We start from the raw sequence: 288358 nt of genomic DNA on the forward strand, positions 1-288358 counted from the left end.
GAAGGCCCGTGGGGCCACTGGGCTTTGGCGCCGGAGCTGTGGGGCTTGCGGCGCAGGGATGAAAGCAAAGTTGAGGGCGAAGCCGACAGGGCTTGAGGCGAAGCTCGCCCGAAGGGGCTGGGGAGCAGAGCTTCCCTGGAGCCGGCCCAGCTCTGCCCCAGCCCTCACCTCACCTCAGGAAGGAGTTGCTGCCTGCCCCACACTGCAGGTGAGTAAGAGAATGGGACGGCAGTGAGGATTGCCCGCTGATCCATGGCCTGGGCCCTTGTGGTCTGCTCCAGGCAGGGCTGTGCTCTCCCTCCCTGCAGAGATATCGGCATGGTGAGGAGCGGAGCAGAGCTGAGCGGTGTCTCACGCTGGCCCTGCTGCTGCACTCTGGGGGGGTGCCCAAAGTTTCCAGGAAGCCACAGCCCAGCTCCTCTCCAGGAAGGTCCTCAGCACTGGGGGCTTAGAGACAACCTTGCCTAAAAGCCCAAGGCACCTCTTTGTACAATGGAGGCACCCCCTTATACTCAAGGCATCTGTTCATAGACTTGAGGCACTCCTCTATAGACTCAAGGTATTCCTTCATAGACTTGAGGCATTGCTTCGTAGATTGAGCTCTTACCACCAGAGGCTAACAAACCATGACGCAGGTGGCGAAGTCTCAATCACCTACTTACTGGAGTTGGAGGCCCCAAGGAACTAATGAAGAAGTGGGGTTATACCATTGGGTCAACCACCTGACTGCAGCACAGAGCCTCAGAGTTTGTAAGACTTGCTGTAGTGCCAGCTTCTTGAAGGCACATGTGCACTGATCTTGCAAGGAACAATAAATGAGCACAAGCATGTGTATCAATGGTCAACTTGTATAACAAAACGGTCAACTGTGGTGAGATACACGAGAAGAAGAAGAAGAAACTTGAGACACCTCCTACAGACTCAAGGACATCCCTTCATAGACTTGAGGCACTCCTCTATCGATGCAGCCCCCCACCCGCCTTGGAAAGTATCATAGTTTCATAGTAGCTAGAGTCGGAAGGGACCTAGGTAGATCATCTAGTCCGACCCCCTGCCTTAGCAGGAAAGAGCACCGGGGTCAGATGACCCTGGCAAGGTGCTCATCTAACTTCCTTTTAAAAATCCCCAGGCTAGGAGCCTGCACCACTTCCCCTGGAAGCTGGTTCCAGGCCCTAGCCGCCCTGACTGTGAAGTAGCGCCTCCTAATATCTAATCTAAACTTACCCTCCGCCAGTTTGTGACCGTTATTCCTGGTCACTCCTGGCAGCGCACGGGGGAACAGGGACTCCCCCAATACCTGCTGATCCCCCCTGACCAGTTTGTAGCAGGCCACAAGGTCCCCCCTTAACCTTCTTTTGTGGAGGCTAAACAGGTTCAGGTCCCATAGCCTCTCCTCATAAGGCCTGCCCTGCTGACCCCTGATCATACGAGTGGCCCTCCTCTGAACTCTTTCCATATTGTCCACGTCCCTCTTGAAGTGTGGCGCCCAGAACTGGACGCAGTACTCCAGCTGCGGCCTGACCAGTGCCGCATAGAGGGGGAGGATCACCTCCCTGGACCTGCTCGAGATGCATCTGTGGATGCATGACAGGGTACGGTTGGCCTTCTTGACTGCCTCCCCACACTGCCGGCCCATGTTCATTGTGGAGTCAATGACGACTCCAAGATCCTTTTCCGTCTCCGTGCTGGCAAGAGGGGAGTTCCCCAACCTGTAAGTGTGGTGCCGGTTCTTCCTCCCCATGTGCAACACCTTGCACTTATCAGTGTTAAACCCCATCCTATTCTCATCCGCCCACCGCCCATCAGCTCCTTTTCACTTACTTTCTGACTACAGAAAAATAATGGAGCCATTCTTCCACTGCAGGGAGCTCAGAAAGACCATATTAGGGCTTTTTCTTTTTTTTTTAAACACAATGGCTTCCTAGTTGAAATTTCTGGGTTTATCATGTGCATCGTGTTCGGACACCTAATAGTGCTAACATTGTGTATCACAATAGGATACCTGAGAGGGTCTTAAGGTACCCTAAGGTGCCGCAGCACCATGGTTGAGAATCATGACTCTAAGGAGCCTCCCTGTCATACTTCAGTCATACAGAATTTTCCAGCATTGATGCATCCAGAGACTCATATTTTTTACTGAAATCACACCAGTTCAGCTGTACTTAGCTGAGAGAATGGTTTTGTAAAATCAGTGCAACTCTCTTATGAATAAAATTTTAAACTGGATAATCGAGCTAATAAAGTTTTTTAATTTGATCATAACTGAATGAAGTTAAACAAATTTTAGCTCTTCTGAGTCCACTTGATGGCTTTATATATCCTGGAAAAAGTGCAGGTTTTTTACAGAGAAGTAAAACATTAGTGGAGATTGGGGCAGATACCTTAGACTGAAACATGGGTGTCAAACCTCCTTGGTGCCCCTGGGGCTGGATCCAGGCCCACCTCTGGCAGTGGGTCAAGCATTGTCATTGTTAACGCATTCCCACTGAGACTTCATTTCCTGGGAAGTCAACAGTAGGCCCCATCCTCACTCACCTCAAATTCCCAGCCCTGCAGGCCAGGTGACACAGCTCCAAGGGCCAAATCTGGCCCATGGATCATATCTTTGACATGTCTGGACTACAATATAACTAGTTATGGCCAGAACCTGGAGGGAGGGCACGAGATTAACCTTGACTAGTTACATCCAAGTAAAAAAAACAAAAAAACCCACTACCTGTAATTTTATGTGAAGGTAATTATTATGAGATCGCTATTTTAATATGCAAATACAATTTTCTGGAATGAATGGTACCTGAACTTGCCACACAAACAATGGGTTTGCACTAATGTAACTATCATATTTACTTCCATATTATGTTCACCTTTTCCCCAAAAATCAGCGCTCCAAAATTGGTGCAATTCTTGCCCCCACACACACTCTTTCCCCCCATTCCCCCACACTGGAATAGAGGAATGCAAGCATGGATGGTAATTGCAGTGGCTCTGCCAGCCCAGAGAGGGAGGGGTGAAGTTCACTAGTCAGGGTCAGAGCTAGTGTTAATTGTTTCACAGCTGCTGGCAAATTGTCAGTAGCTGTCACCAATTCAGCAGTAGCTATAAGAGGGTAAACACAGTAGCTTTTGCTGATGGTACAATATGTGCTCTGCCTCTGTGGTCAGGTCTGAGCCACAACTCTGAAAAAGTCCTTTTTTTCATTTTTCTGCCTTCCCAAAACAAGGTGTGTGTCTTATTTGAAGGCTTTGAAGTCTTGACTATCTAATCTTAAGGCAAAAGCAAACTAAAAATATAAAATGTGAAATTCTTACAGCAGGCCTCAAACATACAAAAAGGGGGCCTTAACCACTTTTACCTTTCCTGATCAGTTAAAACGGGATAGTTGAAATTGTTGTTTTTAAATAGTTGTAACACTCCAAAAAGCCTGAAAAAAGATAAATGTTTTTTCAAAACTGAATTCATATTTTGACATATAACAAAACCTATTGATCAACTTCACCATATAGATAGCACTGTCCTGGACTACAATATGATATGCAATATACAATACTTTTGCCAGCTACAGAGTTTCTGGGTTTTGATCACCACTCCACATACAAATAGCTGGCAGGTGGCAAGCAAAAGCAATGTTAACCCCTGTGTACAACACAGGGCAACAAACCCTGCAGGCCAGATCCAGACACGGGTCATTTGGCTCAGGAGATCCCTCACAATCTGGATCTGACCTGCTAATTCAAATGAGTTTGGGGCCCCTGGTGCAGAGGGTCAGTGCCTGTTTTCCATTCTATGGAAAGTGTGCTGCTCCCTTGAGAAGGGCCATGTTTTAGATCAAAAAGTTTTAACAAATGTTCTTCACAGTGGGGAAAATAGCTTTAGTTTCTGGCTGCTTCCAATATATTTAGGGCAGTTTATGCTGCTAGACTTGTCTATGAGTTACAAAAATGGTGACTAAATTCTGTCAGGTAACTTAAAAAGAAGACCATAGTTCCTATTGCCTGGGCTGAGATTTGTTTGGCATGGTTCCCTATATAAGGAACTGGAGACTTAGGCAGACTTTGGAAGCTGCCACTTCCAACATGGATCATAACAGTGCTAAAGTAGGAGTGAAGCACCTAGGTAACTAATCTGATCTGGCTTGTCTCTGAGCATATAGCCTAAATGTAGGCATCCAGGAATCTTTTCAAGCCAAATGGGGGCAGGGCTCTAATGAATCTCAGTGCCTAAGTGGTTTAGTGGCTGTTAACTGGACTTAATTAGAATTGTTCCTTCTGATGATGCCTACATTCTGCTTGAATCCTATTTAGGCATCTTAAAGCTTAATTAGGATCCAGGTAAGTTCTGGTTCTGAAAAAAAAATCTTCCCTCAAAAACAATACAGTAACAACTATGTTAATGCTTACATGTATAATGCTCAGAATTAAACCTTTTGCTATATATCTGCAAAGGAATTACCACAATGGCTCATGCAAAGAAAATTTACTGAGTGAAAGTTGCTCCTGCTCCACCCTTTATGCCTCTTTATGAGTCATGAGAACACTCAGAACACGTACAAACGCAACAGACACAGATCCTGATTGTGTGTACACAGAGTGGAATACATGTCGAAAAGCTCTTGAGAAAGAATTTTTTACTTTAAGGCAGATTTTGCAGTAACTTTGAATGGTCTGTTCCACTTTTCTACTTTTCATCTTCTCTCAGCTTACAAACCTATTCATTTTTCCTTCCCAGAACAAATTCATTGCACCTAGTTTGGATTATATAGACCAGTGGTGCTCAACCTATGGCCCATGGGCCAGATCTGGAGCCACAGAACCAACCAACAAACCTGGGCCTTGGGGCTCCGCGTAGGTCTGGAAATTGGGCAGTAGGGGAATGTCATCAGTGTTAATTGCTGCTCCCCTACTGCCAAACTTCCAAACCTATGGGGAGCCCACAGGCCAGATAATGTGGTCCTGCATACTAGATCACATTGGCATGTGGGCTTGCTCCATGGTCAGGTCTGGGAGTGCAGGGCTGGGCTGGTGTATGGCCACATCCAGGTGTGCAAGGTCCACCTGGAACGGGATCTGGAACAGACTAATTCTGTACCACTAATCCAGCCCAGGGGGCTAGAAGTTTAGACAATGTTGATAGAGACAATATCAATGTCAGCTTCATGTCTGTGAAACTCTATCAAGGCCGTATCATGCCATTCTTCCTTCCTGGTAGTTATAGATGGTCCAAGGAATATGAAATAAGTAAGTTTTATTTGGAAATATACACAAAAACCATTAGAATCCATGGATCCTTCACCTTTGCCTATCCCATGGAGCCTTTGCCTATCATCATATGTATCAAATGCTCTCATGGAAATTATATGCATGAAATTAAACAACCATTACACTCTGAACTGTCACAGAAAAAAGAAAACAGACAGACATATCTAATCACGAGATAGAGAACATTTTTCACAGAATAGACACTATCTTCTGACCTTACAGTCCTTGTTCTCAAAATAACCTTACATAATATCTTCAGAAGAGGTGGGAACAAAAATTCACATTACTAGACTGCACAAGTCACTGAGGGCTTCTACACATGTCGAGGGAGCCTGCTCTGATGTGCTGTAATTCCAGTACTTGGCACAGACTCGATTAATTGAGTTTGCTGGAGCATGGAAATTAACATGCTCCAGCCGCCTCCAGCATTATGTATATCAGGATCTCCGCGGAAAAACGGTGGAAGGGTGCTTTAAAGTTCATTGGACAAGCTTTAGTTAAAAGCATCCTGCCCCCCCTTTTTCAGCATGGGGACGCTGATACACGTGATGCCCCGGGTACTTTTAATTAGTGTGGCTCTCGGAGCTGTACTAATTAAAATGCCCCCACCCCCATGCCTCTGGAGTATGTGTATAAACGCCCTGGTTTAACAAAGACAGTGGTTTTATGGCACCTGCTCCCTCTGTTAACCTCTGTGTTGCACAGTTGATAAAGGCCTTCCTTTTTAATCATGTTTTCTACATAATTAAATTTATTCATAATAGCTGCTCTTTACCTGAGCTGTACTACTTCTGCTACTTTCTATTTGCCATACAAGTTTATAGCCCCTCCTTCCCTTTTTAAGCAATCACTATCATTAACATTATAGAGTAGATGAAAGCAAGGGATAACTGGTATTTAGCTCAGGCTGTACCTGTTTTTCCCAGGCCCAAGAAAAAGGATTTTATGTCCAAAACCATGTCTAACATCTCCAGTAACTAGAAAGTTGATCTAATAAAAGATATCAATCAAACAAATCTTGCTTTCATCATCCTTTCTGGTAGATGTGAGAAATTTTATCAATAGGATTATAAAATAGTAAACTTAGTGTTGCAAGTGCAGCACTAAGAGCATTAAAAATGAACATGAGGAGAAATGTTCTGGGCCATAAGGCCATGGCAAAGTCTTCTATGAAACCAAATGCAGCAATTATCATTTAAAATAGACTTGACAGAAGACAAAGGTAAATGTAGAAAATGAACTCTGTTACAGTGTACAAAACCTTAGAGGTCTTTTCTATTCCTAATATTCCATGACTAACCAGATTTTACTAACAAATGGAGCAATGCTGTATAATAGTTTTGGGATGGGAAATTATCTTCCTATTACATAGGCAATAATATTAGTCATAAAAAACCAGGATTTAAGAAGCAGCCTGGTGCAAACTTGGAAGGAAAATAGCATCCTTGGCACTTAGTCCACAGACTTTTTAGGTGATCACTAATGCATCCCCAGAATACAAGATAACAGCTTGGTGAAGAGCAGGTCCCCTCAGCCAATCAGTGGTGAGGGGTGGGGCCACTGCTTCCTTGGCCAATGGTGTGTGTGTGGTGGGGGGAGCTTTCTTCCTAGGTGGTTGGGAACCCTTCTCCTCCTAGCTATGCACTGCCCTACTTCTAGGCACAGCCAGTAGAATCACAAGGACAAATGATTGACATATATTTCCACCAATTAACTGAAAACAGGACTTTACCATCTGTTTCTCATTTAAAAAGGGACAGGGGACACAAGGTTTAAAAATAGGACGGTCTGGCATAAAAAAAGGAAGAATGGCCACTCTAACTGGCTTGGATATGTATCACTTTTTCAGAATATACTTTTTCACTTTGGATCTGTTACCAGAAAGCTTACTCCATTTTGTCTGGTACAACAATCTCTTTGACTGTACTAGCAGCCCAGTTTACATGAGACATTTGAGGGAGATAACTGAAATACAAGGTTGTTGCAGGACCCCTGGCACAGCTTTAGGAGCACTCATGGTGCTCTGGCATGGTGCCAGAGGGCTGGAAAAGGGCCAATGTGGTCCCCATTTTCAAAAAAGGGAGGAAGGAGGACCTAGGAAACTATAGGCCAATTAGTCTTACCTTGATCCTGGGTAAGCTTTTGGAGAGAATTATCCTGGCACATGTCCACGAGAGGCCAGCACGGGAGATTATGCTTAGGGGTAACCAATACGGGTTCATTAGAGGCAGGTCCTGTCAGACCAACCTGGTGGCCTTCTACGACCAGGTCACAAAATCCTTAGACGCAGGGGTAGCAGTGGACGTAGTCTTTCTGGACTTTTGGAAGGCCTTCGACACCGTCTCTCATCCCATTCTCATTAAAAAACTAGGGGGCCATGGCATCGATACCTACACAGTCAAATGGTTCACTAATTGGTTGGAGGGCTGCACCCAGAGAGGTGGCAGATGGGTCCTCTTTGACCTGTGGGCAGTGGGGTTCCGCAGGGCTCGGTCCTCGGGCCCGCACTGTTCAACGTCTTCATCAGAGACTTGGACAAGGGGGTAAAAAGCACCCTGTTCAAATTTGCAGACAACACTAAGATGTGGGGAGAAGTGGGCACATTAGATGGGAGGAATAGGCTGCAATCGGACCTAGAGAGGTTACAGGGTTGGGGGATGAGAACAGGATGGGATTCAACACTGACAAGTACAAGGTGCTGCACCTGGGGAGGAAGAACCAGCAGCATACCTACAGGTTGGGGAACTCCCTTCTCGTCAGTGCAGAGGCAGAAAAGGATCTTGGAGTCATTATCGATGCCAAAATGAACATGAGCCAACAGTGTGGGGACGCAGCCAGGAAGGCCAACCGCACCTTGTCATGCATCCACAGATGCATCTCAAGCAGGTTCAATGAGGTGATCCTCCCCCTCTATGCAACATTGGTCAGGCTGCAGCTGGAATACTGCGTCCAGTTCTGGGCGCCGCACTTCAAGAGGGATGTGGACAACATGGAGAGGGTCCAGAGGAGGGCCACTCGCATGATCAGGGGGCAGCAGGGCAGGCCCTACAAGAAGAGGCTATGGGACCTGAACCTGTTCAGCCTCCACAAGAGAAGGCTGAGGGGGGATCTAGTGGCTGTTTACAAACTAGTCAGGGGGGACCAGCAGGCATTGGAGAAGTCCCCATACCCCCAAGCACTACCAGGAGTGACTAGAAATAATGGCCACAAGCTGGCAGAGGGTAGATTCAGGCTAGATATCAGGAGGCACTACTTCACTGTCAGGGCGGCTAGGATCTTGAACCGACTTCCAAGTGAAGTGGTGCTGGCTCCTACCTTGGGGGTCTTTAAGAGGAGGTTGGATGAACACCTCACCGGGGTCGTTTGACCCCAGTACTCTTTCCTGGCATAGCAGGGGGTTGGACTTAATTATCTGCTCGGGTCCCTTCTGACCCTTCCAACTATGACACTGTGAAACAAATTGTAAGAGCTACTGTCATAAGTATGGTGTTGTATCGAGGAAAGCATTCTAGACATACATTTTAGTACTAAATTAACCCTGACACTGCTATTGTACACAGGCTGATATACAATGGCTTATTGTTCTAACTGTTGGGATAAAAATAAGCAACCAACATTCAGTAAGCTTAGTAAAATGACCAAGCAGCCTCAATTTTCTGGGACAGTCTCGAATGTCAGGGCTGCATTCTGATCTGTCTCTGAGAGGAAACTCGTGTCCCAAATTTGAAAAAATGGGACAGGTCAGTTCCAGGCAGAATCCTATTGTGTCTGCTGAGAAGACACAGCACAACCCTGTGAGAATGCAGCACTACACCATGGCAGCTATGATAAACAGCACTTGTGTAAAGTATTTTTAATTCTGGAATTCCATGCGGGATTCAGGACTGTGTCCCAGGTTTTGCTCCCTGAAATTCAGTCACTTCAATGCTACATAAGAAAAATGGGGTATCTTTACGTGGGAGACCAAAGAGGATTTCTGCCAGCCAAAAAAAGCCTATATGGGGAGGCCCCTCGGCATAATTTTTCAAAGCTAAGTTTATTATAAAGCTTTTATACTCTCCCGTTGAAAGTTCTCCAACATTTCATAAAATGCCATCTACAGAACCCAATACAAGTCTACTGCTGTGACTAAGTAACCTACACAAAAGGCACGTCTACACATTCATTAATATGCCATAATTACAGCGCTTTACGTTTAGGACCTGTAATATCAGGTAAAGTAATACCTGGAATAACAGGTGCTAAATGTGCCATAATCAGCACTACTGCTCATTAGCACGGATAAATGGTTTTTAAGTAATATTAATGCACATTAGACTAAGTCTAATATGTGTTAAATGTCTTCTGTAGACATCCCCAAGATGTGGCACAATACTGTTTTCAGCAGTAGTCTTTGTTCAAGACTAGCTTTCTTGTTTTATTACACTTAAATTAAGGTAATTTGAAGGAGTACTTTCCACTTGCACCTGAAATAAGAGGCCACTCTGGTGGCCCCAGGGTTTAGCTCCCCCTGGCTGCAGATCCAGGAGGAGCTGGGCAGGGTAATTTTGCCCCAAGTGGCACAACTTGCCCCATACCAAAGTGAATGTTCAGGCAGGTGCAGTGAAGAAAAAATCCCCAGCAGATGTGTGCCACTCCTTATTTGAGCTGCTGCAAGCACATGTGCCTGTACGTGTGGACGCGTCCTATGATTTACAGCAACTGATGATGACTATGTGATATATTCACCATGTCTAAGTTTTCCAAATTTGTTTTATTCATACTTTGACCTAACTACATTTGTAGAATGTTAGCTGATGTGTGCTTTGTTTGAAAGAGGCAGCACTAAACTGCAGGGGATGGGGCTGTGGGCCATGTGGAGGGCAGGCACCCCTCCCAAGCAGTTCCCCCCTGCCCACACCCACAGTCCCCTGCACCCACACAGCCGCCTCACTTCAATCTCCCCATCCCTATTCCCTTACTTACCTGGGATGTAACTTAGTCCCATCAGGCTGCAACCTGCGCGGGTCCAGGCTGCCCCACATGCAGAGGCAGCATGCTGCAGCATCAGGGAAATAGGCAGCTATAAAGACACTGTGGCCAGCTACAGAGTGTCTGTTTGGAGGACCCCAGCCTCCGGTTGCCTCAGGGCACGATCCTGGACTGCCCTGCCCCATTTTTTTTCTGTGTTTTTTTTTTTTAAATATCGTATTTTGAGCCTATGCTGCAAATACGCAGCGCAGAGAATGTTCTTTTGTTCCTAGCGCACCTCTTGTGGTGTTTGAGATGCAGCAAAAGGCACATGTGGGCTCATTTGGCACACTGATAGGGTGGAAAGGGACCTCCAGGGTCATCTAGTCTAATCCCCTGTATGAATGCAGAGATGCTAAATCTAAATCATTCCTGTCTCATGCTTATCTAGCCTCCTCTTGCAAATTTCCAAAGAGGGAGATTTACTAGGCACTCTGTTCTACTGTCTTCTTGTTCTAACAACGAGGAAAATTTTGTGAGATCTGATCCTGAAATCTATCTTGCTGCAATTTAAAGCCACTGCTTTGTCCTGCCGTCTGCAGCGAAGGAGAACAGTTTTTCTCTCTTTTCTGTGGCAGCCTTTCCAGTATTTGAAAACTGCTATCCAAACCCCCAATTTCTCCAAGCTAGTAATACCTAATTTTCTCAGCCTTTCCTCATCCAGCTTAACTGCCAACCTCTTTTTTTTTGCTCTCTGCCTATGGACCCTCTCCTACTTTACATCCTTCTAATCATGTGGAGTCTAAAACTGCATCTAATGCTCTAAAAATAAGGCTTAATCAGCACCAAAAAGTAGTATTATTATTTCTAGTCTTACACCAAACATTTCTGGTAATATAGCCCCAAATTATCTTTGCTTTTTTAATTATTTATTTTTTTGCCACTTCCTCACATTGCTGACTCATATTGAGCCTTTGTAAATATTAAAGAGAGGGAGTTAGGCATGTTAGTCTGGAATCAGGCTGAAAGCAGGGTAGATTTGCACCTTTATAGATAAATTAGAGAGGTATAATACCTTTGTAAATCATGCCAATGACTTTGAGATCCAGTTTTTTCAGCACCCTGAGATGATTTTGCTGGGTCTTGCCAATGTAAATACATTCAGATTAACAAAAAACTCTCTGATGGTCATAGGCAGAGGGAAAACAAGTTATTTGGGGGGGGGTGCTAAGCATGTGCATGCATATGCACACACTCAGCCTCCCCAAATGGGGCACAGGATGGAGCTGTGAGTGGCTTGTCTGAGGGGGGACGCCCAGCATGGGGAGGGGACAGCAGCTCCCACTGTTGGGGGCAGGCATGGGGGGGTATGTGCCCCCGGATCTGTGCTGGGAGGGGGGGGGCTGCTGTCGCAGGCAGGAGTCGGGGCTGCACTGGGCTCTTCCTAGTTGGGGCATTTGGGCTGAGCTGAGCTTGGGGCAGGCGGTGGTGGCACTGGCAAGGGGAGCAGGGGGCCACAGCAAATTTTGGGGTGGCTGCAGCCCCTTCCTGTAGTCCCCTGCCCCGCATCCCCCAGATTGGCTCCATCTTATGCCTGCCCCTACCCCCCAGGGCTGTGCAGCACCTGCCCCAGTCCCAAACCAACTCCCACTCCCTCCCCACCCCTGCTGCAGCCACCAGAAGCCTGTGGCTAGGCTGCCTTGCAGCCCTACCACTGCCCTGCTAGCCCCCTCTTCCACCACCTATGCTGATGGTGTCTTTAGTTATCATGACCATTGCCCTTGCCTTTTGTTGCTCTTATTTTTGTTAGCTGTCCTGTTGGAGCTTTTTGCATCATGTCAAAAGCAAAACAGACATTGAGGAGCTCTGTCTTTGCACCTTTAGCTAATAACTCATGCTGGCTATTAAGCAATGGCCCCATGGCTTCTTTGGTCTTTTGTTCCTGTCCAACTTATTTAGGAAGAGCCTAGAAATCCTTGTTGTTCTTGAGATCCCTCATCAGATGAAAACCATTATCTGTGCTTACCTAATTTTATCCTGCCAGGTTCTTTCTTTTTCTTGAGTTTGTATGGGGTCTGAACTGTTTAGGATTAGAGATTCTGTGGTTATGTCTTACACCAACAACTCCATTTTGAATATAAGGTTATCTTCTGTCTCCATACTTAGCTAACCATGGAAAACAGGAGAAATTTTGGTACCTTGTACAGGGCTACCAAACAATGATTTCCCTTTTAACTTCTATTAGAAGTCTAAAAGAGGTGGCTACTGCTGAGAATAAATTATTTTTTTAAAGTTTGAACCTTGAGTTTGGGAGGAAGAAAGGAAGGAAAGTGAGGGGTTGGACCTAAACAGCAGATCACAGAGAAGGGGAATTCAGAGGAACTTGTTGCAGGAACAGCTGTAGGAAAAGTAGAAAAATGCCTAAGACAAGATGCCATGATTTGGAGAATGGGCCATGTGCGACAGGGAAGATCATGGACTCCTTAAAGGAATCCAACCAAAGCCCAAGCAGCACTTGTGAGGAAACTGAAACAAAGCCATTTATAAACTGTCTTTTTTACTGCTCATGCTACCAAATGTGAAGACTGTGTTCATTTGCTTAAATGAACACATGTTCTCTGAAGAGTTGGACTGTAAACTCAGACAGACTGTACAACCAGAACCCTGTAAAAAAGGTGTGCTTAAGCTTTTGGGGAGCCAAAAGGTGTGCTTAAGCTTTTTTGGGAGTTTCTATGCAGGATTTCAGAGATGGTAAAGAGAGACAACACTGCAGCCTACTCAGAGCAAATCAAACTTAATAGCACATGGCCCAGTGATAGGCTGCATATAAAACAACTTGGCATATCTCCAGCTCTGCGGAGTGACAACCACCCATAGACGATAACAGATACTAATTTAGCTTTCTTTAATGAGAAGTGACGCAGCCTCTTAGAAAGTTGCATGTACAATCCACCTTCTAAACATCTGGGGAACTTACTAAGTTTTCTAAATATTTTATTCACATGTATGTCAAGTACAGAATATACACTGTAAATGCAAATGACAAAGTGTATAGAAATCAGGCAGTAGCTTTTTTCTGAGAAAACGTATATGTGAAAGCATTTCATACAGTGCTTAAGGATATAAAAAACAAACTGCCAACATTAAGCAAACTGTAAAAACTGATTTCTGATACCTAGTTTGCTGTTTATTTTACCAATACAATTCAGTATTATTAGTCTATAAAGAAAGCTTACAAATAAAATCTTAAAAGAAGTATTCCAAACTTATACTAAATACCTAAAAAGGCTCTTATGGAACATCTAAATATTCATCTAAATAACAGTAAAAGCTTTTGTATTAAACCAAAAGCTGGTGAAGAAAAGGAGAAAAAACAAAAATGAATCACAAGTTGAAGATGTATTTTTCCCTTAACATTATGCCTAAACAAACCAGTATGTCACACATTTTATTATTATTATTACTTAGACCCATAATCCTGCACCTCTTATACATGCAAATAATCTGAATGCAATGAGACTACTTACACACACAAATGCATGTGGAATCAGAGTCTTAATCAGGGAATTAGTTATCCAACTATGTAACAGGGGTCTGAGTGCAGGCACAGGGGTCTGACTATAGGGAGCTCAATACAGTTTCACGTTACACAGTGCAGAAACCAGTTAAATACAACCATAAATGATGGGATAAAATTTTTCCACTTAAATAAATATAATCAAAATAAATGCTTTCACAGACAGAATATGCAGGGACTTTCCATTTACTTTTAAAAAGCAAATACTATTGAATATTTTATATTATAAACATCATGGAACAAAACAAAAAGCTGCAATAAATGGATTAAAATATACTTGATGATTAAAAATATATACTCTTGTATTTCTCTTCTATTACAAATACTTTTATTTCCATAGACAATTTATATAAAAGCTATATAACCCAAGTAACTGTAAAAATACACAGTTATAATTAAGCTTATCACTGCATATACAGAATAAAATCTGCTAATCTTCCTTTTGCCAAAAGATTGTGCAAGAAATATGATTCACCTTCAAGGGACACCAGCAGTTTAAAAATCACATTAGTCTGAAAACAACTTACTTACTTTGAAACAAACACCCCCTAAAGATTATTACAACTGAAAGAAATTAGAGATTACTCCCATTTATTTACTCCAAGGATTACCCTTTATGGACCATCAGTTTCCCATTGTCCTTTTGGTGTTTTTACGTGGTAACATGGGATAGAAAAGTTTTTAAAAGGAATGGTAAAATATCACTGTAAAACCAGACAGGAGTCAGACAATTGTAAGTGACCAGCTTGATAAAGATTTGTAAATGTGTGCGCAAATATATGTAAATATGCAAGAGTACAACCAAATGCCAACTCTCTTCAGTGAAAAATTAATGTCACACTTACAGAATATATCCTCAGAAAATTCTGCTTCATGAGAGTAATTACACAGCTGTGCCATCTGGAGTTAAAATACCCAAGTGGGTGTTTTCTAACTAATGTTTAGATTTCCTAACTGTTGTTTTCTATTTGAGCAAATGCATCCAAATTCTCTTTACCTCCCCTAAATAACTCCAGGTTAGATTTTGCCTTCAGAAGGTTTCTTTTTTTATTTTATAAACTTCAGGCATTTAATTTTTGTTGTAAAAACTCTTACTTGAAAATATTTAGAAATCCTGTTTTTGATAGATACAGACACATTCATTTCTTGGTCTTTAGGATTTTAGTTTGTGTTATTTATAAAGTCTACAGGGGTGGAATTTCAAAGTTTCACAAGATATCTCAAAGCATTTGACAAATTCATAAACCACCAACTACTGGAAACCTACAAACAAGGATACTTGGGGATTAAAAAGGGAGAGAAAGCAGCATGGTAGCAGGGAAAGGGAGCACTAAGTTGCACACCTCACCCAACTCCAACAGAGGCTCCAGTAGTTCGAGGAGTTTGCATGGTGGGGGAGAAGAGACAAAGGGGCTATTTCATGGGGTTGGGTGAAGAAGAAGGGAAAAATCCCACCAAGGTTGAGGTAACATAAGACTGAACCAGAGCATAGGAGAAGTGGCAGAAGATGCTTTTTATCCCCTCTACACTTACGAAACATTTCAGTCTTTTTTTTCCATGCCTGAGCAGGGGTCTCTGACCAACATTAACAAATAAGAAAACCCAAAGAAACTAAACAAAAACCCCAAGACAAAACCATGGAGGAGCAAGCAGGGGCCAAGACGATTTCTCTCACTTTCACACCCAAGGAAATAGCATTTGGATTAAAATAATGCAGCAAATTAATATGGATTTATATATTACAGTTCCTGAACCCTGGTGTATAAGCCTAGGGTGCTCTATGGAGCAGATTTTCTTTTTCAGCATTCAAGAAGCATCAGTTGCTTGTTGGGAGTCCCACAGAGGACCATCAGAGGTTTGACCAACTACACAGAAATAAAAGCAAAAAAAAAAAAAAAGAGCAACTCTCTTTAAGCAGTGTGGCTTGCTAGAAAAGGAAGAGGTGTGGAGATTAGTTAATGTGTTATTTAGTGACAAAGTAACCATTAACTTTTTCCTAGTGTAGACTCAGGTTAATACATTTTATATTTATTTATGTGGGAGAAAATGACACTTAAAGCCAGGTTCTGTTCTACTTACTAGGTGTGTAAGTGGACTTAAGTGCCTAAGTGAGATTCTGTTACACTTTGCTCTGGTTCCTGAAAAAGTTAATAAAAAAGGTGGGTTGGTCCTCCTCCTCTTTGCTGCTTTTTTGTGATTCACTTTTAGAATAAGCTGCTGGTGTGTTACAAAAGCAGATACAGCAATGTATTTTCCAAGACTTAAACAGAGAATCACACTTAGGTACCTAAATTCATTTGGACACCCAATAGGTGGAATAGGATCTGGCCCCTAAAAGTCAATCCTCAAGGGAGCCTATCAGCTATATTAAGGTCAAGGGTATTCATTTGAATCTATCTCAGGAAAATGGTTTAACTCAGGGCTGTCCAACCCATGGCCTGCAAGGGGTTAACTCTCAGCCTACAGGCTCCTGCTCAGCTACCACTTCCCCCATCCCTTCTGCTATTGTGTGTATACACACACACGTGCGCACACACACGCACACACAATGGTAGCAGTTCCTGCAATGGCAGAAGCCGTGTCCTGCCTACCCGCCCTGACTCCTTGCAGCCCAGTGGATGTGTGGGCTGGCGTGTGTGCAGGGCTGCAGGTTGTCATGCACCGGTGTTACCCTACACCATAACACAGCCCCATGGAGGAACTGCCTGTCCTAAAGCAGCTGCTGGAAGTGGCAGTGCAGTAGCACTTCCCCCTGCATAAATGGCACTTGGGGCAGGGTGGGGCAGGGCAGGGTAGGGAGCTTGGAGCCAGGAAACCTCTGTACATAGGCAGGCAACAGAGGGTACTGGTCCAGCTGCAGCTTGGGTGCTATCAGGCAAAGCTGTAGTGGTGTGGAGGGACTGTGGCACATGGGTCCCAGCCACTCAGGAGCTGGGCAGCCCTGATTTAGCTACCGTAGATTAGCTAATTTTGACCTAACCTCAACTTTGTTACCTGAACAAATCCCACTTGACTAAATGCTGCAGCTGGCCATTAGATTCCCTCTATCTACTACCTATACATTATGCTTATTTAGCCCCTGTCATTCAACAAGTAGATTCACATGGCATAGTATATGGCCATGAAATAAAAAGACCCCTGACCAACTGCTGCTTCTTAACTCTGACCTATAGAGCCATGGTAGAGTCTCCTGCTTTCCAGGATGCACATCCTTAGACACAGAGACGGTTACCAGAAATCTGCTATATCAGTCTGAAGTCCTGAGTCTTCTGTGGCAAGGCTGGTAGTGCTTGGAGGACTGGCAATTTTCACCATGAAACACAATGTTTCCATAGATGAAAACAGTAAATTGAAATGGAAGTGAAATCTTATTTACCACATACAGGTACTTTTGGGATCTTTGAGCAACCTGATATAAACAATCAGCTGCTACAATATATTAACAGATTATTTAGAAGAAAATGTGAAAAAAAATTAATTTTAATGTCAAATATTGACAACCATCATCATCTATTACAAACTGGGAAAAGAGCAGCATAGGTGCCACAGGTAGCATGTTTTCAGAACACCAAGAGCAGCAGGAGTATTACTGGCAAATTCAGACAGCTGACATAACTGACTACAAAAAGAAGATACATATGCCTGAGTTGTCATACACCTGAGTTGTCTGCCACCCCACTCACACACACAATACAAAAAATAATTTGTAACTTATTCCTTATGTGAGAAACATAAATCAGTAACAGATGAACTAATTAGTTTTCAGAACTAAGAGTAATTGAATTACAGTTGTCCTTGAACAATTCCATTCATACTCACATACAAGCTCACAATATTCTTTACATGTGAAGCAAAAAACAGCAAATGAGTGTTTAATAATATGGAACTATTTGTAATTTTCTTATTTACCAACAAATATATTAAACCATTAGACTTGCAAATAATAGATTTATGGCATGTTTATATCACAGGGCATTTTTTTAATGCCAATCAGCAGTGGCTCAGAGGAAGCATATCAGACTTAAATGGTGTTTACAAATTTTCACACCTTAAATATGTTATTCATCATCAGGAAGCATTAACAGGCAGACACTATAGTTTAAATCGCTTCATAACAGTATACCAGAAAACTACATTGTGACATTATCCAATCACTGTCATTTCAGTGAGGATCTCACTGATTTCCAGCTGCTTAGTCTAGTATCACAGTCTAATTAGTTCCATTTTGTTCTGCAGTATCCTTACATTCAAATATCTAGCCCAGCCCTTGGTCTGGTCTGGGCTAAATCCCAATGAATGTAAAGCATTTTGCATTATTACTTTCCATCAAGAAACCCAGGCACTTAATATTACCAATCTCATTTTTACTCTTTACTGTTTTAACACCTTGCTGAAGTCAACAGCAAACCTCCCAGTGACCTCAACAGAGTATTTTTATACCACATCTCAGATCCACTCAAGTCTGTTTCTCTCTAGCTGAATTCAGGAACTTTCAAGACAAAGTGCATATTTAAAGGAGGCATTCAGATACAAATGATAAACTTGAGTGATATTTAGAGTCAACATAGGGTAAGCTCTCTACAAGAGGCCAGATAAAGGCACAATACTTGCAAGTACTGTAACCAATGCAGCGTTTAAATAATATTGACTAAATAACCATTATAATTTTTAAATTAAATTGATGAACACTCTTATAATATTCTTTCATAAAAAAGAAGGTAAGCTTGTGCATTCAGTACTCTTGATTCTGGAACCATTTGGACATGGACATCACTAACATACACCCATTGTCCTGTGGATGTTCCTACAGCTTCTTTTAAACCTGAAATATAAAGCAAAAAAAAGGCAATGTTCACTGCCTTATATCTTTAGCATCCAACAACTCAATTGGTGCCTCCCAATGGGAAGTGGCAGAATACCTTTAAACTCAGCAATTAGTCAGGAGTTAAATGTATATTCATGTATATCACATTTATATTGAATAGGCTTAAGTGGTACCAAGTTTTTGTTTTGTTTTTACCTTGTAACCACTTAAATATATCTTGGAATGCCTTAGTCCAAAGCCAAAAGGCTCATGATTTACCCTACAGTTCACTGAGCTGGGCCCCAGCAGAGTCAACAGCTTTTCAAGCCAAGGTGGCCCTGTGTGTACCCCATAAAGGATCCATATGTTAATTAGCCCCCAGAATCATAACTGGAATTGGGTATTCTCATTACTAGTCCTGGACTCCTGCAAAAATTTAGATGCAGAAGAGGTGCAGGGCAATACGTTCTGGCTCCACCTCACGGAGGGCAGGGCCACACTAAACATATGAGATAGGCTGAGAGAGGGCAGGTGACAGGGATTCTGGGTGAACTGTTTGGGACCCCATTTGGTAATGTTTGCCAGACAATTAACACTGGTGAAGAAACAGGAATAATTGGAAATGGGCAAAAAAGGCACAACTCAGCTGTGGGAGTGAAGAGGAAGTTGAAATGTATTCAAGTGACTCACCACAACTTTGAAAAGGAGCTGGTGATAAGGGGGTGTAACAATGCTCGTCAGTAAAAGGGGTGTAAGCAGGGAGCAGAGCAGCCTGCAGGTGGCTGTATTCTCAATCAGGTGTCACATGGCCAGCAGGAGACCACCTGACTAGGAAGTGGGCCTAGCTGCTGGATATAAGAGCAGTAGGGCCAGCAGTTTGGTGGAGGGAGCATCACTTGGCTAGAGCTGCTGCTCACAAAACATTTTTGAGGTACAGGGCAGGAACTATGGGGATGGTGGAGGTTCCTAGTGCTGGGGCATGACCTAAAACCACATTCTGCTGAGGCTGGATGGCGTGGTGGGGCTACCAGTGGTGGGGCAGTCCTTAGGAAATGCCATACCTGTGCCTCCCCAGTGAAAGGCGAGTATGGGGCACCAGAAAGCCTCAGCCCCCATCACTTTGTGGGCTACCCCATGCAGGAGAAAGGGTAGGGGAGCACACCTTGAAGATAAAAGCACAGGGCCCAGGCTCATGAAGTGAGGCCTGAGGCGAGGTCCAGGCTGAAGAAAGGCACCGGCAGCAGCGCACAGGTCCACAGTAAGGCCTGAGGCCCCAAATGGGGGGTAAGATGTTATGTGTGGGACAAGCCCCAGTGTGAGGGCACAGGATAGAGAGCCCAGTGCATGGCTATAGGATGATAGGCTGGGAGAGGCCAAGTGATGGTCCAGCTAATGGACCAGGGTGTTGATAGATATGGACACCAGCTGCGAGACATGGGACACAGTATATGGGGAGGTTTGGAGCTGTGTATAAAACCTTGGCGTCAAGGCAATTAAATGGGCAGCCTATCACCTGGGAACATCATAATGATCCATCTAAGCCATGGCAGGCAAGACAGGAGGGGAGTTAGCCCTAGACAAGTGGGTGGGCTAATGACTAGATCGGCCCTGGGAGCCCCATTTGTTACACGGGGGCCAAAAATGGTCACTAGCATGTATGCTATTCAGATGGGCTGCACTAACCTATCCTTTGTATATTTGTATATCCCCTCAGTATATTTGTTCAATATTGCCCATAGATTTTATAGCCATGCTCAATGTAGGCTGTATTTAATCAGCTTCAAAGTCTGTTTCCATTACTGAGCATATGCTGCTTTTGGCAGCAGTTTAATGACAGACACTGTATTTAATGAGGTTCCATTGTATGTGAATGTAAGACAAAGAGCTGTTTTCCTTTTGCTGACTAGGGAAAAACCCTCATATTTGAGTAAATACAGACTGTGTGCGCGCGCGTGTGTATAGTGATTGGATGAAAAAATGTAGTAAATGATTAATTCTGTTTGCTCAAAGAGGGAAAAAGTTTTCTCGTACATACCTAGACCATTTTTATTGATAGAAATATGCTCCAGTAATTTCTTGGAGGGTGAGCGGACTTTCACATATGCTGCGTAGTGACCACCTCGCATTGAACCACTGTGTTCTACGATTCCATAAAGACTATATAGAACTCTTGCTCCATCTGTCACATTCTTATTTACAAAACCACAAAAAATACAAATAAAGGAGTTATTTCACATAGTGGGTTATTATAACGTACATCAATAATCTTCCTATGTAACATTTAAGGAACAGGTCATTATAAACCACAGCTTTTTGCCCTGCTAAATTAATTTAAGAAACAAAGGTTTGGCTTAATAATTAAATCATTTTTTTAACAGCACTGCTGTCTAATGTACCTCTGCAGATGCACTGACTCAATGATGCCAATTTACAGTAGTTTAGGATCTCATCCTAGGATATGTCTGAAAACATTAAATCAACAGCTTCTCCGAGAGAGAAAAATAGGGTTTTATTTGTATCCATAACAACTACAAACATAGATCTACAATAAATTAGTTTGTAAAATAACTAAAAAGCTATAAAATGTACTTCTAATATACCGTACCTTGCAGGAAACAGAACAAAATGGTGCTAGGTCTAAAACCAGTGGAAAATCCACGTGCCTATTTACTTTCCGCAGACTCAAACCAGCCTTCAAGAGAGAATAAAAAGATCATAAACAGACATATTTTACCATGGTTGTCTTTTATACGTAAGCATATTGCTATTATAGCTCCCCCTACTCCTTTTGAAACTGCTTCAAGTGTATATTTTTCCATACCCTTAAATAATGTGAAAAGCCAAAACTGAATACAAGATTTGTAATAAATGCAAATATAAGCATTCACTTAGTTTCAGCATAGTACATATTACACACAAAAATAGTGCAGAAACGTTTGAGAAGTAGAGTGGCTCACAAGTTAGGCAATACCACATCTGCAGTTGACCATGCAACGTTTATTCTGTCCCTTTGTGTATTCATCTTGTGAAGTAAAAGAAACGATGCTGTGAAAAACAGATGCGACTAAATATTATCATAGACTATCATATTGCATGGACATAGAAGGCCATATTTAAGGTGCAGGGCAGCCATAAATTCGGCATGTCTCAACTTTTGAGTGTTGGACTTTGTAACCAAAGCAATCTGGTAAAAAATGTTAATGCAATTTCTCTTTATTTGATTTTACAGAGAATAAAAGGTAAGATTCTGTTACACAGAATTGTTCTAACTCCCTGTCACCCGCCATGAAAAAGCACAGGCCCAAACCTTTAGAATATTCATGTTAAATTATTATTTTGGCATCCTGCCAATTTTTCGTTGCATAATCCAAGTCTCATGAAGGAAATAGCAGTTTTCAACAGTTCACATCTCATCACCACAGACACGGAATTTCCGTGACAAAAGACACTATTTTCATTCCCTTTCTCCCTGCCAAATTTTAAAGGCCAACTGCAAACACTGGAGGTGCTAGAACAGGGGTCAGCAATGTTTTTCGGCAGAGTGCCAAAAACACCTGCAACCTTGACTTGTAAGATGTTGGTGTGCCAGGGTGGATGTGGGAGGAGCTGCAAGGGGCCCGATTTTTGTTGTGGCCGCCTAGCGCCAGCCCCAGCTCCGCTGTCCACCCTGAGGCATGTATTACAAGCAAAATGTTTTCATATGCCACGCTCTGGGCACCTGTGCTGGAGGTTGCATACTCTTGTGTTAAAGCCTTGAAAAAAGGGAAATTCATATACTGGAGCTCATATATTGGAAAGTGTAAAGACATCTAAATAAAGCAGTAGCTACCAGCTCCTATATAGTATGCATACAGAGATGCACTAGAACTCAAGTTCCAGAGACACAAACAATGTAGCTGAGGAATATACTTCACAGCAAAATGCATGCTACAGAATAACATGATAAATGCATAAAAATTTACGCTTACAATTCATACTGAACTTATACTTACTGGTATGACATGCTGACTGAACTGATTTAGACCACTGATTTCAATAATGAACTAAATTAAAAGTAGAAAGCCTTTTATTTATTTTTCTAAAGAAAAGTGAATTTGTAAATTCACTGGTAAAAATTAATAACACCTTTTGCTAACCAGGAGTATATGTTATCTCCATACACATTTAAGTATGTTTAAATTTAACATCGATTTATTCAGGCTGTATCAGAGTGTTTCAGGCTGTATTGGAAGGAAACTGAAATGGAATTAAAATGAATAAAAAGCAGCATTTTGAAGAACTTTTCTATTAGTTAAATAAAACTACTTCGAAAGTAAGGGATCTAAAAGAAAAAAATAAGAACTAAACATGCTTTGCATTTAAAACTGCATTATTAAATAAAATATTACTGCCTCTAGTAACTGAGCTGAACTTATTTCTGGTCATCATGTCCTTCAAGATTTTAAAACTAGTAGATATAGTCCTCTTATACCTTGTTTTTTATGCATAACTTGGAAGACATAGACTTTCCTAGTTTTTCTGTTCCAACTTGGTTTCTCATTTTAAAAACACTCCCCATTAAGTTGTAGTTGAATGAACTGGAATGAAAAAAATATTTTCCATGCAGAAGAGGCTGCTGCTATCAAAAGCTGTTTAGCACCACAGAAAACTCTGGTTCCAGAGATTTCCACCAGTTCAGTGATCTGACTTTGCTGCCACAATTTTAAAAAAATCTACACTTGCTTGAAAAGTTACTTTTTGTTTAAATTATTAATACATCTAGGCTTCAACATGAACTGTCAGTTTCAAATTTATGCAAGATTTTTTTTAAAAGAAAAATAATAAAAGATAAAAATTCAAATAAAAAAAAATCTTTAAGTTTCAATTTCTGTCCACTCCGATCACAACATTTTTAAGTACAGATGCAACCTATTGTACTGTCCCCACTGCTTCTTAATTATCAGTGTGTAACAGCTATTTGAAAAAAATGGTTTCTTTTAAAGACACTAGTACAATTTTAAGTATTCTAACACAGAGGAATGTAGATGAAAAATACATCAGTCTGACAGAGAGGTAAATCTGTTTGGTTCAAGAGAGGAAAAATAGCTATTTTTTAACATACTAAGCAAATTTTGTTCTATATGTTGTACTGGAAGATAATTTTTCTCTAGCAAAAGTAGTTAACATTAGACACTTCTGCTAGGCTGCTTTAAGTCGAGAAAAAGGCTGGTAAGAGTAGGGTTTGCTATCTAGGCATTTCTGCATTTATTTTCACATTTTAAATTCCTTGAAATCATGGCTGGCCAGCCTGCTTCAGATTCTGATGTGGAAGCAAGCAACTCAGGGCTACTTGCTCTTAGGAATTTCTCAGGCCCAGCCAGTTGGTATCTGGGGACACTAGCCCCTTGTGCCAGCTGGACTGCTGCAGCGGCCCTGCCCTGAAGTGGACCTTGCACCTTCTATCTATTGCAGCAGGCAGCAAGGGCTGCTGTCTGGCTGTGACCTGTTGCCACCTGTGACAGCATCCACCCTCTTGGACCAGAAGCCCCATGTCCGCACGCCTGCCAGTTCCGGACTGTAACTGCATGGCCACCTGGGCTGTGGCATGGACACTGTAGCAGAGCTGCCTGCACCTTTGGGCTAGCTGTCAGGGGCCCATGGTTGTACAGTTGGCCTTTGTGTGGCACTGCTGTCATGTGTGCCCCTGCCCTGCCATCTGAACAGCTATTGCCTGGAAGATGTTCTCAGTGTGGTGGCCTGCTTTGAACTGTCAAAGCATGACCTCCTGGCCCCAAATGGCCAGGAGGTCAGCCACCTTGTTTGCCTTCCAGCTGGGTCCCAGGTGCCAGCCCTGAGCAGGCTCCTCTGCCTGGGTCCTGCCGCTAGCCCCACTACCGGTGTTCCCTATTTATCTCTGCTAAAAATCCCAAATTCACTCTTTAAAATACCCCAAAATCCATGTTATTCCACAATTAAAACAAAAGACCACTGTATGTGTGTGTGTGTGTGTGTGTGCGCGCATGTGTGCGCGCGCACACGCACACATGCATGGGGAGAAAGAGAGAGAGATCAGTTGGGAAGTGTTTTATTGATATATTTACAACTTTAAAATAATTTGGAAGCCTACCAGGCCCCTATCATCATCATCAAATAAATTTTAAATATCTAAATTTTCATGTTTGCTTTTGGTTTTCTTATCATAGAAAAAATACAGCTTTCCCGACCCCTTCGCTAACCAGGATGTGGGGACAGCTGCCCCTGCAGCCACAGGTCCTTCCAGCAGGTCTCATCAAGTTTAGCAGCTGGGCACACCGGGTGTGTGATGGGGGGATGTGGGGCTCGTAGCAGTGCAGTGGGAAGGAGTGTGGGTGGGTGTGGTGGGTATGTGGGTTGTCTGGGTAGATGTGGGGTTTGTGAGAGGAGTTGAGGGGGTGGGGGTGTGGTGGACCCCTGCACCGCACAGTTCCTGGTGCTGGCAGCACTGCCTCACTCGTGATCTGTGCATGGAGAATGGGCCTGGCTCAACCTGACCCAGTCACTCCCCAACCCCAACCCCCGCCCCCCACACACACACCACACATCCCCCTGACACACCCACCCACACACCCAAAAACCCTGCCAGAAACTACACAGCTCCCCCATCCCTAGTCCTTGCTTACCTGGGACAGTGCCTAGGGCCAGATCACACCACAGCCTTGCCCCACTCCTGTTTGCCCCATATGCTAGAAGATCCATAGAGATGCTCTGGCCAGATGCCAGAGCGTCTCTGGAGGACCCAGGCTCTGCCTGCCTCAGAGCATCCTGCAGAACCATGTCCTACGTTGCTTTTTTCCCCATGTGTTATTTTTTGATACCTGGAAATCCAGGTAGCAAATTTAGAGCCTGCGCTGCAAGTATGCAGCACAGGGAACATTATTTTGTTCTTAGGGTGCCTCTTCTGGCATCTGAAACTGGTTTGAGACACCTGAACAGGCACATACACTCTCATCTGGACATGCCCAGGGAGACAGGAACAGGAAAAAGAATTAGCTAGGAGCAACCACCTCTCCTCCCCCCAACAGAATATTATTATGGGAGTTGATGTTCATATCTACAGGATCATACTGAGGCCTGGTAAGTGTCTTCTGTGATCACAAAGCATTAGCAGGTTAACATAGTGGTTGTTGCCACTGTGACTACTTCAAGAAACCATCTTAAAAATAGTCCTAACATACCTCTGTGAGACAGTTACCTCTGTGAATCTCACTTAGGTAGAGGCTGTATGTTATGAAATGTTCTTTTGATTTGAAAAGTTTAAAGTCTTGGACTTTTACCTGGTGGAATCTTTTCAGATGGAGAACAAGAACGGCAGGAACTGCAGAAATTAGCAGTTGTTTCCGGGCATTAGTGTACACGCCTTCCATTTTCTTTTCTGTAAAGAGATTGCATACAAATTATAAAACAATAATTTATAAAGAACAAAACAATAATAGAGAATAATACAATCATTTAGTAAAGTATTCCAAAAAAGAGGAATTTAGGTTGCAATGTCTTTCCTCAGGAAGGCATTCCAATTTATTTTACTGCTTACATCCAGCAAAAAAAAAATTTTTGAGCAGAATTTCTGTTCTGTGTATTTATGAATATAATACCATGAAATACACTTTAAAAAAAAGTCTAAGCAGAACTTTGTAGTGCAAGTCAGAGCAGGAGTGGAAGGAAGAACACTCCTTAGCTTATCTTATTTTTAATACCCAACTCTAGCAGCTCTTGGCTACCACCATGATCTTTAGAATAAGCAACATCATTAACGTCTATTATACAGACCAACAACAATTGCATATTTGCATAGTTTCTACGGCTGTGAGGTAGGCAGCTCTGTCTTGCTTTGTTTCTCAATAAGCATTTTATAGAAAGTGGGACAGCTTTGGCAGCAGGCACTGAAGGACACCCTTAGAATACCCTATAACCTAGTAGTATCGTAAATTTTCTGGAAGGTGGGGGAAATGGGTTCAAATCCTCTGAACAATGAGGGAAATGAACTGAGGACGTTAAGTTCTTGTGTGACTTCAACCTGATACACAAATGAGAAAAATGGGGAATACATCATAAGCAACTCCTATGACCCCAGCTGACTTCCTGCCCTTTGGGCAGGGGGCTGGACTCGATGATCTCCCGAGGTCCCTTCCAGCCCTAATGTCTATGAAATCTATGAAACTCTAAATCTAAGAGTCTAACCCACGGGTAGGCAAACTTTTCCAGCTGCAGGCTAGAATGTCCCACCCCAGACAAGAGGCAGGTGGGTGGTAGGACTTGGACACCCTCACTGCTTGTACCTGAAGGAGCATGGAGAAAACACCTGCAACCAAAGCCCCCTACTACTGTGATGCTGAAGCCCCAGTCTGCAGGCTGTATCCAATGGTTCCAAGGGCCAGATATGGCCCACAGGCCATAGGTTGTCAGCCCTGGTCTAACCCCTTATAACATTTGCTTTCTTTGCAAGCATCCAGCGTTATACGGTCACTGACAGACATTCATTTTAAGACATGATGGGATACAATTTTTGATCTCAACATACACATGGCTGACATGCAATTTTGGAATAGATTGGATCCCGATCTCATCTTACTTGCCAGTGAAAGAGGAACCCAGAATTATGAGCCCAGGATCCCCCTGCATCAGCAAGTTGAAACCTGGATATCCACAATCATCTGATTGTCAGTAGGGCCTAGAAACTGAACAAGGATCTGGAACTGGCCTGGGCAACAAGCAGGACGAGCTCGTCCTCCTCCTCAGTGCAAAGAAATATGATGTCATTGGGATAACGGAGACCTGGTGGGACTCCACCCATGACTGGACCACGGGTATAGAGGGCTATACCCTATACAGGAGGGATCGTGTTGGCAAAAGGGGCGGGGGTGTAGCTCTCTATGTGAAGGAAAGCTACGTGTCCCTGCAAGCTGATGTTGACGACTGGCATGGACAGCTAGAGACCCTCTGGGTAAAAATTCGTGGGGAATTCGGCACAGGGGACACAACGGTGGGAGTCTACTACAGACCTCCCACTCAAAGTCCTGAACTTGACCAGGAGTTCGCCCGGGAACTGACTGAGGCCGCTTGCTCCAGGACCTTGGTTGTCATGGGTGACTTCAATTACCCGGACATCTCGTGGGAAGATCACTCAGCTAAATCTGAGCAGGCGCAAAGCTTTCTCTCGTGCGTGGATGACCTCTACCTGACTCAAGAAGTCTATGGGCCAACGAGAGGCAAAGCGCTGCTTGACCTGGTACTGGCTACGGGGGACGACCTAATTGGAGACCTAGTGATTGATGGGAAGTTGGGTGACAGCGACCACGAGCTGATCGCCTTCACCATCCGCCGTAAAGCTGGCAAGTCAGTCAGCAACACAGAAGTCCTTGACTTCAGAAAAGCCGACTTTGATAAGCTCAAGAGGCTAGTCGGTCACGCCCTCAGGGACCATGACCCCAGGGAGATGGGAGTTCAAGAAGAGTGGTTGCTTCTCAAGGAAGCGATCCTCAGTGCACAAGCTAAATCTATTCCAACACGGAGGAAAGGCAGCAAGAAGGCACAGCAGCCCTCCTGGCTCTCCAGAGACCTAGTGGACCTACTGTGGCTAAAAAGGAAAGCCTACAAAGGATGGAGGACGGGATTCACCTCCAAGGAGGATTACTCCGCGCTGGTCCGGTCCTGCAGGGACCAAACCAGGAAAGCCAAGGCTGCAACTGAACTCCAACTAGCTTCAGGCATCAAGGACAACAAAAAGTCCTTTTTCAGATATGTGGGGAGCCGGAGGAAAAGCAAGGCCAGCGTTGGACCCCTGCTAAACCAGATGGGGCAACTGGCAACTGACGCCCAGGAAAAAGCCAACCTATTAAATAGGTACTTTGCGTCAGTCTTTCATCAGTCCCATGGGATGCCCATGCCTGCTATGGGACAGGGAGATCCGGGTGATGGGGATCCCCTACCCTCCATAAATGCTGACCTCGTGAAGGAACATCTTGAGAAGCTGGATACCGGGCCTTACCAAAGCCGAGTACAAGGGGTGAATGACACCCCGGGATTTGCTTGAGAAGCATCTATGGATGCAAGCCAGCGTTTTGGTCGTTTTACTAGCCGCAGAATCGCATTGAAGGCTAATGTTCATCTTGTGGTCAATGATGACCCCCAAGTCTCTTTCTTCTGTAGTGCTAGCCAGTGTAGCACTGCCGAGCCTATAACGAAGTTGCAGGTTTTTCCTCCCAAGGTGGAACACACAGGATTTTCACAGATCTCAGCATACAGGGACCCTGGGATCAGGCTAATGCAACCTAATCATGCAGTCATGGTATGCACACATGAGTAAAAACCATCCAGCTGGGCACCACACAGGGTTTCCACCAGTTTCAGTGCTTGGAGATGACAGGATCGGGTTGCAGCTGCTCAATAAATTAAAACCATGCATGATGCCCAGCACTGCAGCACAGTATAGGAACTTGGGGATCAGGTAGCCTCTCCCTAGTCCTGGGGTTGGGTTGTGCTGGGTACTTTAAAATTCTGTGTGTGCACGTGCACACATGGTTTTCTCATATCCCTATTGCATGGGGACCTCAGAATCAGGCAAAGGCTCCTTGATCCTGGGATCCCCAAGAGCCAGGGAGGTCAGAAAACCATGTGTGCAGCTGCCTATTCTAGGCATATCTATGCCAATTTTCCATCATGGGCATTTCCCATGCTTCTGGGTTTTGTTGGTTGCTTCTGTACACCCCGCCCCCCCAACCCCTTTTTCTGCAATATGTGTCAGGTTGTTTTTAAGCCTCCTCAGAGGCACTGGGTATTAGCTAGAAGTAAGGCTGGGGACTTCAGCTGGGGTGTGCTGATTCCCCTGCCAGTGTTACTTGGGGGCAAGAAAGAATTTTACCCCATGATCAGATGAATAGGGACTATGGGGTTTTTGCCTTCCTCTGGAGCAGGGGCTATGGCTCTCCACCCAGGACCTCTTGAGCATATATTGACAACATTTTATTGAAGAGGACAATGGCTGCCAAGGTTTCCTTGCTTTACCTGTAGGAGGTTAGGGTGTTTGGTCCATGTTGTATCAGGGTTGAGGGTAGTCTTATGTAGAGTTAAGATTATGGTTGCATGGGATGGCTTGAATAGGGATGATCCTGCCTTAGGCAGGGGGGTTGGACTAATGACTCTTCCAGCCCTACCTCTCTATGACTATGATAATATGTGGAATAACTGTATTATTATGCCTTAAATTAATTTGAACATATGGCCAGGTTACTATTTAAAGCATGATTAACGTGCTAATCACATCACGTGTAAAGTGCATCACGGCTTGCTTCAATTCAGCTTGAATATAAACGTTGTCATATGATATGAAATCAACTTTTTATTTTATTTTGGTTAGAAAAAATGAAAAAAAGTAGTAGAATTAGAACTGAATGGTTCTTCAATATTTTTATTTGGTTCTTGGACTGAAAAAAAAAACCCCTTACACAACTCTTACTCTCAGGGCAGTGTCCTGTCTACTTGAACAAGCTGCCTTACAGGAACGGAACTGGAGAATTCCAGTTGTAGAGGCAGTTTTCAGAATAGGGTCAAACTTTAACTTGATCTCTTCGTGTAGTTGTGAGCCTGGGGAAAATTCTTTTCTACGTTTATACATACATGTAAATGCTTGCTCCTGTTACCTCTATATTTTTTTTTTAGAAAAAGCACAAAAATCCAGGGTTCTACACAGCATCAGATTGTAATACTTACAGAAGAAAAGTGGCCTCGATCTTACAGGAGTAGGTACAGGAGACAGTCAACAAGGGGAAGACAACTTTGAATATTGGGGTGCTACATGGTGCAGTAAAAACTAAAGTGTGTGGGAGGAGTGAGTGGAAAGGGCAGAAAACCCAACAAAAGAAAGACGACTAAAAAAAATTCTCTCATTTTTCCTAAGGGATAGAAGTAATGAAAAAAGCACAGTCAAAAAATGAAGAAGCCCTTGTAGCACAAGGAAGGTGTGTAGGCCCCAAGCTAAAGCTGATATAATTGCTCCAACTCTAGCCAATGTAGTCAAGAGGAATTGAGAAGCCAGTGTCCTTGTCTCCTTGGCCTAGACTGAGGGCAGGCTGTGTCTATTGTACACCCGAAGCGTACTACTGAGATAACAAGATTCAAATTCAGTGCATGTACATTCACATAATGAGGAGGCCCCTATGGACAATCCTCTCAAAGGAGAACATATTTTGTTGACTCACACATTCTTACTTACACGACATCTCCAAGCAGTGGGGTTTCAAGCACTGAATATTAAAACATGTATTCTTTGCCTATCAGGGACTTGTAAATATGAAAAACCATAGGTCAAATGCTAAACCTATCAAACCTGAAACGGTCCTATTATGTTATTCAGGTTGTACCCAAAGAGTTTAGAATTCTGAATCTGAATTTAAACCAGTATCATATTATATGTAATGGCTTTGTATTAAAGTTTAGTTTCACCAACTTTAACTAAAACTTACAGCTATTTATTTCACCACCAGAGGGAGCCCATGCAGTTCAACAGAGACCAACATTGACAAATAGAGCAAAGAAGCAGTTGAAAGGAAATATATTTAACTTATTAACATATTTCAACAAACATTAGCATGTTACCTGTAGAGTTTGTTTTCTTTTGATACTTCTGTTTCCTTTCTGTACAACTCTCACATAAAAGCTTGTTGTTCCCCATTAACAGCTCCACAGATGTAAATTGGTAGAGGCAGGACTGAACAGAACATTCTTTAGAGCTAGTTGAATATGTTTGAGAAAGGGTCTGAAAAGCATTTTGGGGATTTTTGGACAAAGCGGACTTTTCCATTGAAAACATTGAATTGTTTGACAAACTTAATGGTGAATCCCCCTCTTCACATTCTTTTACAGTATTGCTGAGGCTGAGTTTGGATATGGCAGTGATAACGGTCACCTCATTGTGACTATCACTTGGTTTGCTGTTTTGTGGTTTGACATTTCCTGATAAATGGTTGAGTCGGTTGACATGCAAACCAGATGTGTTACTGGATGTGCCAAAAAGTGACTGTGTAGAAGCACTTTCACCTTCCGAGGCTTCGCTGTCTGCATCAACGCTACTTTCAGAACAACTGATATCTTTTTCACTGCCTTCAGTCTGACTTCCATTTACTACAGACTCAGGAATTGTGTCTTCCGAATACAGAACTCCAGAGCCACATTCTGCTTCAAGATTACCATCCTTTTCATGCATGATAACAGGACTTCTATCTTCCCCACCAGAGGAGGATTTTCTGGAAAGGCGTCTTTCATAATTTAACTGATTCTGCAAAATGGTATTGAAATATTTCAATAATAGAGGTGAGAGAGAAAATAGATTTGTGAAACTAAAGTAACAGCAAATATAACTTATATTTTCAAAGCAAAATAAAGACCTGTATTGTACTGATCTGGTTTCACCATGTTCTATAACCCTACTTCTTTAAATTGTTTAGACAAATTGGTGTTTGGATGTAAACTTATATATTTGGCAGCAACATATCCATAGTGACATCTATCTTACCCATTTGAATTATATCAATGTTATAACTTGATCCATGCATGGTAAAGGATTCCATATTTGATTTGTAAACTTGAACTGTGAGATCAGTTAGACTAATAATTTGTGTTGCCAATGAAAAACTAGCACACACAGACCTATACTAAGATTGCATCCTACAACTAAATTCTACTTTGCTTGGAACCTAGGTTTTAAGAAATTTTGAATTGTTTTTAAAATTTAGAAATATTAAAAATTCTTAATAAAAATGCATGATTATGAGAAGAGAAAACCAATTTTTTACCACATAAATTCTGAAAAAAGAAAAAGGGTTCACAACATTTTCCATTTGGGATCACTTGCCTCTTCTTATCATTGCTCTAATACAGTGATTCTCAACCAGGGTGAGACAATTTGGGGTGCCTCCAAATGTTTTGAAGGGTACTGTAAGGTATGAGGCCATAAGTAGAAAACTAAGCAGGTAAGCCAGGCTCAGGCTTGTCCCTGACTAGACAATCTCTTACCCCTACTGTAAGAACCTACAGCAGGGATAGGCAATGTTTTCTGGCCAGACTGCCAAAAAAATCACAATGTCTACCTTGGAAGGTACTGGAGTGCTGACATGCCGGAGCCCAGACCAGCTTTTTGCAGCCTCCTGGCTGCAGCCAGTCCTAGGAGCCCGGTCTGCTTGCAGCCTCCCAGGCCTGGGCTCCATGGCTGGCAACAACTGCTTAGCGCCCGGGCTGGCGGAGGTGCACCGAGCAAAATGGCATTGCGGTCCATGCTCAGCACATGTGCTGGGGGTTGCTGCCCCTGACCAGTAAGCACTGTAACATACAGATTAGTTTTTGAAACTGGGTGCCACTCAATTCACGAAAGTTATGGAGGGTATCTCACGTGCAGGACGGGGTGCCCTGAGTCCAAAAAGATATGAACCACTGTTCTAATATCCTAATCTTTTGTAGTTACTTATGAAAATATGGCTGCAATTGGCTGTGATCACAGGAGAGACTCATGGCTGGTTTTGGTGATAAGGAGTTGCAAGGCTATTTGTTTCTTGAACAGGCCCTGGAAACTGCTGGAGTGGGTTGAAGAGAGAGTTCTAGGCTGGGACAGACTTAAAAGATAGAGGTTCAAGGGATGATATACTGATACCTCCTCACACCTGCATTAATCTCAAAACACTTTGTGTAGCCAAGTTTAAAATGTTTTACCAAATACTTCATTCACCTAATCTGTACTGATTACTTTATTCTTGCAGCACTGTAAATGTGTTAAGGATTACCTTTATAATCTTTATTATGTTTTTTCTGTGGTAGGTCTATTTTTGATCATCTACATATGATTTCAGTATCTGCAGATGAATTTTTTTTTAAAACTTTAAATTCAAAGAGGCAGGTACAAGAAGAGGATAACCTTTTGCCCACAAGAAAATACATCATTAGGCCAGGTTTTAGCAGACTTATACTCATCTCTCAGCTTTCTCTTCTCCCCTCTCCCTTCCCCTTTTGGTCTCTCTCTGGTATCCTACACTTCAATTACAAAATTGTAGTCAACATACTACTCTGTTCATTCCGAATTCATTTTCTCAGTCAGATCCAAATTCCAGTTAAGTCCATAAGATTCTTCCAGTTAACTTCAAAAGGTTTTGGATCCAGTCCTTTATCTCCCACCAGTATGAATGCCTATATTTTTTTCCTTCCATCTTTTCTACTCTTACACCTTTCTTTTTTATACTTCAGTCTCATTGATCTTTCCTGGATATTCTCTAGTGCTATGCTATTGTCTCTGCCTTCTTCATGTTCATTGTTTGTGTTTAAAGCATGAGCCAGAGGGTTTTGGAGCATATGCTCAATTTTAAGTTTTAAGTACATACTTATATCCACTGAAGTTAATGAAAATCAAGCATGTCCCCAAAAGTTTTTCTAGACAGGGACAAGCTTTTGTGATTTGGAGCCTTAAACTGGGAAGTAATTGTGCTATTTAGCAAAGAAGAAATAAAAAACAAACACAAAAAACCACTGACTACCCACCATGCTATTTTCCACTAGTCGGAAACGTTTCTTGTCCCAGTGAAGTTTGTTTTATTTCTACGAGTTATACAAAGAAACTAATTCCCTATTGTCACTAACTCCTATTAGAACTTGTGGATGTTATGCAAACAGCACTCATTAAGCCCTTAAAGCTGTTAAGTCTAGTTTGCTGAATAAAAGCATTAGGCCTGGCAACCAGTGCTTGGATGCCTTCCTGCTGAAAATGGATGGTTTCCAAGTGCCCCTGGAGCTCCAGATACAGACTTCTGAAATCCTAGGCTAGACGCACAGAATAGAAACAAATGGTATGTGGAACTGGCAATCCTCTGTTTCAGAGAGATTCAGTGATTCAGAGGAGAATGGGGATATGTAGTACCTCTTCAAATATCCAGAAAGAAAACCATAATAATACACTGGTGATGGATGATCCAAAAGAAAAGTAGTATATGAGTTTCTGAACCACAGGCTCTCACAAATTAGACACTAGTAACTTTATAAGTATTGTTAGCCATCTTCAATGAAAGCACAGTTGTTTCCTGTACTATGTTGGAGACTTAGACTTATAATACTAAAATTAGATTAGTGCTCTATTTAAAGTTATACAATTTAGACTCATAGTTATGCTAAAGACCATCTCTGGAATCATCTTAGTGGTACTAATTTCCTGTCAGTACTATTAATAATTTCATACCCATTCAAAGACTGTTTAGAACCCAGCAAGGGCAATGCTGATAGGACTTAATCTAATGTTGGGTCATATATAAAATAAGAAGGCACATAATACATGTATTAATACACGGAACCTTAATAATACAATACCCTGTCATTTTATCTTTACAATTGGTATTTGTATACCACATGGATCACAGTTCCTCTGTACAGCTCTGATAACCAAAAATATATGCTTTCTTGTATAATAATAAAAATGGCACATGAAGTAGGAAAGAGCTTCAGTATTTGTTAGTTTGGCATGTCTGCAGAATGCTGTGCCACCATCAGGAAGACCATGTTAAGGGGTTGAACTATAGTTCTCAGGCCCTGGAGGCTGAGTGCATCATGAAAATCATGTTCTCTGTCTCCAGGGAGACTGGGTTGGCTGTACTACTTTTGTAGCACACCCTGCCAACTGATCCACCAAATGGCACTAATACTGACTTGTCTGCTCTCTTGGCCAGCATTACAGGGCCTGTTATTGTCCACTAAGTTTGCTTCTGGCTGCAGTCAGAGGTGAGGGAGGGCAATAAAAGAAAAGAAGCATAAATTAAAAAACTAATCTGCAGAAAAGCTCTCTCTTCTAATGAGGTCACATTTAAATGATGGAATTATGGCATTCCAATAATCAATTTGTTCATGCATTTACAACGTTCTGTATGTTTTCTAACACATTTGCAATTTAGCCCACAAAAATACAGACTTTCTAAATTCCTACATCTGTAAATCCACAAGTAAACAATTTGCTGCTGATCAATCTGAAGATTACTGGACAGCACAGATGCTTACCTTATCTTTTGTTAAAGAGTGTTTCTTGGTGATTTTTGCTTGCTGATTATTCAGAGCAGTAACAGAAGGGCAGTTGTACTGACCAAAATCCACCTCCGGTGCAGTTTTACCTTTACTTGTCCTTCCCAAAGGCACAGGTTTTGAGACCTGTGCATAAATATTATTGAGGAGAAGCAGTATGTAATTAATTTTTTCCAATTCCTTGCAATTTTGTAAAGTACTAAAGAAATTCACATTTTGTTAACTGGAGAGAGAACCCCAGCAGAACTGTAGTAACACCTAAGGGCATCAAGAAACTCCTGTCACAAAAAACTACCACTCCCAGGGCAGATATGTGAACAGGAAGACACTGGGTGCATCTACAGTGCATTAATGTGCCTTTGCTACTGGACATTAAGTTTAGTACCTCTAATATGAGGAACTACACAAATGCACAGCAGCTGGAGCTACTGCACAGTAGCAAAGGCACACAGTCTTGTTATGCAGCGTAATGACCTTATGTTATGAGCTTAATGACTAATTCTACTGCACATTAGCACAACTTTTGCCATGACATGTTAATGCACAGTAGAATTAGTCTACTGCACATTCAGGATCTTGTATAGATGCACCCACAGAAGCCCAGACCCTAAAGGTTTTTAGAGTGCCTCATTCCCACTGACTTCAATGGGAGTTGGACATCTAATCCTTTTGGGGAGTCAAGCCTTAGCCCACATATTCTCAGGCAGATTTACCACAAATTAAGCTGCTTTTCCCCAGAAGAATACATGGAGAAGGATGATGGTAAAAATGTTATCTGCCTTCCCTCACAGGGAAAGTCCTCTTGGGGTTCAATTGCCTCACCTGATGTCCAAGGGGAAATCTGTATAACATGCACCAGCATGGATTAAAAAGTCATTTTATTTTAGCCTCCAAGCCTCAGCAACTTTATTATACTAAGTAATGAATGCATTCATGTGACCTTTTAAAAAACATTTAAGTCCCCTGAAATCTATTTGTATTTAGTCATATCTAACAACAAACTACCAGTATATGTATGTATGTATACAGGAAAAGTTATTATTAGAATAAATTCAGAACTATATGCTGATTAAATAATATATTTTGTTATAAATCTAATCGAATATTATAAACACAGTTTATATATTTTGTATTTATGTAAATATTTAACTATATAAGCATATTACATATGCATATTCATATTTTTAGGCTATAAATTCAAGTCACATGTGTCTATACCTAAGTACATACAAACACATACACATTTTCATGTAAGGAAAAAAGTGCTTCCATGGAAACTACTTTCAAATTTAATATTTTATGTGCGTCTTACCCTCTCCTCTATTATAGGAAGTGAAAGATCAATGAAAGGCTCTTTTACTGTGGAAATCTTGAAGGAAAACAAAAAGCAAATAAAATACAAAGAACTTTATTAGTATTCTAGTATGCAGCTTCCATGTTTTATCATATCATCATAATACTACAAAAACCTATAGAAGCTAACTGTCTGTGAAAGATCTATTTAATTACAATGAAGAACTTCCCATAAACATTTAATTAAATATTTATTTGAAGCTAATTTTGATTTTCATTTTGGTTTAATACATAACGGAGAACGCTACAGTGAACTGCAGCATAGAAAAACAATGGGCACTGTCATACAACTTGAATCCACACACAGAGGGGAATCTCCACAGGTAGATCTTTCCCCATCCATTCCTTAAGAGAGTCAACTCTCTCCCCACTAGTACTCCCCCTACCCTGCCTTGAGGCTCTCTATTAGCAGAAATAAGAGCACGGAAAGTAAGTAGGAGAGATGCATCTTGCCTCTGATCGAAGAGCAAACTAAACAGCATAGCAAGTCCTTTTTTAAAAGTGAGTTCCAAAGTCAGATGTCAGACAGGAAGCCATTGGCTATCAGGGGCATTTATAGATGTGTTCCAGGAGGTTGAGGGAGAGCAAGGTACTTTAATTAGCGAGCCTCTGAGAGCCATGCTAATTAAAAGTGCCTGGAATGCCATGTGTATCACCATCACGTGTATGGTACATAAGAGCTTTTTACTTCTTTTTTCTTGAAGTTAAGAGATAGGCCATTTTTAGAAGAAATACTTTGTTTTAAAAAGTGTGTCCTATACTGCAATACAGTATATCAAGAGGGTAAAATGGCAATATTCTGTTTAGTCATATTTGAAGTAACATAGTTAGCTTCAAGTCAGCAGGACCGGATGGACTCCATCCGAGAGTGTTGAAGGAGCTGGCTGAGGCCATCATGGAACCCAGGGCAAAGCTTTTTCAGAATTCATGGTGCACAGGGGAAATCCCTGATGACTGGAAGAAGGCCAACACTGTGCCCATCTTCAAGAGGCAGAAGAGGGAGGAACCAAGCAACTATAGGCCAGTCGGCCTAACCTCCATCCCAGGGGAAATCCTGGAAAAGCTCATTAAAGAATCTATGTGCAATACGCTCGTGGAAGGTAAGATTCTGAATGACAGCCAGCATGGCTTTGTCACAGCTAGGTCTTGTCTTACCAATCTCATCTTCTACAATCAGGTCTCTTGCCACCTGGATGTGGTAGATGTTATATACCTAGACTTCCAAAAGGCTTTTGATCTAGTATCCCATGACATCCTTGTGGGGAAACTGGAAGATTGCGGGCTCAGCTGCTCGATGGTTCAGTGGGTGGAAAACTGTTCTCATGAATGGATCTGTGTCGTCCTGGCGCAAAGTGGCCAGCGGCATCCCTCAGGGGTCCGTGCTTCGACCAGTGCTTTTCAACATCTTTATCAATGATTTGGATGGGGGAGTGAAAAGCTCGTTGGCCAAGTTTCCAGATGACACTAAGTTATGGGGTAGTGTGGTCACGTCAGAAGATAGGCTGCAGATACAGGCAGACCTGGACAGGCTCGAGAGTTGAGCAGACCAGAACCAGATGAAGTTTAACACTTCAAAGTGTAAGGTGTTCCACTTGGGGGCAAACAACCCTCAACACACATACAGGCTTGGTGGTGACTGCTTGACTTGCACCATTGCCGAAAGGGACCTAGGGGGTAATGATTGATCATTGTATGAACATGAGCCGTCAGTGCGAGGTGGTGGTCAGCAGGGCAAACAACATGCTGGCATGCATCAACTGATGCAACTCGTGTAAAACTAAAGAAGTGATACTCCCGCTGTACTCAGCACTGGTGAGACTACAGTTGGAGTACTGCACCCAGTTCTGGGCACTGCACTTCAATAAGGTTGTTGAAAAACTTGAGAGGGTCCAGAAAAGAGCAACCTGTATGATCAGGGACTTGCAAGGCAAGCCATACAAGGAGATGCTGAGGGACCTGGGCCTCTTTAGCCTAAAGAAGAGAAGGTAGAGAGAGGACTTGATAGTGGCTTCCCACTATATCAGAGGAGCGCATCAGGAGCTTGGTGAAAAATTGTTCACTAGGGAACCCCCAGGAAGACCAAGACCAGTGGATACAAACTGCTGGAAAGCTGCTTCAGGCTTAATACCAGGAAAAACTCCTTCGCAGTCAGGGTTTGCAGACTGAGGAATAAACTCCCTACAGAACTGGTGCAGTCACCTACCCTGGAGGTTTTCAAGAGACTAGACAGTCACCTCGCTGGGGTCACCTAACTCCAGTTGTCCTCCTGCCTAGAGCCGGAGTGGGGAGGCTGGACCCGCTGATCTGCAAGGTGCCTTCCAGTCCCTAACAATCTATGAATCTATATCCTCAAACAGATTAAGCCATGTAACTACTTTACTGGCTAAAGCTAAACAGCTATATTTTTTTTCAAGTTATGCATCTGGACTAATAGAGGTACTTGCAAATTAAGTAAGGCAACAGCATAGAAAAATCAATTAATCAGGTGTTTAAAAAATATGTATTTTTATTCTAACATTCTATTTTGCTTCTGGCACCCCATAATCAATTACCTTACCTACATAGTTATTTTCTCTCACAGGACTCTATGGGCATTTTTACATATGCTCCGGGAGACGCCAGGGGGCACTTTAATTAGTGAGCTACGCTAATTAAAAGCACTTGTGCATCATGAGTATCAGCATCTCCTGCGCTGAAAAATGGCAGTGGGGCACTTTGAACTGTTTATTTCCATGTTCTAGCAGACTTGTTTAATCAAGTCTGCTCCCTGCCTGTCTATAGGAGCCTTCTCTCATATTCTGGTGCCTGGAATGTCCCACCCTCCCCAAATCTACTTGTTAAATTCCATCCATTCCAACAAATGACTTCTAGCAACTTACCTCTGACTAACTAGAAGATAAAGTGAAAAAAAATTAAGAAGTATACATAATGTATTGAATGATCATGCTTTCTTATTACTATTAGCCTTCCCCTCATTTCCCCTTTATACATTCATGACTTTCAAGTCTCCTGTTAAATTTAGTTGCTGTAGTTCATGTAACAAGGACCACAATATTTCTTTTTTCCAAATCACCCAGGATTTTTCTGGGTGATCAAGAATAATATATGAGGATTAGAACTGCACTAACTACATCTATACTTAAATACAATACTTTTTTGTCAGCAGGATACTGTATAAGCAAAGCTTTTATAGCATGGTATTTTATAAAAATGAGGTAATAGCCAAAAGCTTTTTTTTGCCACTACTGGAAAAGAAAACTGAGCTGGAACCTCATTTAAATACGGTTGACTAGCAAAGTCCTGACATGTATGGATGGAATCTAAGAATAAAGCAAGATACAGTACATTTAACTCCTAACCTTTCTAAATTGCATGCAGGTGAAGTTCTTCATTGATACTAGAAACAAACTACAGTATAATCTACCCATCATAAAGGGGAGATTACCTGACACTGCAGAACTGAGATTAATTATTCATAATGAATGATGCATTTTATGTTTATAATATGAAATATAATGTTTTAAAGAAAACTCAAACACAAGTTGAATGAAAATAATCCAAACAATGCAATATAATCAAAACAAAAAACTGTCATCTTTATGAAGTTATAGAAACTTGTAAAGATGACAGTAACCACTTATTTATAATAAAACATTATTGCATATTAATAGTTACTTATTGTTAAAAATATTGATTTAACAATCAAAAGTATTTCATATTAGGATAATCTAAGCAAATATCAATTTTATACCAGTTTTAAAATATAAATTTTATTTATTATTTTTCTATGTCCATTAATTATAATAAGCATTTCCCAAGGTAAAGACCAAGTCTGAAAGGAATAACCAGTAGGCCATGGAAGACATAAAGATTAAGGGCAGGTACTTCTTTACCAACATTTGGCTGAGTTGTGATCAGGGTTAGTGATTAGTTTCATTTTCTGAAATAGAGTTCAACATTCAGAAGTTTGGGAAATGCTGCATTAAATATGGTATCAGTATTTCCAGGACAACTGTAAAATTTGAAATCTCCAAACTTAAATTAGCTAGATACAAACTACTACCAGAATTTAAACCATTTCTAATTCATAAGACTCCTTCGTACAGGTTTTCCTCGCCATCCAGAGTTTTGAGTATCCACAGTCAATATTCTGTATACTATTTTGATTACCGCAGTATTACAGTTTTGAGTAACCACAGTTTTCTGTGGCCACACATCAGCCCACCAACCCCCTGGCCCTGCTCGTGCCTCTCCTTCTCCCCCACAGCCCCTGCTACCCCAGCCAGAGGTGGCCCCCAAGCCATACCAAAGGTGTGCGTGGTGGCAGGGAACAGCAAGCCTGCTCGCTGCTCTTCCCTGCTGCTCTCCTCCATGACCCAGCATGGCACGAAGCAGAGAAACCACGCAGGGATCTCTTCACTTGCCGTTGCCCACCCCATGCTGCCCCAGCAATGCGCCTCCTGTGCCTGCTGCTGATTTGAGGGACGCAGCCCTGCACCACTGCCCTCAATTCAGCCCCGTGTGTAGGAGGCACATTGCCAGGGCAATGTGGGGCAAGCAGTGGTAGGTGCGGCTTCTCTGCTTCCTGCCGCACCAGGTCATGGGGGAGGGAAGCAGGGTGGCAGGGAACAGCAGGCCAAATCATGGGACAATCCGAGCCCAGCGGCTCATCCAGGGGTACAGACAGGTGGCTCCCACTGCTGCTGGGCTCCAATTGTCCCACAACCCGGCCTGGCCAGCGCTCCATCTGCAGGCTGCTGACTGGCAGGCACAAAACACCCCCACCACACCATTCAGACGGGTGGAGGAGAGGAAGTGCTGCAGTGTGCTGCGCAGGGCTGGCTGACACGTCCCTCCCCTTTCCTTCCCCCTCCTCCCCCGGGTAACAGGTGAACATGCTGGGGGAGATGTTGCCGCCGCGCCCTGGGTGCGCTCTGTTCCCTGCCCACTGTCACGTACCCCCTATAACCTAAGTGCCCCTAGGGGTATGCCTACTCCCAATTGACCCCGTGTATTAAAGGTAAGTAAAAAATATTTTTATACACTATAATGTACAGTATTCAAGTCCCTGATCCCATTTCCCCCATAAGCCTTTAGTTTTACCAACTGCGGTTTTGCCAACCATGGGAACTTTCCGAAACCTAACCCCCGTGGTTGGCAAGGGAAACCTGTATGTATACAGAGAATATTTTAAGGATGAAATAAGTCATGTTACTAAGAAACCTCCAATAAAATCTTTTTAAAAAACCAAACAATGTGAACAAATCAATATGCGATCTATTCCATATCAAACTGAATTCCAAAATACCTACATTTTCACATTCCTCACACATGACAGTGCTAGTCAATTCACCAACAAAGATCCTATCTATGAAGTTCATCTTCACACCCTCTCTTCCATATGCTGAAAAAACATTGCTTTTTTTAATGTGAAAAAACAAATCCAATGCTACTGTATAAGCACAACATAATAGTTTCTATGGTTTATTGTTAAAAAAACACAAGGTATGAATTACATACAAAACACACAATAACATTATTAATATAATAAATACTTCATTTACTGCTAATATGGCACGCTTCATAATATTTATAGAAGTTATTCAGTGATACAATTAATATTCAGCCTCTCCTTCTGCCCCTGCTGTATCAGAATAGTGCTGCATCTCTCAAGAGGATTTAAACAAAAATTCTGATTTTCTTTTTAACAAAAAAGCACGTAATCAGCCTCATTTATTTAATATTCTGTTGTTCCAAAGCAGGCACTATAGCAGCAGATACCGATACGTTTTCTAAATGATGGTTTCTAAAACTGCCAAACTTGAAAGAATAACACAAAGATATATTTATTTTGTTTTATGTTACAGTTTCAGGAACAAATTACAGATCTGGAAGAAGCTAATATTTCAGACAAGCTTCAGTACTTTTGGGCTGTAAGAATAAAACTAATAAGCACATGCAACAACGACTTATATAAAAAGCTCAGATTTGGAAAATAATCTTGCCCTTATTGCAAAAATCATTATACTGCTTTTGTGTTCATATTCTTAAAATGCTCAGGATCTCAATAATTCAATCAATGAAACATTCCAGGTGCTCTCTTTGAGTGATGCAATAGTTGCACAATAAAAAAAATCAGAAGATGCAAAATAATGTATTTCCAAAAGTAAAAGTACATTCCAGAGTGATATTAGCAACAAACAAAAGCAAGCCACTATACAAGAATTTCAATATTTTATGTGTGCACTAGATGGCACTAGAATAATAGATAATAAAATTTTACTTAAGCCATGCACAGTGCTCTAGAACTCCAGTTTGTAATAGACAGTCAATATAGAAAAAAATTACATTTGAACAATTGTACATGCTTTTTTTTTTTTTAAGCGATTCATTAGGAGGTAGCATACCTTTGACTTTTCTTTTAGTTTCCTCATCTGCTGTTTTAGTGGTTGGATTATTGAATGCTTTTAAGATACCAGTTTGTATCCGCTATTAAAACAAATATATGTTTTCAGGAGGTGATAAGTAATTTAAGAACATCTAAAAATGGTTAGAATTTTGTCTCCATTATTTCTAGAAAGAAAGATCGTTTACTAAGATTTTAAAATTATATGATCATGCTTTTGTATGACACAAGCTAATATATAACTTTTGTAATTAACATTCAAGAACTTATCTCCCCATAGAAAGGGACCACTTTTAGGTTCATAATGCATTTATCAAGGAACGATGAGATTACGCGGTCAACATGTTTTTCACTTCTGTTATTGCTTGGCAAGACAACAGCAAAATGACAATGGAGAAACTGCTTCCTTCTACAATGACTGACAAGAATATAGAAAGTGTTTAAAGTCATGACTCCATAAACATTTGTTAGACCTCTGCCTTACTCAAATCAACACCATTCTTCTACTATTGTGTTTAGAAAGTACTAAACTTATATTCTTTTTCATTTTAGTACTAACTTACATTATCATACCTCAATGGGTATACAAAAGACTCCTATTAACACACACAAGGATTACCTATATGTACTGATAAAACAATACTAAAAATATATATTTTTATACATAAATAAACATTAAACATATTTGAACATTCAGGTGTAATTTGCACATAAAAATGGTAAATTTCCCCACTTCTCAGTCAAAAAATAAATAAATAAATTTGTGGTAATGATGTCTCATACTGTAAGACTTCAATACAGATGCAGACTATACCATGAAACATTTACCAGGAAACTATAAAGTATTTATAAACTAAATGATTGTCAAGTAATCATTATCAATGTATTCATTCTCCCTTACTAAATGTACTTGCTCAGTACTGCAAATTAGTAAGGCTGTACTGTAATACTGTATCTGCTAAAAGGGACACTGAAGTCACAATTAAGCTAATATACCACTCTAGAAATGAGTTCCGATGCTTCAACATTTCTGTACTACTAACAAAATATTTCTCACATTTACAACAGCAACGTATGCTCCACTCAGGCCATATGAAAAAATGCTATAATAAGGATATCGTTAGAGGTTCAATTTCCAGTTCATCCACTCACAGACGTCATACTTCTACCTTATGAATATGTGACCTGGCCTGCAATTTATCTCCTGCCATCCCAAGCCCTGCTTTGATCATCTTAAAGCCAACAATATACTAAAAGGACTAATCAATAGGTAATTCACCAAGTTGAACACCATAAATGGGTTTAGGGCCATAAGCAACCCCTTTTGTTGGGATTAGTGCGTTGAACCATTTATTTAGGTCAAAGAAAGACATAGTCCCTGAATGGTCAGGGTGCTACTAACAATGGCAGCAGACATTAATCAATTAGCAGCAGGGTTCAGCTACTTCAAACCCTGGTGTGAAACAATCTCCAGCACACATTGCTGGAAACAACAGACTGTGTAATTTTGATTGTAGTATTGACAGCCTTTCACTTTTAAAGTCTAAGTACATACATGTACTTTTAGAAAGATATGGAGAAAAAATAGAATACCTAAGAATCTGAAGTTGGTTTCACACCACCAAAAAGAGACAAAAATCTCAGGACAATTAAAAGAACCATTTTATAAGACACATACAGAGGGGAAGCAAGCAAAAAAGTAGATTTATGTAAAATTATGTCAATCTGGAAAAGACTTTTATAATATATACTGTAAATACATGTTAATAATATAGTATATTAATATCAGAGGACCAACTAGCTACAGTTTCAAAATTAATCAGGGCAGGAAGTATAAGAAGTGGCAATTAGACTGTTCAGCTAAATAAAAGGTTTTCCACAGGTAAACAATGAAGTGCTTAGCTGCAATTTTAGTAGAGCTGTTACCTAAACTTTACACTCAAAAGCAAGCACAATTAAAAGCAGCATGAAAGAGAAAGGTTAGTGGCTGTAATCATTTCTAAAGGATTCTGGTGGCAGACATATTGCTGTAGGCTTTCTTCAATCAAAAAACACATGGTAGTGACACTCCATAACAATAGCACGATTAACAGCTGTGGAGTTCCCATGACAGACAATGCTGCTACTGCTTGTATCTGACTGGCACAACTGTCCAATGCTCACAAGATTGAATAGATCCACAGATCTGACATTCTCAGTTTGTCACACCATCTATAGACCCGAAAAAGGGAGGAAAAAGAGCTTTTAGTCGTAATGTCCCTTGCTGCGCAGCCCGGAGGTGATAGAGTCACTGTTCATAGTAATGCACCATTATGGCAAACAGGGGTTTAATTGCAGTAAAGGGTGGGACCAACCTTCACTTACCCAAAGACAAAGGTGACAGAGATACTGCACAGACCAATTCATAAGAGAAAATATTTCTCAACATGTTATGTTGTTCTTTTATTGTGCTTATAATAGCTACTATTTCTAGTAAAACTAAACGACAAGTAACTATGCACATTGATACCACCATAAGGACAGTACATCCATTGGCAACAATGACATTTACTCTCACATTTTTGTTAATCTGTTCCTCAGGAGGAAGAAAGCATCTGAACATTTGCTTAAAAAGGCTTTCCCTTGATTTTACTGCACATCAAGAGTGAGGGAAACATTTTCAATTATTTTATACCAGAAGAACAGTATAGTAACTTCCACCTCTGCTGCAACATTAAAACACAAAACAAAACAAAACCTTTAAGTGGCTCAGCTTCAACAAGGAGAGGGAAGGAGTGTCTTCCTAGTCTGGAGGTCATGGCACTCTTCTGAGGTGATATTGTGGGTTTGACCTCCATCAGGCTAAGAAAGGCCTAAAACATAGGTCTCACAACCTGAATAAGTGCTCTAATCACTAAGATATTGTACACTGCTACCTCCTCCTTTGGTCACACTTTAAGAGTGAGCCAGTTGCCTGTCATGAAGGAATTAATTAGTTCATTATATGTGGGGGGTTTCAATCTGTAAATCCCAAACATAAACAAGCATCTAGCTTAGGCACTTAAATCCAGGGAAGAGGCAGGGTAAATATGCACCTTATAAATTAACTAAATAAGATATATAGAGAGAGAAAGCATAAGCTCTTGTGAAACTGAGTTCACTTCATCAGATACCTTCTTCTCCTTAGAGTTTCTTCTTGCCTGGCTTTGGCATCCTCCTCTGTTTGGCATGCTGAGCATTGCAAATTTCACTCTAGTGCCCAAAAGGTAAGGTGCTAAATAAACTAGTAACAGAACACATTAAGAAATACTTACTTTTACAAACTACCGTATTTTTCGGACCATAAGACGCACTTTTTTCCCCCCAAAAGTGGGAGGAAAACGAGGGTGCGTCTTATGGTCCGAAGGTGTGCGTCCCGGGGAGACGGGGCGGAGCTTGCCCACGGAGGCGGCGGAGCCCGAGCGGGACACCCGCCGCTTGTTTATGCCGTGTCCCGGGGAGACGGGGCGGAGCTTGCCCGCGGAGCCCGAGCGGGACATCCGCCGCTTGTTTACACCGGAAGCCGGCGCCCGTGCCGGTGGCCGGGAGCCGGCAATAAAAATGGCCGGCCACCGGCACACAGTCTCTCCTGCCATAAAAACTGGGTGCGTCTTATGGTCAGGTGCGTCTTATGGTCCGAAAAATACGGTACTCTGTACAGTGTTTCTGCCACTGGGAAAATGAAGGTTGGCCTCACCCTTTACAGTGCATTCTATGGAGTAAAAGGGGGAAGGATTTAATTAAACCAGGTGTCATTACCTCTGTGCTGACTACCAGTGTGCACTACTCTTATCCTGGGGTAAGTGGAAGCTGAACTGTGGTAATGTACCACAATTTAACTTCCACTAACTGTGACATAAGGGCATGCACATGGGCCGTTACTACAAAGCAGCTGATAGGATGAAATCCTTTTACTCTGTATGTCCGTAGCCCGATTCTCTCTCTTTCAAGCATAGGGAACAGAGGCACTTGAAGTTGTTAATTCCTTTCCTGGAGTGGGAAACCTAACTTCTGTTGCAGGAACGCTCACCATGTTCAAGCCCCTTTGTGATTCTGGTCCTTAATTGATAAAGATATGGATTAACTGATAGCCAGAAGTGTCAAATGTCAGAAAAATAGTCCCATCATGTCCAATACACAACAGAATATTGCAGCATACAACTCTTACAGGGGCTGCCTCAGTACACCTATGGCCTGGCCTATACTACTGCAGCAGTGAAGCCCAAAAAGGACAGAGCTGAGCACGCCTTGTCCACCCATGCCAGCTGACATGCTCCTATAACTGGGAGTGTACTAATAAAGCAGCTTCAGCATCTACTTTCAGGACTGCCAGAAACTGAGGGATCAAAAGCAGACATTTGGAGCAGCTTCACTGGTGAACTTCCAGGTTTGGAGCAAATTACTGGGCCCATGTGTTGGAGTGTTCTTATCCCCATCTTGTACTGCAGGTACAAACAAGCCTCATACTCTAGAGAAGGGGGTTCAGGTCAGGCAGAGGCCCAACCCCAAAAAACTGAAGTTCACACTTCAAAAGGCAAAGCTTTTGACACAAGAAGTCCAGTTTTAAGACACTAACACTTAAAACAGAGATTTGGTAGTTTCCACTTCTTGAACAGAATGGGAAAGAAACTATAACCCCCTTGAATAACTGATTACTAAGGATATTGAACTAGTGATGTATTCATATTGTATTTATTCAATTTTAAAATGAAGTTTTTTTGCCCCATTTAACATGAGGGAGGGGAGGAAACCCCTCATCTTGGACTCCAGCACAAGGTGGGAGGGGGGCAAACAGTTGCCCCCCCCCCAGCACCTCAGCCCCTACTCCCCAACCTGTGCTGCACCTCTCTCCTCGCTGCAACCCCACTTGCCCCTTGCTCTAGTGTAGGCATGCTAGACCATGAAGCAGGCTTTACCCCATAGCAGAGGTGCTAGCCCCCTGCTCTATGCCCCAGCCTGAATGTGGACAGAGCTGACCAGCACAGAGCAACAGCAAGCACAAAGGAGGGACAGAGGCTTCAGGGGAAGGGAAGATGAGGGAAGAAGGATGGGGACTTGAGCCTGTTAGCAGGAAGGGGTGCAAGCAGTGTAGGAGGGAAGACACGTGGAAGGTGGACAGGGCTGCAGGCACAAGGGAGAGGTAAGTGGGGGAGAAAGGTGGTAGGGGACAAAGGTGCCCACCCCTCCCACTGCCTCCACACCAAATGTCTCGTACCACCTGCTACTTCCTGCCTGCCCCTTACTGCTCCTCCCACTGACTGCCCCCCCACTGTTTCCCCCACCACCTGTCCTCCACGCCCCACCACCTGCCCCCTTACTACTCCCTTCCTTGTTGAGTGTCCCCCTACCGCCTGTATTGGTGGTGAGGTATGAATTTAAGACAACCCTTCAATAATTAGATTCTATACATGGAGAAGTATAACAAATGTATACATTTGCTTTGTACAGAATCTAAATACAAGTTTCCCTCACTTTATGCAGGTTCTGTATGTGCAAATATGTTTTTATATGATGACTCTTTTTATACCAAAAGTTCATTATATGCGAGGTAAATTCACTCTTATGTGATTGATGTGGTGGAAACCTGTGGTCAGCTGCTTTGTGCAGTGCATTGTGGGAGTGATGTGCACCAAAATATCATCTCCTGTGCTCCTCGCTTGTTGTCTGTGACACGTGTTTCTGTAGTTGCCATCCTCATTATAATAGTGCCTTGTGTTTCTGTGTACTGTCACTGTTGGTGAGTACCAAAATTGTCTTGTAAAAATGGTAGAAATGGGTCTGGGGATCAGTAGAGCTGAGGTCTTGGAATGTATCCCTATCTGTTACATTGTAAAGTGAGTTCCCTTTATGAGAAATTGAGTTATGCGTTGTTTTCCAGGAACATATGTACAGCATAAAGAAAGGGAAACCTGTACAAGGGGAGTTGTCTTAAATTCATGGCCATTAAGGATTCAGATAAATATGGTAATAGAGATGTGATTTACCATTATATATAAGAAATGCAAATATTCCTTAGATATAATGGTAAATCAGGGATAACATCTGGCCTCTCAAGGCAGATGCACATCTTTGGGGAGGAATACTATATACATGATCTCTGACCATTGAACAGAAAAGTATTCTCTATTGAGAACTCCTCTAGGAAGAAAAGCTGCTTGAGACAGACCTCTAGCAAGAGACTGATGTTACATTTTAATCAGAAGTGTAGGATTAGATCTTACTCTAGTTTTTATGGTTATTTTCTAATATGTCTCTTTCAATCTGACCATTTATGTGATGTTCTTGCTTATGTAATTGATCTTTTTGCTATTTCTTATATAATCAGTGTGATTTCAGAACAGTTGATATCTATAAGCTAGTTACACCTAGGGGAGTTAGGATGTACAGTTTTATCCAAACCTAGAAGAGTATGACTCATCATCTGGTAAGATGGTTCTACTGGAGCTGCAAAGGACTTGACTGAGACAGGTGGAACTAAGGTATACTGGGGTGAGAAGTTACTTCAGGGGCAAATCTTAAGTTGGTTCTCCATGGCTAAGCAGCAGAATGGTGAAGAGAGGTTTGGAGTTTTGACTCTCCCCTAAAATAGTGCTAACCAAAGTTACTATATAAAATGTGACAACTTAAGTATTTCAAAGCTGATTATAAGTAAGTGAAAATGCATCAATTTAACTGTCTTTTCAGAAGCCAACTTTACCCTTAGTGGTAGAAGCAAACCTCAGCTATGTATGTACCAAGCAAACATAGAGAATATGAAGTAAATTAAAAAGTGGATATTCAATCTAAAATTAATCCAAGTTAGTTCCCTGAAATTATATAAAGATTTTACCTTTGTTTCTTCTGTTCTCATTGCATCCAACAAGTAGTGGAGAAGCTCTTGGCTATCCTGCTGTTGGAAACCCTTAAACCGAGGGGCCCTATGAAAAAGGTAGAAGTTTAAAATGACTTTACTACTACTAAAAGGCAGCTGTACGTTACTGATGTGCTAGCTTAGGAACATCAGTCATCAACTTGGAGCACACCCATTTCTGATATTATAGTCTTTAATTTACTACACACTACTTTATTCCATTTCTGAAAAAAAAATTAACATTAAATATATAACATTAAATTACTGAAAGCCAGGAGGATCCAAATTTATTTCTAAACCATATGAAGATCAGTAAAATGGTGAAAAAAAAAATCAAATGCTTTCAGGGGCATTCTTTTGTGGATACCAGGACCACTAGATTTGGTCATCTACATGGACATTTAAGTCTCCAGAGTGCCGCTTACACACAGGATATCTGGGTGTGCACATAGCTATTCACATTCATAAGGCTACATGAGCAAGAACAGAGTTGTCAAGCTGAGCATAAGTCGCATTGTTTGGACTTACAAACCATGCCGAAGTGGATGACTAGGTGTCTGGAGAAGAAAAGAATACCTACACTTTTGACCATGCCAACATACTCTTCTCATAATTATGGTGCATTAATGAACATGTAGACACACCCAAAGTACACAAATTATGAATACATGTTAAGTAAAAGAGTAAGTAGCCTCAGTAGCACTAGGCAATTCTTAATATCAAAATTGCCAGGGCCTTCCCTCCATTAGGTATCAAAACTCTGAAATCAATGGAAATCTTTCCCAGTTTCAGCAGGAACTCTTGATATGTGGTAAACATTTGATGAGGTGTCAAACTAAATCAAAGAATCATTCAGCTAACACAGGGGTGATATATTACACATCTGCTACTTCACCACCCATTTTAGGATTGTAAGCTTAAAAGGCATAATTGCAGCAGGCACACACTTATAATAGCAAGTGCAATGTAAAACAATTTGTTTCTGATTTGAGTAAGCCCTTCTTACAAATCTTAATTACATTCACTTCATCAAATTAAGACCCATTATTATGTACAGAAACTACACAATCGCCGACTGCCTTGCCTTTTGGATGGACAATCAAAGTTTGCCAGTATCTTTCTTGAAGACCAGGGCCACAGAGGAATCAACACACGATCCAACAGCATATTCTTAAATTGCCCTATTCATTTTTTTCTCTTGTTAATTCTTTTAAACTACTTATTCACACCTTTTGGCATAACTAGAGGAGAAATGGCAAACCCAAGACAGACTGTTTTGCAGACAAATTTTGTAGCTGTGTATTTTCTCTCCCTGACTGTATGCACACACCTAGTCAGGTTGCCATCATGCTGCTCAGACAACCAAGCATTCCCTTGCTGGTATGTACCTCTACGTGCAAGCTGTATCCATAACCTGAGAGTTCAACAAAAGTATTCTTACCCCAATGAAAGCTAACAGGCCAGCATTTCTTTAGTGTTAAAAAAAACTAATAAGAAAATGGCACAGACTAAAATAGTTACAGAGAAGTGAAAATTAATTCCCGGATTTTACTGTAATCATCCTGCATGGGTTACTGCTATCTTGCCCTATAACCTAGAATCATTTTCCAGAACCTGTTTGTCTGATTGGTTTGGTCACTTCATCTATGGGAGAACCTTTTGCAATGCATACTATCACCTAAGACAAAATAAAAATTATTTTTAGGGTCCTAGGCTTGTTATTAAAAAATTCTCCTTCGTCTGGTAATCATTTATTAATGGATAATTTGATTAGGCTGTTCAAGCAAGAAAATCTGTATTTGTCCCAAAGAGTTTATAAGACGAGAACAATGTGAGAGGCAAGGATATCTTAGGATGATATCTTTGATTTAACTATGATTTTAGGATAAAGTTAGATAATCTTTTGAATGCAAGGCATTCTCTCTTAGGCCTGATCACAAGGAACCAGACACAGGATAGTAAAAACCAGCAGCAAGAAGGGGGCACAGACTAGGCCCAGAGCCACTGGGGGGGATTGCACAGCAGGCAGCTGTTCCCCCCGCTCCCACAACTGCCTGATAACTGCAGCCAGGAGCTGCGGCTCAAAGCTGGGTTGTCTGCCACACTGGGAATCGGGAGCAGAGTACAGAGCAGAGCCCTGATTGCACGGACCCAGCCTGGCCTTCTTGGACCAAGGCCAGCAAGCTCCGTTCCCCCAGCCCCTTGCTCCCAGTTCCCAGCGTGGTTGACAGACCAGCTCTGAGCCACAGCTCCTGCCTGCAGCTGTCATGTGGCTAGGTGGGGGGGGGGCGTAGAATGGAGACCCCCGCCAACTGTGCTGGCTGGGTCTGGGGGGGCAGGTGGGTCCTCTGCTGCTGCCCCTCCCACTGACACATGGCAGGAGGGCACAACTGTGGAGCAAAACCATGCTGCCAGGCTGGTCAGGAGGGCCAGGCAGCATGGGAGGGGGGAAGCCCCTGCCACCTGGCTTCCCCAACTATGGTGGCTAAGAGGGCCAGGGCCTCCATTCCCCCGCCTGCCCAGTCCAGCTCAGCTGACAGGCATGGGAGTAGGATGCCAGGCTGGGGGGCAGAGGCTTTGCTGCTTTAGTTCTGTGTCTGCCTAGGGACAGGAACGGCCTGGTACTCTGCTAGAGCAGACAAACACAGGCCACGGCTAGCCTGACTGCCTTGCCGGGAGGTGGGGGAAGTGGAGGAACCACAAAAGCTCCTGGGATGCTGGGGGACTGCAGCCTAACTTGAGTCAGGGGGGAGATGGGACAGAAGTTCAATACGCCAGTCTAACCCAAACCAATTAAATCTAATTTTATATCCATCCAAGTCTATCTTAGATGGGATTCCATCATTTTTAGACTGGTCTACATGCACTGAACTTTTGTTCTGTTACAGGTTAGGCTGGTTTTTGACCACCTAAACCAGAAAAAAGTGTAATGTCTGCATTTAGTTTTAGATTCTGTGCAACCTTAAAAAGCCTATGAAAAACAAGAAACAAACTCCGTAAGAAATGTATTCATGTATCCAGTGTTACACAGTGTAATAGATGAACCCAGAATGCCTTTAAATTCCTAAATATCTCAGAAAAGCCATGCCATTTTAAAGGGAAATAAGTTAATAAAAGAGACTTCTGTACACATCGTCACCACACACATTTTCTATCTTAGTAAAATGAATGGGAGAGACTCTATGACTATAAAAAGACTTGATGTGGATTTAAAAAATGGTTATTCAAACATTTTAAGATAGGGAAATGGTGAGGTAAGGCACCCAAATGACCTTAGTTCCACTATGAAATAATACTGTGGGGAGAAAGGGGAAATCTAGGCTCCTAGGCCACATCAAAAAATCGATTCCTCTTTCAATGCTTGTATTGCTTAGATACAAGAACAGGGCTTGGGAAATATGTAGAGGTAAAAAAAATATAGTTAGAATGTCACATTTTCAAGGAAGTACATGGAGCACACACAAAAGATGTGTGTATACACTGTGTGCATCTGCCTATGCTTAACTTACAGTACTTTAGCAGCTACTGAATATCTAAAAGATGAAATTTTTACTCCTTGCATTTGAAAGCTTGTCTAATTGCATCCCGATGACATTGCTGGTCAAATAAAAGCTACCACCTTAAGAAATCCTTCCCTTTTGCCTAACTTCTGGACCATCACAGCTACACCATTACTCTTACACTACCATTTTTATGCTTAAAATCTAACTGATTTTAGAGATATAATATAAAATATTTGCCTACCAGCACTACACCCAGATGCCTCCTATGTTAAACAGCATTCTGAACTATCACAGAATTCAACGGCACCCCAAAAATTGCAGTCTACTCCCAACAAACTTCTAGTCTCTAGGACTTAAAAATCTGTGAAGCAAAGGATCCACATGCCTTAGGAAACACACATCTGGTGCTGCCCTTGTCCACTCACAGCATATCGTCCTTTGAGCTGTCCTCCTTCATGGTGTCTGGCATCAGCAGCAAAAAAGGCAAGCCAGCTTGCAAGTCAGCACAAGGACACACAAGGAACATTGGCAGTTGCTGGTTTCACAGTTATTATCCAGGACAAATGAAGACTTAAAGAGTCTAGTGAAAATATTTAAAAAACAGAAGCAACAATATCTCCCTCATAAACCCAAAAGAGGCTAAATTTGCTCAGGCTGGATCAGCATTTTTCACTGTTTTTGTATTTCTAAGTTACACCAAATGACACATAAAATAAACACTTCATCTAACAGTAGACACATAGTGGCCTAAATCATGCTTGCCATTAAAACCCCACAAATCACTTTCATACCAACAGTCCATCTGCAGGATCTATTTTAAATATAAATTTATAATCCATATGAACAAAGACTTCAAGGAAAACTGAAATAATTTCTAATGCAAAAACTGACCAAAAGATCTCTGTGAATATACTTATACTGAGTGATAAGTTTGCTATAAGAATCCTTCTCAGATGAACTGTCATAGGACAACCTGGATCTATTGAGTGCTCATCTCCAGATATCTTGAATCTTAAATAAGATTGTGTGTGTTTATTCACTCTTAATACAGTTTTATTTCACATTAAATATTACTTGATTATTAACACCAGCCCCTGTCAACATATTAAAATGTTCCCCCTTTCCAAGAGGGATGATAATGCAGCATTGCACTTCAACATGCCACATACTTTCTTTTGTCAGCTCTTAAAAAAGACTCACTGGCAAATAAACTGAAAATTACAACAACTGCTATTCAATTGCATGTTATCAAGTGTATCAGATGTGTGTAAATAATGAAAAGAATCCCACATGCAACAAATCAGTTCTTCTTCTCTTGGACATGTCACTGAATGAATGATCTAGCATGGCCAATACAGTCCTTAATGGCAGGAAACATGTTAAGTATGCTTCCAAAAGGTAAAATGTGCTTATTAATGTAAAAAAATAAAAGGCATGTGTACCCATTTTCCAGTTTACAAACACATTTCATAACTTGAAACACTATCATAAATTGTCTGCTGCAAGCGGAAGTGTCTTTCCAAGCACTTTGCATTATTTGATTAACCAATTCTTAGCTTTATTTGTCTAGTTTCAGCTTATGCAGTGAACCAAGATATGTTAATAGTTGATAAGCAAATAATTGGGTGAAATTTAACTTAATAGATAGCAAACATTCTTTTCTCATGAAGCAGCCAATCAAAATATGTGAATAGCTGATAAGTGATTAATTGGAATGAACAGCATTAAAATGAAAACAAGACAGAAGACCTAGTTTAAATTAACACCCTCCTGTTTCAAGGCAAATTAACACTTCTAATTTTAAGAGCATATAACCAGCTTGTCCAGCACACAGTAATTTCACTTGTCCAGGTAAGGTCTTTAGGGGTTATAGGCATCCAGATTTAATAATAAGATTTTCCTTAACCTTGCATCACAACTGCTCAATTTTGTGTTGGCTACTTCATACCAAAAGCATGCAGAAGAATATATAACATTATACCATTAACAATTATGTAACACAGTATACATGCAGATCAAATGCTAATTTCCAAATCCTTATCGTTTGCACTGTGTGTTTTACTTTTTATACTTTTTATACTTTACTGAGGTCATCTATTTTTTAAATATGGCAGGAGCCATGTTATTTTCTTTGGACATTAACTGGAAGTTAATAAACTGGGAAATCAAAAAAGTTGGCATAATTTTTTGTTTGAAACTGTTCATCAAAAAATGAAAATGTAAGTTGACCAAAACATATTCTGAATTCCTGTTATTTTTTTTCCTGTTTCACTCAGAAAAAAACTGAAATAAACCAAAATGCTGAAATATTTTGTAGTGATATTTTCAAAATGAAGCAGCTTCACAACGTGCTTTCCAATAGTCTCTCTTGTGGGGGTCTGTTTTATATCTCCTTTAACTAGGCGTTTTTGCCTTAGTAATAACAACAGAATACACTCTAGCTCTGCCCTGCTTTGTGCCCCCTTACCAAAGTGATAAAGGCCATGGACCTAACCTGCTTCTCAAATTTTCTTTCAACCAGTACCCCATATTTACTTGACTTGAAAAAAGAAGGCTGGCTCCAGTAGAGAAGCTGTTCCTGCTCAGACACTGAGACCTCATGGTGGTCTGGGAAAATAAGGAAAATGGGCAAAGTTCTTAAAAAGGGGATTAGACAAATTCACAGAAGACAGGTCCACTGATTAGAATACTAGACATGCCCTGCACATATACTCTCCCCTCTAAAGCATTTACTACTTGCCACTATCCAAGTGAATACTAGGCTAGACAGACTATTGGTCTGACCCAGTACAATACTTCTTACATTCCTGTGCATGGACTCTGGATGACGAATGTCCCTGGTTGTGGTGGGAGCTATTAAAAACACCAAGGCCAGACTAACACTGGTGTTCTGCTGATAACATTAGGGCTTGTGAGCCAATCCAAGTGGTATCTGTCTTTCAGCAAATATCCATGGTGCTGTATTAGTGGAGGCAAGGGGGTGGGGGAAGGGGGTGGTTATCTGGTACCTGCAGATCTTGATTGTCTCTGTGAAGAAGACTTTGTCGATAGAAATGAGATCTGTGTCAGGGGGAGCACTTGCTGCCAGTGCTATTTCAGACATGAACAAGTCTGGTGCCGGACAGCACGACAGAACTGACAGATAGATAAAGTGAGATGGTGCCAGGAGTAGGCTGCATTGGCACCACACGTACAGGTTTCCCTCGTTTTATACAGGTTCTGTATGTACAAATTTGCTCTCATGAGATGACCTTTTTTATACCAAAAATTCATTATATGCGAGATAAATTCACTCTTATGTGATAGGTGTAGTGGAAACCTGCAGTCAGCTGCCCTGTGTGGTGCATTGTGGGAGTGATGTGCACCAAAAAATAATCTGTGTGGATCTGTGCTCCTTGCTCGTTGTCTGTGACATGTTTCTGTAGTTGCCATCCCCATTATGGTAATATTCACCACCACCCTGTGCTTATGTGTACTGTCTGCTGTTGGTGAGTACCACAGTTGTCTTGTAAAAGTGGTAGAAATGGGTCTGGGAGTCAGTACAGTTGAGGTCTTGGAATGTATCCCTATTTGTTACATTGTAAAGTGGGTTCCCTTTATGCGAATTCGAGTTATGCGCTGTTTTCCAGGAACACATATACAGCATAAAGCGAGGGAAACCTGTACAGTACGAGACTGTGAGCTGATAATGACCCCTATACTTTTTCAGGCTCAAGAGCTGCCAGCATCTTTGATGAGCATCCTTTGTCAGACAGGAATACTGAACAACCTTTTTTTTAAATGAGCTCAGGCAGGACTCCTCTCTTTATCTCTTATGCCCTGGATCCAAGTGCATCAGTGGTAACATAGCTATCTTTAAATGACTGTGAGATTCCGTAGGCCAAGAAATCTTGGAGGTAGAAATCAGTACTGGGACTGGCACACCTGGGTCTTCAAGAGTTCTGGGTTCTGCCAAGTTGAGACATCTCAGAAGCCTTATCGCTCTGTGTGCATGGATCCGGGAAGTGGGAATGGGAACAGTAGGGCTGTACCCACCTTGAGCTGTGGAACTCTATGGAGTCAACTCTTTGAGTCTGGCGACAGGCCAGGATAGGTGTGGGGTGAGGTGAAGTGACAGTGGCATCCACCTCCTGGGTCCTGGAGCTTCACTAAAGCAGTAGCTCTAGCCAGGAGCCACATTGAAGAGGCAATGAGGCTAGAGAGATCACTGTACACATGCGCACAGCCAAAGGTGGATACAACTGCACCCCCAGGTAAGAACCTGTTCCTCTTGTGAAGGCTTTTTGCAAGCTGAAAGGTACTCTGGTAACATGAGGATGAGGTGCTGGAGGATTTCCTTTGTTTGCCTCTGATTGGAGATCCACCTCTAGATCTTGTCTGGGACTGTACAAGGGTGTTGAACCTAGCATTGTTCAAGAGAAGGGTCCCAAGTGCTGGAAGTGTGTGGTGCTTAACTGTGGCCTCTGACCCCAAGTTCAACGGAGGCTCTTTATTGCTAGCATTCTTATGACAGTTTTCAGTGCATACAGATGGCAAATACAGGACTTTTCATCAACACAGAACACAAGATAAAATAGAAGATAGGCAAAACCACGATCCTTTTGCATTCTGAATACAACTCCCTCACTCAGAGATAGATTTACAAAGCAATTAAGAGAAAAATCATGAATAACTTCCCCATTAACAAACAAAATGTGAAGCTGTGTGCTTATTAAAAGTAACTGACTAAAATATTTTAAGAGAGAATTGCTTCAGTGGCTATCACATGATTTTACTGGCTTAAAGAGAAAGGGAAAGTGTAACAATCAGCAGGGGTAATGTTCAATTAAACTGTTTCTTTTAGAGTTCAGTTTCACAATAGTTCTTGGAGCCTTTAACAGAGCTAGAAGAGGGTCCTTTCTGGATTGTTTTTAGACTTTCCTGTAGTTAATTAAATCTTCATTATAGCTAAAAGGGATTGGAGAGAGAGATAGAGAGGAAAAAAAGATAAAGAGGAGAGAGATATGGTGAGAAAGAGGATGGGACTATAGTGGGCACTGTTTTAAAGGCAAAGTGTTAGGAAAATGCCTTTTACAAGGCTACAGTGCAAGGTTTGGCTGTTTCACTTTGACTGACAGGTGCTGTCATTGCTAACACACTGCTTAATAGATGAGCAATTGGGTATCCATGCCTGTAACATGTTATATAATACTACAATCAATCCTAAATTTCTAATGCTCTGTGGAAAAATTCTTAGAATGAGAGAGTTTGGGTTTCATTTCTTTTGAGGGTGGAGAGAAAGAGGTAGAAGAATATGAAGAGATCAAGCAATACAATGACACTTCTACAAAAAAGATTCCTAAACCTTATAAACCAGAATGAGGGGTTAGGAGAATTGATTCCCATTGATACATAGAAATCTGACAACTAAAAGATGTGCATTCTCGTCTCCTTGAAAATATGCTTCAAGCAAGATCCTTGGCAAAAGTGGAAGACTTTAAGATGGTTGGTTGAATTGACCGCTCACAGATGTGCTGACATATGGAAGCCAGTGCCAATGCGCTACAACCTGTTGTACAGTGTCAGCAGTATAATGACAGAACAGGTTGAACTCCTGTTAATGGCCATAAGTAGTGAAGGACAACTGTGACAGCTATGTGCATGTTTCTTAAGCCTATCATTTCACAACTGATCTTGATACATCAGCTAAAGAGATATTTCTAGTGATTATCTACCATTTTTTTGCAATGTAAATTAGGAATTAATTAAAATGTGCATTACAAATATATGTATGCTGTTGAACAGGTTTCTTTTTTTATAAATAATCATTTTAAAAACCATTTTAAATTAAGCTATCCTTTTTTTTTGAGAATTAAACTATGGTTTAAAAATTGTTCAACCATCTTACAAAGAGGGGCTATAATATACTGTCTTTTAAAAACACTTGCACCTGTGCTTCCTTCACATGAATGTTTACAGGCAAATTCCCTGGCTGAAAGGTAAATTTTGGAATGTATTATTCTCGAAAACCTTAGAAACAACTATAACCAATTAAAAAATATTTAAGAAATAGAGTATTTTTGTAGGATTACTAAAAATGGAGAAGAATCATCACTTATTTTTTTCAGTATGGTTCTGTCTAGACTACTCAGTCGCAACAAGCAAGGCAAAATGTATGCTTAATATCAGTTGTGGAGAGGAAATTCTGCTTGTTGTGATTACACTTTCCTCCAAAATGGTCAGTTGCAGGACCAACAACAGTTACTGTCATTCAAGAAGAGCTGGATTAAAAACTTACTCTATTGTTGTCCTTGTCTTTTTATGAATATGTGCGCTTGATCTAGCACCCAATTTTGATTTCAGTGAGAAACAGCGAAAGAGCAATATGCAACAACTTTAAGATTAAAAATAATTTATTCCTGGTCATTTATGGGTAGATCCAGCAATATGTGTTAGACATATTTATAATTTGCAAAGCACAGTTATAGTAAATTGCTCTGTGTAAAGATAAACCTCAGTCAAACTGGCAAAGCAATCACTGTGCTTCATTTAGCTCTAAGAAACAGTTAAGCAACTTTATTAAATAGCTGTAACCTCCACCTCAGTCACAGGAACATCCCTCTGTCCTGAATACAGTATACATGGGCAGACAGATTTCTGTTAGCTACTGTTTTAGAAAATGTTGTGGTCTTCTGGGTATGTTTACACTGCAAACTATGGGACAGCACAGACAAACCCAAGCTAGTTAGGAAACTAAAAGCAGCCTAGCCATGTCATCCCAGAGCTGTGTGGGTTGCCAAAGAAATAAAATACCTCATTTCCTCATTCATTTCTTCTGGAAGAACCTGCATTTTTGTCTAGTCGGTCAGGTGAAAAGAGCAAAAAAATCAATTTCAATCTTGCAAATTAAAATACCTTGTTGATAAAGATGACGAATAGTCACAAAGTATATATATGAATCCTTTTCTACATAAATGCTTTTTATTACTGCTAAAGCCTGATGTATCTATCACCAGAAGAATTTAAAGAGAAAAAATAACTAGATTTATAAATACGTGGGGGGGTGGTTTCCAAACAAAACATAGTTTTACAATGTTGGCTGAATACTCATATTTGGCCAGCTTCAAGAAGATACTGATTTTACCTTAGAGTTTTCCAAAGTCCTTATTTAAAGTGCTTTCCAGGTTAGTTAAATAGGCATAGCAGGAGGTTGGTTCTCCTCCTACATCATAGTGCATTTACTCAGTTGAGCAGCAATGCTTTTATCCTCTACTAAAGTAATGAGGTAGTTTGAGTACTGCTAGAAGATGTTTCTTTTTTTCATCCTGAGCTTAAATGGGCCACCCAATATATATGATGTATTTGGTTTCATTTGCAAAACTGTTATTTAGCAGTGAGCTACTACTTTTAAATCCCTGTGTTCTCCTCCCCCAGCACAAAAAATAAATAATCTTTAATTAAATATCAAGCTCATTTGATTTACAAATGGAAATAATGCAGTGTCAAAGTAAACTGAAGTACCAAGTTAATCAATGCTTGGATAATCACTTGCTGGTTTTTAACAAATAAGTATTTGATCATCACCTCTGCACAGCAATTTGTGGTTGAAGACTGAAGCATTTTCAGAGCTGCAGGTGGGCACCCCATTTATCTGAAAGTTTTAGATATCTGGTCCCTACATTTTCAAAAATAGCTATAGTACCTCCAATTGATTCACCTTACAGGAATCAGATTTTTCAGAAGGTGGGAATTTAGCATTTTCTGAAAACCAGCAACTCTCACATATAATAAATGAAGCCCCCACCAAAACTGACCCAAAAATCACTAGCCCATTTAACTTTTAGACAAATGCACCTAACCACTCAAAGCAATAACAAGTTCCAAGATCCGAATATGCATCTCTTATCTCTTATAAGCAAGGTAGCATGGCTTACTGGAACTGAGCAAGCATGCCCACTGTGACATCTAATTTAGAACAAAATTCTAGGTGCCTTTTGGGTCACACAACATGGGAAGATCATAGCTGCTATTCTGTTTGATAAACTGAATGGTTCTGGGAAACAGGTGGTCATTGCACAAGCTCAAAGGGGTGGGGAAGGCACTGCATCTGGAAATTGTGAAGATGTATGAAAGGGAGACAGCTTGTAGAAGTAAACTTGCTGCATTCTGCAGCCTCTATGCTAGCAGATCAGTCCATGTCTTTGGCTTTTAGTAAAGCTTTAAAATATGAATTAATCTTCCACAATTGACCACAGAAGTACAGGATGTTTATATGAGATCAGTCAGTCTTTATAACTATTAATTAAAAAGTGTCTGTGACTATAAGGCACAGAGGAGAGAGAGGGAGGAAAAAATGAAAAGAGAATGCCTGTAGGTGTAGCTGTCCACTAGGGGTATGTGAAACGGGCCGTACTCGATTTGGATTCAGCCCAAATCGGGGACAGTGATTCAATTCATTGATTCAGATCACTGTCCCCAGTTAGATTCGGCAGGGGGCTGGACTCAATGATCTCCCGAGGTCCCTTCCAGCCCTGATGTCTATGAAATCTATGAAAATCTAAATCTGAAGATTCAATGCTGATTAGGAGAATCAGTGATTCAGACACAGCTTTAAATGTTTTTTCTACATGCCTCTAGGTACCAGGTGCAGCTTGTGAACATTGAGATGCTGGGGTGGATGGAGCATCCCACAGGACTGCAAGTGTCCCCCCAGACCCAGCAGGCACCAGTTGCCAAGCAGGAGGGGTGTAGGGGTGCCCCCCCCCGTGTGCTCCTCGGCAGAGCCAGAAGTAGACTGGAAGTGCTTCTGATCCACTTCCGGGTCTGCTGCTGAGCATGCTGGGGAGCCCCCACGCTCCTGTGGGATGCTCCATCCGGCCCACCAGCTCAGCATTCACAAGCCACCTGGTACCTTGAGGTATCTAGAAAAAACATTTAAAGCTGTGTCTGTATCCAAATCGCCAAGTCTTTCTGAATCTCTCCGATTTGATTAGGAGAGATTAAAAAGTCTCTTGATTTGATTCAGATTTGGAGATTTGGCCACTGAATCGAGCCAAATCTCTGCTGAATCAAATCAGGGACTGAAGCTTCGCACAGCCCTACTGTCCACCTACAACTAGCAAAAGAAAATAAAACCCCTATGTAGTTCATACAAGTCACTGGAAAAAATGTAATAGCCTCCAATGCACTGGCTGAATGGATACAGGAGATTCAAGTCCTACTCCTAGCTCTGTTACTGGCCTGCTGGGTGACCTCTGCTGAATCATTTAATCTCTCTGTGCCTTAGCTTTTCCACCTGTAAAACAGGGATGACAATACCAATTTCCTTTATAAAACACTTGGAAGTCTACTGATAAAAAAAACCCTATTAAAGCATCCATAAAGGAAACTGCTCTACTGGATCAGGTCAATGGTCCTTTTAGCTGGCATCACACATTACAGAGGAAAGTACATGGATCCTTTTTGCAGCCAACTATGAACTGTCCACAAAAGGTTTTCTTAATTCATCAATTATGAAATCAAATATGATTTATGTCATTAAGCATGAAGCTTTATATCCTTTCTAATAATGCACCTTGTTATGTAACTGGGAATAACTGCGTATTTTTAACCTGTATACTTTTGCCTGAAGGATAACTTATAAGAAGTTCCAGACAACTACATGGCAAGTTAAAAAAAGTGTTTCCTCAGTTTCTCCCTAACTTTTCCAGTTTCATAAATATACCTGTTTCTCTTTTATCATCAGAAAGGTTAAATGAGTATGACTAATTGTTCTTCTGTGTTATTTTGTGTTTTTTCATCATCCCACCTTTGGTCACCTCTCTAATTGAAATAGTTCCAATTTTATTATTTCTTCTGCTATGAAAGCATGCTTGTGCCTGTAACCATTTCTGTTACCTGTCTCTGGATGTTCTTTTGTATTTTTGCCCATCTTCCTTCCAAAAGCTTGATCCGAGCTTAAATGAGTATTCCAGGTGAAGGTATACAACTGAATTACATGATTACAATATCATATTTTTAACTGTTTTTTCCAAATATAATTATTTGGCTTATTTACCTCCACTACATAACTATTATTATTAAGCTATCCAAACCAGCACACATGTCTTTCTCCTGAATGAGAAAGTAAATTTACAACTGAGGCAAAGGTGCTAATGGTTTAGTTTATTCCTGCTAACATGAGATATCATAAGCTTGCCAAGAAGAATTATCATTTTCCTTCATCTTGCCTATTCACCTAGCTTTGTTAGGCTTCTCTTCAGATTAGTAAACACTGAGGAATTTAGTTTAAACTAACATGTACTATTGGTATATTTTTGCATGGAGGGTATTCACTATATTATCATACATGAATACAAGAAGAATATTCAGATGGGTCCCCTCTTCCCTGTTGCAGACTTCCAGGACATAGACCAGTAAATCTCAACCAGGCACAAGCATACAAGTTTCATTTCCTATAATAATTATTTATAGCTAGCCAAGAAAGAAGCAACCAATTCTATGCTCTCATGTTGGGCAGTACCCAAAAGGGCTCTTTAAAAAATAGTAGGATGGTATACAAATGGAAAAGTGGAAAATTTTCTGAAATAAAAAAAAGTTGTCCTTGTGGAAAATAATCCTTTTTTCTATAAAAGACTCCTAACTAATTGATTAATCAGAATGAAGGGAAAAGGGTAATTCTTCTCCCTATGAACCACTTTTACCATTACCTTTCTCATCAGTCATGATGAAGAATGAATAATAATCCAAGCATTCTATGAGGTTTTTCTCTAAAATGATAATTAGTCATTTGGGTGTCACTACAGTTACCCCACTCCTAGCAAATGCATTCCTCCCGTTTTAGATTATGCTTGGAGAGAGCACTCCCTTCCTCACTAGAAAAATCATTAACACCATCCATGACACCAGTAACAAAATCCTTGTTCAACAGTGTTAATGCAGGAAAACAATCCAAATACTAATCTATTTTCCAGGAAAGTACCAAGCAGTTTTTCCTATAATTAAAGACACTCGTTTGTTCTGAGCACTCAAGTATTACAACATTAACTTGCTGCATGGATCTAAACAAAGTAACTGCACTTCTTCCACTGAAAAAATTACTCAGTCATAACAAATCTGGGAAATATTTATGTCCTCTTAATACATAAATGTTGTGTCAATCACTAAGTCTCCAGATAAGTCAGAAGTCTGCAGTCCTAATATTCAGAGTAGTGGAAAACAAACAGAAGGGCCCTGTAGCTATGCACACAATCTGTCCTAGCAAAACGTCTGACAGCTGCAACACTAACAAAATTAACAGTGGATGAATTAGTACCAGACGCTAAACAGTTGCCATAGAAAGAAAAGAAATGGACAATTCTCTTTTTTTCCTTTTCAACCTATCTACCCCATCACTCCACTTCCCCCAAAAATAATAGTAAAATTAACATCTTTTTTATTATTTGATTAGAAATGCATCTCAAATGCCCATTTATCTACTTAATACATACAAACTGCTCCATTTCACTCATGGCCCATTTAGAACCTTATAAGGTAAGTTTACAATTTGAAGGGTCATGTTCCTAATTTCTTTTAATCAAACACCTTACACTTCTCTTTTAGCTTCTTCTCACACCTTTGCTTCCCAGATTTCACTTAGGTTTATTTTTGGAGTCACAGCTTCTCTTCAATAATGGAAAAGGGACACTACCTCTTTGGTTCATCTCTCTGTTATCTTTACCTGTGCATTCTTGGCCACCTTCTCTTTCCCTGCTTTTCCTCTTTCCTCCTTGGCATTTCAAAAAAACTTTATTTCACAAGCACTTTCAGCCTGAGATAGTACCAAGACTTATGAAATATAATGATTATATATTGAAATATAACAAATTTAACAGTTTCAAACAATACAAGTTAGGTTGCCTACTTCTGTACAAGACCATGCATATTTATATTTGGGCACAATACCAAATGTCTAGGTGCCTGAGGTGCTACATAAACACGAAAAAGCACATCTGAGTATTCAGGAGGGTTGCCTACATTAGAGGTAATTTATAGTTGTGCACATCATATTTTGTGCCAATAATGTAACTTGTGATCCTTTAGATAAGAATGTATTGCTCATTTTCCTAGGGGGAGCAGAGGTGGGAAAGGATCGTGCTAATACAATTTTTTTTAGACCTATACAATTATATATACCAATGGGGACATCCAGGAAAAGAATCAAGTTTGAATGGATCAGCTTTATATTACACATGACAGCAATATGGTTACTGGCACACAGCAACTGGACTTCTAATACTCCTTACAGGCAGGTGGATGCAAACATATGAAGAATGACAAGTTCATCATGAGCTGCAGAGCACTTCAGCATTTCACTCATTTAGTAACTGTCACACCAAAATGATTTACAAAATATTAAACTGACTATAATATAAAATATATTAACGTTTATAGGGTCAAAATCCAGGGATGGCTCATTCATAATTTTCCACCTTTACAAACATCCTGGAAACTGTATGCGATTTTTTTCAAATGCCATTTAGTTACAGTAAAGAGGGTCTTCACCCTATTCTTTTCTGAGTAACATAGGAATAGAATGGACCTCCTGAATCATGGAGCCTGATCCCTTACTACTACCAGCAGGTACATCATACAGCCCATTTCATAAACTCATATTGAAGAAAGATCTATTAGTGGGCCAATAAATTATGGTCTGAGACACTGACCCATAGGATGGTGTGGTGAACTAAAAACTACATTTAAATATCATTTTTTGCACTCAAAGACTTCAAATTCCTACACATTCCCATTAAAAAAGAAATAATATATAAAAAACCCAAAAAAATTAACTGGTAAAATTCTGCACATCTACGTGGCCATTTCTCCCTTCTTTTGTCAATATGGATGTTAACTCTTTTGCCCAATTCCTGAGAGAAGAATGCACTGGATTCCCTGGGTCATATAGAGTTTTTCTTTTTATGGTTATTTTTCAAAGGAAGAAGTTATTTTTCTAAGAAAGAAGACTTAGACTTTATTTCAGTCTATTTTAAATTATTTCAGGTAGCAGTGCCAACAATTTTAGAATATATCTTTATAGCAAAATCAAATTTCAACAAAATTTTAAATACATCTCTATTCTAACAAGCTGGCTAGTATTTCAGAGTACCTACCAGTTGACACTAGCTTCAAAATAATGATCCAAACAAAGAAACCTGGCATCTTTATTCCAGTTTACATCCAGGCATTCTCTAATTAGGCAAGCTGAGCTCAAAAGGATTCTCTGGCTAGTAATTATATTTGGCAAATCACTACTGCTGTCCTTCCAGTGCTTTAAAGCATACTGAAACAACAAGAAACCCACCATTTGACTAAGTGGCATATCTTCAGACACTAAGAACAAATGCAGAGACTTAACAAAAAGCCCATGTTCTTCTCTTTATTAATTTTTCCTAAATGGCTTAGGGAACACGTTTTCAATAGGTCAATAATTTAAAAACACAGAATTTTAACAATTTCAGAAATATGAAGTCTCATCACTCTCTCTCTCTCTCTGAACTCCTTAGTAACATTTTTCAAAGGGTGTTTGATGATGTGTCACAAAATTGTCAAACTCGACAACCAAATTGCAGCTCCCCCTCTATCAAGCTGAGAGAAGGGAATGATTATTCCTTGTTGTCATTGACCCTAAACTAAGCGACAGCAACCCCTGCCTTTAACTTTTATGTTGAAGAAAAGGTGAAACACAAACAGCAACCTTGATAAAGATCTTCTGAGAGTGAAGGATTTTTGTGGTGTTATCTTTTATTGGACAAACTGTTCATCAAATAAAAAGATATCACCCTAAAAAGATCCTTGTCTCTTACATACTTCCTGGACCATCACGGCTACAACATCACTTTAACACTACTGTAACAAAGTTCTTAAAAGGAAGTTCAAAGCTAGGGACAAAAGTTACACATAAACCAGTTTAAGTACTCAGAAACTTAAACCAAAGATAAACCTGGTGATAAACCTGGCTGAATGCAGTATCAGACTTAACTGATTTGGGTCAAACCAGTTTATGAAACTTCTGCCCCAGGCCCCTTGCTGGTTCAAGTTAAATTACAGTCCCTCAGCATCCCAGCATGTTTTCCAGCCCTGGGCTTGGCTGGGCTGTCTGTTCCAGCAGAGAAAAGTGGGGGAGGAGAGGGGGGTCTGGCTGGGGTCAGGGAGGGGGCGCTAAACTCACCTTCTCCCGATTACAGAGCTGCCCTGCCGCTAAACTTACTGAAACTTACTGTAGGCTGTGGACTACAAATCCCCGAGGCACCTAGAAGCAGGAAGAGGAATTGATGAGTAACCCTGGACAGTCCTGTTGCTGTGATTCTGGATTGCAAATCCCAGAGACCTCTGGAGCAGCAGGAAGAGGAAGCAAACACACAGCCCATGCTGGATACCTGCCAAATAGGCTTGCTCTAGTGCCCCAGGGCTTCTGGCCTGAGCCACTGCAGGCATATGACTGCATTTCCTGATTCAAAAGTAAATGTGTGTTCACTTGTGTGTTCTCAGTTTAATCTCTGCAGTTTAAACTAACCTGCGAAGACTGAATTGATTCTGCCTCAGACTTCTGACTGTCTGTACTTAGCCCAAGTGAAAGAAAGTGAGGGTAGATAAACATTCCATCTCAAAAGGTTAAAAATAAACAGGAGAAGAACCTTTACCAAAAGAAAGCCTGAGGAATTGTTCCTAAGAAATAAAGCAACAAAGGGGACAAAAAATGTTTTAAAAATATACTGATATAACAAAAGCAAAAAGGGGGGGGCAGGTTATAGTTTACTGAAATCAAATTAATAATATTAATTCATGAAAGTTGTCAAAAATATGTTAATTCTAAATATTGAATAAACAAGGGATATTTCCAGGCCAGAACAACTCAATTCTAGGTTTTCATTATAACAAGTAAAACAAAATTAAGATTTAATTACAATTTGAATTATAATCCAATTTATAAGGCCTTCAATATTCCTCAAACCACAACATTTAAAAAGTCAATTTAAATTAACAGTTACAGGAAGTAAAATAAAACAAACAAAAAACCCCTAAAGCATACATATTTGGAACCAGTCTCATCTATTACATTGTAGATGAGTTTGTTTGGAATACATCTTCTTATGTGAGTTAGCATGGACAGGTGATGTTTCGGTAAAATAAGTCACCCTGCACCCATCTCAAACGATTCCTCTAGTCCAGAGGAGGGTAATTATTTCAGCTGGAGGGCCATTTAATGAGTTTTGGTGAGCTATGAAGGACTGCGCACACAAAATCTTTCAGAAGATATCATTTAAACAAATTATAGATAAAAAACAAATCATACTAAAAATTAAACATCTACTATAACATACTTCAGTTTTATTTAAAAAATATTTTTCATTTTGATTTATGTTATGTTGAGTAGTGTATATAGAGGTGATTGCATAATAGCACAAAATGAAGTGTTACTTTTGTATGGGGGGGAGGGGGGTGCTTCCTGTGCATTAGGTCCAAGGAGCCAGCCCAGGTTGGGGGTAGGGTAGGTGGTAAGAGGCACATGCAGCAGAGCTTGCCTGGGCATGTAAAGCAGAGCTGCAGTTGGGGGGCTTCTGCCCCAGCATGCAGGGTTCCAACTTCAGGGCACCTTCCACCCATTTGGCCGCCTGCAGGTGGCTGCTCATCATGTTGGGCAGAGTGGGTAGAAGGCAGACAGAAACTGGAGCCCCATGTGCTGGGGTAGGAACCTCCACACCCCCCGCTCCACTCCTGACCTGGAGCAGCTCAGCAGATGCAGGAGGAGGAAGAGCTGCTGGAGGTCGGGGGGGGGGGAGACAAGCAGCACCTGGGTGGCTGCAGCCACACTGGGAGCAGCCCCACAGGGAAGCTGTGTGCATTGGCTGGGACCAGGGCCAGGGCTGTGGGGTGCAAGAGTGCAGAGTGGGCTGCCACAGGTGGAAGTAGATTGGGCTCAGCCTGATGTGGAGTGCTGTGGGCCAGATGCAATCAACTGGAGGGCACCTACCCATGAGCTGGATGTAAACACTTGACACAATGGATCCAGCCTATGGGCCATATTTTGCCAACCCCTGTTCTAGTCAGAGGCCAAAGGAAGAAGATGAGCTCCATCCAACGGTGCTGAAAGGATTAGCCAGTGTCATAGCAGAGCCACTGGCATGACTGTTTGAGAACCTGTGGTGCTCAGGGGAAGTCCCAGAGGACTGGAAACGGATCAATGTGGTCCCTATTTTGAAGAAGGGGAGGAAGGAGGATTCAGGTAACTATACACTGGTCAGTCTCACCTCTATCCTTGGGAAAACCCTTGAAAAAATTATCAAGGGTCACATTTGTAGGAGTCCACTGGGTAATATAATGTTGAAGGGCAACCAGCACAGGTTCATAGCAGGTAGATCCTGCCTGACTAATCTCTTTTCTTTCTATGACCAAGTCACTAAACGCTTAGATGCAGGAGTTGAGGTAGATGTCATCTACTTGGACTTTAAGAAGGCCTTCAACACAGTATCCCATCCTATTCTTATAAACAAATTGAATGGCTGTGCCATCGATGATTACTCAACCTCAAAACATGTGGGAAGTGGGGTTCTCCAAAGCTTAGTCCTTGAGCTGGTGCTATTCAATGTCTTCATCAGTGACCTAGATGAGGGTGTGGAAAGCACTCTGTCCAAATTCACAGATGACACCAAACTATGGGGCACAGCAAACACCCTGATGGGAAGAAACCAAATCCAGGCAGACCTGGACAGATTGGAGAAGTGGGCAGAGAACAACAGGATGAAAATGCTGCAGCAACAAGGACTTTTCACTGGTTAGGACTGTCATGATCATGTTATGGAAGAGGTAGTTAGCTGTGCTTGCCTGAAGATAGCATCTGATGAAGTAAACCTGAAGTTTCATTAAGCTTATGCTACTCATCTCTGTTTTAGTTTGTCTTTAAGCTGCAAAGCTACCCTGCCTTCTGCATGATCATGTTATGACATCCTACTTTCATTATAATGATACTCATAAAAGGGAAAATGAACTTTAAAGATGAAGTAGTACCCTGAAAATCACATGTAAAATGGAACAGAGGAGCCCTATGTTTATAATGTTCTACCAATAAAGATCTTTCTCCTAACTTTCAGCACTCCAAACTGATAAATTGGCTGGAAGATTTTTTTCTGACTTGTGCATCATCACCAATAATGAAGGATTCTGAGGACCAAAACTGCCCTCCATCCTACCTGTCTGTGTAATTATTCACGAAAACTTCAGTGGCATGTACTAATGTAACTGAATACCTAATTTTCCACTAATGGGGCTGTATTGAACTGCTATTATTAATGCATGAATCAGAACAGACTCCAAGTTTCGCAGAATGGTATTTCTTCTCCTGGACTGATAAAAAGAAAAAGTTGTAATAAGAGTAAGTGTTAGCTGAAGTTAATAGTAACTAATAAACAAAAAGAGCTGCTCACCTGTGCAAGAAGGTTCCCTTACTACACATGTACTTTAAGATGCAGGCCGATGGTAAAATATAGCAGCTCTGATTTCTTTTAAAAATATCTTAAAACTAGTGCAGTTGCAATACTCCTTTCAGCTTTAACTGAAGAGTTATCTGTGCCCACAAACCAGCTGTCATTTAAAAATACCCTCCTACCTGAAGACAAGTGATCATGCTTTTTGCTAAGGTGGGTCCAAGGTACAAAATCTACTTCCCCAAATGATGATTTAGTTCATCTTTTCTAACTTTAGAGAGGATGCTATTGCTTCCCTTCCATCCCCAAATACCTACAGAACAAACACATTTGTTTTAGTCAATGTCCTGCATGCATTTAGGAGGCAGATAATGCTTCAAAGATCAGATTAGTGTTTTATTCACAACCAGCCAAGGAGAACTGCGTATGTTCTTGGCTAGGGACAGACATTATACATAAACTAGTTTAAGTGATCAGAAACTAGTTTAAACCTGTAACAGAACAGTGCACATAAACCAGCTTGAAAATGGCTGAAGCTGGTTTGAGATAAACCTGGTTGAATGTAGTATATCAGACTCAACTCATCTGGGTCAACCCAGTTTATGCAGTGTCTGTCTCAGACCCCTTGCTGGTTTAAGATAAACCAGATTCCCCCAGCATCCCAGCATGCTCTGTGGGCTGGGCAGGTTCCTCTGCTCCACAGCAGGGCTGGCCCCTCTCCTCTGCTCCCTAGCCAGAGCTCTGGCAGAGACTTGCAGGAACAGAGCCTGTATGCCTGGCTTCTCCCTGCTAAGCAGGGATTATTCCCTCGCACCCCCACCCACGCCTCTACCTTATACTTATACCTTATATCAACAGGTAGCTTAATGTCCTTTCCTGGAAAAGCTGTTTAAGAGCTTGAACTAATGGAGAGAGGCTTTGTTTTTTTAATGGGTTGATAAACACCAAGTGAGGGGTCATAAACATCTCCAGGGGAAGAGGGGGGACATTAGAGTGTCCTGCTGGACCCTGGCCATGCCCCCCTCAACTCAGCTCTAGCATCCCTCAGCTTCTAGCCTGAGCGATTATGGGCATATGCCTGATTTTTTTCAGTCCAGAGGGGATGTCTCTGCAGTTACAAACTAGTTCAGCCTAACTAGGTTAAACTAACCTACAAAGATTGAATCAATTCAGGCTCAGGCTTTTTGAATGTCTGTCTCTAGCTCAAACCACCAAATGAAACCTCAAAGTTCTAAACATCAATTTTTAGGGCCAATCCTAGGAAACAATCTCGAGCTATGTACATTCTGATCCTGTTTAAAAACAGGATTCACTCTGTTCCAGGTTAAAAACTAATGATATCTGAACAGTGTGGCAGGCCAGTAGGAGGTGCTCCTGTGTTGAGCCACCTGCCTCACTGTGCCCAACCACCTTCCAGGCTCTGAGTGCCTCCATGGGGGCGTCTCATGTCCAGTCAACCCCCTTCCTGGAGCACACCTGCAAGCCTGGGGATAATGATGCCACCACCCAGGCTCTGGACCGATCTCGGCCCTGCGCCCCGGGAAACACAGGCCTAGTAGTCCTTGAGGGTACCTGACCCACTGTAAGAACTTGGGGTGCTCCCTTCAGTCTAAAGCACAAATCGCCGCTTCCCTTAGTCAGCCAGACCAAGGGGACCCCCAAGGCATAATTTAGACCCTCTCCCAGTAAGTCTCCCATGCTAGGTACAGAGGAGGACTTTACTAGTTACAAGGAGTAGGTCTGGAATAGGGTACTGGGTATTGCAATATCAGAGAAATTCCTTAGAGCAAACAGTGGCATGGTAGTCTTTAATTACACATTTGTATTACTGCATGCTATTTATTTAGTTAAATCTCAAGTAGCTTATTCACAAGTATAATCCAGAGGCAGGTGAAGATTCCCTCTGAATGCAAGCAGTTCATCAACCATGAGTTTCAAGGGAGAGAGTGAGTTTCAGACGGTCCAGCTCCTCTGAGAGTCCTCATCAGGCTGCAGCCCCTCTTCCTGGGCAGTCTTTAATTTATATAGACCTTATAACCTCATTTACCTGATCCAACGAAGGCCAGCAGTTCTTGGCTGCCAGCCAACCGATTTGAAATGCACCACTGGTTGCTGGGTAGACTGACAGAGTCTCTAGCCCCGTCCCAGTCATAATGACATTGCTTAGAACAATAGGGAGTTTAAGCCCTGCTACCCAGGTGTGTGAGGCCAGTCATGTAGGCAGAGGGAGCAGGTTTCCCCCTCCCTCAGGAATGTATCCAGCTCAAGTTACAACTCAGGATAACCTGAAGATGGGGCCAGGGGTGTCTGCCCTCTGCAGTGACCATGGTAACCAAATTCTCAGAGAGGTCATCAGCTGATAGAGTTTGGGGAAGAGACAGAGTTGGCATTCTGCCACACACCATATATTAGAAATAAAATGGCAAGCATGCTCACTGGTTGCTTGTACACGCCACGGGAGGTTACTTCGGTTTAATTCACTCTAAACTGAAGCAGTGGGTTTTTTAAAACACTGCTTCAAATTAGGGAGAATTATACTGAAGTAAACCCCCATGGCATGAACACAAGGGTTGGGTTTGATCCTCCAGCAGTGGAAGGGAAGGGGATGAGCTGCTGGCAGCCCAAACAGTCCCTGAGCTGCAAGGGAGCCAATGCTTCCCTCTGTGGTGGCACCCACAGGTGGCTCCCAGCCTGGGCAGTCCCAGGGGGCAGCACAGCCACGGAGGGAAGCACCAGCTCCCCCTACCCCCCCCCCAGCCATGGAAGGAAGCACCAGGACCACACACAGCTCAGGTAGGCTTCAGGGAGGGACAAAAAAAAATAGGCTTGTTGCTTTTTTTTCTTCTTCAGTGGAGCCTACCTGCACAGACTGCCACCAGGCTGCCTGAACAGCCCCTGAGCTGCACAGGACCCAGTGCTTCCCTCTTCGGCTGCTGCGCTTTGTTTGGTAGCAAACTAAAACACCTCAGAGGTGTTTTATTTTTCTCCATCCCAAAATCATTTAACATGCAATACGCCACCAACAGCGTAGACAGCTGTACCATTAAAATGGTGCTAAAGAGCATTTAAGCTGCTTGTACATGCCACAAAATTGGCCTGTAAAAGGCCCACTGAGATCACCCGTGTCATCTAAAAATAATTCTTCTACCTCCCTACAAAATCTTACTAATGCCAATTTCTAATAAAAACAACAAGTTTTAGTAAACTGGAAGTATGAAAAGTATTCTATGCACTGTGCAAGGAGGAAATATAGTAGGCTTGTTATAATCTATTATTATAACTGCATTATTCTGCACTAAAATCCTGTGTTAATGTACAATATCTTGATGCCATGTTAAAAGCCAACTACACTATCAAAAAATCAGCAGATTCTTTTATTTGCAGCATAGTCATTTAGCTTGTTTTATGTTTAGACATGTGATCAAGTTTCAGAATTTCTACAGATGTTTTCAAAGAAACAGAAAAATAGGACTCACAAGGACTTAAGTAGTTCATCAAAGGGAATGCAGAGAGGATCCTGTTTTATGCAAGTCTAAACCATCCCAGACAAATTTTTGTCTAACTTGCACTAAAAACAATGGTACTCCACCTTTTGGACTTGGGTAATCCCTTACTGGACCTGAGGCACCCCCTGAATAGCTTCTGTGAATTGAGTAGCACCCAATCTCAAAAACTAACTTATATATTACAGTGCTTACCTCCTTGCAAAGGGGCCAGGGAGTAGGAAACAGCTCAGGCTTGTCCCTACCTGGACTGTCTGCTCATCTCATTACACCTCTCAACATCCTTCAAATGATCCTGCAGGACCCCAGGGTATCAGGGTACCCTGGTTGAGAATAACTGACTTAAAAAGTCCAATGACAAAAACTCCATAATCTTGCAAGGCAGTAAATGCTCAATTACCATCATAGTAAGAATGATCTTCCTAATATCTAACCTAAATGTCATTCTTTAGTATTTACGATGGTTATGTTTTGTCCTGTCCCATGTGGCAGGACAAAAGAAAACAGTCCATCACCATCTTCTTTAGAGCACCCTCCCCCCCAGTCTTCTCTTCTTCAGGCCAAACAGTCCCAAATCTTTAAGCCTTTCCTTTCCTACGCCCCTAATCATTTTGTTATTCCCTGCTAAACTCCTTCCAATTTGGCCTCATCTTTTTTTTTTGAAGTACAGTTCCCAAAGCTGGACATGCTGGTCTCAGTGAGGCTTCACCAGTGGTAAATGGTTTGAAGGAATCACTTACTCCATCTTTGACATAACACTTCTGTTAATACATTGCGATGTGCTACTACCTTTTTTGCATCAACAGACTTCACTGATAGTCAGTTTAGTGGTCCACTATAATACCCAGATCCTTTTCTGCAGTTTAAAAAAGCCAATTTGACTGAATCACAATTCCACACACCTACAAAAGCACCACTGTGAACATTTTTCACACCAGGAAACGTGCATTACTTTAGGGCTTGCAAGCAATTTTCAATCTGGAACCATATGTTGCCTCAGTAGTGCTTCAAGTCCTTGTTTGCTGGGACCTTTTAATTTTGAACCAATGCCAGAGACATACATTAAAGCATAAGGTTCAATTTTAAAAGTCTGACTTTTTTCTTAGAAAAATGAAACAAAACAAACAAAAAAACCCTGCATACATCTTACATGATCAATGAATGTCACTTCTAATATATACTTATCTTGGAAACCTGGAACCGTTCTGATATTTTCCCATAGTTTCTATTAGCTGATCAAAGGCCCGCTGAAGTCAATGGGAGTTGACTTAAATACCTCTGAAGCAAGCCCTCTCTAACTTGGCACAGACTGCATATAATCATAAGGCATTAGCTACAGTAAAATGCAACGGCAAAAGTGAGGAAGGCATTGTTTCAAGTGGCAGGAAAAATGGTAATGGTGCCCTTCAGGCTTCTCAACCACTGTTAGGAAGAGGGAAGAGGCATCATCTGACTAGCAGAGCAGGGAAGTGGGGCTCGGCCTTATACAGCTGCTCCTCACACAGGAGAAGATATAGAAAATCCTTTCCCTCCAACAGCAGCACAGAGGAGAGACTGGTAGCTCTTACCCTCTGTTTGTTTTTTTTCTGGGGGTGGGGACAGGGGCATTGGTTGCTAGTTTATTTTGTTTTGGCAATTTAGGGGACTGCCTTAAGCAACTGTGGGGTTCTTTTGTTATGTTTTTAATTGGAAAATCACTTTTCCCTTATGGTCAGATTTGATGGGATAAGATATGAACTTCTGTCTTCCCCATGGAAGCCCAGGGATGGAATAGGAGGGAATATGTGGTCACTCTTCAGCAGCTGACAAATGACCAGTGCAAGTATTTTTTCAATAAGGAGTCTGTAAACCAGAACAGGAAACAGACACAGGGGAAGGCACCCACTAGTACAGCTGCAGAATGCAACTGAAGCTTCTAATGCACAGCAGGGAGATAACAACCCTTTCCTGTCCCCCACAAGTCTCTTAAATTACATGTGTGAGGAGGGGACAGAAGGGTCCCAATAACAGCATGTGGACCAGTTAGAGAAGGTTAGGAAATGACAACCTGCAACAACAATGACAACAAGTTACTGGCCAACAGATCCCAGGTAAGCTGAGTTAATAAAGTTGAAGTCTAATTAAACCAGAACCCTTACCTTCCTTCTTGCATTCAAACCTGCTAATTTTTGCTCTCCCACCTGCCTTGTTGAACTAAAGTGCTATGCACAAAAGCTAATGCTAATTGACAAAATACAACATCAGGAAAAAACAACAACAACAGAGATTTCAGTGGGATGTCCCGGAAGTCTGAACATTAGGTTTGAGTTTTATTTAATATATTTAATAGCCACCCCAAAAAGTGGGAATAAAATGCTCTAAGTAAAATTTGCAAAGGATACTAATGAGAGTGGATTTTTACACAAATGAGGGAAGAAATTCAGTAAGTAGAAACTTTGGTCTGGATTTCATGAAGAAACCAGAAGAACCCAGATTCTATGAAGAGCCCTTAACTCCCACTAATTTCACTCCACACCTGACAAGATCAGGTCCTTAGAAGTACTTGAAATAAGTAATAAATAAGCTATAAAATGAGATTAAATTTATAAAAAGAAAAAAAGAAAAGCCCAAGTTATTCAGTCAGGGGAAAGTATATCAGACACAGATGTCCACTGACAAGAAAAAACTGGAAAGCAGTGTTGCCAAAGTAGATTTAGACATGGTAACCTATACCAAATTCAATGGAGTTTGTAGTGTTACATGATGGTCATAAGCAGCACCAATGTTATTTAGGACTCAATACACAAAAATATCAATTAAACCATAGACTTGGAGGAGATAGTCCTACTACATAGTTCTGGTGAAACAACACAGAGAATAACATTCAAATCCTCAACCATTCAACACAGAGAATACCATTCAGTTCCTAGGTACCTAAGTGTCAAACAGATTAGGAAAAATATTGGAAAAAATCAAAATAGAGTACAAGATTTATTAGATACTGGGACTGAAATATATGAAAAGATAAATATCAAAGTACTGCATGATTTAGTTAAATGCCAACTAAAGGATTCATGCAAGTTACATACCTATAACTTTAACAGCAAAAGGGAAAAAAGTTCCCCAAAGAACTTCAGTTAAAATGGCATTAAGTTAAATAAATCTGGGGTTGAATAACTGAAAAAATGGCTAACTATGACATGTTAGGTTGGAATATACAAATTCAGATGGGAATGCCACTTCCACTGGCTTCAACAAGAACACCATCCACATTCATAGGAGATTAAAGTTTCTGTCTTCAGAATGGTAAAAGCCCTATCACTTGATTAATTTAAAATGGAAAGCAGTGCATACTGGTGAACTGAAAGCAAGGATTAGATAACTGAAGATATTTTATAGCAAATATTTTAGTTTGATCCATATTATCTAAGAAGTTAATGTTTTGGAGATGGCACACTTTGCGACATGGTGCTTGAAGGCTACAGACTGTACTTACTTTTGACAGAGCTGGCTGAACAGAATTTTGGGAGAAAGAGGGCCTTTTCCAGCCTCCCTCATGCTATGAAGGAACAAGAACATGGCAGAAGTCAGAGGTCCAGGGCCTGAGAGGTTCACCACCAATGGATCCTTTGGAATAAAGTTTAATTGTGTATCAACATAACTTCTTGTCTGAGTGAAAACAAACTGAATAGCTTGTAATTTATGTATTGGTTTACCACAGTGGTTGTCAACAAGAGGTACGCGTACCCCTGGGGATACTTAAAAGGATTGTAGGGGGGTACATATAACGCCGTGTGCGTGTGCTCAGCTGCAGCACAGCACACATGAGGCCAGGAGTGCAGTCCGGTCACGCGGACAGCAGCCGCGTCCAGCTGGTAAGTTTGTCATGGGAGGAGGGAGTAGGGCTGGGGCAGGGGCTGCCCAGTGGGGCACGGCGCAAGACAGCCACGCAGGAGGGAGGAGGCGGGTCCCACCACTATGCACACCCCGGGAGGGCATGGCGGGGTGTAAAGCCAGGACTTGTGTGCAGGGTGGGGCGAACTAGGGCTGCAGCCATGTCGGACTCTTCCCAATGGGGGTTGGCCGGGCTGTGCTTGGGGCAGGTGGCAGTGCTGGGATGGGGCTGGAGGGGCTATGATGAATTCTGGAGCGGCTGCAGCCTCCCCCACTAGCCCCGCTCCCATAGGCCCCTGTAGTGAGGGGGGGAGTGGGAGTGGGGCTGAAACAGGGGCAGGTGCTGCCCAGCCGGGGCAGACTGCGAGACAGAGCCACAAGCAGCTCATTCAGGAGGCATAGGAGGTGGTGGCTCCCACTGCTGCATGCTCTCTGAGAGGGTGTGGGGGGGAACACGTGCCCCTGGATCTGCATGAAGAGTGTGGCAGGCTGTTGGTGTGGGGGGGCTGCAACCCCTCCGCAGCCCCCAACCAGTGCTGCTGCTACTGCCTGCCCTGAGCACAGCCTGGCCCAACCCCTACTGGGAACAACCTGGAGCAGCCCAGGCCCCACCCCATGCAAAGATCGGGGGGCACGCACTCCCTGTGCAGTGGAGGGAGCCACCACCCTTTGTGACACCCAGACAAACCATTTGCAGCTCCATCCCACATTACACCTCTGCTGGGCAGCACCTGTCCCTGCTCCAGTGCCATTCCCTCCCTCACCGCAGGGCCCTATGGGAGCGGGGCTATGGGGGTGGGCTGCAGGAACTCCAGAATTCTCCGTAGCCCCCACAACCCACCTCCCACCACTGCCACCACCTGCGCTGAAATGCATCCTGGCCCAGCCCCTATCAGGTACAGCCCAGCACAGCTCTGGCCCCAGCCCGCCCCTCATACAGATCTGGGAGTACATGCCCCCAGTGTCCTCCTGGGATGCATGCAGCACTGGAAACCACCACCCCGTGCATCCTCTAGACAAGCCGTTTGCTGCTTCATCCTGCACTCTGCCCTGATTGGACAGCCCCAGCCCTAGCCCCACTCCCTCCCTCACCATGGGGGTCTACAAGAGCGGGGCTACAGAGGGGGAGAGGGCTAGGGGGGTGGGGCTGCAGCCACTCCAGAATTTGCCATAGCTGCCCCCAGCCCCCTCCCAGCACCGTCAATACCACAAGCACAGCTCAGCCCAGCCCCTGCCGGGAAGAGCCCAGTACCACCCCAGTCTCAGCCCACAGTGGCAGCCTGCCCTGGCCCCTGTATGCAGATCTGGGGGCACATGCCCCCCATGTCCTCCTGGGGTGTGTGTAGCAGCAGGAGAGCCATCCCTCCACGTGGCTCAGTCCCATGTCCTGCTCCAGCTGGGCAGCCCCTGCCCCAGCCCCACAGCTGGGCCCTCGATCTACACCTCCCTGCCCCTAAAGCAGCAGTCCACCCTCGCCCCACATGCAGATCTGGAGGCACATGCTCTCAGGGTGCACGCAGCAGTGAGAGCCGCCCTCCCTCCCCACACCGCCTGGACAAGCCGCTCACAGCTCCGTCCCATGCCCTGCCCCATCTCACCTGGGCAGCGCCTGCCCCTGCCCCTGCCCCTGCCCTACTCCCTCCCTCCCTCTCTGTGGGGCCTTGATCTGCCTCTCCTGCCCCTTAAAAACAAGAAAAAAAATATAAAGGGTACATGAGCTGAAACTTCAAGACAGAAGGGATATACTTGTTAAAAAAAGGTTAAAAACCCCTGGTTTAGCATTTTAGTGTAGCCTGTCTGAATCTTAGTCAGAAAGAAAAACATGCTTACTTTTGCCCGTAAAAGGAAAATAGTTTCTGAATCAAGCAAATATAAATTGTTGATTACTAGCAATTTTGAAAGAGAGACATGTCGATTATGAACTCTAAACTACAGTGAAATTTACTACTGCTAACTGCAACACAGAGCAACTAGTTTATGTGTACAGTTTTCAGGTATAGTTTTGCTCCTAATTAGCATTCAGAAGGTTGGGATTTGTCACATGCTACTTTCTGGTTTGTGTCACCTAAATTTATAGCATGGATTTATGATGTGAGGATGATCCTATTAGGATATTAGAGCCTCAGGTGCTGTCTGCAGAGTATCTAAGCACATTTCTCTCTCCTTTTCTATGGAGACTAACTTCACAAACTCGAAAACCACACCAAGAAGGCATGTGAACAAGTAAACAATATAGCTCAGCTCTTGTTTTGTTCATTCTCAATCTGTAGTATTTTGTTAGACAAATTTTGAAATATTACCTCACCTTCAGTCTGCTATTTTCAACTATGAAGGAATACTGAGGGAAGAGAGGTCTAAAAGGATCTGATTGTCCTCCAAATACACTACTGTGAAATCATGGATGAATTATTCATTGCCAGCATAATTAGCGATATCTTTCTTCTTAACAATGAATTTCATCATTATCAAGTTCTTTTGGACATCAGAGTTGCCCATAAAAGGACCTTCCTTCCACTTTACTCTGGAACTAGTTATCAACAAACCTAACAGAAGGTTTACTTTTTGCAGCAATTATCCAGTTTAAAAACCTAAAATTTCAGTCTTCAGTAACTCATTTTATTAAAGGAATCAGTTTTTAGAGATCATAAACTAGTTGGATATTAAAAGACAAAAGAAACTGCGGAGTGAGAATGTGTTCATCCTTAATTAGTGCTGGCCTGCATTGCCCTTTCTGGAGACATTGTTCTGATCTTGGTTTCTCTTATTACACTTTACAAGCGAACTGCATTGCTTATTGAACACTTACCAGTTGAGAATCTGCAACTTGGCTGATTTTTAACTTTGTTCCCTTTTCCTTCATCTCATACATTAGTTCATTTAATATGTGAGTCTGTGCCAGGTTCTAAAGGGAGAAGGAGAGAGAGAGAGACTCAGCTACTAAATAAAACAACTTCTTCAATTACAAATTGTAAATTTAGGTATAGTCTAATGGTTGTCAACCAGGAGTATGCATACCCCTATGGCTACTTAATAGAGTTGCAGGGGATACACAGAACCCTGCGTGCATGTGCGCAGCTGTAGCACACCACACAGGCAGCCAGGAGTGCAGCCCAGTCACATGGACAGCAGCCGGGTCCAGCTGGTAACTTGGTTGTGGGGGGGAGTAGGCCTGGGGAAAGGGCTGCCCAACCGGTACAGGGTGTGGGATTGAGCTGCAGGGGGGGGGTCAGTTCCCACCACTACACACATCCCAGGAGGGCACGGGGGGGATGTGCATCCAAAATTACATGTGGGGTGGAAAGGGCCAGGCTGGGGCCATGGCTGTGCTGGGTTCTTCTCGGTGGAGGTTAGGCCAGCCTGCACTTGGAGCAGGCAGCAGCGATGCTGGGAGGGGAACTGTGGGAAATACAGCAAATTCTGGAGTGGCTGCAGCCCCCCACATGGCCCTGCTCCTGTAGGCCCCCGTGGTGAGGGAGGGAGTGGGCTTGGAGCAGGGGCAGGTGCTGCCCAGCTGGGGTGGAGCACAGGACTGAACAATGAGTGGCTCGTCCGGGGGGCACAGGGGGTGGTGGCTCCTGCCACTGCATGCATCCTGGGGGTGAGGGGAAGCATGCCCCCAGATCAGCATGCGGGGGTGCAGCAAGCTGCTGTGAACTGAGGCTCCGATAGCGCCAAACTGTTCCTGGCGGGGCTGTTGGGATGGGCTGTGCTGGGAAGGGCAGTTGGGGTGGGCTATGGAGAATTCTGGGGTGGCTGCAGCCCTTCCCGTATCCCCTTCCAAGCGTCACTGCTGCCCGCCCCATGCGCAGCCTGGCCCAGCCCCTGCCAGGAACAGAGCAGAAGCAGCCCAAGCCCCGGCCTGCTCCACCCCGTGTGCAGATCCGGGGGCACATGCCCCCTGTTCCCTCCCAGGGTGCTACAGTGGTGGGAGGCACCACACCCAGGCCCCCCGGATGAGCCATTTGCAACTCCGTCCCGCACTCCGCCCCAACAGAGCAGCACCTGCCCCTGCTCCAGCCCTAGCCCCAGCCCCACTCCTCCCTCACCGTGGGGGTCTACAGGAGCGGGGCTACAGGGGGGCATGCAACCACTCCAGAATTAACCGTAGCCCCCCCTTACCCATCTCCCAGGTCTGCCGCCACCTGCCCCAACTGCTTTCTGGCCCAGCCCAGTCCCTACCAGGAACAGCCTGGTGCAGCCCCAGCCCACCCCACCCTACCCCATGCACAGATCCAGAGGCATGTGCCCCCCATTCCTTCCCAGGGTGCGTGCAGCGGCAGGAGACACCACCCCCCGCAGCCCCTGAACAAGGTGCTTGTGGCTCAGTCCCATACTCCACCCCAGCTGAGCAGCCCTGCTCCAGCCCTGCTCTCTCCCTCACCATGGGGTCCTATGGGAACGAGGCTAAGGTGGGGGGCTGCAGCCACTCCAGAATTCACTATAGCCCCCACAACCCTCTTCCAGTGCCGTCACCACCCACCCTGAGCACAGCCTGGCTTAGCCCTTGCCGGGAAGAGCCCGGTGTTGCCCCTGCCCCTGCCCACAGTGGCAGCCTGCCCCACCCTCTGAACACAGAACTGGGGGCATATGCCCCCCATGCATGCCCTCCCGGGGTGCGTGTAGCAGCAGGAGTCCCCCCCCTACGGCTCAGTCCCATGCCCTACTCCAGCCCCCACAGCTGGGCCCTAAATGTGCCCCCCCCCACCAGCAGCAGCAGCCTGCTTTTGCCCCACACACAGATCCAGAGGCACATGCCCCCCCATGCCCTCTTGGGGTACACACAGCAGTGGGAGCAAAACCCCTGTCTCCACACCCCCCAGACAAATCGCTCACAGCTGCATACCATGTCCTGTCCTGCTCCAACCTGGCTGAGCAGCACCGGCCCCTGCCTCATTCCCTCCCTCACCATAGGGCCCTGATCTGCACCCCCACTTAAAAATAAGAAAAAAATATAAAGGGGTATATGAGCTGAAACTTTGATAGAAGGGGTACACTTGTTAAACAAGGTTGAAAACCCCTGATAAAGGTAAATATAACAAAGACCCCAGTGAATTTCATAAAAGTCTTCTTTAGGGGAAGCAGGTCTCGCACTTGGTACCTCTCCAAGAAGCAGCTATAACATCAACAAATGTCTTTATGCCTGTGTTGTTATTCCTTTTTCTATATAACAAATAATGTATTCTTTATTTTAGTATTTATCAATTTTAACTCTGGTTTTTATTTAAGTATCAAGCATACAGTACTCTTACATGCCTACATATATATCACAAAAATGTTCAATAATGTTTCTGAAGCAATATTTCTAAATAATTTTAGATTACAATTTCTTGGGCATGTTGTTAACTTTGATTTTGTAATGATATACTATTTCCAGAAGGTTATACAGTGTGTATAACTGCATATACTGCCCCATACACACAATGTATTTACTCGAATATAAGATGACCCTCAAATAATTAGATTCTATATATGGGTTTTTTTTAATGTTATAATTGTCCAGGTATAAAATTATTGGAGGTCTGCCTTGAATGTGTCCTCCTCCCACTTCTACGGTAGGGAAAATAAGTCTGGGTGTCAGATAGTGCATTTGTCCTCTGCCTCACCAATTTCTTCCCACTACTGGCTCTTGTCTCCACCTCCTTACTGTCAGACCCTGCATTCCCTAAGCACATGTAAGTGTAGAACAAATTTGAAAAAATGACTTAGAAATAAACATATCTGTAATAAATTGCATATATGCACGTTACTACAGGTACCCATAGACTTAGTTCATCCAGAATTGATGCATTCTACCTTTTTTGAAACTGCTGCAAGTTTTAGCACAGGTATTCCACAAACATACTTTCAAGCAGCACTTTAGTTTTTACTTATATATATAGGGTTGGCAGGATTCAGTTTGTATTGATAAACATTGATTTCGTCACACACACATAGGCGAATGGAAAACTATTTCCATCAGTACTAATTTAAATGTATAGAAAGTGGACTGTAGCAGGAAACACTTACTCATTACTGGACAGTGGAGAAAGAGAAACTAGAAGGACAGAGGGTGGAGAGGTTAAATAGGAAAACAATGACTCGTCAATTAAGCAATTACCTGCTGGTTCTAGCTTAATGACTCATCAATCAAACAATTAGTTGCTCATTCAGTAGGGGGCAAAGAGCAGGCTGGAGGGAGATAAACCCCCACTCAAAGTCTAGATTATTCAAGGCTCCAGCCCAGTGTCAGCAGGGTCCCACCCAGGCTGGGCTGGGCCAGTTAAGTACAGGAGATGGAGGACATGTTCCCAGAGCTCTGAGAGTGCTGCTACCCTCCTCTTCTGGTCACTGCCCACCCAGCTCTTTCCTGATGAATTAACAGAATGATTCGAAGCAGGTATGATTTATGGATATTTACTTTTTATATTTTGCCATGTGAATTTATAAAGCCTTTAACAGTACACTGTCATTACTAAATTGTCTGCCCCACACAATTTAAATAGATAAAATTTAAATAGATAAAAATTGAAAACATCTCTAATTTTGTGCAATCCAGAAAATTAAATCAATAACAATTGAAATAAATGCTTAAAAATAAACATAGATTTTATCCATCAAAATTATTAAAAAATAAAAATTGAATTAAGCCACACCTATATTATATATATATATATGTGTATATATATATATAGAGAGAGAGAGAACAAATGATGCAAAAAGGCTCATGATTTACCATACAGTTCATTGGACTGGGCCCCAGAGTCAACAGCATTTCTAGCCATGGCAATCCCACAGCTCAGCATTGCTCAGTATATGCGTGTATTCCACCCCCACCCCACCCCCAAAGGATACATGTGCTAATTAGACCCCTACGCATGACTGGAACTGGGTGTTCTTGTCATAAGTCCTGTAATTCTCCAACAATTTAGATGCAGATGAGGCACAGGACAACCTGGTCTGGCTCCAGACTAATCATATGTAACAGGCTGAGAGAGGAGGTGGTAGAGAGAGTCTTGGTAAACTGCTTCGGGCCCCCTTTGGTGATGTTTGCCAGAAAATTAAGGCTGGTAAAGAAACAGGAATCACTGGAAATGGAGAAGTTGAAATACATTCAACAGAGTGGTTCACCATGATTTGAAAAAGAGTCAGTGCTGAAGGGGATGGACATTACCATGCATCTTATTCAGATAGGTGACACTGACCTGTCCTTGTGGTAGGTTCCCATCAGCATGGAAAGACTGATCAATGCCTCAAAGGCAGAGAAAGTGGTCAATAGAGCATCAGTGGTATAAGGAGGGCCAGAAGAGAACCAAAGCTCAAACAATGGCAGCAGAGACAAGCAGCAGGGAAAAAGAAAAAGGAATGAAAAATGGAAAAGAAGCACCAAAGACAGATGGCAAATGGACAAAGGCAGAGAGACGGAAACAAAAGGTGAAGATGGCAGCAACATTGATAGCAGTGATGACAGCTGCAGCAGAGGAGACAAAAGTGACCACAGAGGGACAACAGGAGAGGAGTAATGCGGAAGATGGAACATGTACAGCAAGTGAAGGCACTTTGAGTGAGAGACAGAAAAGGGCAGAGGGATGATGGAATGTCCACCAGAAGTGGCATGGCAAAAAGGCACAGAAAACGAGAGACTTTAGTAATGACTGAAGGCTGCTAATAAGCAGCCGTAGTCAGCAACAAGACAGAGACAAGACTGGAGATGAGCAGATGTGACTTTTTGGAAGAACTACTGCAGGTGGAGTACCTACACATCCTGATTGCACACCAAAACTGGAAGGTGTGGGACTTCACATTTTGGAGCAGAGAAGGGTATGGGAACTTTTGGAAGAAATATGCAGAGGAAAGTGGGAGCAAAGATTTAAGAGGGATCAGATTTACAGCAGGTGAAAGATCAAGAGAAAGGGTGATTATAGTTGGAATGTACTTGGATTTGATACAGGAGGACGACATAAGAAGGTGGATGGAAGTGTACTGCCATAAGGTAATGTGGGTGGACAAAGTAAGTGACAAATATGGTATCCGGATGGGGGCATGGTGGGTGCATGTAGTGTTAAAAGTGGACGAGAGGTACCTGAGGGGGGTGATGTACCAGGTGAGAGCACACCAGGGGCTCATAAGTTAACTGCGGCAACCAAAAAAATGCAGCAAATGTGGAAAGGAGGGCACATATATGCAAAATGGCCCCTAATGATGTGTTTTCTAGTGTCAAGGGATGGAGCACAGAGCAGCAGAATGCCTAGAATCCCTAAAATGCACTTTGCGGAGGGAAGGGTCACTTATGCCATGGGTGTTCCAAAGCATGTGCAAGCAAAGTCCAACTTCGTGAGGAATGGTAGAAATCAGAAAGGGAAAGTGAGGAAGAGAAGGGGGGCTGAGACAGAGATAGGAATGGTGGAGGAGATTCCACAGGAGGGCGGAACAGGGAAAGAGGGAGGGGTGATATCTGTGATTGAGGCGGTGCAAGAAGAAACAGAAGAAGGGGAGGGGGGAGTGGCAGAGTGCACAGACATGGAGATGGGAGGGAGGGGGAAGTAAACAAGCAGAGGGAATGGAAGTGGAATAAGTAAAAGAGCTTGGGAATTCAAGAGGGAAAAGGAAGATAGTACAGGGCAAAAAAGAAATCTGGTAGTGAGGGGAATGAGTCAGAGTTACAGTCGGAAAGCCGTATCCATCCATTAATGCCCTTGGGCAGAAGCATGAACACCACGTGCCCCTGGAGGCTTTGGGGGCATAGCGAGCTCCTGCAGGTGGTGGTGGTGTTGTCAGTGGCAGGAGCACGGTGGCGGCAAGCGAGGAGCTCCCACAGCACTGTCGGTGGCGGGGGAAGGGGGGCATGGCAAGCCAGTGTTTGGTGACCACCCGCAGACGCCTTCAGCAGTGCTGGTGGTGCCTTTTCACAGGGGGTGCACTGCCATACTCAGGGGGTGCACATGTACCCACATTCACCCCCTACACGTCGCCAACGGCCAGCCATCAGGAATGGAGACTGAAAGGCAGGAAAAAGTGCAGAGGCAGGAAAATAGAAGGCTTCCTGAATGCAAAGGCAATCCAGCATCTTGCAGAAGCTACAGGTGTGAGAGTGGGGGAGGAGCGAATTCAACCACAGTGAGCAGCAGCTATGATGGCCAGAAACGCAGCCCAGCAGCGTGGAGAGCAGTCAGGTCTGGCTGGTAAAACTGTTGTGAGGGAAGGGGCGTGCTGGGGAGCAAATCAAGGCACCCACGGTGGGGGAGGGAGTGGGCCTGGGTCAGATCCTGCACAGCCAGGGCGGAGCAGGGGGAGCCATATGAAGCTCATCCAGGAGGCACGGGGAGGCAGGGCCAGGCTGCACTTGGGGCAGCTGGCAGCAGTGCTGGGATGGGATTATGAGGGGGGGCTACAACCACTCCAAAAATTCACCATAGCCCCCTCCTGGCATTGCCACTGCCCGGTCCAAGCCCAGCCCCCCCATCAGGAGGAGCCAAGCACCACCCCAGCCCCAGCCCACAGCGGCAGCACACCCTCACCCCACGTGCACATCCAGGGGAACATGCCCCACTATGCCCTCCCAGGGTGTATGCAGCAGCAGGAGCCACCCCTCCAGATGAGCTGCTCACAGCTCTGTCCTCTGCTCCACCCCAGCTATGCAATGCCTACTCCTGCCCCTGCCCCAGCCACACTCCTTCCCTCACCGCAGGGGCCTTGATCTGCCCCCCCACACACACCTCTTCCCTCCCTGCTTGCCCCGTTCCCCACAACAGTCTTACCAGCCAGACACCATGCTGACACCACTCTCCATGCTGCCCAGCTGTAATATTGGAATTGGATTGGTATCAGCCGATATGGCTTGTTAAAAATCAGCCATTGGTATTGACCCAAAAATTCTCTATTGTGCACCCCTAGTTTTAATACATGTAGTTCTATGCTTTTGATCTGTAGTTATTTTTGCAATATTAAGTTTTGGTAAAACAAGGATGCTCAATATGTGAAGCTTTGGAAATGTACGGTGATGTGTGTTTTTTTAATAAAATTTTGTAAAATAAATAAATAAACCCCAGTATGTTTGCCCCGTATGAGCCATGTGTTTTATAGTCATGCTCAGTTTTGTCTGTATTTAAGCAACTTCATAGCTGGTTTCAATTACTGGGCACATGCTGATTTTGGCAGCAGTTTAATGATAGATCTCTGTGTACAATGAGGTTTCTGTGTATACAAGTGTAAGATGAGGGGCTTTTTCCCCCATAATGTTCTGGGGAAAAATCCTCATCTTGTATTCAAGTAAATATGGGTGTGTGTACGTGTATACACGTGCGCGTGCACGCACACATGCAGTTAGCTGTAACAGTACAAGCTCTAAAATAGATATAAGAATACTGGGAAATAAATGCTTATACCTGTACAGTTCCCATTCTTTGAGAAGAAATACCAGTAGAAGCACTTTCAACCCAGAATACTAGCATCTGCATGGAAAAGATACAGCACCAAAAAAACAGTACACTTCTTGTGTGTAGACACCCTTTTCACACCCACAAGGAGGATAAATAGAGTGCATTACTCATGCCTGTCTAATACTGAACTGCAAATAATTGTTGAGTTAGAAATGAAGGTAGCTACACAACCCACTGACAAATCTGGTGTATTACACTTGACATTTTCTTGTTCATTTGCAAAATACTGCTGATATGGGGATTGTTCATTTGTTACTGAAAAAGCAACTGGGGTACGAGAGGGGAAAAGAAAAGGGTTTGCAAAAAAAACACTGCTAAAACTGAAAGTATAAAGAACCTCTTTATGAAGCTAAATATGTCAACAAACTAACTATTTTAAAAATGCTATTGTTTTTGCATCTTACCTGCATAACAGCATTAAAAAAACACGTATTCCCTAAATTGTTTATTCCTTTAACAGGAATCAATGCACCATTTGCAGAGCCTTTTCCTTTCAATATTTCACTTGCTTCACTGTTTTCTTCATGAAGTCGTATAATTTTTGAGGAGGAACCTAAAATTAAAAAACAGATTAATATCATTGATGTCTGTACAGTTAGATAGCTATCATTCATAGTTTTACCATGAAATACTGCTTTCTTAAGAATATAATCTATTTGAACAGCTAGATATAAAGTAATTAGTGAAAAAAAGGTAGCAAACAAGTTAGGGTTTTATTTAAAAAGAGAGGCTTTAATACTCAATATGCGACTTAACACTATGCATTTAAGAAAAAAATAGTTGGTGCAATGTCTAATTACATTAGTGAATAAAAATAATTTTAAAATGTTTTTAAAATTGTCTTTAAAATAAACCACATTAAAAAATGTATATTTGAACCTGAAAGTATGACAACCTAAATTAAGGCTTAAACTTACCAAAATTAATAGAATTTCTAAATTTCAGCAAAACCTGTGCACATTTGATACCGAAGTTTTAAAAAAGTCAAACCACTGAAAAGGAGGAATTCTCTTCCTAAGCCCTTGGAGCCGGAATTTGTTGAAGTGCTAAACCAGCTTTTAACAGCAATAGCAACCTCTGTAGCTGCCAAGGAAGTATTTTCTTCATTTCAGTTTATCTTTATTAATTCAGTTCACTGTTAGGAAGCAAGTGAAACTTGTAAACCAATAAAGCATTTTTTCTCTCCTACCTCATGAATAAAAATGATGTAGAAGGGCTGTGATGTACTAGCTCTAAAATACTGAAGGCCAGGAAGATCAGAAACAATCAGTTCAATCCACTAACTACAGACAATACTTTTTTTGTCTAATAAATCAGTTACTTTTAAACAGTCTTTCCCTTTGTGTATCCCTAATATATCCCTATTATTTTAAATGGTTTTATTTAAAGTGTTTGTGCACTTCAATTCCAATTTTCATTCAAATGCAGCTTAATGCAATTTGGGGGTAAGATGTCAATAATATACTATAACTTAAAAACTAAAAAATGGAATAAATAAACATGAAGCAATATAGGTGGTTCAATGTGAACAGCCAGAGTATATCTTTCTGTTTAGTAAAAAGCAGTACTAAACCATATCTTCCTGATTGCTGATTTAAATCATGATTTATATCACCAGTTTAAATCTTTCTGGTTTAAATCAGTACACCATATGAATCATCAAAAATAATAGCCGTAAGCATAAGATACTAGTTTGTTAAAGCCATATGCATTTTTATTATATAGATGCACAGTCCATAGACTATTAGGGTACTAGTCTCCATCAGAAAGTATTGATATATGTCCAGATTTTCCAAATACTTTTCCACTTAATTAACTTAAAGCATAGGAACCTTCCTATTCACTTCAGTGGGCCCACTAATATGTAAGCAGATGTAGAAGTATTTGTAGATTGGAGCTGTTACCCTGTACCCTATTTTCAGCCAATTCAATCCAGCCACAGGTTCAATTTATTATTCATCTTTGCACACTACACACTGTGCAAGTATTTAACTTCTTTTGGACTTTTACACACTGGTGTGCCCAGTTGGTTCCATTGTCCAAATTGTTTTTATTAACTGAGGTTGTACAAAGGTCCAAGATGCTATTTTGGATTTCTGATGAGCAAGGATCCCGGCTTTCTCTGTTTAAAAATCACAAATTCTGTGATAAAAGCGCAGGTTCTCTGATTAAAACCCCAAAATCCGTGATTAAAATGAAACACCAGTATGTGTGTATTCAAATGTGGGTGCATTACATAGACACTAAAAAGTAGTAACTACTCAGCTTTTTAGAGCATTTGAAGGCAGACAAGCAAAAACTTCCACCTGAGTATTGCTAGTCTCTATAAATTATTGTACTTTGTTCAAACTAGCTTGTAACAACCCATTCAACAGCTGGATATGAGTTGTCATCTGTTTTCCCAGATGACATGTCTACTCCCTCCCTTCACTTCCCAATGCGGCAGAGGATCTGTTAAGCAAAACCCAGATGTATAAGATACTGCTATTTGTTTTAACATAACAAAAAAGACACAAAAGCTTTAATAACCGTAATGGAGTATGCTACCAGTGCAGCGTTCTTGTATTTTCCTGTTTGCCTTATTACTTAAATAGAGAAGGGGCAGTGAAGTTAGATAGTCATTAACTTGTAGCCTAGAGGAAATGGAAAGATTTGAGATACACTATTTTGGCCTAGAATTGTACTAGCAACTTTCATATTGTCACAATTGCTGTACTAAATATGAGCATTACTGACATCTGCAGTGTTTTAAGTATTGATTAACAATGCACGTCAATGTAAATGAGTTATGGACTTAATAGATGCCAAGAACTGCGATGCTACAATCTACATCTTGACATATGAGTTCATATATTTGTCTTAATGAGTTATACAGTGAAGTCTCATTAAAGTGTTCTTGAGAAATAACTAACAGACCTATTTATGTTAATGAAATATTCATGCCAAAAGGTTGTTTTATGTACACTCCTTGGTACTTTCTTGCTTATAAGATGGAAAAATATAATTAAATTTAGAGTAGAGGCAATTTAAAACATATATTGTGGCTGACAACAAGCCTTTGACACTATTTGTATGCTCCCCGTAACTCTATGAAGGCAAAATTATTTTTCAAGAAATATCTGTGGGACTAAACGCAGTTAGAGGCACCTGCCATTTGAAAATATTTCTTAAAATACTCTCAAAGATACAATCTGCAAGCTTGAAACATTCTGTATTTCAACAGTGTAGAAACTTCAGACAGTACAAGGATACAGCAAAAATCACTTTTAAAAATACAGCAAAAAAGACAAATGGTTTTGGAGTCCATCATAACTAAAATTGACTCTCACAAACAAGCTACACTTGCAGCAATACCTTCTCACTGACATGCTTACAAAGTACATGCCACAGTGTCTGATACTGCTCCATACATATAAAATATCCTAAAGCAAAAAAAAATCTTGACAAGAGAAAAATATCTTCAAATACCTCGCAAATTGAAGGCATTGTTCAGTTTTGAAAAGTTAATATAATCATTGTATCCCACCCCCACCCGGTTATAAAAGTATACCGTATGTAGAAAGAAGTGATGGCTAAATAGAAAAAAGCCAAAACTGTGTAAGTAATTTGTGTATCGGTATACCACAGTTGTTGCATTTATCCATCGGCATTCAAAAACATCTGGGACAGCATCTTAAAGTAAACAATGTTCACAAGGCCATCTGGACAAAACTGCAGGCAAAAATTAAAGCATAAGCATATGGAAAAGCAGATTTTTCTCTTCCCTTTAGCAGTACAGGACGACAAATGTCAAACCTAGATCTGTCCACGCTTCACTGTGCTATGCTTTGCAGCACCACCTGGCTCTCCTTGCACAGCCACCAAATATGGACAGCACTGCCGCAGCAGACCATATCTGCAGGGCAAACTCAATGAAAGCATTTCACTTCATGGTTAAATGGCAGCTTCACACAAGTAGCAAGGTTCTGCTGAAACTCATGTATGCATTTTTTAAAAGGCAGGAACAAAAGCGGCCAGTTTTGTTTTAGGCCACAAACACGTAAAGATAAAATACAGAGAAAGAAAATTATGCAGGTGACTATCATATATTTACAGAGGTTACAAATGTAACCAATAAATGAATAAAAGTGGCATGCATTTCACTACTAATCTATCCAAAAAAACCCCTATTTTCTCCTGAGATATTTTAAATACTTTTCAAATTGTACTGATTTCTCAATGACATTTTATTTAAAAAACAAACCAAACTTTTATTGAAAAAAAATCTCAACACACCTGGAGACTTACCACACTTCCAGTACAGGCATCACCCCTAATCTAGTTCATTTTCTGTGGCTGTGACAGCATGGTTTTACACCTGCAGAATCTACAGTTTAAAAGGTTCAGTGATTAATACTTCAGTACTTGAGAGTCCCAAGGTCAGCAATAAATGGGAGTTAGACGCTGCTAGGCTGGTAAGACTGGATATGTTTGGTGGGCACGTGAAGAGTTGGTCAGTCAGCCTCCAGCCAACTTAATGTGACACTGGTAAGGACTGAAAGAGCTGACAGTTAACAGTTCTATAGATTTGAGTTAGGGGGCTCTATTGAAAAATAACCCAAGGCTAAATGTACAATAGATCCTTCCCATTCAAAAAGGTACTTGAGTACAAAAGCTGTTTTATAAACTAACCTTGTTCCAATGTGACAAATATTAAAATTCATCTTTTAGGAAAGAAAAGTAACTATATCTTGCAGATTCTTTCTGCACAACATCTCTGAGATACAGGTTTTCCTAACCACCCGCTTAGCTAAAACTCTCATCCAGTTTCTCATAGGCTGTAAATAGATGTCTCTTTTGATGAGGGCCTGATTCTCTGGGATTTGACCTGGACCAAAACAGGCACAGCCCAGTCATTTACACTAGCTGCCCTTCCAAGTTGCATAGCTACTCCATCAGAAGGTCACAGCCTGACCAGCTTGTCCCAGGAAAAAACACAGTGACATTACAGACGCATACAGAGATGTCTCAGGAAAAGGTATTAGCATATATTATACCTCATACTTCAGAGGGACTTGAAGCAGGACAGTGAACTTGTATGCCTTTAGGATGCCAGGAAAAAAGGTTTTCTTCTAGGGCAAACATGACATCTATTAATTTCCCTAATCCCACATCTCAGTGCAACATCCTTTTCTCTGACCTTGAAAAACACTGTCTTGTCCCACTACTATCCATCCAGAAAGCTGCTGCAACGAGTTTTCCTAGGCTGTCATTTTGACCCTCTCTCTCATTCCCCTCTTTCCCCATCACCCATCTCACTCAGATTGGATATCAACATGCATCCCATACCAATTTAAAACCATCACTTTCAAACAAGCTCATTCCTTCCTTCTCCCATGCTGCCCTTCACACTTTGAAGAAGCTTTTGTCAAGTTCCATAAAACTATCACCCTATCTCCATATCCCCGATTAAAATTAGTCTCTGTCCTGATGTCTATAGAAAACTTGACAACAGTTATGAGGCAGATGTACTCTGATTCACATCCATCATGCAAACTGATACTATCTGGGTGGGTTTGATTTAATTAAATCAATTAAAATCATGATTTAAATCACCATTTAAATCACTGGTCAGGAAGCCTGGACTTTTCTAAAACAAAAAGTGTGTTCCTGTTGTTTGATATCCTTAATCATTTACTTAATCCTTAACTTCTTGAAACTTTGCACTTTTAGAGGAAGGTAAGGGCTTGACCCTGTGTACACAAACTTGCAGAGAGACAAGAGGGCTGATGGGTAGGTAATCACTCAGGTCTGTTATTTCTCATCTCCATATACTGCTGTTAATAAGGATGTTATCTCTGGAGACACAAATCCACAGTCTGAAAACAAACTAAGCATCACAGAGATGCTTAATGGGCTCTTCTAAACTGAGTCCCATTGGATAAAGTGGTTTTCTTTAATCTTAACTATTCTATAAAGAAGCCTCTGGGAACCCCATAAGATTGGGCCCCTAATACAGTCCATGGCCTGTTGTGACTTATTTAATACTTTTCTAAAACAGCTACAGGAATATATTAGCTCATATCCCTATTCCATTAAGATATATCTAAGTTTTAACATATCTTAAATTAAACCTATCTTTATATAGATTTATTGTTTTTTAAAAAGCATTTTAAAAAATCAAAAAAAGATTTAAATACAAAATCTGATGTTTTTTAATTTTTTTTAAATCATTGATTTTTATCCATCCTGGATACTATCCTACTATTTCCCTGTGCTCCTCTATTTGTCTTTACTATCTCTAATCTTGTTAGATAAGCTCTCAGGAGCAAGAAGCATCTTTTTTTCCCTGTTTGTACAGTGCCTGCACAATGGGGACCTGCTCAGTAACAAGTGCTCTGAGACATTAGGCAATACAAATAATAATTCAGGTTGTGTAGTGGGTTAAAAATAACTAGTCCAAAGGTTAAGGAACAATGTAACTCTGAAGTACTGACTTGCACTAGAGGCTCAAAAGATTTACCATAGCTTCTGTATCAATTTATTTTGATTATATTTCAAATACTTGCAATTTCCACATGCTTCTACAATTTTCTTGCTGAAACAGAAATGTACCTGGAAGTGCAGATGGTATGCAAGCAGAAACATAAATGACATTCAATTCTTCCTTCAGCTAGGGGAGTAAACATTTTTGTTTATCTTTTCAATACATTTTTTTAAAATTAAAAATGAGTGTTCCAGGAATATGCACTCTTATTCCAAGGTCAAGCCTTTTCTATTGAATCTACCTCTGGTACTTCAGCTGAAGGCCTTCATGGTAAAAGCAAGGTTAATAGATTTCCTTTCTTTTACAAAGTTCTCATCATGCTGCATTATGAAATGCTACTAAATTGTCTGGCGTTCCTTTTTATTTTAAAAAAAGGAAATAAAACTAGTTTTCAATGCTGCACAATCATGAAAACCTAACCCTTAGAAAAAAGAAACTGTTCTCTTCTGAAATGGTTGCTAATTTTATGTTTTAAAAGACTAATTTTTCTTTCAGCACTGTAAGAATGTAAGGAATAAAGAATACAAAGTACAGATTTCTTCTGTTATAAACTGATAATTATGTCTGGTTCTTTCATATTGTACAGCTATTCAATCACCAATTTTGATTCTCTACATTCAGATTATGTGCACTAGCAAACGATAGCAGGAAGGGGAAAGAGAAACAACTGAGAAACCAAATCATTCTTCAGGGGGCTGTTTGTAACAGCAACTCCAGGAAAAAATCCTATTGATTCCACTCTCATTTATTTACAAAATGTAATCTGTTTGCATAATCCATGGTGCTCCCCCTGTGACAGATAAGTACTTGTCAAACTGAAATTTAGGCCAACAGAAAAATATTTTTTTTTAAAAGACACATTTAGTATTTTCTTCAAAGCAGATCAACACCCTGCATTACTTTCACTCTACATGCTGAATTATGCATATTACAAATCAGATGAAAAGCTATCATTAAAAAATGTTTAATATTGTTCAGCTTAAAACTACCAGCAGGAAAGGTACATACACAAATGTGGAAAATGGATAAGTCTTATTTTTCTTTACAACTTAATATAAACTACTCATGTAAGAATTTTAGGTTTTGGTTTTCCCATCTACTACAAAAGCTGTACTGCATTGATTGTATTTGCTAAAATTAAAATCATGCTCTCAATTTCCACCCACTTGGAAACTACTTCAGTAAAGCAGGAAAGCTGATTTCATCAGGCAAAAACCCAAATCCACTGCTTGGCCTCCCCAGCACTGGCTGCAACTGTAAAGTCTGAGAACTAATTCTAACTTTTTCCTGTTCCCCTTGAAAGCCACACAAAGAAATCGTCTGTGACAGATTCAACTTGCAACTGGTCCAAAAAAGAATTTCAGACTTTGCAGTCCATTTATATTACTGCTTTCGTCTTTCATTAGGGTGAATATACCGACTATTTATTTTCAGGCCCACAAGACTTTCTTCTAAACCACAAAATGAGCAAACACCCAGATAGCAGCATCTCAGCATGGCTTCTGTGTACTACATGTGCATTATGTTCATGTGAAGCTCACAAGTGTGCCATCCTGACAATGCTGCACCTGCCTTCCTGTGAAAATCATCCTGGCCTGCTAACCTTTTCCACAAAACAAATTTCTGGGTGGTACTCCCTAGAAAGCAATCTTGCTTTATTCTTCCATCTTGTGCCCAACATGACCTCTTAACCAAACAGACTTCTTTAAAGGGGAGGTGGGGGGAAGAGAGTATGTGCGCGCGAGAGAAACATTGCTGGATACAGCAAACCATAGGATCAGATGCGAAAATCACACAGCTGCAAGCATTCTTTTGGGAACCCAGCACTGGGGTTCATCACAATTGCTTAATGTAATTACTGAAGTCAGTCATGTAGTAGTAATGTAATTTGCACATTTTTACAGCTGAAGTGAAGTTGAATCTTTATGAGAGACTGAGTAAAAAGCAGGGATCCTGCTGCCACACTATTCCACCACATTAGTACCAAATGACAAGCATTTTGCTTTTGTTTACTCTCCAAGATGCATTCATTAGAAAAATCTATAAACCCTGCCTTGCAAATTTTAAAGTGTTTTACTTTAAATGGGTTTTTTATCACGGAAAACTGGGAAAATCTAATATTATAAACACACTATTTTTGTTCAAATATCTCCATATAATTGATTAGGACGCACCATGCCACTCAGTTGTCAAGGAACAAAAGCACACTGATATTAGATTGTGAAGTCTGTTAGAACTGCCACATCACACTGTGAAAATTAAATGGCAGTGTTTCCCCACCTCAGTAAGCTTATTTACAGACAGGAAGAAACAGGGAAGGAAGGAAATGAAAAACATGATTCATCTGAAAATTTAAAAAACCACAGGCTGCAAGTAGCAAGTACTGCAAGATTGCTCATGCTTATTCTATTAATAAATAAAATATTTATTATTTATTGTTAAAATATTGTTAATGTTTTCAGATTACTTATTTAAAACCATTTTTCCTTGCCTTATACTTGAGGATTAAAATAAAAAAATAAAATATAAAATAAGAAATTTAAAAACTCCAGGCAAACAAGTCAAAAACCAACAGAGCTATTAGATAAGGATTCAAATCAGAGCAAGAGTTAAGGTGAAATTTAATATTTGACAAGAAATAAAAGTCTTGGCTGTATCCACAAAAGAGAAGATTTGTAATTTCTATATTTAATTATTATGTTTTATTTTTTATTTTTTGTATAACGTGAGCTGAACTGGATGTCAGTCAGGATCTTCAGCGCTGTCTTATGTTTTTGCTTTTCAACAGCAGCAAAGGTATATAACAGGGTTAGGCAACTGCTGGCACACGTGCCAATTAGTGGCATGTGGAGACATTTTTCTTGGCATGCCAGGTGGTGTGCAAATAAATTGTTCAAAAAAAAAAAAAATTTTTTTTTTTCAAGTTGCTGCTCCAGCCTCTCCACAGCGGCCACAGGTCCCAGCAACACGGCAGCCACAAAGGGCAGAGCGAGGACAGCCCAAACAGGGACGCCATCTGCATTCTGCTAACCTCCCCTCCTGTCCCTGGGCTGCACCTGCCAAGAATAAAGCCTGGCCACTGGAGAGGAGCTGCAGGAGGGTGAGGCCAAGGGCCCAGGCAGACACTGCAGAGGGCTGCTATGCTGGGGACTCCCGGCCAGCTTGGCCTTGAGTGCTGTCAGACACAGCTGTTCCTGGGGCCCGGGGGCCCTGGCAGCTCCAGCCCGCTTGCTCTGTGCCTGGTGCACAGGGAGACCAAACCCGGAGCTGGGAGCCTCCTGAGCCCAGCGTCCTGCCCTGGCGTCCCTTTGTGGGCAGGGTGGCTGCAGCTCATCCCCAGGGAGCTGCATGGGCCAAGTCCCACCTTGGGTGTCACTGGACACCCTTGACCGCCTTCTGCAGCCCAAGTCTGCAGAGCCCCAGGGCAGCTCCCACTTCTCGCTCAGCCCTACTCTCCTCCAGCTGCCACTTTCCCAGCCCAGCCAACTACTCCACCTCCCCCCACACCTGTTTTTCCCCATGCCACCCAGAGCCTGCTCTGAGTGCCTTGGCATCCCGGTGCTGCCTCCGCCTGGGTGGGACAGGGCATCTGTCTGCCCAAGCCCTGGCCAGGTCCTCCCTCCCAGCCCTGGGCTTGGGTTTCTCCTGCTCCAAGACCGTCAGGGAGGCCTCAGCTCCCTGGCTCCAGTGGCTGCTGCTGGGGTGTCGCTGCCTCCCTCTCCCCAAGACCAGCAGACCCGAGCCACAGCTGGCAGTGGTGAGAGACATGGGCACTGACAGACACATTCTTTTTCTTCTCTTTTCTTCTCTTCTCTCTTTCTCTCCTTTATTTCTTTATCTTTTTTCTCTCTTCTCTCTCCCCCTTTTTTCTCTTCTCGTTTTCTTTCTTTCCTTTTCTTTCATTTTTTCTTTCTTTACCTCTTTCTCTCTTTTTCTCCTCTTTTTCTTTCTCTTTCCCCCTCTCTCATTTTCTCTTTCTCTCTTTTTTTTTTTTTCCTCTCTGTCTCTCATCACAAGAAGGTTAACCAAAAAAGAATACACAAGAACAAAGGTAGTATATGAAGTTTTATTTATTGTCACCAGGTTTATAATGTTTAGAAAACCTAGTATTTACTGTAAAAAAAATATATATTTGTTAACTTTTTTATCGGGGTGACCACCAGGATCTGGGAGAATGTTTGTTCACCAGAGCGCCCCAAGGGATGACTAGGTCGAACGGTCACAAACTCCTGCAAGACCGTTTCAGGCTGGACTTAAGGAAGAATTTCTTTACTGTCCGAGCCCCCAAGGTCTGGAACAATCTGCCAGCGGAGGTGGTTCAAGCACCTACATTGAACACCTTCAAGAGTAAATTGGATGCTTATCTTGCTGGGATCCTATGACCCCAGCTGACTTCCTGCCCCTTGGGCAGGGGGCTGGACTCGATGATCTCCTGAGGTCCCTTTCAGCCCTGATATCTATGAAATCTATGAAACATCCTGCCAGGTACCTCCCACCCAAGTTTTGTTCTGGCATGCCGGCTCTCTGGCACCTTACAAGGAAAAAATTGTGGGTTTTTTGGCACTCCGGCCAAAAACGCTGGCTACCTCTGATTTATAGTAAGCTATTTTGAAAACTAAATTATTTTAGTGAAAGTACTAGTAGTTTTGACATTGAATTACATAAACATTTAATGAAAGACAAAAATTACTATAGCTAAAGGTACTGAATTATTTAGAAGTCTCCATTCTCACATATGCAAAGTATGTATCATAAAGTCAGCAGTTTCTGCTAACCTCTTCCAACAACTATGCTAATTTACCAAAGTGAAACCACAGCTGTACCAACCAGGGACTCTTTCTTCTTCTTCTTGCCACTTGGGGACTCCATCTTTCAGTGTTGGGCACTCTTGTTCTGTTTCAAAGTGCTTACTATATGCTTAACACAAGTATCTCTAGTCCCACTGACTTCATGGCACATGAACAGAAATAAGTATGCATTTGCTAGGCCAGGGCTGAAGAGTTGGCCACTTTGCAAGATCAATTCGTGTTATGCTATTTAAGATTTCCATACTATAAACACTTTCATATGATTTCAGGATTAAGCAGGTGAATGATCTAATTGTGAAGCAGAACCCCCAGTTTTTTTTAAATTATTATTTTAAAATGCATTCCCTTCCCTTCCCCAACCATTTCTGACTTTCTCTCTTCCTTCTCTATTCCTTATAAGTGATTACAAGTAGTACTAGGTAAACTAAGGTAAGTTCTTATACTTCCATAAAGTAACAAGCCCCTTTTATATTGTAAATAGTGTTCTATTATGTTTGTATTAATTTTTACTGTTTTATATTGATTTTTTATGATTTAGGCCTGTGTCTGTAAAGTAATGTCAAGTTTCCATTTTGTATATCAAGCCTCAATCTTGTGTCCTCTGCCTGGGTATAACCTATTGTATAGTATGTTGTAACACGAGGGTGTGGAGAGCAGCCTGTTCAAGTTCGCTGATGACACCAAGCTGTGGGGTAAAGTGAATACACCAGCAGGCAGGGATCACATCCAGGCAGACCTGGATAGGTTATAATCTGAACCGGATGCTGTTCAACAAGGACAAGTGCAGGGTGCTGCACCTGGGGAGAGGGAACCAGTATTATGGTGTAGGTTAGGGGCTGACCCTCTCAGCAGCACAGAGGCAGAGAGGGATCTTGGAGTCAGAATTGACTCCAGGATGAATATGAGTCGCCAATGCAATGAAGCAATAGGCAGAGCCAACCTCACCCTGTCCTGCATCAACAGGGGCATCACTAACAGGACCAGAGAGGTCTTGCTCCCCCTCTATGCGGCGCTGGTCAGGCCGCAGCTGGAGTACTCTGTCCAGTTCTGGGCGCCGCACTTCAAGAGGGACGTGGAGAACCTGGAGAGGGTCCAGGGGAGGGCCACTCGTATGGTTGAGGGCCTCCGTGGCCAGCCTTATGAGGAGAGGCTGAGGGACCTGAATCTCTTCAGTCTCCGCAACAGGAGACTGAGGGGGGATCTTGTGGCTGCCTACAACCTTATCAGGGGCCAGCAGCAGGGTCTCAGGGAAAGTCTGTTCACCAGGGCCCCCCTTGGAGTCACCAGGAACAATGGCCACAAGCTGAGGGAGGATAAGTTTAGGTTAGATATTAGCAAGAACTACTTCCTGGTAAGGATGTCCAGAGCCTAGAATAGGCTTCCCAGAGAGGTGGTGCTCTCACCTTCCCTGGGGATCTTCAAGAGGAAACTGGATAGGCACCTGGCTGGGGTCTTGTGACCCCTGCCACCCCCAGTGCTCCTTCCTGCCCATGGCAGGGGGTCAGACTAGATGATCTGTCTAGGTCCCTTCCAACTCTGATTCTGTGATTCTGTGAACTATGACTAATGTCTAACCAGTCAGTGTAAACTGGTTCCGGAATGAATGGGAATGAATGAAGGTGCTTGAGGTACAATGGTAGCAGGCCTCTACTGATTGAACAACTCAACGCCCAGACCATCAATTCAACGACCAGACCACTGCCTTGCATTGACTCACCCAGGAATAGCAGACCTCACCCAGGAACAGAGACAAGACCCAGCATTTGAAAGATAAAGAACCTACAGGAACCCAACATTTGGAAGACAAAGACCCTACAGAATCCAGCAATCTCATCAGACAATGAAGACACCTGGATCTGCACATATGCAGCTGAGCAGGACTGTCCTTGCCTGGACATGTCCTTCCCATAGGAGACACAGGTAGCCCACTCCTATAAATGGGGTGGTAGAGTGTGATCTCTTCGGGATGCCCTCTCCATTTGGACCAGCACTATGCCATGTCACCTATCCACTCAGAGGCCCTGCTGGCAACTCTCTCTGAACAACACCTTGCTGGAGGAGACCCCAACTGGCCATTGAGGATCAATTCACAGCCCAGGATAAGTAGCTATCACCCACCTTCCTTCCCTAAGCAAAGGACTTGGACTCTGTTCCTACATACCTTGACTTCAATCCCTCCACCAAGCCTTTCCTCTCCTGCTACCAGTGTGCGTGCATGTGTGTAGGTTTGGTAGGTAGGTTGGTTGGTAGGTAGGTAGGTACCAATAACTTGCTGAAGGCTCTCAACTAAATCCCCATCTCTCTGACCTCCCTCTGGGCTTCATTCCTCTCTGCTGTCTCTGTCTCCCCCGACTCCAGCTTTCTATCTCTCTCCACTGACCTCCTAGCCCTACTCTTTGGTCTCCCAGCTCTAGCCTGTGCTCTGTCCTCTGCCTTTTCTTTTGCCCTGATCCCTATCTCTCTCTGCATTCCCTCCCCGACCTCTCCCTCCATTCCTGCTCATCTCTCTCTGCCTCTGCCTTCTTCCTAATCCCAGTCTCTCTGCCTTCTCTGCCCCATCTTCCCTGTCTCTCTCTGTTCCCTGTTTGTGTTCCGCCACCTCTGCCTCCTCCTCGATCCCTGTCTCTCTCTGCCTTCTCTCCTCGATCTCTCGCTCTGTTCCCAATCGTGTCTCACCACCTCTGCCGCCCTCTTCCTCCTCCTTGACCTCCTGGCTTTCCATTTGTGTCCTGCTGCCTTTGCCTTCTCCCTGATCTCTCTCCATTCCCACTTGTGTCTTGCCGCCTCTACCTTCTCCCCAATCCCTGTCTCTCTCTTCACTCCCTCCCCAGTCTCTCCCTCCATTCTTGCTTGTGTCTGCTTTCTCTCCCCAATCTTTCCTACCTCCCTCTCCGTTCTTTGGCTTCCTGTTGTGCCCCTTCGCCTCTTTCTTCCCCCTCTCTCTCTCCATCACCGGCTTCCCTGGTGTGCCTTGCCACCTCCGCATTCTCCCCGATCTCCCCGGTACCTCTCGTAGTGTCCCCCGATCTCCTGGCTTGCCTCCACCACCTCCAGCAGCTCCTCACTTTCTTCCCCTGGCACCCGCAGCCTCTCCCCGGCACCGGTGGCTCCCCCGCAGCCTCTCCCAGCACCCACAGCTTCCCTGACCTGGTTCCTGGCTCCCCAACCTGGTTCCCCCACAGCATCTCCCCAGCACCCATGGCTTCCCTGGTTCCTCTGAAGCCTTTCCTGGCACCCGCAATTTCCCTGACCCAGTTCTCAGATCCCCCGCAGCCTTTCCCGGCACCCGCAATTTCCCCAACCTGGTTCCCAGCTCCCCGACCCAGTTCCTGGCTCCCCAGCATCCTCTCCCAGGACCTGTAGCTTTCTCCCGGGCACCCATAACTTCCCCAACCCAGTTTCCAGCTCCCCGTACCTCCCAGCTTTCCAGCTCCCCTGCAGTCTCTCCACTCTGGCTCCAGCCCTGGCTTCTGTGTTGGCTTCTCCGCAGCATCGCTCTTCTGCTCTGCAGCCTTTTGGCTTTTCCTTTTTTCAATTACCCCAAGTAACCTCAAGTTACCCCAAGCCCCAGTGACCTCAAGTAACCTCAAGGGCCACAGTAACCTCAAGGAACCCCAACCCCAAGTGACCCTGAGTAACACCTGGGCACACTGACCCCGAGTAACTCTGGGGCACAGTGAACTCACGTGACCCCAGGGCCACCTGACCTTGAGTAACCCCAGCACCAAGTTACCCAAATGCTCCCTAGTGTTAACACACAGCCACAAAAGTGTGTATTTGTGTATGTGCATATACTTTTGTATGAACCCATACAGTGTTTGTGTAGTTTGTGTGTGTGTGTATATAATTTTGTATCACGCCCTCCTGTCTAAAAGTGCAATATTGAGATCCCTAGTGTTGATCTGGTGCATCACGTCAACAACTGAAGTTAGTCAGATTGTTCACATGTTCAAAGATAGACTTGTGCATAAATACTTGTAAGGTGCAGCCTATTTTTGCACATACAGTACAATCGTAACCAGCTTCACATCTTTACACTTCACTCACTTTAATACCTGCATCCCAGACAACAACAACAAAACTTGATTTTCAGGACTCTGGATTAAGTAAGTAGTAGAAGAGTGATGTAGCCATGATGCTCCAAAAATTATGGCCAGGTACACATATACCGGTGTAAGTGACTGGAAACTGGTCTAAACCTGTAACAGAACAGAAGTTCAGGGCACATTTGGTTTAAAAATGACAGAACGCAATCTAAGATAGACCAGGATGGATGAAGTATCAGACTTAATTGGTTTAGGTTTCACTGGTCTACCAAACATCTCTACCAGATTCCCTCTACTCAGAATAGGTCTCTGTCCTCCGGGATCCCAGAATGCTTTGTGGGCTCCCTGTTAACCCCCCTTCACAGGGCAGTATGCTGGAACATGGCTCATTCCAGCATAGTGCCTAGCTAGCCACACCCCCAGGGTATATCAGAAGTGCTCACACAGCCCCTCTGCATAGCTGCAGCTCCAGGATCCAGCCTGGAGCAGGCAGGACGTGGGGGGGAACCAACTAGGCTTCCCTCATGGTCCACACAGCCCCAGCTCTGGCCAGCACATAGTCCACATATGCTTCATAATGAATGAATAAGCTCTGGGAGAGATGGGGGGAATGGCATGTGGCTGGAGCAAGTGAGAGGAGACTGAGTGCCCAGACCACCCAACTAGCTGCCAGCATGGGCAGGCATACCCCCAACCCCTTGTCCTGTCACTGCAGACCCACCCCTATGCACAGTCCAAGGTTTGCAGGAAAGAGCCAGACCGAGTGCCCTTCATCGTAAGCTGCATGTGCCTCCATGTCCTGGTCTGCTTGCCATGGCATCCTGCTACCTGTGTACAAGCACAGAAACCCAGGAGCTGTGGTGCATCTTTCCTGTTACCCTAAGCAACTCTCACTGGAGGCTACAGGTCGTCACACATGCCCATGTGGACATGATATGGCATCAGGTCACAACAGCATGCCCCTTCATGACCCCGACCCAGCACCTGACCATTCTGTGTAGGTCCATCTACGACACTCTGTTCCCACCAAGTGTCCTGGGCGAGGCCACTGACTCTCACATGACTGATGAAGACCAGGACACTGGGATGCTCTTGCACCCTCTGCAGACCATTGAGAGCCAGTTCTGGGCCCGCACCACCAGCACCAACTGATGAGCGCAGATCATCCTGGGCTCCTGGGACAACGAACCATGGATCCAAACCTTCCACATGAGCAGAGCTACCTTCATGGACATCATTGCCTAGCTGGCTCCCCACATTGCTTGCTAGGACATCAGCATGTGACTATCCCTCATTCCAGAGAAGCAGATGACCATTGTCATCATGAAGCTGGCCACCTCCAGCAGTTACCGCTAACCTCACCAACCAGTTTGGCATGGATAAGACCATGGCCAGAGTGGCCATCTGGGAATTGTGCCTGGTCATCCAGGATGTCCTAGCCAACCATTTCATTTGCCTCAACTTGCAGGAGGTGGTCACCGACTGCTACCTCATGGATTTCCCCAACTCCCTGGGGGCCATGGATGGCACCCACATCCCCATCCTCCGCCCAGCCCAGGCCACCAAGGCATTTATCAAACACAATGGCTACTTCTATGTTGTCCTGCAGGGTGTCATCGACCACCAGGGCCTCTTCACTCACATCTTTGTCGGCTGGTTAGGCAGTGCCCATGATACATGTGTCCAAAGCCAACCTGAGCAGGGTGCAGGGCCTGAGGCAAATCAGCTCGCGCAGGGCCCTGCCCCCACCCTGATCCTGTGTGCCCTGCATGTAAAGAAGCCGCTGCTGGGGAGTAGCGAGCAGCCGGACATGAAGCCGATGGCAGCGACACAGAGTCGCCATGGCCACTCTTTCCAGCTCCGTGGAGCCCTGCAAAGCATGGGGCCCAGGGTGGTCACCCCAACTGCCACCCCCCCAAGGGACAGCCCTGCCTGTGTCTTCTACAACTCCCCGCTGATGGAGAGGAGGTACTACACTCCTGGAATCCCCATTTCATCATCCATGACATCATCTTAATCCCCCCCGCCCCGTGTTGGGAAGCTGACTTACCCCTCATGCCCTGGCTGCTGAAGTCTTATGGGGGGCAGCTGGATGGACAGAAGGAACACTTTAACTATTGCCTGAGCAAGTGCCACATGATAGTGGAATGTGCTCAGAGTTGATGAGGGGAACCTGACATGACTCATTGTCGCTGCCTGTGTCCTCCACAATATCTGTGAGACCTGGAGGTGGTGGGGCAAGTGGGAGACCTTCCATGAAGCCTTGGATGAGGAGACAAAGTGCACAGACTGGGCATGGCAGCTCAAGCATACATAGCACAGAGACAGGGAACAGGGTGAACACCCTGCTGATGCTGGAGGTGCCAGCTTCCAACAGTGGCAGGCAGTTTTAGATCTGCAAAGCCTTGGCCAACTACCTCCTCACCCTTAAAAACTGGGAGCCCTTCCCAGATGAGTAGGGCTGGAGAGATTTGAGGGCTTGTGCCCTAGCACCAAGCCATGGGTCCCCTGCCCCAGACTCCTTTGGCCCTGCGTCCTGGGCAGTGCTGCCCACAAGCCAGGCTGCCTGGCCTCCCTTTCCCTTCCCCTGCTCAACAATCCCCAGGGGCACACACTGGGGTGCAGGGTACACGAGGAAGCAATGGGTTTCAAGTTAAAATGTAGCATGTAGATGCTAAACTTTTCTTTTGTTTAATAAAGAAAACCTATTGAATGTTGCCCATGGCAGAACTTGGTCCATCTTCCGAATTAACACAAACCAGCAAACCTTTGGAGGGGGAGGAGGACGTCTGAAAAAGTGAGAAAGAACCTGGAAGGGGCAGTTGGGAAGATTATCAGACAGTCACTTACAGCTGTACCCTCCGCTCCTCCCTGAGGTGGGAAAAACAGTGGCAGGCAGTAGGTGATGTGGGGGCAGGCAGTGGAGGAAGAAGGCAGTAGGGTGAGGCAAGCAACCTAACCCCTGCCACTTGCCCCTTGACACCTTGCCCCCTGCCCACCCATCTTGTGCCTGTGGGCCCCTGCTCCCCTCCACAGGGCCTTCCCCACCCCTACCCACCACACCACTGCTTACTGTATGGTTCTGGCAGGGCTCTGGCCCTGCTCCACCTTGGGGGACAGAGCATGTACTTGCTCTGGCCCCAGCTTGACCACACACCAGTTGCTGCTGCAGTAGCAGCAGTTCTGGTTGGGCTTTGGAAAGGGAGCCCAGGGTGGAGCTCCTGCCAATGCTGCTATTACTGCTGCTACTGGGCCAGGAAAGGGACAAAGCAGCCACATGTGGGGGACCGCAGGGGACAGAGGCAATGTGGGGGGAGGGCAGATGGGTGAATAAAGGCAACAGAGAGGCAGGCACCAGCTGCAGCTCCAACCCGAAAATGAAAGAGTTGATGAACATTTTTAAAATATACCTCCATTTTTTCAGATAAAATTATTCACTAATTCGCCCCAAATTCTTAAATACTTTTATCCCCCCAAATTCCATTTTTCAGTGAACTTAGCATGCTTGAAAAAAATTCAGCCAGCTCTACTATGAACTTCTGGCTCTTTAAAAAGGTATAATCGGGACTACCTTAAGCTAACAAACATCAACATTTTGAAAGTCAAATGGGGATCTTGGTTGTTCCGTTTATGGTCTCTCAAAGGAAACCAACTGAAGAGAAAGTAAATAGGAACTTATTATTCACTCTTTCTGACCATACAAGAGCTAGGGAGTCACAAAATGAACCTAGTAGATAGTAAGTTAAAAACTAACAAAAGGAAGTCCTTTTTCACATTGTGTGCAATTAAAGTGTGGAACTCATTGCCACCAGATGTGGAAACTCATAGTTTAACCAGATTTTAAAAAAAGGATTAGACAAATTCTTGGAAGAAAGGTGCATCAGTACTAAGCATGAGAGTTAGGGGCACAGCTTCCGAATTCAGAACTACCTGGACCTTAAATGCTGTGAGGCTACAAGTGGGAGAGGAACTGTAGAAACAACTCCAGTCATATACTGTCCACTCTCCCTTTCACCATTCACTCTGCCACTGTGTGACACAGGCCTTCCCATGTGCCGTTCCAGCACATGGGCCAAAGCCTAACAAGTAGAGCTATAAGTCTCTCTTGATGAGGGGGGCTACTAAGGGCACATCACTGATCTCTTGGGACAAATACAAAACAAAAAAGGGACAGGAGTGAAAGTCAAAAGCTCAAAATGAGTGCACTAAGGGGGCACATTGAGCAGAGTAGACTGACAAGTGCCCACTGGCCCTTGAATCAATCCAAGGAGCCAGGGGGCACTGCCCAGTGAAACTCTGCCCAAATGCATTAATGGACATGGGATAGGAAAACAGACCCACTGTCCCTACGGGTCTCCCCACTGTGCGACACAAGATACCAGGCAGGATGGACCTATAGTCTGACCCAGTTAATGGCAGATGTTATTCATGTTCTTAACTGTCAGAAAGTACGAACCTACTCTCAAATCTCCAAATTTCTCAAAAGTACTTCAAATTGAGAACATGATATCTGTGGCATCCAGAATCACCAGTCATTCCTGAAATTCTTAGCCAAAATTGGTCAAACAAGCATTTCTGAAACAAACTGAATTAATTTCCATTAAATTACTTGAAATAAATATTACAGTATTAAAATAAAAATATGTAATCAAAATACCACAGCAGTTCACAAGGACAGCGGTTCTCAACTTTTTTAGACTTCAGACACCCATTCATAGGCCAGGCATTGCTCACTTGACTCGTGCCCCACTAGGAAAATGCCAGCTCCTGGTTTCCACTCATTTTTTGACTACAGAAAAACAGTACAGCAGTTCTTCTGTTGCAAAGAAATCAGAAAGACCACAATAGTTCAGAATGCTTTTAGTACTATGGATTTCTCTTTGAAATCTCTGGGTTTATCCTATGAATCATGTTTGCACATCTGCTAGAGATAAGATTGTTTGGCACTCTGTGGAAAAATCACTGCACTAGGACAAAAGAAACTGAAAGTGAAAGTATAAATAATAGTGGGATGGAATACTCTATTTTCTTTCTTCCAAATCAGAGAAATGCAAAAAAGTAAAATCATGATGAAGGTTTACATTCTTAAAATGTAATAACTAGGGTGCAATTTGTAACTGAGGTAAAATTTGTTTTCTAAAAGCATGGATTTTTGCTTTCTAAAACCTAAGTTTCAAACCTAACATCATCACAGGTTTCTAGCTGAAAAGCATATAATTATCATTAAAACTAGCAGAATTTAGGGTGCATAGTGAGGAGCATATAGTTGCTCTTCATTAAGAGTACAAAATTCCAATCCTATCTCTAACCACCTCATACAGCTATTCTCTGCTGGAAATGCACAATGAAATGCATTTACGTGTCCTCCCCACCCCACCAACAAAGTCATACATCTATGATATCGAATACAGCCCCAACACATTGAAATGCTGCAGCCAAGCCTTGTGTTAGTCCTTGCATTATTCATCCCTGTTTTCAAAAGGAACTAGTGAGGGCCAATTATCCTATTATCTCCATTATATAGGTACAATGAGGAAGCGACCTTAACTACTTTCTTATGTCCCAACCCTGGTAACTGTTAGCAAAAGTAAGTATTATCTCAGCTAAGTTCACATGGGTCAATGAATCAAAAGTACTATATACAAACAAATGCTAACAAGTATTTAAAGACATGATTGTACAAATACATGTAACAGCACAAATTAAAGTTGATTTGCATTACAAAAACTCAGCCAATTAGTGATGAATTTCAATAAGATAGTCAATTTACCAAGTACTTTCATCTATCTTCCCCCAGTACTAAAGTGACATTGTCTTCATCACAAACTAACATATAGATTTCTAAAGGTGGAATTTTAGGGAATTCCTTCCGGTGCCCAAAGTATTTTTTTTCAAAAGCAATAACATTTCTAGAAACAAAATAGCGTGTTTAGAAACAACTGAGAGACATTTTTTGTGCAAAACCACCAGCTGTGTTTTACCACATTCTTTGTTTGCCACCTCCATTAATATGAACCTGAATTTAAAAATGTTCTTTCTAAAGCACAGCAGCAATGACAGATCTTTCTACATAAAGACTGTTGTAACTTACTAGGTTCAGTCCTGGAAACATGCTTTTGAAGAAAGTCAACTATCTGAGCCAAAACCTTCTTGTTGCAATGGGTAGACAGCTCTTCATCACATTCATAACACCTGAACAAACATGCAAAGGAAACGGATTAGAATCAGAAAATGTGAGTTCATTTCCCAGATCTAACAAACTTGAGCAAACCGTTCAATCTTATCATATCAGTTCCCTAGCTGTAAAGAGATACTGACAAGAAAAAGTGTAGTCTATACCAATGAGTATTACCTTATCTTCTCTCACTATCTGATATCTTGTCTAGTTAGGCTCTAATCCTGCAATCCCACCGGGCAATTTTACTACGTAAATAGAACCAATCAAAATCAATGGACCTGCTCACATGCAGAATTTGAAATTATGAGCTCTGAGGCACGGAGTTCTCTTTCATATTTTCAGAATGTGCTGTATGTGGATTCAAGTATTCGCAACCCTCATGCTGGGATAGAAAAGTTACTCTTCCACTGTCACAGTTGCCTCTTAATACCATACTTTGCAACTTTTGCTTATCACCAGTGACCCAGAAAGAATTATTTTTCCTCTTTCGTGAACACTTTTTTGACTTCTGGAGTTTTATTCCACTGCCCCATAATTAGTGGATGCTGGCCAGAGCCAGTAAACTGGGGGTTTTGACTGGGTTGACTGGGCTCCCTGAAAATACTTAGAAACTTCAGAAGTTCCTGGCTAGAGGATCTTACTTTTCTGCTCATAGACACGTCAATCACCAAACCTGGGGTTGAGGAGGAATTTTTCTCTCCGGTGAGCATGCGTGTGTGTATACATGGGCATGCATAGCTGAAATGGGACACAGGTTGCAGTCATATTAGTGTACAGCCAAAAGAAATCAGAACTTGTGGCAGAGATTATATCTTTTGTTAGACCAACTAGTTTCATAGTTGGTAGGGTTGGAAGGGACCTGAGCAGATCATCAAGACTGACCCCCTGCCATGGCAGGAAAAAGTACTGGAGTCAAACGATCCCAGCAAGGTGTTCATCTAGCCTCCTCTTAAACACCCCCAGGGTAGGAGCCTGCACCACTTCTCTTGGAAGTTGGTTCCAGATCCTAGCCGCCTTGGTAGAGAAGTAGTGCTTCCTGATGTCTAGTCTGAATCTACCCTCTGCCAGCTTGTGACCGTTATTTCTAGTCACTCTTGGTACCACTCGGGGGAACAGGGACTTCCCCAGTGCCTGCTAGTCCCCTCTGACTAGTTTGTAGACAGCCACTAGACCCCCCCTCAGCCTTCTCTTGTGGAGGCTGAACAGGTTCAGGTCCTGTAGCCTCTCCGCGTAGGGCCTGTCCTGCTGCCCCTGATCATGCGAGTGGCCCTCCGCTGGACCCTCTCCATGTTGTCCACATCTCTCTTGAAGTGCAGCATCCAGGACTCGCAGTACTCCAGCTGTGGCCTGACCAGTATCGCATAAAAGGGGAGGATCACCTCCCTGGACCTGCTCAAGATGCATCTGTGGATGCATGACAAGGTGCAGTTGGCCTTCCTGACTACCTCTCCACACTGCCAGACCAGGTTCATCTTGGCATCAGTGATGATTCCAAGATCCTCTTATACCTCTGCACTGACAAGAAGGGAGTTCCCCAACCTGTAGGTATGGTGCTGGTTCTTCCTCCCCAGGTGCGCCAGCATCTGTCAGTGTTGAATCCCACCCTGTTCTCATCCTCCCACCCCTGCAACCTGTCTAAGTCCGAGTGCAGCCTATTCCTCCCTTCTAGCGTGCCCACATCCCTCCACATCTTAGTGTTGTCAGCAAATTTGAACAGTGTGCTTTTTACCCCCTCGACCAAGTTGCTGATGACCAATGTTGTACAGTGCAGGCCCAAGGACCAAGCCCTACAGAACCCCACTGCCCACATCCCCCCAGGTTGAAAATGACCCATCCACCACCACTCTTTGGGTGTGGCCCTCCAGCCAGTTGGCGACCCATTTGGTTGTGTAGATGTCGACACCACAGTTCCCCAATTTTTTAACGAGAATGATGTTAGAGATGGTGTCGAAGGCCTTCCTAAAGTCCAGAAAGACTACGTCCACTGCTATCCCTGCATCTAAGGATTTGGTGACCTGGTCATAGAAGGCCACCAGGTTGGTCTGACAGGACCTGCTTCTAATGAACCCGTGTTGGTTGCCCCTAAGCATAATCTCCCCTGCTGGCCCCTTGTGGACATGCGCCAGGATAATTCTCTCAAAAAGCTTACCCAGGATTGAGGTAAGACTAACCGGCCTATAGTTTCCTGGGTCCTCCTTCCTTCCTTTTTTGAAGATGGGAACCATGTTGGCCTTCTTCCAATCCTCTGGCACCATGCCAGAGCACCACGAGTGCCCATAAAGCTGTGCCAGAGGTCCTGCAATGACCTCAGCTAATTCCCTCAGCACTCTGGGGTCGAGATCATCAGGACCAGCTGATTTAAATACATCCAGTCCCTCCAGAAGTTCCCTGACTAGATCCTCTCTGACCCTAGGCCTAGGTGCACCTCCCCTGGGGCCTGAGGGGGCCCGGTGGGGGAGCTGTTCCAGTCGCTGCTCAGGAAAATGGAGGCAAAGAAGTCGTTAAATAGGTTAGCTTTGTCATCTGGTGTAACAAGCTGATTTCCTAGCATGTCCTGCAGGGGCTCCACGTTACCCAGTACTTTCTTTTTGCCCCCTATGTATTTAAAAAAGGACTTCCTCTTGTCCTTGATCTGGGTAGCTAGTCCCAGTTCCATCTCCGCCTTGGCCTTCCTGACCGCCCCCCTGCAGCCCTGAGCAATTGCAGTATCATCCCTGATGATGGCCCCTCCCTTTCATTGGGTGTACACTTCCCTTTTAGCTAGGAGACATTCCCGGATGCTTTTGGTGAGTCATGGGGGCTTTTGCGCCCTCCTGCCCCCTTTGATCCATGTTGGGATTATCTCCCTTTGGGCTTGGAGCATCATCTCCTTAAGGAGCGACCACTCTTCTTGGACACCTGGCTCCCCTCCCCTCCAGGACCTCAGTGCCTCCCCAGCTATTCTCCTTAGCTCATTGAAGTCCACCCTCCTGAAGTCTAGGGCTGCTGCCTTGCTGCAGGCCTTTGGCACTTTGCACTGGATGGTGCCAGCATGGATTGGTGGCATGGAGCCGCTTCCCTCCACTGTGAAGTCTTCTGCTCTGCAGCATCTGCACCCTTACTGCAGGGCAGTTAAGTATCTGTGGCCAAGGTGAGTGCAGGCAGCTGGCTGCTGATGGGCAAGGGAGCTGAGCAGCAGAGACTTCCAACCCGTAGCCATGGCCAGCAAAAGGCTGCCAACCCCTAATCTAAAGTGGTTGGTATCCTTTCTTATGGCAATAAGGACATTACAAAACTCTATTCCGTGTGCAAGTCAAACTATATATTTGCAAAAAAAAATCTTTATTTGCAAGCTTTCGGGGGGACACATCTTTCCTCAGGCATAGGAGAATGAAAGATTATAAAATTTCTCCTAGGTGGAAATGAGAATTCATATTTCACAGGAGAGCTGAAGATGTTATAAGATCTCCTGGTTGGAATAGTTCATACCTACTGTGTGCAAACACTGTTTTACAAAAGATATAACAATATCCATGCTTTCATCCATTTCCATTTTGTCTATTTTCTGCCCCAACAAAATAAAGCTAAAAACCTCCCCTTAAATAGTATTTTCAGTGTTACTTTCCTTTATCATTGTAAATGACTCATGTCAAATCTTAGTACTGCTAGTTTCATACTTAAATTGGGGAAAAGGGAAAAACTACTTGATTATTGTTAAAGGTTATATTCACATATCTTATGTCAGAGGTTCTCATGCCTTTTCGTTTACGTGCAATACATTCTGGTAGCAAAACTGTCTCATGGACTTATTTCACCTTTACCTTAATTATCACAACAAAACATTTAATAGATAACCAAAGCAATTACTAACATAGAAAATGTATATTCTGGTAGAAATCTATGTATTTATTTACTTGCTGCTTTGAATTGCATTTAGAAGCTGGAAGCAAAACAGAGAACAAACACTACGGCCAAGACCAGTCAGTTCTGCAGAGCTGTGTCTAAGCCAGAGGTCAGTAATCTCCAGTGTGCAAGCTGGATCTGACCCACAAAGAGGTCTGAGCCAGCATGAAGGATTGGTGGCATGGAGCCGCTTCCCTCCACTGTGCAGCCTGCTGCTCTGCAGCATCTGTGCCCTTACTGCAGGGCGGTTGGGTATCTGTAGCCAAGGCGAGTGCAGGCAGCTGGCTGCTGATGGGCAAGGGAGCTGAGGGACAGAGACTTCCAACCCGTAGCCATGGCCAGCAAAAGGCTGCCAACCCCTAATCTAAGTGGTTGGTATCCTTTCTTGTGGCAATATGGGGGACATTACAAAACTCTATTCTGTGTGCAAGTCAAAATAACAAGTAACCATTCCAGAAACGATGTTCTAACCAATCTAATACAGAAAATTAATCAAACTTAGTGTGATGCCGCTTACAATGAAGTGTGAGTAGAGAACAAAATCTCTAATAGTAGATATGATTTAATGTAACTGCCTGTTGTCTTTACTGCCTTTCATAAAAAAGACTAACACTTTTTCTTCTAGAACAGGGCTGTCCAACTGGCAGCCTCAAGCTGTGTGGCCCCAAAGGGTTAGAGTGCAGCCCACAGGCTCCCACCTGTCCACTTCCCCCTGCTTCTACTCTAGTGGCTGGGAGAGGGCTGAAGAGTCCAAGCAGCTCAGGAGCCCAGCTGCCCCCACTGCAGGGAGGTGGTGCACGCAGTTGGGAGAGGGAGTGCTGTGTGTACAGAGGGGGGAGCTGGGCTGCCTGTGCTGTACAGTAGGGGAGAGTTGGGTGGAGTGCCTGCCTGCCTGTGTGGCATAAAGACCCCAGGTGTGCAGCCCTTGTAGAATGCAGCCCCTGACTACCCAGAACTCAGAAAGCCCTCTTTTAGAACAGTGGTAGCCAACCTACAGCATGGGTGCCCCAAATGACACATGTGGCCTTTATGTGTGTGGCACATGGCAGATTGGAGGGAGGACTGGCAACACAGTGGTAGACAGGGTAGGAATCAGAAAGCAAAGCAGCAAGTTGGACAGGTAGCACAGAGAAGGAAGAGGAAGGAACAATAGATCAGGGAGGGAGTATAGAGCTAGGAACAGAAAACAGAATAACAACTTGAGGAGAAAGGGATCATACTGGCACTTGGGGAGGCTGCAGGGCTAATTTGACACACGCGTGCCAAAAAGGTGGCTTTGGTGTTTCAGAAGAAGGCATGCAATGTATTTTTCCATCAGAAAAAAGCCATATCCCGAAGGGCTAATTAATGTTATGAAACTGGCAAGAAAAAGCTGCAATGTCCTCACTAGAAAAAGCATAAAGGGAAAAAAACTATTATTAAAATACTCCAGTTTAAATATCTGCATAGAGTTGCATTTATTACCTCTTTTTGATTCACCACTTAGGTATAATCTGACAGTATTATCAGGATCTTCCAGTTTTACAGGCTGGACTCATAAACACACATTAATGGAACAGTGCTACATATACTCCATGCTGAAGAAATGTGCAGGTTGCAGAAGAATGCTGTACAATGGAAAGAGGTCCATTTTTGGTATGGAATGAAAAGCAGGAAGGAGGAAGAAAGAAAAATAAGGTAGATCTCATTCCCGTGAACCAAAGAGACTGGAACTGAATGTACTTTGTTTTTGACTGATCTCAGGATTCTAAGGACCACTGCATAGTTCTGAGGATTAAAGGAGATACAAGAAAGAACTTCTAATCTTCAAAGACCCTTCCTTTTCTTCATACAGAATGATATGACATGTTTCTGAGAAGAAATTACACAGATAGCTATGATGAACAGCACTTTATTTAAGCTGAAATGTTTATTTAATAGAGAAATGTATATCATTCAGATTTACATATACAAACACCCCCTACACAATCTTACCATATGATCCATGTGCTGAGATTTACCACAATGCAATGAGGCTCTGTGCGTGATGTCTGAAAGTGTTTCAGAGAATGCTGGTCTTCTGAGTTTTGACTGCAGCCCTGAAAATGGGAACATGAAAAAAATATTATATCTCATTTATAAACTTGTTTTTCAAGAAAAGTACAGCTATTTCTTCAAAGCAAAGTTCTTTTGAATTCACTGACTGGCATCTGCATAGGAAAAGAGTTTGCACTAAAGATCAAATCCATAACGGGACACAAAGGCTTGACAAAGCTCAGCAGTGTCATGCTAAACTTTTAGGCACCTAGGGAGAAGTAGTTAGCTATATTAGTCTGAAGTCAGGTAGAAGGCAGAGTAGCATCTTAGACTAATGAATTCAGAGAGGCATAAGCTTGTATAAGGAATAGCTTACAGATACTATGATGAAGAAAGAACCTGACAAAGTAAGCTGTCACTTATGAAAACTTATGCTTTGCTAAATTAGTCTGTAACAGTGGTGCTTAAACTTTTTGCCTGGCAGGCCAGAGGGGCAGTGCCCAGTCCATCTAGGGGCTGGATCTGACTGGTGGTCCTGAGGGGAGCACAAAGAGGCCCCATCCTGTGTGCAGAGGGAGCTGGGGGGCAGCCCAGCCCAGATCCAGTCACATGGTGGGAAGAAACGCAGCCCAGCTCTGATCCAGTGAGAGGAAGGGAGCATGGCCTGGCTCCTATCTGCCATTCAGGGCTTGGAAATCTGGCAGTGGGTGAGAGTGGTGGCATTATTTGCCACTGCTTTCCTGGTGTCAAATTTCCCAATCCCGTGAGGCAGATGCCATGACTCCACAAGCTACATTTAGCCTGGGAGCTGGAGGTTGACCATCCCTAGTCTACAAGATGCCGCTCTGCCCTGCCTTCTATTAGGCACCTAGTTTCTGGAGTGGAAGTCACAAACCCACATTAAGTGTCCAAATTTTCTACCAATGCATGGAGACCCAGGTACTACAATGCTTGGGGGAAAAAATTAAAAACAGCCAACACACCTAGCCTAGTGAGCAGGAAACTCCAAAAAATGGGTTGATCAGAAATCCCACCTGCCGTGGACTTGGGGGCCTACCTAAAGCTCTGAACATGAAACTAGAATGCATGACCTGGAACCCCATTTTAGTCATAGGAACCTAAATTATGTCTTTATGTATACACAACTAGATCACACTTTTCTTTCAAAGCATGGCTGCCAACAAGGAGGAGGAAAAGTCCAATCTATTCATTAGAGTGCTTGCCTAGAAAGTTGGAGACCTAGATTCTATGTACTCCTCAGCCTAATCAGATTCAAAGAAAGCTACCAACTTCTAGGAGAGCGCTAGAGATCTGGATGAGATGCTGGCATTTCCCTCAGCATCCTCCTGTTGAAGTTGTGAAACTGGATAGAAGGAATGCAAATACAAATGGGAGAGAAAGACAGTGTGCATGCAAGAGAGCATAAAAGCAAGAGTAAGAGCATGTGCAAGAAGGAGCATGACTCTCTACGCCTGCGCACAGTACCCTGAAAAGAGAGTCATGGGTTCCAATCCTTGCTTCCAGGTCTGGAGCATCAGTGATCTTGAATCCATCACTGAATAAAATAGTAAACACTGTTAGGAACAAGACCCAGGACAGAGTTCTCCCCTGTCACCGTGGGCTGCCATCATCACTAGCCTAGAGTCATGCTCCTTCTTGCTGGCTTCTGTTCTGGCCCCATGAATCTTAAATTCTAATTTAGAATTAGGAGGGCTGTAGACTGTCTCCACTCACCCTAATCCATTTCCTAGTGGTTAGGGCAATATCCTGAAAGGTGAGAGCTGTATGTTTGAACCCCGTCAAGCTAAGGAGGGCTTTGAAAGTGGGTCTCCGTCTTCCAGGGAAATGTTCTAGCCATTAAGTTACCACATAAAATATGGATACTACAATCACTGGCCATATTTTTTAATGAAACAGTTCTGGCTGCTGTGTTTTGTGATAAACTCAATGCTGTTGTAATGTATTAAACATACTCCAAACACACCTACTTGACCTGCCCCCTTAGTGACTTAGTCCCAGTGATGCCCACTCCATGAATCCCAAACAGAGTTTGGTGCAAGATAGATACCTAGATGGCCTGCTCACCTAAGTTTCTGGATGCATGCAGTAGAATAAGTTTAGGTATTCAAGTAACTCTACTAACCAAAATGGAGGCCTACAGACTCTCTGGTGTCTACACAGGTAGATGTGGGGTTTGCAGATATCACTCAGAATTAGGGGCCCATATTCTATATTATTATTATTTAGGTTCACATCCTGCCCTAACCAGAAAGGCTCAAAGTAGCCTATATTCTTTCAACTGCCATATTTACTCAAATACAAGACAAGGTTTTTCCCCACAATCAGCAATGGGGGAAAATGTCCCTTGTCTTACATTCACATAAAAGAAAACCACATTAATGATACTGTCTATCTTTAAACTGCTGCTAAAAGCAGCTTGTGCTCAGCAACAGAAAGCAACCATGAAGTTAATTAAATACAGCTAACACTGACCATGACTATACTGTACAAGCTGATGGGAACCTACCATAAGGGTAAGTTAGTACAACTGATCTGAATAAAATATATGCTAGTGCCCATTAAGTGCAGGTCCCATCAGCGTCAGCTCTTGTTCAAGTCATGGTGAGCTGTAACATTGAATACCAACTTCCTCTACTCCCATACCTGAGCTGTGCCTTTCATTTCCATTTCCAATTATTCCTGTTTCTTCACCAGCCTTAAATGTCTAGCATATGTCAGCAAACAGGGTCCCAAACCATTCACCCAGATCCATCTGTCGTCCCTTCTCTAAGACTGTGGCATATGATTAGTATGGCCTGGCCCTCCATGAGGTGGATCCAGATCAGGTGGCTCTGCACCTTATTTACATATACATTTTTGGAGGATCCCAGGACTCATGACAAGAACACCCAATTCTAGTCATGAGAGGGGAGCACATGGATCCTTTATGGGGGGTATCTTTAGTATAATCACACATACTGAGCACTGCTGAACTGTGGAGTCACCATGGTTTGAAATGCTGTTGACTATGCTGGGGTCCAGCACAATGAACTATATGGTAAAACATGAGCCTTTTGGCTTTGGATTAATATCATGCTATCATCCATTGTTTGTTCTATATATAATTAGGTACCAAAGGCTATTTAAAAGTGTGTTTATGGAGTAACTGTGGTAAAACTTGCCAGTTTCAAAAAAGGTCAACTGTATCAATTCTGGATGAACTAAGTATATGGATACTAGATGCAAATTATTACAACTACGTTTATTTCAAGGTTAGTTTTTCCAAATTTGCTCCATGCGTCCATGTGCTCAGTACTAGATCTCACAGTAAGGAGGGGGAGGTAGGGGCTGCAGGGGGAACAAGTTGATGGGGCAGAGGGTAAAGGGCTACCTGACCTCCCAGATTTTTCCTGCTGTGGGAAAGGACAAATTTGAGACAAACCTCCAATAATGAAATGTTATACCTTGAAAATTATATCAAATTTATACATTTAACATATACGGAATCTAATTACTGGGGGGTTGGTTTATAATCAGGGTCATCATATATTTGAGTAAATAGAGTATTACAATCTTCACTAATATTCAAAACAGAAGGCAAGTCCAGAAAGAACTATGATGCTCAAGTAGAAAGTATAAAAATCTTAAAATATAGTTGGCGTTTCTTCATTACACTAGCCAAATATAAGCACAAAGCATTAAAAGCTGATTTTGTGAATATTTTCTAAAAGACTGCCTAAACACACTTCTGAATTGGTACGTTTCAGATGTTGAAACAATTAATTCGTTACTGGGAAGCAAATATGCTGATGTATGATGCTTCAATTATCAGGTTAAACAGTTGTGTTGTATCATGTCCAACACAGTGCTAACTCAGACATTAACTTTTCTCCTTTACTTGGACCTGAGTGGAACTCACAGGCATAGAGGTCTGCACTAGCACATCCTGATGCAGAATCAAAGTCTTAATGTATCAAAAGAGACTTATACAATAGATAGGAGAGTGAACCAGTAATCTTTCTGTGCCCTCTTGTCAGATGAGAAGAGCAAGACAGAAGAAAGAAATAGCTGTGGAGTACATGCAGACAAAGGTAGAACCCTGAGGCCGTTGAAATCAATGGAGTTGTTGCATTAATTTCCCTGGATCAGGATTTCACCCTGGGCCTAGAATACGCCCTTAACTTCTTTCGGACCAGGATGTGGGCATTTGTTGTACTTGGCACCAAAACAGTAATGGAATCGAGTCACTCCCCATTTCTCTTTACATTCTGACATCTTTTTCTTCTTAACTGAAGAAGGATTAATTTTCAACATAATTTGTGAAAAGATTTTCTTGTAAAACTTTCCCTAAAATAATAATTATTTTTGTACATTTTTACTCCAAAAATCTCAAAAAAACAACTTTGCCTCTGTCACCTTTCAGTCAAAGTAAGGAAGCATGCTGAGAAAAAACAACATAGGAACACTACATTAATTAAAAACTATAACCTAGGGTGAGGGTATATGAACTATGCTTAGTAAATAATGTTTTACATGTATTTTTTCTTCTTAAAGTCAGAAAGAAAACTTTACCTTAAATATCCATAACTGAGAACAGTTATTTAGGGTTTTTATGACCAAATAGTATACTTATAAGAAGAGATGAATGCCTTTTTTTATATATATATATTTAAACAGTTGAATTGTCTATTGAGCAAAAAGGAAATACCTAATTACAAAGGAACCTGTTACATACTGCACTGTGAGCTGCTCAAATGCTGACTGGTGTTAGCACTAGCTGAAGTTTGAAGCAGTTGCACCTTAAGGTTAAAAACCTTCTCTGACTGCCTCCCACTGCCTCCTGCAAGACCGTTTCAGGCTGGACATAAGGAAGAATTTCTTTACTGTCCGAGCCCCCAAGGTCTGGAACAGTCTGCCAGCGGAGATGGTTCAAGCACCTACATTGAACACCTTCAAGAGTAAATTGGATGCTTATCTTGCTGGGATCCTATGACCCCAGCTGACTTCCTGCCCTTTGGGCAGGGGGCTGGACTCGATGATCTCCCGAGGTCCCTTCCAGCCCTAATGTCTATGAAAAAAAAAATATACGGCTGTGACTTGCCACTAGAGGGCTGGTGGCCAGGGGCCCGATGAATAGCACAGCTGTGAATTGCCACTACAGGACTGGTGACCCAGGACCTTTTCTAGGTGGGGGTGTGTGAGAGGTGGGTTGGAGGGGTCAGAAACATGAACCTGAGAGGTGGAGAGTTAATAGAATGGGGTGGGTAATGAAATGGGAGGTGGAAAGGAAATGGGGGTAGGGGAAGGGAGGTAAAATGCAAGAAATCAGCCACTGAAGGTCACAATAAAAAGAAGTAAAAAAAGAATTTAAAAAGAAAGAGTAAGTAAATTAAAGAAGGTCTCATGTTTTAATACAGTGGGATTTGTAATTGGGGTAAGGGGATGCTGGTTGTGCTTCCTGGGGTGGCTTGGAGGTGGGGACGGTGAAGGGAGGCATATTTTGGGGAGCTACTGCCTCTGTCCCAGAAAGAAAGCCTCAACTCATGGCAACCCAATATTGCCTCCTCCCTTGTTCCCCACCCCCACCTCTCAGAGACCCCCACTCCTAGATCTGTCTGTTTCTTGCAACCTGGATAGCTGCTATGTGCTCTGCACAGTGTTGCACTCCTGGGGGTGGGAAGGTCACACCCCTGGGGGAGGGAGGAGAGGTTGTGTTAGTGCCAGAACCACACCCCTAGGCCATAGAGTTCATGAAATCATAGAAAATTAGGGCTGGAAGGGACCTCAGGAAATCATCTAGTCCAACCCTCTGCTCAAGGCAGGACCAGCCCCAACTAGACAATCTCAGCCAAGGCTTTGTCTAGCCAGGCTTTGAAAACCTCCAAGGATGGAGCTTCCACCACCTCTCTGGGTAACCTGTTCCAGTGTTTTACTACTCTCCTAGTGAGAAACTTCTTCCTGATACCTAACCTAAACTTCCCTTGCTGTATCTTGAGACTGTTGTTCCTTGTTCAGTCATCGGCCAAGACTGAGAACAGTTTAATTCCATCTTCTTTTGAGCCTTCACATAGTTGAAGGCTGCTATTAAATCCCACCTCAGTCTTCTTACCCCACAGCTGATGACACCGAGCTGTAGGGTAAAGTGAATACACCGGCAGGCAGGGACCGCATCCAAGCAGACCTGGATAGGTTGGAGAAGTGGGCAGATCTGAACAGGATGCGGTTCAACACAGATAAGTTCAGGGTGCTGCACCTGGGGAGAGGGAACCAGCATTATGGTGATAGGTTAGGGGCTGCCCCTCTCAGCAGCACAGAGGCAGAGAGGGATCTTGGAGTCAGGATTGACTCCAGGATTAATATGAGTCACCAATGCAACGAAGCAATAGGCAGAGCCTACCGCACCCTGTCCTGCATCAACAGGGGCATCACTAACAGGTCCACAGAGGTCTTGCTCCCCCTCTATGCGGCGCTGGTCAGGCCGCAGCTGGAGTACTCTGTCCGGTTCTGGGCACCGCACTTCAAGAGGGACGTGAAGAACCTGGAGAGGGTCCAGAGGAGGGCCACTCGTACGGTTGGGGGCCTCCGTGGCCAGCCCTATGAGAAGAGGCTGAGGGACCTGAATCTCTTCAGTCTCTGCAAGAGGAGACTGAGGGAGGATCTTGTGGATGCCTACAACCTTATCAGGGGCCACAGCAGGGACTCAAGGAAAGTCTGTTCACCAGAGCCCCCCCTGGAGTCACCAGGAACAATGGCCACAAGCTGAGGGAGGATAAGTTTAGGTTAGATATTAGCAAGAACTTCTTCACTGTAAGGGTGGCCAGAGCCTGGAATAGGCTTCCCAGAGTGGTGGTGCTCTCACCTTCCCTGGAAATCTTCAAGAGAAGACTGGATAGGTACCTGGCTGGGGTCTTATGACCCCTCCCACCCCCAGTGCTTCTTCCTGCCCATGGCAGGGGGTTGGACTAGATAATCTCTCTAGGTCCCTTCCAACTCATTGATTCTATGATTCTGTAATTCTCATCTCTACACTAAACAAGCCCAGTTCCCTCAGCCTCCTCATAAGTCATGTCCCCCAACCCCTTCACAATTTGTGTTGCCCTCTGCTGGACACTTTACAATTTGTTCACATTCTTTCTGCAGTGGGGGACCAAAACTGAACACAGTACTCCAGATGTCGCATTACCAGTGCTGAACAGAGGAGAATAATCATTTCCCTTGACCTGCTGGCAACACACCTACCAATACAACCCAGCATGCTATTAGCCTTCTTGGCAGCAAGTGCACACTGCTGGCTCATATTCATCTTATTGTCCACTGTAACCCCCAGGTCCTTTTCTGTAGTTCAGTGGGTGAAAAGTTAGTCCACACAGGTGGGTGGGGGGAGGGAACACTGCATCCTGAGATATTCAAGGAGTAACTTGGACAGCTCATCTGTGGAGTGTGGCCACACCGTAACACGGGTGAGCAAAACATGGCCTGCAGGATGGACTTTGTCTGACCTGCAGCGGGTTTCTCAGTCTCACCTAGCCCAGGCACCATCTGGCCTGTGGTGCATCCCACCACCCTCCAGGCACACAGCAGGGCTGGGGTGACTCCACAGCTGGACTGCCTTTCTAGGCAGCCTAGGCTGCAGCAGCATCTTCCAGCTGCCACCTCTGATGGCCCCAGCCCCATGGTATTGGTGGACTTGCACGTACAGACCTGACCCTCTGACCCCAGCCATCCCTGCACCTGCTCTGGACTCACCCGCCCCTGTTGAGGAGCAGCAGAGGCAGCTGGTAGAAGTTGCTGCCCGGTACGGAGGAAATGCAGCCTGTCCCCTTCACTGCTGTCAGGCTCTTTTTACTGAAGCTACCTGGAGCTCATGCCTGAGCTGCCCTGTGGTTCCTCTGCACTGCCACCGCTGCCCTGCTGTATGGCCTGGAGGTGATGGTAACAGTGGTGGAAAGGAGCTACAGGGCAGCCCAGGCATGGGCTCTGGGCAGCTTCAGCAAGAAGGGCCCAGCAGCAGTGAGGGGGAGGGACCGCTTTTCCCCTATGCTGGGCAGCAGCTCAGTGTGGGTAGGTGATTTAGAGCAGGCACAGGGCGGGTGAGGGTGGGGTTGTGCATGTGGGTTCCGGCTGGTCCACTCCGGCCAGGTTGAGTCCAGAGCTGGCACGGGGCAGGCCTGTGTTGAAGCTGGGGCTGTGCAGTGTTGGTGGTGGCAGGGAGGAGCCACAGAGCATGTAAGCTCTAAGCTGTTGCGGGGAGAGGGGTGGTGTCCAGTCAACGGTAGCTCCTCAGAACTGCCTATGTGGCCTGCAGACCCAAATAATTGCCCAGCCCTGCCTTAATGAAACATAAGCTGGGTAACATGGTTCAGAGATAAACCCACCCTGAACTATGATGCTCAAGTAGAGCAGTGGGGTTCCTCAAGGTTCTGTCCTTGCGCCTATATTGTTCAACATCTTCCTTAATGATGAGGACATTGGTGTCAGAAGTGGACTGGCCAAGTTCACCAATGATACCAAACTTTGGGGTAAAGCATCCACACCTGAGGACAGGAAGACGATCCACGCTGACCTTGACAGGCTCAGGAAATGGGTGGACAAGAACCTCATGGTGTTTAACACTGAAAAATGCAAGGTTCTCCACCTTGGCAGGAAAAATCTGCAGCATCCTTATAAGCTATGCTGGCTAGCACTACGGATGAAAGGGACTTGGGGGTCATGATTGACCACAAGATGAACATGAGCCTTCAATGTGATGCTGCGGCTAGTAAAGCGACCAAAACGCTGGCTTGCATCCATAGATGCTTCTCAAGCAAATCCCAGGACGGCATTCTCCCCTTGTACTCAGCCTTGATGAGGCAGAAGCTGGAGTACTGCATCCAGTTTTGGGCTCCACACTTCAGAAAGGATGTAGAGAACCTTGAGAGTCCAGAGAAGAGCCACGTGCATGATCAGAGGTCAGGAAAACAGACCTTACAACGACAGGCTGAGATCTATGAGGCTATTTAGCCTGGAAAAGTGCAGGCTGAGGGGCATTCTGATGGCCACATATAAGTTTATCAGGGATGTTCACCAGGATCGGGGGGAAGGTTTGTTCACCAGAGCCCCCCAAGGGACAACAAGGTCGAAAGGTTATAAACTCCTGCAAGACCGTTTCAGGCTGGACATAAGGAAGAATTTCTTTACTGTCTGAGCCCCCAAGGTCTGGAATAGCCTGCCATCGGAGGTGGTTCAAGCACCTTCTCTGAACGTCTTCAAGGGAAAATTGGATATTTATCTTGCTGGGATCCTGTGACCCCAGCTGACTACCGGCCCCTGGGGCAATCTATGACAATTTGCAGCCAGATCAAGTGCATATGTTTGATTAAATGTAGACGTGCCTCCTGCTCACAGTTTTACATATTTTAACAATAAGAATTCATGAAGATAAGTCATGGAGTCCAGTACAAATAGTTTTCTTCTCTAAGAAATGGAATCCATTTACATAAATGTTAGGAAGGAATCAGTTCTCCTCATTCTGGTGATGTAACCTATGAGAGGTCTAAGATAATTGTGGAATGCCTTACTAAAAATAATGGCTGGGCAAGTGTTGGCAAAAGCTAAGTATGCAACCTCCCTCCAAGCTACCTGGCTATTTCAAAATAAGTTTTCATGCACTTTAAAAGCCAGGGACAGGGTTCAGAACTTGTTCTAAGTCTGCTTCAGCAGTTGTAAGGACTTTCTCTGCAAGCAAGGGAGAGAGGCAAGGCAAACATTATGATGGTTTATTCATTTATCAGGAAAGCCAGTTCATGGTATTGAAGCTTCCAACCAGGAGATCTTTACTATTATTATTATTATTATTATTATTATTATTATTAGGAGTGGAAGAAGAAAGAAACTCTATGGCAAAGCTACCTTCCAATTTGTACAAAATAACCTCTCTCTATTATGGGGAGTGGAGGAGGAAGGTAGAGAAAAAAACATCAGCAAGTTAAAGGTCAAGAGATCAGAAGTTCTGAACTGCTGCTCCAACATTTAGAAGGAATAGAGCAGGGGCGAACAATTATTTTGGGCAGAGGGCCACTTACTGAGTTTCGGCAAACCATCGAGAGTCGCATGACAGGCAGCTCAGGGCAGATTAATATTACTTTTTTAAATGTTTTAGGGGCCCTGAGGGCTGGATAGAATGGCCTGGCGGGCCGCATCCAGCCCCCGGGCCACATTTTGCCTACCCCTCGAATACAGCATACACTGGAAGGTGAGGTGGCAGGTAGTCCTCCTTTAAAGCTCTGCACGGAAAGTTTCCATAGATCAATGATAAATCCTCACAGCCTCCAAAAGCCAGAATTGTCCAAAGCCTTTTAAATTCTAATACAGAGGGGATCTTCAGTGACAATACTTACAGAAAAACAAGACATCATAAAAATCAAGAATTCTTGATCCCAATTCCATAAAGGAATTTAAAGACAAAAATCCCCCAAAACACATGGATCCCCAACTGAAGGCTTAAATATATATTTATTTCCACAGAAGCCAATAAAGTTCTGTGCAGAATAAGGATTTGCACTAGGGTACCTTCTCACGTGATAAAGATCTGCATCTCACTATAAATTTACAATGCAGGTTTGCTTACCTGAGAACCACATTTGAGGCACAGCCATATATCAGAAGGCATTACTTGTTCACCGTCGCTTATTCTCCTTTCCTTCAAACATTCTGAACATATTGACCAAACATTCTGAGCTACTGCCCGCTTTACAAGATGTACATCCACTGCTTGACTTACATGCTGGCAGGTTAAGCCTACAAAATAAGAGATAAAAGTGCATTAGCCATGCTATTAAAAGCAATATTTATTTATTTACTTACTTACTTACTTACTTTAAAAGGCCAGTTTCTGAGTCTAAGTATACTGGCAAGGTTTCAAGGGTTTTAAAAGCACAATATTCATACTTTATACACTCTTTTCTGTGGATCAGTGATCATTGTAAAAATGCATTTACTCAGAAACTATACCAAGCATCTAGATACACCTTAGATGCTTTCAGAAGCTGTACTCACAAACCCCTGCCCAGCTCAAAAGCTGAATACAAATATTACTCTGCAGGCAACTATTAGAACTGACTGATAAAAAAAACTGTTGCCTGCCATCAACATTAAAAAAAAATGCTAATTACCAGCAAGCTAATATATTTTACAGTTACATAAACTATGCCTTACAAACTATGGTATTTTTGAAGGGTAAGATAAATTAGATTCAAAAAATGGCATCTATTTGTACCTGCTTCTGAAGGATGTTATTGTTCTCTCTAACAATTAGCCACTCTCCCAACTAATAAAGACCCAAAATCAAGAAGAATGTAACACCACCATAAAAAGATACATCTAAGAACAAATCTATTTAGCAACCATGTCAAGACTATTACCATTACCTAAAATCTAGTTTTGCTGACATCAACAGCAGCATGCCCAACCTCTCCTACCTTAAAGAAGACCTCATTCTCTAATTCACTGCACCTCCACCTTTACAACAAGTATTTCCTTTAACCGTGAACACAGCCTCATGTTCATTAGTATTTGCACCAATTTACCAAGCACAGTATAATGACAACTCAGCAAGCCAGGGATATTTGTTTGTAACCATCTCTGTTACTAAATTTGACCAACACTTCACTGTTTCCACATGCATCTCCTGCTTTGCTGACTAATAAAAAGCATATGGACATTATTTTCTATCCTTAGGTTTGATGGTCAAATATTACACAAATATTGCATAATTTACCTGCAATGTCATCTGAAGAGTCTTCATCCTGTGGCTTATTAGGCCTTTTGTTTCTCTTGGTTTTCTCAGGGTTAGCCCTTGATGGATCTTTCACCCGCATCTGTTAATTACTGGGAAAGGAGAGGACAATAAATATTATTTTATCTCCTTTATATTTCAAACAATTTTAAGGTCTGAACTCTGAAAGCACAGGAGTAGCAAGTCAAGTACTCACATTCAATAATTCACAGATTATATATAGTGTTTATTATATTTTTGCTTAGTTTTCAACTAGCTTCAGCTCCTTTGCACTGAAACATATGAACATCTCAGAAATGTGCACACACAGAAATGATCTGATAAAATTGGAAGTACATGTATCGTGTAGCCACACAGTCAGCAGTCCCATAATTGTCTAAGAAAAAAAAAAGATCAAGCTGCTATGGAGTACTCACCACGGTTCACTAGCACCACTTCTGCCTGTCTCTCCCATAGCCCCCCTCCCTTCTTCCCCCACTCCAGTGCTGTCTTCAGGATGAGGCGGGGATAGGGAAGGGAAACTCCATCTGGGGTTTGCCCTGCCTGTACTGGAGTGGCGGGGCGGGTGGACTGGAGGTGAGATCTACCCAGCTTGCGCACAGGGCTGAACAGAAATTAATGAAGGTGTTCCGCTTTGAAGCACCTTCATCTGAACCCTCATTAAATAAGGGTTAATTTGTCACACAACTAGACACTTTTAAAGCGCTCTGCATCTGTGCACTTCTGTCAGGACACAGCTGTAGAGGGCTTTCAAGGAGCCGATTGCACAACAAATCACTTCTGGCAACGCCCTTTCACATATTTGCAGCACTAATTCCTTATCTTAAAATCAGGATATTAATTAATGAATTTCAGATAAAAATTCATCACAGAACTTTACCACATAAATATCTTGCATTTCTTCAGACTGCTCTTTCAACATAGGATATGATCTATATCTGACATGATGAATTTTCCATGAAGCAACAGTGACAGGAACTACCCCTCCAGCTGAAATGTCTGAGCTCTAACTTCTATTTAGAAAAATCTGATTTACAGCAGTGGTGGCACAGTTTCCTTAGTACTCATCCTAGGAACAGGTCACTAATACAAATGCAGACCTTTTAAAAGCCATTTGAAACACACACACACACGCATCTAAAACATCTAGATATTCTCACTCATGCAGTATACACATTTCTAAAGCTTTGAAAGCTAAGCCCATTTTCAGGAAAATAAAACCAGTTACAATCTCCTGCAGTTGAGCTATGCCTGGTTAAAGACCTAGCTTAAAACATACCATATTTACTTGAATATAAAATGACCCTGAATATAAGATGATCCCTCAATAATTAATTCCATTTATGGAAAATTTATAAATTTGTTATAATTCCCGTGCGCGCGTGCGTGCGTGTGTGTGTGTGTGTAAAAAATTCCAGGCTCAGGGCCAGTCAGTGCCCCGGGTCAGTGCCAGAGTCAGAGCCACAGCAGCTACCTGTTACCCCCTCTACTTCATATGCAAATAGGAGATAGGCTTTTTTCACTGATCGGAGGGAAAAAAACCTTGCCTTATATTCAAGTAAATGTGGTAATATACAGGCTCACAGGAAAGCAGAGATAGAAGGGATCTCACAAGGTCATCGAGTCCAGCCTCCTGCTCTAGGCTGGTGCGTCTCTTATTAAATAATCCCAACCAAGTGTCTTGTCTAATCTGCTTTTGAAAGTTGCCAAGCATGCATATTCCTGGTTAGCCTCTTCCAATGCTTGACCACCTTCATAGTCAGAAAGTTCCTCCTTAATCTCCTGCCTAAATTTCCCATGCTATAGCTTGAGGCTGTTCCTCCTAATCATTTCTACTATGCCCACAAAGAAAAGTTCATCTCCATCCCCTCTATAATCACCCTCCAGGTATTTAAAGGCTGTTATCAAATCCCTCCTCAGTCTTCTTTTCTCCAGAGTAAATAATCCTAGTTCTTTCAGCCTTTTCCCCTCGACTCCCAGGCCCTTGATCATTTTTGTTACTCAGCACTGGACTCTTTCCAAACTGTCCACATCCTTCTTGAAGTGTGAGGCACAAAACTGGACACAAAACTACAGGTGAGCCTCACCAGTGCTGAAGAGAGTAAAAGAATCACTTCCCCTGATTTGTAAGTGACACTCCTGTCAACTCAGGATGCTATTGGCCTTTTTTGCAACAAGAGCACACAATTGGCTCATATTCAGCTTATGGTCCACAAGAACCCTTAGGTCCTTCTCTGCAATACTACAACCTAGCCAGTCATTCCCCAGTCCAAGCACAGCACTTATCCCATCTGATTGACTATGGACCATTTCTCCAATAGAGGTCATTCTAGATCCTAGCCCTACTCTTGAGAGTGTCTGAAATTCCACACAGCTTGGTGCCATCCAAAAATATGCTATGCTTACATTCAATCCCATCATCCAAATCATTAATGAAGATTTTAAACAACACCGGACCCAGAACAGACCCCGGGTAACCCCACTTTATACCTCCTCCAAGCTACACATTGAGTCATTGAGGGCTAGTTGCTGAGTATGATGACCCAACTAGTTATGTATCCACCTTAAAGTACTAATCTATACTTCCTTAGCTTGTTAATGAGAACCTTGTGGGAGACAGTGCCATACCCTGACTTTCACAAGGCTTTCATCACATCCACTGCTCTCCCCCTCATCCACAGAGCTGTCACCATCATAGAAGGAAATCAGTTTGGTCAGGCATGCATGACTTGCTCTTGGTGAATCCATGCTGGCTGTTCCTGATTATATTGTTCTCTTCTAGGTGCTTCACAATGGATTCCTTGAGGACCTGCTCCACAATCTTTCCAGGTATTGAGATCAGGCTGACTGATCTATAATATTTTGGATCCTACTTTTTCTCTTTCTTAAAGATGGGCCTATATTTGCCCTTTTCCTGTCATCTGGGGCATCACCAAACCTCCATGGGTTCTCAAAGAGGATAGCCAATGGTTCCAAAATTATCTTAGGCAATCTCCTACGTCCACTGATTAGCTTTTTGTTTCATTCCTACTTTGGAATATACTGCTATTGATCTTAATGATAAAAATATTCCCTTTCCTTTCTTACCTCCGTTGGCAAAGAGTGGAATAGTTGACACTATTGACAGGGACCTACCTAACTCACACCAAGAGAAACCAATTGTCATGGCTTGGTCACAGCCTGAAGAGCTGATTTCACCGTTATTTTGTGGTGGCCCCAGCCCTTAGTGCTGATTGGTAGACTCTGGGAGAAGGAGGGGGAAGGGAGTGGCTGCCATCTTGACTCCTGGATGCCTTTTGTGCAGCCCCACCCCTCAGCAATGATTTCCATAGAGACATAAGGGGCAGCTGCCCCTCCCCCCACCAACATTTGTGCCACCCCACTAGAAGGCACCTTCCCCAGGCAGGCTGTGAGGCTGGACCACAGAGGCAGTGAGAAATGCTGGCTCCCATTGGGAAGCCAGCATTTAATTTTTATTAAGGTTTTTTTTTTGGTTGACTTCCTGGGAAATCATAGCCAATGAGATTTTTGGTGACAATCATGGAGACCACCGTTTTCAGCAGTTTCTGTGAACACAGTGAAAACATGATTCAAGTAGGTCCCTAATTATTGATATTCAAGATTTCATAGACTTTCATAGACATCAGGGCTGGAAGGGACCTCGGGAGATCATCGAGTCCAGCCCCCTGCCCAAAGGGCAGGAAGTCAGCTGGGGTCATAGGACCCCAGCAAGATAAGCATCCAATTTACTCTTGAAGGTGTTCAACGTAGGTGATTGAACCACCTCCACTGGCAGACTGTTCCAGACCTTGGGGGCTCGGACAGTAAAGAAATTCTTCCTTATGTCCAGCCTGAAGCGGTCTTGCAGGAGTTTGTGACCGTTCGACCTCGTCATCCCTTGGGGCGCTCTGGTGAACAAACGTTCCCCCCAATCCTGGTGGTCACCCCTGAGAAACTTATAGGTGGCCATCAGATCACCCCTGAGCCTACGCTTTTCCAGGCTAAAGAGTCCCATGGCTCTCAGCCTATCATCGTAAGATCTGTTTTCCTGACCTCTGATCATGCGTGTGGCTCTCCTCTGGACTCTCTCAAGCTTCTCCACATCCTTTTTGAATTGTGGAGCCCAAAACTGGATGCAGTACTCCAGCTGCAGCCTCACCAAGGCCGAGTACAAGGGGAGAATGACGTCCCGGGATTTGCTCGAGAAGCATCTATGGATGCACGCCAGCGTTTTGGTCGCTTTACTAGCCGCAGCATCGCATTGCAGGCTCATGTTCATCTTGTGGTCAATGATGACCCCCAAGTCTCTTTCTTCTGTAGTGCTATCCAACATAGCACTGCCGAGCCTATAAGGGTGCTTCAGGTTTTTCCTCCCAAGGTGGAGAACCTTCCATTTTTCGGTGTTAAACACCATCAGGTTCTCGTCTGCCCATTTGCTGAGCTTGTCCAGGTCAGCCTGGATCACCTGCCTATCTTCTGGCGTGGATGCTTTGCCCCAAAGTTTGGTGTCATCAGCGAACTTGGCCAGTCCACTCCTGACTCCAATGTCCACATCGTTAATGAAGATGTTGAACAGTATGGGTCCAAGGACAGAGCCTTGAGGGACCCCACTGGTCACAGAGCATCACGATGAGTGACTGCCATCAATTACAACCCTCTGGGTCCGACCACGGAGCCAATTTCCCAGCCAGCGGATCGTGGTGGAGCCAAGGCAACAACTGGCCAGTTTGGCCAACAGGTGATCATGGGATACCAGATCAAAAGCTTTTCTGAAGTCAAGATATATGACATCAATCTCTTCTCCCTTGTCCAGGTGATAGGTCATCTGGTCATAGAAGGAAATGAGATTGGTCAAACAAGACCTACCCGCAACAAACCCGTGCTGGCTATCCCTTAGGATGTTAGCCTGGGCCAGTCCATCAAGGATGGCCTCCTTAATAAACTTTTCTAAGATCTTCTCCAGGGTAGAAGTCAGGCTAATGGGCCTGTAGTTAGCCGGATCCACTCTCCTCCCTTTCTTGAAGATCGGCACCACATTGGCCTTCTTCCAGTCTTTGGGCATTACACCAGAGCGCCAGGAGTTTTCAAAGATCCGTGCCAGGGGCTGGGCTATGACACTCACCAGCTCCTTGAGTACCCTGGGGTGCAGATTGTCAGGGCCGGCTGACTTGAAGGTATCCAGCTTCTCAAGATGTTTCTTCACGAAGTCAGCATTTATGGAGGGTAGGGGATCCGCATCACCCAGATCTCCCTGTCCCATAGCAGGCATGGGCGTCCCATGGGACTGATGAAAGACTGACGCAAAGTACCTATTTAATAGGTTGGCTTTTTCCTGGGCGTCAGTTGTCAGTTGCCCCATCTGGTTTAGCAGGGGTCCAACGTTGCCCTTGCTTTTCCTCCGGCTGCCCACATATCTGAAAAAGGACTTTTTGTTGTCCTTGATGCTTGAAGCTAGTCGGAGTTCAGTTGCAGCCCTGACTTTCCTGGTTTGCTCCCTGCAGGACCGGACCAGTGCAGAATAATCCTCCTTGGAGGTGAATCCTGTCCTCCATCCTTTGTAGGCTTTCCTTTTTAGCCGCAGGAGGTCCACTAGGTGCCTGGAGAGCCAGGAGAGCTGCTGTGCCTTCTTGCTGCCTTTCCTTTTTGTTGGAATAGATTTAGCTTGTGCATTGAGGATCGCTTCCTTGAGAAGCAACCACTCTTCTCGAACTCCCATCTCCCTGGAGTCATGGTCCCTAAGGGCCTGACCGACAAGCCTCTTGAGCTTGTCAAAGTCGGCTTTTCTGAAGTCAAGGACTTCTGTGTTGCTGACTGACTTGCCAGCTTTACGGCCGATGGTGAAGGTGATCAGCTCGTGGTCGCTGTCACCCAGCTTCCCATCGATCACTAGGTCACCGATTAGGTCTTCCCCCGTAGCCAGTACCAGGTCGAGCAGCGCTTTGCCTCTCGTTGGCCCATAGACTTCTTGAATCAGATAGAGGTCATCCACGCATGAGAGAAAGCTTTGCGACCGCTCGGATTTTGCTGAGTGATCTTCCCACGAGATGTCCGGGTAATTGAAGTCACCCATGACAACCAAGGTCCTGGAGCAAGCGGCCTCAGTCAGTTCCCGGGTGAACTCCTGGTCAAGTTCAGGACTTTGAGTGGGAGGTCTGTAGTAGACTCCCACCGTTGTGTCCCCTGTGCCGTATTCCCCACGAATTTTTACCCAGAGGGTCTCTAGCTGTCCATGCTGGTCGCCAACATCAGCTTGCAGGGACTTGTAGCTTTCCTTCACATAGAGAGCTACACCCCTGCCCCTTTTGTCAACACGATCCCTCCTGTACAGGGTATAGCCCTCTATACCCGTGGTCCAGTCATGGGTGGAGTCCCACCAGGTCTCCGTTATCCCAATGACGTCATAATTCTTTGCACTGAACAGGAGGATGAGCTCCTCCTGCTTGTTGCCCAGCATTGATATCAGCATTGACATATGAATGTCTCTTCTGAAATGACTGAAGCAATTTACACCTCAAACCTACTGTTTCAGGTACACCATAAACCCAGGAAATAACTTTACATCAGTCAGACTACTTCATGCTTTGAAGATTTTCTTTGCAACCATAACTAGAGATTTACTTCAAAATAAAAAAGCCATGTCTCTGCATAATAATAATAACAGATAGCCTGTAAGTCACACCCAAACTGGTTTTTCATCACTTCTTTTCACCACTCTTCCCTTGTTCCTGAGAAAGGAAAAGCAGCATTATATGGTGGATCATATTACACTGTATTAAATGGCATACCATTCTTGAATAGTAGAATATTAAGAATTCCCCATAATTAAGGATGGAATCCTGCAAATGCTTAACAGTAAAATTCTAAGCATGTAAGCAGTGGCACTGAATTCAGGAACATATATTAAGTTTCATGCACATCTGCCAAATCAGGACTTACCATATATCCATAATGTTATAATGATTTTTTTTAATTAATCTTAAGTGCACCAGTTACCATACTATGCTTTATTAACCATTATTTTGGAACAATTTTACTGTCAACTCACCTCATTCAGATCAGACCATGAGGGAAGTATTCCCTACTTTCTCTTCCTGGCCTTCAAACTACTTCCAAACGTGGCCCAACTCATCATCAGAAGCAAAGTCCCCTGCGGTCAACAGACTCCAAATGGGATACAACCTTGCCTCAACAGTAAGTGCAAAATCTGTCAAAAGTAAACATCTACTGTACCACAAGGGTGAACACCCCTCATAAGGCATCCATCACAATCCATGGTTCCTATACATGTACATCGCAGAATATGGTGCACGTTATCCAGCGTACCAGATGCCCTAATGGAAAGTACCTAGCCAAAACTAGACAGGAACTATGCACCAGAATGAACTCTCACAGAAAAAAATAAGCAGAAGAGATGCATGAAAACCAGTAGGAGCATGCTTTTCCCAGAACAATCACTCCCCCTCCAATGTCGCAACTCTTGTACTCAAGGAGAATTTATAAAAACACTGCAAGAAGATGGTCCTGGGAACAGAAAATCCTAGCTCTTCTGGACCATAAAAAAAATCTGGATTTATATAGACAATGACATTATGGTTCATTACAACCTAACAAATACAGCCAATAATGTCCCTCCACTTCACAGGTAATAACTTCCTCCTTGAATAGTCTCCCTCTGCCACTAACCTAGATCCCCTATTTTACTGAATTAATTTCATCTTAAGCAATGTTCCTGTTAACACCTTTTCACTCCTATTTCACAGCCCTCCTCCACCCCTCCAAGCAGACTGTATTTGCATGCATAGCGACTTTTCTGTGACAGTGAGCTCAGCCTGTGTAGTCTTCTTCCTCAGACCTGAAGAAAAGCACTTGAAGCCCAGGAGTTTGGCCAACTGCACTCCAAACTCTGCAACTATTCCAATAAAAAGTATCCAAAAAATCCTTACCACTCAGACATGAACTATCACAGCTACATCAACATTTCAACCCTACTACCCAGAACTGCAGCAGGTATCCCACACTGCACTGGGAAAGTGGAGTCACAAAGAATTCTGAGATATGTGCTCCCCTTTGACATGCACCGAGTTAACCTCTACCTTCTTGTTGAGGCATAAGATGACAACTGACTGCTGACTGCTTGTTCATTAGTACCTGTACTGATACTATTTGACTCCTATTTACATCCCAGTCTTGCCCTGTACCAGTGTGTCCATTTTTTTGTCCATAACCTGAGTTAGTGCAATACCCTCATTAATCAATCTGGTAGCCTCACCAACAACTTCCAGAACCAGGCAATTGAAGAAGTTGGGAAAATCCTTTATTCTGGGCAGAACAGAAGTAGTAGAACTAAGACAGCATTAGTAACTATACTGGCTCATTGTTTTGTCATGGGTAAAGCTACTGGGGAGACAAGTACTAAAAAGTTGTTGTTATAGTTGACACATGAATGTATGACTTTTTTAAATTCCTTATTCTCAAAGTGAATTCACAATGAGATCTCTCCTTTCAGTGTGATATTGGATATAAACCAACTAAAATTTATCATAGTAAAAATAATGCTCTACTCACTCAGTCCTCAACTATACACATAATTCTAACTTCATAAGTTCTCAATATGCTTCTTAAATATTTTAAGCAGGAAACTATCATCTGTTCTTTTCAGAATAGTCATTGCAAGACAAAACAAGAATATCAGTTCAGAGATTTTTGTGAGCTTTCTGTATCAGCAGTCTAAATTATGATCATTATCACATGCTATTGAGGAGTTATTGTTATGGTGGAGAATGAAGGAAATCTAAATGATCTATTTTGATTATATCTTTACATTTCAAAAGAATCCTTCTGGAAACCTGCCTGCAAAAAACATTATTTAGATCAAAAGATCATACCTGCAATTGCTCTTTCTTTATCTTTCAGAGAGGTCATAATTTTTTTAAAAGCAGCCTGGACAGCTAATTTGAAGTTTCAAATTTGACACACAGTAATAATAACCAATGCAAGGCAGAAGTGGAGAATGGCATTCATTTGACCAAGCTTTATATAACAGATCTTCTAAACAAGAGTAGTCAGATAACAAGCAACTTCTTCATGACATTCATATTTAGATACTGAAAGGTAAATATATTGTGCTCAAACTAAGTTTAACATTTAAACTAACTTGATTCTTTTTGTAATTATTTCATCTGCAGAATAAAGTATTACAAAGTAGTAAAACACTAGGCCCAACAATGACTTTAGAGCAGGTATGAACATCTATTTAACTTTTAAAAGCACTTTTCATTGCATCATTTCATTTGCCTCCTTAGACTCTACTACAGGGGTAGGCAACATTCTTTGGCCAGAGTGCCAAAACACACCACAATGCCTGCCTTGGAAGATGCCGGAGTGCCAGCATGCCAGAAAAACAAAATGAGGGCAGGGGATACATGGCAGGATGCCCTGCTTGTGCTCCCTGCCCCCCACCCAAAGCCCCTGTCTCCCAGCCCTGCTGCCCCTTACACCCCACACAAAGCCCCTTCCCCCCAGCCTGGGCTCTGTGGTTGTCAGCAGCTACCCTGGCTCTAGGTAGCTGCTGGAGCCCAGGCTGATCCCAACAGGGTTTGCAGCGTCCCAGCTGCCTGCTGGGAGCAGCCCAGGCTCCTGGCTGGCAGCAGCTACCCAGAGCCGGGGCCAGCTGCAGCCAAGAGGCTCCAAACAGCTGTGCCAGGCTCTGGAGCCCCGGCATCAGCTCTGCACTGGTGCGTGCACGCATGCCTCAGACCGGGCAGTGGGGGAGGGACCTGAGGCAGCACAACCCCGGTCTCTCCCCCGCTCCCAGCACAGAGCTGGTGACTGGGCCCTGGAGCCCGGCACACCTGTTTGTAGCCAGCCTGGGCTTTGGCCAGCTGTAGCAAGCAGCAGGCAGGCTGCAGACAGCTATGCCGGCTCTACAGCTCCCACATCAGCTCCATGTACGCGCCAGTGCTGTTTAACATATTCATAAATTATTTGGAAAAGGGGGTGAGTAGGGAAGTGGACAAATTTGGGGATTTGGACAAATTATTCAAAATGATAAAGACCAAGGCAGACTGTGAGGAACTACAGAAGGATCTGGCGCTATTAAGTAGGGGTGAACCAATAGAGATTTTGGGGGCTGATACCGATATCAGATTTTTAAGGAGGCATATCAGCTGATTCCAGTCCAATTTCGGATACAGTGTGGAGAGCTGCCTCCAGCTGGTAAGTCCATAATGGTGGAAGAGGAGGGAACGGGCATGGCGGGGCAGATCAACCCCTGCCCTGCAGTGCGGGAGAGGACAGGGGCAAGGACTACCCAGCGAGGGTGAAGCAGGCCACGGGACAGACTTGCAGCTTGTTGAGGGGGGGTGGCCCCCACCACTGCACACAGCCCAGGAGGGCATGGGGGGCGGGGTGTCCCCCAGATCTGTGCGGGGCAGGCAGGCTGCAGTTGCAAGCTGGAGCCAGAGTTGTGCCAGGCATTTCTCACCAGGGGCTGGGCTCAGGGCCAGGCCTATGGAAGGGGCTACAGCCACTGCAAATTTCATTGTAGTCTCACTCTCAGCACTGCCACCATGCACCTGGCACAGCCCCGGCTCTTCCTGGCTCAACCCCTGCCTCCCCACATGCACTGGGAAGAACCAGGGCTGTGCTGGGTATGCAGTGGTGCCACAAGGGAGCTACAGCAAAATCTGGCGTGGCTGCAGCCCCCTCCATAGCCCCTGCCCCGAGCCTAGCCCCTGGTGCAGCCCGGCTCCAGCCCTTAGCTGCAGCCTGCCTGCCCCACCCTACACAGATTCAGGGGGTACACACCTCCCCCATGCCCTCCCGGGATGCGCACAGTGGCAGAAGCCACCCCTGACAAGTCACAAGTCTGTCCCATACCCTGCCCTGGCTGGGCAGTGTCTACCCCTGCTCCATCCCCTCCCTCACTGCAGGCAGGGGTGATCTGCCCCTTCCATACCCCTTCCCTCACCCTTCCCCTCCTGCCACAAGGAACCTACCAAATGGAGGCAGCTCTTCACACTACCGGGCTATGCTTCTCCCTGCCTAAGTGCTGTACTGCGGCTTGCGCACGCACAGGCATTTATCAACCAAATTATTGGCCCCACTGGGCCAATTTCCAATACAGCCAATTTTCTTTGTATCAGTACTGATACGATATCGAACCAATGTATCGATGCATCTCTACTATTAAGTGAATGGGCAATTAAATAGCAGGTGAAATTAATGTAGAGAAGTGTGAAGTGATGCACAGAGATAAAAACCCAAACCCTACCTACACAATTATGGGTTCTACAGTAGCTATTACCACACAGGAAAGAGATCTGGGAGTCTTTGTGGAAAGTCTGCTAAAAAACATCAACTCCATGCTCAGCAGCCATCAAAAAGACAAACAAAATATTAAGGATTATTAAGAACAGAATTGTAAACTGTCAAAGATCAAAGTCTTTGATTTCAGATGCCGATGGCAAAAAGTCAGATGGCAAAAGGTCAGAAGCTAACACAACAAACTCTGTAATTGTAATCTATCCCTCTGTATTAACAGTGCTGCATATACATACCCCTGTCTATGCCTCATTTCAAATCACCTGAGTTCCCACAAGAGAGAAAGACACTAACCTTGAACAAATTGCAGCTTGGTACCGTGACGTCAAAAAAAGATATCGGTACCCATGGTGACCAGATAAAAATGAAACTACTTTAGTGAAGTTGTAAAATTAAATAATATACTATGCGTGCCATCCTGTGACCAAACAGGACCAGTACCACCCAAGTAAAAATAACCCCCCTTTTTCTAAAATTTGAGCAAACAAAGAAAGCATAAGTGCCAACTCATTAATTATTCATGCCTGACGTATAGCAATTGGTCACCTTTGGCAAATATAACTTTGAAAGAACTTCCGCCCAAAGCAGAGAACTGTGTATACACTCAAGAAGAACAGATTGTGCACAAATATTATCTCTCCGCCTACGTATCTTTCTGGCGTATCTCCGTCTTGCCGGCCCGTCTATCTTTGTTGTTATCTTTCTTATCAAGAGCTCTCGGTAACCTGCAGACTGCAACGGCTTATGTGAATCGCTCGGAATCTGTAACAAGTAACTCTCTTACCTACCCTGTAAATGCTGAGTAACATGATATCTGCATGCTGTAACTGAATAAATCAACTCCTCTGCCTACGCTGCATCACATCAGTAGCATAAGTAAAATAAACTTTCTGTGTAACCAATACACTGTGTTTAAATCCTCTGACTCCTGCTCACCGTTATCACCCACCTGTCCAGTTAGAAATCCCCCTCCTCGCGCCAAGCCAGTCGTGCCGACCCAGGCTCGCAGGTCAAGGGTGCACCGGCATTAGGGGCGCGACATAAACAAAATGAAAGTATCATTCTGCCCCTTTAGAAATCCATGGTGCATCCACACCTTAAATATTGTGCCCACTTCTGGTACACACACCTCAGAAAGGGCATAGAAGAACTAGAGAAGGCCCAGAGAAGGGCAACAAGGATGATTAGTGGTACAGAGGGGCTTCCATAGGAGAAGACAGTAGGCCTATTCAGTTTAGACGAGAAGCTTGAGTGGGGACATGATAAGGGTTTACAATATACTAAATGGCAAAGAGAAAGGGATTTATTATTTACTGTCCCTCAATACAAGAACTAGGGGACACAACATGAAACTAGTAGGTAGTAAGTTTAAAACTAACAAAAAGAAGTTCTTTTTCACACAGCATGCAATTAAAATGTGGAACTCATTGCCACCAGATGTTGTAGAAGTTGACAGTACAAATAGAGACTGGACAAATCCTTGGAGGAACAGGGCATTAGTAACTATTAATCATGGGAATTAAGGATACAGTCTCAGAATTAGTACTTCCTAGACCAGGGGTGGGCAAAATTCGGCCCGGGGGCTGGATGCAGCCCGTCAGGCCATTCTATCCGGCCTTCGGGGCCCCTAAAAAATTTAGAAAATTAATATTAATCTGCCCTGGGCTGCCTGTCATGTGGCGCTCAATGGCTTGCTGAAACTCAGTAAGCAGCCTTCTGCCCAAAATAATTGCCCACCCCTGTCCTAGACCTTAAATGCTGGAGACTGCACATGGAAGAGGAACAGGCAAGAAAAACACTGGCCGTACCTAGTTCACCTTCCTTTTCAGCATCTACCCTCTGCCAATGTGTGACACAAGATACTGTGCAACATGGACCTATGGTCTGATCCACTAAATGGCAATTCTTATATTCTTAAATAAATTACTTCAAAGCAGTGCAGCAGATTTGGCCACATATATCCTATCATTTTTAAAACAATACTAATTTGAACATCTCAAGCTCTGCATCTCTGTGCCTTAATTCCCTGACAATAAAATGGAGGTAATATCAACCAACATGAGGCTAAATATTTTGGAGCTGTTCAGACTGGTGGTGAGGCAAGAGAGGTACATACATAGACAAAAGAGAAAAAATGCACTTGTAAAATAATGGCTGGTCTTTTAGAAAGACTGCAAAAGCCTCCACCTTGATAAAGTTTTAAAATTGTAACCTGAAGGCCATTCCCATTGGTAACCAACCTCTTACCCCAAAACCTCAACAGTAAAAAAGCCAAAGCACATAGGGTCCCATGCAGAATATTCTTAGAAAATAAGACAGAGGAATTTGTATCTAATCCAAAGACTGCATTAAGTGTATGCTGATATGGTACAAGGCAGAGAGAGAGAGAAAGAGAGAGAGTCAATTAGCTTAGGTGTAGTGTTCTGCTAATACCAGCTTTTCTGCTTCTAGATCTGGAGCTGGCCTCAAAGCTAAATTAGGGATCCCTTCATAGTACTGCCTTATGCCACAAAGTAGAGCTCTTAAGGTATGTCTATCACCATTCCATCCATTTTATGTGGAAAAAGCCCAGACACCAAGCGGCCATTCAAAATCCTAAAATAAAGGCAATAAGCAAATGTTACCTATTATCCCTCTGAGGAAGGGTACTGATACCTGAAATCCTGCCTATGCCTGTACCAACCATACAGTTGGTCCAATAAAAGATATCACCCACAAGAATTCTTACTTTCTGTATATCTCTTGGACCTTCACGATATCACCTCAACACTACAAACCAAGGAAATGGAAGTCCTCCATACATACTTAATAGCAGTGTTCAACTACCTGAAGAGGGGTTGAAAGAGGGTGGAGCTAGGCTGTTCTCAGTGGTGGCAGATGACCGAACAAGGAGCAATGGTCTCAAGCTTCAGCAAGGGAAGTTTTGGTTAGACACTAGGAAGACTTTTCTCACTAGAAGAGTAGTAAAACACTGGAACAGGTTACCCAGAGAGGTGGTGGAAGCTCCATCCTTGGAGGTTTTCAAAACCCAACCAAAGTTTTGGCTGGGATGATCTAGTTGGGGCTGGTCCTGCTTTAAATGGGAGGGTTGGACTACATGACCTCCTGAGGTTCCTTCCAATTCTAACTTTCTACAGTTCTATCTTTAGGTGGTTTTGAGAGGAAAGCTCTCTAGAGACCACTGAAATTTCAAATTATTCCCTTACCCCTCAAATCATGTACAGTATATTTAAAAAGGAGCAGCTCAAGAATTGCTTCCATTGCAAACAGGAATAAAGCTACAGTATCTTTCAGTGTTATGCAGCAAAGGATGAACTTCAAATATGTATTTCAGACTGCTATATTATAGCTGACGGATGAAAGGGGGTGGGGAGAAAGAAAAGCAGGGAAAAGAGAAAGAGGGGAGAGGCAGGGAATGGAGAATGCCTAGGCATCACCAGAGTAGGTAAACAGCTGGGGGGGGGGTTAAACATTTTAGCTAACAGGTTTTAATTAGACACATTTTAAAAGCATCACTGGCACCTGGCCTAGACAGGATTAACAACTTTACAAAGCATTCCCTTACTGTACTCAGCTCTAGGGCACAGCCTACCTCTCTAGTTGCCAGAGAATAGATTTATCTGCTCTTGTATAAACACACAGGCTGTGTAACCACAAAGTATAGCCAGCTGCAACAAAGGAAGCTAATAACCTTGGAAAGTCAATCAACTCCATAGGTAAACTGGTAATAATGTTGGTCTCACAAAATAAAATTAAGATAATCAACCAAATGTAAACTGAAGTGTGACTACATGAAAACAGGCAGACAGTCCAAAGCAATTGTTTGAAGGAACGGTAAGCGCCTCCATTCATCTCAGAAGGCCGATTACAAAATCTGCAAAACCAGTACTGTCAACTATTTAACTATTGTGCACATAAGCTGGAACATGCTACAACTAACATGTTCATCCCAAACTGCTTCTCATCTCTTCTCAGGCATAGTGAGCACCAAATATCTCCTCTCCCACTATCAAAAGCCTTCAACTATTATAATAATGTCTCATGTAAAAAAGACACTGAAAATGTGAGACAGCGAAAAGTAAACTGAATATAGTATTCAGCTAAGCAGAACACAGCTGTTGCTGCAGAACTTTGGACACCAGGTTCCCATGGCGGGGGAGGTCTTCAATATACTTACTCAAGAAATCACAACGTTCTGTATCTGCATTTGGGAGACAGAGGCATTATGAACTTCTTATCTCAGGAACTATGTATTCCTCTGGACCAATCTATCATACAAACAATACTACCTCTACAAGAGCTGTGGAACTGTTGCACATTCTGACACAAGACACAAGCTAGGAGTGCATGTGTTTTGGTGGCTTTTCATAGCTACTTGTGGCATTTTGCCCAATTCATTACTAGATCAAATGTCATCCAATCAGAGTAGGACAAACATTTATCATGGCTAGCAACTGGACGATGTCATCAATCAACAGTTCAGGACTTTCAGTGTTATGACAGCCATAAAAATCTTTGGAGCAAACAAGGCCTTCACTGCCTGCTAGAGTAGTAAAAGGACCAGAATTGCTGACTGGTAGTGGCAGCAACACTTTTTTCATTGAAAACTGTCATTTGAAATTCTGAAAGTGTCGCATCCATGTTCTTCTGGCCCAGAGGCACATCCCACACCAGAATGAGAGCTCATATACTACTAGTGACATTACATTATAGTCCTAGAGGGATAATAGACCGCTGTGTTTTGTACAAGAATTTAAGTAGACCCTTCTGCCTTTATCTTATAAAACTTTCCTGGTGACAGTAATGGATCCCAGAGTACTTCCCACTTTCATTAATCAACCTGATCCATCTGCCTGTGCTAAGCCCTGCTTGTCAGTTTTCATGCTTTGCATTCATTGAGACTCTGTTCTGCCCATCCTTCATGCTGAAAGTGCTAATTATTAACAGACATTAGATGTGCCTTGACAACAAAAGTGCCCACAACCTGTTTTATGACCAAAACAAGTAAGAAAGGATTATGTATATACAATGCCAAAATGAGCAAACACTTTGCTGCAGAATGTAGGTTAGTCTCTCCTATAGCTGATTTTAGATCAGTCCAATTCATGCAGCAAAAGTAAAGTATTCTACTTCCTACTCCAGCCAAAAGGAAAACAGAAAAACCCCCACTAAAGATGAATAAGGAGAGAGCTAGTGTGTTAGACATATGTTGTGGTCAATTGTAATTCTGCTATAGAGTCATGGCAACCCCTTGAAAAGCAAAGCGTATGTCACAAACAGGAATAAGCCAGCCAGGACATGAGCAGGACATAAGAGTTAGAAATGCTGACCGCTGAGAAAATGAGAACAACAACTGCTTTATGCTGACAAAATAGGAATGCTCAGATGACCACTGGGTAAGATGAGAGCTGACTGGCTAGGTGATAGAGCAATATGAACTGTGGTACATGCAGGCCACCATCACAGAAAAGCCAAGATGGGTGGATCATGTGAAATGAGACAGGCAAGAGAACAGAGTCTACTGTAACAATAGGACAAAGACAACCCAAAAAAGGTGGTTCAAGAAGCTGAAGGAGAACACAATGAAAGTCACAAAATCATAGAAAGTTAGGGTTGGAAGGGAGCTCAGGAAATCTAGTCCAACGCCCTGCTCAAAGCAGGACCAGCCCCAACTAGATCATACCAGCCAAAGCTTTGTCTAGCCAGGTTTTGAAAACCTCCAAAGATGGGACTGCACCACCTCTCTGGGTAACCTGTTCCAATGTTTTACTACCCTCCTAGTGAGAAAATTCTTCCTAATATCTAACCTAAACTTCCCTTGGTACAACTTGAGACAGTTGCTCCTTGTTCAGTGACAGCTTAGGGGACACACTCTGCAGGAACACCTAGAGAGAAAGAGCAAGAGCTCCCAACCCTGAGAACTGGCCAAGGTGAAAGAGGAATAATAATCACGGAGAGCCCAAGATACTGGGACAGGAACTGTAGGTGCGATAAGTCCTTTAGGGTAGTATGCTGTGGTACACAACAAGGTAACAGTTAAGTGGTTAGGCCTTAAGAGTTTTCCATATTTCATAGACATTAGGGCTAGAAGGGACCTCAGAAGATCATCAAGTCCAGCCCCCTTTTTAGCACTGAGACTAAAATCTCCTGTGCCACTGAATCACTGTGCAACCCCAGGCACGTCAGTTTACAGAGAGGAAAACCATGGTCAAATGAGAATATTTATCTACAGATGCTTGGAAAATTTGGTAATTAATGACAGTACAGCAATTAAAAACATTTAAGTGCTGTAAAAATCCCAGGTGCTATTATTAGTGCTCTCACTCAGAAAGTTAAAACCAACTGCTTAGAGCATAACATTACTTTCATTTTCTTTCTACAAGCAGACTGCCCCATTTGTTTTTATGACATATGTCAGAAGTAGAACAACTTATTTGTGATTTGGGATTGACATTACCAGCAAAATCCTTGAGACAGATATGATACTTCAGCAGAACTCAAGGGTAAACAAATCTTTTGAATACCAGTTTTGAAAAATTTCCTAAAGAAATATTTGTAACTGAGGAAAACTGAAGAGCAACTTTATAAGGCAAAATCTGCAATGAGCCTAGCATATATTTGTACCACAACCCTACCTCCCTTTTGCAAAACAGAAAATACTGGCGTTTTTTTTTTTTTTTTGAAGGATTGTATTACATACTCATGAAATTGTGAGCTTGTAGATAAGCACACTGATCTGGTGGATAGCTTTTAAACTGTCCTCCAAATTACTCTGCACAAAATTACTTGAATTTTAATCAGCTTTGAGGGCCTATATTTAATATGCAGTTATAGGAATTATCTCACAATGGTAGTATACCAAAACTAAACTACCACATTCATAATTCTACGAATTTAGCTGAGTTTTTCTTCTTTGGATTTTCATCCGTGCCATCAATCATAAAAAAGTGAACTCCAAATAAAAGATAAAAATTCCATGCATTTCAGTCAGATATGTTAACAGTTTTATCAGGCTACAAAGAAGTACGCTCAGCATTGCTTCATCAATAGAGCCTATGCTGAGATGTCACAACAGTGGGAAGTGTATGTGTCCCTGTAATGGACAACATGGCACATGAAAGAAAGGCCATTTTAAGTAAGTGTGTTGAATGCTCCTAGCAACCTGGCCAGTACAAAGGGAAGAGAAGCATCTTAATTACATTCTCATCTACTTTATAATCCAACAAACTGTAACATTAGTGTTCCCATATTAGTAAACATCTAATGAAGAAGTTACTCCAGGTCAGGTAAAGTTTCACAATTTGGTATTTGGTTTTTTTAATTTTATTTTACTGAATCCTGTATTTCTTTTTTATACAGTTGCACTCCACAAAAAATCACCAAACAAACACAGGGGCCTGTCCACAGAGAGGACCACTCTTCTAAATATTTTTAATTAAACAAAGAAAAACACTGGCTGAGAAAACCGAGTTTCATAAGGACCATTCCCAAAACAGGAGGCTGGGACCCAAGTCCTTTCACTCCAAGCTGCTTCATCTTCTTCTCTACCCAGTTAATGTCCCAGCACGTAAAGAAATGTCCACAGAGACAACACATGACAAAAGCTGAGTGAGAAGTCTGAAGGAAAAAGGATTAAGTGTATTTAGTGTGTCTGTAGTGTGTGTCTTGGTGTAGTGTCTATAGTATTTGTCTGCATGCAGTGTGTCTGTAGTATGTAGAGCATATATAGAGTGCCTGTGTGGCATCTGTAGTGAGTGCACGTTGCATCTGTCTGCATGTAGCATGCTGTAGTGTCTGGGTCTGCATGTAGTGCATCTGTGTGTGTAGCGAGCCTGCAGTGTCTGGATCTGTGTATAATGCGCCTTTGTGTGTAGCATGCCTGGGTCTGCTCGGAGTGTGCCTGTGCAGTATGTCCACGTATGCAGCATGCCTGGGTCTGCTTAGAGCATGCCTGTGTAGCATGCCTGCGTGTAGCACGTCTGGGTCTCCTTGGTGTATGCAGATAGCGTGCCTGTACATGCACACGTGCTTGGGGCTCCTTATAGTGTGTCTACATGTGTACTGTGTCTGGGTCTCCTTGCAGAATGTATGTAGCATGTGTAGTGCATCTGGGTCTCTTTGCAGCATGTCTATGTAGTGTGTCTACATGTGTAGTGTGTCTGGGTCTGCTTGCTGTGTGTCTGCATGTGCAGCACATGGGTCTGCATGTCTGCGTGTGTAGCTTGCCCGGGTCTCTTTGCACTGTGTCTGTGTAGTGTGTCTGGGTCCCCTTGCAGAACGTGTGTGGCGTGTCTCCTTGTCGCATGTGTGCGGGTGCAGTGTGTCTGGGTCTCCTTGTCGGGTGTCTGCACGTGCAGCACCTGGGTCTGCGCCTGTGCTCTGCCTGCATGTAGCATGTCAGCAGCGCCTGAGCCTGCAGCAGGGCTCGTACGCGCGGCGCTGAACATGTACATGGCTGCAGCCCTGCTGCCTTGCCTTGCCCCGGCCCCGGCCCCGGCCCGCCGCGGGGGCAGCGCTCGGGCCCGGAGTCCCGCGCCAGGATCCCCCGCTCCGCTCCGCTCTCTCCCCTCCCGGTGCCCCGGCCCGACCGCGGCCGTATCTGCCGTGCGGCAGTCACTGCCCGGGGCCGGGGCCCTCCCGCCGCGCTCGACCCGCACTCACGCAGCGGCTCCAGGCGCGCAGACCCGCGGCGGCAGGAAGCAGCGAAGGACGCTGGGCCTCCGCCAGGGCCGCTCCTTGCCGGCCCGGCCCGGCCGGCCCCGCCCGCCACCCGCCGCCCGCCGCCCCCGGCCGGGCTGCTCCTCTGCGGGGCGCTGCTACCCGCAGGCGGCTGCCCGGGTCCGGCTGGCGCTGCCCCCGGCACTGCGGCGAGGCGGAGACGCCGCGAAAGAGGCTTGAGCAGTTCCTGAGCCCGGGAGCGAGGGGGCTGCGAGCCGGGGAGGAGCGGGGGGCACAAGAACTGCCGTTTGCTGCGCCAGGCCTAGCCCCATCTCGGCCACCGTGTGCGGCGGCGGCAAAGAGGGAAGAGGGGCCGGGCAAACGAGGCGCCAAGGCAGCATTTTTCGTGACAACGTCCAGGGGATCGTGAAGCCGGCCCATGGCGGGGTGAAGCCGGTTGCTGGCCTCAGGAGGCCTGCAGGGTGCTGGCGGTCTTCCTGGAGATTGTGATCCACGATGCTGTTGCCCGCACCGACCGTGACCACCAGGGATGTCTTTTACATCCTGAAGTGATGGGGTTGCATCTTGTACGGATTTGGTGGCTACATTTTCAGTGCCACCAAAAAAACCATACCTGAGTCACGCAGTGGCAAAGAGTGGATGCTGAAAGGGGAGAGTGAACTGGGTAGGACCCCTTGCAGTATTTAAGGTCTAGGAAGTACTGGTTCAGAGGCTATATCCCAATTCCTGTGCTCAATAGCTACTGATGCCTGGTTCCTCCAAGAATCTGTCCTATCCCATTTTGAATCTGGCTAAACTGTGAGCTTCTATAACATCTGGTGGCAATGAGTTCCACACATCCTGTGAAAAAAAGAACTTACTTTTGTTAGTTTTAAACTTACTATCAACTAGTTTTATTTTGTGATCCCTAGTTCTTGTATCGAAAGAGACAGTGAATAAGTCCCTATTTGCTTTCTAGTCTATCCCTGTTTACCCAGTCCACTCTCCCTTTCAGCACTGTGTGACACGGGATGCTGGCCAAGGTGGGTCTATGGTCTGACCCAGTAAATAGCAGTTCTTATGCTCTTAAGACAAAAATATGGTGGGGAGAAACTCCTGGCAGCTGTTTACAAGGAGGAGCTTTTTCCCACCATAAGCATGATGGGAGAAATCACAAAGGCTGTCTGGATGTGACATCCTACAAAGAGGTCAAGAGTCAAAGATGATGCCCATGGTATGGGTCTGAGTGACAGGCATGGTGATGCTGTTGGCCAGAGTAGCAGTGGTGGACAAGGGTTGGGACTGAACATTAAGAGCTCTGTTTGTGCCATTTGGGGCTTGAGCTGATGGCTAGTTATGCACAAGAAGATGTCAGAGAGAGAGAGGTCAAATTTGTGTTTAGGCTGGAGGAGGCAGGTCTACAGCAGAGGTAGATCAGGAAGTCTTTCACATACAGATGGTGGTTGAATTTGATATAAGATTATTAGAGATAAAGATACAAAAGGAGACAAACGACAAAACCCTGTGGGAACCTCTTTGGAAAGTGAATGAGGGGTGAGATGAGAAAACTGCTCTAAAGGACACACAAAAGGAATGATTAGAGAGTCAGGAGGAGTACCAGGAGACGATGCAGTCACTGAAGCCATGGGAAGATGAATTCAGAAAGCACAGGGTTCACAGTCAGTGATGATAAAGACAGAGTTCTGGTTCTGAGATTTGGCTAACAAGGTTTTTACAGACCTGGGGAAAAGCAGTTTCAATTGACTGCAAGGATTTGAAGCTGAATTGGAGAGGAAGCACCAGATGTAGATTGTAAGCAGTATGTTCAGTGAGCTTATGGAGCTGGGGCAGGCAAAGTCTGGCCTGCAGGCCGGATCAGGCCTGCAGCTGACTCCATTTCCCAGCAGCCCCTGCCCATGTCACTGCAGTCAATTTCCATAGAGATCCCAACAGCGGCAGGGCCAGTGACACTGAAGGGCCAGAGTTTCCATGGACACCAGCCCCAGCAGCACTGGCAGGGCACACAGCTGGGCGGGGAGCTGCTGTGGGGCCAGGATCTCGCAGGGGTCACAGCATGGGCCAGAGCCAGAGAAGAACTGCAATCTGCTCTCCACACTCCCCAGGCAGGGGTGTGCAGGCAGCGGATTGTGGCTCTGCCCCCGGCTCCAGACCATGCTGTTATTGCTGCAAGATCCCAGTCCCAGCCTGGGATCATCTCCCCACCCAGCTACATGCCCTGCCAGTGCTGCTGGGGCTGGTCTCTGTGGAAACCCTGGCTCCACGCCGTCTGCTGGGGTCTCCATGGAAATTGGCTGCAGCGGCGTGGGTAAGGGCTGCTAGGAAGTAGAGTTCAGTGGCTGACCCTATCTGCCATTTTTCCCACTCCTGTTGTAGACGAAATAGAGAAAGGAGGTAGGACAGTAGTTAGCAGTAAAGTCCAAGTGTATTGTCCTGTTTTGTTTTTAAGATGGAAGAAATGGAATCATGCTTTTACTATGACGAGAAGAGCTAGAGAAGTGTAAGAAATTAAAAAGAGGGTAAGTGGGCATCAAGGAGATAAAGGCATCAGGGACATCACTGAGACAAATAGAGAATTTAGGGAGGGAAAGCAGATCTGTCTGAACAGAACTTCTGTCTTTGACAGGGAAGGCAGCAAGAGAATTATAGGAAGGGAGAGGAGAAGGTAACCAAGGAAATGGGGAAAATCATATTGTATGTTGTCATTTTCTCTTGGCAGAAACTGGCAAGATTTTATTTAGAGAGAAAAAGAAATAGAATCAGATGGAAAGTACAGGGTGAGACCTGAGTCAAAAGTGGTGAAAGTGTGGTGAAAATCATAGATATAGAATTGTTTAGCAAAGAAGGTGGCAAAACTGAACAGAGCGAAAATGGATCTGTTGTGGAGGAAGTCACCCTGGTAACAGTTCTCCCAGAAATAATCTACAACACATGAAAAGGAGTAGTGGATGCAAATGTCGGGAGTGAGACACAGCTTGGGTGCGGATCTTTTGTGATAAGGCAGAAGAGGACAAAGAAGCTTAGGGAAAACCAGCACCAAATCAACAGAGGAAACTGAAGAGAAGACAGGGAGGAGAGGGCCAAAAGCAAACAAGAATTCATCAGTGCTGATGGAGTGGAACTCATGTTAAGGCAGAATGACAGATGTGGAGGGGACAAAACAGACCAGGTAGTGTCAGGAGAAATTCAGCAACGCAAAGATCAGTGGGAGTAATGCTTGATGAAGGCCATGTCAAGTGAATGGCCCTTTAAATGAGTAAAAGAGTTGAACAAGGCAGCACAAGTCAAATGACAAAGTGAGGGCAGTGAAATGTGAAGCAAAGTGGGTAGATGAGTCATCAACATAGAAACTGAAGATATCCACAGAGAAAGGAGAAGAAGACGGGAGTTGAAATCAGAGAGGAAGTCTCATGGGGTAGAGTCTGCTGGGCAATAAGTGATAGTACCATGGGTAAGAGGAAAGAGTTGAATACGGTGCTTTTCAAAGGAGGAGAATGGTAAAAAGAATGGGAGAGATTGGAAACAGTACCTTTAAGTGGTATTGTCACACAATATTAAATAAATATGACAGGGAATCCTTTTAGGGAAGTTGTTTCCCATTCCTCTTTTTCATCCCTTGGACTACTGGAGCCTCCTTTCACTAACTCCCTGCCTTGCACTTTTAGAAAGACTCCTGATGGAGCACTCCCACCTCTAACAAGTTAGTATTTTGTTTGTCTGTGTAGTTCTGTTCTTACCTGAAAAATGAATATTGGAAATTAAAATATAACCAGGATACCCTCCATATAGTCATAGAGAAGTAGGGCTGAAAGAGACCTTCATAGGTTATCTAGTCCAACCTCCTAACCTGAGGCAGGATCATCTCTATCCAAACCATCCTGCAACCATAATTTAAAAATTGTACATAAGATTACCTTAAACCCCTAGACCTAATGTCCTAACCTGCCACAGGTAATGCCAGGGAACCACGGTAGGTAATATCCTGCTTCTATAAATTGTTGTCAATAGATGCTCAAGAGGTCCAGGATAGAGGGTTACACCCCTTGTTGCAGAAGAATGCAAAAATCCTTACAGTCCATACCAATCTGACCATGGGATAAAACTCCTTTCTGACCCCAAATCTGGCATTTGGTTTGACGCTCAGCAGAGGGGCAAGACCCTCTAGCCAGGAACCTTTCTTGTTCCCAGCAGGAAGATGTCCTTTGCCTATGCCTTTCATGTAATATACATTTGATCTATGTCTTTTAAAATACGTTTATAAATCTGAATGCTTCTAGTACAGAGAATATCTTTGTGCATTGTTTTCACTACTTACGTGCAGATTATTTCAAAATAGGAACTACAGAATTTATTTATTCCTGCCAATGTCATGCAAAAGCCAAAAATCATATAAAACTGCAACCAATTGTTACGGTTTTTATTCTGTCTGTAAATGACAGTTTTGCAAATGTCTGTCAAAAAGGATGCCATATGGAAAGGCCGGCAGAAAGGCAACTAGCGAACCAGTTGTATATGCCAGGTTCAATTTGTCATACTTTTAGTTACTGGGAAAGATTATATATTTGTTTTGTGTAAGAAAACTCTCATAATTAAAAAGTCAACAATGGGTTCCTCAAAATATATACCCTTTGTGAATGGGGAAAAACACTATTCTTTATTAACATAACAACAAATACCAAGGGGATAAGACAAAATTACAATAAAGGATTTTTAAAGTACCAGTAATTTTAGCAATGCTTCAGCATGAAAATCTTCCAATAACAAGAATACAGCACAAAAATATACTGAAATATCTTGCAGTTGCGACACAATATAATCACATTTTTCTTAATAAGATTATAGAAAAATGTTTGTTATATAAGCTCCAATCCTGCAAAGAATTAAGGGCTTGTCAATATGGTAAAACTTGTAAATTAGAATGCAAATCAATAACCATTCTGCATCAGCTCCCTCTTACACTGTACTCAGGGTATGAATATACCGTTTATTTATAATGCTGTAATTTTTATCTGTTTTGTACACCAATATATATTATACTGGAATATGGGGTGGACAACTGACCAACTTTTCCTAGAGAAATAGACTATAGGCTGCTGTTAGAGCTCCTCATAGTAGGTGTCAAGGGAACAGGTAATAGCTTGAACAAAGGGCCTTCCCAGCTGAAGACACCAGACAATGGCAGACAAGGTTCTTTGGGTAAATCTGATATCTTTTTTAGACCAGCTCAAATAGTTGGAAAAATTCTTCTTTGCAAGCTTTTGGGTATAAATACCCTTTGTCAGGCTAGAATAGAGAGTGGGAACCTGTTGAGCACACTCCTGGTCTAGTGGTTAAGACATTTTCCGTGAGTCTGGGAAACTCAAGTTGTTGGCTCTGTCCCCAAGAGGGTTTGAATCAACTTCTCCCACTTCCTAACAAAGAACCTGCTCCACCTAACCAGGGGCAATGTATAGGGGGTGCACGCAGGTGCACGTGCACCCCCCTGATTGTGGTGGTGCACTCCTACAGAAAGGTGCTGCTGATCCCTGCTGGCTGCTGCCTGCAGCATCTGTGGGTGGTTGCCAATCCCTGATCAGCGCCTGCCCACCCCCCACTGCCAACAGCACCGGCGGCATCTGCAGGAGCTCCCCTACTTATTGCCGCTGCACTCCCGCCACTGCTGTGGCCCCCCAGCTGCGGGAGGCACACATCATTCATGCACCAACCATGTATTAAGCACCCCCAATCTCCATCCTGTTGAAACTTTCCCACTGAGCAGCCAAAAGGGAAAAATATGTGGGACCAAAAGAGAAATCTAGAAAAAGCATAAAATGCCTTGAAAAGTGTGTGTGAGGAGGAAGGGGGCTTTCTGGCTCTACTAGGGCAGACAGACGCTATCCTATTTGCTGTCTATCTTTTTAACCAATCTAAAATGTAGAAACATCTTACAAAAGGCAGTAGGTCTGGGTCAGAACTCAAGAGCTCCTTCCCCATAGATTTTCCCTTCTTGACTTTCCAGTAGGCCAACTTCATCAAGTGGGGTGAAGAGTGGGTAATCCTAGCTGACAGCCTAATTGCTAGAGCACTGCTGGGAAGTGAAATGCAAGTTCAAATCCTCTAAGGTGAGTGGGGCCTAGAAGCTAAGTCACCCACTTTGTGGATGAGCACCCTAATCATTAGGTTATTGGGCTAAAAGGTGGGAGAGTTGTTTTACCATCTCTTTTTTACAATTTTCGACCTGGAGGGATGTGGGCAGTGGAGTCCCCCAGGGCTCTGTCCTGGAGCCTGTACTGTTCAACATCTTTATCAGCAATCTGGATGTGGGGGTGGAAAGCACACTGTCCAAATTTGCTGACGACACCACACCAAGATGTGGGGCGAGGTGGGCGCGCTGGTGGGGAGGGACAGAATCCAGCTAGATCTAGACAGGTTCCAGAGGTGGGTGGAGGAGAATAGGATGGAATTCAGCACAGACAAGTGCAGGGTGCTACATCTAGGGAGAAGGAACCAGCAACACACCTATAGGCTGGGGAACACCCTTCTTGTCAACACAGTGGCAGAAAGGGATCGTGGAGTCATTGCTGACTCCAGGATGAACATGAGCTGCCAATGCGAGAAAGCAGTCAGTAAGGCTAGCTGCACCTTGTTGTGCATCTACAGATGCATCACAAGCAGGTCCAGGGAAGTGACCCTTCGCCTCTATGTGGCATTGGTCAGGCCACAGTTGGAGTACTGCGTCCAGTTCTGGGCGCTGCACTTCAGGAGGGATGTGGCTAGCATTGAGAGGGTCCAGAGGAGGGCCACTCGCATGGTCAAGGACCAGCGGGTCACGCCCTACGAAGAAAGACTAAAGGGCCTGAATTTATTCAGCCTCCACAAGAGATGCTTGAGAGGGGATCTGGTGGCCATTTACAAACTCACCAGGGGGAACCAGTGAGAACTGGGTGAGGCTCTGTTCCCCCAGGCACCACCTGGGGTTACTAGGAATAATGGCCCCAAAATGTTAGAGAGAACGTTCAGGCTAGACATCAGGAGACCTTACTTTACTGTTAGGGCTGCCAGGCTCTGGAATGGACTCTCAAGGGAGGCGGTGGTCTCTCCTACATTGGGGGTCTTCAAGAGGAGGCTGAGCAGATATTTGGCTGGGGTGTTATGACCCTGCACTCATTTCTGCCTGGGGCAGGGGCTGGACCTGATGATCTATTTAGGTCCCTTCTGACCCTGAGCACTATGAAACTATAAATGGACCTTATTGCACCGTCCCAAAGGAGTAAGATCTGTAATCCTTGTAAACCATCCTAAATACTACTTACCCCTTTAATGTTGGATTTGGGCTTAACTCTAATAGACTTAAATACAATAAGAACACAGTGGATGCATTTACACATGCGCTTTAATGCACAGGAGCCTATTCTACCGCACATTAAAGTGGCACATAAAAAATGCCAAGCTAATACACTAATGTGCAGTAGAATAGGCTACTACACATTGAGTGTCACCCAAAAAGCATGCACTTGCAGTACTGTGCATTAGCACAGCCTCATGCACATTTATTTAATACCTCATATTGGAGATACTAAATATAATGTGCATTAGTAAAAGCACATTAATGCATGTGTAGAAACGCCCAGCAGGTGTTTCTATACGAGATGCTTTACTGCAAATTAGACTAATCTAATGCACACTAAAGCACCATCATCTACACATGTATGGCAATTACTGCACATTAGATTAGTCTAATGTGCTGTTTGCTAGTACCAATAGATACAGGTGCTAGAAAAATGGTGCCTTAAACTAATGTGCATTAGTGCACATGTAGATGTTGACGATAGGTGCAAACTGTGTCTAGTCAGCTGCACCAGCAAAAGGCCAGTCTCCTGCTTGGTGCAGAGCCACATGGCTGGCAGTTTCTACAGCCATGTGGTAGGGACAGCTCTTTGGCTATCTGCAACAGGCCTCTGGAGACCTTAGCCTGACACCTGGGGCCTGTGCCAGCTGCTGCTTGCCCCCTGGGCACTGTGTCCCACCAGTACAGGCATGTGCCAGGTGCTGCAGCCCTGCAGGCCTTGGTTCTGCCCCTGGGGCACGTACCAGCACCTGATTGCCCCCGTGGGCTCTGTGCCCCTTTGCTTTGGGTATGTTTTGGACCCTACAGCCCTGTGGACCCTAGCTGTGACACCCAGGACTCCTGATGGGCAGAGTCTACCTCTCAGGCACCATGCCCCATGCCAGCAGGCATATGGCAGCTAACACTGGCACCCAGAGCCCCAGCCTGACTTCTCCCCTCTGCCCTGCCTCATGTAGGCCTTCCTGACAGTGAAGACAGTGGCCCAGGAGCCAAACTGAACTGAATAGAAGACCATGGACCTTATAGCAATTTAGGGTGATGCAGAGGTGCAGTGGTAGCTTGACCAGGTCATGAAAACCAAGGCCCATATGCATGGTCATGGCTAAGCACATCCGGGAGCACAGCCAGCAGCACTCCAGCCAACAGTGCCGCAAAAAGGTCACGGCCCTCCAGACACAGTGGGTCCAAGTCAGGGACTATAACCATTGCTCAAGGCCTGCTTGCAGGTCCATGCCCTTCCAGTGATAGCTAGACCAGATCCTGGGCCTGATGGACCCTGGCAAGACCCACCGTGTGTTCTCTAGCACAGACGGGCTGCTGGAGCCTGTGCCACGGCCCAGCAAGCACCAGGACTCAGCAGGAGAGGGCCCCTCGGGGCTCCAACGCCAGGTCCTGGTACATTCCCCAGCCTCAGCCTCATCTGGCAGCTTGGGTAGCCCAGTCCATCACCTGCACCATGTGCCTGCTGCACCCACCCAGTAATCCCCACACAAAGAGATGGTCCAGGGGGATGGAGGGGGTGCCTCTGCCACCCATTCCTGCACCAGTTCACCCACCCACACCTGGGCTGTACAACTGGAGCCAAGGGCCCCAACTGCAGGGGAACACTGGGTCCTCTCCTCCCCTCCTTTCCCTTTCCCTCCCTGCCCTGCCTAGCTGAATTCTCCACTACCTGAGGGAGTCTGCCCCACCCAACACAAAGGAAAGTGGGAGGTAGGTCAGAACTTAATTGAGCCACCAGCGCCCTCCAAGCTTGGCAGCCAGGGACTCATCATATGCAGAGAAGCTCATTGCTGGCAGCCTTTTTACCTAAAATTATGTGTTTGAATTGCCAATTATATAGTTTCTCTACATGGTAGCCTCATTGGGACAGCAATTGTTCTGGTTCTCAACAAATAATAATAAATATTAATTATCTATCTCATTATGTTAATCAATCCCTTGTACAATTTTACACTCTTTTAATTGGCTTCATATTCTTATTTGTTGTGTATTTCTTGCAGTTGTTTAATCTTTTTATATTCATTTAGAAATATGATTTCGCTATTTAAAGCAAAACATGTCAAACAGCGGAAGGGATCATACTAACTAAGAAGTGAATCTAAAAGTGATTATCACCTCATGGAACATGTTCTGCTACACTTCTAAAAAGACAACAGCCAGATCTAAAGTTGTTGATTTATTCGGCTTTACTGACTCAACACATTTTATTATCGATGAAACTCTGCAATAGTTTTATAATGTTTATGCATTGATTATGTTGACAACTTACGAACTAGAGCTAGTTGAAACCAAAGTTGCCCATGAGTTACTTAAGGCAGATTAATATGAAAACATTGAATAAATGTCTGATTTGTTTCTGTGTAGTTGGTACTGGCTTCTTTTCAGGTATGGGGCCTTATTTACAAAGCTATTCACTTTTGTAAAATCAAGATTTTTTTTCTGAAAAATGATGAATTCTGTACTGCACAGTGCAGACACTGATCCTGCGGACACTTATGTGTTCAACTTTACTACGATGAGCCGCCCCATCATGGATTGCAACAAGACCATGAAAAATACTTATATTGAGCACACATGGAAGTGTGAGCAAGAAAGCAGCTTTACTTTTTTCTAACAGGTTTTCTTTTAGGAATTGAGTATCAAAATGGTTCAGCTATATGTCCTAGAAAAATCTCCTCTTTGTTCAAGTTTTGCAATCAGATCTGTGCAGATTGATTGCACCACAAGTGCCTTAGATTTGCTTTATCCTGAATAAATCTTTTGGGCAGGGCAGATTTATACCTCTTCCTTCAGGAGGTACTTCTGAATTTACCTAACGGCATCCTGATAACATGAGGATGAGATCTTTAGGCAGTGTTGGATTATGACATGCTGAGGCCCTAAACTATGTCCAATTTAAGAGACCCCATATGATAAAAATAATCCAATGTATGTATATTTTTGTCATTAGAACGAAAATGTTCATATTTAGAGCATCATTTTCACATATCTCCTTTATTTACCAACAGATTATTATAAAATTTAATATTGAGTCAGGTTTTTTTCCTAATTTAAAGGTCCTAATTTATTGTGAGGCCCTAAACTGTAGCTTAATTTGCTTAAACCGGAATTCAGCACTGTCCTTAGGACAATATATTTATTATACATCATATAATATATTGGCCGCACCTATCATGGGTGATTAGTGCCTCTGGAGTCCTGGGGGCACCAGTGGCTAGTTGCCAATGGGTGGAGGGGGGGTGTCCAACAGCAGCTGATCCAGACGGAGAGGACCACAGTGGCCAATCAGCACCGGTGGCAAAACTGGAAGTGCCACCAGCACTTGTGCCAGTGCTACTGGCACTTCTCAGTGCCAATCTGCGGGGCGGCGGGGGGGACCAGCTAGCGCTTCACTCAACACCCCCACTCCCCAGCTGGCAAGGGCCAATCTCAGGGTGGGCATGGGCCCCCTGTGCCCTCCCTATGCATCGCCTATGACACCTATTGTAGTGAAGTCTAAAGTGTATTTAAAACCTGAAGTGAAAAGGGAACTTAATGTTTTTTACATCATGATGATTTCCCAAACTGGGCAGGTGCAGCTTCTGGAAAGTTCAAAAATCAGAAGGAGGGAACAAATTTGAACACCTAGTTTTAAGCCCAACTAATAATGACTTTTGGTTGTTAAGTCATGAGCTTGAAGTACTGAGCTGACAAACCTTCTGTCAGGATTGTCTTCTGGCAGACAGGCAAGAAGAGCTCACTGCGCGGGAAAAACCTTCCCCTCTTACCTTAACCTTTCCCATGCCACCTGTTTTCAGGCAGCAGCCAGGGGAAACAAGCTTCTCAACGGCCGAGCCTGTAGCTGTTACTGCAGGAGGTGCCCGGCTTCCACTAGCAGGCCTTCCACGCGGAAACGTGCAGCCGCTGCGAGACGCAGGGGACGCGCGGGCCCCTCAACGCGCAGGGCCTGCTGCGCCCAGGGGTAGGCGAGGGGCTCCCTTTGCATCCGGCCCCCACGAGCCGGGGCCGCCGCGCACGCGCTGGAGGCGGAGTCCAGTCACGTGGAGCCGACGGTGGGGCCCTCTGCTTCTCGCCTGCCCGCGCTCCCCGCAGGCGGGCGCCTGGGCCATGCGGGGCTGTGGCAGCTTGTGCCGGGCTGCCTGGGCCGTGCTGGCCCCGCGCGGCCGGAGCACCCGCTGCCGCCCGCGGCTGTGGGCAGTGCCCGGTGAGTGCGGCGCTGCGGGGCGGAGGCTTCTTTGCAGCGACGCCCGATAAAAGCAACCTCCCCTTACCAGCAGCACCGGGTTGGAGCCCCCACGAGCGCCAGCTGGTACTGGGCTTGGAGACTAAAGACAGGCTAGCGGGGCTTGATTGGGATGGGAGGGTTTGTCGCACAGCAAACATCAGCCCCTTGTCCCGTACCAATTGACAGGGTGCCTTGGCACGAGGAGGGTCCCTCCAGTTTTTTGCCGTATGCGCCCAGTGTGTGTGATCTCAGGCTGATCCACCCCAGGTGAAACTGGTTGTCTGGTTTTAGCTGGAAAGGCCGGGCAGGTTCGGTGACCAGGCAAGCAAAGGCTGCTCTGGTTCTCAGATGGCATCCTGGCAGGGGTGACACGTAGGGTGTTCACGCGGGTGCATGTGTGTCCCCTGCATATGGCGGTGCACCCCTTGCAAAAAGGCAATGCCAACAGTGTCGGTGGTGCCTGCAGGCAGTTGCTGCTTGGCACCCTGCTGGCGGTGTCTAAGGGCAGTCCATGATCGCCCCTGGCTGCTGTCAGTGCTGCCAGTGTTGCCGACCCCTGGTTGGTGCTCGCCCCGCCTCTGGTGTCTGCGGGAGCTGCCCTGCTCACTGCTGCCGGGAGCACGTGCTGTTCATGCATCCCAGGAAGGACAAGCACCATACCTAGATTGCTGGCAGACCTAGGCAAAGTTTTAGTATCAGGCCCCCGGTTTGCCAGAGATGATGTTAATGAATTACCATTTTCGGGCCCCCTTTCTGTCCAGGCCCTGGGCAGCCACTCAGGTCGCTCATGCCTGTGTCTGGCCCTAATGAAGGGGGTAGTTGCCTACAGAAGATCAGGCCGCTGAGTCAGTTGGTTTCTAAGGGCATATCCAGAAACAGAGGCATGGGCAGTGGTGCCACAAGCCTCTTTGTGGAACCACAGACTGCACATGTTGCATGTTAAACCACGGGCAGAGCTGCTAAGTTGTAGTGTGCGGACAATATTTGCTACCGGGATTTCCTAGTAGCAAACTCCCCGCCACACCCCCTTCTTCTCCCCCACAAAAAAGCAGCACAAAGCATGCCAAAATTGTGTGCCAGGACAAAGTGCTGCAGAGCCCCTGAGCTGAGGTGCACTGTGTCCAGGAAGCCAGAGAGTTGCTGGCTGGAGTGCAGTGTGCCTCAAGACTGTGGAGCAGGCAGCCCTGGGCTGGCTACTCCCCTGTTTGCGTGCCTCAGCACAAGGAGCCCCGGCACTGAGGCACTGTGCCCCAGCCAGGAAGTGGCCTGTGGAGCCCTCGAGCTGAGACATACTGCCCCCCAGCTCAGGGCCTCCACAGCGCATGGCGATGAGGGAGCAGACAGCTCTAAGCTCACTGTTCCCTCATCTCCATGTGCCACTCCCTGGCTGGCTGGGATGCAGAGTGTCTCAGCTCAGGGGCTTCCTGCCAGCTAGCCCTGTACTGAGGCACCCTGTGCCCCATCCAGTCCCCCTCCTTCCCTGTAGCACATGAAGCCCAGCCGGGAGCTGGGAGGACCTGGGCATGTACACAACAAAGGGCATGTACAGGGACAGGTACTACAGCACAAAGTAGTGGCACAAATTTGAGTTGCTGCTATTTATGCCGCTGCAAGCCCATGCTCATCTGGATGTGGCCCAACAGGCTGCTGTGCCCTAGCTCAAGGCAGTCCAAAGGTGGCTAGGGAGTGCTGACTGCTTAGGTTGTGGCTTACAGGCCCCAGCAGCTGCCTTTTTTGCTGCCGTGCGTGGGGCAGGGCCTGGGTGAAGGTCTGTGTGCCACCTGGGAGGAAGGATCCTAGGGCTCTGTGTGCTGGTGGTAGGGACCTGTGTGTCAGGAAGTACAACAGTGGTGCACATGCTGCACCACAGTGTGATATGGTGGCTGCACACTGGTGGTGTATGTGCCCCCCAGCCATACCAGAGATGGACAATCCTATGCTACCTTCCGTCTGATTATTGCAGACTAGTGTAGATTACCACCTCTGTCTTCAGATAGAAGAGTTAGAAAGATCTATTTTAAACCTTTGGTTTCCCTGTAACTGGCCATAGAAGAACTCTGCTTCTATACAGGGTACTTGTACAGGACATCACTGTTTTTATTATGCATCCTTTCAAGGCAACAAGGTTAAAAATGAAACTGTCTTATTCCTGTGTTTGCTTTCTGGTGTAAAAGGGCCTGAAAGTGCTTCTTTTTGTAGTTATTTGGGGATTCCTTTTATAAGGTAAGTTTATAAGAGCATAAAAATGCAAGTTCCTAACTGTAATGACATGTTTGCTGAGATTAAGACTTTGGGTAGATGACAGCAATGAGTACTCCATTATCCAACTGAGCTGAACCCGAGTTATTAGTCCCTTAATTGGCCAAACTTAGTGTAGTAGAACTCTCCTGCTGTCCTTGGTGCTGGGAATTTGCAAGTAGAACAAGCAACTCCAGAGCTCTGGTTTCTCCTTAAATGACATCTGATGAAGTATGTTGTTGCCTACAAAAGATCATGCCTTTGAACCAGTAAGCTTCTAAGGGCATGTCCCCATGAGTGCGCATGTGCAGGGGTGCATGTTCCCTGCAGGACAAATGGCAGTGGCACATATTTGTGCTGCTGCTATTTTTCCCTGGGCACACCCCTGCTCACGTGCTTGGGTGTGCAGTAAATTGCTCTTGGTGGGGTAAGGGAAGCTAGGGCCACCACTTGGGCTGGCCCCAGCAGCCTGTCCTAGGGCCTTTTACGGCAGCAGTGGCAGCGATCCAGGTGCTTGGAGCCTGCCCAGTAGGCAGGCTCTCTTTCTGGCAGCTCACACTATTGCTGCGTGTGCTGCACCACTTTTTTTAGTGGCAGTTTTTTTTTACACTGGGATCTCCCAGTATCAAAAAAAATTTGCTACAGTGCAAATTAGCAGTTTGCGGTGCTACAAACTGCACATGTGCACTCATGGGGACGCGCCCTAAGATATCACTTTTCCCTACCTTTTGCTTAACTTTCTTTCCTCATCAGAATTCTGTTAAAATGCGAGTGGATCAATATTTGTACCAAAGAGCACAATCTTTAATGTAAGACTAACAAAGAATACATTGCATTTTTGTAGTTAAAGCTTCACTAATTTTTCCAGTAGCTTCATGATTTTTGCCTTCATGATTTCTTAGCTGGCAAAAAGAAATGGAATTTATTTTTTAACAGCAATCAAATGTAGAAAGCAAATTCTTTTTCAAGGATTCCCTTGACATTTGCAAATATAGATGTTAGAGAATTTTCAGTGGCAAGTCTCCTGGATTAAAAAGTGTTACAAATAAGAGTGCATGAAAGTGTCAGATCTATTTCCAGTTCTTGGTGGGATAATTATCCTTTTCTCTCCCAGATTTGAAGACTATAAATGTGATCTTTTATAACCTTTCCACTACTACTGATCACAATATCTCCTACAAAGAACTCAAAGACCTCCTAAAATCCCAAACTATTCATATTGATGTCCGAGAGAAATGGGAAATTGGCAAGTTTGGAAAAATCCCTGGGTCCATCAATATACCATGTAAGTGATCATAAACATGACTAAATAGTCAAAAGGTCAAAGACCACTGAGAACAAATTTGCAAACAAGTAGTGATGACATGGGATCTCTGGAATTCGCATTGGAAGCATGTGGCATTAAGGCTTCTTTAATTTTGGAGTTCCCCCCGTGTGCCCCTTCCCACTGCCGCTGATTGGCAGAGGGGACAGTATTGCTCGCCACCCACACCTGAAACTGCAGCTGCATTTTTCACCTTCTGGCCATCAGGCACAAGCAGCAAGTGATAGGTCCCCTCTGCCAATCAGTAGTGGGGGCATGTGGGGGGAAACTCCAAAATAACAGAAGCTGCCTAGTGATGACTTCATAAAAACTACTTATTGGAAATCTTCACAAACCAAACTGCTTCATGGATTAAAATGTGGGGTTGAACAAAATATGGCCTGTGGGCTGGATCTGGCCTGCAGGGAGTGCCCACCAATTAATTGGACCTGACCTATGGCTGTCCCTGCAGCGCTCTGCATGGGGTGAGCCCCACCCAGCGCAGCCCATGCCACACTCCTACCCATGCTCCCTGGCCCCAGCCCCAGCCCCAGCCCCAGCCAGCATGCACACCTTCTTGGTGGGGCTTCTCCTGGTCTGGATGCAGCTACCAGGATATAGCTTGGCACCCTCCCCATCTGCTGCTGGTCTCCAGCAGCTCCTCTTGCCCTACTGTGCTGCTCCTGGGCGGGGAGCAGCTACAGGTGGGGCCCCAGCCCCAGCTGCCTTTTACCCACTTGGTTGCCTACAGGTGGCTGCTCATTGTGTTGGGTGCGGAGGAGCTGCTGGACATGGGGGGAGCTAAGCGGCAGCTGCAGCCACACTAGGAGCAGCCCAGCTGGGAAGTTGTGTGCACTGACTGGGACTGGTAGGTGCAGGAGGAAGCTCAGCATGGGTTGCCCCAGGCAGGAGCAGATGGGGCTCAGACTCATGTGGAGTGTCACAAGGATAGCCACGAACCGCACCTTTGCTGCACCACCCAGGGCGAGCTGTGCTGCACATGTCCCCTGTCCACCCTTTGTTCCTCCCCACTCTTCCCCCCCGGCCAGCTCCCCAGACTTAGGGACCAGGCAGCACCCTCCCACATCTCATACAATTCCCTATACACCCCCACATCATATACAAGAGTAAGACTATTCTGGGGTGTAGCTCAGACTTTATTCTGAGCTATTATGCAATTGCCTTTATATACACTACTCAAAAAAATGAGGACAAATACTATTTTTTAAATAAAATTAAAATATATTATAGTAGATGTTTGATTTTTAGCATGTGACTTGTTTTTTTTCCCACCTATTAGTTAAAATGATATCTTCTGATTTTGTGTGCAGCCCTCCACAGCTCACCAAAACTTGTTAAGTGACCCTCCAGCCAAAATAATTGCCCACCCCTGATTAAACATAAATGAGGCTTTGCATCTCCTTACAGTGGGTGAAGTTGTGGAAGCTCTACAGATGAACCCAGAAGACTTCAAAGAGCAGTACAGTCAAGATATGCCTGCTAAATTGGACCACATAGTCTTCTCCTGCATGGCAGGAGTGAGAAGCAAGAGAGCATTGGATATTGCCATGTCTTTGGGTTTCAGCAGGTAAGCTAACTGCAGTCCAAATACATTCCTGTATAAAGGATAGGTTAATGTTCTTCAATGAAAGGGCTCCTGTTGAAAAGCAGAATATTCATCTGGAGCCTTACAAGATGATCGTTACAGGAAATTCAAATATGAAAGATGAAATAGGATGACCAGTACTCATGTTCCCGTTTGACTTCTATTTGGCTGTTTCTCACTGTCTATTGATATAATACATCATTTTCACTATTTATTACCTCCGTAGAATCAGAACAACTCTGGGAGGATAAGCAGTCTTGCTTTCCTGCATGTTAACAGAATTGGTAGCTAACTTGAAATTGCAATGTCACCTGTGCAAGCCCATTGCCTTCAATGATATGTTCTCAGAATACACTTGACCTCCTAGTTGAAGAGCATAACTTGAAGATAGTTGAGGCACTAAAGGTGTAACTGAAAGCTGTATTTAGCCTGCGGGGTTCTTGTTACTTTGATGCCAAGACAAGAGGGAATTTAACTGATATATAAAACTCTTGGCATTCTTTGTGGGCCTAGATGCTATCTTTAATCCTCTCCTAAACCTAACATCTGGGATGTGTGAGTGAGCAACTAATTGATCAAGTATTGAGCCTCTCCTCCCCACCTTCGACCCTTAATCAAGTAGTTGATTTACTGCCATTTCATTCCTTGCATTTTTTCCTTGACACCAGGAGCAGTTAGATTCTACTTTGTAATAATGAATTCTGTCATTTGGTGCAATGCAGTTTTACATATGATGATTTGTGGTTTTGGTTTGGGTTTTTCTGTTTATTCTTTCCTTTAGCCAAGCACTTTTCACAAGATTATCAGTAGCACTTCCATAATACTGCCTATCCTCTGTATGTTTTCAGAGTTCAGCATTATGCAGGCGGCTTTGAGGAGTGGAGAAAATTTGAACCTTCAGAGAAAAACTAATGAAGATGTATATCTACCTTGTTCTAGAGCCTCCTAAGAACTCTAGAAAATTATTAATGTTTTTTTTTTAATAGGCAGTGAATTTGGGAAAATATATTGTGAAAGGGAATCTGTTCTGTTTTGTATATAAAAATTATTGTGTATATAGATGCTGTTAGAAGCAGCTGTTGATTTTTGTAGGGGACTAGTCTTCACCTTTAGTCATATGTACAATGTTCATATGTTCAATGAACTACTATGTAAAGAGAGCTTAAAGGTAAAGACTAACATAAAACTTTAACATGTTGTACACTTAAAGGTTTGTTTCTTCTTCTCATACTGCACCATAACACACGAGATCATGACTACAGTATTAAACTAATGGTGACATGTAGTACTGCTTACTTTGTCTCTGAAGAACAGTATATCTAGAAGCATGTCAGATTCCATATAATTTACTGGAGTTGGAAAAGTAAGTTCTCAGAACAACTTGGTACTAAACTACATACAGTAGTTTTTAAGAGCATTTCTGTTCTGTCAGAAGTGCAAGAAAAGAGCAGTGCTCCTTAATAAGCTGAGTAGTTCTAAGTACAGGTCTTTCTTTTTCTGTAACCAGGAATAATTGTGAAACCTGGCTGAAGGAATTGTGAAATCTTATTTCAAGAATGTCTTAAAGAACATGCACATAGATTTTTAACAGAAAATCCTACAAAATGCAGACAAGGTATGGAGTTCTATAAAAGAGAAATATCAGAAAAACCTTAGGGGTATAAGCTCATTGATGGTAAAGGTGTTGATTTAGGGAGGGATTTCTCATTAAAACAAAGGGTGATATACAGAAATCTCCACTGATTTTCCATGGAAGATGGGGGTTAAGCTTTTATATGTCTTCTCTTATTCTGTATTGTGTAGTTCAGTGGTTCTCAGCTTGTTAGACTCAAGACACCGGCCATAAAATGCTAGCTCTCTTCTATAGTCAAAAAAGACAAATGAAATCTAATAAAGCCATTCTTCCGTTGCAAAGAACTCAGAAAGACCACAAAGGGGAGAATACCTTTTACAGTGTGGATTCCTATTTGAAATATCTGGGTTGATCTTATGAATTGTCTCTAAGTGTTCGCACACCTAACAGTGCTAATATTGCACAGCACTCTATGCCACTTAAAAGAATATCTTAGCACCTCAGGGTGCCATGGCACCCTTGTTGAGAATCTCTGGTGTAATTAAAAGCTACAACCCCCAATGAATGCTCTTGGCCAGTAGCTTAAGGAGAGGTGAATGAGCAGGACATGAGCCTCAGGGACTATGTAAAGGTAGGACATGGGGGCTGGAATAGAGCTGTAGGATGCCTCACTCCCCCTGTCTTGCCCTCCTACTCCCCTGTCTCGGCAACTTCCCTGTTTCAGTTCTAGTGCTGGGTGGCATGGTGGTTAAAGTACCCACCCAACTCAAGAAACATCTCACTTCTCTGGCTGAGGAGCTTCAAACCCAAACCTCTCACTAGGTAGGAGAGTAGTCTGTCAATTGTGACATCTGGGGGGAGGAGAGTCCTTATATTCCAGCCTTTGCAGTGGAGAGTGCATATGCATTTTACACAGCACCACTGGTTATCTGACAGTTTTTTTGATGCTGTCTGAGGTTATTATCCTTTTTGGGGAAGAGAGAGAAATACTCAAAATGAGGCTGGAAGTGGTATTAGAATTCAATCTCATTTTTGTAAGGTCAAAAGAGTACACCTACAAAAGTGGAAATGAGAGCAAAGAACAGCAAAGACAGGACATGCAGCTGCTGTCCCTAGTAATCTTGCTGCTGGAGAAACCAAAGCCCAGCATGGTTTTATCAGTCACTTGAGGCCTGGCAAGCTGGTACCACCATCAGGCTATTAGTGACCAAGCTTAGAGCTGTGTTGCTTTTACACCAATCTTGATCAGTTTAAACCAGACATAAACAGAAGAAAAAGCAAAAAAAAATATTGAGAAAGAAAAGGACGGGTAAGTGCAGGAACACATATTTCAAGTGGTGATAAGAACTGAAGCAAGCCTGGTGGAGGGACATCATTTGGTCAGCCCCTCTGGCTGTGTCTAGTCAGGACACCTTTTAGGATCAGCAGAGGGAAAGACCCAATGCCACAGAAGGTCCCAACAGATAACAGATATGATAGGCATAATGGTGAAACCTTAGTTTTTACTCCATCTGTTTTTCCTACAAAATAGTTCGCCCCTTGAATTTCCTCAGTAATAAGGTGCAAGATCCAAAAAACAGATTTGGATAATTTATTCCTGACTCCATCTTCTTGTTTCCCAGGTGTGGTATCTTACTACTTAGGTTGCAGGGGCAGGCTTTTCTGTTTGTATTAACTCAGTCTTAACTTTCACTGAATTTATGATTTAGTTAACAGATTGATCTGCACTTAGCTTGGGTCTTCCTATAATTTAGCAGATCATCCCTTTATGCAAGATTTACAGGGAAACCAAGCTAGCCATCCCCACATATTAAAGAAGGGAAGCTAATGTGCCTTATCTTAGAAGTTCTTTTGACCTAGACCTCAAGATAAGATTACACTATGAAATTGTTTACTTTTGCAGATTTTTATTGTGGATTGAACAGAAGCTATTTACTATAAGCCTTTTTCCAGTGGATTTGAGGTTTTTTTCAAATCTAAATTTTGAAGTACCAAGTCAGTTAGGGACAGGTCCTTTAAAAAGTAATCTGAAATGGGGTAGACATATAGCTAGAGAAGGTAAGGGAAAGGGCTGTAAGTGGTAAAACAACTCTCCTTTTTTCCTTTCTACCTTTCTAAAATAAACCCTTTCAGGCAGGGGATTTACTTTTCACCATTTCCCTTTAATTGCTACTGCAGAGGGTCTTGACAACACTTCAGTTAGAGGATTAGTTATTACCTGGATACAGAAATGATATTTGTCTAATGGAGTGAATGAACTTTAGAGGTATTGTTTCACCACTGCAATCAAAACTATTTACATGGAAAAAATAAATGTTATAGAACATGTTCCAAACACTGGGTCAGATCACAGGTCCATCCATCTTTATCTCAAAGCAGCAGTGTGCTTGCTAAGGGAAACAGTATTTAAGTAGGGCGTATCAGACTGATCTTTCCTGCCCTCGCTCCCTCCCCCCTTCTTTTAAACAGACTCCAGCATGCAGAGACCTAGGAAGTCCTAACTACCATGTTTAAAACCCACTGATAAGCCTACCTTCCATGAATAGGTCCAGCCTCCTTTTGACCATGGTTAAATTCTGAGCCTCTACAACATTTTATGGCAATGATGTCCACAAGTTAATGATGAGGTGGCAGGGAGGGGGAGGCATTCCTTTTGCTCATTTAAAACCAGCTAAGAATTTCATCATATATCACCTAATTTTATCATTAGGAGAAATAGCAAATACTACTTTGCTTTTTCCACACCATTCTTCACTATCTTACCGCCCTCTCAGTCATCTTTTCTTTAACCTAAAAAATCCTAGGCATTTATTCTATAGTGAGAGCACTATTACTTTCAAAAACATTTTAGTTCAGGGGTAAGTGTTTAAGAACTACATATGGTTGTCAGTTTGCATTGATCTATTCCTATCTATCAAGTTCACATTGCAATGGGACAAAAGGAAAAAGCCAACTGCAAGGAGCAGAAGAGTGACTTTACCACTCATCTGTCAATAAATGTATGGGTCAAACTGCTACAGAAAAAAACAAAAGTAAAGCAGAATAAGTATAGCAAAGGCTAGAATACGTACATTTGCCTTTTTCATTGCCAAGGGAGTATCATAATTTGTCTAATATGCTTTAGAAAAATAATTCCAATGGAAATACGTTCAAGGAGCTTAACTGGTTGCATACCCCTCTTGCACCCACCCCCTCCCCCCAGTACACACTTTGGTAACGTTTTGTTGAATGACAAATCACTGCAAACATCTCTCTTTGAAACGGTTAGCATTTAGAACTAAATAAGCACCATGGAGTGAGGCATCTCAAGCATTTTCTTCTCTGTTTTAGAACTGTATTAATGTGTAACTATGTAACTGCACCTTGGAAAAAGATATTGGACAAAACAAGTTCCTGGACTTCCATTTATTGTTCAATTTCATACTTGGGCAAATTGGCATTTTTATTTGATAATGAAATTGTACATAAATTGTTTGGGGAAAAAAAACCCTTAAAAATTAATATACCTGTAAGTCTAAAATCTTTTAGCCAAGTCCTGACTTAAGTGGGCGTTCTGCCTGAGTAAGGAATGCAAGATATGGCCCTTTGATGAAGGAAGTCCCAGCAAACAGGTAACCAAAGAATCCCACTGCAGTAAAATAAAATATAAACATAAAACACACCACCAGCATGAAGCTCACTGCAAGCTTGTTCCTCTCAAAAGAAAAAACACAAACTTTCTAATGAATCATACAAATTTACACTAACAGTGAAGGCAGACTAACAGTGTATACTTTTTGTACAAAAAAACCCCCTACAATAAAAATAGTCTTATGTGATTTGATTTTGATTCTTTGCTTTTAAAATACTTAATTGGATTGTACAGTACATTTACTTGCAAATCATTCATATAAGTACTTTAAAAAATGTCCTAATATTTGAAATGGTTAAGAAAACTTTTTATCCCCCAAATGTCCACAATGTACACTATACATATTGCACTTTTCTGGTAAGCTGGGCTACTAAGTTTCATTGCAAAAATGTCCAAGCTACATGTACTGATTAAAATGGCATCTCTTTAGTCTAGAAGAGGAATTTAATTTCTCTCCTGTTTTCATTGAAACAAGTAACATTCTTTGCAGACTTCTGTCAGTTGTTTCTGAAGGATCACACTTTTGCTTTTTACAGTACCCATTACCTATAAAACAAACTACGTAATGAAAAAATTAGTATATAGCATGCCATCCTTCAGTGACATACACAATGAAAAGGACATGGGGTCCTTACTACAGTTACACTCAGGCTTCATGTTACTGTAGCTTTAAAAAAAAACTTCACTTAAATGGGAAGCTATATTTTTCTCAAAGCAAACAAAACCAATAATTAAAACTAGTCATATTGAAATGAATAGTGTTAATGTTTTGCAGCTCCGTTCAGAGTTTTATTCCTTAAATTGAGAAATCTTAATATATCTGCTCTGGCTTCAAAGGGATGACGCAATCTTTAAAGGAAAAGTTTTCACTATGCTTGACAGAAACAAGCTATTCATTCTTCAAGCTTCTTTGTTAAAGATGTTATTGAAACCTTCTGTCCACTTCATGAACGCAGGAAAGATCCCAATATGTCTTGATCCAATGTGGTCCATAATGAAATTCTTTGGAATGTCTTAAGACTGGCTATAGCTAGAGTTCTGACTTCCATTTGGACCCTGTTCGCCTTCACTGTTTGGATGGAGAGACACATTTTCAGACAGCAGATATATCTAATATTGTTACATCATAAACTTTATTAAAAACAACCACTTCTCAATAAAATGGCAGTTAAAAACCTCTTCAAGAGAAACAACTTTAATTACAAACAAAAATTCAAAGCCTTTCTTTTACCTCTCCAACTTTCTTATATAAAAATAAAATGTAAGTTTATTAGTTACTTGGGTAACATGTCTAGATAAAATAATTTCACCAGGAAAGTGAAACAGACGCAGTGAAGGAACTGATATTCAAAACTGCACATGTAAGAAACTCGCGTCCGACTGCCAACTCAATTTACACCTACAGAAACCATGACTTAGTTCACATCATATCTTCACATCCAATCATAAATAACTGCACAGGCAAGTTATGCATGGAATTATACCTGCACAGTTTGAAGAGCCAGGCTTTCCCAGCTATGGTGTACTATGGTACCAAAATTCCTTTTATTGCTTAATTTAGCGACAGTGTCTTCAATTCGATTAACTCCCTACATAAGACATTTTAAATTGTTAAAAAGATACAAACATTCTCTAATCCAGTTGTCTCCAAAGTGGGGTGCGTGCACCCCAGAGGGTGCGCAAGATGATTCATTGGGGTGCAGGAAGAAAATATTAGAACGTCTATTTATATAAATATACATATATTGGGGGGGTGTGCTCAAAAATTTTTTTACAGATGGGGTAAGCGATCACAAAAGTTTGGAGACCACTGCTCTAATCAAACCTGATGCAGAGGTTACCTTTGTACCTGACTTTTTAATTAATGTACAAGGCAGTCTCTCTCATGGAAACATCTATACTGTAAAAATACATACTGTACCCTCAGAAGTACAGTAAACAATTTACTTATTGAAATTTAGCTATTAAGATTTCATTCACCATTGTTCTGATTCTGTGCCATGAGTCCCTCCTCCTTTTATCCATTAACTAGAGTTTACTGTAAATTTTCCTCATTTTTTTCTAAGAGCAAAGTCTAGTTAAATGTATTTTTCAGCATAAAGAGAATAAAAAAACAATCTAGTACCTGTTTGGAGGTGGTTTTGGTTTAGGCATCTTATTAAGAATAGTAGCCATTTCTTTCCTCTCATCAAAATTCTTCCACTGTTCATACAGTTTTAGTATAACCCTGATTATTTCTAAAATCTAAATAAAAAGAAAAATAGATTAGATCAGATACTGTATTGGTTCTCTGTTTGTCACTATCAATTCAACTATGTAATGACCAATGATTTCCCTGTATCAAAGTAACTTTTGCTCTTAGTTCAACAATTCCATTTCAATAGATATTTTCTTGATCTAGATTGGATTTGAAGGATTTTCTATCAAAAACAGTCTCCCATTCAGAATAATGCAGACCCTTTTCCCTTCCCCTTGGGCAAACACATTAGTTATTTTGAAATGTGCTAAGAATGCGTTTTCAGTTTTGTCTAAGGCTTTTTACAGCAGCTGGAGACCTATAATCAGCTATCCACTGTGGATTACTAGCAAGTGCTCTGCAAATCACAGGTGATCTAGAAACCTTAGAATGAGAGAAGTTGAAGTGTAAGTAGCCAAATTGTAGACAAATATTTTTCATATTAACTGTAAAAGGTCAGGTGGACTGTAAAAGGTCAGGTGGACTTTTCAGATCTCAATATTTTACTTTTCAGAGGTCCACTTGAGTCTGGCAACCCACTGGGCCAGCATGATTAAGGCATGCTTGTTTCTGCAGGATACAACAGGATACAAAGGAGTGATGCATCAACACTTACTAATTTCAGTTTATATGCTGCCTTTCTGATGAAGGTTCAGGGAGGCTTACCAAGGACAGCAAAATAACTTATAAAATAAGCAAACAAAAGAACAAAACAGGAGAAAAAACTAACTTATGAAAGCCAGCACAACACTGAAATAAGCTATAGAGAAAAACTCCTAAACAGCATCACAGCTCAGCCTTGTTTGCTAAACACCTGCTCAAATAGGAAGGCTAAACTGTTTCCAGGCTCTGGTGGGTTTCATGGGGGACGATATTCCACAGTGGAGGGGCAAGTACTGAGAACATCCTCCTGCATGTTTTTCCCAACCAAACTTGATGCATTAATGGTATCAGCAGGAGGATGCTCTTGGTTGACCTTAGGAATCATGCCAGAGTATAAAGTAGAATATGGTTCCTCCAGTAGGTAGAGCCCAGGCCATTTAGGGCCTTACAGGACAAAACCAGCACCCTGAATTTTGCCTGGAAAGCTACTGGAAGTGTTCTTTGACTCCCCAGTCTGAATAAATATGTAAACATTTACCTCTTGATTAACTGTCAGCAGCCTTCAGCAGGAGACCTATCTCGAGTCATAACTATTTATGTTTTAGCCACCTGGGCTCATATTGTCCGCCATCCCCATTTCTTTTAATACAATGAAGCAGCAGCATACATCGTTAAAACCACTCAGTTGGCTATGAACACTGTGATACTGATGGGAACTCTTAATGGATTATGTTTGTATCAGAACTGGTTGGTTTAAATATATAAACATGTTCATAGCAAAAGTAACTTGGCAGGTGCAGTAGTAGGTGTCACACGCAGCATGTTTTTCCTGTTTTCTGTTCTGTGCAACTCATTTTACCTGTAACTTGCATATACAACACACTGAACCTGTGCTGTACAGAGTCGCACCCAACAGTATAATTCACCTGGGTGCAATCCTGTGGTTTGGAATTATAGTGCCCATCATCCTGAAGGGTTCCAACATGCTTTACACATAGCAATGCTACCTAGATTTAGGTTTAAATGATAATCAAGTGTCAGGAACTGGTATCTGCAGAACAAATTATGTAGAATTACCCACCCATTTGGGAAGCATGCCAAACTAACACCCTCATTTTCTGAAAAATGTCACAGGCCACAAGAGGTAGGACTGATGATATGCCTTATCTGAAAGATGGGATCTTCAGCAGCACCCTATACTTGAGCACTTGCTTAGAGGGCAGAATGCAACAGGCAAATTACCAAATCCTCTTGCTGAAACTGTTTATTTTTGAAGGTCTCCCATCCGAAGTTGTGAATACAGTAAGCACCATTGAACTTAATCAAAACAAGAATACTGACTTATACAATAGACATGCAAGTTATCTGTTTTATAATATTCACGACAATTTCCGGTCAGTCTGTGGCAAGTCAGAAAAAATAAATACCTTCTCCATATCAACAGAGAGCTCAGCAAACCACTGCCTTGCATCCTTTTGCTGGACAACACAGGCCACATGGAGGCAAGCTGAAGAGAAACAAACAGAACTTTTCAACTGTGGGTTACCTGTTATTTATTTTAAGACACTCCTGAGCCCTTCTGGATAGGATTGGATACAAATCTAAATATAAATAGAGATGTACGTAATGAACAAAGATTGGGGATTTTTGAATATGAATGAATTACAGATTTCAATGCTATTATTTCCCCCTTTATAGCTCTAAATTTTTCTGCTTCCCTCTTTAACATGCCCAAGTCAGTTTTCAAGAGTTGAGCTCAGGATTAGATTTTCCAATTACCTAAACAGATTATTATCAGGTTATAGGTTCCCCACTGTCACCATCATCTGAAAGAGCTGACAATGGCAAACAAATCAACATATTTTAGAAAAATCCACTGTATGCTAAGAAATGCTCATGGAGGAAGACTATACAAAATGGATCTACTTATGTATGATGAAGTATTTTAATTTGTTCTTACCTACCTAGAGCTATCATGAAAGGAGGGTACAGCAGACAAAGATCTGTTCTATATGTGTCATTCACTATCCTCCTGTGCAAACAAAAATAGTAAATAGTCATTGTACTGTTCTGACCTTTAATCCCATTTTTCTAAAAAAAAAAACACCCTTCCATCTGTTAATCATGCAAACATGTTAATCTTCACTTTTAAAATAAAGAGAATTAGAGAGAAAATTAGGTGGAGAAAATTCACAAACAATAATACACATCAGTACACAATTTCTTATCTTGGACCCTTTAATTACTTTCCATGTGATCACAGTAATTATTTACTTCTAATAGTGTAGATCAGGATAGCCTATTTACTAAAATAGAAGACAAACTTGATTATAAGGCAACCCCCCAATAATAAGAATATATGGACCATTTATAAATGTGCTCCAATTTTCCAGATATGGAATCTAATTACTGGGGGTTTGCCTTGAATTTGCTCCCCCCTCCCAGTGCTACAGCTAGGGTGGGTAAGATAGCCCCCTTCCCCACTACCTCCCCAACTTCTTCCCCCTGCAGCTCTTTCCCTCCCACCCCTACTGGCAGACCCTGTTTTCCCTAAGCACATGGAAGTGAGAGGCAATTTGAAAACATGGATTTATAGGCAAATTATTATGGATATCCATTGAATTAGTTCATCCAGAACTGATGCATTTTAGCCTTTTTTTGGAAGCTGCTGCAAGTTTTAGCACAGGTATTCCATAAACACACTCAGTCATTCAAACAGCATATGTGGCACTGCAACCGACAAATATTCTCCACCCCAGACTTTTCAGCCTGGGGCTTCAGATACTTCCAAATCCAATCAGCAGGCATCCTATGTGCAGGCCCAAGCCTGAAGGCTTGGGGTTCAGATGCCCCTGAGTCTTGCTTGCCCTTAGCCAATGGCCACAGGAGCAAGCTAGGGAGGAGTCCCCCATTTCCATAAAGTAGGCATCTAGCCAAGATCTTCCTGCTGGAAGCTGGCTAGTAGGAGGCTAACTATGAGGTTCTTGTAAGGAGTCCTATCTGCATTTAGATAGGGGTGTACCCTTCACTACACACTGACATTTAAATCCATTTCAGCTCAGGTAGTCCAAAGCCAAAAGATTCATGATTTACCATACAGTTCATTATGCTGGGGCCCAGCAGAATCATCAGTTTCCAGCCATGGTAATCCTCACAGCTCAGCACTGCTCAGTATGTGTCTGCACTCCAGATAACCCCCACGAAGGACCCATGTGCTAATTAGCTTCTTACTCATGACAAGAACATCCAGTTCCAGTCATGAGTCTTGGGATCCTCCAAAAATGTAGATGCAAGTAAGGTACAGGGAAACATGGTCCAGCTCCACCTCACAAAGGGCAAGGCCACACTACTCATGTGTAACACGTGGCAGGGGGGTTCTGGGAGAACTGTTTGGGGCCCTGTTTGGTGTTGTTTGCCAGACATTGAAGGCTAGTGAAGAAACAGAAATAACTGGAAATGGGGAAAAAAAGCACAGCTCAGCTGTGAGGAATGTTGAAAAGTAGCCAATGTAGTGGCTCACCATGACTTGAAAAAAAGTCAACAGTGAGGGGGAATGAGCACATGGGCCCTATCACATATCTTATTCAGATATGCTGCACTAATCTATTCTTTGTGGTAGGTTACCCACAGTATGTTTGCCCAATATAGGCTAGGTGTTTTATAGTCCTGCTCAGTACTGGCTGCCTTTAACCAATCTCATAGCTGGTTGCTATTATTGAAAACATGCTGCTTTTGGCAGCACTTTAATGACAGACAGGCAATGAGATTTTCTTGGATGTGAGTGTAAAATGAAGACTCCCCCCTACCCCCCCAGTGCTGAATGGGGGGGAAACACCTTGTCTTATATTCAAGTAACTATGGGTATATTTTTGCATCTTCAAAAATGCTATGTTGCAAAGTGCTTTGAACATATACTATTTGAATTATTAAAATTAATCTTCACAATGTTGAGGTAGTAGCTCATCTGTAAAGTGGAAACAGCAAAGGCAAAAAAATTAAGAAATTTGTCCAAAATCACACAGAGTTCATGGCAGTGTTTAAGGTCCCTGACAAATATTAATTTAAATATTAATTTAAAGGCATGATGGGATCTGATCCCAACAATTGCACTTCCTGCTATGCTACATATGCGTGGCAGGAACTGTGATGTTGGGATTAAGCATCAAATCCCATCACACTATTTGCCAGTGTAGGGGGAGCCTGATTCTGGCAGAAAACGTGGCTCTCTGTGCTCCCCTGGCTGCAAGCCCAGTTCAGTTGATCTGGAATCCCCACTGCAGAGGCAAATGATGCTCTCCCATACCTGGGACCTCTGGTTATCTGATCAGGGCTCCCAGCTATATGAGGAAAAGAGTGTTCCTGTAGCTGGGAACTCTGATCAGCTGACTGGAGCTCCAAACTTCTGGAGTTCATGGCAGTCTTGAATCCAGAATGCTCCAGAGGCTGGGAGCACTGGCCACATAATCCAATTAATGGCACAATGGGAACCAGCCACAAAGTTATTACACAAATTAATAACTTTTTAACTTAATCCTCATTTTATCATGCCATTAACTGAATGAATGTGTGGCCAGGTTGTGATGTGATTAACTAATTAATCATGTCTTAAGTGTAATGTCTTTTAGGGGCCCAAAGGTCCTGGCTTCTACAAATAATCTAAGAGACAAAGGCAATGCTTTTATTGTGTATTTGAATTTGATTACTTTTTTAAAAAAAGGCTTCATTATGTTCACAGATATAACGATAAAACAATAACATAGCAGAATACATCAGAAATACTAGGGGAAACAATCTTTGACAATAATTAGCAGGAAGAGTGCTCCCTACTCATGGTCAACATTTGGTGATGCATACAACTCTGGGTATGTCTACACTTCACAATGCTGGGAGACTGGAGACATACAATTCCATCCATGCAGACTAACTTGCCATGCTGACAAGGACAGACGGCTTTAGAACCCAAGCTAGTTCAAGTATCTCAATACTGCCCTGCACTGTGCAATACAGACACACTTTAAAAAGTAGTTTTAGTTAAACCAGTAAAAAGCCCTATGTATGCACTCTTTATTTGCATCAATAAACTGGTGCAACTTCATTTGTCTACATAAGCAAATCATAATTTTCTCTGAATAGTTTTTTTAAAGTTAACTTTCCTCCTCAAAGGATGCACTATTAACTTTTGTCTCTATTACCATGCGAGGGGTAGCAGCATGTCTTCTTGGCCCATATCTTGCACATATTGGAGCAAAGGTCTATAAGGATGATATACTATCAAACAGCAATCCTAGAAATGAGTTTAAAGAAGAAAAAATTAAAACATTTATAATGATCACATGGTTTATATTGTGAAATCAGTTAGTGGTTCATTTTTCCCTTTTTTTCTTCAACTATAAGCATCATGACACCTCTGTCATAATGAGGACAGTGCTCTCTCTAGAATACCATTATACAGCATGGTTGCCAGTCTGTCAACATCCTTTCCCCTTAGAGACACAGTGACACATCTGCAGCACACTGAACCTTGTTTGCTTAGAAACCCATAATTCCCTATTGGAAATACAGAACACTGCCAGAAAACAGTCTGTTACTAAATACCATACGTGAGAAGCTTGCTGGGAAAACAAAACAAAAAAAAATCCAACACTAGTTGTTAAAAATCTACACTATTCTAAATTCTTCCTTACACATTAAGGTTGGAACATACAAAGAGGAACCAACTAAACTCAAATGACGAATTACAGAGATGCAGAATGTATATGCTGAAACCCTGATATTAGCTGCACTATATTTGAAATAATCAAAAATATCATGTTACAAAAAAGTAACTTTCTGTAAATAGTTGCCTTGCAAGGCACAAAACTATAATGCTGAGAAGACATTCCCAAACCACAGCACAGGAAACAATATTTTAAGAAATTTTAGCTATAAAACACTAGCTAGACTACAAAAAAATTGGGACATTTAATTGCTGCAGTTAACTTCAAGCATTAAAATGATCCATGTATTTACAAATAAAAAACATCTCTCATAACCTTGTATATTTAAAGTCCTTGTCTTCTCTTTCTGGGATTTAGCTGGTTTCAATAAGAGATGGAGGTGTGGTTTTTGAGCTGACTCCCTGTCCAATTATAATCTCTTCGCCTCAGTTTCTCACTCTTCACTATGGCTGCTGACAGGTGTGGAAAAAAAAAAACACCAACCCAAAAACAGCACTTTATTTTTAAGCTCATTGTGCCCTTGCACCAAATGCACCACTTGCCCAGAAGAGGAACCACATCAGTTTGACTTGATTCGCCCAAGTTCTGTATAGATCAGGAACTTCAGCAGGGCTTTTTGGCGCTTTTATCTAATACCTGACTTGGCTATTAGATAAAAGTTGATTCATCTGATTCAGCTATAACATAAAAGCACCGAAAAGCTCCACTGAAGTGCCCAATCCATACAGACATTGGGTGAGTTGGGTCAAAGTGACATGGTTCCTCTTCTGGTAAAGTGCGGTTATTCCCCCCACCCTCCATTTGTCAGCATCCTACAAAAACTGAAAATCCCCCACAGCAGCCTTGGTATGGTGCTTTGATGGTGTAAAGCACTGACAAAATAATTTACTATTTGAGCAGTTCCAAGAACTACACATAAGCGGGTCACAGTATTCAGTTCCTCTGGAAAAGTATTCAGTATTCAGAGGGTTGGTATTCATTTCCTCTGCAAAAAGTATACCTCATAAGTAAACAAACAGGACACCAAATCATAAAATTCAAGTTACAAAAAAAAATCAGGTTGGTGTAGGAGCAAGCATGCTTTTGTTACATAACAATGGCGAGATAACGAAAAAGAAAGCCACATACCATTAGTTCTAAGAGATAGAATTCACATTCTAGTATCTGTAAAGAAACAGAAACTGAAGTAAGCAACAGTGCCTGTCCAATAGGGAAACAAAAAGAAATAGTTCATCAACATCCAAACCCATACACTTTTCTTTATATTTATTTTTTATACGTACTGTAAACTCTACAAGAAACTGTTCTCCCCAATACCTTCACCAACCTCAAAGTAAAATTACAACCCACTTAAGAAAAATAATAGAAAACATTGTTAGCTAGTCAATTGTCTCACTATGTTAAGATGAAATTTATTTCTGAGGACTGTGAGAAAGTAAGTTACCAACCTCCAAACAAATATTTCATTACAGTTATGTAATTTTACAGGTATATATGTCATCTTATCCAATTATTTTTGTTATCAGCTCCTTTAAACCATTCCTAGATTTATCAATATAATTATACAAACTGAAATGCTGCATCATCAAGAACCAGATTAGCAGTGTGATAAATGTTTTTCTATAAGGCTTTGTCTTTGAAAAAGCAGCAGAACTTTGCCCCGGAAATGTAAATCAAGATGTAAAGTAAAAATAACAACATCTGGCCTGCCAGCCATATTGAATAGCAGTAAAATGAAGAAAGGAGAAGTTAAATTGAGATTAGAAGTTAGTAGCATCTTTTATTTCATGTTTATTCACAGTTGTTGGCAATGTATAGAAATACACTTTGCCCCTTGGGAATGACAGTAGAAACTAAAATGAAGTATAACTGGCAAAGTATATATTGCAAGCTTCTTTGACACCGATTAAGACCACAATACTTTAAAACAAAAAAACTTGGGAAATGTCCTAATTCTAAGGGAACAAAATAAAAATTCTTAATGTATGTCGGTTTTTTTTGAATGTGTGAATCTAGCAGGTAACCCAGGACATGGGACTCTGTGCAACCTGCATAAATTTAAAACCTAGGTTTTTCCATCACTTTGTAAGTATTGATATTACATTCAGTTCCTTTAACAGCATTTGTTCCTATTAAAGGAAAGCAAGCTATACAAGAAATAGTTCTCTCAAACTCCAAACAGCAATTAGCTTATCAAAGTTCTCCCAACAATTCATCCAAAGTTTATTTACTTACCTTGACTTATTGGTAAGAATAATTTTTATCTATAATTTATATTGCAAAGAATGGCTAACTTCTCCATGCACAACGAGAAAAAATGATCTCCAAAGGATAATCTGGGTAGGAGACTGCCTATTTTTGCTAAAATTTAGCACCGATATAGAGACTTGGGATATGCCTACCCAGCATAAGGCTGCACTAGGCAGACAGCTCAGACAGCTCTGTGCATACTAGCTCCTAAACTGGAAGCAGTATAGTGGTGTTCATACAGCACTGTGTCGAGCCTTATAAGCCATGCATGGAACTATACTCTTGTTTTGGAGCTAGCATACAAAAAGCTAATCCTGGTATCTCTGCATAGAACTGTCTTGCACCATGTGGACATACCCTTAAGTGCATCTTATTACAAAGCTGTACAACACATAACTACTAACTGGATAGGAGTCATAGCCCTGGGTGCTTATTTGGGACATGAGAGGCAGGCAGGATGTGGGGGGAATGGAGATACAAAACTAGCAGCAGCCATAGTACTTGCCCAGTTACTATCACTGGCAGCCCAGATGTAGTTAGTAACCTGTGCAGCACTGCCTGCCCAGGGCACACATCTGTCCAGTTACACCTTTGTGTCTACTGCAAGTCATATGAATTAAAAAGGCAAAGAGAATAGAGAAGGGAAGAAAACGTTCCCATTATTGCTAAAAGTCATATCACTAAGTTAAAATGAAGATGTTTCATCCAATATACTTACATGATTCATCCTATAAGGAAACTCCTTTGGAAAGGCATATGAAAACCTAGTTTTCACTATAAGAGAGAGGTTAAAATAATGAAAGCATTAAACCAATATTCTATTTTACTAATTTCTATTAATTCATCAGCTTGCAGACCTGCAAAACTTTTTATTGACCTTTAATGATTTATTGATATATGGTATACAAGATCTTTCCCGACTCAGGCAGATGGTTGGACCAGATGACCTCTTGAGGTCCCTTCCAGCCCTACTTGTCTATGATTTCTACAATATCTATAAAAGAACAATCCTCCTTATAATACGAAGTCTGACTCTCAGCCTGATTATATAGTTCAAAGGCTAAAAGGTGAAAAAAAACATTTAATAAAGACTGAGGCCCAGGTACTCAAAGATATTTAGGCACCCGCCTGCCTATTTTAATAAGCAAAGTATACCACTGACATGCTCCTAATACTGTACAAACCCCTTTCCGCAAAGCAGGGAGAAACAAAGTTTCCATTGTTCAGCATTCACAAAGCTGCCTAAGCACTGACCCTGCTCCACAGCTAATGTGCTGCCTGAAGCCTTAACTCCTAAGTGTGATTCTCAAGCAAAGCTGGAGAAATATTTCTGCCAGTGAGTGTTGATTCTGGGGTGTGCTTTGAGTGTGCAAATCCCACAGAAAAGCCAGCAAAGTGTTAGAGTATATGGGCACATGCATTTTTTTGTCCATCCTCATCATTGGAAAACTCACTTGGGATTATGGGAGACCCAGCTTCAAATTTCTCCTTTACCTGATTCAGAGTAGGGAACAGACCCAACTGCAGATTAGCTGCTCTCCATTAAACAAAAGCAAGACACTGCAGTTCACCTACAGAAGACTGTTGTTCCAGTATGGCTCTTTAATCACCTGTCAAGTTGGGTACCACACTTTTTCAGGTGGATAGTGAAAAGAATCCCAATTTTTGGAAAGACTACAGGAAAGTGATAAGATTTAGAAAGTGAGCCAGAGCCACTTTCTCCAATTAGTTGCAAGGTTACAGTGCCTTTCCAAAGGGGTTTTTAGAGGTCAATCTGAAACGCTCTCTCTCCAAGAGGAAGGCACAGACACTGCTTGCAAATGTGAAAACAAACAAAACGACACTTTATTTTAAACTTAGCATGTTCCAGTGCATGCCTAAAATAGGCAGCGTGTTAGTTGTATCCAGCTTTCCCAACGTCTGTATAGATCAGGTGCTTTAGTGGGGCTTTTTTTGCACTTTCATCTCATAGCCAATTGAATCAGCTTTAGCTAAAAGCACCAAAAAGCCCTGTTGAAACACCTAATCTATACAGAAGCTGCTGCTTTCAGTAAAGCGTATTTTTTTTAACATCTGCAAGCAGCCTGACTTCTCAGCACTCCTCAGTTCCTTTCACTTATTTTCTCTTCTCTACAGGCCTCAAAATAAATAAACCTGTGATAATCAAGCATAATTAAGCAGCTCTGCTAATTGAAGCCTGAAAACAGACTGAAGACTGTAAGGATATAGAGAAAGAAACTGTTCTTTGTCCTCACTCTTAGAGACAGAGGAATATTCTTAAGAGGGATAAAGGAAGCACTACAGAGTTCTGAAGCACTACAAAAGTGATTTCTCTGTAGGAACCTGATGCTGTGGAATTTAAGAAAATAAAAAAATAGGGAATAGGAATAGTAAGAGTCCAACATAAAGAATTAAATCTATTCCTGTATGCATAACTATTGTGTTCATAATTTCCTCACTGATTACCAGAACCAATCTGCACCCAGATAAGAATGTTATGCAAAATGGCAAACCACTATGATGCTCAATGCTTGTGGAGGTCCAGCATTGCATTTCAGTTCCTGGTAGTAGAACTGTCACAAGGTCACCATGGTGTGATAGATGCAGGCTAGAAAAGCAGCCAATCACCTATCCTCTCAAGTTCTAGAAGGGATTTTAAATGCAATGACCTACATTTTGAAGAGCAGAGCAGAGTATTGAGAAATTGATGACTGTAAAACAGCTGGACCTTCTAGGTTAGATCATGTGGGTCAGTTGCATATGTCTCTAACTTTAAGGATCTCAAGAATAACAGGGGTTTTCGACCTTTTTTACAAAATGTACCCCCAGTAACCCCCTTTTTAATAAGTGTATTCCCGGGGGGAGGGGGTGAGTAGCCGGCTGGCGGGGGGGGGGGGGGGGGGGGCAAGTGGCTGGACAGTGAGTGGGGGGAAGCGGGGGGGTGTCAGCAGTAGTGCAGCATCTCTGCAGCCCGCAGAAGGGCTCCGCTGCTCTCACCCTGCCCCAGGCGTGCTCCTGTGAGGCGGCGCACTCTGTCCCCACCCACCCCCGTGTATCCCCTGGGACTTTTCAAAGTATCCCCTGGGGTACCTCTGAGATAGAAGGGAGAAGCATGAAATAAATAATTGTAAATTAGAAGGGAAATTCAAAATTGTTTCTTTACCTACTAATATTATTAAAACAAAGCCATCTCTTGATTCATCTATGAAAATTTTTTTTCAACTGTAACAAGGTATATATAATTTTCTAATAAAAAGGTGTCATTAGAAAAACAACTAGAAAATATAGAGCTTGCTAGGACTTTTTACAAAAAAAAATGTAGTTCCACAACGACTAATCATTGAGGAAGACATTAAAAAAAGAAAAATAAACTCTACACCTTTAATTTATTCCACAACTTTAATTTCAGTATGAGGGTGAGGGGTTTTTTGAGAGAGAAAGATATTTGATTGATAAGTTTTCAAAAGAACTGATGGCAGTATAAACAGGAAAGACTTTCTTCCACATACACACTTAAATCGGAAGTCTTATCAAAGCAGGCTGCCCTTATACAGAGTGAAGTAAAAAAAATTCATCAAATCATGGTAGGCGTTATTTTCCTTACAAAGTGACTACCTTCGAAGGGACTCCTTAATACAGCATAAACAATGTTTACACTTACATACAGAAGTAGCAGCAGAAATCAACCTTGTGTTTGAAACCACACCAAATTCCTGAGCAAAAAAAACAGCAGCAAATAAGGTGCTTCAGTTGAAATGTTATTTGATCACATTGTTTATCAAACTACTTGGGGTTTCTTACTAGGCAGCTTCTTCAAACTGCATCCTAATTAAATATTTTCTCTATTTTTGTAAGCATTTTGGTGATCAAAATAAGTTGAATTGTCTATGAAAAGCTAAATAGCAATTACAACAGCACACATTCTTTTCTCAAAATGAACATAGCTGCTACAATGGAAATAAAAAGCCCAAGGGTAGTAAATTCTGATGACCCTCATATCTACATCTAAATCACAGTATTGTTGTTCTTAATACTGTAACAACAACAACAACAACAACAGGGACAATATATGGAGTAGAATTTTTTATATTTGGAAACTAGAATAAAGAAAAAAATAAATTAAACCACTAAAATATATTTTTTAATTGAACACTTTTTTGTTAAGTTACATTAAATGGAAGAGTAATCTAAACATTCTGTCAAAATCTTCAAGATCCTTCAGGGTTGAGAAGATAGGCCAACAAGTCAGACAAAATACTAAAAGATGGTGAATAGCATCTGTCAATCTATCACTTTTCCCTTGCTTCCCTCTTATGGATTTTTTGTAGTGCTCTAGAAAAGAAAACTTTGAACCCCAAAATATGAAATAAAACCAACAAAAATATCATAAGAATGTGCAATATCTCCCTCATGCATAACATTTTACGTTAGAAAACTGAAATATTTCATACCTCTACTTTGGATGCCAAAAATACACATGTAGGAGCCATTAATACTGGATCTATACTTTTTAGGGAGTATCTGAAATATTATAACAAATTATAAAATATCATTTTGTGCACAAGAAAGATTAGTCTGCCAAGACCACCACACTTTCTTCCAAAAAGCAAAATCCAAGGGTGCTTATACACATGCTCTGATGCATTCTAATTAGAACACATTCGAGCAGACAGTCTGTTCCATGTTTGAATTAGAACACTCTAGTATCCCTGCAGCTCCCACGGGCTTAAAAATGGCTGCTGGGGCATTTTAACTAAAGCTCATTGAATGAACTTTAGTTAAAGTGTCCTGCAGCCTCTTTTAAATGTGTGGGGGCTTAATACACATGATGCTGCAGCTCTCCAAGAACCATTCTAATTAAAATGCCACCCCACCACACCTGAGTACATGTACAGACACCCTATATTAACATTATTAACATATAATTAACATAAAAGCTTTACACAATTCAGAAGCAATAGTTGCATTTCAAAAAGTCTATGAAAATCTGCCTAACAAATGCTTCACTCTCATACCATCATAGTAAATAGTCCTACCTGGCATAGAATCTCTTGAAGTAGACAGTGGCAGTGGCAATAACTTGTTGTCTTAATTTAAGATGTTCACCTAAAGCCTGGATAACTTAAAAAAATGAACAAAAACTTAAGTTCAATCTTTAATATGATGACACCACATACTGAGGCTCTCCAAGTATGGTCTACAGGAGAAACTGTATTTTGGGGGTTCTGAAGAGTAGGCCGATGTCTCTCCTTTCAGTCCAAATGTGTTACTTCCCCACCCAAAGATGATATGTTCCTATGAGGCCACGGTGACTGAGGGGCTAGCACTGCATACTAGACTTGGGGGCCAGGTGATCTGAACCTTTAAAGATTAGGATAACAATTTACTTCATTACTTTCCTAGGCAGTTGACAACACAGCACCCAGAGGGGCAAAGTTTGGGCGTCTCACTTTTCAGTCTAAAATTCAAACGTTTTAAATAGAAAAATAGGACTCAAAGGTATTGCAAAGCAGATACTCTCTCCAAACGCCTAAAGCTGCCAGCACATATTACACTGTATTTAGCAGTGGCAGCAGGTGCTAAAGAACTGACATATTTAGTCTAGAGGAAGGGGGTGGGAGACCAGAGGAAGTAGTCAGCTGCATCACAAGCATTCTTTGCCAGCTGGCCAAGAAACAACCCTGGTGTCAGCTGTGCAGGTAGGTCTTGTTTGGCCTCCCAGGCAAAGGAAAGTTGCCAAGCACATTAGATGCATCAGTCTGGGATACAGAGCAGGGATGGGATTAGAGAATTATGGAGTGAAACATAAGGTTTTGCTGCTCACTAGTTTTCCTGCACTCCCCTTCTGTTATTCAGCTGAGCATGGTACTTCTGTATCAGCATTCTACATTTTACAGACAGGTATTAAGGTAAATATTTAAAAACGTAAATTCACTTATATATCAAACACCGGCACTAGATCAGGACAGCAGCAATTTAAGACATTGGTTAAAGTGCATAACATTTCTTAGCACTGTCAATCTCCCAGAGGCAACAGAAACACTTCTTGCTCCTCAAGTCAAGGACACAAACACCTCGTTTGAGGCACACAGATTTTGAGAGCATGGGTAACTGGTGACAGGGTTAGCCAGAGAGAAGCCTCTCTCAATAGCCCAGATCCATGACCATCCATCCAGCTCACCCCCTCCAAGATGGCAGTAATGCAGTTGAGCCTAGGCTGTTAATGACAACAAAGGTCATGGCTAAGCAATGCCACCAGGGAAGAGACCAAACTTCAGTATGGAACATTTTTGTAAATATCTTGGTACCCACATGCTCTCCACAGTGAATCTTGTGATGTTTTTACCACTACAAAATTGTCCATCCTGAATTGACCACAAAGCTAGGAAGTTGTCCTCCTCCTACAGTACTGGAAAATCCACTTAGCAAACCACACAAAATAATCTAAATCTGTCTCTCCTGCAGGATTATTTTGCAGGAAGAAATGGTTAAGCCATCTGTGTTGTCAAAGAGAAAAATTGGGTGAGATTTAGCGGGGGCAAGGGCAGGGAGTATGTTATTTTCTCAGTGTCTAGAGCAGTGGCTCCCAACCTATAGACCGGGACAGGGCACGTGGAGCCCACTGGCTCCCTCCTGGGGCTCCCCCACCCCCCAGCTTTAACCCTACATATCACTGCTGGTGGTGGAAGCCACTTGCCTAGGCAGACAGACAGGGGACTGAGCAGGGGGCTTGTGCTGTGAGTTGGCAGCTAACCCTTCACAGCCCAGAACCAGGCCACAGCTCACTGGTTGGGAACCTCTGGTCTAGAGAGACCTAATGAAACTGAAGCTTATACATGCTGGGAAAAGGGAGGATGGAAATTCTAATAGCACAAAAACTGAAGTTTTCAATTAAATAATGTAATAACTCTATTAGATCAATTCACCCTACGGTTTTTGAGACATTCAAAATATATATTTTTTTTTAAATGAAGAATGTTGTGTTTTAATCCTAAATATTCTTCTGAACAAGATGTAATGCTTGTTTTACATCTTTTCTGCTATTGCATGAAAACCAGAAAAGGAAACTGATTAGCTTACTCTCTGGTCCAAGGGGACTGTAAACAATCACAATCTTACAGATGGGAGTCCATGAATTTCCAACTCTGGAAGATGTCAGAGGCTTGATACACATTTTATTTTAAAGCTGACATTTTGACAGCAGAAACGACTGTTACTCATTTAATTAGTTTCATAGTTGGTAGGGTCGGAAGGGACCTGAGTTAGGAATCTACATCAAAAGTGAAACTGACAAATCTGCTGTTTTCTTTATCCAACAGGAGTGGAAAGCTAAAAGGCAAAAACATTTTAGATTCTTAAAGTATTTTAGTTTTAATAACCTAAACTAATATTAGTATCATAACTAAGGAAGTATGCTTTTTTTTTTAATGGATTTAACCTATTGTTTCCCTTTTAGGTCTTGCTGCATTATGAAATATCTTGTTTATCCTTTTTTTCTTTTCTTTTTTTTCCTTTACTTTATCCTCAAGAAACTTTAAGCTAATTAATAAATTAGATAAATAACAGTCCTCAATCAGGTTTCTGTTACTCTATAAAAGATAAACTCTCCAAATGATCTGTCATCTTATCTTGCAGAGCACTTTGATCTTGATAAGTATAAATAAAAACAGATGAATTAAAAGAGGGGGGAAAAAAACAGAAATGGGAGATAAATTAAACATTTTACAGATGTAAAAAACAAACAAAAAACCAACACCCCAAAACTGCATTTTACTTTAACACGCCTTCACAGAGCTCAATGCGTGCCCAGAAGAGGCATCACATTAGTTGGACCTGGCTCACCCAACATCTGTGTAGATCAGAAGCTTCAGTGGGATTTTTTTGGTGCTTTTATCTAATCGCTGATTGAACCGTTTTAGATAAAATGCCAAAAAGCCCCACTGAAGCACCCTATCTATACAGATGCTGGGGAGTAAGATCAAACTAACGTGCTACCTCTTTCGGTAAACCATGGGGGGGGCGGGGGGGTGTTCATGTCTGTCATTAGCCTAAAACACCAGCAGTGACATGGATTATTTTCAGCAGCCAATACAGCAGCAGTGGGCAAAATGGCTGATCTGCCTGGCAGCCAGACTCCATTTCCCAGCAGCCCCTGCCTTCATGACTTGGGCCAGTCTCCATGGAGACCTCAGCCACACCTCTGTGGAAAGCTCAGGCTGGAGTTGCCATAAAGGCGGGCAGCATATGCAGCAGAGCAGTGCAGGGGGCTGCTCTGGAGCTGCTGGGAACCTGCGCTGAGGGCAATTTGCTCCAGAGCTAGGATAGAGCCACGATCTGTATCCTGCATGCTCTGGGCAGGAGCACGCAAGCAGGTGATTGTGGCTCTGCCCCAGCTCCTTGCAGCTATGACAGCCTGGTCTGGAGCTAGGGTAGAGATGTGATCCCCTGCCTGCACACCCCTGCCCAGCACATCCAGGCTACAGATCACAGCTCTGCCCTGGTTCCGGAACAAGCTGCCCCCATCACAAGTTCCCAGAGGCTTCAGAGCAGCCCCCTGCGCTCCTCTACCATGCGTACTGCCAGCGGGACTCAGGCTGGTCTCCAGGGAAAGCTGCACTTTCCACACAGGTGCAACCGGGTTCTCCATGGAAACTGGCCCAAGCCATGAGGGCAGGAACAGCTGGGAAATAAGAGTCCATAGCCAACCGGATCTGGCCCATGGACTGGAGTTTGCCCATCCCTGCAACAAAGACACTTAACTTTTCTGTCCAATTCTCTGCCTCAATGCCTGAGAAAATGAATGTTACCTACCTTACTAGACTGATAAAAGGAAGGAAAACTTATCAAGATCTCTCATAACATCCTTGAGAAATATACCTGCATCTAATTCATACATCTTTCAAATGCTTATATTAATATAGCTTTTTAAACATGTTAAGAGAATATATACATAAAAATAGGAGAAACTGAAGCTCCTATTTTGAACCACGAATTCAGATACACAGATATGGCCCAAATTAGACAGCTAATCAAAAATAAAACCATTTTACCATTAGTAAAAAATATTTGAAGTTTCCAATATTCTTCTTCTGCTAGAAATTTCAAGTCCTTCTGGCGTTCTTTCAACAGATCTTGTTTATCCAAAATCCATTGTAAACTAGGAAGGAAAAAAACAATTCACAAATATTATACAGTGACTTGTGAACAAATAAAGTACAGTTCGTATCCGGGGATGAAACAGGCTGATGCGCATCCCTTCAACTGAGCCTTGTAATGCTAGATGCATTCTTGCGAAATGAATGCTCATTAGGGTTTTCAAAATCAGGACCTTTAAGGAAAAATAATCACCAGAAATAAGAGGCCTTCTCAATGCTAAAAATGTAAAATGCATTAGTTATTAGTTGAAAATAAAGTCTGAGAGATATACTACATACAGATTTTATTTTAGATGCCACACATTTAAATTCAATATACTCAGTGCTAACGATACTTGGACACAGCTCATTCTATGCCATCTTTTCTTTAGGGGAAATATAGTTGATTCGCTGTGACTTTCTTTGCAGGAAAAGCTTTTAAATCTCCTTCTCCCCCTCTCCGTGGTGTAGATAAGGCATGTCAAATCTCTCTTGGATTTTATGGCTCAATCTGGCCTTTAGCAAGACTTGTAGCATTTTCATCAGCTCCGGGAACCACAGGGATTAATACAGCCGTCACTGAAATGTGTTCCTGGTCATACTCTGAAATACCTGCCAGAATTCAGTGGTAGCCCTCTGTCTCTCCTTGCCCTGCCTGCCCCCAAATTCCCAATCCCTCCTGAAGCCCCATGGGCCAGATGACCTGGTTCTGTAGGTTGTATCTTTGCCACCTCGCACCTCGGTGCAGATTATTAGATACTAAGTAAAGACCAACACAAACATTCCCCAAGTATGTGACTTTCCTTCAACAGCCTCAATAACACAATGGCTTTTTAAAAAGCAAAAACCTCAAGACAAGTTTTCAAAAGCTGGTTTTGCACCCACTGAGCAGCTGTGTTTTATAGATTCATAGATTGTTAGGGGCTAGAAGGGACCTTGGAAGATTATCAGGTCCAGGCCCCCTGCACTAGGCAGGAAAGACAGTTGGGGGTCACGTGACGCCAGCAAGGTTACCATCTAGTCTCCTCTTGAAGATTTCCAGGGTAGACGATTGTGAAATAAGCTCCCTCCAGAGGTGGTGCAATCTGGACACCCTAACCGTGAAACAGTTTTTCCTAATGTTGAGCCAGAAATGGTCTTCTAAGAGTGTATGGCCATTACTCTTGGTTTTCCCCAAGGGTGCTCTGGTGAACAGTTTTTCACTTGATGTACTCCCCTGATGTAGCAGAAAGCTGCTATCAAGTCCCCTCCCAGCCTTCTCTTTTTTAAGCTGAAAAATCCCAGCCTTTCCTTGTATGGCTTGCTGTGTAAAACTCTGATCATCTGGGTGGCTCTTCTTTGGACTCTCTCAGGCTTGTCCATGTTCTTGTTAAAGGGTGGTGCCCAGAACTGGATGCAGTACTCCAGCTGTGGTCTCACCAATGCTGAGTAAAGCAGAAGAATCACTTCCTTGGGTTTGGTTGAGATGCACTGATTGATGCATGCCAGAGTATTATTTCCCCTGCTGGCTACAGCGTCACACTGCCGGCTCATATTCATACTATGGACTATTACTAGCACTAGGTCCCTGTTATTTTTTTTCCCTTAGTGTTACTACTTGAATTCAGACCTTTGAGTTAAGTTTTGTATGTTAGACTTTGGTAAATATGCCAGACAGCCCCCTGGGAGGAGGAAGAGATGGTTGCAACTGACTTGCAGGATCTGTGACTGCAGCAGCTCTCCATGTGTATTCGGTGCATGTGGGGGGAAGAGGGGAGCAGTTCATCTGTGTCTTATGCACCCTCCTGAAACTGATCAGCTGCTGGTGCGCCTTCCAGTTTCCCCAACACGGGATCTCTTTTCTGGCCCACAGTCAGTTTTCTTCTCCCAGCCCAGGCAGCAAGAGAGAAAAATGAAAGGGCTTCCAAAAGAGCAAGTAGGAAGAGGAAACCAACTGGCTGTTTCAAGCCTGTAGGGACCCAACACACGAAACATGCTCAGGCTTAAGAGTCATCACAGAGAAGTGGACCTGCAGAGGTCATGGAGCCAGGGTCATCCCTGCCCAAACCACCCCATTAGGAACAGGAACAGCTCCCCTGGGGTCACTCCCATGGGCAACCACCACAACCAGGGGCCACAGAAAGGCTGTTTTCTCCACCTTCCAGGGCCCAGGTGTGTGCGGGGAGGCACAGTCCGACTCCCTGGCACTTACAACAGGGTCCAGCAACGGGGGGGAAGGGGAGGGGCGGGAATCTTCCCATGCACCCCCATGACATTCACACGCACGTGCGTTTAGAATAATTCCCCCCGCCCCGGGACGTTCCCCCAACGGCCGCCCCGCATCCACCCTGACAGCCCGGGGCCGCGTGCGCCCCGCAGGGGGGAGGGGTCCCCACTCACTAGTGCGAGCTCTGCCAGAAGTTCCCCGCCATGGAGCGGGCTCGGGGGAGGCGGCTCTGCCCCCCCGGCTGACCAGCCCCGCCACCCCGCGCTGCCCCCCCCGGCCGGAGCAGCTTCGCGAGCGGCAGCGGCGGCGGCGGCGGCAGCAGGAGGAAGGAGGCGACCGCCGGGGTCCCGCGCCCTCACTCCGCCGGCCGGCAACACGCGCAGGGACAACGGTTCCGCCGCGCGGGGGACGGGGAACCGAGAGCGGGTGCACCGCGCTCGGCCCCGCCCCGGCTCCGCCCCCTCCGCCTGGCTCGAGGCGGTTGGGATTTAGTCTGGGTTCGGAGCTGAGACTGGGGAGTTGGCGAGACTGGGACAGCGACGCTGGGGTTTATGCTGGGATTGGGATTGAAACGGGGGGGATCGGGATGCAGGCTGGGATTGGGACTGGGAATTTGGGAGTGGGTCTGGGGGACTAGAAATGGGAGATTTGGATTGGGATTAAAACTAGGGGATTGGGAGTCAGCCTGTGTTTGCAACTGGGATTGAGACTGGGAGGCTGGGTTTGGGTCTGGGGAACTAGAAATGGCAGACTAGGATTGGGATTGAAACGGAGATTGGGAATCAGGCTGGGATTGAGACTGGGGTTGGGTCTTTGATTGGGACTGGGAAACCGGGATTGGGTCTGGGGGACTAGAAATGGCAGACTGGGATTGGGATTGAAACTGGGAGATTGGGAGTCAGGATGGGATTGGAACTGGGAGACTGGACTTGGGTTTGGGGGTCTAGAAATGGGAGCCTAGGACTGGGGGGACTGGGATTCGTATCAGGTCTGAGTCAGAGTGGGCTGTTGACTCATCCCAGGGGATCTGGGTAGTGATGCCCCAGGGAGTTTTCTCCGGGTACATCTGCCCAGCATCACTTTTACACATCAGCACTGCTGCTGGGCCAGGCAGGGCCCCTGTAGCCCTGACATAAAGTTGCTTGTTGCTGGTTCTGCTGCCGGGCGGAAGCCCAAGTAACAATCTGTACCGGTGGGGGTGAAAGTGATGTTAGTGTGTAAGGGCTAATACAAGACCTGTTGGAAACCTGTGCCATGTGTGCTGCTATGAATGTTCAGTATGTTGTAGCAGTGAAAATCAGGGGTGTTAGACCCACAGAGCTGGATCTGGTTCACAGCCTTGATGAGATCAAGAGCCTTGATGTTCCCCTGACAACAGCCATGGGCGTGGGCCAGTCTGTGACACTGGAGTCCCAGCAGCAGCAGAGCATCTTGTTCCCAAGGTGAGAGCCACATGCCCATGATGCGGGGCTTCTTCCCATGGTGCTGTTTGGGCTCCAGTGCTGCAGCTCTCACTGGCTTAACTAGTTGCCTGGGTGAGAGCAGCAAAACTGGAGCCCCAGCAGCACAGTGGGAAGTCCAGCAATGTAGTTTGTTCCTGTGGTGGCAGCTAAGCTTTCAGGATGTCAGGCCACTTCTCCGCAGATCCCAGATGAGCTGGAGCAGGCACCAAGTGTGCTGGATCTGGCATGGGGATGGATGGGCATGATCCAGTCTGTAGGGTGAGCCCTGTACCATTCATCCAGCTCATGAAGCCAGGTGAGTTTGACACCCCCTGGAATAAGCAGTTAAATTTTGGGCAGGAAGCAGCTGGCACTCTTGCTTTCTCACTCCAGCCTTTCCTGCCAACCAGTTATACTGCAGAGCCTCTCAGTGCCTGATCAACCCTCAGAGGAGTTGAACTCTACCATAAAGGTAACAGGTACTCTACACAGTTGTGGTCTTTTCTCTCTCTAAATCTGGTCTCTAGGAAATCTGGTCATCACACCAGACGACAAAGCTAACCTATTGAACGACTTCTTTGCCTACATTTTCCTGAGCAGGGACCAGATCATCCCCCGCCACCGGACCCCCCTCAGGCCCCAGGGGAGGTGCACCTAGGCCAAGGGTCAGAGAGGATCTAGTCAGGGAACTTCTGGAAAGACTGGATGTATTTAAATCAGCTGGTCCGGACGATCTGCACCCCAGAGTGCTGAGAGAATTAGCTGAGGTCATTGCGGGACCCCTGGCACAGCTTTACAAGCACTTGTGGTGTGGTGCCAGAGGACTGGAAGAGGGCCAACATGGTTCCTATCTTCAAAAAAGGGAGGAAGGAGGACCCGGAAAACTATAGGCTAGTTAGTCTTACCTCAGTCCTGGGTAAGCTTTTTGAGAGAATTATCCTGGCACATGTCCACGAAGGGCCAGCTGGGGAGGTTATGCTTAGGGGTAACCAACATGGGTTCATTAGTAGCGGGCCCTGGTGGCCTTCTATGACCAGGTCACCAAATCCTTAGATGCAGGGGTAGAAGTGGACATAGTCTTTCTGGACATTAGAAAGGCCTTCAAAACTGTCTCTCACACCATTCTCATCAAAAAACTGGAGGACTGTAGTGTCGACACCTACACAACCAAGTGGGTCGCCAACTGGCTGGAGGGCTCCACCCAAAGAGTGGTGGTGGATGGGTCATCCTCAACCTGGAGGGATGTGGGCAGTGGGGTCCCCCAAGGCTGGGTCCTCGGGCCTGCAGTGTTCAATATCTTCATCAGTGACTTGGACGAGGGGGTAAAAATCACCAGGCTGCAGCTGGAGTACTGCGTCCAGTTCTGGGCGCCGCACTTCAAGAGGGATGTGGACAGAGGAGGGCCACTCGCATGATCGGGGGCAGCAGGGCAGGCCCTACGAGGAGAGGCTAAGGGACCTGAACCTGTTCAGCCTCCACAAGAGAAGGCTGAGGGGGGATCTAGTGGCCTGTTACAGACTAGTCAGAGGGAACCAGCAGGCACTGGGGGAGTCCCTGTTCCCCTGAGTGCTACCAGGAGTGACTAGAAATAACAGTCATAAACTGACAGAGGGTAGGTTCAGACTAGACATCAGGTGGCACTACTTCACAGTCAGGGCGGCTACGATCTGGAACCAACTTCCAAGCGAAGTGATGCAGGCTCCTACCTTGGGGGTCTTTAAGAGGAGGCTAGACAATCACCTTGCTGGAGTCGTTTGACCCCAGTATTCTTTCCTGCCATGGCAGGGGGTCAGACTTGATGATCTGCTCATGTCCCTTCCCACCCTACAAACTATGAAACTATAAAGTATGCTGTAATAGGATGGAATCCCTTGTTTCTCTGCTGTTTTCTTTTATGGTACCAGCCACCTTGCTGGACTCCATTAAATTCCAGATACTGGACAATTTAATGACAACTGTGAGTGAGGGGGGACACCTCCTCCCTCTGCATGGGAAGGGATAAAGTTGCAACAAGAAAAATGGGAGAGGGGTTGGTACCAGTTGAACTGTAGCCTACAGCTGTGGTTCTTAACCCTTTGAGACTTGAGGGATCCCTCCATAACTTCTGTGAATCGAGTGGCACCCATTTCAAAAACTAATTTACTTAATTTATAATTCTTACCTGCTTGAAGAGGGGCTGTGAAGAAAAAGGAGCAGCCAGCAGGGAAGATCCTGTGTTGCAGTCACTGCTGATGAGCCTGCACTCATCTCTCTGGAACCTGTGCTTATCCCCTCTTCCTGCAGCATCCTTCAAAGGCTACTGTGGCACCCTGATTGAAAATCACTGCCCTAGAGAAACAGAGCAGCCTGAAATATGTGCAATGTGTGTGTGTCCAGGGCATACAGAGCTATCTACAGGCAGGCAATAGCAAATTCTAGGGAAACCCCTGTGCTCTCGCCCCCAACTCAGGGTACACTGTCTGTGCCTTCACCTGGCAGTCTTGACCCTGGGGAGATGTTTACCTGAGCAATGGAAGAGGAGGGGAAGGAGCCACTTGCCTTTTACCAAAAGCTGAGTGGCATGGGCATTTGCCCACAAAATGGGAAACCTGCATGCCAGATTTCACTAAACCTGAGCAGAGGTTAAAGCCATTTCTTCCACTTCCCAGAAAAAAGCTCTTGCCACTAGGCCAGATTAAGGGTATCATCCTGTTGAGACTGAGAGACAGGAAGGGAAGGAATGAAAAAGTCCTGGGGCCACAGCAGTAAATGGGGAGGAATAAAACTTTGTTTCTTGTGAGGCAGCCACTCCAATAGTTGTGAAGCCGTGGTGGTACTTCCAATGGTGTTTACACATTTTATCCCAGCACTACTGGATGTATGAACAGCATTGGGAACAAGAAACAGAACCAAGGGTACCTTCCTTCCCCATATCATACTTCCTCTCCCTTGCTCTCCTTGCTGAAGGCTGGGTGGTTTGGTTTGGTTTGGAGATTTTTATGACAGTTTGACCAGCGTAACTGATGACAAATTCTTGGGACATATTATTTGGGATGTCCTGTGCAACTACTTTGAGGAAAGGGCATAATAGTTTAGATAGGCTTTTGGGGATGTTCTAGCTGTGATGTGTTGGTTTTATGGATTTTAAATACAGTGGTGGATGTCAGTTTACTGATGGGATCTTGTGCAGTTGATCAGGATCTATTGTGCATGCTGCGTGCACTTTCGTTCATTTCAAATATCAGGTATCTTTTAGTATATGTCCAGTATGCGTGTCTGGGCCTTCAGGTAAAGTGGGCTTATTGTTGACATGCTATGTAGAACTTCTTCAGATTCCCATGCATTCTGCAAACAAAGATGCACAGATGGATGTGTGGAAATGAATTTATTTTATAATTAAGCAATATCTGACTTGGAGTGGTACCAGAACAAACAGCGCCAGGAGTAGAAAACCTGGAACATTTAAAATATATTGTGAACTGTGCCAACAAGCAGTGTGGATTAAATTAAAGGGTAAGGGAGATTTTACTTAAGAACTTGGAGGACAGGTACACAAAGGTGAACAGCATCTGTGGTGCTATGTGGGAACATTGGGCCTTGGTGGTGGGGCCTTGGTTTGAGAGGGTGCTAAAGGTCATTTCCCTCCCAGACTGAAATGAGCTGTGACACAGGGTCCAACTACTGAAAGTTTGCTCCCAGTCAGGTGAGTTTTCAAGAGTCTGGAAAAGCTTCTGGCTACCATGATGCTGGGTGGGGAAAAAGTAGAAGATGACTGGCAGCTTTGTAACATGCTCACCAACAACCTTGGCTCTTCATAATGGCCATGAACTATGGCTGAATCTTCATGCTTATTGCATGGTGCTCTCTGTCACAGAAAGGTTTTGCTCAATCAGTTATAATAAAAAAGCAAACAGTGATGTCTGCTATCTCCTTTGCAGCTTTGTTGGTAGCCTGAGTATTCTCAGCAAGAGAGTTGAGCAGGCTTAGGGAGTTCAGCTCAGTCTTTGTGAAGGATCTTACTCCAGCTCCTTTGAAACAAAAAGCTCCTGGCTGTCAGGCACAACCTCTTGATAGGAATCCTCAGTTCTGCTTTCATCAGTGTCCCCTTCTGTGAGGGTGTCCGTGCTTGAGACAAAATGTGTGTCTGTGCTGACTTCTTGTGCAAAAACCTTGTTCAACTAGCTTTATACTATGGACTGATCTCTGGACCACAGACAGAGGCACACAGCATCACTCCAGCGTAAAATTACTATTGGTTCCAAAGAGAATAACATCTCTGAAGCAACTCATTGGTTACACCTGTGCAAGTTAAGTCATGTGCACACCCTTCTTTTTATATTAATGCAACCTTGTTTACACCAGTGTAAACGGCCCATGCAGGTAAACTCTGAGTTTCTTAATGATAATGGGCCTGATTCTCTTCTTTCTTAGTCAGTTTTGTACAGATGTAACTTCATTAATATCAGTAGAATCATTCCTGATTTATATTTCTGTAAATGAGAGAAGAATCAAGCTCCAATGAAAACTAAAGATCAGTGAAGAAGGCCATATATAATGCTTTTCTAAAAGTGGCTAGCCTGAAAAAATAATGATATGCTCTAGTGTCTGATGACCATTTGCATGTTCAAGGAGAATAGAAAAGAAGACTTAAACAGACTGGTTGAAAACAATTGGTCATTTTACAAGACAACCAGGATCTTGGAGATACTTGTTTTCATTTGGGTTTTTTTGTTTGTTTTTTTGGGGGGGGTTGTTTTGTTTTTTTAAGAAATCAGGCATTTTATTGTCTTTCATTATATACAAATACTTTGCCTGGGTTTCATGCATTTCCTCATCCATGCACTGTGATGAAATTTTGCATTCACTGTGGTTAGGGTCTAAGGCAATGATTGCTCAGAACAGCACTGTTAAGATATAGCAGTTACGTTGCCATCTTTACAATTACTTTATTTTCTGTACTTCCATATAACTTTAATATTTTTGGAATATTGACATCAGTGAGTTTGGGTCAGTCTCTCAGAAGCAATAATATTTCCTATTAGGTTCAAGCACAGCTTTGAACTGAGAGCACCATGGAATTTCTTGTGATTGGTATGTACTGTAAGTTTTCTTCTCTGCCTTTTTTTTAAATATAGACAGGCCTTGATTCTTTACACCAGTGGTTCTCAACCTTTTTAAACTAAGGCACACCTTGTTAGACTCAAAGCATCCCTTGGAAAATTCAGGATCCTAGCTTTCACTTATTTCTTGATTATAGAGTAATGTTTCTGTTGCAAAGAACTCATTCTGAGCTGTTGTGGTCTTCCTATTTTTGACACTATGGATTTCTGTTTGGTATCTCAGGTTTTATCTTGTGAATAATGTGTAGATGTTTGTATACCTAACAGTGGTAATGTAAAGCAGCACCTCACAGCACCCTTAAAGGGATCTCATGACAACCCAGTGTGCCACGATATCCTGGGTAAAAATCACTGCTCTACACACATTCACATCAATGTACATTGGGAACAACAATCTTGTTGGTACTCAACTTTTGTACAAATGATGTCAGAGTGAAATTAGACCATATATGTTGTTGTCCCTGCCTGCTCTTTGTATTGGTTTTCCTTATGGCAGTAGGCCCTGATTCAAAGGTCTGTCCAAGCTGGGCCCCTGAGCTCCTTATAACTCCTTTTCTGGAGTTATAGCTTATGGAATTATACCTGTCTATATTCCCACTAATTCAAGCAGACCTTTTGCAAAATGTACTGGGCCAAAATGAAAAATGATTAATTATTTATAGGTGGAAACGGAGTAATGTTAATGTGTGAATAGGTTGGTGAAGACAAATGGTCAAACACTTTTTCTTTCCCCTGAACTCTAGAATGTCACCTTCACAAGCATATACCTCCAGTGGATATTAAGAATACTTAAGCCACTCTTGCTCCAATCTGTCTATGTAATAGTTCTTTCAATCTGCAATCAGGGTAATTACATTGTAATGTTTTTATGAGGGCCTATATTGTGGTCCCATACTGTAAAAGGTAGAGGTAGTATTTTCTATGAGACCAGATACTATGGTAGTACAGGGCACTTTAAGAATTGTATAATCATAGGTAACAAACAGACAATCAACATGAGAAACCTTTAATCATACCTCTTTCTACTTAAGAAAAACTCCTTTTGACTTAGAACTAGGAGTGTTGCCTGATGAGGACTGAACAAAAGACCCATAAATCCTTTATACTGTACAGTACTCATGCTTTCCTAACATTAAATTTCATGTGGCAGGCATTTATGTTTTCCAGAGTTAAGGTCCCACTTTTCATGCTTAAGGTAAAATACCCTTATTCAGGAAACTTCCTTAAGTGCCTTCTTCAGTCAGGGCCATTGCAATTTTGTGAGGTCTCACAATTCTATTGAAGGTTTGTGGGAGCAGAGAAAGAAAATGAATAGTATAGTTGTGTCTAGAGGCATTAGCAAGTCTAGTGGGTGAGCCAGACACAGAGGAGTACATAAACCATACTGACACATGGCAAGTATGCATTAAGCATGCTTAATGAAGCTGGGGGAAAGTTCCAAACATGAGTAGTAGGTAAAAGTTACTTTGGACTATGGAGACTTTCAAGTATAATCTATACTGGAAAACATGTATCTAACCTTAATAGATTTCTTCTTTCCCTTTCTGTCTATTCTCTTTTGTATTTAATTATGTAATAAGCAAGGTATAGATTTTTTTCTGTTGATTGTTGACACCCCTTACCAGTCACTCTTCATATTTTGTTTTAATAAGATGAGACTCAAGAGACAAACTGCCCCACTTGGGGCCCGTGGCAATGGTGGCACCTTTTATTTTTCCTGTTTTTTCCCTATGGCACATTGTAGTTTTTGAGGCTTTTGGTCTTTTGTGAAAAAGGACATAAGACTTATAGGGCTGACAGGTGTGTGCTCTGTGTGTGTATGTTGGTGGGGTGGGGGTTGAAGGATTGTTCTTGTGGATATCTGCAGACCTTTCATGGCTTCATGTGACTGCAGGAGACTACCCTAAGCTGTTGTTTATTTGGGAGCTGTTGAATGCCCCCTCCTACAGGATGTGACCCGCACATCTGGGGGCAGTTCCTCATAAAGTATACCTGTCTTTGGCAGAGGGCACTCTCTGCAAGATAGAGCACATGGGGCCACCTTTTGCCCCATTTTTTCTGAACATTTCTCCATGACTTGGTAGAACACCCAGTGGTTGCTGACTGAGAGCTTGCTTGGTCTGCACTAGATAAAACATGATATTTAGTTAATTACAGTTGATTGAGAAGCCTTCATAATGGAGGACTGTCCAGGAACGTATTGTTTTGGCAGATCTTATGTTCTTCTAGATATATAAATTAAGGATGATATTACACATTACACTTAGACCATGTTAAATCAGTGGAATATTAATCAGTGATAAAGTTAAAACTTGCTGGGTTACATGTTAAGAGTTAATACTGGTTTTTGCTGGAACACTTCTGATTTACCACTAGAGGGCTGGGGAGCAGAAAAGTGGCTAGAAGCCAGGACACCTGGCTTGGATCCCTAATGGGCCCGGGGGGACCTGGAAGAGGTGCATTCTGGGATGCTGGAGGCCTGCAAATTACTTTTATTTCCATAGAGCAGACTGAAGTTACCTTAACATGAACTAGGTAGCTTGAGTTAACCTTCCTCTGAAGTGGCATAACTTAGAGACACTCAGAGAACATTTAGCTTGAGTTAAGGAGCTTTAATGCACTGACACTTGTGTTTTAAGTGCCCTTAGTATAGTCTAAGTGTAAGATGCAACTTATCCCTAATTAACGTTCTTTTTACTTTCTCCCTTCTCCTACAGGGGGAACCATGTCTTCTTTGGATTCTCTTCCATTTATGTGCACTGAGAGGGATTATGGATTTTATACCTGTGTCCTCAGCCACTGTTGAGTGATGAGAGTACATGAAGTGGGTGGCTGATTCTAATATTGCATGCTTGTAAAATAACAGTGGTACATCCAAAAAGTTCTCTTTTATTTTTTTGAGCTTTTGTGTGCATTCTGTTTAATGTAGAGGTGGGTTGAAATGGCAGACTCCATTTCCCAATAATCCATTCCTGTGTGGCTCAGGGTCTGCAGAACCAGGGCTCTGCCTTGACCCTGGCCCCATTCTGTCATGCCCCCATGCTTCTGGGGTCTCCATAGGGACTGACCAGGAGCTGCACGAGCAGAGCGCATGGCTGGGTGAGGACCTGGTCCAGGGCCAGGATTTTGTGGTGGTGACAGCATGGGGCTGTGGCCAGGACAGAACCATGATCTTCTGCATGCATGCCCTTGCCCATGGAACCCTTACCCATCACAAGGGCATTCAGGTAGTAGATTGCGGCTCTGATCTGGCCCTGCCCCATGCCGTCACTGCCACAAGATTCTGGGGTCTCTGTGGCCCCATCCACCTGTCTTGCCATGGCCTCATCCCAGCTGCCTGGCTATAAGCCCTGCCTGTGCGACTCCCTCCGCTGGCAGTGGGTGCAGGACATTTGGGCCAGGGTGCCCTTGCAGCAGGGCTGGATCCCAGGGCAGCAGACAGAAGCTGCCATTGCAGGTATTGTTGGGAGTTGTAGTCCACCACAGGCCCAATTCAGTCCATAGGCTGGACTTTGCCTACCCCATTTCTGCCCTGCCACAGTCTTTCTGAGTTATCTGCAACAGAAGAATGGCTCTTTTAGTCTTTGACTATGGAAAAATAAGTGAAAACTAAGTGCTGACTTTTTTGGAGGGAGGCCTTGTGTCTAAAATAATTGAGAACCACTAGGTCTGCTACTAGGGACTGTCTCTTTCCAGGGTGGATGTAGAATTTTGAAAAGGGGAGTGAAAATGGTGAGGTGCATCATCAGGTAGAAAACAACACCAGTTAAAATATACTAGAATCTTTACTAATAAGCTAGGGGCCTAGGGCTGGATTACTCAGTTTAAGACTGAAGGAAAAACAAATATGCCTTGGGAAAGAGTTTAAAACATACACAGAGCTGTGAAATATGTGTCATTTACCAGGAACAGCAAACAGCCAGCAACATTGCAGAACAGAGAAGAAAGGGTTCTTAACTGTGGAATGAAGATTTTAGAAGGAATCAGAATCATAGAAAATTATGGAAGTGACCTGAGGAGGTCATCTAGTCCAACCCCCTGCTCAAAGCAGGACAAACCCCAACAAGATCATCCTAGCAAAGGCCTTGTCTAGCCTCCAGGGGTAGAGAGTCCACAACCTCTCTGGGTAAAATGTTCCAGTGCTTTACTACCCTCCTAGTGAGAAAGTTCTTCCTAATATCTAACCTAAACTCTCCTTGCTGCAACTTGAGACTGTTGCTTCTTGTTCTGTCATCTGCCACCACTGAGAACAGTCTAGCTCCATCCTCTCTGAAACCACCCGTCAGGTAGTTAAAGGCTGCTATTAAATCCCACCTCAGTCTTCTCTTCTCCAAACTAAATAAGCCCAGTTCCCTTAGCCTCGCCTCATGAATCATGTCCTACAGCCCCCTAACCATTTTTGTTGCCCTCCATTGGACTGTCTATAATTTGTCCACATCCTTTCTTTAGCGGGGGACCCAAAACTGGACACTGTACTCCAGATGTGGCCCCACTGGTGCTGAATAGAGGGGAATAATCACATCCCTAGATTTGCTGGCAATGTTCCTACTTCACAGCATGGGCTCACTGTTAGTTCATATTCAGCTTATTGTCCACTGTAACCCCCAGGTCCTTTTCTGCACAGCTGCTACTTAGTTGGTCCCCAGCCTGTACTGGTTCATGGGATCATTGCGTCCTAAGTGCCAGACTTTGCACTTTTTCTTGTTGAACCTGCTGAGAAGTCTTTTCAAGTAGATTATGAGCCATGAAGTCAAGTGAGTCCTTGGATGCTACTGGACTAGAAATGCAGCTGCCACTGCCTGGCAGTTGATGGAGCAGGAATCAAAGTCAGGGGGAGGCAAGTGCACCAGTGCACCCTACTGCCTTTCTCTTACCTGGGGCACGAGTTTAAGCCTTGCCTGCATCCCTTCTCCTGAGCTGCTGGCACTATAGTAGGGGGCAGCAGCTCCCTACTTGCTAGTGCCACCCTACTCAATTCATCCTGCAGCTCCCCCCTTTCTGGCCCACCAAGGATCTACTCCTGGGCCACAGCTGCCTAGCCCCTCTTGAGCCGCCAAAGCCTCCCTGTAGCTATGGCCCCTCTGGTGTGTGCTGCACGGGAGGTGGCAGAAGGAGAGGGCTTCTGATGGCGGGGGCCCGGCCACTCTTGCAGCCCTTACCCTTCTCCTGGGCCCCAGCAGGTGGTGAAGGTGGTGCTTTGGTGTAATGATCTGTGAGATCATACAACATATTTCTGCTTCCTATAGAAGCAGAGCCAAATAGTCTGTGCTGCACTCCACACAGCTGTTGCTAGACTGCTCCTTTTATGTGAATGCAAGTATTTCTGCACTACACTGTAGATTGCTGTAAAGACCTATCCATGGAGTGTTTCTCTCCCTAAGAGGCCCAATTTCCTGCTCAGGGGAGTAAGGCCTGAGGATACCTCGCCATACAGGATGTGAAGCAATCATTTGCTCACCAGTAGCACTGTGTGTAAGGGAGCCAGTCATGTCAGGCTAGAACTGCTGCTTTAAAAAAGCTCCTCGCTTCATCACGCTGAAATAAGAGACTTTTTGCAGAGCCAAATGGAAAGATCCCTGGAAGGCAGCTGACGATACAGTCATCAGTAACTAAAGAAAGGGCTTGGTTCAGCAGGACTAACATTGTAACTGGGATCATGTTGAAAGAACAAATCATTGAGAATACAGACTGATGACAAATGCCACCCTTTTCTCAATCTCATGAGTATATGATGTTGTACTGTAAAGAGAAAGTTTGTGTCCTTAAAAAGATGGGGCAGAGGGAAGAGAGGGGACCTTGAGCTCCCTGAGCTGCTCTCTCTCTCTCTGTCTCCTTAGCATACAAGGGATCTCTTGTTTGGGAGATACCATTGGGCCAACAGTAGCAGTGAATCTGGAGACAGCTGTAGCAGCAAACTAAGAATCCCTGAACACCAGAAACAATGAGAAACACCGATCATCCTCAATGACAGACTGGTCATAGTGGCCAAATACATCCAAAAGGTATTCCTGAACTTACTATGGGACTGTACTACAAACTCCCACTGGCTCCTACTTAGAGGAAGGGAGGCAGGGACAAGTGTGTAGCTCTGGATTAGGAAGGTCAGGTTTAGGAGAAAGAATGATGATGGGGCTGGGAACCCTTGTTTTCAGGGCATGGGTTGTGCTAGGTGCTTCAGTGAACAGGTGATTTTCAGAGCTCCATTGTATGTGTCATGGCATGTGGGAGAGAGTAGAAATTAGGTTCCTGTTTTTGGGTACCAGTGCAGATTTGGCTGTCCTATTGATGAATACTTCCCCCTTCTAGTTATGGGACTTAAAGTAAGGAAACATAATTCTGAAGGCTGAGATTCAAGCCCTGTGGGATGGCTACCTGAGGACCTCTGTCCTGAGAGACCTGAACCAGGAGCCACTGCTGAAGCTGCACAGAGCTGCTGAGCACATGCAACTACAAAGGGCAAGGTCCCTATGCCACAGGCTGGCTGTCAAACAGAACTCTCCTCTTGCCACAGCCACACACGAGCTACCACACAGCACCACAGCCACCCACAGCTGTATAGGCACTCATGTTCACATGTACAACAGAGTGGATCAAAAGGCCACAATTCTTCCTGCTGCCTGTCATGCTGACCTGGACTCTGTCCTTGTCTCCTTTTACTTCCCCAGCTGTATTAGTTCACCACTTTTAACTAGTCCCATGCTTTCATTATAAGCTTGTTGGACTAAGGATTGAACCACATCCAGCAGAAGGGCCCTGGTTTGCAGCAGGGGTCTTACAAACTGGTAATACAATAATAGTAAAAAAAAACCACTATGAGAAAGCATCAAACCCAGTTTGCCATACCCCCACAGAAGAGCACCATCAAGTTTCTTATGTAGGATCCTGCCATTATATATTGTGTGCCAGCCCAACCCAAAAACGTGTGTCCCACTGTTCTCTGACATGGGGACGCAGCACAGAATACCAGTGAACAACATTTGGCTGGGATGGTTGAGACAGGGATGGGCCTGCCTTGAGCAGGGAGTTTGACTCACTAATTGACCTTCTGAGGTCCCTTCCAGCCCTGTTTTTCTATGATGCTCTGAGAACAGGAAAATCCATCGTAGTGCAGCACTGCAAGGTATACGGTAGGATGGACTGCAATACTGCATCAGATCATACAGCATGACATCTAACCCAAAGCCACCCCTGCAGCATCGGTCCTGGGGACAGCCCAGACAGCCCGTACACACCCGAGGGTCCTGAACTGCGGCACCATGAAGCACGCAACATGTCACATGCACTGCACCACGGCTATCAGAGGACTCATTTTAGTCACTGAAAAGGGAAATTCCCCAGGGACCCTGCCACATTGCAGTGAGTGCCCTGCTTAGGATGGGGCAGTGCGCCTCCTGCCATGGCTACCCCAGAGGCATCCCTCCACCAGCCATTCTGGTGCCCTATGAATGGGCAATCCTCTGGTTACTGAGCTGGGGCCGTAGTAGGAGTGCCCTGCTTGCTCTTGGGCACAGCTCTGGGGGTCTCTTTCCTGCAGGACACAGCCATGGCGGCCAAGGCAGCCCAGCGGCTGCCGTCCATGAAGAAGCTCGGTGAGGAGGCCCGTGGGGGGGAGGGAAGAAGGGAGGGAGCGGAGGGGGGCGCGGACGCAACCCCGCCCTGTGAAAGCGGGTGGCGGCGTCTGCCCGGGGCAGGGGCCGGGGAGCGAGCGGCCAGGGCTTGTCGCCGGGGTGGGCGCGGCGCTGCGGCCCGGAGCGGCGGCTGGAGGCCGAGATGCCCCTTCCCGGGGGCGGCCGGACAGGGCGAATCGGCCCCGCCGGGTCTTCCTCTTAACCTCGCTTCGCAGGCGCAGCTTCGCGTGGACACGTGTGGGGGGGAGGGGGGAGGTTGAGTGGGGGGAGGTGAGTGTGTGAGGGGGGGTGCGGGCGCGGAGGCTTCTGTCAAAACAAGGCACTGAACGTGTGATGGACCAGATCTACAGTGCTGCCGCGTGTGTCCATGTCTCCTGCTCAGTCCCAGACCTGGCTGCTGCTCTGAGGGACATGCAGATAGAGGATGAAGGAATTGCAGCCAAGAACCTGCAGGTAAAATTATACTTCGTCGGATTTGGAGGATGAAATTATCTGTCAGGCCTTGCTGAGCCAAAAAAATAAAAAATCCTTCTTCGTGATCAACATACTTAATACATTTACTATTCCATCTCTAGAAATAAACATCTCCAGGATAGATAGATAGATAGATAGATAGATGGATAGATAGAGGAATACGTACATAAATGAATGGATAGATACTAGCATCTATATTAGTACCTATCCATTTATGTACGTATTCCTCTATCTATCCGTCTATGTATGCATGTATGAAATAGATACATGTATGAAATACATACATACATAAATGGATAGATAGATACTATCGAGATGGTATCTATCCATTTATATATGTATTCATCTAGCGGTCCGTCTATGCATGCATGTATGAGATAGATAGACAGATAGATAGATAGATAGATAGATAGATAGATAGATACTTTCTTCATAAGACAGTGTTTCTTTCCGTACACCTGCACAAATTGTATAGAAAAGCATTTAGATACGGACATCTTCAGGATTTTTTTCTCGGCATGTTGGTTCCCCTCTTTCAAAGCTGTTCATTTCCCCCTTATTGTTCACACGGAGCGGTGCCCTTCCAGATCCTGGCTGACGATAGTCTCATTGCCTTAAACATGTTTATGAAATTTCCGTATGCATCAAACGGCTGAAACATAGGTATTTCCTCACATTTCTGACAATCAACATGAGCGTTTGCCCTCCTCTGTTTAATTTCCCCCCAGGACACAGAGGAGTGGTACAAAACCAGATCTCTTGAGTTTAATCAAGCTTCTGCAGAACATGCCGAGAATGTGAGACATTTCAGGGAAGCAAAAGGCAACTGCAAAAGAAGTGTAAGTGGATTTGAAAACCCCTTCCAGCTCATGTGATGTCACTTCTAATGGAGCCCTTTGTTATGATTTCACTAAGTTAGGTAATGTGACAGTCGTCTGATTTTTTTCCCTAGTAATGGTGGTCTTTTAGGCTATATTTTGCAGGGAGGGAGGTGGATTGGAGGAATGGTGACTCTGTATGTGACCCCTGTCAAAGTGCAAGTGAGCGCGCACGAACAATATTTGTATATACGAAATCAAACTTCGGCAGCTGATTCAATCCCAGGTCTGGATATACTGGTTAGATCGATGCAAATCCTTCGGAGGGAGGGAGGGAGGGAGGGGGAAGAAGAGCCATGGCTTTAGGAAGAAATTGGTTTGCAATAGAATAGCCCTTCCTTCCTTTGCCTTAATATGGACGTAGTACGGAATGTAATACAGATTTTCGGGTGCTATCGCTGGGCTATAAAAGAACACTGTGAAGTAGCGGTCACTGTTGATCACTTGCACTTCACTTTACAATATAAGGATAGATACTATAAGGTAAGAGCGGGAGACTGTCCTAATCTTACTCACTGCTCCTCTTCTCTGAGGATCCAGATGAGATATTTTTAGACCGAAAAGTCCCCTCCCCAACCCACACTTAGAAATCAATTTTTTTTAAAAAGGAAAGATGGGCAAAATTCCACCACAGCATCTTCTTATTTCGCAGGATTGTCGTTTCTGGGTCACAGCTGCTCTTACAATTAACCCCACCTCCTCTCATTAAGGCGTCTGCGGCTGAAACGTGTGTGCAGCACCGAGTTTCACATCAAGTCAGGCTGTCTCAGGCTGGAAGTGCCCCGGCCGGAGAGGCGCACACTACCTTTTTCCTGTGGCGGCGCTTGCACCGCGCGGAGCGGACAGGCGGGAGTCAGTGCAACTCAGCGCCTTCGTACTGAGCCTCAGCCTCTTATTAGATGCAACTTGTATCCAAGCACGGAGTAGGCCCTGGCTTGCCATGCGCTAGGATTTGTTGCATTGGGGTGCAGCATCGTTACTCCTGACGGTGCGATGGAAACTTCTCTCGTGCATGCCTCAAACCATCCCGGCAAAAATAAAGACAGGATTCCCGGGCGGAGGGGCTGGTGGGAAAAGGGAGAGCTTGACTCTGCTGGAGTCAAAGGGAGCTTGTCCATGACATTCAGGAGGGTGGGGTGGAGTGGGGCAGGCTTTGTCCCCTGGAGTAAACAGATCGATGATTTTCTTGTCCCCTCTGTTTTTCTGATGCTGCAGAAACGGGGCCTGACGCCCTTCCCAACAGAAATGCAGCACGCGTGGCCCAGCCCGAGGAAACCCAAGAGGAATACAAGGCAGACACTGAAGGATCACAGGTCATCTCCATCTTGAGAGGTCTCTCCTCTCTCTTTGCGACTGCTGGACTAGGCCAGTATTAAACTGCAGGCCCTACCTTGGCAAAAACGGTCGCTAGACACAGCTGCGACCTCTAAGCTCCTCATTTAACTTGGGAGAGTGGATAACTTCTTTCCTTCCTGCTTCATCTTTTGCCAGCGTCTCCCCGTAGTAGCAATGTGTGTCTGCAGCCTGGCGGGGGGGGGATCCCGTGGGATCTGATCCAAGGTACTCACCTTTGCAACCGGTTGCGGATCTCTCCAAGTGAAAATCAATGCACTGCAAGAGAAAGTGCAAACGAGAGCACTGCCCTCCATTGTGTACACTGAGATGGCCACGAACAAGTGATGGGGCAGAGGAGGAAGCGGTTTTATATCAGATCTCTCCTCTTCCCCCACTCCCCATGTTGTGTTTCCTTTAGCTGTCGGTAATCTCTGGGCTGTAGGAAGCTGCTGGGGGGGTGGGGAACGGGGGGGGAGCCCTCTTCCATGCAGGCCCAAGCAGCTCAGCCCAACTGAAAGCATTTCCCAAGAGGAGGCTGTGGACACAACCCAGAGCACAACTGTGCTCATCAGGTAAGGAGGCACTTCCATGGGGACAGGGAAACGACAACATCGCCTGACACTACCGGGGATTCACAGCCGAGAGCAATGTGGGGGAAGATGCCTATCTTGCTGGGGTCATCTGACCCCAGCGGTCTTTCCTGCCCAAGTGCAGGGGGGCTGGACTAGATGATCTGTAAGGTGGGTCCCTTCCTGCCCCTAAATCTATTAAACCAATCAGTAGTTTCCCGTGGGCCCGATTGTATAGAGTGCCCCAGAGGAATCCAGTAGATCCTGCACTGCGTGGGCTTGGAAGGGCTCCTGGCCCAACAGCCTCAGCTGAGTTTGCATCTCTGCTGCTGCTCGACCCAGACCAGCCGGTGTCTGCATAGGGCGGGCGGTAGCTGCACTTGGTATGTGTGTGTGTCCGTGTGTGTGTCCCAACGTTTGTCATTCAACACGAATAGTATTTCCTCCCTTGAACAGATAACGCCCAAGTCCAGAAAGGCCCCTGGGAGAAGATGCCGGGGAACACCGCGGCCGCTGCTGCTGAGAGCCGGGGAAAGCATCAAGACGGTCACTTGCTTGGCACGATCTCCCAGGTGCCGGCCACATGCTGCCATCCTCCCAACTTCTGCGCCTTCAGCCAAACCTCATTTCCCAGCCACGCCTGGTTTTCAGACCGGTTCTGTCGCTTTTGTTACATTAAATACAATTACGAGCACGCATTTCTTGCCTGAGTTGGTCCCTTTTCTTCCGCTCTGTTTCGTGATTATCGAAAGCCCGGCATGCGGCATTATTTCACTAAGGTATTTGTTAACCTTCAAATGACCTGACAGTTGTTTCTATAACACTGTTTCTCTGCGACGCTTACTGGTAACGTTGATTCCCAGATGTGTCATTTCCAGATGTGTCATGCGGTCAAGTCTAAGGGTAGGAGAAGCTCCGTCCCGAAAAGTCGCTGGCATGACCGAGGACAAGTGACTAGGAAAGAGTGAAAGGAGTTAATGAATGGTCATTAGTGAAATGGTCAATAGATTATGCTTGAAGAAAAAAAGTTACAAAGGAAGCCCCGACCTTTGCCTGACTCATTTTCATTCGCATCTTTTACAAACGATTCAGCTATAAACTAGAAACACGCAGTTTCAGAGCAGTGTCATTCTGTTTTTGCCCTGCATGTTTTCTATAGTCCTGCACACTAACTCACGCCTGCATGTACATGTTCGTACACGTATCCACGCACACATGCATGTACACATTGGCATTCGCATACACGCTGGGCGAGAGGAAGGCATGGCTCTCTGACTCAGGGCTTTGCAATGGCAAGCAAAGGATTGTTAAGAAACTCTCGTCCTAACATCACCCGACACTTGAAATATGTGTCTCAAACACAGCACACTGCAGAAGTCAAAATCCTTTCTTCAGCTCCAGTTGTGAAAAAAACTACTTCGGAGGAACTGCAGTTTAGCCTACAGAAAATTAATTGATCTGATTAACTTGCTTCTGCCCCTGTAGAAAGCCGGGGGCAAGGGGAAGTGCTCACCGTGGCGTCCCTGTAACAGAATAACGCCATCACCCTGCTTCCTAAACAGAATGATTGATTCACATAAAATCCACGTTACTCGAAGACGATTTCGAAGGTGAATAGGGCAAATTCAAATCCTGGTACAGAGATGGCAGCGCGTTATGGGTTCGCATTTTCATAGACCTGCATTTTTTGCATAGCGGCTTCTATTCCATCCAGAAGAACACAAAACACCAGCAGATGCCTATGTGTTTGTGCCCAAAAGCTTGCAAAGAACATTCCTCCCCCCCCCACACACACTATTTAGTTTCTCTAATAAAAGATACCACATTTACCCCCAAAACCTTATCTGCCTCTGGTCTGAGCAATGCACAAGTGACACTGCAGTAGAGCTCTGCCTCACTTTTGGAGGGCTATTGGTTCAGGGTAAACAGGGGCAGCAATGAAGAGCTACCTTTGTGTCTTCACTGAACCATGCAAACGGTGGGAAGAAGTGCTGCTCCCCTGGGTTCCAGTCCTGGGGCACTGAACTTATGCCTGTTTATTTTTTTTCTTTCTTTCCCTCCCCTCTCCAATATTCAACACTCACAATAATTAGCAGAAATCTTGTGTCTGGTGCTGGATTCCTCTATTTCCCTCCCTCCGTGGCCTGCCACCTCTTAGACTTTGGGGTAGGGAATTCTGAGATGTATCATTGTGCCTCCACTCCAAGGTCACGGTTAATGACATTCCCGTGGGAAAACCAGCTCCGGGGGCTGGGCGCGGGTGGAAAGTCCTGATCCCCAGAGTACAGGATCCCCAGATCCTGATCTCACTGCCTCGTCGGGAAAGAATCGCACGAACAGGAGCACCGAGGACTCGTGGCGTCCACTCGCTGCGGGACAAGAAGATCCAGGAGAGCAGCATTAGTCATTAGCCACTAGCATTAGCAGCTAGCACCAGTCTGCAAGCGAGGAGCAAGACTTGGTGGAGCGGGGAAAGGCGGATGGACAGGAGTATAACTGGCAAGTGGCAACAGCTTACTGAAGAGCGAGGATGTGCTGGTGAAAAAGGTGTAGTGAAAATGCCTCTGGAAAGCCTCCAAGAGTGGTTTAAGCAAGCATATATATATGCTTCATGAGGGCCCTATTCTGGGTCAGTGACCCCACTCCCCGGGGGGAAAACAGTTTGTAATGGACCCAATCCGTCATTCACGTGAATAGATAGAGATGCGAGTAGCCCCCCTGAAGTTATTGGGTCTGCTTTAGTGAGCAAGGGCCACTGATAACAGGTCATGAAGTATGTAGAGCCAAGTGTTTTATGCTTTCGATTTTATTTCCCTTGCCTTCCTGTTGGTGGGATGTGCTGTCTTTAAACAGAGAGAATCGCAGAGAAATAGGTAGGGCTGGAAGGCACCTCCAGAGTCATCCAGTCCAGCACACAACATGGTGGTACTAAGTATCTTATCCAAGGGAGAAAAAGCAACATAGATAAGACCGGGATTGACTCTCAAGCTGAAGATCACGCTAAAACAGGAGCTGACTGGCATCCCATCGTTTGAAGACAGGTTTGACTGGCAAAAAATATTCAGATAGGTTTGTGGTAGAAGCATCCATAAGAAAGAGGATCTTTTCTGTTAATTATACTAATTATACTAATTCCAGGGGATGGTGATATCGCTTGTGTGTGTGTGTGTGTGTGTGTGTGTGAGAGAGAGAGAGAGAGAGAGAGAGAGAGAGAGAGAGAGGAGAGAGCGAGCGAGAGAGCGCGCAACTGTTAGATAAATGCCTGTTCTTTATTCAAATACAAATGCTAATACCTCAATTCAGAAATGACATTTGACAGGATGGGGGCTGAGATCCATCAGCAGTTCAGGCGCAATTTTAAAATATTTTTGTATTTAGGCTTGCAAAAAAAAAAGCAGCACAACAATGAACAGGAGGCAACGGCATTTTTATAAAACTACATAAATTACGAGAAAGATGATTCCTGACAGATGACACCTATGAGCTGCTCGAGCTCAGTAACTACAAAACCGTCCAAATCAATACAGCTTTCAGTTGGAAGAAATATGACAAGCAAGAAAGGGGCAGACAGTCTACTTCCTCTTCGTGTACTCCAAAATAAGACCCAAAACCTGCTCATCCACACCGCCTACACATTAGAGAGAACCCAGAGTTAGCCTGGGTTACTCTGTGCATCCATTTAGGTCCTTATTTCAAATATCTCTACTGTGTTAAAAGAAGTCAAGTCGCTTTAAACAGCAACCAGAGAAAAAACGTTCAATTTGTCAAATTCATTAATTAGAGAACCGCATTTCCTAGCAAAGCAAGCGGCTTCCTCCCCCCTGCCCCAAGGATTTCTCCACGAGGGGATGTTTAGCAGAGTGTAATGAACAGCTTTTGATGGCTCGGCTTTTGCAAAACTTCTATTTGTTCTTGCTGATAGTCGTGTCTTAGAAAGCAGGGAATGATGTCCCCCCCGCCCCCCTTACTTTTAATAATATCTCCTCATTAAAAAGGCAGCTCTCTCCCAGCCCTTTCTTCCTCTTACTGGCAAAGCCTATCTCTTTCTCCATTTAGATTATTACCAGCCAGCCAGCAAGCTTTGCCTTGCTCTCTGGTGCCTCTGCGCAGAGAGATCTTCCTTCCAGCAGCTACGATTTCTGCATCGCTCCCTCTCTTCCATTCCGATGGGTTTCCTAGCTCTGCTCAAGTCAAGTGCTGAATTCAATGGGATCTTAAGAGGGGAAATCCTAATCAAGCTGACTGTCCTCTGAGTCCAGCATTTAAATACGCATTTATTTACAACGAGGGCGTTCAGGGACTGGGATTCACTAGACTGGGGTTATGTGCTCACAGCTCTCAGTGGCCTGTTGGGCAACCCATCCCCTTGCTGCGTGCCTCAGTTTCCCCGTTTGCAACATGGCAATTCCTTCTCTCTGCGATGCTTATTCGTGTATCGATGATTAATGAAAGAAGGGCTATGTAGGAGCTAAGCTGCCCACCACGGCGACAACAAGGAGAATGATCTCCTTGGGTTAGCGTGCTACCCAGGATGAACGTTTACCAGAACATCAAATGGCTTTACACTGTAGCTATGATTATCTGAAAACACAGCCTTGATTTTAAAAGATATGACAACCGCTCCTGAGCTTCTCCGGAAAATGGAACCAATTCACGCTGTGCATAAAGAATTACTTCGGGTTAAATCAAGCTGAACATAGCAGAGGGGTTTTCTGAGTGGGAAAGTTTGACAGGATATTTTGGTAGTATAAGAGTGATGGTGCCCCCGTGATGGTCCAGAAATTATGCGAGAGGCAAGGATTTCTTAGGGTGATCATTTTTATTAGACTAGCTGTCTAGTTGGGATGGAGTTAGACTGCAAGACATTCTCCTTTAGGTCTGACCAGAACAAGCCAGAGATTGTCCTGAAACATCGCTTGGCTTGTTTTGGTCAGACCTGAAGAAGAATGCATGGCATTGGAAAGCTTATCTGACTATCCCAACTACACAGCGGGTCCGATAAAAGATGTCACCCTAAGAAATCCTTGCCTCTCACCGGACATTTCGGCTGTCTGCACCCTCCTGCAATTTTATGCCGGGATCAGAATCAGAAACAGACTCGCAACTCTACCAAGCACTACTCTTGGCGGAGCGTAGACTACTATTAAAGAAGAGTCGGTGAAAATATTCCCATCATAGTCTGTAGGCGTGAGAATCATCTCAAATTAACTGGTAGGTGCTAAACCATCCCAAATTCACTGGTAAATCAGGTGGGACAACAGCTATCCTAGCAATAGTTGAATGCTGAAACAGTACTCTGAAGAAGTTCAAAATGGGAATATTCTTCTTTAAAATTCATTGCAAAGGGTCAAGCAGATATCTAAAGTCCAATGCTGCCGGTCAGCTCAATGGCCCTAATGTTAAGCTATATGTTAACGTCTCATAATCTAGCTTGCAATATATTATTAAAAATGCCTCAAGAGAAATAGGCATGTTCACAAATATTTCCCACCAGTTTGTGAAGCCCGAAGGAAATTTACATTTGGATTACGTTTCGGCATAATCTATGGATTGTATGTATTGATTTACACGGACATTATGCGTCTTTTCCTGTACGTATTTAGCAATGAACTTGAGCCACTGAAGCCAACGGAAAAGCTCTTCTCGGTGGGTTTTGGATCAGGCTTGTTGTCCGCATTCGTTGCTGTTTTGCCAGCTAGCAACAAATCTTTAATGTCTGGTTTTATAAACCACGGTTTAGAGAGCCCCCTGCCCCTCCTCCTATTCCTTCGCTTTCGCGAAGTCGGTGGGAATTTTACCTAAGGAGGGTGCATATATCTCACACACGGGTGTATACCTATGTGTGTGTATATACACACAATTTTACGGAAGGAGGGAGTAGCACTCTTTCACACACATATGTTTCTATCTATGTATGTATGTACTATGTATGTATGTGTGCATGTATGTATGTATGTATCACACGTGTGAGGGAGTACGTATATGTATACGTGTGTGTATCCCTTCTCACAATTAAATATACGTATAATGTATATTTGTATAATGGATATATCTATCCCATGTCTAATGTAAATATGAGCACACACGACATACATTCAGATATTGCTTGCGCCTGCAGGCACATCTCTATCTCTGCCCCTGTGTAGAAGCACTCAGTCAAGCAGTTGGGGTTCAATTTCTGCAGTAACCCCTTCCGTGCACTCGAGCTGTGTCCCTCCCTGAGTCCTATCTGTAGCATCACACTCGGGGCTTTTCCACGAGGAGGGTCTCAGATCTCATTCCTGACCTTGTGCCTGGCAACTACCGCGCGTGGTTGCATGAGGCGCGACTCGGAACATCCCAGGGACCAGGTGGCTTTGGAAGACCAGGTGTTGGGGGCTGTAGGATCTGGGCTGTTCATTTCCTTCCCCGAGGTGTATTTATTAGTAGCAACCCTCCCCTACTTGCCCAGTTTCCGCTGCTGTAATCTCCACAGGTCCCTTTGCATGTTGGGTCCCTCGTTTCGTGCCTTCGTCACTGCTCCTCTTTTAGGGTCATCCTCCTGCCGGATCATAGCCCAGTTTAAGCATGGCGCCTGCGGATAGTGGACAGAGGGGAAAGGAGAAAGCAAGCTACGGCCCCTTTGGGGCAGCAAGAGAGGGAAAGAGAGAGGTCTGAGAGGGCAGAAAAGAGCCAGGGAATTGTGGTGAAAATACTATCAAAGCTAGCAGGGTCAGTCAAGGCCGAGAGTGGAGGAGAGGCCTTGAAATGGAGCCGAGGAAGGATCGCTGGGAACTAAAAGGAGGGAAGGAAGAAGGAGGATGGAGTGGACAGAGATGTGTTCAAGGGAGCAAGAGGGGAAAGCATGCAGAGGGCGAGGACCTAGGACTAAGAAGCAGAGGGGACTCAAGAGATGAGTTGGAGACTTCAGGCAGAAGGCCTGTCGAAGGAATGGCATACGGACAGCTAATGGTCAATCAATTGGTCAATCAACTACACAAAATCCTTTCAGCTATATGTCCTGGGACTAACGTTTACTGTGGCCAAGGTCAAGGGCTCTTGAAGGGCGCATGTTCATTTGTTCTGGCGCATTTTTTCCTAACGTCTTCATTTACATATGGTGTAAGGATAAAGTGCAAACCAATCCTGAGTTCAGCCAGCCCCACTGCATGTCATAACTATGCTTGACAGGAAGGAATAAAAGGACGCGTCTATCCCATGCAAAACCCTCAATTCTGCGTTTTAGTCTAATGTCGATTGAAGATACCGAGATAATTGAGCTGCCAGGTAGCTTTTATAATCAGCATACTGGTTCGTACTGGTTTATCAAAGGTCTAATGTAATATACACACCCCAGACTGGGTCCACATCCCTGACAGAAAGAAGCATAATAGGAAAACGTGTGTGGGTTTTGGTGCTTCTGTTTCTCTTTCTTTTTTTCAGTAGGAAAATTGTTTCTTCCCACAATCTCAGTAATATCTGATCTGATGGTGCACATCAGGATGTAACCCCATGGTCTGTTCATTGTTTAATGTATGCATCTCTTAGGATTTCTTTCTCTTAGGACTTGGCTAGTTGCAAATTTCAAACAGGAGCTTTGAACATGAGTTGGGACAATCTCCACATTCCCTGAACAGCATTGGACATGAATTAGGACAAACACCACAATCCCTGAACAATATCTAGGGATGTCCTCCGGAAATGGCAAAGGTTTAGATTTTAAGTCTCATCTCAAAGACCCTTCCTACCCTGCTGAAAGAAAAGTGTGAAGAAAAATGGTCAAGCCTGGAACTTGTGAAGCCAGGGGTCCACGTGCCTTCCAACTAGTGTCATAGTAGATATTGCCCTGGGCAGACAATTCTGACCCTTGACTTAAAAGATATCTATCTATCTATCTATCTATCTATCTATTTGTGTACATATATCTCTTTAAAGTCAAAGCTCAGAGTTTTCCACCAACGGCAATACCTACTATGATATGATGCACACTTGCACATACACACGAGTGTGTGCGTGTGTGTGCGCGCGCGCGCATGCCTGGTGTAGATCATGATTTCACATTCTTTTCCAACTAAATGGACAAAAGTATCATCTGACTGCAGTAATCCAGAGGCGGTAGCGGAGGGAGGCGGGGGCGAATCTGACCTTGCAGCCGGTCACTTGGTTGCAGAATTCCTGGTGGTGTTTCCCACTGAGTGTGGGCAAGGACAGGAAACCGGATTCTTCAGCACCCGCGAACCATAATCACACAAAGGGCCATGCTAAGGGCTCCGTGAGTACCAGGCAGTCGCTGAGAGGTGCGCACTAATCTGGGGGAAATGTATATGCTTCGATAGACAAACATTCAGCGCAATAGGCAGCGGGACAAGCGGGGACATGGAAAAAAACCCCATTGTATCGCAATGACGGGCAACTGGAGAGACTGGGAAAGAACCAATGAGTCATCAAGTGTCGAGCAGAGCGCTAGGGGAGGGGAAGGGAGACTGTACAACGAGTTTGCAGAGGGGCGCCTCTCCTCTCTGACTGGACTCGCAGGGGGAGGGTTATTATCTTTCTATGATGACCGGTGTTCAAAATGTAGCAGAAATACAATGACACGGTTCTTTGGGTATGCACTTAGACGAACACGGCTACCACAACCTTTACCCCTGCAGCAATAACATGATTTTTTTTTTCACCTCCAGGGAAACAGGGTGATTCCCACGCGAGTCAGATGAGTCCTGGCTGGGCGGCCACCGGCTTGGATCTGGCTGCCATGTCGCACAGCACCCACCCACAAGCAGAGCTATCAGCGGTGGATCCCTTTCATCCCTTTTACAGGCGTACCCCATTGGGCAGCTAGAGAAACATATTGAGGGGTGGCTGTTTTCTTCTCGGTTGCAATATCTGTCCATGTTATCTAGTGCACGGTATTAGCGGTGCTAGTGGTGGGTCTTGAACTACATAGTCATTGCAGTGACTATATGACTCCACTGTCATCACCCACACCCACGTAGCCGCGTTTCAGGACCTCAACAACTGCTGTTAAGTTCTCTTAGGCTCTGACCTCAGATCACGGGGGAAAGGGTCAGCTTCCTCGGGACAACCGAGTTTCTGAGCGGCGCAGGGCACGGTGAACAGGCAGGTCACGACAAGCCAGGGGTGGGCTCTGCGGCCCCTTTGGATAGAGCGGAGTTCAGGGGGAAACACAAGCACAGGGGGGAAAAAAAGTAGCCCACTGGTATCCCTTGGTATTCAGGCTGCTTCTGAGCCTACAGCCTATTTCCTCCCCCCGCCTCAACCTCCAGCCATTGCCTGGTATCCCATCCTCGGCTGGGACTGCAGGACCTGGGCTGATTTCTCTCTCTCCAGTTCACGAGCCGGGGCGTATGGATCAATCCCAGCCATCTGTGATATTGTTTCCGCTCCCTTGTTCCCTCCGTGTCGTACGAGTGCTGGGGACAAGCTGCCATTCAGATCGCAGGTGCCCAGAGCATAGGCGATCTAGCTGTATATGCCACAGACACGGCGGGATCTGGGAAACTATTTTCTTAGACCGCAAATCCGTGGCCGCCTTGTCCGCACAGCGCCTGTGCTGGCTGCTCTGCAATGTAAGTAGCAAGTACGAGATTGTATATATATACTTTCTTTCCTAAGGCAGGTATACCTCCGCCCCCAACTAAAACTCACAGCCTCTCAGCTGGTGCGGGTCATCGTAACCCCGTGGAGCTACACCACTAACCCTGAACTCTATGGCAAAACTCTGTGGCAAAGTGGGTGCATCTACACCTTTATTAACACACTTTAGTTAATGCAGATTAAATCTAGTACCTCCTTTATACACATACCTTAGCCTGTTCTGACTAGCTGGAAATCAAGTCTGCAGAGCACACAAGCCAAGGTGCATGGCTCTGCATCTCATGCATTTTTATAAGCAGCGAAATGCGCAGCAGCATACAGAAAATGGCTGCCGTGCACTTTTGAACTGAAACACCTTTGAGGGGTTTTAGTTCAAAAGTGCACCCTGCCATTTTCTCAGCATTGACAAACATTTCGCAGTTTATACAAATGCATGCACTGCAGTGCCAGGCCCTTGTAAAAGTACCTGGCACTTGTGGCCCATGCATGTGTACAAATGCCCTATGTTGTGAGGTAGTAGGAAAGTAGGGATTAGCCTTTCTTAATGCTCATTAACTAAAAAACATGTTTTTAAAGTGACACTTACTGTGCATTAGCCTATTTTAATCCACATAAATAGCACTTTTTTAGTGATGGTGTAATGCACATTAAAATAGGCTAATCTGCACTAAAGTGCATGTGTAGACTTGCTGGTGGCCATAGATCAAAGCCACAGGGATTGACCAAGAGGATTCATGGAGGGTTAGGAGCAGCAGCAAGCTGGAAACTGTGCTATTCCAGGGCCTGAAAGACAGGAGCCAGACAGGAGCTCTGCTGTGCTCTCCACTCCGAGGGGCGGAGGAAGGGGGCCTTTCTGCCTGGCTGTAGCCATTTCTTTGGTGCCCCTGGTCTGTCCTCCCCGGGGCTGAAGCTGCCTGGCTGCAGAAGGTGTCCCGGGGACAAATCTGTGCAGCTATTTACAGTGGCCTGCCCTGCCTTATTCATTGCTCCCGTTTACCCCCTCGCAGAGGCCCGTTTTCCAGACTTACTGATTTTGCTCTTGCAGGAAACCTCCAGGCAACGGGGATAGCGGGGGAGTGACAACCTCCTTGTCACTCCTGCCACCGCCTCTGTCCCGGGGACAGCGGGGGAGTGAGAGAAGCGGGTCCCCCGGGCGACTTCCCCTCCCACAATGCACTAACCCGGGGCAGCAGCCTAAGGACCCGCTGGCTGGTGTTTGGCCACGAAATATCGAGGCCGTGTGGTGTATGTAGCAGGGCCTTTCCCCTCCCTCTGCGGCCGAAGCCTCTGCCTCCAGCCTAAGTCCCAGGGTAGCCCGAGGAGACGGTCCGGACTCATGTCCCTCCGCCCGGGCTCGGCAATAGTGACCTGCCCACATAATGCTGGAGCCACTGGCAGGCCTCCCATGGGCTTGCATGGCCTTTGAATCACTCCCCTCCCCCCCCCCTCGCCGGCCCCTATCCTTGTCCCCCACTTGCCAAGGCAGGGCCACTTGTCACTCAAGCCAAAAATCCACTTGATTCAAAGCCAGGCCTCCACCCGCGGACGCGCTCCCCTTGCATGCGATGTACAAAGCCGCCCTCCCCGCAGCCTTCATTTTATTTCTGTTTACTTTTCCGGGAAGATCCTCCAGGTCTTGGGGTTTTTTTAAAGCTGATTTTCTGCTAGGCTTTGGCTTGCGGGCACCGGAGCTGGAGATGCCTGTATCATCCCTAGGATGCACGCAGCAGCGTTTGTGCAGGTTGGGAAAAAGAGATCAAAGTGTTTGGTTTTTTTTCTCCCCCCACTGCCCCTGGCCAGAAGTGCTGCCTCTGTCTGTCTGCGAGCCGGTGCAAGGGTCCTGGTCGCCACCCCAGCAGGGTCCAGGGATGTCTCCGCAGCTTTCTTTCTAACCATCTTTTCTCAGGAGCTGTCACGAACATTGGCTGCGCCGGCAGTCCCACAGAGAGGCATTAGCCCGGTCATTTTCTGTGTCTCTTTTATTTCCTCAGTTTCTCCCTGAAATCTTTATAAATCTCCTTTCGAGGGAGAGGGACCAAGCGGGTGGAAGTCTGACTACAATGAGACCTGAGAATTTCTGTCACTCGCTGCATATGGTCCTAAGTGCTTTAATCCCAATTAGGGGCGGCTGACACCCGGTCCTATTCATCCCAATCAGCTCTTGAATACATTTGCCTAGAAATGAACTTCACAAATAGACTCTCTCCTAAATGTGCCCAACAGCAAGGAAAATCGAATTGAGGCAGGGGCTCATTCTAAGGCGATCGCGGGAGAAAAGGTATGAATTTATAAGGTACACCGAAACATTGCAATTCAGCAACAAGTTTACTGACTTTTATTTGCATCATGTCAACCGAAAGAACCGAGAGATGCGCTGGGGGCTGGAGGGGAGGCGGAGAGGGGGGAGGAAGGAATCCGGTTAAAAGGCAACTTTAGACAGACTTTGAATACTTTATGTGGCAAATTTCGCTTCCAGTTGAAGCCGAGTTAAAACACAAAAAGGCAAACAACAATTAAAATAAAAACCCAACCCTCTGGGACACTAACACTGGAAGTTTTAAGTAGCACTAACATGTATTTGAATCCGATCTTGGAGGAAGCCTGCAATTAAAGAATAAGAATCCCAAACTGAGATCATGTCATCTGCTGGGGTTCCCATACCGTAATTACTATTCAAAAGCTGCTTTAATATCCCACCCGCATCTCGTCTGCACCGCACAGCTGGTTAGGAGCTTTCAGCCCCGGTTGTCGCGCTCCGCCAATGGTCCTCGCTGGATTGCGAGCGTTTATTATTAATATTGCGCTGCAAGTGCTGGCGTCACGAAGCCCAGAAAGAAATGCGGTAGATCCGGACAAATTATGAAGCAAAACTGTGCATTGATTTTCTAGAGCAAATGAAAAAAAGAGTGTGATTTGAGAAGGCATTTCTGGCCCCTGTTAAAATTGTGTTTTGCTCTGAGCCGTGAAAAAGTGCTCGGGTGTGACGTAGATCGCCGAGCTCTACAGTCAGCGTGTGGAATGTGATGTAATAAGTCTGTGGCTAAATGCGCTCCACCCCCCCCCCCCAGTCTTGAAATGTAACGTTTCATGCCGTCGTCTCCAATGGGAAACTACCAGCGGGTTTCCCGGCTGCAAGGTACGGGGGAAAAAAGAGGTCAGATCGGGAACTGGCTGCTTCATTTTCCTGCGAGAATATCGACTACTGAATGAACTTGCAGCATTTTGTTAAAGCATCCTCTGTGTTTCTTTCCGACATAATGAAGCTGGCCCTGTATACAGGCATTCATGCTGGTTTGAATGTAATGTTGAACCTTCTCTGTGCTGGAGCGGTTTGATGGTTTGAATGGAGCTCCCTGGTGGGACATTGCTCTCTGCAACTGTGCCTCTTTGGACGACTGTTGTTCCTTAACATTCATGCCTCATTATGGGGCAACCTGTTAAATCAAAAAGAGCACTGTGCCAAAGTGTTACTCAGGGGCATTGGCAGTTCAGCGGTGGGCATTAAATAAGAGCTGCCGAGGAAAATATCTTTCATCAAATCTCTGGGCAAAAGTTATTTCACTTTAATGGTGCTTCTCGCAGCCCGGTTTAAGTCTATAAAAGCGATAGTGGAATGTTTTGATTGAGCCTAAACATTGTCTTTGAATAAAGCTGAAACCATGTAATTAATGTGTCTTTTTAATAAGGGACAATACAGTCGTTCAAGCTATTTAATTTCATTTAATTTTCCATCCCATTTGCTCCAAAGGCTGCTTTTACTTTTAACACCCGGCCTTTCATGCTGCATCTTGCTCCAGTGGGCACATTAGATCGGTTTCACCCTTCCTTTTTAGGGAAGGAAAAATAAAAGAAAATGTGGTTCCTTTCCTCCTTTGTGGACAATTTATTTCACTTGGGGAACTTCAACTTTGAGCCACAGGACAGAATAAAAATTGGAGAACTGGTGTGAATGCTTCCAGAGCAGGGCTTTTCTTTTCTTAGTGGATGGGAACCAGCCACAATTGGCTATATTAATAAATAACTTTCCTCACAGTCGGCCTTTACATGGTCCTATTGATAAAATTGTTCGCGTGTCGTTCACGCTTTTTGACTCATTAAGGAGGGGACTGAGCGGCTTCCCAAATGGATCAGTAGGATACCTTGGCGCCTTAAAAGCCCTCTCCCTACCTCTGCAGCGCTGGCAATTTAAACTGGGTGTCATCCTAAAGTCGCCAGGCCAGAGGTTACAGGGACATGTTCATGGCTTAAATTTATTGCCCTCGACTTCTTGTTTATCCTTTCCTCCTATTCATGCTGGTGATCAAAGAGGTCATCTTCAGTTCCCCCCCCTCCCCGTCCCTGCTGCAGTCCAGGCTACAGTGGCTAGTAAAGAGAAAACAAATCTTCTTCCCCATCCCCGCCTTGAAGATGCCCCCCAGCACTGCCAGCCCGAAGTCGGGAGGACCAGGATCCTCCCTGACTCCAGGCCAGGGGCTCACGTTGCTTCCTTGCCCGTCGGGTGTGCGAGTAAAAGTCCCTTTCTCCGTGCTCAGCATCCATTCAGCCCCTGCCCCGCACCTCGGGGCCAGGGGGCTCTGGGGGTCGGTCTCCTTACCCCTCTTCTGCTCAGCTCTCGCTTAGGCCAGTTTTCTAAGTTAGCTGATCCCACGGGGCCTGATTCTGCTTTCCCGCGGCATCCAGGATCCACTCCTTTAGCCAGGATCTCCAGATAGAAACTATCCCGGGCCAAAGGCGCTTGGCTCCGGGTCCAGGCGTGCTGCCGCCCGCCCGTGCAGCTTTGGAAAAGGGTACTGCTGCAACTGCGGGAATGTCCCTGGATGCACAACTGCACCCGCACGTCCCATGGCAGGTTGAAGCAGCCCCCATAGACGGCTGCGGGCGGCTTTGATCGCTGCCCGGGCAGACGTGCGGTCCCAGCTAGCACCCAGCCCCATGCAGTTGTATCTGTCCCCGCACAGACTTATTTAGCCAGAGCAGATTGAGCGACCTGATTTCACATTGACTGTAGTTTCTCTGGCACTTTTACCCCCTCCCCTGTCGGGAGGTGCCACGGCCGGGAAGGGCGAGTGTTTCACGCCTGCTCCGAAATACGAGCTTGAACACTTCAATTCTCTGCCGATCGACAGCAACCTGCTAGGAGAGAAAATGCGATCCCCTGCGTAGCAGCCAGCCCATGATCTATCGCCTATCGTGAGACGCAGCGAAGGAGGAACAAGTGTTGCTGCTAAGAGCTTGCTTTTCTAACGCTTCGGATTGCATTCTTGATCAGGTCTCGACAAAAAATAAAATAAGGAAAGCAGCGGAGGGTGGACCCCCTCCCCCCACAAGTATATTAACGAGGTGGGTGATGGCACGAAAGCAAGAAATGTCCAGCCGCCTCCTATTCGAGATCAGCATCCCGGCCAGGAGGCAGAAAAAACCCTACCTAAAAGGGAGAGGGGTAAAAACACAAATTGGAGCTCCTTTTAGCTAACACGTGTGCATCCCGTTTTCTGTGCCAGACCTCCAAAAACCCAAGGTATTCCCCTTCCAAAGACTTGTCCTTCCTTCCCTGCCCTTCCCTTCTCTCGAGCTGCTCTTATGAGCTGGACGCCCTTCTTGAGAACTGGGCTGTACCCCCGTGCGTCGTGTTTGGTTCATTAAAACGGTATTAACACTCTTCAGAGAAAATACAGGTCGTTTTGGAAAAGCAGAACACTTTCCATGAGACACACGGGGTTATTTGCATTTTTTTCACATCCTCATTTTTAAAAGTAGCACTCGCAAAGGGTAATTTTGCACATGGGGCAGGGAGGTGGAGAGGGACTAGGCACCAGGGGTCTCGTAAGATCTGCCGTAACCTCTAGGATATTGCCATGTCTGTTAACGTGTGGAGCCACCTCCTGAATTTCCCTACTAACACTAATAAAACCAATCCCATTGCATTGGCAGATGCAAGGCTTGGTGCCTTCAAGGAGCAGCAATGGTTCATATTTCGTGTCATTCATCCATGAAGAAAGTAAAGTTAAGGATCAAAGCTGAGCTAAATAGATGACTGGCCTGAAACCAATCTACTCACATGGTAATACGGCCTTTTTTTTAAGTGTAGGTATTTTCTGGTGTTTTCCCATCAAGTACCTGCCCAATTTCTGTATGGCACACGCCAGGAATCAATAGAAGTTAACAAGTCCTCAAAACATTCCCCATCTCTTTGTTTAATCTCCTTTACAATAAAGCCAAGGGAAGAGAATTAAAAATCTTTGAAGTATATTAAACCTCAAAAGAATCAGCCAAGTAGACTTAAAATAGTCACTTATTTTCCAAAACTGGTTTGTCGAGGAACAATAAAAGGAAGCAAAATTTATGGAGAAATTATACAGTGGATTTGTCACTTAAAATATCGTAACTGTCTCGGGGACAATACCCCATGCTGAGGATTAATGGTCCCTCCAGACCTTTGATTCACCAGCGCCTTTTCTTTGCCCTTGACAAATTGGATTTTTAGGAATGGGAAGGTCGCCTGGACCATTGTTCGCTAGCCATTCAAAGTGCTTGATTATGCAGGAGGGCTAGGGAACGGCTCCATGTGACCCTCTCGGAGGGAGCTGTGCAGCTGCTGGGAGAGCGAGACTCTCTCACCAAACTCTGCGCCCTGGAGCACCAGCGTGCCAAGGGGTACCCCTCCTGTTCCCATTGAAAAGCCGGCGTGCACACACCGCCGCGTCACTCTGCGGGCGGAGATACGCCTGTGTTCATCCCTCTCTCTGCCTGTCTCTGTCACTCCAGCCCTGTTAAGTAGTTTGGGTTCCTGATCGCTTATACCCAGAGGCAGCAATGCAAACCAGCCGGGCTCCGGCCATCAGCGTCAATGCAGAAAGCTGCATCCCGGCCGGACTGCGCCTCGGTCCTGTGCCGGGCGTCTTCAAACTGGGCAAGTACCTGTCAGACCGCAGGGAACCAGGACCCAAAAAAAAGGTATTTCCTTTGGGCTCTCCTGCACCGCTGGACCTGGCTTGATCAGGGGGATCCGTGCTCTGGAGAAGAGGCTGCCTTCTCCTCCCTTCGTCCTGCCTGTAGAGCCAGCCCAGGTTAAACCCAGGGAAGAACGGGAAGCTTTTAGCCAGTGTCCCGAGACTGCTTCCTCCGCTTCGGAGCTTGACGGCATTGGCTGGAGCCTCAAGCAGCCCTCCTGGCCGGCTCCCTGCGCGGCCGGCTGCGGAGACCAGCGGACGTGCCTGCCCCTGAGCTCTCCGTTCAGCGCAGGCGAGAAGAGGGGCTGGGAGCCGAGCATCTCCCGCAGCCGGGCTGGAAGCGGCTCGCCTCTGGCTCTAGGTGGCGGGGCGCCGCGCGTGGCAGGTTCGCGGGGCGCTGCTCCTCGCCCCCACGGGGCTCGCTGCCCGTGCCCGTGCCCCCGCGCTCCGAGACGCCTGCTCTTTCTCTGCCTGCGTGCGGGCTGCAAGCTGCGGGGCCGTGCGGGCGGCCTCAGCCCCAGCCATGGTGGACGTGACGGTTGCTGCACCCCCTGGTTTTTAAGCGCCCGGCTTTGGGTTTTACAAGCATCTTTTTTTTTGTTCCCCCTGGGCAGCGTCGGGCCCCTGCCCTCCTTCCCCAGGACCCCTTGGGTTTCCAGCTGCCGGGCAGGGCCAGGGCCGTGGGGGCAGGGGGCGCTGGCAGGCAGGACTCGGGGGCAGGGAGTTGCGCCCATGTCCCAGGTCCCGGCCCGGCCCGACCCGGCGGGCTGACCCCGCGGCCGGCGGCGGGCGCGTGTTGAGCCTTGCGCGGGTGCGGGGCTCAGGCCGCTCTGCCAGGCCCCCGGTGCGGAGCTGGCTCATGCGTCCCGCTCGGCTCTTGAATGCCCTTTAATTGCTTTTAAACGCTCTGCCAGGCCCCTCAAATTTATCTCTCATCTGGCTCCGTTGGTTGCTCTCTGCAGACGGCTTTGTTCCCCTGACTTTTATTGCACGGTCGTTGAGCGAGCGGGCACTTCATTTCCCCTTTGTGCGGCGGAGCAGATTATGAAGGATGGGACCACAGAGGCTTCAGGGCCAAGCAAAGATCCCTCCCCCGACACTCCCTCCCCTCCCCCCCTCCTTCCTTCCCCCCTTTCCCCGCGGCTCTCCGGGGCTCTGGGCACCAAAGGGCGATGGATGAGTCCGGCTGGGGCCTCGGCCCGGTCCCTCTCACCTGCGCACTCCCAACCTGCCTGGATGCGTTGCTTGGCCAGCAGAGCCCGGAGAGGATCCTGCAGCCTTGCACGGCCCTGGGGAGATACTCCCGGAGCAAAGGGCTCTGCCTGGCTGTAAGATCCAGACCGCAGGGCAGTGGCGGCCTTAGGGTTGCTGGGACCCTGGGCGAGCGCGTCGCTGGGGCCCCTTAGAGGCTTAATTTTGATTACCTGTGTAGCGTGGGACTTTTTAAAACAGTCTTTGGGGAAACTGTATAAATAGTCGAGTGTTAAAATGCAAATAGAGCCACTTCCTTGCAAAAGTTTCTCCCCCATTGTTGCAAAATTTTGGGGCCCCCTAAAGTGTGGGCAGTCCCCCGGTTTGCCCTCCCCTAGGGCCGCTTCTGAAGGGGGGCACGCTCTGGTCCTGCCCACCTAACTGCCACCCTCTCTCCCTCCTGGCTCAAACTGTCGCTGCTGTCGCCAGACAGTCGTCCAGCCCCACTGGAAGTCCGTGGCTGAGCAGAGGGCGCCGGGGTGGGCAGCGAGGAGGGGGGCCAGGCTCTCTGTTGTGTGGCTGCGCCTCCCGGGCTGGCACTGACCGCGGCTGCCCCTGTGTTCTAGGTGCGGATGGTGAGAGGGGAGTTAGTGGATGAAGCCGGCAGCTCCTCTCTGGAGTGGATAGGGTTAATCCGGGCTGCCAGGAGCTCCCAAGAGCAGACACTGGAAGCTATTGCGGATCTGCCAGGAGGACAGGTATCTCCCTCCGTCCCGGGCGGGTGCTGAGCGCTGTGGCCGGGCATCTGCCCTGCCAGCTCAGGGCGCTTTCTCTCCTTCGCACAGATCTTCTACCGGGCGCTGCGAGACGTGCAGCCGGGGGAGGAGCTGACCGTCTGGTACTCCAACGCCCTGGCGCAGTGGTTCGACATCCCCATCACCGCCACCCCGACACACGACGAGAAAGGTACCCGGGCAGTGCCTGCGGCGGGGGGCTCCCCGGGCCCTGCCTGGCAGGGCTTTGCCCCGACCCCAGGGGCTCTTTCCTCCCCCCCACCCATGGAGCACGAGCAGCCTCAGTGTGATGAGCAGGGATCCTAGTTTTCTCTGATAAAGAAACAAATCCCGGATATTTTGGATTAGGACAGGAACCCCAAATCCACATTTCCCCCATGATTAAAAGGAAACCATGCTATATATCTATATCTATAGATATATTAGTGGTGTTTCCTTTTAATCACAAATAATGTGATTACATCTATATCTATACCTATAGCTATAGAAATAAGTAATAGAAATAGTAAGCCGTTCCCTAGCCCTCCTGCATAATCTATATTCCTGCCCTTTGGGCTGGGGGCTGGACTCGATGATCTTCCGAGGTCCCTTCCAGCCCTAATGTCTATGAAATCTATAGAGATGTAATCACATTATCTGTGATTAAAAGGAAACACCACTAATATATCTGTATCGATAGATGTAGATATATTAGTAGTATTTCCTTTTAATCACAGAGAATGTGGATTTTGTGTTACTTTTTTAATAAAAAACAATTGGGGCTTTTTTTTACCGGAGAAAACCAGGATCCCTAGGAAACCCCAGCCCCTGCGGGGGGCAGCCCCTTTAGATACACCCCCCCCAGACACGGGGATTGGGACCCCTGCTCCAACCCTGCCTCCAGCTGCTTCTGCTGGCTCTGAACACGTGTAAACGTCAGTGGGACTGTGTTCCGCAGTGCTTACGGACCAGGATCTTACGATTCCGATAGGGGAGGGAAAAAAATACCCCAGCTGGAAAGGCCCTGGCTTAAGACAACGATTCCTCCTGCACGCACAGCCGCCGATCTCAGAGCACTCCAGCCAAAGCCTCAGACTTCATTTCCATGTGTTAAATTAGGGACGATGCCCAGCTCCTCTTGCGTGGTTTGCAATGGGGACTGGCCAGCGTATACCGACCCAAATGCTGTCCTAGCGAGGTTATATTCACAGTGGCTTCAGAAATGAGTGCCCAGCCTTGGAGATCCCGTTTGATGTGGCCATAAATTTGAAGCTGGGCTTGCGATCGAGACATATCCTAGAGGCTTCAGCGTCAGGGGATCTTTCCAAATGTGACGTAGGGCCACAATGCCGCTGCGTGTCTGTCGTGTGCTCAGCCTCTGGTAGCTAGCGGGTCTGGGGGCCGTGGCCGCAGGATTGCCTTCACAGGCCATCCAAGCCAGGGCTGGGTCGTAGCGAGGATATCACGCCGCTCTCTGCGGGGACATGGCAGGCATCAGACTGACGCTGGTTTTGCAGATCGCTTTTGCCCAGGATTTCCTCGGTGACTCTGCTGTCCTCAGAGCTGCTTAGAAACGTTATACCGGGCAGATTAGGTTAGGCTAGGCGACCGACCCCAGAACAAACGTGTTCCAAGGCAGCGCTCCAGGGTTACAGCCACACTCACTCACCACCCAGCATAATATATCCCACTGAAGTCCTGAGGCATAAGAGCCCCATCCTGCCGGGTGCTGAGCAGCAACTAGCAGTTACTCAGCCCCAGCTGGGACAGAGCACTTGTAAAGGAATTCAGGATCAGGCCTGTCCGCGAAGTTAAGAGGAACCATTACAGTAATGCGGAGCACCGCTAGTTTATGCCACTCGCACACCCAGGGAGAGAGAGAGTGAAGTCCCTAGTGCACTGACACAGGTTCTGGGCCAGTTCTTTTTCGCAGCTCTTGAGACCGAAAGAGGCTTCTGACCCGTGGAGGCTAGCAGCATTTGACCAGTTGTAACAAAAAATAATGCATTGGTGAGAAGCCTCTGTTGTACCCAACCGCATTAAAGGATGAAATGTTGGGGCGTTACTAGCTGTCACCTTCATTTCCAGTTGTGGGGAGGGATCAGTTCCCCAGGAAGAGGAAGACAGCGGAATCTGACCCGCTGTGAGACATTCACTTAGCATGTTCTATGCTACTACTAACTATTATTATTATTAAAAAGTGACTATAGACTATCAGCAGCAAACTTTTTCAGAAGACAAGCTATTTCTCAAACGCCAGCGCTGCACTTTCGAAGGCATCGGTGCAGTATCAGAATAGAAGAAATGGAGCAAGATGTGTTAAGTGACTAGTTCTGAGGCTAGCATCCAACGTGGGAAGGCATTTCTCCTTAGCTGTTTGTTTGCTTCGTTACAGACGATCTAGTTCCAGGCTTGACATTATAAGCAAGGCTCTTTTTAACAGAGTAGGGTTGGAAATAACGAGTTTGCCGTAGTGATGATCAGTGTAGACTGCTGTATGTTTGCATTGGCAGGAGGTTTAGGTGGTTTTTCAGCTACTCCGAAAAGAGTACGTAGCTTCTGTGGAAAGAGCCACGAGGCAGAGGCTTCTGTTAGGGTTGGTAGAGCATGGAGCTGCGAGCTTGTCAGTAATTAAAGCTAATTCACCTGTATCTCAATGCAGGCTAATAGGATTACTGCAATGGTTCGGTCTCACGCTGCAGCTGAACAATTAGGGCCATGGCTGGCACACTCCTGCCTCTCTCTCTCTCTCTCCAGCTCAGACCAACAGAGCGAAAAAGCACACACAACCTCCGCTTTTAAATTCCAGCATGGATCTATAAAGACCACCTACTTCAAGGAGAGCTAGAGCGAGTTCTGCATGACAGAAACCACATAATGCTAAACATCATTCACTGCGCGCTGGAGTGTTGCAGGGAGGAGAGGGGCTGGCGCGGGGAGACTTTTATTTTATCCCGAAGGATGCTGAATGAATGCATGCATGAATGAATGAATGAATGGACACCGGTTGATTCCTGCACCAAATGCCATTTTAAAAGCCTGTTTAGTGGGCTAACTCAATCAGCGAGAAGCCAGCCACTTATCCCACCCTGTTACACTCTCTTCTCTCTTTGGCTTGAGGTTACATTTCTTCCGGGGTGGTGGGGGGGAGGGGGTTGAACCCTATTTCTAAAACAGCTCCGCTTGCCCTTGTTGATTTAGCCTAGGGGCGTTTGCCCCCACATCACACCTGCTACTGCCTGCTCGGACCCAGCCCAGCGCTTTAATACGATCCTAGCCACCTCAAAATGATCTGCAAGTATTTCACTTGCTCCCTTCCTCCGATCCGCCGTTGTTCTAGCGGCTTGAGGAGAGCATTCGTGCTGGCCGATGCTTTGCAGCTCGCCTTGCCGAGCCGATGCAGTTTAATCGCCGCACACGTGGAGCTGTGGGCTGAAGAAAGAGCCCTTTAGGACCCCCCCCGTTTCCTGCAGGGAGCCTATTTCAGCGCTGATCAAACAGGCCGGGGCGTTTAAGTTATTCCTCACGAGGGGATTCCTCCCCAACCCCTCGCACTTTAAAGGAGCATGAAGCCATAACACAAACATGGGCCATTTCGGTTTGTTCCGCTTCAGGGAAGCCTAAATGTTTCGGGCCGGGGAGGGGGGGCACCCGGGGCATTGTCCTTTGAAAAGGAGCCATTGCATATGGCCCCTACGCATAGGAAGATTGTCTGGCCGGGTAATGAGGAGCTCATGATCATTAGACCGGCCTTTGTTCGGCCGAGCCGGCTCCCTGACATACGCCACCGGGGCTGCGAGCGCCAACAGATGGGCCCGCGACAGCCGACTCGAGGCCCCAGCTGCTGTCCCGTCCCCAGCCCATGCCACCACCTCCGGGGCCCGGCCCGGGCCGGCTCCGGGGCGCGGGGGGAGGGCGGAGGGGGCCGGAGCGGGCCCGGCGCTGACGGCGCGCGCGTGTCTCCGCAGGCGAGGAGCGCTACATCTGCTGGTACTGCTGGCGGACCTTCAAGTACCCCAACAGCCTGAAGGCGCACGTCCGCTTCCACTGCGTGGTGCCCGCCGGCCGGGCCTTCCTGCCCGCCGAGCCCGCCTACAAGCCGGCCGCGGGCGGCAGCAGCAGCGCCCAGCCCGCGCCGCCGCCGCTGCCGCTGCCGCCGCCGTCCGCGCCCCTCAAGGCGGGGCCGCTGCGGCGGGCGGCGGCCAAGGAGGAGCAGGAGCGGGCGCTGGACATGAGCCTGGGCGCGGGCCGCGGCCCCGGCGCCTTCCTGGGGCTGGCGGGGCCCGGCCTGGCCTTCCACCCAGGCGCCCGCTCCGCCTTCCGCCCGGCCGGGCTGGCCAAGGCGCAGGCCGACGAGCCCCGCGGGCCGGCGGGCAAGGCGCTGAAGGCGCTGCGGGGGCTGCCGCTGCTGCCCGCCGCCGCCGAGGGCTCCGCCTTCAAGCACGTGGAGCGCGGGCCGGGGCCCGGGCGCTACCCGGCCGTGCCGGGCGGGCTGGCGCTGGAGCGCTTCCCGCTGCCGCCGCTGGACGGGCTCAAGCCGTACCCCGGCGAGTGCGGCCTGCCGCTCGTGCCCTTCACCGTGTACGGCGGGGAGCTGCTCTACAGCGCGCCCTACTACCCGCTCAAGCTGCACCTGGGCGGCCTGCTCAAGTACCCGGACTCCGTGCCCTACTTCGGCGGGCCGGCGGCGGCCGCGGGGCTGCACCCGGCCGAGCTGGGCTCCCTGGCCAGCATCGACCGCGAGATCGCCATGCACACGCAGCAGCTGTCCGAGCTGGCGGCCGACAAGAGCCGCGCGCGGCTGGACGGGCTGCAGGCGGCGGCGGCGGCGGGCGGCGGCGCGGCGGGCGGCAAGGCCAAGACGGGCCACCTCTGCCTCTACTGCGGCAAGCTGTACTCGCGCAAGTACGGCCTCAAGATCCACATGCGGACTCACACGGGCTACAAGCCGCTCAAGTGCAAGGTCTGCCTGCGCCCCTTCGGCGACCCCAGCAACCTCAACAAGCACATCCGCCTGCACGCCGAAGGCAACACGCCCTACCGCTGCGAGTACTGCGGCAAGGTGCTGGTGCGGCGCCGGGACCTGGAGCGGCACGTCAAGTCCCGGCACCCGGGCCAGGGCCTGGGCAAGGCGGCCGAGGACAGGGGCGAGGCGGGCTACCCGCGCCAGGAGCCCGACCAAAAGACTGACAACGAGAGCGACGTGGACGTCTGCTTCACCGACGACCCCAGCGACCAGGAGAGTGGCAGCAGGAACCCCGATCAGTGACGGGGCGGGCGCTATGTGCCTGGGGCGGCCAGGGACGCGGGGTCGGTGCGGGCGCGGAGGTCAGCGGTGGGGCGGGCGCTCCGGACGGGGGGGGTCACTGCCTGGGGTGAGCAGGGACGCAGGGATCAGTGTGCGGGGGTGACCAGGAACGAGGGGGGCGATCAGTGTGCGTGGGGTGATCAGCGACGGAGGGATCAGTGTGTGGGGGATGATCAGGAACGGGGGCCTCACTCTATTTGGGGTGACCAGGAACGGGGGATCAGTGTGTGTAGGGTGATCAGGGACTGGGGGGATCACTTTATTTGGGGTGATCGGTGACAGAGGGGTTAGTGTGCGTGGAGCGATCAGGAATGGGGTGATCACTGTGCGTGGGATGATCGGGGTGGGTGATTAGTGTGTGTGCAGTGATCAGCGAGGGGAACCTGTGCGTGGGGGGCGGGAGGGCGATGTGGCTTCCCTGATCCATTTCTGCCTAGGCAGAGGCTGCTGTATTTAAAAGGAAGCGGGGTGGTGGTGGGGGGGTCTTGCAACAAACCCACCGCCCAGAGGCAGTGGAGAGAAGTGCGCGCTTGCTTCTATCCACCGCCCTCCCTGGATGGAGCAGGCGTCCGGGCTCGGGGCTGGCAGCCGACTCCAGGCGGGGCAAGCCCTGGTGGTGCCGGAGCGGCCACCTCCCTCCCTCCCCCTTTCGCTCTCTCTTTCTCTCTTTTAATATCGTTACCTTTGTGTGGAGGAGATCGTGCCTTTTGGAAACACTTCTTTTCTATGTAATTTCTTTTTGTTCCCGTCGCTCGTGACTTGCCTTCAGACCTTTCCGTACGAACAACGGCCCCGGTGCTGCAGATGTGCAATGGCTTCGGGCCGCCCCGGGGCGAGGCACAGGACCCCCGCCAGCACCGCGCGGCCTGGGGCAGGCACCCCCCGTTTGATCCAGTGGCAATTATTTATAAGAGGTTTCTATTTGAGCCACACGTGTAAGATAACTGTGGAGAGCATGGATCTCAAAACAAGCACGCGCTGTATCATTTTAATGAATACGCACTCTCTGTTCGGTAGACTACAACTATGGTGTATGTTTGTTTTATAATGAATGATGTACAGTGGGTACAGTACTTTGGTCTTGGTTCCAGTTTGTCATGCCATTTTTTTTAAAAAAAAAGAAAATAAAACTTACTGACAAACTACCGCTTGTGTAGTTGGTCACTCAGGTGTCTTCAATACCTTCCCTTTTGCTTTGAACCCCCACCGATGGCCTCGGAGTCGGGCCCTTAATCATCTTCAGTGGCTTTTGGCTCAGGGCCTAAACTGGCTTGGCCTCAGACTATTTTACCGCTAACAAGTATTTGGGTGATTAAACTAGAATAACTATCAGCTCTATTTTGTGCCCCCACATTTTCTTTAATTCGTTTGTGTGTGTGTATTTGTTTAAAAACAAGGCCAAGTGTAGAAAAAACCTCATCGGTACAAGATGTGTATTTAAAGCTCTCAGGTGCTCGGTTAAAATTTGCAAACGCTGCTGTTTATAATCACCGCTGGTTTGACATTTTAGCAGAGAAAAGCGCCGATTTCTATCCAGACGGCGTGAAACAAAATTGGCTACAAATTGAACTCTGCAGAGAAATAATGACACTCCCTGTGTCCCAAGGAAGACGCACTCCTGGGGGGGGGGGAAGGGGGACAGTTTATTAACCCTTTAGTTTTGCTGGTGACCGCTCCCATTGAAAGCAACACCGCACCGATCTTTGTGCTATGTTGACACGCAGGCAGATGGGAAAGAAGGGGCAGCTCCTGTCCCGCTGGGGCCTGACCCTAACATTTTATTTTAGGGGAATGATTTTCCGCCCCGACCCATCTCACTCCTGCCTACCCAGATGGGTCGGAAAAATTGGGATCTACAAGAAGGTCTATTTCTAATACAAGTAAAGAGGCCAACGTAAACCCACCGGACTTTTAATTAAGTTAAGCGTTAGCACCCAAAGAAAATAACTGGATCCCTAGCCTATGCCATACACATGTCGGTGCTGAGCTGATGCCCTTGTGTACTTAATTCAACTCTGTAACAGGAGTAGGAAACAAAATGACAATATCCAGGATTGAATTCTTTCAAAGGAAATGTAGTCTTAAATTTCAGTTAAGTACTTCAAAAGTACGAGAAGCAACCAGGACTCGTGGTAGAGGTGATATCTTGTATTAGATCAACTAGATGTTGGCAAAAAAAAAAATCTTCTTCTTCTTGCAAATATATATATATATTTTGCGAACATCTAGTTGGTCTGATAAAAGATATCATCCCTACCACGAGCCCTGATTGCTTTCGCCTCTAGACCAATACGGCTACAACCTGGATACCTCAAACTGCCGGGAATGTAGGATGCCGGGCGTTTCTTATCATGAGGGATATTGTTTCACATTCAATGTTTCAAATCACGGCGGTTCTGGTATGGGATTTTTATCCTGCTCCCATGGGAGTAAAGGGGAAAGATCTGTCCCCTGGATTTAGAGGATCCCGGTGTTATTCCCAGTGATTTTTGCCATTAACCTCATTGGGAGCAGCGGGACCTGGGTTTAAATCGGACGCTTGCTGCGGGGGGGAGAGTCCCTCACATCTGGGTAGCACTGCACGGGGGGCCCGGCGTGCACTGCAAGGAGCGGGGCTGCGCATCTTCCACCCCCTGACTGCGTGTGGGGCATTGAGGGAGAAAGGAGCTCCCGGGGTCTAGAGCAGTAAAGGGTAGACGACCGGAGCCGGCTACAGGGATGATTCCCACGACTGTATCGGTGGAGCGTGGGTTTTCTTGAACAACAGAACACCATGGTCACCCTTTGGTCACAGCCCAAAACCCCAGCGCTGCCAGCCAGCTCTGCGGATTCATGAGCTGTGAACCTCCGTTTTAGAATGGGAGCAATCTCTGAACGGAGAAAGAAACCCAAGCAAAGCAACCCCGTTTTAGCCAAGCCAACCCAAACCCGCCCCGGCAAAGGAAAAACTCGAGCCACCGATCTCTTCATTTTCTGTCCCTCTAAAAAGGGGGAATGGATGTGTGCAAAACTGGGGCACGGGTGGAGAGTTTGAGTTGAGCTTTTTCAAAATCCATTCACTGTATAGGGCTGATGCTTTTTTTTTTGATTGGTGCGGCGAGCCGCGATCTCAACTCCCTCCCCTTTTCTCCCCATGAAATTTGTGGTGGGGCTGGCACATTTGAATACCACCAGGGCCATGTCTCTTAACAAAAAGGCGGCTGTCGATGTAGTTGTCAAAAGTCCCAGCGCAGACGGGGAGATACCAGCTCCCCTGCAAGTGTCTTGACCCCGCCTGCGATCAGCAGAAAGGGACGAAGGGACCGCACTTTTACGGGTTCCTCGCGGGTGGCTCCTGAGCCACGTTCAAAGCTGGGGCTAGTTTTTTTTTCCCCCAGCCCTGATGTTTGGCTGCCCCGAAGTACCTGTTCCTGGTGCCTGCTTATCTGAGCCCTGCCACTTCCCCATCAGGAAACTTTCCGTAAGCAGAAAGGCAGATCTGAGATCTCGACAGTGCTGTTAGGACCAGGCTACAGGAAAAGCAGAGATCCCCACGTGTGTGCTCCAGTACCCCCTCACTGGGCTGAGACGCAGCTTCTGATTTGTCCCTCCGAAGCCCCCGGTGGAAAGCCGGGCTGGGAGTGTGGACTCCGGTGCACCTAGTCACTTAAACAGCCGGAGGAGGCAGATCTGCAGCTCCGGGGCTGCAGCATCAGGAATAGCCGCAGCCGCAGCAGCTTTGCCCGCAGCCGGCGGAGTTCTCCCGGCAGGGATCGCTCCTGCGCCTCGCCCTCTGCGCTGCCCCTTCGCCTCCTGCGGGTTGCTGCTGCCTAACTGTCTGGAGAAGCCGAGCTGGAGGGATGCCCGGTGGTCTTGGAGGGCGACTTGTTTGCCAGGTGTCAAACCCTATTCTGAGAGCTCAGCGCTGAAGTTGCTAATGGTGACCCCCTGCCAGGAAGGGAAGAGGGGTAAATGGATGGGCCGTCTACACGTTCATTAATGCGAGATAATTACCGTGCATTAAGTTTAGTCCCTGTGAGTGCCTATACATGAACCCGGAGGCTGCTCCAATGCCCTGGAATTGCACTGGTGGAACAGACTCGATTCATCCAGTGGTGGAGCCTGGCAATTGCAGTGCTCCTGCTGCCTCCTTCCTCTGTCTATCAGTGTCCCTGTTACAAATGGGGCCGGGGGGCTCGAACTAAAGCTTATATTCTATGAGCTTTAGTTCAAGTGTCCCCACTGCCATTTTTAAGCATGGGGACAACAATATACGAGATATGGAGGTGCTTTAATTAGAGCCACTGTAATTAAAGCACTTCCCTCCCTCCCTCCCCCACTCTGGAAGCATAGGTAAAAGTGCCTTGTAATGACAGGTGCTAAACGCACCATAATTGGAGATATGAATGCTTTTTTGGTGACATTAGTGTGCATTAGACGAAGTCTACTGTGCATCAGTGCATTAGCATGTTTTTTGCCAGCTGTGCTAATGCACAAACTTAGTCTAATATGCATTAAGCATCTCGTGTAGATGTGCTGATGGGGTGTTTGTGCCCTCACTGAGAGAAGTTGCAGTCAAGGGCACAGAACAAAGTCCTCTTTGGAGCTTGTGATCTGAAGGCTTGACGTTGTTGAGAGCCACAGCATGCAAAAGGTTTATCTGTGTTAGTGTTAAAAAATGAAATTAGACCAAGTTCAGCAGCTGTCCCTGTGGCTGGGAGAAGGTTGAGGTCCACGGTATAGGAGAGGTAGTTTCTTATATAAGTGGTTTTGCCCTTGGCTTGGTGGATTTCAACTCATATGTTATTCCACACCTTTAATGTTTGGCCCTGCTTCCATTTGGTCCCATATCACATAGACACTGCACATTATGACGAGCTGATGCTGGTCAGAGTTCAAAACAGCCTCTTTATCACTTTATTCTTCCATTGCTATGCATTGGAAAAGAAAAAAGTTTGCTAGTGGTTAGAACTCATGACTAGAAATTAGGCCTGTCTTTTGTTTTTCAAATTGGTTACTTGTTTTCTCTCCTTCAAGGTGATGGGACTGAGGTGACCAGCTTTTCACATTTTGTTTTGTATAAAGAGGAGTAAGAGAGTGTTTTGGGGAGAAAATGAAGTGGGAATAATGAAAAGCTAAATAAACTGTTCTTAAATATAGATGGAGAATGGGCCTGAAATTCTGAGTTTTCATCCAAAAATGCATGGCTTGCAGATGCAGACATTTTTTATAGAAAAAAAATAACCTTGCTTGTCAACATCAGAATTTGTTATGGAAAAGAAGCTTTGATGGTCATTTTTTGACCAGTCCTAACCATGTTGCAGAAACGTCCCCAAAATTCTATATATGCTACCTGGTAATTTATTAGGTAGGGTTGAAAAAATCCATCTCATGGAGAAGTTGCAGTTCATAAAACTCTGTGATATGGTCTGTCTTTGATAGGAGCTCTGGAACATATCTTATTTTCTCACATACCACAGACTTGCAAATAAGATACTTTGTTTTGGGAAGGCAGAATGAAAAAAAAATCTGGAGTCATGGCTGAACACTGACCTCCGGGAACAGATTGCCTGCTTCAGGCAAAAGCTAGTTTTAATCTTCTCACAGCCAGTGCTGCATTTGTAATTCAGCATTGGTTGTGAGAGGGTTAAAACTGGACTCCGCCTCCGCTAAGTGCTGGGCTTGGAAAGAAGCAGATGGAAAGCATCACCTTGCCTCCATGCTTCTATTTTGGTGCAGAAATCACCTCCCCCCCGACATGTACCCCAATTCTACACCACATAGGAAAAATGTGAGTGTGGTATGTGAGGAAATATTGTAGTTGCAAGTTGACTATGGTATATATATTGGAAAGCAGCATAGATCAATGGCTAGGTTACTGTACCAAGCCATGGGAAAATGGGTTCCATTTTTGTCTTTTTCTTATGCCTGCCTAATGATTTTGAGCAAATTTCTAAGGTTCCCAACTTTGCATGATCAAACAAGTGATGTGATGTTGAGTACCTGCATTATCTATTGAAGACCATGACACTGGACAGTCTGAGATGCAGTATCAATTTCTATTGAATAAGATGATGGAGGTAATTTTCTGTAATGCAACTGTAGTTTGGTTTTTGGACTGTGGTTAATATAGTGATCAATTGGGACCTCTGGTACAAGGATTTGACTTTACTTATCTGTGTAAAGGATGTAGAGGCCTAAGGACTTATTGTTTTCACTTTGTGTTTTAAAAACTACCCTGTTAAAAATGTTACATGTCTTCCTGCTCTCCTTGATTTCACTAGAAGAAGCCAGATGGATAATACACTTGGAATGCCTGATATGGTATTTGACTAGAAATAATAATCCAGGTTGAAACTAGTTTGTTTCCAAATATTGCCTTTCCTGTGTTTATGGATCTATTAAATATTTTGCTCAGTCTTGGAAACTATTGCAAGTTTGAAAATGTGATGGTATTGTTAAACATCTGTTTATAGTGCTCTTATATCGTGATGCGAAAATGTAATATAATTTACTTTCCACATTCATAAGTGTCTTTGAATTGGTGTAGAAATTCATTGGAAATATGTTTGTTATAAATGCTTTACATTTGCAGTAGCAGTTAGGTTTACTTGTAAGAATGATTCACTTTATTGGTAAGCATTATCTTAAGGAAAAAAGCCCCGACCTAATAAATTGGGCAGAAAGCCTCAGGTGGAAATGTCTTTTGTGACAGAAGTTATGGAGAAGAAAGAAATCCAACAGCAGTTAGCTTTAGGTCAGGAAATAGTGAAGGTCAAGGATTGTTTTTAATCTTTTTGTTTTTTCCCTTAAAACCGGCAGAAGGAATGATTTTTAAACTTGTCTGTGAGCAGTTGTTTCCTGAATTATCACCTTAAGGTAAACAGGAACATGTCAAGGTCAGGTTCGAGCTTGCTTGAGTTCACTGGACCATAGCAGATAAAATCTAGGAGCAACAAAATGCTTTCAGGTATGTTCAAAGTCAATCCAATGAGAAATGGTTCCTTACAGCATGTCGGATTTTATAAACTTGTTTTACAAGGAACAGGAAAAAGAAAATCCCTTAGCAACAGAAAGATATAGCTGAAGAAATATGTTAGTATGTTTGAAGTACATGTTCATCTATATTTAATGTTAGCATTTTGAAATACTAAAGTTCAGGGCATATTTTGAGTTCCTTTGATTTTTAGTGTTATGTATTATTTGGTATTTTAAGATACAATGTAGGCTTTTATTTGTAAATGTTTAGAATATTTTGTTCTGCTACAAAATGAAACACTTTGAAAGGTTAATAAAAGGCTTATATTTTCGTTTTTTCACTTGCTTTTGTGTAGTATCACATGCTACTGATTTAATTTGAAACTCATTTTGTTTTGTTTGAAATAAAATTGCAATTTCATGAATGTGAAGGGTGTGGTTGGGTTAACAAACTATAATCTTTTCATTTTGCTACTGTTGTGGCTTCAGTGTAAATAATAAAAATGTGTGGGGGAAATAGAACCAGGGTATTCTTCTGGAAAAAAATTTGCACTCACATACTTGTGCTTATATATATTTTGCAGATTGTGAAATCTGCTTATGATTCATGGTCTTTTCATAATATATCATATAACTCTGGATCAGCAAAATGTCTTCCTAACAGACCCATTTTTGTCAATAAGACAGGGAAGGTGCTGCCCCGTGCAGAAAAAAAAGCTCAGTTCAAAACAAATCTATGCTATCTATCTGTGTAAAACATCCACCTTCCTACTTTCCAGCTCTGCAAACTACGTACTGCCTTTTTTTTCCATAAGCCCCACAGCTAAGGGAGGAAGGGGCTAGTTGGGGGTCAGGTGCACCAAAAGTGTGTGTGTGTGGGAGGTGCTATAAGCACTCATTAAACATTGTTCTAGACTCAGGTAAGAACAAATCCATATACCTCTGCAATTGTCCCCACTAATACTGCCTACAAATACCCAAGGAAAAAGCAAAGGGCAGCTGTTCAGTGATACCACCTATGCTTTACTTAACATCTTGGTAGCTACTATAATTGCACACTTACTTTTAAAAAGGAGTTTCAGAGTTAGTGTCCTACCTGCTGTTGCTTATTTTACAGTTGGCACATGCAGGAAATTGTGACTCTTCCTGTCTTTCTCTTTAGAAAAGTTTCATCATTGTACATCTACCCATAAAACTGCACACTTAAGAAAAGAAGACATCCTCCCCTCAAAAAACAAAACAAAAAGTCCTCACACTGTTGGCTATAAAAAGAAGACAGAGGCATATACAGATCAGTGAGGGAGCCATATACAATCGCTGACAGGACATCAATAACAATTCTATTCTACACTGAGGGCAGGATGTAGTCCACCTTAGTAATGTCCTTTTAGCCAAGAGTTCATGAGGACAACTGGACCACTTCTTAGCCCAAAATTCACAGGGTAACTAATCTGACATTTAAAACAATTGAAATGGGTATCCTTTAGCCTGATGTTGAAAGCAGCAGTTCTGAATGCCTTTTGGATGAGGAGAATATAGAAATCTAACCTTTGTTAACTTCTAGTTTGATTTAATGCTGGTCTAACTGTCAAAAGAAAGAGTTTAATATGTTGAATATAATCAGTGGTCAGTCAACCACTACTAAAGCACAGTGTGGCATACAGTCAGAGTAGACTGTCCAGTTTGTCTTGGATTAGAACTTTTTGCATTGGTCACTCACATTTCTTCACTTTTCAGTAGGATGGCCACGTTCAGCAGCAGGTCTAGAAATGTCAACTTTAATTACATTAAAATATAAATTTTCCAGTGTCTTGCTTTTGACTAGTTACTTCTACTTTGATTTGTGGACCTATCAAATCTGTGGACTTATATGATATGGTTGTAATTTTCTTTAAAAAAAATCTTGCTTATACTTATTATGTAAGTATTTCAATACGTGGGGCAATAGATTACAAGAGCAGCACTGATATTTGTATAGTTAACAGAATAATAGCTGATCGATATTTGTATAGTTAACAGAGTAATAGCTGATTGAATATGGGGGTGTTTGTCCTCTCACTTTCTGATATAGAAACAGCAGTTTCTAAAATTATTTTTATTTCTTCCCAAAGGAAAAGGCGATACTCTGAACACAGGGCTACTTCACTAGTGCCCTAGCCAGTGTCTGAAATTCTCTGTTAAAGGTGGTTGTATTATTATTCATTCTTCTTGATTAAAGACCATACATGGACTCACCTCTAGTGGAAAGTGTTGTTTGCTTGCATATGCCTGAGTTTGACATCTCGGAGTCCAACAATGAGCATGAAATATGCTTGCTGAGTTCAGGCCCAACAAATAAATTGGCTTTGTAAGTTTAAAAAAAGTGACATTTTACAATAGGAAGGAGACACTTCCAATCCTTATTTGATGAGAGTCAAGATGTTGGTTACAACTTGAGTGAAAATGACCTGTTGTTAGATCATGTGTTTTACATTTGTAAAATAAAAATTCTATACAAATATATGATGGCACAGGTAAGTAGGTATTTTGCATAGCAGACTAATAATTTGCATTACCAGAATGAAAAATATTTAAAAGCTTTAGCTCTGGAAATGTGTAGCTTTTCTATGTTTGTTTGATTTTCCACACTTCCTAGGAGTTCAGACTCCCCAGTATTTGTTTTTAATTGGGTAACCTGGAAATAAGTAAATTTTGATAAAGTAACAAAAGTGATAAATTAACATAAATCCTTAATTAGAAAGGTTTCTTTGGACTGTTTCTTGCTTTTAAAACTAGTTTGGTCAATCACACCATCTTAAAATGAAAGCTGTTTGGAAGAAAAGTAAAATTTGCTTTTAAAAATATATATGTATGTTATTAAAATTCATCATATATGAAAAAGAATGAGCAGACTCTTTTTACCTTTAAAATGCCTTCCAGTTTTATGCAGCAGATGGTGCTAGATTGTGAATATGTCAATTTGATTTATTTATATCTTTAATGTATGATGCAAGATGTGGCATGTACAATGTATACATTATGCAACAGAGTGATCTGCAGAAAGCCATTGGCTTTGGTACTTTTTGTTGCATTCATCCCTTTCTGGACACTTCCTGTGTATTGAAGGGTGACCTATTCCAAGACATTCAGAATTCTTCTTTATTTACAATACTTATAAAATATACTGAAAAGGAAAAGGAGCTGAATAGCAGCACAGATAACAAAAAGGAACCCTTTATCTACAGATGAATAGGATGCACATTGGCAGTGTGAGCTAGATTATTATTATTTTTTGCTAGTTAACTATCATGCTGGAGTGACCCTCTCTGTAAGTAAAAGAGCTACAAATTTAATTGTGCATATCAGTCATAGCTTAGCAGGCAAGGATTTTTTTGTTAGTGTCTTTTATTAAACCAACTACATAGACAGCAGACAAAATTTCAGGTGCAAAGTCCTCTTCTTCAGGTCACTGTATGCCTGAAGGTTTGTCTAATGTCTCTTCCCAATTGGTCAGCTGATCCAGAACTGCCAAGTATTACGCCCCCCCCAGCAAATAAACATAAAAATCCCTTGCTATATATGATGGACCACATCATAGCTACAGTAATGCTCTTGCCCTGCTACTGCCATAATCTATGCCTGTGGGGGCCAACCTTTTGCAGCTGTGCCACAAGATAAGAGCCACACCTTCTCCAAGTGCTACTCTGATCTCCTTCCCCATGCCGGATCTGTTGTTCAGCTTGCTGCTCCCTGCCCTGTGCTTTCTGCTTGATCTGCTGCTCTGCTTTCTGCTCCTTCACTGATCTGCCACGTGCCACACACAGAGGCTGCCTGAGTCACTTCTGGCACATGTGCTGCAGGTTGGCCATCCCTGCCCAGGCTGTCACATGGCTTCCTAACATTGCTTTCTCATTGCTTTCACCCTCAGGACAAACAATTGGTAGAAAATGGACACTTCTACTTATATCGTGCATCTGTGTTCTGACAAGTTTAGGCTTGCAAGCTGAGTTTTGCAAAGGATTCCATGAGAAGTCAGGTTCTTAGCTGCTACTGAAATGCAATATAGTAGGTAACTTCATTGGGCTCCTTCGAAGATACTTAGGCTGCGTTGCTTTGTAAATGTTGTATAGGTCAGGGTTGTCCAACTTGTGGCTCATGGGATCCCTCCAGGCTTCAGTGTGTTAATTTATGATCTGTGGGCTCCCACCTGTCAAAGATCAAAGTCTTTATTTCAGATGCCGATGGCAAAAGGTCAGAGACAAAAGGTCAGAGGCTAACACAACAAACTCTGCAATTGTAATTTATCCCTCTATATTAACAGTGTTGCATATACACACCCCTGTCTGTGCCTCATTTCAAATCACTCTAGCTCCCTACACAAGAGAAACTAACCTTGAATACGTCAAAAGAGATACTGTAACCTGGTAACGAGATACCAAATTGGCTGACTGTAATGAAGTTGTAAAATTAAATAATGTACTATGCTGGCCCTCCTGTGACCAAACAGGACCAGTACCACCCAAGTAAAAAAATGACCTCCCCTTTTCCTGAAACTTGAGCAAACAAAGAGAGCACAAGTGCCAACTTGTTAATTATTCATACCTAGCGTGTAATAATTGGCTACCCTACTTAGTATAATTTTGAAAGAACTTCCGCCCAAGGCGGAGATCTCGGAGCATTCCCAGAAGACACAATCTGTAACTTGATCAGTTACAGACATCTCCCCACCCTGGTTTATTTTCTTTTGGCGTAACCCCGTTTCTGCCGGCCCGTCTTATCTTTGTCGTCCGTCTTCCTTGTCAAGAGCTCTCGGTAATCTGTAGACAGTAGAAATTTGTGTGAACTACTTAAAACCTGTATTCAGCAAGTCTGCAACCCACTGTAATCGCTGGGTGACAGAGCATCTGCATGCTGTAACTGAATAAATCAACTCCTCTGCCTACACTGCACTACATCAGTAGTGTAAGTAAAATAAACTTTCTGTGTAACCATCACGCTTTAAATTATCTGACTCCTGCTTGCTGTTAACACCCACCTGTCCGGTCATAAATCCCTCCTCGCACCAAGCCGGTCGTGCCGACCCAGGCTTACAGGTCAAGGGTGCACCGGCATCAAGGGTGCGACACCACCCAGGTGCCAATCCCCTACCAATCCAGCTGCTGCCATATAGGATCTCTGGGCTTCCCCTCTCTTCTTTGGTTTGAACTTCCTGTTCTGGCCCCTGGGCATAGGGTAGTTTAGTCTGTGACTCAGAGGGAAGCCTGAGAGCCCTACGCAGCGAGAGGTCACTCATGTGGCATGGTGAGGGGAGGCATTCATATGGTATAGGAGGGGATGAGGTATCTGCAGCACAGCTGGGGGCTCTTGTGGCATACAGCCCAGGGGGCCTGTGGCCTGTATGGGTGTGGCCCCAGGCTGCTTTCATGATGGACTCTTCTGTTATAGATAGTAGATACTGGCTCTGACCCTTCATTAGGATCTGCTAGGTTGTGCTCTGTAGAGGAACATCTGGATTTGGATAACCTGGAGAGGTGCTAGAAGAATGCAGTTCATTCTCCACACCCAAATCTCATGTTAAAAGTGGCACTGTCATGGTAGCCTTTTCAGTGGTTTTGTACTGACTTGCGTCTGTACTTGGAAAAGTCTCAGGGCCTGGGGTCAGTGGCTAGCTATAGATATTCTGAGGTGGGGGGATGGGAACTCTACTGCACTAATGGACAACAATCTAGGAAATACGTACAAGCTGTTCATCAGTTTTTAACCCATCATCTACTTTTTGGAAGTGGGGTTGATCAGGGTGTCTAGCTGGTTGGGTGAGAATTATTAGGCTTGTGAGTCAGTAAAGTGGATATATATGAGGTTTTGTGGTTCAAGGACAGATTTTTCTTAATCTCTTGAGAAAAGCAATTGTTAAAAAAGCTGAAGAAAGCTTAATTACTAAGCATAGTCTATATCAGTCTTTTCCAGGTGGGTTTCTTTTGATGAAATTTCTCAGAAGTAAGACCTCAGTCACAATAGTGGCATAATGACTCCACAGATGGGAAAACAAAATGAAAATAGTCCTGAGGTTTGGATCACCTGAATCATCCTCTCAGCAAGACAATGAAAGTATTGCTCAAATCATAGTTTGATAAAGCTTTTAAGTATCATTTCACATGCACGACATTTTTCAAGGTACCTCTCTGGATTTAGCTTTCCACATTAAATTCAAGCTCCTGGTTCTTTCCTTCAAGGCCCTGCACAAATTGGCTCCCATCTGTCTGTTTGCATTTTCTAGTCCATTTCTTGCCTGCTTTGCTCTGCCCATGCTGCGTCTTTTCCTACTCCATGCTCTGATTTTTTCCATGTGGATCCATTTTCTTTTGCAGAGTAATTCCTTGATTTGGGGTTTTAATTCTCCTTTTGCAGAGTATGAAAGAAGACTCTGCCCTTGAAGTCAGTAGAGTTATTTTGGTATAACATACAAAATAGGAAGAGAATCAAGCCAATCATACATTCATGTTTTATATTTTGTGTATGAAGATTTACTCAAATAGGGGTCAGATTGAACTAGCTAGTTGGCATGTGAATCATCTACATGCTCATCTACTGAAAACACTCTACTGTCATTTGCTCAGTGTAGAGCAATCTAAAGTATCTGGTGAAACAGGCTCCATATTGCTAATGTCTGCAATGTTATTTAAGTTCTGCTTCTAGGGGTTGTGGACTCTTGGAATAGGAGTATTTGAGTTCTGTCACCCTGAAACCAGAAGTGACCATGATGGTGCGAGATAGTGATAGTTATAATCTTGAACATTTTTTGTTATAAGTGTGGCAGAATAAGTGTGACATTTTACAGTTGGGTATTGGAAGGAAAAGATTTTTTGGAAGACCTAGGGCTTTCAGGGGTGGATGAACGCTGTGGATAGACATGGACGTTTAAAGACAGTGAACCAATGAACTACTACTTAACTGTTGTTACAACTAAAGAAAATACATTTATCTCTTTATTATTTGTGGTCTAGAGATTTCCTTCTTTTTTTGGGGAAAACAAATGAAATCTAATTTAATTCAAATCCATGTATAACGTGAGAGCTTTTGTACTGACTTCGCTTCTGCCTGACCCTGTGACCCTAGTGAAAGAACAATGTTTATTGATTTGTAATGGTCCCCAATGATATGGTGAGAGTACACCACTTAACTATTAAATACTTGGAAATCCTTGTGTGTGATTACTTGATCTTAAGTACATCCTGAACCTAAAAGTTATGTAGGTCACAAATATTCAAGTGATTCTTCACATTTAGTAATAAGGATAATGTCATTAGTTAGTACCGCTTGTTTTATCTAGTGTCTTTATTTCCCATTTGAGGAACAATTACATTATCTGTACCATAATCCAAGGTTTAGAGCAGTCTCTGGTAAACTTGGAATTTAAAGACCATTAATAAAATCAGCAAACTTATTTAGAGACTTATTCAAAGCTTAAAACAGCAGCTGATGTTCTCATATTTTTTCAAGCAAACTGTTTAAATGGGATATTTTGTGCAAAACTGCACAGAATACTCTTAACAACCATCAACCTTGCCTCCACAGCTCTTCCACACTGTAATTTTTGTTTTTCTGACTGAGAACCACATCAGTCTATTAATATGCTCTATTATACATGAAATTCTACCTCAGCAGAAGCAAACAGACATGCAGCTCTCTCAGTTTTGCTGGCTTAAGAGGCGGTGATGAAGGGTACATGCACATGTTCATCTTACTTTAAGATGCATAATCATAGATCAGGTTCTGATTGTGTAGATATTTTAACAGTGCCAGGAGGTCTTCTGGGAACCCAATGAAGTAAGTCAGGGTGGGGGAGAGTAGGATTGGAGAGACTACTGGGTCTGTGGTGGGGGGTTGGCAGAACTGGGGGTGGCTGGTGGGTCTGCAGAGTTGTGTAGGGGTTTGTCTGTCTGGGAGTGGGAGGGGGCAGGGGGCTCAAAATAGCCTGGTCAGTGGTGGGGGGGAGGTAGGGGTAGTCGGCTTGAGTGTCTGGGTTTTCCAACTGCTTACCCAAATGTGTACAGATGTTTTTTGGATTCAGCTAGCTTTTTTTGTCCTATTTATCCTCCCTGAATGTCTGTACACATCAGCACTTGGATCAACCTAATCCTAGCTTGCCTGAGTGTACCCTAACCTGTTTTACCACTAGATAGCAAGAAGATGGGTTTTCTAGTGTTCCTCTTAGCCTTGCTTCCTTAGTGTCTTCTAGAATAGAACTTGTTGTATCTCCTGGGAAATTTCCCCAAGGAAAACAAAAAGCTCTGGTCTTTACTTCTGTTCATCACAGGTCAGGCAGGAAGACCACCAAGGTTTTTGGCATCATTTCTTGTCACACAAAGAAAGGAATGGATACCTACAACCTCAGAGTTTTCCACGTTCAATGCCCAATGGCATTGGGTCTTTGGGATGTACATGGTGTCATAGCACCAAATTTGTACTTGCATTGTGTCTCTTGTCCACATTGCCCTGTTGTATGAAGTAGCTTACTAGAAAGGTAGTTTACTAGAACTGTGTGAGACAGGCTGTAGTGAGTATAGCTCTAAGAAGTTGAATAGTTGGAGCAATATGGTATGTAATATGGTATAATCACTTGCTCAGCGCTGCTGGAGGAAGAAATCTAGGACTCAAATCAGGTTTGACCGCCTTGGGACCATCTCCAGATTGTCTGCTACAGGTTCTAGGTACAGAAGAAAAATATGTGTTAGTGGATGAAGGTAATGCTACAGATATGGGATAATCAGCAGGGGTGAGAAAGGCCATTTTTCTAAATTGTGTGTAAAGCTGGCCCAGGGCTGTAGAGGAAGACTACAAACACATGAACCCCTTTGAACGTGGAGAAGCAGGTGACAGCAGTAATTTGGAAATGGGCAATGACTGCTACTGCGCTATGGTTAAATCCCACCTGCTGGATCTGACATTCCACAAAGGAGGTGTGCAAAGGAGGTGTGCAACAAGGCACCTGTCTTTTCTTAGCCTTTTCAACCACACAAGAGATCACTGATACATTCACCTATATGGGGTTCCTCAGTTGCCTTGGTCTGATTCATGGTAAATACATTCCAATTCTTTGTCTTCCTTAGTGTAGGTTGGGCTATGTAGAAAGGAATACTTTTGCATTGTGCTGCAGAATGACATGGATCACTGTGAGAGATTCATGCACGTCACTGTGGGGAGATTTACCAAGGTGCAAGATACCATGCTCTTCCACGACTTCCTGGTATGGTAGAAATGTTTGCTGTTGGTACTGTCTGCACTGAGATAACTATAATAGTCATTCCCTCCTTATTCCCAATGGTCTAGCTTATGCCCTTCTTGGGGCGTTTAGTTAGGAAGGCTTACCTGCTACCATGACAGTTAAATACACTTTGGCTGTCTTGATGCCAGGTGGAGATAGCTCAGTGGTTGATTGGGTATATTAGAGCATTACCTTTCACCCTGGTGATGGGCTGCTACATCCTGCACAACATCTGTGAGACAAGGGGGGAGGTACTGGGGAAGGGGTGGTTGATTGAAGCTGATGGGTTGTCTTGGTGGTAGGAATGATTGGAAGTGTTGTACTTCAGCAACTAAAGGGCAGGGGACCCTTGGAAGGAAGACTTGGCCAATTGCTTTGATCAGGCCATCAGCAGGTCATTAAATGAATAAATGCTTCTACTTTAAAAGACAAATGAGTAAACTGTACAAATCAGAAAAAAGTGCCTTAAAATGTGAAAGGTATTTTTGGTGGACTATCAACCCAGCATTAACTTTTTAGCCCTGTGGGGCTGAACATATGGGGGAATTATGGATACTCAGGGCCTGAATAAGAGGTAGCCACTGCGTGGCATGGGGCCCTTAGGCTTGGAGTGCCATGGCAGCAGGTCTATGTGTATTGGCTGTTTCCCAAAAAGCGGTTGGAGGACCATGAAAGCTTTTGTATATTTGCAGCAAATGGGATAATTAGGAGCTGCTCCTGTACCATGCAAGGTAGTAGGTAGATGATGGGGGGTATATGATGTGGCCTCTGGGGAAACACCAGGGGCTACAGAAGAAGCTGAAGCTCTGCCTCTGACTACTTTGTTTGGCGGGACAAGTGTGAGCAGTTATTGCTCTGTATCCCTCTCCAGCTTTTTTTTCTACAACAGCTCTATGACTTCTCCCACACTCATAGTTTTGCTCATTGCCACAGTAGTTTGTCAGGGTTGAAAATGATCAGAATTTCTGGCTTGGCTCTCACAAACAGAAGCTCTTGTGCTACTCCATCCTGGAGCACCACTTGAGTAAGATGGACAGCTTTCCCACCATTCTTCTTTTGTTGTCTTCCTTTTCCTCATGCTTTCCATACAGTGGGTAACAGTCTGCAATGGAGATTTTGAGGACTCTGCAGATGTATGTGTTGACCCTAGAAGGTAAGAAATGTAGAAAGGAATTATTCTGCTATCCTTAGCTTTACAAAACTTAAAATTCTCATTATTTTTGAGAACTTATTGCCAGGGAATTTCCCTAGTGAGAACATGTGACGATGAGTTTGCTTTCCTGGTGGCTACTGCCCTCCTTGTTTCATTGCCTGGCTACTGTGATGAGGGACCATGAATTCTTGGGCTCCCATGCAAAATTCCAAGTTTCTGGGAGGCACTGGGGGTGAGGTGAGCAGTAGGGTGGGGTTAGCATGAATCCAAAGCTCATGACCCCTCTCACTAATCCTCAGGCTCTTCAGGCCTTAAAGGATGAGGTACTGATGTGAAGTATGAGGCAGATGAAGGCAATACCTATTTGTGACAGCCAGGGGAAACTCCATTAGTTTTTCGTTGCTGCTGTTTATGAAATGCTTGCTGAAGTCTTGAAGTGATGGGTAGGGATGGTTAGTTACTGTGGGATAGAGTGTAAGGAAATATTAAAGGCAAATTTTAGCACTGCTTCTTTCTCCCCAGCGACCGGTGGGCTTTTAAAGCTCGTGGTTTGAAAATTCCCGTGATTTTCCCTCAGCCAATCACGCCTTCCGTCTAGCCTGGAAGCACATGCAGGCGGCTCCGCCCCCTACCAGCCCTCCCGCTAGACTACCAGGGTCGAGGCCAAGGGACTATCCGGGACTGCCCCCTCGCTTTGGGGAAAGGCCCTCGCTAGTTTCTCCCGGCTAGATTCCCCCCGGCCGCTTGTCTGCCTGCCCGCGCACGGCTCGGGAGCTAAGGCAGCACCGAAGGGCTTCCCCTCCGGATCCACCTCAGCTGTGCTGTGCCCTCTGCCCCACTTACCTTAAGGGGAATCAGCTGTTGCTGCCCCCACTGCTGTCTCCTCTGCTGCTGCTGCTGCTACCTCCGCCGCCCAGGTAAAGGGGTACTCGTGTGAGTGGCACATATGCACCCTGCTCCCTCTGCTCCTGCTCCCCAACTGCCAGTGGAATTTCATACCATGGCTTTTAAAGCCCGCTGTTTGAAAATTCCCCTGATTTTCCCTCAGCCAATCACGCCTTCCGGCTAGCCCGGAAGCACGTGCAGGCGGCTCCGCCCCCTACCAACCCTACCGCTAGACTCCTGGGGTCGAGGCCAAGGGACTATCTGGAACTTCCCCCCGCTTTGGGGAAAGGCCCCTGCTAGTTCCTCCCGGCTAGATCCCGCCCCCCGGCTGCTTGTTTGCCTGCCCGCGTGCGGCTCCCTGTCGGGCGAGCTAAGGCAGCTTATGCAGCTGGTGCCGCCAGGCAGGCTTTGGGTTCCTCGATAATGACCCATGCTTTTGGGCGGGGGACTTGCTGGGGTGGGATGGACTTCACCTCTCTCCTAAAGGCAAGCATGTCTTTTCTTCCAGGTTGGCTGATCTTGTACGGTGAGCTTTAAACTAGCCTCGCCGGGGGAGGGGGCCGCAGGAAGACGAGATGCCATTTGAGCAAGATAGGTGACAAAGGCAAGGAGTGTTAAGGTAAGGAACGGGGGTACAGACAGTCTCCCTAAATGGGGGGTGGCACACACAGTCTTGCAAGGCCTTAAATGCCTATATACCAATGCTCGCAGTATGGGGAATAAACAGGAGGAACTCGCCCTCAGAATAGCTAGTTCAAACCCAGATGTCATAGGGTTAACAGAAACGTGGTGGGATTCGTCCCATGACTGGGCAGTTAGCATTAGGGGCTATAGGCTTTACAGGCGGGATAGAGAAGGAAGGAAAGGTGAGGGTGTGGCGCTCTATGTCAAGGAGCACTACACATCCTCTGCCAGCAGAATGGGGTCAGAGGAAGGGCAGGCTGAGGTGCTCTGGGTCAAGATTCAAGGGGGCTGTGGGGAGAGCGATTTGATGGTGGGGGTCTACTACAGACCCCCCAACGAAGGGGAGGAGCTGGACCGGGAATTTTTGGGCCAACTTGCAGAGGCACTTAAGGCAAGGGATGTAGTTGTCATGGGTGATTTTAATTACCTGGACATCTGCTGGGAGGAACAGTCAGCCAGGACGGACCATTCCAGGAGGTTCGTAGCTGAGATACAGGACCTCCACTTAATCCAGGAGGTGCACAGTCCCACCAGAGGAAACATCCTGTTGGACCTGGTCCTGGCCACAGGCGATGACCTGGTAAGGGGCCTCCAGGTTCTTGACCACCTGGGCAACAGTGATCATCACTTGCTGGAATTCACCATCAAGCGCAGGGTGTCAAGGGCCTGTAGCAAGATGGTAGCCCTAGACTTTAGGAGGGCCAACTTCAACAAGTTGAGGAGACTAGTGGGTGAGGTGCTGGGGTCCTTGAGGGCAGGGGAACTCAGTGTCCAGGACGAGTGCTCATTACTTAAGGAGGCGATACTTAGGGCCCAAGGGGAGTCCATCCCAACAAAAAGCAAAGGGGGCAAGAGTGCCTGAAAGCCCCCCTGGCTCACCAAGGGCATCTGGGAATGCCTGCTTACCAAAAAGGCAGCGTACACCCAGTGGAAGGGAGGGTGCTATCTCCAAAGAGGAGTATACCTCCTCTGCTCGGGCCTGTATAGGGGTTGTCAGGAAAGCTAAGGTGGACGTAGAGCTAGGACTAGCATCCAAGAACAAGGATAATAAAAAGTCCTTTTTCAAATATATAGGGAGGATGAAGAAGGCACCGGGTAATGTGGGGCCCCTGCAAAGTATGCTGGGCAATCTGGTGGTTGCGCCAGAGGAGAAAGCTTAACTCTTTAACCAATTCTTCACCTCCATTTTCTTGTGCAGGGACCGGGACTTCCCCACTGTGATGCCAGACGGACTCAAGGGGAATGCCTCCAGACCTCAGGTTGGGGAGGACTGGGTTAGAGAGCTTCTGGAGGGGCTGGACGTGTTCAAGTCAGCGGGTCCAGATACTCTCCACCCCAGGGTGTTGAGGGAGCTAGCTGGGGTTATTGCAGGGCCCTTGGCATGGCTTTACGAGTGCTCGTGGTGCTTGGGCCAGGTGCCGGACGACTGGAAGATAGCTAATGTGGTCCCCATCTTCAAAAAAGGGAAGAGAGAGGACCCGGGCAACTATAGGCCCGTCAGTCTTACCTGAATCCTAGGGAAACACTTTGAGAAGATCCTCAAGGAGCACATCTGTGATGGGTCGGCTTCAGGGATGATGCTCAAGGGCAACTAGCATAGTTTCATTAGGGGCAGGTTATGTCAGACCAACCTGATTGCCTTTTATGATCAGGTCACAAAGGCCATGGATGCAGGTGTCGCCGTGGACGTAGTCTTTTTAGACTTCAGCAAAGCCTTTGACACTGTCTCCCACCCCATCCTCATTAATAAACTAGGCGACTGTGGCATTGATGCCTAGACAGTCAGATGGATTGCAGATTGGCTCAAGGGTCATACTTAGAGGGTGGTGGTAGATGGGTCATATTCAGCCTGAGGGGAAGTGGGCAGCGGAGTCTCCCAGGGCTTGGTCCTTGGGCCTGCGCTGTTCAGTTTCTTCATCAGCGATTTGGACAACGGGGTGAAATGCAACCTGTTTAAATTCGCTGATGATACCAAAATTTGCGGTGAGGTGAGCATGCTAGTAGGGAGGGAAAGATTGCAGCAAGATCTGGATAGGTTACAGGAGTGAGCTAACATAAACAGGATGTGTTTCAATATTAACAAGTGCAGGGTGCTGCACTTAGGCAGTAGAAACCAGCAGCACACTTATAGAATGGGAAACTCCCTTCTAGAGAGCACGGAGGCAGAAAGGGATCTTGGAGTCATTATTGACTCCAAGATGAACATGGGCCGACAATGCGAGGTCACAGTTGGCAGGGCTAACCGGACATTGTCGTGCATCGACAGGTGCATCTCAAGTAGAGCCAGGGAGGTGATCCTCCCCCTCTGTGCGACGCTGGTCAGGCCACAGCTGGAGTACTGCATCCAGTTCTGTGTGCCCCATTTCAGGAGGAATGTGGACAACATTGAGAGGGTCCAGAGGAGGGCCACCCGCATGATCTGGGGACAATAGGGCAGACCCTACACTGAAAGACTGCGGGACCTAAACCTGTTTAGCCTTCACAAGAGAAGGCTGAGGGGGGACCTGGTGACTGTCCATAAACTCACCAGGGGGGACCAGAAGGGTTTAGGGGAAACACTGTTTCCCCTAGCGCCCCCTGGCATGACAAGGAACAATGGACACAAATTATTGGAGAGTGGGTTTAGATTAGACATCCACAAGAACTACTTCACAGTTAGGGTGGCTAGGAGCTGGAACCAGCTTCCAAGAGAAGTGGTGCTGGCTCCTACCCTGGGGATCTTTAAGAAGAGGCTTGATGCCTACCTGGCTGGACTCATTTGAGTCCAGTTTTTTCTCCCGCCCAGGTGGGGGGTCGGACTTGAAGATCTACAAGGTCCCTTCTGACCCTACTTCTTTGATTCTATGATATGACATGAAGTTCCCCTACTTAGCTTGAACAAATATATGGTGCTGGATAACACTATCAGTAAGGAGGTGGTCCATGGTGGCATCACAATTTTGTGCCTTATTTCTAAAGGATTGAACACATGGTACCCCTGACCCCAGAACAGTTAAAGTTAATGGGGAGAACTGAGCATTTGTCTTACTGCGATGGTGGTGGTCGGACCACGAAGCACTGTGGGATTCTATTTACTTGACTAATCACTTGAATAGGGGAGGAGATGTGGACAGATGGAATTTGTATCAATATATTCTATGTTGATCTATATATTACCCTAATTTGTACATGGGGTAAATTTGCTATTCATTGGGTTGAAAACCAGTTTTGGAAGGTGTGGTATTTGAGGTACTTGTTTACAACTCGTTAAAATCTTAAGGTCTCAGTATATTTGATTTGTCTACTGAAGTGGTTATCAACCAGGGTGCCCTGAGATCCTTTTAAGAATGCCCTGGATGGAGTGCTATGCAATATTATCATTGTGAGGTGTGCAAACATCTATGCATGGTTCACAAGATAAATGCAGAAAATCTGGGAAACTTGGACTCCAGAGTGTTAAAAACATTCTGACCTGCCTGTTGTGGTATGTCTGAGTCCTTTGCCATAGAAAAGTTGCTCTATTATTTTTCTATAGTCAAAAAATGAGTGAAAGTAAGTGTTTGCATTTTCTGAGGGTTGCCTTGGGTCTAACAAGGGATGACCTTGGTTTAAAAGGTTGAGAACCACTGGTCTACACCTTCTGCAGTACAAACTATTCATTTTATGCAAAGGAGAATATTTTGTAGCAGAACCCCCAGTTTTTCTTTTTTTTCTTTTAAAATGCATTCCCTCCCTTTCCCCAACTGTTTCTGACTTTTTCTCTCCTTCTCTATTCCCTATAGATAAGCATAAGTGAGCTAAGGCATAGGATAAGCCTCAGCATTTTATTTTGGTAGCAAGTTGTATTTGCTTTGTTTTTTTCTCCTTTATAGTGTATAATTATTATGTTTATAATGATTTTTACTGTTCTATATTACTGTTTTACTGATACTATATGATTTAGGCCTACATATTGATGAGGAATGGAAAAGTACTGAAAGGAGTGTATACATGTCGGGACAGGATGAGGGATATGGGTGAAGGCTGAGTGAGAACAACACGGCGGCCTTCAGGATAAGCTTATCAGGAGACAGCTTGAGAAAATGCACTTGGTTCAGCAAGACACCAGGATGAGTCGCTGTCAGACTGCCAAGAGTATGTTACAGGGTGGGCTGATTTGTATGTGATTTATCAGTATATAAAGAAGTCTCTGATTTGCTTTTGTTGAGAACTAGCTGCCCCTTCCTTTTCTCCTCTGGCCATGCAAAATAAAGCGCTTCTAATAGCCAAATAGTGATTCTGTCTGAATTTCCACATCATCTTGGGGGCTCGCCTGGACGGTGTCCTCACACAGACCGCCCCAAGTAGGACTCTTGCCTCGGCTCTTCGACTCCGTTGCTCCAAGAAGGCTATCATTGACTCGGTTCTTCAGTTCTGCAGCCTCAACACCCCGGACCCTGATCTACCATCTGTCTGTTTGGCTCTGGAAAAATCCCTGGCCAGGGTGAGTACCTGCCTGTTTTGGTGTCAGTAAGTCCTAGGCATGACAATAGGTAGCAGGACCTCTAAGGTCCCACTGGGGGATCCTGCACAGTTTATATATCTGAAATATGGGCTCCAGTCAATGCAGTACTTAGTTAAATGGAACCGGTATACCGATGGTGACCCCAAATTGCGCTGACCCCTAGATGGGTCGTGGGATCATCATATCCTCAAACATCTCCGAGAAAATTTGGAAAAGCAAGCACCCTGTTCAAATGGAAGCCTGGTACCTGTGGGAAGATGAGTCTGAGAAGTGCCATAAGTACTCCCTTGTGGCTTCCTATAAGGATAATGAAGAAAAATTTAAGAAGCAAATTGATCACCCACTCCCTCCACCGCCCACCAGTCCCGTGGCCTCAGGCGCTGCTGCGTCTGCTGTGCCAGCTTCCCCGGTGACTTCACCACACCTTACTCCTGGTCCTTTGTCTCGCATTACCACCATCACTTTTGATTATCCCATGGGGGACCGGTTAGAAATTGATGTCCCCCTGGACACCCATGACGGGTGGACCGTACATTCAGCTTCCCTAGATCAGCAGAACACCCCAGTCAAATTGACCCTCCAGAACCAAAATAACGCTACCACTGAGGTAGACTGCCAAAGGACCCCTGTAAAGAAGACTCACCGGGGCGGAAATCTTGTCAGGGCACAGTATCCCCTCCAAGAATACCCTGTGCCAGGGGGGCAACCCATGGTGGTCCATGTCCCCTTCTCACCATCAGAAATCGTCTCTTGGTCAACTACCTTCCCTAAACTCCGTGATGACCCTACTGGGTTTGCTTAAAAACTCCAAACCCTCTTTGAGGTTTATAAGCCGACCCACGGCGATATTCAGATGCTCCTCAGTGGTCTTCATCCTGGAGACCAGAACGACACCCTCCTTAAAGCGGCCAACTGGCCTCCTCAAGACCTTGGCAAGGACCATCTGCCGAACCTCTATAAACAGGTCCTTGAGGCTGTCCCCAGGGTCTCCCCACAAAAAACAGACTGGTCCAAAATTTCCACCTGCAAGCAAAAGCCAGAAGAACATCCTGCTGACTACTCGCCTGATCCAAGCCTTTAAAGCACATTCTGGCAGTCAGGACCCAGAACCTAGCCTCCCTGCCATGATTATTCAGACCTTTGTTTTAGAGCTGTTACCTAGGATCTCTGAGCCCCTGTAAAATGCCGTGATCAGGTGGGAAACTAAACCCCTTACCGAAGTTTTGGCTGCTGCTACTCACTTCTATACTAAAGCCCAACAGCAAAAATCAAAGGCTCAGGACAAACTGATGGCTTTGCAAATCAGAGACCTCCAGGGTGGTGCCAGACCATGGCGCCCTGCGGGACCGTTTTACTCAGCCCGACCACCCGGTCCCTCTGACATTCCCAATGATGTCTGTCACTACTGTAAGCAAAAGGGCCAGTGGAAGAATGAATGCCCGAATAAACCCCGGGGGCCCCCACTCTCAGCTAGTGCCCCTCCATTTCAGCCAGGCGCCCACTGAGCTCCACCACCTGGACCAGCTCCTCTCCAGGCCCTTGAAGTTGAAAATCTGTATTAGGACAGCCAAGAAGACCCAGAGACTCTAGCGGCTTTACTTTCTACCTTTTCCAATGCTACGATACCTGTTACTGTGGGAGGACAAACTGTTCCTTTTCTTGTCGACACCGGTACTTCTTTGTCTATGCTTAGCTTTGGTTTTGTTTCTAAGGTTCCCATTTCTGGTAGAGTAATCACTGCTGTAGGTATTGGGGATCAACCCATTGACCATTCCGTTACACAGCCACTTTCGTTTACCTTGGGTCCCCTTACTGAGCAACATGACTCTTTGCTAAGTCTTTGCGCCTCTGTAAATCTGTTGGGGTGAGACCTCCTTTGCAAATTGCGGGCAACAGTTCACTGTTCTCCAAATGGGGTCTTCCTCACATTACCCCAGATCCAAATTCCTGCCTTGATGATGACAGTAATGGAACAGGAACCCGAGCCCAATTCTTCCTTGTTGCAACAGGAACGATTGGTTCACCTTCCTGAGTCCCTTTGGTCCTGCTTCACAATCGATGTGGGACTTCTCAAGGGTGCCATCCCAGTTTCTATCAAGTTTAAATCAGGAGTGTCTCCCGCATTGATTCCGCAATACCCGCTATCAGTTGCTGCTTCCAGAGGCATTGCTCCTGTAATACCAGGTCTCCTAGAACAGGGTGTTCTTGTACCTACCCATTCTTGTTGTAATACCCTGATCCTTCCAGTCCAAAAGAAAGAGAACAGGCACCTGAGGGGTTGCCTGTTTATCAATTTGTCCAAGATTTGCATGCTATTAACTATTTTGTGATTCCCTTGACATCTGTGGTACCCAACCCTGCCACTGTACTTTCTCAAATACCTGCTTCTACTCTTTATTTTTCTGTGGAGGATCTCTGTAATGCCTTTTTTTCTATACCAGTTCACCCTGACTCTCAATATGTATTTGCTTTTACTTACCAGGGCTGGCAATACACCTTTACCCGTCTGCCTCAAGGTTTCCATGACTCGCCCACCATATATAGCCAGCTTCTCAAGTCTGACCTCGATACAGTCCAGCTGCCTTATGATTCTGTGCTAGTCCAATATGTAGATGATTTGCTCCTTTGTTCTGATACCTTCCTCATTGCCAAGCTGACTCTGTTGCTCTTTTAGAACAACTTGCAGCACGGGGCCATAAAGCCTCCTGCTCTAAGCTCCAATTCTGTCAGACTTCTGTTGCCTATCTGGGGTACACTATTTCTCACAGTACCCATCACCTGTCTCCTGATCGTCTTTCTGCTGTTCTTTCCCTTCCATGCCTGCAGACTCAACGCCAACTCTGTGGTTTTCTAGGTGCTGCCAACTATTGCCGACAGTAGATTCCTAATTATTCTGGACTTTCCAGACCTCTCACCCTTCTCACCTGTGACTCTTCCCCTGACCCGCTACCCTGGGAAGAAGTCCACGAATCTGCCTTCTGTCAGCTCAAACAAGTCCTTTCTTCTTCTCCCGCTCTCAGTCTGCCTGATTATTCTAAGCCTTTCACTCTCTTCTGCTACGAGCACCAAGGCACTGCCTCTGGTGTCTTGACTCAGCTTTTTGGACACTCCCCACACCATCCTATTGCTTACTATAGTGCCTCCCTTGACCCAGTCGCTTCTGGGTTTCCTCCTTGTCTTGACGCTGTTGCTGCTGCTCTGCTAGTTTCTAAAACCAATAACCTTGTCTTTGGGCACCCCCTTACTGTTGCTGTCCCACATGCTGTCCTCACCCTCCTCCAGCGCGGCAGGACTCAGCACTTGTCCCCTGGCCATCTAACCCGCTATGAGGTGGTTCTCCTGGCTGTGGACCACGTGACCCTTGTCCTCTGTGATCCCCTCAATCCTGCTTTTCTTCTTCCTTCACCCTCAGATGGCCAACCCCATGACTGCACTCAGCTTGTGGACTTTGTTTCTCTTCCCCGTCCTGATCTTTCTGATACCCGTCTGACTAACCCTGACCTCATTTTCTACGTTGATGGCTCCTGTTTTCAAGACAATCATGGCATTCTCCGAGCTGGCCGTGCTGTTTGTTCCAATCATACTGTTGTTGAATCCTCTCCTCTTTCTGTTACTAGTGCTCAAGCTGCTGAACTCATTGCTCTCACTCGTGCCTGTCACCTTGCTGCTGAACAATCTGCTAATATCTACACAGACTCTTGCTATGCCTTTGGTGTCTGCCATTCTTTTGGGCAGATCTGGAAACAGTGAGGTTTTCTTACTTCTGCTGGGACTCCCATCTCTCACCACTGCATTGTTACTGCTCTCCTGGATGCTATTCTCCTTCCCTCCACCCTTGCTATTCTATGGTGCAAAACTCACACTGCTACTGATTATCCTGTGTCTCTGGGAAATGTTAGGGCGGATGCTGCGGCCAAGACCGCCACCCTGTCAGAACTCTCAGCTCTGGTCCTTCAGGCCACTGTCTACCTCCCTTCCCCTGTCTTCCCTGACCTCCCTTTTCTCCAGGATGGCGCCCCAGATGCTGAAAAGGATGCCTGGATCTCCATGGGCTGCTCTCTCCACTCTGACTCCTTGTGGCGGCACCCGTCTGGTCACCTTGTAGCCCCCAGGGCCCTGCTGTCCCTTTTGGCTCAAATGGCCTACTCAGTGGTCCATTCGGCCAAAGCGGGGATGGTAGCCAAAGTTGACCGCCATTGGTATGCCTCTGGTTTTTCTGTTGTAGCTGCCCATTTTTGTCACTAGTGCCCACAGTGTCAGTGCCACAATCCTGGCTGACCACCCTGCCAGCCACATGCATTTCACAGACCTTTAGGTCTTTACCCCTTTTCCCTTCTCCAGATGGACTTCATTGAATTGCCCAGGTCAGGACCCTGGAAGTATGTGTTGGTCATTGTCTGTCTTTTTAGCGGTTGGCCTGAGGCATACACTTGCCGATGGGCTGATGCCCTTATTGTGGCCAAAAAGCTTCTTTTTGACCTGCTGCCCCGCTTCGGTCTACCCATTTCCCTGGACTGGGACTGTGGTTCCCATTTTGTTGGCCAGGTGGTCCAACACGTTTGCAAGGTCCTTTCCATCTGATACAAGCTCCACACCCCAAATCATCCTCAGAGTGGGGGTAAAGTGGAACGGAAAAACTTTATATTAAGCTTCGCTTGGTGAAGACTTCTGAACAAACGGGTCTAAAATGGCCTAAGGTCCTCCCATTGGTACTTTTCCAAATACGAAATTCTGCTTAGAGGTCCTCTGGTCTGACTCCTTTTGAGATTGTTATGGGTCGACCCATGAGGGGACTTGCTGCCCCTCCACCCCAACACCTGACTCACCTCCATGTTTCTTTATTAACCTACTGCCAAGGGCTCACCAAGGCCCTCAAGGTTATCTTGTTGCAGGTTAAGGCCACGTGCAACATCAGGCTCTAGATGGTGACTCTGTTGTCAGTCTGGTCCAACCAGGAGATTGGGTCCTGATTAAGGTCCACCTGAGGAAGAATTGCCTGCAGCCTCGGTAGAAGGAGCCTTTCCAGGTCCTGCTAACCACCCCAACTGCTGTGAAAGTTGCCAAGGTTTCTGCTTGGGTTCATACCTCCCACTGCAAGAAGGTAACCACCCCGATGGAGTGGAAGGCTTCTCTCACCAGCGATACCTCCATGAAGATCCAGAGGGTTCCTTGTGAGTGAAGATCAGACAATGAAATCTTGAAAAATAGCCTGCACGGCTAGCCAAGTTTTACTTGAGGCTATGAACTTTTGCTCTATGTGTTGAATTGCCTTTAGTAATTTAGTATGAATCACGCTAACCCTAGGGAGGTCACTGATAATTATATAGATTTAGAAACTCCCCAGGGGGTAATGCTGTTCTGTATTCTTGTGGTCAGTATTTTGTTGGTAGCAGTGTTCTGGAGGCTGAAATTTTAGTCAAGGGTAGCCCCTCGAAGTTCCAAGGGGTAGCAGCGTTTGGGATACCGCTCGAGTAGGCCCTGAGATGTTACTTTTTCTTTTACTCTGCTTCATGCCAGGAGTTTTAGTCAGGGCATGGGAGGAGAACAGTACTACTGAGGCAGAGCATTGCTAGTGAACTGAATTGCTGGGTGTGCATACATGGGCCTACACACCCAGCCAGAGGAATCCCAATGCTTGGGGTACTGATTCCCCTTGAAGAATGGAGAAATAGTACCAATACTAGTTTTGTCAGATTTTCCTCCCACTCTAATAGAACACAGCAGTAGATCCCTGAATGGTGGAAAAAGACTCAAGACAGCTGGAGACCGTCCTCTAGACTTGAGGCAGCCCTCTGTTATAGGTCCAATGGGAGTGGTAGGATGGGCAAAGCTGGTTACTCAGTGGGGCACTATCCCAAATGCTGGGTAACCTTTGATTATCATTCCCATAATATGACTGGGATCCTGCTGGGAAACACATGCTTTCAGTGTACCAACGGGTCTCTTACTATCCATAGAACCCTGGAGGATACCCATAGTCTGTTAATGAACAGGTCCGAATTCTACGTGCTGTTAGGTTCTATTTCTTGTAATCAATCAATATCTCAGCGCAGGTTGGTAGGGAGCCAACACGCCCCATACTATACCTTACAGGTCAATTGGAAGTGTCGAATTGGAAGCACGACCTGTAGGGACCTCAGCACTATAGCCGCTCCAGGCTTGTTCTGGCTATGCGGGAATGATGCCCACAAGATTTTGCCATGGTATTGGGTCGGCACCTGTACCCTGGGGAGAATCGTCCTGGAGTTTGATTTACACCCAAGCCTCTCTTGCCATGAGGTGTCTAATCTCCCACCTGGCTTGCCCAGACATAGGCAAGCAGTTGAAAACCCACTGGTCCGATGACCCACTGGGTTCCATCAATTTACTAGGGCATTTTTCCCTTGGTTGGGGGTAGCTGAATTAGAAAGAACCATTGTAAATATTTCAGGAGTCATGGAAGAATTCTTTAATGCTAGCGCCGATGCCCTAGGAGCTCTTAGTGATGAAATCACCCAGATAGGGCAGGTGGCTACCAAAAACCATATGGCTTTGGATTATCTCCTAGCTGTCCAAGGAGGGGTATGTGTGGTCATGAACCATACTTGCTGCACCCAGATCGATCAGTATCAATGAGTGGAAAAAGACCTCTGCACCATTAGGAGACAGTTGCAGGTCATCCATGCAGTTGCAGAGGAGAAACCCTTTGATTGGTGGGGGTGGCTACCAGATATAGAGGGATGGTGGAAATCCCTGCTAAAATGGTGTATTCTGAGTTTATTATGCATTTTTGCCATTTTTATTATTGTCCAAATGACTCTGTGTTGCTTATGCTGCTGTTTATTGAAAACTGCCCACAGTGTTTCTAGGCTCTCTAAGACTGAGCTGCAGATGATGGTGCTCAGGGAGGTGGCCTCTGAGTGCAAACGACAAGAAAATGTCAAAGGCTTTGTGAATATAGAGGTGTAAGCACAAGCGTTTACAAGGGGGGAATGATGAGGAATGGAAAAGTACTGAAAGGAGTGTATACGTTTCAGGACAGGATGAGGGATATGGGTGAAGGCCGAGTGAGATCAACACAGCAGCCTTCAGGATAAGCTTCTTTTTCTCCCATGGCCATGCAAAATAAAGTGCTTCTGATAGCCAAACAGTGATTCTGTCTGAATTTCTGCATCAATTTGTACGTTAGCATAAGTCATGTCAAGTTTCCATCTTGTAATGTCAAGCCTCCATCTTGTGTCCCCTGATGTTGTAACCTATGACTTATACCTACCCCACCTATGTAAATTGGTTCCTGGATGAATAGGGATGAATGAGGGTGCTTGAGAGTCAATGGCAGTAGGTCTAAAAATAGCTCCCTCTGAATGACCAAGCCATCATAATCAATACCTGGACCAATGACCCAGCCCTTGGAACCACCCTCAGCATTCAAGAAAGAAAAGATGAGGCAACCCGCCATTGTGCCAAGCTGCACATGCTCAGTAAGAATACCTGGAGCCCTCTGGAACAGGACTAACACTGCCTGGACAGGCCCTCCCCATAGGAGATCATAGGTAGTCTGCCCCATAAAAAGGAGTAGTGAAGACTGACTCCTTGGGATGCCCTCTCCATCTGGACCAGCACCATGCCACACCATCTATCCAACCAGAGGTCCTGCTGGTGACCCCCCTCTGGAAAACACCTGCTGGACAAAGACCCCTTTCCAGCTTGGCTAGGTAGCTATCACCCCCACCCTCTCTTCAACCAATTGGACTCTGTTTCTCTTTTCTACCTGGACTCCAACCCTTTCACTGAATCTCTTTGTCCTGCCATTGAGAGTGCGTGCGTGTGTGTGTGTGCGTGTGTGAACCAACAACTTCATGGGGTTGTGTAGTGTGTTGTCTGTTGAATAAACCTGTTATTTTGGAACCCTGATTTGGGTTTTTGTCCGTTTCCTGACTGTTTCCTCCTTGCCACCACTTATTTGCTCCCCAATCTCTCACCTGTCAGCCTCAGTTTCCAGCCCCAAGCTCCCAGGATTTTGTCTCTCTCTCTTTCCTGGCTGTTTCCTTCTTACCACTGGACTTTTCCCCTTGCTTCCACCCTGGCACCAGGTGAGCCCAAGTAACCCTGGGCCACTTCACCTTAAGTAAACCCAAGCCTCAGTTCCTCAGTCAGCTTCTCTCTAGTCCACTGATTCTAATCTCAGTTCTGGCAACTTTTAATCCCTACACTTTAACTCTCTCTATCTTACTTTAACCTTCCCCCAAGTATCCCAGGTACCCCAAGCACACACATACACTGTACTATCCAAATTAGGAACTTACCTGTATGTATGTGTAGGTGGGTTGTATGCGTGTGAACTGGTGAGTGTGTGTGTGTGTGTATGTGTGTATATATATATGTGTGTGTGTGTATATATATACACATATATACACATGAGGGGTGATCAAAAAGTTCTAAGACTTAGCCTTTATTTTAAAGAATATTGTACAAACAACATTTTTATGAGCTGCCCCCTTCAAAGTAATTTCCCCCAGTTGATATGCACTTGTCCCAACGTTCCTGCCACTTGAGGAAGCAATGCTGGAAGTCTTCAACTGTGAGTTTCTTGAGTTCCGCTTTCACATTCTTATGGATGGTTAGAATGTCATCAAATCTCCTTCCTTTCAGCTTCATTTTGATTTCTGGGAACAGAAAAAATCACATGGGGCAAGGTCAGGTGAATACGAAGGGTGTGGTATCACAGGAATGTTTTTTCAGCCAAAAATTTTTGAATGGAGACATCAGCGTGTAAAGGGGCATTGTCATGGTGCAGAAACCATCGACCATTTTCACACAGCTTGCTGCCGTTTCTTCTAACTTTATCCCTCAGTCAAATCAAAACCTCTTTATAATAGGTCTGCTTGATTGTTTGACCACTTGGTACAAATTCCTGATGAACAATACCCCAAACATCAAGTCTTAGAACCTTTTGATCAAACCTCATATATGTATATGTATATGGATATGTATATGTATAATGTCATTGTGTGCATGATATACGAATTAGTAATCCATGTATGTGTACGGAGTGTGTAGGTATTGACAACTGACTGTTGTCTAATTTTTGGTGTGTGTAGTGTGTATGTGCTTGAATTGGTGATGCATGTGCCTAGGCTGGTTTGGAGATGTATGTGCCTGAGTTGGTAGTGTGTGTATGCACACTATAAATATACACTTATATAAATATTTATCTATAAATATTTATAGTAAAATACTGTTCAGCAAAGAAGTGATGCAGTTTACATAAGTCAGTTAAATCTGACTGTCCAGCATTTATATTTTGTGATGTCATCTGATAGCACTGGTATAAGTTTATCTGTGGCCATAACTTTCTCTGTTGTGTTTTATAAACATTTCTCTATAAATCAGGCTCTCTACTCAGAAGTGAATCTATTAATCTAGAAATCTTCAAAGTGGATTCTATTTTTGGAGAGGACCATGTCTTCACATTGTTCATCTGGTTCAATTTAGAAAGAGTTTGGACATATCTTGTCTCTGAAGGTGAAGGGAAAGAAGCTCAACTCTGACAGAGAAGGCAAAAGATATCCAGCAAAAATATTCCATAAAAAGAAAGACAAGGGCAGAATACTGAAAAGAGGAAGGTTTTAGCAGTAGATTTTAGCAGCAGATCATGTAGAAGGATGGTAGTTAAAAGAAACGGAGACCAGAGAGGAAGGGATTGTAAAAATTGACAAAAGATACAGAACCCAAAACATAGACAAGTGGTATACATAATTTCCAGAGATGGTGTAGAGAAGGATCCACTATGATATACCTGGAATCTGGATATTGTGGGAGAAGGAGAAAGATTTATTAAAGAAACCAAAAATGTGTTTCTGGTTAGTTAGTTAGCCTCAGGTGAAAACTTAATGAAAGCAAAACAATGGTGGGCCTAAATGTGAGTTAGGAAGACAAGTTAAACACAAGATTCCTCCATGGTCTTTTGCAGAGGAAAATGGAAGATACACTGGGGAGCAGTACTTCCAAATCTGAACCAGATGGATACACCTGACCCATTTTGCTCAAAAACTATAAGTTCTTAGATATTTTGTATCTCCCCATGTTTCCTATTAATAAAAATATTTTCTTTTAAATAATCTACGATTCACTTCCTTCAGCTTTCAAGTAATATTTTTCCTGATTATTTAATTTGCCCAGGTACTACTAATATAAAATTATCTCTGGGAAAGTGATACCTGGGTAAATTAGACTTCAGGGCTGTAACAAGCTGATACAAGTGTTTTGTGTCAAGTAGCAGGTACCAAGTATGGCCCACACCAGCTATAGAAAACTGGTAAGCACTCCACATGTAAAGAAGATGCATTCTGTAATAGAACAAAGAAAAAAATGACATTCATTTGTAAATGAATTTTGTGTTTGATGTGAACACTATGAAAGGGGTCTTAACTGAAGAATCTCAGGCCACGGAAGCTTCTGAATACATCTCACTGCTGGGGTGAAACGGAGATCAGATGTTTTCATGGGAAATTCTATGTTAGAAAAAATATATGTATTTAGCTTGAAAAAGAAAAACAGAACTTGCTTTGACAATCTGTCTTCTCACTCACTCTCAGGGTGATACTTACATTTAATCTTCCTCTGCTTCCTAGCTAAAAATCCAGTCTATAGTTTCTCCTGTGCTGGAAGAGTAAAGAGCATCACCGGGGTAATTTCCACGTGTTTGGAGGGGATACTCTGTGTGCAGAGCCAGGGCAAAGGAATGGGTTCAGATGCCTCTGGCAAAAATCTACCATCCTCTAAACCTTGCCATTTCATGTGTCTGGAGTCTAAGGTGAGAGGAAGGGGGAAGAAAATGGACAGACTGGTGATGAGTCATTGGGATGCACTTTAGTCCTTTCCTAACTTGTTGTGGGCTGTATTATTTTTTCTATGAAGCAGCCTGGGAAAATTGTGTCTATGGGTAATTTATGGTAACATGGCTGAAACTGGGATGGGAGATATTTGGGATTCTTGATGAAGGCCACAGTTGTGGAGGTGCCTCTGGTTTCTTTCAGACTTCTGGGATACTACAGGTGTGGTCCTACTTTCTGATGAAGAGCAAGGGGCAAGACTTAAATGTTAGTTGTGAGTGATCATCATGAAGAGAGGGAGTTATATGGGAGAGTAAGCAGGGGTTGTGATCTGTGTGTTTTCCCAGCATGGAAATCTGGGTGTGGGGAAAAGTAGGGAGAAGATTGCTGTTTTCAAGGGTAGGATTTCAGGAGTGCTGGATTGCTGATTTCAAGGGGATTGCTGATGTCAAGGGGATTGCTGATGTCAAGGGTAATTTAGAGTACTTATCTTCAAAAGATTATTCTAATAAATGGAGATTCTATGGGTAGCTAAGAAAAAATGAAGATCTTGCTGTTTGAAGCCTGATTATTAAAATGTCCCTCTGTTGCTTGATTATACTTGTCTGTTTGCCTGAGCAGGGGTTGTAGTTTTGCTGTGAAGAGGTGGCAACATTCTGCTTGAAGAAGATGTGAGAAGTGGGACTTGCTGCAAATTGTGAGATATCCAGAGGTAATCAATAGCCTCAGGTCTCACTAGCAGTCACACATCTTCTTCCATGTTGGAAAAAGCATAGACCATATGGACAACATATTGCTTATAGCCAAAGGAAATTAAAATATTAAAACATGTTGACAGATAGAACAAAGTATGATGTTGCCTGCAGCATTTTACTTGCTTAGTATTGTTGTCTGTGGGCCAGCAAAGGTTGGGGGCCACTGGCATAGACAATGAACTACATCCAATGAGAAACTTCCCTAGGGTAAAGGCTCCTTTTCTCTTCAGGAAGACAGTATGTAAACACATGGAAGAAGAAGAGATACTGTTGTTCTTTTAGCTCTATATTCAAGGTATGTTTCAGTCAGAGCCTTTATTGTTTTTATAAGAAATAGTCATTCCTTCCCACTTGCCCTTTTATTTAGGTGTTACATGCAGTTGCTTAGCTATCAGGATCTTAGGAGTTGCACACTTATGCTCTACCTAACAGGGATGTATCACATCACATTTCTCTTAATGGTGGACTGATCCTTCCTGAGAAAGAGCAAAAGTGATAGTTGGGAGCTATTTCAGGAATGTCTTTGATGTTTGTATTCCTTATTCTATACTTCTTGCTAAGGGTTACTAGTCTGTGAACATTTTCTGAAATGATGGGAACCTGAGAAAAATGGAGAGCTTGAAATAATGTGTCAGAGATAACAAGAATAATTTATTTTTTGAATGTAAAAAGGCAGAGATTGATCCTCTTTCACCACTGAAAAAAAGTTCAGTTTGCAGTTTTCAAGAAATGATTTTTCCTTCTCCTTTCTTCATGCTGAACAACCACTTCTAATAAGGAACTTCCAGTATTTGCATCTTTATGATAATTTCAGAAACAGTAGTACATTTGTTCTTAATAATGTTACTGAAAAATACCAGTAATTATATAATGGCTGCAGAAATCACATTTTAAATAAATGAAGAGAGAAATGATTTTTTTTATTATAACTCTCCAATTTATACGTAATTACCATCTATAAAAGAACCTTCCTGGTATGCATAATGACCACCTTTTGTCCTTGTATAAAAAGTCGAGGTGTTTTCATTCAAGGTTTTGTTCTTTTCAGCTTATTCCTGGCTGGTTGGGGAGATAGAGGCAGCTGTTTTTATGACATGTCTCTCAGCCCTTCCCCAGACTATTGAACATGTTAGTTTGAAAACCAGCTGGGTGTATTCTTAGTCTGTCAAACCCAGACCATAGAAACAAGAATTCTGAGCAAGCTAGTGGAAATCTGCCAGTATTAAGAAGAAATGGTCCTTGATGTTTTTTTTAATTGTCTTTCAACAATAACTGGCGGTTTTCAATTACCTGAAACTGCCATGATTTAAGAAGAATGAAATAGAAAATATATAGACAAACGTTCATGTATTTCCCAGCAACTTTGTCATTGCTGGAGGTTTTATGATATGTTGGTTATCTTTTTTTATAATTACAACATGACTTCTGACAGAAAAAATGTTTGTCTTTCTTCTGGGGTGAGGTAATCATGATTGTGGTCTATATGCTACAATCTACACTAGGCTGCAATACTGCAGAACAGGACCTGGAGAGTAAAGTGATTACAAGCTGGATATTGGTCAACAGTGTAATATTGTTGCAAAAATACCTGATAGTATACTGGGATGTACTAACAAGAGTACCACATTTAAGTCCTGGGAAGTGATTCTTCCACTCTATTCAGTACTTATGAAGCCTCATTTGGATTTCTTCAAGAAAGATGTGGAAATTTGGAAAGAGTCCAAGGAGGCTGGCAAAAACTATTAGATGGTTTGAATGATGACACATGAAGAAACATTGGATGAATTAGGGTATTAAGCCTAGAGAAGAGAAGACTGAAGGGGAAACTTGATAACTCTTCATATACAGAAAGCATGGTTTTAAGGAGGATGGTGATCAACTATTTTCTGCACCTCTAGGCGGCAGAACAAGAAGCAATTGCCTTAAATTACAAAAGAAAGATTGAGGTTAGTTATTAGGAAGAATTTTCTAACTGTGAGGGTGATTAAGCACCAGAACGGATTGCTTTACATTATGGAAACTCTATCATAGGAAGTTTTAAAGAACAGGTTACACACATTTTTTTTGGGGGATGGTTTAGATAGGGATGATCCTGCCTTGAAGAGCAGGTTACATTAGACAATCTAGACCTATTTTTCCTATGGTTTCTGTGGTGATCAGATTTTTTGCTTCATATTTTTGGGTGGAAACGTGGCTTTTACTCAAGTCAACTTTCTGATGACAATGTAGTACATAAATTAGAACAAGGAAAGCAGGGAAGACAATTTTGGCAGCTGTAGTCTACCTGTACCTAGTGAACGTTGCTAGAAATAGTGAGGCTGGAGCAGAGGAGATTATTGTAAACTTCCAAGTAGTCACAGCCTGAGTAAGGATGGTGGTCATTGGAACAGAAAGGAAAAGTTTAACTTTCCATGTGTGATGGAGGAAGAAGGGCAGTGCTTAATAACAGTCTGGATTTGTAGTGAGAAGTGCAAGATTTACTGAGCCTGAAAGGTAAAAAGAGTAGCTCCCCGAGTTGTCAGATGCTGACCTTAAGATATTTATAGGAGCTTTACAAACTTGATCCATATAAAGTGATGGTGCCCATGTAATAAGAAGCACTCACTTGCATTCCTGTGTGTCATGCTTGAATGACATGGCAACAGAAATATATCCTTCAGCATGATAGGAGCTTGACAAGAACTAGAGGAAGTGGATACAGAATTTATTCTTGCAGGTAGAGTGGTAGCAACACAGATAAAGCTCACCGAATGCTCTCTTGTCAAAGAACCAGCACGCAGAGTCTTTTCACCTGGCTTGTGGGTCTCTTGGAGGAGCTGGCAATTTGGGGGTAGGATGAGGGCGGATGGGGTCTATTGTTAAATTCCTAGTAATGAAGCTATGTTGGGGATGTATGTTGTGCTGGGGGAAGGTGGGGAGAAACTGGGAGAAGGGGGAAAGTGATGGCTGTATTAATCCTACCACTTTCATCACCAGGTCCAGCCCATGAGGAGCCCTGTAGTTTGGATCCAGTCTGAGGGCTTGGATTAGTTTGATATTCCTGATCTCGACCAGTCCTTTACATAAATGCAGTAATCGCTATTCCTAAACTATCTCAGATAAATACTTGGTCAGAGTCTTGAAAACCTCTAGCAAAGGAGATTCTACAGCTTTTCTAGCCAGTTATTCTGTTTTTATAACTAGGAATTTTGTCTTGACATCTTAATTTGCTTTACTGCAGATTAAACTCTGCTATGTGTCTTGGCCTCTGTTGCAAGGGAAAATAATATTTCTCTATCTTCTTTGTGGGTAGACTTTCAAATATTTAAATTGAATTTCAGATGCATAGTGCTAGAAGCACCCATCCCCCTAACTTCCAAGAATGCTTGAAATGAGTCAGGAAGAATCTAGAGTTGCCTCAGCTTTTTCCATGTTAACTTCATTCAGCCCACCTTGTATATATGCATTACCATAGCTTTTAATTACATGTTCACAAACTCTTTATTGTTTACAATATTCTCAATGTTACAGTTTTATTCATTATGAAGGATGATCAGTGAATGAAGCAAGTGTTTTAAGATGGGCATTCTCCTTTAGGGGAGACATTAAATTGAGAACCAAGAAAGCTAGGTTCAATCTTTACTCAGTCATATTTACTTATTTTCTATTTTGTGGTAGATAAGGCCATTATACTGAATGCACACGGAAGGGTGAACTAAGGTTACACTTGTAAGCAAGTTCTGGAATTTCTTATCTTTTGAGTATTTGACATTCCCACCTTAATATTTAGTATAGTTTTTGCATGTTGTCAGCAGTATTTGCCTACAATGTCCCAAATGGATAAGAGGACACAGCCACTGGTCTGAAATGCTTGCACTCTGAAAGAGTGAAAAATTGACAAACACTGCAAAATCATTAAACTGAAAACATAAAATAGTAATGGTGATAGACATACCAACTGTATTGGTAGTGGCATGTTTTTAAGAGTGTAGGAATATAAAGAGCTCCCAATGTCATCAAGTCCAGTACCCTGCTATTGCAGGTGACTATGCTATATAATTCCTATTATAAACCATTTTAAAAGTAGCTAGGTTTTTTTTTTTTTTTGGTGCCTACTACACCTATTGAAATGCCATTCTAGATTCTTGTTTCTCTGAAGGTTAAAAAGTTTTCTCATTTTTAACTTAAACTTATTGACAATGTAAATTTTACCTTCCCTTTGCTGCATCAACAAACCCCAATTACTTTCCTTCCAAGTAATTATTATTAAGATAAATTCTTCTAGGACTGTAGTAGATTTTAAGAAGAACTCTGAACTTCATGAATGCAATGTCCTGGCATACTAGCTTGATTAAGAAATTCTATGTGGAAGGGGATCCAGAAATGCACCAAGTGATGGCACTGTACTACCTTCTTAGTTACTAGTGAATTGTTTTCTTTCACCTTTGGCTCCCATAAATCAGCAGTTAAAGCCAAAAATCATCACTCTGACTACAATTCAGGGGAAAAATGAAGGATAAACTATCCTGGCAACTCAGATATTACAGTAGGAAATAGTACATTCTTACCAGTTCTGATTCAGATCTAGGGCTCAGACAGAAATGATAGTTTTCACTCAATCTGGCCACAGAAAGTGGTCTAGAGTCATGACCAAACACAAGTGTACAGCTGCAAACTGCTTAAAGAACGGTGATTGGGTAAAAATCTGAACCCTCATTGGATGAAGATGCTTCAAAACAGAGTGTCTTCTGTAACGTCTGTCTGCCTTCCTGAGCTGTTTTCAGAATGGAAGTTGGAAAAGGAGCAAGAGGGAGTTCTGTCTGGGGCTTTTTCAGCCCCCACTGTAGGGTGGGGTAGGTGTATTGGAGCTCCACCAAGGTGGTGAGGGGGCTTCTATATAGCAGCTAGATTCCCCTCTCCACTGAAACCAAAAGTGAACTTCTGTTTGGTCTGGGGGGATCATTGTAACTCAAAACGTTTCCCACAAAGTATTCTTGGTTACAGTGGGGAGCTGTACTTCTGTCTGTGCTTCTAGTTATAAACCCCTGTTGGTTATAGTTTTCTACCCTATTTATTTGGCTATTGTGCTTTCTGAAAGAGATCTGTTAAGTGATGTTCTTTTACAGGATTGCTCTTTACCCATATCAGTACCACAAGTCTTGCGAAGCCAAGTGTTAAACTTCTGATAAGATAAAAAAGATTTTACCTCTTCTAAAAGAACCATATGTATTACCTTGATAAATACCACAAGATAAATTATTTGATAACAGTGGTTTCATAATATTGAACCAGTAATTTCCAGATTGGCAGTCTGCCTTCCACTTACATTTTTCATTGACTTTATTCCAAAATTTACCATAAACTAATTTGTCTGTAAGCCATTATTGAAGGGAACTGGGAAAGCTTTATTTTAACCATTCTTCTAATCACAATGTATTGGTTTGGTCTCAGGTCATTTGTATTTCTGAACCTCTTCTAGGAAAAACTGACAACTGTCTTTGTTAAGGAGTACTGGATGTGTTGTGCCATTGTAATGTTTTGTTTCCAAGAACTAATCAAAGGCCTTTATTCATTTCATCAAGATAGTCTTAGAAAATTTAATCTAATTTTTCTTCCTTAATTTATTTTGGATAAGATTAATTTAGATTTCAGAAGTGTAGGGACACTGGATGCTGAAGTTTGAGGAGGAGCAGATGCACAGGGCTTGTTTATCCTTCCAGCCAAATTCCCATTTCTAGCTATGGCCAATGGCCCAGCTTCAGGGAAGTTTGAAAGAAATCATGGAACCAAATAATGGATTTTCTTGAGGAACTGGACCTGTAGAATCAAGGAAAAATGCAGCAGAAGCTCTGTAATTTGGACTTGCAAGAGACCACCCACATCTTTGTTAGGACAAAACAAAATACTTGAAATTGTGTATTTATTATGTGTACTAGTTATTGCTTTAAGAACACCCCAACCCTGCTCACAAACTAGTTAAACTAAATATTCTAATGCAATTCATGTTCCTTGTCCCCTGGGTGACCATTCCAAAATTATATTGTGTCATAGTGGCCGCTCATGATTATTCTTTGTTCAGTGAAGTACATGTTTTCCATTGCCCCCAGCCTTTCAGTTGCCATTTTATAGTAAAAGTTCTTTGTATTAGTCCCTAAGAACATGACTTTACACTTCATACTATTAATCTTCAGAGCAGTTTTGTTACTCCACTCCACAAGACTATCTAATTTTTCTTGTATAATAATCAGAACCTGCTCAGTATTTGCAAGACCTCCCAGATTTGTCATCTACAGATTTCATGAGCACTCATTTGGCAACCTAACAAATGAAGGGAAGCTGGGTGACAGTGATCATGAACTGATCACCTTCACCATCTGCCGAAAAGCTGGCAAGTCAGTCAGTTGTACAGAGGTCCATGACTTCAGGAAAGCTGAATTTGACAAGCTAAGGAGGCTTGTCAGAGAGGCCCTAAAAGGCCACAACCCAATGGAGAGGGGAGTTCAGGACATGTGGATGCTCCTCAAGGGAGCAATCCTGGATGCGCAAGCAAAGTCCATCCCATCTCAGAGGAAAGGCAGCAGGAGGGCACAGCAGCACCTTTGGCTCTCCAGGGAACTGGCAGACCTCCTGCGTCTTAAAAGGAGGACCTATAAAGGATGGAGGACTGGAACTGCCACCAAGGAGGAATACTTTGCGTTAGTCCGGACTTGCAGAGAGCAAATCAGGAAAGCCAAGGATGCGATGGAACTCCAGCTAGCTACAAATATGAAGGAAAATAAAAAGTCCTTTTTTAGATATGTGGGAAGCTGGAGGAAAAGCAAGGGCAACTTTGGACCCCTGCTAAACCAGATGGGGCAACTGACAACTGAAGCCCAGGAAAAAGCTAACTTGCTAAATGGGTACTTTGTGTCAGTTTTCCATCAGCCCCATGGGACGGACCTGCCCACTATGGGTCAGGGAGGCCCGGGTGAGGGAGATTCCTTGCCCTCCATCGAAGCTGACCTTGTGAAGGAACACCTTGAAAGGCTGGATACCTTCAAGTCAGCCGGCCCTGATGGTTTACACCCAAGGGTACTCAGGGAGCTGGTGAGCATCATAGCTCAGCCTCTGGCATGGATCTTTGAGAGTTCTTGGTGCTCTGGTGAAGTGCCCGATGATTGGAAGAGGGCCAATGTTGTGCCTACCTTCAAGAAAGGTAGGAAAGTATATCCGGCAAACTACAGGCTCATCCTCCTGACCTCTATCCTGGGGAAAGTCTTGGAAAAGATTATTGAGGAGGCCATCCTTAACAGACTAGCTGAAGGCAATATCCTGAGGGATACCCAGCATGGGTTTGTCGTGGGTAGGTCTTGCTTGACCAATCTCATTTCCTTTTATGACCAGGTGACTTATCACTTGTGCAAAGGGGAAGAGATCGACATCATATACCTCGACTTTAAAAAAGCCTTCGATCTGGTATCCCATGATCATCTCTTGGTTAAACTGGCTAACTGCGGCCTTGATGTCACCTGATCTGCTGGCTGGGGAACTGGCTTTGCGGTAGGACCCAGAGGGTGGCGGTCGACGGGAGCCAATTGTCTTGGTGTGCTGTGACAAGTGGGGTCCCACAAGGCTCTGTCCTAGGGCCTATACTGTTTAACATCTACATCAATGATGTGGACATTGGTGTCAGAAGTGGACTGGTCAAGTTCGCTGACGACACCAACTCTGGGGTAAAGCATCCACACCTGAGGACAGGAGGGTGATCCAGGCAGATCTGGACAGTCTCGTGGGTGGACGGAAACCTGATGGTGTTCAACACTGAAAAATGCAAGGTTCTCCACCTTGGGAGGAAAAACCTGCACCATGCATATAGGCTTGGTAGTGCTACGCTGGTTACCTCTACAGATGAAAGGGACTTGGGGGTCATGGTTGACCACAAGATGAACACGAACTTTCAGTGTGATGCTGTGGCTAGTAAAGTGACCAAAATGCTGGCTTGCATCCATAGAAGCTTCTCAAGCAGATCCTGGGACATCATTCTCTTGGTGTCCTTGGCCTTGGTGAGGATGCAGCTGGAGTAGTGTGTCCAGTTTTGGGCCTCACAATTAAAAAAGAATGTGGAGAAGCTTGAGAGGGTGCAGAGGAGAGCCACATGCATGGTCAGAGGGCAGGAAAACAGACCTTATGATGAGAGGCTGAGAGACATGGGGCTATTCAGCCTGGAAAAGCGCAGGCTCAGGGGTGATCTGATGGCCACCTATACGCTTATCAGGGTGCTCATCAGGTTCTGGGGGAACGACTGTTCACCAGAGCCCCCCAAGGGATGACAAGATCGAATGGTCACAAACTCCACTGTGGCCGGTTCAGGCTGGACATAAGAAAGAATTTCTTCACTGTCTGAGTCCCCAAAGTTTGGAACAGACTGCCACCTGAGGCGGTTCAAGCGCCCACTTGATCCCACCTGAGGCGGTTCAAGTGATCCCTGCTGATTTCCTGCCCCTGGGGTGGGGGGCTGGACTCAATGATCCTCCAGGGTCCCTTCCAGCCCAAGTGTCTATGAAATCTATGAAATCATTTAGTTGTTGCACAGAAGTTGCTACTGAGATTGTTAAACATGATGGAACCCCAGACTGATACCTGGGAAATACCACTGGTAACTGCTTTCAGCATAACCTCTTGCAATCCCCCTTTTAGCCACCACCTTATCCACCTTACATATTGGTATTCATTACCATATTCTCCAGATTAGCCAGCTTTTTTTCTGTGAGGCACAGTATCAAATGTTTTGCTTAAGTATGGATATATTAGGTTAACTGCAGTGCTCTCTTTTCTAAGTCAGATATCCTTTTATGATAGGATAACAGTTTGATTTGGCAGAAATCTCCTTTGATAAAATCATGTTATATTTTGTTCAGTTTTCTATTTACTTTCATATCCTTGATTGCTTTTTCTTTCAATATCTACTGTAATACTTTGCATAATATGAAGGTCAAATTAATCGCTCTGCATTTTCCCAGGTTGCTTTTTCTCCTTTTTTGAACATTGGATATTCATTTGCTCATCTCCATTTATGGCATGCTAACCCCAGATTGACAGATTAATTGAAGATCTGGTCTTGACAAGATACTATTCCTTGGCTCAGTTCTTTCAGTATTCTAGGAAGGAGATTTATCTAGGACTTCCAGTTTTATCACAGTAAATAATCTGTTTTGCTTCTACCTCATATGTGGTAATTTTCATTACTGTATCTTCAATCCCAGTTGTTGCCCAATGTTTATCCTCATTTACATCTTCATCAGTATTAATTTAGCATTTGAGCAATCCCTAGAATAGTGGTTTTTAGTCTTTATTGGACTTGAAACATTCCTCATTCAACTCAAGGCATCTCTCATTCAGCTTGAGACAACCTTCCATAACTTTTGTGAATTGAGTGGCACATAATTTCAAAAGTTAATTTATTTATTATAGTGCTTCCTTCCTTGCAGAGGGGCGCAGCAGTGGGAGTTGGGGATGGGCCAGTCATGGATGAGCTTGAGCCTCCCTTTTCTACTTATTTCCTTACACCTCCTTTATCACCTTGCGCTCTTCTGGAAGTAGAGTAGTATCTGGAAGACACCTCTGGGTGCTACAGCACCCTGCTTGAGGGTCACTGCTGTAGAATATCCAGCCAGCACTGGTGGCTGCACTGGGGCTGCAACAGGACTAGGACAATTAGCAGTGGGTCGACAACTTTAGGATAATTCAGGACACCTTCATCGACCTGCTCCAGCCCCACTAGAGTGCCAGGACATTGGCATGTGCCTGGCCCTGCTGTTGCTAAAGCTGGCCACACCCACCAGCCTGCAGTATGTAGCACACTTGTTTGGGGTGGGCAGGCCACTGCTGGGGAGCCCAACCTGGAGTTGTGCAGTGTGCTGGCAGGATATGTTGGCAGACACCGTCCTCCATGTCTGTGATCCCCAGGTGGTGGCCACAGGGTTCCATGCATTGGGGTTCCCCCAGTGTACTGGGGCCCTGGATGGGACCCACATCCCAGTGACCTGGCCATCCCTTATTATAGCTGCAACAATTCCACTCCATGGTCCTGCAGGCAGTCTTAGATTACTAGGGGACCTTCACCCACATGAGTGCTGACGGGGCAGAAAACATGCACGATGTCTGCATGTTCAGGAACTCAGGACTGGGCACACTGGTGGATAGTGGGCTTTTCACACTGGGAGTCAGGAACTGCTCACTGGGGACCCAGAGTACCCACTCCTGCTGTGGCTGATGAGGGCCTACACTGGTCACCTGGACCCCCACCAGGCCCACTTTAATCAGTGCCTGGGCCAGACCCATGCCATCATCAGGCACACCTTCAGCTGCCTCAAATGACACTCGTGCTCTCCCACTGCCAGTGTCAAAGTGACCAAGAACAACCTGCCCTGGGTCATAGTTGCAACTTGTGTGCTGCACAATATTTGTGAGGCCCAGGGAGAATTGTTCCAGGCCTGGGTAGAGGAGGCCTGCCAGGCAGAGGCAATCTGGTGGTGGGAGGTCAAACTATGGTGGCAGTGGCAGCAGTGGTTCACCCTGGTGAGGTCCAAGGCAAAAGGTGCACCTACCAGTGGGGGGCCAGGACACCAGGTGTGGGAGGCTCTGGTGAACCACCTCATGAAGCACTTCCTCCTCTAGCCCCCCTGCTACACTCCCCAAAGACCCCCTTACCCTCCCAGTGCCAACCTCATGCCAGGCACATGTTGAAACAATAAAGCTTTATTCACCTCATGACACCCACCCCATCCTTCCCCCCTCTCCCCTCAACACATAAAGCCCTCTTTCCCCTCCCTCCCTAACACACTGAGCCCCCTCCACCCTCAACCAACAGATCCCCCAAGCAACGCCCCTCTACCACCCTCCCCACACACCAACAATAAAAAGTCCTCTTTCCAGTTTCAAAACTATGTACAAGTATCTGAGTCTGTCTTAGTGTCTTGGAGTGGAGGGCTGTGGGGTGGGGGTGCCTAGAGGGCAGAGCTCGGGGCAGGTGGCCAGCACCCTGGCCTCGGGCTATTCCCCCATGGGCCTGGAGGCTGTGGCAACCATGGCAGGTGGAGGACTTATTCATGGGAGATGCAGCTGGTGTTCCTCTGGGGCAGGCAGCTTTCTCTCTGGCTGCCAGAGTCCAGGGCCAGCAGGGCCATTGTTCCATTGTGGTGCCACTCCTGGCACCTCTGGTTCCATGCCTATGTGGAGCTAGGGCAAGCGGTAGGCCTGAGCCCATATGGGTAGTGATGCACCCAGGGAGGGAGCTGAGCCAGGGCTCCTGTGGGTGGGAGGTTCCCAGGTCTGCCAACTGTGGGGCAGTAGGCAGGTACCAAGGGCCATGCATGGTAGAGCCAGGGGTCAGGCAGTGGATGGCATGCACATGACCACCAGGCCCAGGATGGCATCCAGGACCTGGTGGTCATTGTCATTGGCCTGTAGTGCCTGGTTCTGAACAGCATTTTGCTGCCTGAGGAGCTTGAGGCATTCCTGCTCCAGGGCCAGGAGCTCAACACTGAACTCCCACTCTGCCCAGTCCTGTGCATCCTCCTGGGCAGTCTCCCAGGTGATATTCTCCACCCACCACCTCTCCTAGTAGGTGAGGTCCTCCTCTCACCAGGCCTGAGTCCACTCCTCCCACTCCTTGGCCACTTCCACCAGCCACTGGAGCAGAAGGATCCAGTCTTTCATGCACCGCTGGCACAGCCGGTACATGCAGATGGCTCCAGTGCTGAGTGGCGGCAACCCTAAGCCAGCATGCCTGCTTGGGCTGGTGGCCTCTCCCCAACATCCAGATGCTGGCCCTGCAGAGGCAAGAGACAGAAACCTTTTGTGAGTTTGCAACATTTCAGAGATAAGATGCGCTGCACCAGGGGCTGTGCACTGCTCAGTCTCAGATCAGGGGTTGGCTGTACTTGGGTGCCCAGGAACCATGGTAAGTCAGACTAAGCCCCCAATCCATGCTTGCTCTCTGGGGGCCGGTGGCCTGCTGGGTGACCTTAGACAGTCTGCCTCCTGTTCCCCCTTCCCAGGGTGGGACAGGCCAGGCTGCTTGCAGCACCTGCTGCCATGGCTCCAGACCCTGCTCCCCCCCTTTTTGCATGCAGGCCAACAGCTCTGCTGCACTGCTTACCAGCCCACAGCTCCTAGGCTTGGTGGGGGCATGGGGCTGCCAGATAACTGGGGTGAGGTGCTGGCCACACTCCCACCCTCCCTGTTGGGAGCTGGATGGGCAGGGTGCTGAATGCCTGAGGATCCCTCCATTGACATGGTTACCAGAGGGCTCAGAGTGAGGTGGAGGCAAAAACTGCAGGGTTGTGGCCTGGGTCCTGGGGTACCAAAATCCTGCTCAGTTGCTGCATAAGGTATGGTTGTGTGGGCATGACTGGACTGACGATTATGGTCAGTCATGGCCACTCATTGTGCCCACAAAACCTTGATCTTTATGCAGTACTGTCACACTGACTGCAAGTGCCTGCGCTCTCACATCCCACCTGACAGGGCCTCATAAATGTGGGCCTTTGAAGGCCTGCCCAGGTGATCTGCCTCTGGACCTCTACATTGACCTGAGAGCACCACAGTGTTACCAATTTCCTTCAGGCTCCAGCTGGGGCCTTGATGCAGAGGATGATGAGGATGACATGCTGCATCCCATGCTGGCTCTCTAAGCCCCTGAACAGCTGTCCCTGTGTTGCTGGCCCTGGGAAGCTGAGATGGTGTCATATAAATACAATACAGACCGATGTGTTGTTTAAATGGTGTTGATGCTGACAGCTTATGTTTTCCCAACATTTATCCCAAATCCTTCATATAGATGCTAATGAATGAGAGAAATAACTTTGTCTTGTGGGGTTCTGCAGAGATTCTGACCCTTCTGTCCCTTCTGTCTCTTTCTGTTCAATCTAAATAGCAGAATGGGACCTTTTTAGAGCTTTTCTCTTCAACCCTACACCCCTTTGGAGATAGAACAGGACTTAGTTATCAATATATCAAGAGCATCAGATCATTATATACCTGAACAGAGTTCAAATGTGTGGCGGAATGCCAGGCTAGCGATTCCGGCACCGCTTGGGGAGCTGCGGACTTTAAGGAGCGGGCAAGCGCGCGGCTTGTGGGGTGGGATTGGAGGTAGCTTTATGACTGCCTTCGAGGTTCGCCAAGTTGGGGCAAGTAGGTGACTAAGAGTGAGTTGTTAGATTTCTATAATAGGTTTGTAGGATATCTGTTGGTTCACGGGGTTCCAGAGTAAGCCCTTGCATTCTAACCTGATGGGCTAGGAGAGGCTGCCAACTCCTTAAGTCCCAGAACTGGTCAACAGCTCATTGAGATAGGGTGTTAGTGGTAGAAGTTATTATGGAGTAAATATAAGGTAAAGTAAAAATTTGTTTTATTCACTCACCTGGCCTCACCCTCTTACGAATAAGAGGGGAGACCGGCTGGAATGAAGTTGCAGTAAATATAAGTATAGGAAGCGTAGATATGCTGTCTAAACTACAAAGAGAGGCAGTTAAGAGGTGGAGTCTCCGATGTTTCTTCAGTTACAGTATGCTGGATACAAAGGGGGTCTGTTGGCCCACAGGGTTTACTAGCGAGCTCTTGCCTTCTACCCCTTGTGGGATAGGTGCGGCTACTCACTAGTTAGTCCTAGGGCTGGTCAACAGCTCATGAACAGGATGATAGATAACAAAACTGTAACGTGATGAATCGCTGTCGATTGTCGCATTTTCGAGGCCTTGGTTTTCGCTGGGATACGCCCAGGCGGGGAGGCTTAGGACTGACTACAGGGTGATTAAGCCTGAAGGGTCATTCAGTTGTCGTCTCTGCTACTTCTTGCCTCTATGCCTCTTTATAGATGTTGGTTGGACTGCCTCTGTGACACTAACTATGATGTAAACTAAGCATACAGGGATAGGATAGTTTTCTTTTACATAATAGTTACTAGGTAGATTTTCTACATAAGTTTCATTTCTGCAGGAATGACACTTATAGATAAGAAATGAAACTTACAAAATACGCATGTGCAGCTTAATACAAGCGTGGGAAAATATAAAGCTTTCATTTTGATTAGAAGCCAAAACTACAAGGTTACATAAATGTGAGAGTGCCGCGCGGCAGTTATACAGAAATAAAATAAAACATTTACAAAATGGTGCTTCCCTTTTATCCTATAGAAATGCTCATACTACTGGCTGTGACTAGACAGTGAATGGTGACTATAATACATAGTAACTCATGCTAAAGCCTACAGGTAAAAGACTGTCTTATTTTCTATAAATGGTTTTCCATTTAATATACTGGAGATGATCCAAGGACATCTTTTCATAGAATAAGCAGGTGCAGATGAAGTTTTGCACAACTTAGGCTGTAATTGTCCAATAAAACATTTAATTAGCAAACATGAACACAGTGAGACACTTGAAATGGTACTAAAATAATTGCTTGATATTAAACAGTGCACATTCAGTTTTTGAATGCTGTCATATTGAAAAGCTTGGAAATATCAACAAATTGTCATGCATTTAAAAAAGAAATTTTAATTTTCTTCCAAGGTTTTTCTTTAAATTCACAGCTAAAAAGACTCAAATATGAATAATAAAAGAAAGAAATAAAAGGTTTGTTTGGTTTTTTGTTGTTGTTTGGGTTTTTTTGTTTTTATTTTTTACTGAATGAGAGAAGTTTACATAATCCTTCTTAAGAGATCAGGAAAAGAATTCTGACCCATATTCTTAAGTACAGTACTTAACTGTTCTGCTCTTACATGAAGAGGTTGCAGTTGTCGCAATTATGTATGAGTAGAATTTCATGTCACCTTCTTTAAAAATCCAGATAAAACAAAGAAGTCCAAATAATATATAGTATAAGAGCTTGGGGAAAAGAGAAAAGAAATGTTACTTCAAGATGATAGAGTACCCATTTCTGTAAGTTAGTTGGATGCTGTGGGTCAATTCAGCAAAGCAGTAAAGAATGTGCTTGGCTTAACTTCCTAAGCATTAGGCCTGTGCAAATAGGGAAGTATTCAGTTTGGATTTGGCCGATTTGGAGGATAGTGATTCAATCTGGTGATTTGAATCACTGTCCCCATTTGATTTTGCTGAATCAGCTTTGAAAGATTTGGCACTGATTTGGATCATCTGAGGAGAGGCAAGCACAGCTGGGTGGCTGCAGGTTCTCCCATGGTGATTTGGATCATCTGAGGAGAGGCAGGCACAGCTGGGTGGCTGCAGGTTCTCCCATGGCTCCTCCAGCTGTGCCTGCCCCTCCCCAGGTGGAGGGAGCCATGGGAGAAGCCCCCATGGCTGCCCTGCCAGGCCCCAGGCTCCCGGCACTTGAAGAAGAAAAACAAAACCTCCGCATTCACCTTCTGCAGCAGAGACGATCAGGGCCTCTGGGTGATTGTAGCACAGCCCCCCTGCCATGTAGTGCGGGGCAGCAGGGATCACCTCCCCTTGCCTGGTACCCATGTGGCAGCTGCCTCATGGCACGGGTTCAGCACAGCTTGGCAGGGCACTGCATGCTGTCTGGGAGCTGGGGCCACTGAGGCTGAGTGCTGCTGGGCTGCAGGTGACTGCAGCAGCCAGTGAGTGAGGGTTTTTTTTTGTAGTAAGTGCTGGGAGGCTGGGGCTGGGCACGGCAGCCATGTGGGCTTCCCCTGTGACTCTCTTCACCTGGGGAGAGGCAGGCACAGCTGGAGGAGCTGCAGGAGAGCCTAGAACCGCCAAGCTGTGCTTGCCTTTCCCTGGCTGATTCGAATCTCTGAATCTTTTCCAAATTCATTCAAATGCTTCAAATCGATTTGGAGCTTTTAATGGGTCTCCTGATTTAATCTGGATTCAGAGATTCAGCCTCCAAATCAGGCCGAATTGCCTCCAAATCGAATTGGCTACCAAAGCTTCACACAGCCCTGCTAAGCACGTGTATAGTTCTATTGACTACAGTGAAGCTACTTGCATGGTTAAAATTAGGCACACCTTTAAGTGCTTTTCTGGTTTGAGGTGAGAGTGCTTAATACCTTGTGCTTTTTGTGCCAAAAATGTAGCATTCTTGGGTGAAATCTTGACTATTCTGAATTCAGTAGCAAAGCTTCCATCAAATTCAACAGAACTAAGATTCTATACCTCTTAGCAGATGTCTCATAACACTGCACATTGAAGTTGCTATAATGCAGAGTATTGAATTTATTGTGCTTGTATCCTTCAGTATTATATATGGCAATAAAATACCACGGTGTCAGCAACTAGAGTAAAAAAAAAGATTAAAAACTAGGATAATTTATAGTCCCTGGTGATGAAAAAATATTTTGCATTATGAGAAACAGTAATTGGAGTAATTCTGGAGAGAAATCTAGTAGAGAGACCCAGAATTCCATTTAAAATTGAATTCAAAACAAAGTATAAAAATTTTCCAGATTCTATGTTGGAAAAGTTTGTACTACAAGGACAAAGTTCTGGCTATATAAACATTACAGAATTGAAAATAAAGTTATGAATGAGGATTTCATAATTGTCTCTTTAGTCATGCAACTACAACTGGATCATCAACTGGTAGGTTCTTCTTGGATATTCTTATGATAAAATCAGTCTTCCAATATGTTTTTGTTGCTTCCTCAGTGCTCAGGGCTGTAGGCCAAACCCCAAATGAAATGTAGAAGCTGCGCTGAGTTATTCTCTATTAGAATGAGGTATAGCAAGTGGACACAGCCTTGGGCAGATCATGGGGAAAGTGTGTGTGTGTGGGGAAGTGCAGCCACATGATGCATGTGAAGTCATTTCTGTGAGCTCACTGGTTCATCAGTGCAGCTGCTAGAAGCTGTGTTAATGCACCTCTGGAACCCAGAGAGTGAACACTGGAGCTGACCCCCCTCACTGCCCATCACTGAATTTGGCTGCAAGGGAAAAGCAGGGGAGGGGTTGAGCAGCAGCAATGTTCATCGCCTGGGTTCTGGACAGGATTTTCAGCTGTCTATACATTTACAGACAATCCATAAAAACTCTTTTCTAAAAAAAACCTGTTTGTAAAAATCCATAAAAAAAATTGCCTTCAGTAAAAACACAAAGCCATGGCAGCTTTAAGCTCCATCAGAAGAAAATAGCTGGAGGCAGTGTTGAAAGACAGATGGAGCACAGCAGTGCCACCAGCTGTCTGAGTGGGAGTGCAGTACTCTGCACAGAACTCGTCAGGGGTTTCTGGCTCACTGGAGCTTGCTAGACCCCTTTCCCATCTCTAGCCATGTGCTGCTAGGTCTCCTTGCCCATCTTTTGCCTCTAACAGCCACTCACATTGATGGTAGAGCCAGGATGAAGCTGTGGGCTGGGAAGGGGAGAGACAGTGGAAGGGGCTGTGAGTTGGGACAGGGGGAGTGGGGCTGGCAGGAGTAAGGCTGGTGAAGCAGTAGATTAACTAGGGTGGGGTGAGCAGGGCATAAGCCCCAGGTCCTGACTATGAGGGGATACCAGCATGACTCTCTTTCAGGAGCCTTTGCCTTTGCAAGGCAGCTCTGCACAGTTTCTGGATGTCCCTAGGAGCCTGGCCTGCCCTATTCCCCATACTATATCTGGAGGAAGCAGGTGGGGTGGGAACAGGGCAGCAGGAACTGCCTTTAAAGTGTAGCAGCAGTAGTGGTGGCAGGAGTTCATGAGGTTATGGAGGTGGCAGCCTCAGCAATGACTGCTGTTCAAGTGAAAAAGCAGAGAACCCCAGATGCTAAGAATCCCTTCCCTCTGCCCATGCCTGCCTCTGCGTACTGTCCAGTGCTCAGTATTCTACTGCTATCTCCGGGCACTGAAAAGTTTGTTACTCTTTTGCTGGGCTGGGGGCATCACTGGGCAGGGTGTGGTTGTGGGTGTCTGAATAATTTTTTTTTTACTTACAACCTGTACACTTTTTATTGACAACCAAAATATTTGACTTTGGTGGGTGTTAAACCTCTAAATTTGAATACTATCCTTGTCACTACCATCCAGGGCTTGGCAGTGTTATATTGTGTTATATTTATATTATGTAGAACATATGTCGGTAAAAAAGTTTGGTTGTCAATAAAAAGTTTGCATATGGTCAGGTGGCAATTTCCACAAAGGTGAGGGGAGCTCCTGTCCTGCTTCAGCTAGGCTGTGTGGGGGATGAGCTCAGCCCAGAACAGTGGCAGTGGTGATAGTTGGTAGGCAGGTTCCTTTTGCCTCTCTGGCAGGTCTGGTGGGGTTTGGTGGGTCTGGGGTGGGGTAGGGGCTGGTAAGCCTGTGGGGGCTGGAGGTTGACCATTTTGGGGAGGGTTTGGGGGGCTAAAAACAGCCTGGTCAGGGTGTAGGAGTGGAACAGCTCCAGGGCTGGGATGAACAGCTGTGCAGCAAATATGTGCAGGTGTTTCCTAGATTGACTTAACCCCTTCCCAGATTAGGTCAACACTTTCTTGATCAAAGTTATTGTATCTCTTGAGGTGAACTAACTTAGATTGGGTGCACTATTCTTTGGCTGACATTAACTCTCTGAACACTTCCACAAGCAGGTATTAATATTGACCTAACTCTGGTTAGGTTGAGCTAAATGTAACACTTGTATATACCTTAAGGTTCTGGAGAATGTGGGAGATTTCTTTTTTATGAAAATGGGGGTAACTCAGTTTACCCATGAGAGGATAACTTCTTTCCAGAGACACTATCATGGTGTAACAATAAGTATTTATGTTTTGGGTCACATAGACATTAAGGCTGTGCAAAACAGCACTGTTCCATTTTGCCTTGAGTTTCGATGGTTCGACCGAACAGTGTTCCGTTTCGAATTTCTAGTCAAAACAGCTGTTCCATTCTGTCAAAACAGAAAGGCTGTTTTGATGCTATTTTGATGTTTTGCCAGGGATGGGAAGCCAGCCCAGGTGGACTGACTTCCCATCCCCAGAGCTAGATCATGCTGGGGTCTGGGAGCTGCTTCCCCATTCCCCTAGATCATGCTAGGGGCAGGGGGCAGCTTTCCCCATGCCCTATGCCAGCTTGTGTTGGGGGTGGCAAAGCAGCCTAGCTGGGCTTCTTTCCCATCCCCTGGCATGATCTAGCATGGGGGATGGGAAAGCAGCCAAGCTGGGCTGCCTCCTGCCCCCAGTACGATCTAGCACGGGGAATGCGGAACCAGCCCAGCTGGGCTGCCTCTCATCCCCAGTGTGATCTAGTGCCAACTGCCTGGTAGTAGTAGCAATATTTCTAGTCAGGCAGAAGTGAGGGAATCAATTGACTCCATGGCTCATTATAATCGACTTGATTCCTTCTAAACTCTTCATTTTACAGGTGTTAATGACCCTTGCTCCTTTGTAGTGGACTTGATGAACCAATCTATCCTTTTTTTCTGCAATTCTTCTGTCTGTTAGTTGCTCCTGGTGATCTAGCTCTTGTTTCACAGCTCTGCACACTGATTCTAGCTCTAGCTAAATGGCTACAGTGGAGATATTCCTGTTACAGGGACCCTCTTGGCTTTCCAGGCTAAGGAGGCTTGTTGCAGGTATGTGGGATATTTTTTAAGTCTGTGCTAAGATGCTCCTTTTAATTGCAAGCAAGGGGCACATGACCAGTTATAGAAGACTTATGCATTTGGGTTATATTGGCAAAGAAAACTCAAAAGTTTCTGCAACTGTTCTTGCTGACTAATATAAGGTCTTGCCTTTGAAAAGGCTACCCAGTGTCATTGCAAATATCTGCTGGTTGTAAGACTTCCAAGATGGTGACTCTTTAATGGAGATCCAATCTCACTTGGAGGTACTGAATTAACTTCAGGGAGAAGTGGAGGTATTGAAGCCAGAGACTTATTCTAACCATAGTGATTCCATGGGGAACCAGGTTAAGTAAAGTAGAAGTCTAGGGCTGATCACCCTAATCACCTCTAGAGTAACTGTGA

The 288358-nt window shown here is 44.5% G+C and overlaps 5 protein-coding genes and 1 pseudogene across 8 annotated transcripts; 4 read left to right on the forward strand and 2 right to left on the reverse strand.

The window, feature by feature from the left end:
* Positions 1 to 13088: 13088 nt before the first annotated feature.
* On the reverse strand, positions 13089 to 159459 carry USP45 (ubiquitin specific peptidase 45). Of its 4 annotated transcripts, none has more exons than XM_090037182.1 (18): positions 159325 to 159459; positions 128212 to 128321; positions 127063 to 127232; positions 116415 to 116518; positions 110472 to 110572; positions 89405 to 89553; positions 81392 to 81487; positions 78188 to 78318; positions 50248 to 50335; positions 43402 to 43483; positions 42307 to 42398; positions 36954 to 37010; positions 35621 to 35767; positions 31196 to 31874; positions 25879 to 25976; positions 21192 to 21278; positions 20622 to 20775; positions 13089 to 18604 (listed from the first exon to the last, which is right to left on the reverse strand). In XM_090037182.1, the coding sequence occupies exons 2-18, from the start codon at positions 128309 to 128311 to the stop codon at positions 18474 to 18476; spliced, it is 2466 nt and encodes an 821-aa protein (XP_089893308.1). In that variant the 5' UTR covers positions 128312 to 128321; positions 159325 to 159459; the 3' UTR covers positions 13089 to 18473. The 4 variants fall into 4 exon arrangements, with proteins under 4 accessions (XP_089893308.1, XP_089893315.1, XP_089893321.1 ...); XM_090037189.1 differs by lacking the exon at positions 159325 to 159459 and adding an exon at positions 148213 to 148707; XM_090037195.1 differs by lacking the exon at positions 159325 to 159459 and adding an exon at positions 135275 to 135424.
* Positions 159331 to 169741, forward strand: LOC149872962 (uncharacterized). The gene is made up of 4 exons (XM_090037205.1): positions 159331 to 159761; positions 163135 to 163305; positions 164752 to 164911; positions 165778 to 169741. Exons 1-4 carry the CDS (start codon positions 159338 to 159340, stop codon positions 165839 to 165841), a joined length of 819 nt encoding a protein of 272 aa, XP_089893331.1. The 5' UTR covers positions 159331 to 159337; the 3' UTR covers positions 165842 to 169741.
* A 151-nt stretch (positions 169742 to 169892) lies between these two features.
* CCNC (cyclin C) lies at positions 169893 to 192631 on the reverse strand. Its single transcript, XM_090037210.1, has 12 exons — positions 192453 to 192631; positions 189990 to 190096; positions 185976 to 186060; positions 185391 to 185460; positions 184601 to 184652; positions 181658 to 181713; positions 179818 to 179853; positions 178165 to 178256; positions 174937 to 175004; positions 174400 to 174479; positions 172259 to 172377; positions 169893 to 171202 (listed from the first exon to the last, which is right to left on the reverse strand). The coding sequence occupies exons 1-12, from the start codon at positions 192482 to 192484 to the stop codon at positions 171148 to 171150; spliced, it is 852 nt and encodes a 283-aa protein (XP_089893336.1). The 5' UTR covers positions 192485 to 192631; the 3' UTR covers positions 169893 to 171147.
* A 12075-nt stretch (positions 192632 to 204706) lies between these two features.
* LOC149872964 (vimentin-like) lies at positions 204707 to 210369 on the forward strand. The gene is made up of 5 exons (XM_090031411.1): positions 204707 to 204822; positions 206355 to 206409; positions 206831 to 206901; positions 207651 to 207761; positions 208453 to 210369. The coding sequence occupies exons 2-5, from the start codon at positions 206364 to 206366 to the stop codon at positions 208507 to 208509; spliced, it is 285 nt and encodes a 94-aa protein (XP_089887537.1). The 5' UTR covers positions 204707 to 204822; positions 206355 to 206363; the 3' UTR covers positions 208510 to 210369.
* Positions 210370 to 221018: 10649 nt separating this feature from the next.
* On the forward strand, positions 221019 to 233484 carry PRDM13 (PR/SET domain 13). The gene is made up of 6 exons (XM_090030554.1): positions 221019 to 221032; positions 226126 to 226255; positions 228069 to 228200; positions 228288 to 228408; positions 232184 to 232338; positions 232393 to 233484. The coding sequence occupies exons 1-6, from the start codon at positions 221019 to 221021 to the stop codon at positions 233482 to 233484; spliced, it is 1644 nt and encodes a 547-aa protein (XP_089886680.1).
* Positions 233485 to 262821: 29337 nt separating this feature from the next.
* On the forward strand, positions 262822 to 263877 carry LOC149872966 (endogenous retroviral envelope protein HEMO-like; annotated as a pseudogene).
* The last annotated feature ends 24481 nt before the right edge of the window (positions 263878 to 288358 follow it).

The sequence above is a fragment of the Crocodylus siamensis genome, chromosome 1, assembly GCF_052110815.1.
Source record: "Crocodylus siamensis isolate JL-2025a chromosome 1, ASM5211081v1, whole genome shotgun sequence".
In the NCBI taxonomy this organism is placed as follows: domain Eukaryota; kingdom Metazoa; phylum Chordata; order Crocodylia; family Crocodylidae; genus Crocodylus; species Crocodylus siamensis.

Coding starts and splice junctions, on each gene's coding strand:
- LOC149872964 (XM_090031411.1), top strand. CDS start 206,364: ATGGCGGCCAAGGCAGCCCAGCGGCTGCCGTCCATGAAGAAGCTCG. Junction 206,410..206,830: donor GCCGTCCATGAAGAAGCTCG/GTGAGGAGGCCC, acceptor TCTCCTGCTCAG/TCCCAGACCTGGCTGCTGCT. Junction 206,902..207,650: donor TTGCAGCCAAGAACCTGCAG/GTAAAATTATAC, acceptor ATTTCCCCCCAG/GACACAGAGGAGTGGTACAA.
- LOC149872962 (XM_090037205.1), top strand. CDS start 159,338: ATGCCACCTGTTTTCAGGCAGCAGCCAGGGGAAACAAGCTTCTCAACG. Junction 159,762..163,134: donor GCGGCTGTGGGCAGTGCCCG/GTGAGTGCGGCG, acceptor TTTCTCTCCCAG/ATTTGAAGACTATAAATGTG. Junction 164,912..165,777: donor ATGTCTTTGGGTTTCAGCAG/GTAAGCTAACTG, acceptor GTATGTTTTCAG/AGTTCAGCATTATGCAGGCG.
- USP45 (XM_090037182.1), bottom strand. CDS start 128,311: ATGCGGGTGAAAGATCCATCAAGGGCTAACCCTGAGAAAACCAAGAGA. Junction 78,319..81,391: donor AAGTTGCAGATTCTCAACTG/GTAAGTGTTCAA, acceptor TTTATTCCAAAG/GATCCATTGGTGGTGAACCT. Junction 37,011..42,306: donor TGTGTGAGGAATGTGAAAAT/GTAGGTATTTTG, acceptor TTTTCCTTCAAG/ATTTCCACAGTAAAAGAGCC.
- CCNC (XM_090037210.1), bottom strand. CDS start 192,484: ATGGCGGGGAACTTCTGGCAGAGCTCGCACTA. Junction 190,097..192,452: donor TTCTGGCAGAGCTCGCACTA/GTGAGTGGGGAC, acceptor TTTCCTTCCTAG/TTTACAATGGATTTTGGATA. Junction 175,005..178,164: donor ATGCTGCTACCCCTCGCATG/GTAATAGAGACA, acceptor TTGTTTGCACAG/GAGGATAGTGAATGACACAT.
- PRDM13 (XM_090030554.1), top strand. Junction 228,201..228,287: donor CGGATCTGCCAGGAGGACAG/GTATCTCCCTCC, acceptor TCCTTCGCACAG/ATCTTCTACCGGGCGCTGCG. Junction 228,409..232,183: donor CCCGACACACGACGAGAAAG/GTACCCGGGCAG, acceptor GTGTCTCCGCAG/GCGAGGAGCGCTACATCTGC.